This window comes from Paralichthys olivaceus, chromosome 20 (assembly GCF_024713975.1).
Source record: "Paralichthys olivaceus isolate ysfri-2021 chromosome 20, ASM2471397v2, whole genome shotgun sequence".
Lineage (NCBI taxonomy): Eukaryota > Metazoa > Chordata > Actinopteri > Pleuronectiformes > Paralichthyidae > Paralichthys > Paralichthys olivaceus.
Genome location: NC_091112.1, coordinates 9,242,431 through 9,518,979, shown reverse-complemented (window position 1 = coordinate 9,518,979; position 276,549 = coordinate 9,242,431). Strand labels below are relative to the sequence as shown.

Genomic DNA, 276,549 nt, shown 5'->3' with positions numbered 1-276,549 from the left:
TATCTTGAGGCAAGACAGAAGACATACACACTTCTTTATATTGAAGAAAATAAAAACTTGAATTGATAAAGGAAAACACTCTAAATAATAAAATAATATAAAATAAATTAAAAAATGACTTCATTAAATTAAACCACATTTTGACACAATGTGGTCAGTTTTTTTTAGCATGAATCAAATTACAGTACTCAAATCTACATTAGAAACATTCATATGACAAATATGTTAAAGGTCACAAGCCAGCTTATTAAGGATATTTCTGCAGTGTTTATTGTTTTCTTATGAACCGTTTCCTATTTGTTTGCCTTTCATTTTTTAACTTGTGTCAATTTTAACTGGGTGGTATTTCTTCTAACTCTACCAATACAATATAGACAATCAGACACATGCTTTAGGACAAACAGTAAATGTCCACTATAAATAGGATTAGTGGTAGTGCCGCTGAATACCTGGAACCTCACACAGGTGACTGGTAGTAGCAGTAGTAAAGCAGCAGCACACCTTGAGGTAAACTGAGCCCAGATCTTACAGCTGTTTCTCCTGATCAAGCTGCTCCATCAGCGCTGCTCTATATTTACCCTCATCTTGTGTTACACACATGAGGGATGGGAGGAGGGCGGCACTTAGACAGCACAGAGAGATGAACAAGGGTGAGCAGCTCAGGGACACTTTGATTAAACCCCAGCCTGGGTGGGCCTGATGGTTGACTCAGGACTCCTCGATGATTCTCCCTCCCCTGGCTATTATAAACACTCCCTCCGCTGGACCCTGGCAGGAGCTGTTAAGCCGGCAACTGGGTACCAAACAGCTCTGTGTCACATGAGAGGCCTGGCTGGAGTCACAGTGGCCCAGGATACTATTCTTAGCTGCAGGAATGTACACAGTGGCCTCATGGCGAGCGCCGCAGCTCCTCATTGCAGAGCCTCGTCGTTTCTGTGTGTCATGCTCCTTCTCGCTCCACGAGCACACCACTCTCTCTCTGAACTATGTTTTTTATTTTGTGCTTGGAGATGATTCTTTTTCAGACCACACTGACAAGAAGATATTTTGGATATTGTTGACTTTCTGAGGGCAGGAGGTAAGAATTCACAGGGCACAGATGTTACTGATGGGCTGACAGCAGCTTCATTTGGGAGAAATTTGACTCCAACTGATTTTACACAAATATTATATTGAAAATGTTCTATTAGGCAGCTACAGTCAATGATCACAAACAAATATGTTGTAGGAATAAATATATAAATATGTTTTTTGAGTCAGACACTACTGTGAGATGTCTGGAAGTAGTCTGTGCCACATGTTGTTACTTAACAATAATATTAATAACGATAATGATACTGAATGGATTATGTGATGATCTATTGATGGATCTGATTATTTTTGTGACACATACTATCATAACACTTTTGGGATAAAGGATAATCTGGTATTTAAAGTATTTTTTTAAAGTTCAATTGGTAGACTTTTATCTGAATAATGTACAATAAGATTATTGATGATTGGTTTCTAAATTACAATTCAGACTTGTAATTTATAAATCCAGATGCAGTTTATTAAAAATTAGCTCTGAGTCTCTACCTGTAGTTCTTTCAAAGCTCTAAGAGAAAACTGATGGTGGAAAAATGTCAATCACAGCCTCTTGCATTTCATTGTATACAATAATGATTAGTGGTCCAAATATATCAGACAGGCCGGGCCCGTAAGTGGGGGGGGGAAACCAGTAGCTGTCCTGGGAGTGATTAGCAGACTTAGTGTTGCTAATAGCCCAATGAAATTCCTGCTATTTTAACAGCAGGGTCGTCACAAACCCGACAACCAGGGAGAGACGGACTGAGAGGAGGAATAGGATTAATAAAAAATAATAAAAAAACATAATATATAGAAAATAGCATAGAAAGGTCCAGAACTATTAGGATAAAAGTACAAATACAGATAAGTGTGTTGATGCAGCTCTGATAGTGGTTTGCAGTGATGAGCAGCTTTAACGTGAGGTCTGGCTTACTTCATCAGGGTAAATTAGAAGGTGTTTGAAATAGAAACGTGTGAGTCAGTAATTCACATTAAGAGCAGCTGCCCGGCAGGAGCTAATAAATAAATGTGTTTACTATCCCAGGGATCCACATGGTTAGCATGATGAGCCAGATAAAAAGCCACATGAAACAAATAGGCCAAATAGTTTCACCGTGTGTGTTGTGTTGTTCTCGATATCCATTTTTTGAATAGCTTACAAATTAAACTGACAAACAGCACATGACATCAACTTTAACATAAAGCTTTCAGGACACAGGCACAGGTCAATAAGACGTGTTAGGGCTTTGGTACGTGGAGAAACAGAATTTTAACAATTAACGAACTAATGAACTAACCTATGCAACATTTTAATTTACTATAATAATGGATTGATAAATGGATAGATGGATAGATAGATAGTTTGAATAATTTGGAAATGTATACTTCATATTCTTCTCAATCAGACTCCAGGAATATTCTTTATGCTAAGCTAAGTTAACCTGGCAGTAGTTTTATGTTTAACAGACATAAGATGGGTATCAATTTTATCATCTAACTCTCAGCAAGTCAGGAAATATTTCCCAAAATGGAAATAAACTCAACTTGAACAGTTTACCTCCAATTATGTAATTAAAATAGCCTTATCAATCAGCAACGGTTTCCTTCTGTTGTTCTTTACCATTCTCACTTTCTCCTCTGTCCACAGAATGGCCTGTAGACCATGTGAAGTTTTCTCTTTCAAAGACTCAGAGCTTCCCTCCACCCTCCTCTCCCAGCTCAACATCCTGCGGCAGGATGGCATCCTGACCGACGTCCTGCTCTGCACCGAGCATCAGGAGATCCCCTGCCACAGGAACGTCCTGGTGTCCAGCAGCCCGTACTTCCGCGCCATGTTCTGCAGCAACTTTCTGGAGAGCAGCCAGGCCCGGGTGAACTTGAAGGGAATCTCCTCGAGCATCATCAGTGGCATCGTCGACTATGTCTACACAGGCTGCATTACCATCACGATGGAGTTTGTCCTGCCGCTCATGCAAGCAGCATCCATGCTTCACTACGGAGGTCTGTTTGAGGCCTGTTCACTGTTCCTCCAGGGTCAGCTGAGTCCAGAGAACTGTCTGAGCATGATCCGTCTCTCTGAGATCCTCCACTGTGAGAGTTTGAGGGAGAGAGCCAAGGAGATGGCTGTGAGGTGTTTCTCTGACGTTGCTGCCACAGAGGACTTCTGCGAGCTGTCTCTCCCTGAGCTCATGTGTTACCTCGAAGATGACCGTCTTTGTGCTGAGGAGGAGCAGGTGTTTGAGACCCTGCTGGCGTGGATCCACCATGACCCGTTCTCACGACGGGGTGCGATCCACGACCTCTTCAAGAAGGTCCGTCTTCGCTACATCCACCCAACGTATCTCTTCCAGTTCATAGCCAATGACCCCCTGGTGCAGTCGTCCACGCTGTGCACCGAGATCATCGATTCAGTGCGTCGCCTCATGCTTACAGTCAGCTCTAAGTGTAGCCGTGAGCTCAAGCTGCTGTGGACCACACCTCGACGCTACACCTGCAGAGAAACACTAGTGGTGGTTGGGGGACGCAAGAACAATGAACAAACCTCACGTGAAGCACTGCTGTACGATGAGAGGACCCATCGCTGGCAGTGGTTGGCCAAGCTCCCTCTGCGGCTCTACAGAGCTGCATACGTGTGTATCCACAGCATCCTCTATGTGCTCGGTGGCCTGAGTCTGTGCATGACATCAGGTGACAGCTCGGTCAGCGCCACAGTTTACACACTCTCCCTCAAAACAAACCAATGGAGGACTGCCGAGCCAATGTCAGAGCCAAGATACGCCCACCAGAGTGTGTCCTATCTGCACTTTATTTTTGTGTTGGGAGGCATCGGGGTAGACAAACAGATCTCTCAGTCAGTGGAGAGATATAACAGTATGTTTAACCAATGGGAGGCCATGGCGCCGATGCCCACAGCCGTGCTGCATCCGGCCGTTGCAGCCAGTGATCATAGGATCTATGTTTTTGGAGGGGAGGACGCCATGCAGAACCCAGTCAGGCTGATTCAGGTAGTTAAGAGCATTGGATCAACTCTCAAGTGGCAGTAATTGTACCACACAAATTCAGACATGCACATAGTTTAGTTGTCAGTATATCAGAAGCTATTTAAAGGGATAGTTCACAGAACTCATTATCTACTCTACTCCCACTATGGAGAGGTGGGTGAAGTGTTTGAGTTCACAAAGCACTTTTGGAGTTTCAGGGGTAAACAGTGTAGCAGCTGAATCCAATACAATTGAGGTAAATGGTGACCACTCTAAACGTTTTAAGAACTTTTGTGCTCCACAAGTGAACAAGGCTCCAGAGGAGGATATCAGAGGACCTTTGGGCTAAAAACATGGTGTAAATGATGCCTTTTTGAGTTGAATTTGAACATGGGGGCTCACTGACACTTGCTGATGAAGCCACAGGAGCAGTATGGAGGCATTTTGTGTTTTTGAAGAATCGGTCTGCCAGTTACTTCATTTGTATTGGATTTGGCTGCAACACTGTTTACCTCAAAAGTCTTTTGTGGATTCAAACTCTTCACCCACCCCTCCATCAGCATAGTGGTGAGTAGATAGAGGGTGAATTTTCCTTTTTTGTTGAACTATCCCTTTAAGTTCTTTAGAAAGTCAGCAAATGTTGAATCTAGAAAGCAGACTGAGTGTTAATGTTTTTCTTTTGTCAACAGGTTTATCACATCGCTCGCAATTCGTGGTCGAGGCTGGAGACGAGGACGGTGAAAAATGTTTGTGCCCCTGCTGCCGTCATAGAGGACAAGATCTACATCATAGGAGGTGAGTTCAGACTCTCATAAGTTGTTGTCCCATGTGTTTACTTGGGCTGTTGGTGGAGCAAGAGCTTGGAGAATTTTTTTTTCTGTGGAATTCAGAACTTGTTTTATGTCGGAATTCCCTGACATGGGAAACCTGAACTCCTCCCAACACATATCAGCTTCCCTCATATCACTCCGCCAATGTGAACCAACACTCACATTACATGCATGTAAGGTATGACACATTATATAGTTCCAGACATAAATTGAGGAGCAATATATGAGTATACAGTGCATACAGTTGCACCACAATGTAATCAGGGTTGACTGAAATTAACAGTGCCCGTATTAATTGCGCTGTGTGTTTGATCGGGCTCAGAGGAATAAGCTTCTACCAGGTAACCAGACACTGTCAGTTTTTCATCTGATATTTATAAGAAACGTAACACCTGACCTCACCTGAAAATCTCATTTCCAGGGTACACCAGGCGAATGATAGCCTACGACACCAAAGCCAACAAGTTTGTCAAATGTGAGAATCTGAAGGAGCGAAGGATGCACCACAGCGCGACAGTGATCAACAACAAGCTCTACGTCACCGGCGGACGCATCCTCAACAGCCAAGATGTCATCGAGGACTCAGACTGTTTCGAGTGTTACGACCCAAAGACGGACGTTTGGACATCAAGAGGCTCTTTGCCGTACAAGCTGTTTGACCATGGCTCTCTGCCACTGGTCTGTGTATCCAACAGACCCAACCCACCATGACCTTTCATCCAATCTGCCACTTTTGGCAAATGCTTGGCTACAAGTTCTCCACCTCCTTTTCGCCATGATTTATGGGCCTCTAGCCACACAAATGGGAAACCATTTTGTAACAGACTGCATTCTCTCACGCGGCTCAGTCTCTTCCACAGCTTGGCGGCATTTTAATCCAGGCGGTGTCAATCAAAGGAGAGCTTGGCTGCCGTGCAGAGCCGTCACATCTGAGGCACCTGGGGGGGAACCGAACCCCAGAGATGACAAGAGGCCGTCTCACACGCACAACAAGCAGCTGCTCGGACACAAAATCCAAAAAGCTCTTTCTGCAGACTGGTTTGATGCTAACTAAAAGTGTTAATGTGTTTATTTCATAGATGTTTACACACAGCAGAGGACTCACGGCTGTTGTGCAAAACTGAACACATGTTGAATATCTGTCCGTGCATTAACTCGATATGTTCAAAATGTCCGATCAGACAGTCGCACTTTAAAGAAAACACATTCCTCCATGACCCTCATGCTTCTAACAGGGTGCACATGACGATGATGAAGTGTGACAAGCTCCCATGGCAAAGTCCTTCATGGTCGATCTTTATTAGTCTATATGACTGAAATTTTGCTTAGAAGAACAGTTTTATTGAAATGACATTGTCCAGTTTTGTTGGTTTAATCCATGACTCTGAGATCTATTCCTGCCGCTCCCTAACAAAACGTGTTCTGTGTTTTATTCTTCTTCACGTGCCGTTGTTACATGAAGAAAATGGCTTCTCAGGCAGCTACGGTGATGTGAGGACATGTGACAGTGCTATATTTGAATGTACAGTGCTGGTGGGTGTGCAGTGACCTGCTACGCGCAATTATAACTGAAAAAGCTTTTTGGGGAGATCGTCACACATTCAGTGATCTGACATCAATCTTCCAATCGCCTGAGGAAACAATGAGGCAACACAAGAAGATGCCAGATGTCCCAGAGGAAAGGAAAATTTAAAATAGCATATTTTTTTCTCCTCAACATAACTGAGCTCAATTTAAGCCAAATATGAGATTTTGACTATTTTCTCATACATTCTTAAATGTAGCTCCTGAGAAATATCCTTCCTTTTGTCTCAACCTGAGTTAAGATCTTAAAATGCTTCCATTTCTGTTTCCCTCTGCTAATCATTATTCATCTCAAATTGTGAGATTCTTAAGATAAAAAGGTAATCTGTGAGCTGTGAGCAGCAACATATTCCTAGGGTTTAACAAAAATCAGTGAGCCAATGAGATTTTGTTGACAGATCTTACCCAGGGGTGTTTCAAAGAACCTGGGAGACCCTGCACAATGGTCGTTGCTGTGGAGTAACGTAATCAGCCGTTCTCGTTCTACCCTGTTGAAACGCCCCCGGTCTTACCATCTCTGTCGTCTTCTTCCTGTATCCTGACCCTGTTGCTGTGCTCAACCAGCTTCTGGCCCAGGTGATGGTTTACATGGAATCATCTGCGTGTATGAGACTGTTTGAGATTGCATCACTGATCCTCTGCATCAAGCACAATGTGCTGCTGTTATTTGCACAAGTGAAAGACCTTCCTTTTTCTTATTGTACTTCTATTAATGATTATTGATTTCCCTGCGTGTGTTGGAACACTGACGTAGGTTTGTACAGAATGTGGTGACAAAACAAACACAATCCTGTTTTGAATTTCTTGCTTTAAATGTCCCAACATATTAGAACAACTGGTTGAGTCTCTGCTTACTGGTCCCAAGTTCAACTTTAATGCTCCCCCATTTGTCTGCAGACCATCTGAGTCATGTTCCCTTCATACACAAGCACACATGGTTGACACAGATGGACACACGTTGCTATCAGGTGAGACATTTGTTCATCATGAAGCACTATACAGACATTATATTTAACTTTGGTGTAATAGTGTAAGAATTATGACAGAGAAGTAAACCAGTTTGTATTAGATGTCGAGAACACAGGTTTTATGTTACAGTGAGACTGACATGTGGCGAGCTCTTGATCCATCAGCGCACATTCCTCTCATACGGAGCGTCAGACAGCATATAGGAGCTCCACATGTGGGCTAAATATGTAGCTACACACACACACACACATACACACACACACAACCAAGCTCAACATGTGTACAGTCCTTCGGGGGGCAAGAGATCTCGGATCAGATTTCTTTCTTAGCATTTTAATCCCTGCCCATTAGTGGCAAAACATTGAAACTTGTTCTGGAGCAGCGGCCAAAAGGGAATTTCATCACACTCCACATTAGCAAGCTCAGACTGTCAGTAGGTTAAGTCGCCCCTCGTTAGCCTGGGCCCTCCGAATGCCTCTTAATGGCCCTCTGTGTGTGTCCATCATGTGGAGAAAATTACTAAACTAAAACCTAAAAAAACTCTATAACTGAGTCACATATGCAGCGTTAAAGACCAACACTGAGCTGCTGCTACATATGCAGCCTGTTCAGACTTTTATTGACTGTGTTTCTCTGTCCATAGAAAACAGTGTGAGGGTCACTGCTCAGCCAGGTTATTTTCAGGGTCTGTTACTAACCCATCATGGGGTAACATTTCATTGCTAGCCTACACACACACACACACACACACACACACACACACACACACACACACACACACACACACACACACACACACACACACACACACACACACACACACACACACACACACAATATCGACCACAATAGACATTATGCTGTTTAACAACTCGTGTTTACATTTGAAGTTTGTTTTACCTGAAACTGAAAACTCTTTGAAGAAGTATTACTCCAAAGTATAAAAAACAGTAATGACAAATATAACATGAAATCAGGCACAGAGATCACACTTTGTCTTTAGTTCATGGTTGTAAAATCAGTTCTCGTAAACAGAACAGTTGAAATTTATTTTTTAAAGAGACATGTTACAACCAGAGGGACCTGTCTACAGCCTGGAGTGGTTTGAAATGCAGGGTTTCCTTGTTGCTCCATGGGAAATCATCTGTTGCCAGTCTGTTACAAGGCAATCTCAAACTTCTTGTACAGTTAAAATTCACTTAATTCAAAATCGAACAAGGACACATACCTCCACCCAACATATCTCTTAAATTCAAAATCGTGCTGCACGCAATCACACACTCGTATCAGCTCATCAAGATCCATGATTTATTCTCAAAGAAATCAACAACAATGTTGAAAAAATCTCATCATGTGAAAGAAAGATTGTGGATCTGCACCAAAGGTTACTGGGCTCTTTCCTGACCCATGCCGCTTCCTTCCACCAGGTTTGGTGGTAATCTGTGCTGTAAATTTCACGTAATCCTGTTAACAGACAAACCAAAAAAAAGCAAACGAAACAAAACCTAGGAAATAAAACACACAACATTTTAGTTAAAATAAGCAACAAGTTTAATTTTATTTTCAATACCAGAGTAAAACTACATGTCAACCATCATGAAACCAGTAAATTCTGCAAGAGCTACTTGCAAGTGATTCTATTGTAGTTGGTCAGCTGTAAAGACAGATTCTGAATGGCAACATCTTCGTGCTGCATTTTACAGTGTCAACGTAATCTAACTCTGGAGAAGTGGTGCAATTTAACATGGGTGCAGAACACAGCTCGTACCACATGATGTCGCTAAGACAACAGGATGATGCGAGGACATCAGAGATGTCCCCCCATTACTGCCCTCTGCTGGCGAAAACTTTGAAATTCTGCAACAGGGTACGAATGATGATGATTTTATTATAATTTCTTTGATAAAAACAAGTCACAGTACAGCATGCACACATTCATTACAGAGGTCCAACTTAAAACTGGGCAAATGGACTAATTTATTGGAACATGGCATCAGTTGACAGGCTGGTCGGGCTTTTTGTTCGTTTGGTGATAACTGTCCCAGAATGCAATATGAACACGAGATGTTTTAAATGCGTACTTTATATGCAAGTTTGACTATAATGTTCATTGAGCTCATTCAATGACAGTTATACTCTCAAAGTTTCCTACAATCAAGTCAGTGGAGTGTTTTGTTTAAGCCATTATTCTTCCTTTAGAAACAACCTGCAGACATTCACACATACCTTCATTCATGAGGAACCCTGGGAAATAACACTATGGACCCAGCGGTGACAAATAAAGATTAATCATTATTATTATCATCAATTAATTAAGACAAGAAAAAAACCTCAATATAAACAATAAATTGGTCCAATAAAAGTGCTATTTGCGATTTAGGAGTATCTTAACACTGAGGAGTTTATGAACTATACAATAGAAATAAAATCGTACTATCAACACAAATATAAGGACACTAATAATAAAAAGGTCTGAGAAAAATAAAATAAAATAAAGAAGCCCCAGAGGCAGGAATCCTAAAACATGGTAAAATTATATTTCTACTTAATTTGAGTTTTTCTTATATTAAATTTTGGAATAATTAAGATATACAGCATGTACACATTCACAGCCCACGTTTCTGTGCTTGATTTGCGCAGCTTGAAACAAGAACGGGTGAAGACACCAAGAACAATGCATTACCCTCAACTGTCCCCCATTGAGTGCATATATCATACATATGTACAGTAGGTCCATGACTACAAAGGCATTCAAAGAAAAATACATTTTGGCACCAGGCACAGAATTTGAATATACATTACAACTAAAAGCAGAAACCCCCACCAAGAAAAATAAACTGACTCTTCTTAAACCCCCAGTGTGTTTGTGATAACAGTGAATATGCATTTATATATATATGACTAAAAAGTGAGTGATGACGTAACATTTGGCATACTTGTTGCTGGAAGAATAAAGGAGGGGCAGGGGGCGGAGATCGACCCCGGCAGACCTGACACGAGGATCAACAGTGCATTTCTGTCAGAAAAGACAATCGGTTGTTCTTCCTGAGTGCTCGAAGTAAACAGGAACTGGAAAACTTATTGAGCGCTAAGATCAGGATCAGGGTTGGGCCTTGATGCTATTTACACAAAAATCACTGCAGCTTTTGGCTTTCTGTATCATCTAACCCTGCTCTTGAGTCAAATATACATTCTCTTACCTGGTTCACAACAGTGACATCAGCAGCTCAACATGTCCATCACTGCCGCTGATAGAAACATGGCTCTCCTTTGTGATCTGGCAGCTACTGCGGAGTCCTGACTAGTCACGACCAATCAGAGCGTGCCATCTTTTCCTGAGATGGAGGGGTAAGGTATAACAACCTTTTCTACCTTTGGGGTGGGGCAGACTGGCTTCATGGCTTCATTTTTATTTTTGAAAATCACTTTTTAGATAAACTGCGGTAAACCAGTCCTTGTGGCCTAAGAGGAGATTTTTCTTCTTCATGGAATGAATAAGCTCAGCGTAACAAAAGTGCACCGGAGCAGTCCTTCGTTCTACACCTCGTTGATGGTGCGCTCCGAGGGCCGGAAGTTGACGGAGTTGGACGATGACATGTAGAAGGATTGAGTTTTGCGATTGAGGCGGGCACGCTTGCTGGCCACGCACAGGCTGCGCTTGCTGGTGGAGATGATCTCCGTGATGAACTTTTTGCAGTCTACACACACCTCCATGGCGACCCAATCCTCCGTCAGCTCCTTGGGCAGCTCCGGCTCATCCTCTGACCGGTCATCTTTGCTGCCACTGCTGCTGCTGCCGCCGCCATGTTTGGACGACCTGAGGATGAAGAGAAAAAACAACATTTGTCTCTGCCACCCAGTTCTGTCTACACATTATATGAGGCCATTTGATTGAAATCTCCACACAGCTTCACGTTCATGAAAGCAAACAGAGAGTTGAACATCGAACTGAATGTGCATGAATACAAACGCAAGCTCTCCAGTAACGTACTTGTTAACACTCCTGCGTAGGCTGTGGCGACTTTGTCCAGAACCAAACAGGTTCCTCTCAGGCTCGGCTGGGGCACATGCATCCCTTGCCTCTTCTTTAACCATAGCACTGGGGCCCAGAGAGTAAATGGGCAGGGTGGAATAAGGCTTGGATGGAAGACGCATCTGAAATAGAATGACATTTGAAAATAGTTTATTCAGTGTTTTTAGGAAAAACATGACAGTTCTCGTGGCTCAGCTAACACGTGTCAAGAGTCTAACGTTTTTACATTAAAGTGATTGTGAGTGTGTTAAATATACAGAAGTCGACCGCCTCCTACCTTTCTAGAGCACTGGGAGCACACAGGCCTGGAAAAGATACAAATTAACCGTTAAGTTAAATATTACTGAACAGTAGCTGAACTTCAGCTGAGTGCAGAGTTTCTGAAGGTTGCAACAAGTTAAATTTGAAGACCATAATGAATGAAATGTAAGAACTGTGACAAGTACAATCAACACGAAGGAATATGGGACTCACAGAATTACTCACACTTCCCCGTAATTAAAGATAAGGTGAAGCAATAACCTCCGAAATGTCAAGTTATTTAAAACTACAGGCCGAGACCATCCATAGTTGTTCCCACTAATAAGCTGAGTGCACTGAGATCAATTCTGACCAGGGTGTCTTGGGATGATCAGTTATTGAGATGATGGTCTTGTTTCTAGTTTTATTACAGCCTCCTACATCTTATAGAAAGAACTACAACACAACAGAGGTAGCGTTATATGAATGCTAACATAATTAGACCTACCTTAACATATTTATGTTACTATACACAGTATTTTAAAGTATTTAAGACCCTGTGGAAACTGTATGAATAAAATTAAATTCACCTTTTGCAGAATTGGCAGGTGTAGGACCAGGTGAAGAGGGAGAACCTCTTGATCCGACATGAAAAGCAAAGCTGGAGAGGAAAGAATGAGGTGAAGTAACTGTAAATGAGTCTGAAAACATCAGCCTGATTGAAGACAACCTACCTTTCCTTTCTTCAGAGCGTTGTAGATGTCTTTGTACTGCTGGAACTTCTCCAGCTCAGCCTTGACCAGAACCTGTCTGATGTGCATCACCTCCTCCACCGTCAGCGCCAGACACTCCACGGGGTAACAGAATTCCTCCTGGAAGAAGAGAATCCACACTTCAGCAAACTCCCTCATCGTTCACAGATCAGTAAACAGATGATGTGAAAGGCAAAACTAAAGAAATACTGAGAATCCCACAAAACACAAGCACCCAGCAATCACCACTTAACCCGAAAAGCAAACGTGCAGTGAGATGGTGCATGTGAGAGCAGGCAACAATGTGAGAAGATGCCTCCAGCAACAAACAACAGCTGCCATGTTGGTGGTCCACAGCTTTTCACAATCAGTTTCCTTCGTTCTCTTTACTGTATATGTCCTGACTAAAGCTCCAGTTAAAAATAATCCAAAATAAGACTCGACAGATCTCCTGTTCACACAAATGGTCACGACTCAAGCTGTGATTCATGCATTACAGAGAATAAGCGCACCTTAAATATCGCAAGAAGTTTTACAACAATCACACTTGGGTACTGTGAGATAGAAGAGGAGGAAGAAGAAAAAGAAGAAGAGGAAATAGAAGAAGGTGAGGCAGAATAAGAGCAGGAAGAGGAAGGAAAGGAAAAAAACAAATTAGATGAGGAAGGAGAACAGGACGTGGAGAGGAGGAGGAAGGAGAACAGAAAGAGGAAAAAGAAAAAGAACAGGGACCAGAAGAAGAGGATGAGGAAGAATAAGAAGAGAGAGAGAAAAGGAAGCAGAAGGAGAGGAAAAAGACAAAGAAGAGGAAGAAGGAGTGCATGTAGATGCGGTTATCCTTGACGGATTGGAATTCAATAAACTGGATCGTGAGAGACTTTATACGTGCAAGAGAATAACGTAGTGAGAGAGTTTAATGAACCCAACCGGGTTATTTAACCCCCAACCTTCCGATGTTTTCTACTGGATTGTTACTCTACTTCCTTGTGGAAAGCTCTGAACACTTCCTCTGCTGAATTACAGGCAGGTCTGTGCTGTATTCTGGATGAGTTCCCCCACACAGTGCTATGAGCGTTTGATGGTAACATGGGATCACATGCAGTTATAACAGTCACATACCGAGCCCTGAGCACCACTGGCAGCTTCCACCTGACCAGAGAGAACAGGACGGACATTCACACAGGAGCACCACCTTGTATTTTAACAAGCTAATCACTTCATGAAATTTTATACAACTCAATGAGCTTGTTAGAGTTTTTTTTTTTAGATATGTCATTAGACTTAATGATGAAAAAAAGTCTACAAAAAAGACAATAGTCCAATCATCTTCAATATATCACAAAATATCCTCTGTCCCGTGTGGACCCTGTGAGACTGAACCTACAGGAAAAATATGGATGGTGATGGATAGAGAGGGTTTTGACCAAGTTACCTTGGCGCTGGGATCCGTCATCAGCTGCAGCATTTTACAAAAGAAGACAATGACCGCGAGTAAGTCTTTGGGAAACGACAGTCGAGCAGTGTAAGTACATGAGCACCACAAGGGGGAGGGGGGGGCAACAAAGATCCTACTGTTCAACATCAACTAGAGAAACACAACACCTGGTAGAGATTAGATTCAAGCCTTTCACAGACATATCAGAAAAGATTTGTTTCTACATTTTACATAAAAAATGTATTTTCTTTATTCAAGTTCTATAGAGTTGGATGTGTATATATATATATATATATATATAGGAAGCTTAATTATTCTCATTCTTGGTGGGTAAGTTCATAGTGAATCATCAGCGATATCAGAGTAATAAAGTTTTTAAAAAAGTGTTACTCAAGAGTAACTTTCCTCTGGATTATATTTTAAATAGCAATATAAAATTTAAAGTAGAAGGAGATACTGTGTCATATTAAAAGCAGTACGTTTATGTCCATGAGAACCGTCTTATTCATGTCTTCTGATGCGACGACATTCAGCTGCATGAAACTGGGGCCTCGGCCATTTAACTAACAAGTGGTGAGAATGAACCAATTCCATCTAAATCTCCTTCGCAGCAGCGTCCTGTCCTGTGGTTTCAATTACATGCATCAACCTCAGTAGAATCATACGACCAGCACAGAGCAGCTCAGAGAACCAGTGACCTCATGCCAAACAAATGACCAGTCACAGGACGGGAGCTACTTCAACAGACATATATTGTGCGTCTGGTGGTGCTGGGAGATGTAGCCATGGTAAAAGGCTGCGCGCTGCTGCTTTTTATTTAGATATATGTTATTACTGAACATATTTTATCAGTTTAAGGGATAATCAAAGCTACAACAGTAAAGAATGTAACACAATATTATAGTTTAATAATATAACAAGTGTATTTCCACTGAAGCAGTAAAATCTGTTGGGTCTTCGACGAAATGTAGAAGATTAAACAGCTGAGGAGCTTCATTCATTTATTCATTCAGGTCTAATTAGAAATTGTTCCCATGGTTAACGTACCAGAGACTTGGAGCTCTGTCTGGATGGAGGTGCAAAGGGCCGGACGCTGGTAGGGGCCTCCTTCTCGATGGAGTGCCGCCTCTGTGGAGACTGACGCTTGTCTGGCTGCGGGGTGGCAGAGATGGGCAGGAAGTTTGGAGGAGCTGGAGACATGGGATAAACATCAAAAAATAAAAAGAATACACAAGAGTGAATACAATGAATATTTGGCAGAAAGTAGAATATAATATGTTACAGTATATTCAACGTAACACTCCTACCCTTCTTCCCTGTGACAGACTCGGGCGACGTGTCCTCTATTAAAGACGTAGACATACTAGAGCTGCTCCGTGTGGGCTCCTCCTGTTACACAGAAGATTTAACATAGTCGTTCATGTTTTTAGACACTTTAAGTCATGTCGTCCATCTTTATGAACATTCCAAGAGTTGGAAGATTATCATTTATGTCCAGAGTATCATTTTTCTTAACTGGAATTTTTTGTAACTTAACAAGGTTTGGTCTTGTTGTAGAAACAAATACATTATCCAGCAGTTAGCAGAGCATTTATTTTAGAGGTCGTCACAAAAAGGTGATGATCATCTTACGTCAGATTCGGAGCTGTCCAGCTCGGCCAGCGTGGGCGCCCTGAGCAGCCTCTTCCTCTGGCTGAGTGGCTGCACGCCTCCACCTTGACCGGGTCCCTTGGTGCCGCTGGCCAGAGACTGGGTGCTGACAGCCAACTTCCTGGGTGCATCCGGAGTGTCTGTGTGTCAAAGAGGGAACAGGAGAGGATTCAGGCTTCGGTTTCATGTTCGAACCAGAAATGAGCTGTCTTCTTATCTGAACAGCTGGGCAACATAACTACTGCGTAAACTATGGCTGTCTTTGTATTGTAAATATATGATGCCACAAATATCATGTTTACAAGAATGGGACGGACAATCCGAAAATATAATAAGTAATAATACAAAGTTAAAGCCAAAACAACAGATGCCAGTTGATCTCTTTAGTTTATACCACGATTTAGCACATGTATTATACCTGAGCTTCGGAACAGGTCTTGAGGAGTGCTGATGCTTTTCCCTGCACCTGAAGAGGAGAGAAGAGAAGACGGTCTTCATCATGACCACACGCACACACACATTAACATCACAGTCCCTAACAGGAGACTGGAACCACAGGGAGGGCACGACAGCAGCAAGCATCTGTCAGAGCAGGTGTGACGTGAGGGGCTACAGTGACACACAGATGTTTTGTGCACAGAGGGAACTAAAGATAAGATGATGAGCCACAACACGAAATTAAAAACATATTATTCTCATATGTCCGTCTGGATTAAGTGTGGTTCTGTGAACTGCAGAGCCACAACCAGACTCTCATCTGCCATTCTTATCTGAAGCAGCTGCTGACACCACTGTTATGTAAGTTTTCATATTCCACTGTGAGAACGGATTAGGGTGACGAGCAGGTCACACTGGCTGAGAGAGTGATGATCTGTGATTTCACTCGACTGGCCCTGGCTCAATGACTATGTTTCATCATCAAGACCACAGATAGAGACTGAGAGGAACTACTACACATCCAGAGCTTTAACACTTAATATAAAACACTCATAACATGTTGAATATGCTGCTCTGGAAAATTCTGATCCCAATATATCAGCCATTAAAAATGCCATTGGTTCCTCAGATGACGTTATCTAACCCTTATGACAAAGGAGAGGCTGGATATTTTACAGTTCAGCTGTATTTACTTTATTATTATTAACTATAAATAAAACAAAAATACAACCAAATATATAGAACTTGAATTCAGAAAATAAATGAAATTTTATGTGAAATATAGTCATTAATCAGTAAAATATTATTGTTATCTGCAGATATCAGCAAATATAAACTTTTTTTATAGAGAGGTCATGTTTAAATTTCTGTCATACATTTAGTGTGTTTAACTTTATTCTTAGCTTGTTTAAAAGGTACATTTTATTTATTTTTAGTTTAGAAAAGCACTTTGTTACTATGTTTGGAAAAGTGCTAATTAAATAAATTATTATTGGTATTTTTATCTACAGAGCAATAAATCAATCAGGCTCTAATAAACACTATGACGATCATTTCACAACCTGAGATTAAGTCACACCCTCCTGGCCCATCTTTTATTCTGGGTAGAGTAGATTTATGCATCACAACATCCAACAAGTGACAGCAGTGTATCGTTCACACAATTTCTATGACACAAGCATGAAATTAAAAACGAGGTGTATGAGTGTTTAAATCAGGGAGGAGCAGGTGCCTTGACCTTTAAAAAGAGCCTGGAATGAAACACAAAGGAGCGACAGTAGGAGAACAGCGGGTGACGTTCAACTTTACCTGATGAGTCAAAACTGTAAGACATGCTAAGAGGCCGCATGACTGACAGAAATGCCAGTGTTTGGAAAGAAATAAGAAAAATGGAGGAGGAGAAGAAGAAAATCCACAAGAGTTAAAATGGATGGAAATCGATGAGTCATTGAAGTTTATAAAACATCATTAGGTAAAATAAGGTGTTCACCAAACGTGGTATTATTGGAAGTATTTCTGATGTTTGTATCAGTATTGGAACATGTCTACTTCCTACATTTTAAAAACGTTGCATTCATTACATTCTACAATTATAATAAATAGGGCAAAACACCACACCATTACTTCCTGGAGTATTGTATTAGAAGAATTGAAATTAAAGGTGCCCGTATTTTTGCCTAATGCATTTGACTTTCCCTATAGTGAATAGGTTAACTTTTGTACATCTCCATTGACCACTAAAAACTGTGAATCACAAAAAATATGGTATTCTTAAAGAGTAATACTCTTTCTAATATCAGCTTTTCAGACAGTATTTCGGGGGAACATGTACTGTCTCCTAAGTATCTGATTACACAACAACTGCTGCATGTTTCCCTTCTTAAGATCCCAACAAAAGGAGTCTTGTGTGAACTGTAGAGGCACTGTATGGTACTGACTGCTGAAATATTCTCTTGTTTTTATCTGATTCAAGCTTAAATGGTTTAACACATTATCTACATACCCACAGAGCCTCTCGTGCATTGCTGGGTTTTATCGAGAATACCACAAAGGCTGTATTACATAATGGACTTATTTTGACAAAAAGTCAAAGGAGTTGAAACCAGAGAATCAGATGAACTTTAGCAGAGCATGTGTAGCTGCTGTAGACACAGTCATCCTTGTTTAAACACCGTGACACGTCTGATTAAGTGAAGCGATCAATGTGGGAGTAGAGCTGTAGAGTAAATGTTAAGAGTGTTTGAGTAAATAAGTAGAGTAATGACAGATGCAGTTAAGAGCAGTGAAGTCATGGTTAATGGTTTTCGCTTTGAGTGGAGCTTCCATGCAGTATGTAAACAGCCACACTCATTAGAAACAACTGAGGCGTCTTTCAGATATTACAGATTTATTTGGGAGTTTGAAAAAATGTACCAAAAGTGATTCACTTCTATTTCTCATGTTCATTTGTTCATGTGTGCTGGGATGTGTCGGCGTCTCACCCAGACGACTCCTGCGGATCATGTCCGGTGACACCGGCCTCAGCTTCCTCTCAGCTTTGATGTCCTCCAGCAGGCGCTCATGGAGGCTCCGGGGTCGCACAGGGTGGGGTTTCAGTTTACGGGCAGCAGCCTGCCAGGACAACCACAGAAGTCAGTGCTCGGCTGCCATTACCATGGAGAAACAAAATGAGATTCGCCGCCGCTTCTAACTGCCCAGAAAGACTGAATGTAACAGATCAATCATTCTCTAAATGTTGCCAAACTAAAATACAAAAATACACGAGATGTCAGAACTGTAGACGAAATTATATTATTAATAATTGACCAATGGGAACCATTTAGTGGCACTGTGTTGTTTATTACTCACAGGGTTGAGAGGAGGTCGTGACCTGATGAATTCCAGAATAACTTCGTGCGCACTCTTCTTTAGCCTCGGGGGAATGTCGCCATTGACCTGGGACGACATTGGAAAATTTGATATGGATAACGACTTACTAAAAAAAAACGTTGTCGCCATCTGAGATTTCAAATCCACATAATGTACACTTTGCCCTCGGCTAAAAAGAAATTAATATTTGTGGTGAGTCTGTGAGGGATGATTAAATCCACACCATGACTTTTCGCAGCTTGTAACGTTTGGAGCGGATGTCGTCCATCAGCATTTCGTAGGGCGTGAGCTGGTATTCAATGGGCAGTGGGTTGTACTGGCGTTCCTGAACCTTCTTCAGCTTTACGCCGTGTCGAAGATCTCGCATCACCTGCACCCAGAACCGTGCCTGGAGGGACTTCAATAATTAATACTCGTTGCAGGTATGGGCAGAACACATGTTATGCAATTACCAATGCATGGCCACATAGTTAAATCTAGTGGTGCAGTAACGTAGATATCCTTCTTACCCAGTCTGCGTTTTGCAGCTCATCAAGGTCTTTGACAGCTTCCTCCCGAGTCTCACCTTCCATTTTCCGAAGGTTCTAGCCAACAAAAGAAACAGGAAACGTATGAAAAAAGATAGATAGAGATAGAAATCTAAAATAGTTTTCTACTGTTATGATATGCAGTACGAGTATGAATGCATTCACAGCACTGGCTGGGATTAAGTTAAGGCCAATGGCAGACGTCCAGCTGTCTGGTTAATTCATCGATGGATGTTGTGTTTTGCACGAGAATGTCGATATCAGTCTCATTCTATATTGACATTGTACCAGAGGGAAAGAGAAAAGTCAATGGCCAACTAATGACAGCTATTAATGAGTCTGTCTGCTGAATGCTCACTGTACAAGTCAGTTAATTTAAGTTCTACGACTGATGCAGACATCAAGTCCCCCTCCATGTGGACATATTGGACATGTGCATCCTTTTCTTTACAGTCTGAGTCTGTTGCATGTGGTAACCCTGGACATGGTAACAAGCTCTCTGCTGTGTGTATTTTAAACACACTGTCACACCATCCTTTCACTTAGTTTGTTTTCTACTGAAGGCACGAGTGTGTACTGACTAAGACAAGTAGCCACTCTGACTGTCTATAATAAAGAAAAACTGTGTTCCTCATCTTAGTCCAACTGTACTTCATTCTTGTCTCCAGTTCAGTTCAGGTTAATCAAAATTGAATCAGACATAATCTATGATATCATCCAACGACAGACTTTCAAATCAAAAGACAGAAAGTCATTTCTTCCTCTGCCAGCAGCTGCTTTTTTTCTCATCTATTAATCCACACCTGTGTTTCTGCTCAAACACATCCCTTATACCTGAGCATAATCGTTCTTTTCTGCTGACACGACTGATCTCTTCTGATATCTAAACATGTAGGTACAGTATTTATCCTTCACCTTTTTCAAACCGGAAAAACTTTTCTCTCAGTGAAACTTAGCATGGAAAAAAAGAGGGTTTGAAAAACATAAAGATAAAGACCTTATTGATTATCCTCCTAAATTGTAGCCATCCGTGATAACGTGTACTGTTACTCATTAGCAATTAATAATCCTGTAACATTCAGTGCTACAGGAGGGGCAGAGGGGCCTCAGTCGCCTGGCAGTCCCCTCCTGTAAGCTCCTTAAACTGCTGTAATAACGTTACACTTGATTCAATAACCATATATTACATAAGAACGTTTGCATGAAGCATGCCTCCCGCTGAAGTCGCAGCTCATGTGTTCATACTGTGCACTGACGCTACACCGTCTGACAAACTATGGAATAAGTCATGTGGACACAACAACACAAACCAGTCACTGCATGACAGTTTCACTTGATATCTATTTATAGGAAATGTTTTCCCACACGCACAATGATTTATATGTAACTTTCAGAAATGCATGTTTAAATCCACAAACAAATTCCCGGCAATTGGTCCACATGTAGAGCAGCTTTGCAAATGCACACATCACAAAATCTCAATATTTTATAAAATTATTTTTTACTTCAACTTCACAAGTGTAAAAGCTGTATGTATTTATTTGCAGCTTGTTAAATGAGAGTAAACACTTCAGCTGCTATGCCTGAATCATCTTAAACAGCATGCGGGCTGTCCAGACCCTGTTCACTCTCCACTACACACAGATTCACAAATGCACGCTGCATTTAAGAGCTGGTGGAAAAACTGGGTCATTTGGGCTTTCAGTGAATTTGTGTGTAATTTCAAAGCAGGAAAGATGATTTCTAAAGAGACATTATAATTCATCACACCTCTATGAAAACACTTTTTATTGTTTTTTGTGTCCGAACTCGACCAAAGCCAAATGTTTTCCCTCGATTACAGGCATCTGCAGCATCAAAAAATCAAGTAGATGGACAAGCTAACATGACCAAACCTGACCAATACCTGAGTACCATCTAAAAGAATAGATTATTTTCTATTCTAAGTGGTGCAACTCTCATTAGAATAAAGTCAAAGCACAACACATTATTATTCTACACACAAAATATCCACATCATCCACTGACTATGCTCCAGTTTTCCATCTAATGATTTGAATTAATCATGTTAATTAAAAAAAGCTAACTCCAACACATCTTGGTTGATAGTCTGAAACATTGTGTCTGAAAGATCTCCACAGGGAATCTCTCACTACTCATAGTCCATTACTCTGGTAGCAATACTCTCGTTTACAAGAATCAAATCTGCCAGCTAGCAGGCACCGTGGTGCCAGATCATGTCCATGCTGACTTAAATCACCCCTGACAAGTTCTCAGATGCCCTGAGCATGGGGTCAGACAGGGACACCGACAGTCTGGATCCTGTGGGTGGCTGCTGTTGTTATTTCTGGGCACGACTCTTGTATTTTCTTTTTCCAGCAATAAAAATCCTGTTTACCAAACAGAACCTAATTCAACCAATTAAAGGTAAAAACCAAAGCAGAGTGGTAAAATCCCAGAGACTAAAGAGTTTGGCACTTCCTCAGATCACTCTTTCTCTTCCAGTTTCTTTTGTATTATGACAGGTTTGTGATGTGTAATCAGGTCCAACATTCTGAGTATGGAAACTTTGGGAAGGAGAATGAGAAGAAATTAATAAAAACCAGTTTCTCTTTATTTATTAAAAAGGTGTAGATGAGTCAGTGTACATGTCAGACTAGGATCACGTGTTAAGGCAAAAGAAAAGAAAAACTCTGACGGATGAGTAGATGGAATGGTTTGTTTTTCTGCTTGTCTCCTCACCAGATTTGTCATTAACTTGCAGATGTCAGATTCCAGACTGTCTTACCTCTTTGGCACTCTTGATCTTTTCCAGAAAGGTGTGCAGCTCCCTGGTCTCTGCATAGAGCGCACGGCACACCGCCCGGTAGTGACTGGGAGCGTCTGATGGGCTGGGCAGGTGGGAAGAACATAGCTAAAGAGGAAGAGAGCAGTTTTTGTGACCACTTATTAATTTACATTATAGAAAAAACAATATATACACACATCAAAAACCATGCGCACAGTTATTTTCTGATATAATCCTAAAAAGTTTTGTTTAAATTGATTTAACAATCTGGAAAATGTCCAAATGGTTAGAATTACAATGATGTTAGCATGAACTACTAAGCTAAATGCTTATTTTTCTGCCAAACCCAAATTATACAAACAATAAAGTCAATATTTTAATGATTTAAGTTAATGTTCATTTAGGGTGTGACTAAATTCACTTTTGATAGTTTAATTGTGGGTGGTTCAAAATGGTTTTATTTACTCTCTTCATTAACCATGGGTGTGTTTGGGCATAACACACAATAAACCAATCTCGCTAAATTCCATGACAATGCATTCAACAGGTGTTAAAGCCCCACAAGTCACCTCATGGTGTCGCTAGATAAAAAGCAAAGTTGTTTCTAGAAATTGTGCTGGCGATCCATCCGATTAACAATTTCATCGTCCACAGATGAGCACCAGTAGTGCAGCTAAAACCTTTTCCCGTGTGAAGCAAAACAAAACAACAACAGCGTGAACCTGATTGTCCAGTTGCAGCAACATTGTCTTATTGGCATCTCCTAAACCTCATAAAGAACTGACCCTTATGGTTCGCCTGCGACTGTCATGACAATAAAGGCTGCCTGCCACAGCAGTAATGGATGAGCCATAACATTATCTCCAGCATCAACAAAGGACTAAACTGGATGAATGACATTTTTCATGTTCCTCTGAAGGGCTTGGTGAGCCACAGGCATGTCTGACTCAGCAGATATTGTCTTCTTCCTTGTCACTGAAAGAAATTCCCAAGTAAGACGACACCTGGGTAGTGAGAGTATTTGCCAACATGCTAAAATTATTTCCACATTTTTGTGGTTTCTACTAGACAAATGATATTTGTTAAGCACAAAAACATATTTATCACCTAAAAAATGGAGGCAAAAAGCAGCATGATGGACGAGCTAACATGAGCTAGTGTCACTGTTTCCAGATTTGGTGTCAAACTGATGTCTCACTGTGTGTTTAGACATGAAGTCCTGAGGATGTTTGCAAAATTGGGTCCGGACTTTCTGCAAAGTTGCCTTTCACACATGACCAACGCAGCAGGAGATTCTCAGCTCAACACAGAAATCTACGGAGAGTTCATCTGTCGTGTGTTCAAGGTGAATGTCACAGATTTTTCAATCAGAGATATTTGTTTTCTTTTGGTTTTATTTGTTTTTCAGTTTTGTGTCCGTCATCTGTCAGAAACAGCATAAACAAACCAATTCGCTTGCGGTGAATCCTGTGGAGGATCTCCTGCCGTTTTCTCACACGGACTCATTCAGACATTATCCAGAGTTTTTAACAGGCTTGGTGGTAGAAACTCTGCAGACATTTTGAGTTCTCCCCTCCAAAGAATGTCAGGCGATTATCTGGAGTTCAGTGAATGTCTGCAAGCAGCTACAGATTGACAGCTTTGGTAAGAGGACGTTGGCCTATGTGGGCACTCCCTCAGTTTGCTCCAATTTACTAATGCACCACTCTGCACATCCACCACCCAACTACCCCTGTCAACTTCAGTCAGCTTCACGTCTCGCTGAACCCTCGTCGACCCAACCTGCCTCTGACCAGCAGAACAGCAGAGTGTGAGGAAGGAAGGAGGTCCGTCAGGAATGTCTCGTTATCTAATCTCGCTATGTCATATCAACATGTTGCAGACTAAACTCAAAGAGAATCATTGTTGGGAGGAATTAGGGGCTAGGGCGGTGCCGCATTGGCAGCAAACAGACCTAACATTTATATCCTACACCAGGTTCATTATATGGAGGGAACAGGCTGTGAACGTTTCTAAGCCTATTCCCCAAATACCAGTGTGTTTATACAGCTTTAATTACCAGTCTCATATTCTGAAGCTACTTGGGGAATTTACAGCGTGACGGCCTCCATCAGGAGTGATAATTGCATGCGGACATACTGCTCTGTTTACAGACCTGACCTAAAAAATGTGGGTGGGAAAAGCGAAAACACTTTTGCAGAACAACCTACCAAGATAATATCTCGATAGCTGCGAATGCTGCTGACTGCGCAGGTGGTAGTGGTGGAAACAAGCTCCTCTTCCTCCTCCTCCTCACACTCATCCTCCTCCTCAGTGGCCTCGTAGCCCTCGTCGGGACATGGGTCGCTCTCGGTTTCTTCATTGTTGGTCATCATGTCGATCAGACGCTCAAGTGGTGGGCTGAGTTCACGCTCCTCATTTTCCTTGAGGCCATAGTCCAGAGCTTTGTAGATCATGACACCCAGTGAGTCGATCACCTGTGGGAAAAAAACAGGTTGTTATTGTTGACTGGTCTAAAATAGTTCCTTTTAATTGAGTTTCTACAGTTTCTACAGTCAACTTTTGTATGTTTCTCTGCCCCTGCTGATCTGTAATTAACGGCACAACAGCACATCCTCATGGAGCAAACCCCACTTCATTGCAGCCCTGTTTTGGTTAGATAAACAATTCTATTGACAGAAAACTCTATTCACCTGAACAAACCGGAAGACAGGTCATGTGCCCACAGTAGATGTGAAATGAGGTCACAGTGTTCCTCCAAACAGCCTGATAATTACCATAATCTTATGATGATTTCATTTAATAACTGCTTCCCCTCATTAATAAGCCGGGTATGACCCATCTTTTTCTGCAACTTGATCTAACTCATCTTAATGTCTCAAACTACCACGCGTCGCTACGAGACAAAGTCGCTCTTTCACTGCATCATGTCTTCTCCTTCAGCTTCATCCAACCACTGCTCTCAAATCAACAAATTTCATTCTTGTCCTAAATGTACCTTTGAGCTCGTCTCGCTAACAGACATTTTGTTTGACGGGGCAAATAACCAAACTTGTTCCCAAATAGCTAACTTGAATGTGCCCGGTGGATTTTCAATCACGTCTATCTTTATATACGGCCTCTCTGACCAACACTAATTTCAGCAAATGTTTAGTAATCAGCAAAAAAGCAGAAAATCCATCTTTACACCGCTCCATTATTCTGTAGACTACAATCAGAGTGGTAGGATTGCTCGATGAGTGGCAGCCCAGTGCTCACATATAACAACACTGCAGGTCTAAATGTAGCAACAAGCAACTCCTCAAAGCTTTCATAAGATGGCTTTTGTTAAAAGGCAATATGCACAGCACACTGTGACTCATTCGTGTAATGTTTTTTCTTATAGTTAAAGGAATGGAGCCACATTGTTTTTGTTTTTTAGACGCCTCCCTATTTCAACAGAGTCGAAATGGGTGAAGCCGGTGTGGACAGGCACGGCTGGCTGCTCTTGGGTTTGGTGCTTGGGAGTGCAGAGAGAGAGGGTGTTGACTGGGCATATTTGGAGTTAATTACTTAAGCAACCAAGATGTTCCAAAAACATCAGCTGTTCCTGAGATAATAAATAAACACAGCCCTGTTTTCAGGTTTGTGAGGATGCTTGTTCAGAGTATCCAGAGGGTATTTCAATGCTTTATTTAACTTTATAAAGAAAAGAAAATATTCCCTCAACCCATAATACCCACAATTCTATAAATACACAATTTTCACTCAACAGGGAAGACACTAAAACTTCTTTCATCTACTACTTGGTGTGAATTTTCCATTCCTGGTGCTTTGCTCATTTGTACACACCAGCACTTGTACTTGTCATGAACTTCCAGACCCTAAACTTGCTTTGTGTTTTTAGTGCCGTTGTCACAGTCGATGTTGTCTTTGTGTGTATTTGCTGGACATGAACCCTGACTGGGACAATAAAGACGATCCTGACTTTAAAGCCTTAAGACAAACTACATAGTTCTGCATCACCTGACTCAAAGAGCTACGTGCCCATCTTCTGCTTTGTTTGATCTAGAATGAAAAAGGTGAAAAGTTATTAAGTCATGGCTGAAACAGAGATCATGACCAAATTCAGGTCAGCACTGTTCAAGCTAAGGACCTTTGAGTTGATGATGTATATAATCTAAAATAAACATGACATTTTTATTTATTCACAATTTTGTGTCTCGTCAGAACTGCTCAACACTAAACAGCAGTGTATAATGCCTTTGTGCCGGTTGTTTCTGAATTTGTGTCAAAAACTGCCATAGCATTGTGGCTCTCTTATTCAGATTTAAACTCCACACTGTCTTCCTAAAAATCAAAAACTCCAGTTCTTAAAAATATCAATGAAAAGTAGCCAAACCCATTCAAAATTCCCCAATAATAATCTACTGATCCTAATCTCTGAGCAAATATCAAGGTTGTGGCATTCTATGTGATCATCTATCAACCGTCACTGTGCGCGGCTGATAATCCTGTTCCATGGCTAAAATAAATATCCTATTCCTTAGTGTCTGATTATGTAACCTCATAATCCATCTGTAGGACAACATGCGCCGTGAGATAGTCGGGGAATGCAGTGACAGACAGCACAAGGGATCTCATTCACTTGACGCAAATTTTCACGCATGATAAAGTATTGTCACTAATAAAGTGTGGAAAATCATCTTGAGTCCGTGTCCAATATAATCAGTTGCATTAGATTACATCTCCAAATAAGCAATATTTACTATACTGAACAGGCCTGAGCGCATTCAGACAACAGTTCCTTCCCTGTCGACAACAGACAACGGTTTATTTAACAGTAGCTAGCACAAGAATACTCACTAGTCAGTGTATAATTAATTTAATTCTAAATTTACTCTGGTGAATGTCAGTTTGCCAAATATACAGACCATAGACTGTATATTAAGAGGGACAAAATGAATGCTCCCTATAAGTGAAGCCAATGCGTCTCAATCGCCCCCTGATGGTTTTATAGACAGACTATGTTACAGACATGAATGGACAGAAAATATATACATAACATTGATTGAAGGCTTTCCTAAATTTCAGTTCTTTATATTGAAGAATATCATTTGAGTTTATGTCTGAAGGAGAGGGGAAAAACATCTGAAACAGGAAAAAGGGGTTTGATTTTCCAATTACACATGATAATCTCATACGAAGACTTGTGACAGAGGAATGAGGACGGGCAAAGCAAAAGGCAGCGAGGCGGAGGAAGGGAATGAGTGTGCAGATTAAGAGTTGGGAAAGACATCCAGAGAACCCACTGCTGGGTTTCAGGAACAGCCTGAGCCACTAATAGAAACCGGGCTCCACCTAACAGAGGCGGAAGCTTGCCACAGAGGATGAAACACACATATGTTCCCACCAGCGAGGCCTCAGTCACCCACAGGTAACGCAAGAAATTTCCAATATTTTCCGAATGAGGAAATGCAGCAAGATGAGTCATCTTCGTGTCGAAGGAGGAAAAAAAAAAAAAGTATTGGTGATGACGCAGTTTTTTTTACCACTTTACTAAATAAAAGGTGTAAATTCTACAAATCATCCTCATGAATGTGGCTCTTTCCAAATATGTCCATTCACAATATTCTTCAGCCTCCCTCAACTTTCCTCACGCTCCACTAACAAATAAACAGATAGTAGGTTCTTGTATGACATCATTGCCCAGGGTAAGAAATGTGGTTTTCCCAACAAAGGCTTATATTATAGTAGAGAATCTCTTTCAGACCGGTGTCAGAGGCTGGGATTGTATCTCGTGAAGGAACAAATGCGTTCACGTTGAATTAAGGGTAAATAGCTAAATAGCTTATAAATTATAGAATAACAAATGATACAAGAAACTCTTTATGCTGAAATTGACCTTTTCTTACCCAAACATGACATTATTAAAGCTTTGTGCCCACTCAGTCTTTTTTTTTTTATGGAAATGGGTCAAGCTTTAACACTTAGACCAAATAACATGAGACATATAATTTAGGACATCTGTTTGGTCTGCTCCCAGGCTGAAAATATCAGAGGAAAGCAGGCGAGTTTGGTCACTCATGAGTATAAATACTGTCGATGTCTGTGGCTCGAGGCCCTGAGGCTGGGTGCTACTGTCGGAAGACAAAAACCGAAGAATCCAATACCACATTTATAATTAATAAACATTTCTGATTGTCTCCCAGTTTAGTTAAAAAGTGGCAAACTGCAAAGACTAATAATACTAAAACAAAAAACCAAAGATATATGTATCTTCAGTTGTATACAATCAAAGAGAACAAGACGAGTATCCATGAAGGAAGAAGAACCAATGTGTCAACCAAAACACAAATGGGATAAGATAAGTGGTTTGTGTTAAAGAGCTCAGTTAAAATAAACCTGATTAATTTATGCCAATTTAATAATTTTCTACCATTTGATTAGTCCTGTTATTGTCTAATGAACATAACTAATGAACATAACTGGTGAACTATAGACAGCTTCAGATTTGAGGTGCTGCTTATTTAAGGTGGTGCAGGATGGGGAGGGAATAGTAGCTCATATTTGCATGCATTGCAACTGACCTGATTTTTGGGTTACCGCAATCGTACTGTTGCCTTGCAGTGTGAGTATGGCAATCCGAGTTCACAAAGCAGTGGGATAAGCAGCCTTCAGCGTTTGCTGCAGTAGTAGAGCAAAGCCATCACTACACAGACAGTTACATAACCACAGCTAAATCTAGAGGTTTTTCACTGCAATAGCAGATGCTCAGCCTCCCCCGGTCTGCAGCATCGCCGTTTCCCTGTCTTTCATGGATAGACAGAACACGACGCTGCTCTTTAAATATCTCTTCATGGTCAAAGGCTCTCTGTGCTTGTCCGTGGCCAAAAACTGTCGAGTCTGAATTCAAGTCCATTGAAGTCAACTGGAAATAGCTGAGGACTGAGAAAATGTCCCCATGGATTCAGCATCCACCTATGATAGTACAGGTCATGATTCACAGCCATCGGTGTGATATACAGACATAGAAGATGAAAGTGTAAGACTGCAGACACGAGTTAAAGAGTCTCAGCAACACATGGCGTACACAGCATTTTGTAGGACCCAGAAACATTCTGTTAAAAAAAGGACCCAGCAGAGTCGACTTAATTTCACCAATAACGTTTATTAATCCGCTGCAAATTAACATAGTTCTTCCTAATGGGTTAGTGTGACTTTTCAAAGTGGATCTGAACATCACACAAATGTGATTGGCAGCTTTTAAGACAAGAGGAGAAAGTCTGGCTCCTTCACACAAACCAATTCGTCTCATTCCAGTAACCACCGTGGACTTTCTATGGCAGCTACTGCAAAACATCTCGAGTAAAAGATCTGATGACTCCATGAACTTGGCCGACTAACAAAGGAAATTTAACTCGTGTCTCAGGCCTGACTGGACAAGAAGATAATGAGGAATATGTTTCTTCTGTTGTGGATATAAATAAATACCCTGACTCAATTAGTTCAGATTACTCGACAAACTGCATTCGTTTGGGGTTAGTGCTTTCTGTGAATATGCCTTTAAAGGCAGAAATGTCAACTCTGGGGCTGTAATACAAACTGGGGCTTTTAAGTGAAGCCGTTGATGTCACAAAAATCTATTGATGGATTAGGAGCAGAGTGTAACATAAAGAGGTCAGTGGTACACGTCAGGCAGACAGGGATCACACTGGGGGTCACTCCAGGGGTTGCTGACAGAACTGAATCTACAAACAAGCAGGCAGAAAACTGACACTTCTCAAAGATACAGATGCCCCTATCTTGTACTTCTGGTGTCATTTGGGGGCACAGTTTGTGCAGTAGTGATCGCGGTTTGGAACTCTGGTATCGAGGTCCAAGCAAGATATGCACGCAAGCAATCGTGAGCCAGTCTCAACTGTCAAAAATTACATTTCACGATGTTTTTAAAACATCAACACTAGAATAAACATCAGTTTGATAAGAACAACCTCAAATGACAGAAACCTCTATTAGGATCCATTTCAAAATCCAAGACTTAAACCTTGTGAATGGTGCCAACCGACTAATTGTCTTGGCCCTAAATTGTGCTACGCAGTCCTGAGCAGATCTGGCAAACTGGAGAACCTGTAACAGTATGTTATCAACTAATCTCACCTTAATCTTCAACTGCAGACAAACTAGGTTAATCTTGTGCTGTGGGCTGCAACAGAAGGTGCAAGTCTCACATGGAGTCTGTTTTCCAGTTAGAAACATTCACCATCAATCACCATAACAGCATGGCACCAAAAAAGAAACTGTAACTCATGACCAGCAACCAGTTTAAATGTAAGAATCTTAATCAGAATGTTGTTGGACATCTTTTATGATTATTCCAACAGAAGTTCTTTGGTGTAAGTGAGAGGGAAAGTGGGTCAATTCCACACAAGCCAGTGATTAGCTGCAAATGACTTGAGTGTGTAGAAGCAGGGGTATGAGAGAGGGAGGCAGTGGCTGACTCCCTTACACACACGAGATACTGAGACACAACAAACACTCCAGGCCAAAACACAACGAGGACCAAGATGTGTGAAAGCATTGCTGTGCGTTATCATTTAGGACCCTGATGTTAATGTGCCATTATAAGCGCTAAACACAGAGGTTTATCTATCAATGGGCATCTTCCACTAGGAGCTATGAACGTCCAAAATGACATGTCAGTTCATCAGTTAAGATACTTCCTGGTTATGCATCGGACAATCTCGGAGCCCATCAGCTATCGTCTGATCATGAATTAGCCTCTGGGGGCAACAGCCAGTGGATATCCAAGCCAAGAGTCCATCTTTCGTTTGCTGTACACTGTGTCTGACTAGTTTCTTCTACCGCACAAGTCGAACCTTTCTGTACACAGAACACAAACAGCTATACTTTTTGTAGGTGTTTTAGGTCCATATGACAATTTGGCTCATCTCTATTCACAGCTGTCTGCATATGACTGAAGATAGATTAAAAATAGCCAAAGTATTTCAGTCAATGTGTTCCGACTCTGTGCTCTCCACATGGACTGTTTACCTGCACAGAGCTATGTCGGTGTGGCATGTGCAGGTTTGCAACAATTTACTTGTGGAGGACTCTGAATTCCATCTTGACCTCAACAGTGAACCAACTGACAGACAGAGACAGAGATTACCAGCCACATTGCCATTGTTTGTTTTTTAGCATGCATGGCAAACAACTGATTTCGAAAAACAAGCCACTGCCTCACACAGGTGACATGTTATATCTGTACTTGAGCTACATGCCGATCAGGAAGACAAAAAAAAAACAAAACAAATACTTTAAATAACCAGGGTGTGTCCTAAGGTTTAGCCATCACACACCGATGCACTAACAATTGTGAAAGAATTTCTTTCCATGAAACCAAACACACCCTGCCATGAGTATCACAGCCTGAGCACTGTCATCATGCGAGCAGCAAACTAGCATCAACTACCGTGGCAGAGAAGGTTAATGTGTGAGGTGAGAAAACACTCAGACTCAAACATTTTCACTTCAATGATTGAGTCGTCACAGTTCAGCCATGAGATTTCACTCAACTGCCAGCTGACAGGAATTCTTTCTCCGAGCGAGCAAAAATACACATGCTGTGCATGCCTGAGATCACATGAAATACAAGACAAACACGAAGGATGAACAGGCTGCTCGGAGTTGACAGAGGACTCTGTGTAATTAGTCTGTGTACACATAAAGAAGCTTAAGAGAGCGACTTCTCCTCCCAACATTATATAATGTACCCAGCTTTGCCAAACACACACTGGCCACATATCCCCCTCACGTGATTTTGTTACTGATGTTTGAGTGTGTGTTGAATTTTTTTTAAAGTAAAGCACTCATGTAAAAGAGGAGAAGGACAAAGATGAGCTCTCCCTTAAAGCACCCTTCTGCATTAGAGTGCAGCTCACACAATAACTACACAATAAAGTGGAGAGTGCCATTTGTAGTGAACTCACTCATGAGGCTCACAGGTCAGAGCTCAGTCTGTGGGAAAAAAACCCCAAAGGGATGCCATGCACTGTGCCTAACCCTGATTTGTGATGGACAAAACTTTCTCTGCCGGTGCTAGAAGCTGAGATTATGTTGAAGAATCTCCCAACAACAATTCCCTGGGAAAATAGTGAAAATGTCAAAAATAAATAAATAAATAAAAACTAATCTCCCAATGTTCAAGAAAGTGAAAGTAAATTCCTCGATCCTCCCTTTTGTATGTATCTGTGCAATGGATTCTTTCTTGACCCATACCACACCCTTCCACCAAGTTCTGTGGAAATCTGTTAAGTATTTTTTCTATAATCCTTCTGACTAACAAACCAACGAGAGGACTAGGGCGAAAACATAACCTGTTCGGTGGAGGCAAAATACTTATTGGCATGTCTGTACTTACACTGTACTGATGTGACATAACAAGCAATTCTCTATTAGATCAAATAGTCCCTACACACAAGAAAAAAAGAATACCACCACTCTCCACCAGCAGTTGATGTTTAAACGTCTTCCTACTCAGTGGAAACATGTTCCTCACGGCCCCACCAGTCTATTAGTGGTGTAAGTGCTCACTAATTGCATCAATGGTGGGCAAGCTGTGAAACTGTTTTGTCTGTGTTGGCGTGATCAGTGAACTAAATAATGCATTGACACCCAAACTTCAAAGTACTTTCTGTGCTGAGTGTTGCTGCTGGAATGTGGTCAACAGAAAACTGATGGTTAAGTGAATGGAGGAACTCACCTCTAATGACGTGGGGGCCGATGTGTATTTATCTGTAATGAAAGAACAGAGGAGGGGTGTTATTTACACACATGAACAGGGATGATTATTACTTATGCATGTAGTTAATGTAACAATCAACCAGGGAAACACCCTATGAAATATTTATTCATGTACTGCAAGTCATCTTTCAATGAACAGACAGAAAACACGCACACACGAGTCACACGGTGTTACAGAACATAAAAGATTGAACCTCTCGTGCTGCGGGTGAGAACCACACAGGATGAGATAAAAAGCTGGAGTGCTGGATTACAGCACTACAGACGACTGTGAAACCAGCAAGTAAATAAATGATTATGTTTTCTCTGCAAGCTGCTGCCTGAGGCAAAATGAAGTGTCAAATCCTGCCACTGGGGGCCGATTGTAGGGGACAGACGTCAAAACCATTACACGCAATCAATTATTACCATGGTAACCTCTTTTGAAAATGGAAAGTAAAAAATAAAGAAAGCAATACCTCAACCTTGACAGTGACCTTTTTAAGACTCAGTGTCTAAGGCTGAATGTGGCCTCTTAGCTATTACAAACCTGTTCTTAAATATAAATTGTTGTACAAGAACCAAGATGGAAAAACAAGTACTTTCTTTACTTTATTAGACAAAAGACAAATATAATGAAAAATATAATAAATCAACACCTGTCATGTAAGATTTTTTATATAGTACAAAAATGATGTCTTATTCAAATATTAAACTTTTTATTTTAACATTTGACGAGTTATCATCAGTACATAGCGATATGAAGGATGACTGTTGGAAAGACTAACGTCAGGGGTGAAAGTACACAGAGCAATAGATCTGCAGACTTTCACCAGTTAGAAGTGTAAGAGCAGGTCATCTTAAAGAAATGATCCACTTTGGTCAGGTCTGACATTTCCCTGAATGCTAATAGAAGTACCATTCCGGTTTGAATTCCATTGCATGAGGAAATGAATATGTTTTTTCCAGTAATACAGGACTGAAGTGGGTTTTTTTTTTATGCAGAGCTTAAAGAAAAGAAAATATCATTGAGCAGTTTTTCTGTGGCTGTTCTGTGCAGGTCTCTACAAATCAACCGTCATGCAGCAACGCTCATCAGGGAAACACTGTGTCCTCTGTCCCAGCGAAGGAGACGTGGCGTGGCCAGGGCCCTCTTCTCCCCTTGAAGCAAACAAATCACACCGGGCATATTTGGAGCAGAGCTCAGTGTCGCCCTGACTCTGCTTCTCAAAAAAAAAAAAAACTGCATCTCTGCTGTTAGACAGGTTTAACAAAGAGTGAGCTACAGACGGGTATTGACAAAAGATAAAAATGGAAAGCTCTCTCTCTCTCTCTCTTTCTCTCTCATCTATCACTGGCCTCTAATCTAATAAACAAATAAGTTAGAGGCTCCATCCTAACTTAAACCCTTTCAATGAGATAATTAACCACATTAACTGTACGAATATTATTTCAGTTCAAATATAGCATGCACCAAATCAACAAAAAACCTCTCCTGTAGGTATGAATCACTGGAAATCTTGGGGTAAACAAGTTTCATCTTGATGCATCATTCAGTCTCCTTCAGGCAACGTGGAGTGGGAGTGAATACATTCACTGACGCTCTTCATGTGAATTGATCTGACTGCAGCAGGAGCAGTACATCGATAACACTTGACTTGGGCTCTGTGCTGCTTGTTAGTGTGATTCTCTTAGGCAACAAAACATGAACATTTCCTTGTTTGCCGAGAATACTGGAAAGTTGACCACAACAGCAGTGCAGAGAGGCTGTGGAGCTCGATCTCTGGTGCTCTGGGTGCCGGCCAAAGCATGACGACACATTTTCACTGACTCATATATATATATACGCAGGATATACGTAGGTTGCATAAGCTTACATTTTCTGCTGGTGTACGGAGCTTCTTTAAACTCAGAGCTACTGGAGGCTTAATGAGACTCAGGTCTCGCTCATCGCCCGGTCTAATAAGAATCAGACGTGGCCAAGCTCACCTAAAACAAAATAAAAAAACAACTGAAGAGAGGCACAGAAGAGAACTTTCTCCATTAATCTCTAAACTCATCTGCAGTCAAGACTTTCAAAGCCTGTGCATCTAATCGTCACATTTGTTCTATTTTAGGCTGAGCGACGACACAAGTCTGTTTATACTGGAAGTGTGATTTCCACAGATAGCAAACATTTCTGGTTAGGTTGATACACTGAGATGAAGGAGCACAGGACCAAGACGTCAGGTGGTGAGAGGAGGAAATAAACAGGGAGTGGAAAGAGGAAGGAGAGAAAAAGATAGGTGGCTAATAGGTTCCCATGAGAGAGAGAGAGAGAGAGAGGACGTTAACTCATGCCTGAGGCTCCGCTGACTGCCACACATCCTCCTCCCACACCCACCTTTATCTCTCACATATTAATGGAATGTAGTTGAAAGGGTGCGAGGCTCAGAGTCATTGTGTTCACCTACACTGAACACCTGAGCTGACATGCAAGATTATAATCATTGCTTGAAGCTTAAATAGACAAAATGCTTTCAAAATTACATTATATTACACAAGAGCACCCTTTGCTTTATTAATATCTGAGACTGTTTTATACTAGATTTAGTAGGTTGGTCATTCTGTATAAAATCATCAAATGTTTAGTATGTACTGTCTTAGACTTAAATGAAATGTATAGACTTTAATGAAATGTATTGTGCTGATTCATAATATTAGAAAATGAGGGGAACCGAAATTCCATTCATCTTGGATTACAATTCAAATGTTTAAATTTTAGGTGAAAGGGATCTATTGACAGACACTGAATATAAAATAATCCTAGTTATGTTTCCACTAGTATGTTATCAACTAAACTGTGCAAATTTTTGTTTCCTTTACCCTAAAATGGGCCTTTTACATTTAAATACTTTTTACAGTCGTCCAAACTAGACAAACTAAACTCCTTTTGGTTTTTATGACATTGCCACCGCTTCAAAATGTAAAAGTAATTCACCTTACTATCATAAGAGACTATAAACACAAGCAAATTAACACATTTGCGAAGCTGAAATCCATGTGATTTATAGTCATTTCCTACTGATTAACTCCGACATTTGACTGATCCATTTATCTACTGAATATCTTCAGCTCTGATGTGTTTAGTTAAAGGTGGAACACAAACTAGACCTTCAGAACTCAGTGAAGGAATTCTATGCAGCATGTGTGCAGGCTACCTTTGACCTGTAAAGTGCATTTCCTTGTTTTAAACATCAGATGCACGCAGATACACCCTGCTATTGAGACACTGGACAACTGAACCTTTCCTCCACTAACAACACCAACCTGTGTGTCTGTATCTACATGACACAAATAATGGGGCTTTTAGCAGCAGTGACTCATTTGTGTTAAGCGTTTTTTGACCACTTCAGTTCGGCTGCAGGCTTGTCCCTGGCTCCCGTGGTGCTCTGCAGTTCCAATGCATCACATGGTCCAATGTTTACTGAAGCTAACTGACCTGCTGCAGGAGCTTGATTTCAAACCCGGAGCAGCCATACTGGAGACACGGAGCGTGTTTATCATGCAAATATCAGATTCTGTTGTGAGAACAAACCCTTGTCTGTTTTGTAACAGGATGGTAACACAGCCTCTCTGGTGTTTATTTATTATGATTATTATTATGATTCCCAGGAGCTACGTAGCGATGACCTACGATGCATCGTTAACAAGCGCGTCTGTAAACACATTCACCACATGGCTGGAAGCAGACAGCCACAACAATATGGCCTCTTTGTGGGGATGCTCCGCTCCTGGCCTGCGAGTGAAACGCTTCATAAATGGCAGCTTGGAAAAGAACAGTGGGGCTTTGTCATGTAGAAACGCGGCGACTCGGCTCTCGTGTCGGGGTAAATAACCTGCCCGGGCTCGGTTCGTTTACCTGCGCCGTCTTCAAAGCGCAGCTCCACGGTGCCGTCTCTCCCGATCCTCACGTCCCCGGGTCCCTCGATCCTTCGCGGCCACCCGGCAGCAGAGGCGACCGCCGACTTGGGGCTTTTCCTCCGGTGTCTCAGCGCTAGCGTCCGGCAGCACTGGTAGCACACTGCCCAGGCTTGCTCCTCGTTTATCGGCTGGCTGTACAGGCTCAGGATTTCTTCCAGCGAAACCTCCTCGGCTCCGTCGCCGCAGTCCATGTTCAACAAATTCCCGGCGCTCATTTCGGCGGCGAAGTCCCGGAGAAGGGTCGGCGATGTCAGCATCTCGTCGTCGGTGCCCGGTCGCTTGGCCATCCTGACATCACCGTGGCCACATACCTCATAAGAAGAGGGGAGTTTCCTGTTGAACGTGTCGGAGCCACACAGCGGTGAGTTGTCAGACTTGTCCCCGTGTCTCAGCTGATGTGTCCCCGCTGAGAGAGACGAGCACCACACGGTTCACAGGGAGACACGGAGCGCTCTGCTGGGTCCAAGTGCCCGCCGGATACGCGGCTTATCAACCACACCCATTAAGCTCAGCCAATAGGAAACCAGAGAGCTTCAGGTGTGCTGAAATCTGATTGGTCCCTGAGGTGCCCCTGTCCTGTCAGTGGTCTTAAAAAACTAGTCTTTTACTAAGAATACTAACAACAGCTGTGTTTAAATTCTGAGGCCCCATCCTTCTGAGGCCACGTCCTTCAGAGGCCACGTCCTTCAGAGGCCACGTCCTTCAGAGGTCGCATCCTTCGGAGGCTTACAGCACTACAGATGACTGTGAAACCGGAGTGTCAAATCCAGCCACCGGGGGCCATTTGTAGGGGAAAGAAGTTGAAACCAACTCACGCCATCCATTGTTACCATGGTAACCTCAAAAGAAAGTAATAGCTGAGGTGCCCCTGTCCCGTCAATTGTCTTTATCTAACAATACGAACAATAGCTGTGTCTAAATCCTTCAGAGGCCGCATCCTTCGGAGGCGCTTGATTACAGCAGTATTACTAGCACTATTATTTATTTATCTATTGCACATAATTCTGCATCCGTCTTCTTACCTCTTAGCGTCTCTTGTGCTGATAATTCTCGCTCCAGGCTCAGTGAATTCTTCTTTCTTTTAAGTGTGTTTTGCAGATTTCAGATTAGATAATGTCAATTGAGTATTTTAATAAATAAATAAATGATAAAAGTTGTTTAGTGTACTTATTTCACCACTGCATTCACAAATGTTGTTATATAACTGCAACAGCACAAGTGGGCAACTTCCGCTACTTCTCACTGAGCCACATGCATTTTGCTAAGCACAGCTCCATCTCCTGACTGCACTGTTCCTCTCGTCAGAGCATCAATGAATTGTACCATTGTACTGAACAAATTAGTCATTAATAATCTAGTTCACCATATTACACCATCAGCCACAGACTGAAAATCAATTTAAAATAAAGTACATTTCTTGTCAATCTATTAAATTGTCATGTTGTATTTTCAATGGGGTTTTTAAACTAACCTACATTAAATGGGTAGATACAAACTTCCCTGGTTCAGCTTCTTGCTGTAAGAATTAGTATGTAAGACAAAAAAATAAAATTACTCCAATCAACTCATGTGATTGTGGAGCTTGGGAAAAGAAAAGGGGATAGATGTATATCTAAATGTATTTATCTGAGTCCAACACATCCATTATTAATAAAAGTCCATACAAACATAATTAATAAATAGCCTCTGCCTGTGGCCGATGAGAAACTATGGCAAATGTCACTTTTTTTGGTTCTACAACTCCAGAAGCTGACAACAATTTTAATACAAAGACGGAAAATTGTGGAGGATCTTTTTTGGTAAAGTTTAAATTCTCTTTTCCATCAAAAAAAACAAAGTTTCATCATCATCATCATCATCATCATCTCAGTGAACACTTGGCGAGAACACAATCATCAAATGTTAAAACACTGACAAGACGTGAGCAACAGATTGACTTTAATTTACTTTCCAGCAGAGATGAACTGAAGAAATAAATGAATAGTTCTCTTTGAGAGGCTTTTGTTGTTGTCCTCTTGTGGATCCTTCATTATTAAGATGCCAGCTTGTCAACAGCGCCACCTGGTGGCTGTAGAACAACCTGGTGCTCCATCTTGAACTGTTATCATGTGTACTGGTTAATGTTATATTTGTGCACAGACTTATTTGTCATCAATGCAGAATCAATTTGTGATTGATTGATACATGCAGATCAGTATAAGCCACACAAATGACACATTGTTACAATACACTGTGGTTATAAAAAGTGTAAAATAATACCACATAAAAAGAAGACGTAAGAGAAAAATACAGCACTAAACAAAGTTTGAAAAATAAATAACTTCTCAAAGTGAACAAGGGAGCAGTTCAAATTTAAAATGAATTGTAGGCACATGCGGGTGTGTTTGTTTTCTTTATCCTGCAAAGGCTGGAAAAAATAGCCTTCAGCCTTCAAGATTCTTAAACAGCACTTCAGGTTGTCCTATAATGAAAATCATTTACAGCATCGACTGAGGTTAAACATCATCATTGGTTCCCACACTTTTGTTTTTCATTCGCAGCAGAAAGGAAAACACTTGCACAAAGAACTGAAGCTAATTCTTGAGGAAGGCCCCACACAGATTACATTTGATGTGCAGATTGTGATTATCATGTGCATATGGGACGGCCCGCTCTTGTGGGGTCTTTTTTCTTTTTCGCAAAACTGACTTCACACGGCGACACGTTCCCTGACCGGGCACCGTAAGCATGGCAGAAAAACACGGTGTGAGAGTGTTTGTGGACCACTCTCTGCTTCTCACATGCATTCGCAATGGCACAGCAAAGATGCAGCATCCCGAGATCTTTGGATGGAGACATTATGTAGGTGCTTTTGTTGTAAATCACTGAGCTTAGCAGTCATGAGCTTGCAAACGTCATCCGCACACATCCGTAAAAACCACCCTCCCATCTTTTGGTAAACTGCTCACAGCTTGGGCCAATCTTTTCTCCTCCCACAGTTTCGTCTCTTCTTCATCTCTCGTCACACACGTTGCCGGGTTCAGCTTCCTCGCTGCTGTTGATGTTGACAGACTGGCCATCCTTAGACACAACGGTGGCCTCCTTTGACGCCCTCCTTTTGGAGTCACGAGCAGCTTGCTGTAGAACAAACAAAGACGTAGGATTTTGAAGGTCACTTCATTTAAATGTCAACTAACTGGACTGGACAGAAAGTGAGTGGGCAAAGTTGGACAACTCAGGCCACACTGAGTCACTGAACATTGAATTGTTGAAGCCCATAAGTGGAAGGTTAAATTCAATTCTGAAAATTGTTGTTTGTTCAGCCAAAGGAATTGACTTTAGAGATCTTTTTGAATTATTATATAAGTTTTGTAAAGGACGAAAAAACATTTGTAACATAATCCTGAAAAACAGATCCCATCTGAATCGAAGACTTGTGGAATAAGAGTCTTTCAATCTCTATTGCATTTCTGTTAAAACCCATATATTTGTATTCTAGGAGCAGATTGTCTTTAGTGTGTTTATCTCTCAAGATTTTTCTGTGTGTGCATGAGTGTCTTTATGTGTGTCCCTGTAAAAAGTCCCACATGTCAGCCCTGCTATTTGCTGGCAACCTGTCCATGTTGTACCCCACCTCTCACCCAATGTCTATTGGGATTGGTTCAAGCTTCTCCCTGGAGAAAGTGTATAGATGTATGCATATTTTTGAAATCTGGCTTCCATCGTACCTCTGCACATTTATCCCACTGAGTTTAGAGACGATATGAGGAAGCTGTCGTGTTTTTGTACATTCTGGAGTCAAATTCCTATTGAAATTTGCGTCTGACTCTGCAGGGCAAGACTGAAGCTATGTAAAAATACAGTGATGGTGTTAAAAGCAGAACGGTCACATGCTGTCAGACCTGCAGGTGACACCTACATCACTCAGGGAGCGTCTGGGTCTCCTCTGGTGGTTGGAGCCGGAGGTGTTGAGGCCCTGCTTCCCACACTGGGTCCCTGTGTTCACCGTCCTCTTCTCTTTCAGACCGGCCTCCAGAGCTTTACCTGGAAGGACCACAGTTAAGGTTGCTGGATTATTTCACACAACACACAACACACACACACACACACACACACACACACACACACACACACATTGAAGATAACAACAAAACTGCCATGTCAGGGAGTTGACAGCTGGGTAGTTGTGTTTTGAATGGTTCACTGGATCCTATCTGTGATCTTTGCTCGTATTACAGAGCAGCACAGGATGGATTTTGGGTGTAATGTGGCCTGTGGCACCTACAGTGAAGGTAAATAGATAAATAAAGAGGGGGGTCTTACTGTTCGCCACCGGCAGAGGAGTGTCTATGTCGGTGTTGGTGAGCCACGTCGACTCCGTCTCCCTGGTCCAGCTCTCGTGGTACCTCGGCTCGATGATCGCGTCCGCCCGACTCCCTCCGCAACCCATCGGGAAAATCATCCACGGCAGGTGACGCCGCAGCTGGACACGGAGTGAACACAGCGCCGCTCGGGCTCGTGTCTCAGCACAGCCGCGGCATCATCCTCCTCTTCATCCTCCTCCTCCTCCTGTTCCTCCTCCTGCTCCTGCTGCCCTCTACTGCAGCGCTGCCCGTGGACCCGACTCCATCATCGGCCGGAGATGATGATGCTGCTGCTGCTGCTGCTGAGGGTTGATGCCGCTGTCCTCCCTCCACACACACAGCTGAGCAGCATGAACACACACCACAGCTTCCTGCGTCATCACAGGGGGGTGGGGGTTAAGCCTGCATCCAGTCTGAATGCTGATTGGCTGTGTGTGTGTGTGTGTGTGTGTGTGTGTGTGTGTGTGTGTGTGTGTGTGTGTGTGTGTGTGTGTGTGTGTGTGTGTGTGTGTGTGGCTTTATTTTAGACTCATATGTCCTTATTTGTTAAAACTAAATGCATGGATGCATGTACCATTTGCTTCAGTTGTATTGGATTTGGCTGCAACAGTTTTCCCCTGAAACTAAAAAAGTGTTTGTGGATTCAAACACTTCACCCTCCCCTCCATCAGCATAGTCGTGAGTAGATAGAGTGAATTTTCATTTTTGAGTGAACTATCCCTTTAAGGCTCTTATGAAATGATTGTTTTTCATGTGGGGTCTCTCAAAGTTTTCTGGCTTCATCCCTCAGTTTAAATACATGCATTAGATTAATTGGAGACTATAAACTACCTGTGGGTACAAGTTTTAATTGTGTGTCTCTGTATATTGACCATGTGATATGACATCTAACGCCCTGCACCTCGCTCAGCTGGGATCGGCTCCAGCCTCAAACAATAAGAAGTATAACTTATGAAATGATGGACTATAAATATAAAAAAACAACAAAGTGAGCTGAAGCCAGATATTTTTCACATAGAGTATTTATTCTCACATTTATTTTTTAAATATGTGGTTCAATCTTCAATTATACTGACAATATAGTATTTTCACATCGACCTTCCATAATTATTCTTAAAATGCTTCATATACAGAAATCAAGGGAGCGAACAAGCAGTAAACATATTGCTTCTTCATACTGTAAAATTACCAGTTTCAGTATTTCACAGGATCACAGCTGGAGGGGGAGGAAACAATGGTCAACATCTACTTGTAAACAGACGTTCCTTACGCGGAGCTAAAAACACATCACCTACAAAACCTCAACAAACAAAAACACATTCACTGATTTTTGAATCTTTAAATAAATACTATATTTAACATATATTTTTTTCTCTCCCCGTCTTTCAGCTGATCAGCTGTCTTTAAATAAAGTAGGATGATGGGGGGGGAAGCCAATAAAAACGCAGGATTTTAACTTGACTTTTGTTGAGGGAATGTCAACCGTTTTGGTCGGTGCTGGTCACTTCCACAGCGTGGTACAAACAGGAAGCGACGACAGAGGAACCACATTCAAGTATATTAGAACAGAAGATATGATTGGAGACAAGTTTACTTCTGTGATCTATCTTTACTTTACGTGTTGTCACTAATCAATCCTCTGGTTTCTAACAACCTGATCTATTTACACTCAGGAATGTGCCAAGAACATGAGAGGAAAAACAGAGAGGTTGTGGAAATAAATTAAAGCTCATCAGATTACTGCGTATATGATGATGATGACGATGATGGTGATGAATCTAGACTTTGAAGTCCAGCAGGTTGCAGTCGATCTTGTAGTAAACATAGGGGTAGTACTCCTGCTGGCTCAAATTTAGACCCGGGATGTCCATAGAGGCCTGCAGGCACAAAGAAGAGATGTAAAAACAAATGTTCAGTTTATCAATATGTCAACATGTCTTTCACATATTGATCAAATCTATTTCTAGTCAGATTTGACACCAGTCAATCATAAAGCATAAATAGTAAAGATGACAGACGAACCCCACAGCAAAGTCCAGCTAAGAACATGTATGGTGGGATGTTTGTCCATGGCAACAACTAAAATGAATAATTTAGTAAATGTGTTTTATATATTTATAAATATATAGTCTTGGCCACTGTGGCCTTTATTGATAGGACAGAGTCAAAGTGTGAAAGCAGGGAAGACCTGCAGCAAAGGGCCAGGCCAGAACCGAACCTACCAACCTGATGTTTGTAAGAGTGTGTGTGAACGAGACTCACATCAATGACGGCAGCACTGCTGTCCAGATGTTTGTACAGGTCGTACAGCACCTCCCTCAGCTTCTTCATGTTCTTCTTGTTGGGCTGAAGCAACATGGCCTGGAAGTTGACTGGCAGCCCGTATCTACGACACATATCAACAGGACAGGTGCACAGATGAATGGAACCATACACTTGCTGTATGGAAAGAGAAGCACTCTGGCAAGCATCTCTAGCTGTAAGGTCTCAACTGTCTCACCTCAACACTGACTCCACAAACACCCGCAGAGCTTTTATGTGAATCCACGCAATGAAGGCTTCACTGAAATTCACTTTCAGCCATCGCACCAACGGCCCCTGAAAGTACAGCAACAGCACTTCAATCATTTCTAGGTGCATCTTAATGAACACATGGACATAAACACCAACATTCAGATATGAACTCGATGAAGACAAATGTTTCTGATTACCTAAACCTGATAATAACACAAATAATGTCTTTTCACAATAAAGCCAATAGTCAGAATCTTGATGTCAACAATCAACAGTGAGCTGACACTGAACAAGCATACATACACATATATATATACACATACACATATATGTATATATATATATATATATACATATATATACACATACACACAGACCATATTTCAACAATCAAAAAAGGGAAACAGGAGGCGTACAAACTGCTTCTTCTTGTCAGTGGACAAACGGGTCATTTCTTCTTTGTCTGCCTTCATTTCCTCCTCATTGTACTGGAAATCACGCACTGTAAACCTGGGTCAGGACACACAGCAGAGAGTTGGCAATCAGATGTCAGCAAACAGATTACGACTACAGACAGACAGACAGACACACACATGCATGTACTTCTATCTTAATGGTAATCGAACATCAATCACAGAAAACAGTAGAAAGAAAAATCAGCTTTGAAAACAAAAGGCTAAAAGCAGAACCCCACATTGACTCTTTGCACCGGTCACATTGTTATGATGAAAGTTAAGTGGGGTCATTTACTTGTTTTCTCTGGCCTTGTGTTTGAAGTCGTCCACAGCCTTCCTGAAGAGAGTGACGCTGAACAGGCCGCTGTCGTGGTCTTCGAACAGGAGCCTGGAAGAGGAGAGGACACAGGGAGACAGAGCAGCATGAGAACTGGAACACACATCACACAAATCAGCAGTATTTGTTAGAAGAGAAATATCACACAGGCTCTCTGAACACTTTATAAACCAAACTACAGCCTCCATCTGTACCGTCGGTTAGAGGCATCACATTACTACCATCCATTTGTACTATAGCTATGTTTTAGCACAGCAACCGTATCAGATATAGCACATTGCAAATGACAAGACCCCAGGAATACTTATACATATGTAAATATTCTATATAAAATAAACTATTATACTTTACTACTTATTCTTATCTAGTTGTGGAGCTTATGTTAAATTTCAGGAAAACAATTTGACAAACGTCCTCACGACTCTAGATTTCTCTCAGGGATCCTGGGAAGTGTCCTGTTTCCAAGTCACATCCTTAGATAGTGCTCAGTATCAGTTCTGAAGATATAGGTTGCTAGGTTACCACATCCCACTGACCCGTGTCCATCCTGATGTCTCAAATCATCTGCTCATGTTGGCAAAAGGTCAATTACTTTCTACAGATCAACCGCATTATGTTTCCTATTCGAATATGATTCGATTGCTTTTTGCAGGTCAAGTGTGTAATGTGGCCCATTTTAGTATGAGTCAAGAGAGGAGAGCGGCGAGGGAGCGAGAGGAGGGGTCAAACCAACCGATGGAGATAAAAGATTGATTAGCGACAACAGGAATGTCCTTTATCTTTGGCAAAGTTTTTGTCAGTTAAAGACAAATAAATCAAATAGAGCTTTTGTCTTCTTCCTGTAGCAAATGAGAAGTGACTCCTCTAGTGATCCTTACTTCGTGGAGCGAGGTACAACCATCTCAGCCAGCGTTTCATACATCTTCTGCCAATCAGTGTAGCTCGTCCTGATGAGGGAGGAGAGGAAAAGATGACAGCAACGGATTTTATATTTGAACATGGAATTTTAGGGCCGATCTCAAAAAAATAAAAGACTAATTTAAAGAAGATGCATGTGTGCTGATGCATTTCATATGATTGTCGGTTTGCTGCATGTAACGCACATTATGTTATAAAAACAAAACTACTTCAGGAAATCATTAAAACAAAACAGTCTTCATATTGAATGTACAAATAGTGACGTGGGTGCACTTACTTAGGGACGACCACCAGCATCGTAATCAGATACTCTGAGTCCAGTACAAAGTCCTCCTTCTTCACTATGTCCGCCAGACTCCTGGTCAACAAGCTCCCCCTACAGGACAACACATGACAACACACAGGAAACATGAGAAACATCTCTTTACACAACCTTCAGTAAATATTTTAATCTCATCTTCGGTTGTAATTTTATTTATTATAATCATTATTAAATTGAGAAGGGAAACAGTATTTTACTTTTGACACAATTAGATTCAAGGCCACGTATAAAGAAATTTGATCTTCTGTAAAACTCTGAATCACCAAAGAAGAGAATGATATATTATGAAGGCAAAAATGTAAATGGAAAACAAACATGCAAGGGATACTCTCCATCTATTTTCTAATAAGTGTTTTACGTACGCGTTCTTCCTCTCCAGGTTCTGCAGATTTCCCTTCAGGTTGTTGTAGGCTGAAGCTCTGGCCTTCAGGTCGTTGTCGATCTGAGTTCCTTGCTGTGAACCAAACAGGAGAAGGTGGCGGCTGTTGAGAGGCCGGTTCCACTGAGGAGCATTTTTTCTGTTCTGACCAGAAAACATACTGTGTGCACAATCCATCAGATTTTGTTTCAACACACCTTAGAGATGATCTCAGAGATGTTTTTCAGGGACTGTTTGATCGGGTATTTAGCCATGTCCCACTGAAATCTGGTGATATAGGTGACCAGGTCCACTGTAAGGAGCACAAAATATAAATCAAAGCAATGATCACATCCACTTACACAGGTGCTATGAAAAACACTGAAGTACACACAGAGACAATTAGCAAGTTGACGCGATTACCTCCATTAGCCAGTAGGTTCTCCTGGACTTTGTCTCGGCTGTCCTCCAGAACGTCAGCCATGTACTGAGCGACCTTCTTCACCACACTGGAGCATGACACACGACGATGAAGATGAGGGTGAGGAGGAGGGTTGGAGATCAACAGGATGGAATCAGAGGACAGGAGAAAGAGTCAGCAAAATGTGATGTGATTCATCACAAAAACAAAACCTGAACAAGAGCGTGTTGTAAAGTTTACCTCTCCACAAAGGTGTCCAGTTTAGCCAACTCATCCGACAAACCCACTAACACGTCTAGCGTTCCAACCTGAGAGACACAGGAGCACAAGATTATAAAAAAAGCCCCATCGTGGCCTCTTGTCCCGTTCACTCACACATTTCCTACAGAGGACTGCTGTGTTTAACCTTGAGGTCGGGGATGTTGAACTTGTTGTTGGTGGAGAGGTTGTTGGTGCGGGAGGTGGCGACCATCAGCTTGTCCCACGTCTGCTGACACGTCTTCTCCCCCGGAGCAGAGATCAACCAGAATTCTGTCATGGCTGCTGGCAGGAGTTTATTCCACCGGGTCTCTGACGGCAGGAAGGTAAGAGAAAAATGATTTCTAAATCTTTTTTGTCCAGGATGCTGATCTGCTGCTGGGATTCATGTCAGGTTTTATAAATAACCAGCATCACCACAGATTTTCCAAATGCGTTATTATGACATAATATTATTAAGTCTACAATTCCAAAGCACATGATTCACCAACAATAGATTTGATAGCAGAGGCCCACTCCATCTTAACCAAGATAATAATGCTCATTCTATGTTAATGCATCAATAATAAAAACCCAATAATACAATGCAGTATGTGATAGTAAAAAAAGTGAGGGGTTCATCCTGCATGTTGATTAATACATAATCGTTTAGTAGTTTTACTCCTGAGTATCGTTACAATTCATCATTAGTACATTAGTACAAGGGTTGTACTTTTCCCACCACTGACCACCAGTGTACCTTCATGAGTCAGAGTCACATTACCAAGGCCTCTGTTCCTCTTTTGACTTTTCCTTTGCCTCAGATTTCAGGACTTCCTCTCATGTCTCAGTGCAGCTCTGACTGATTGCATCAAGACAACAGGGACAGACGTGTCTCCGTGTCTGCTGATTGACTGTCATATGATCAGTGTGTGTGTGTGTGTGTGTGTGTGTGTGTGTGTGTGTGGTGGCTAAACACTGATCCAGCTCATCGTTAACACGAACAAACACCAACACACAAGCTTGCTGCTGTTGTTCAGATCAGTTTTGTTGATCGTCCTCTAAATGAAAATCAGAGACAGAAAGCACGTAAATAAACAAATAAACCTGCTGCTGCTGCTGCGTGTTTAGACCCTGTTAGCATCCTGCTGAGGACACGAGCTTGTTTTTGTCGCAGTCTGTCGCCGTCACGACGTCGTGAACGTGTGTGTGTGGTCGCACTCACCGGTGAGTTGAGCGGCTGCAGGCTTCGGTCCGCACGGTTCTGTTCAGTGGAGCGATCGCAGCCTCGGGTTCATAGCTCAGATCGAGACGAGTCTTCAATCCTTCAACACGGATCCTCACCGTCAGCTGACCGGGCCGCTGCGCATGCGCACACGCCGCCGAGCTCCTGCGCTGGATTCACGCGTTCGCTGACCGTCGTTATTTTCAGCATCCGGACGTAAAGTCAAAGGTCAGAGGCAGAAAACGTCTGTGTGGAGCAGGGACTTCATTAACAAATATACTCACACCTGGACACTATAGATACTTTAAAGTCATAGAGTGTGTGTAAAGTATTCATAAAGTATATAGCTGAGGTGTCTACATCTGCTGTACCAAGATTTTACAGGCTATGTTAGTCTAATGCACAACTTTATATAGCTTCAGTTACTTATCTTTAAATCTGTATTTATCTGTATATATATATATACACTTTTATCATACATATATACTACTGTGTTTGACTTTTGTGTGTACTACTGGATGCCTAAATGTCCCTGGGATTAATAAAGTATCTATCTATAACAGAATCAGAATTGGCAGGTTTACACACACAAAAGGCATTTGTAGTGTATTTGTGAGAGTCTAAATATAAAAAATAGGAAAATAGGAAACAAAATTAATTACAAAAATTACTATTAGAACCAGGGAAGGAATGATGCAAGTTAGGAAACACAAGAGACTGGATTGTGCAAAGTGCAGTTAGTCCATTATTTCCCTCGAGGGCTGAAAGTGGTTTTCAAAGAAAGTGCTAAAATTCCACGTGGTGAGTAATTGGTAGTTCTATATATGTCAGGGATACATTGTTAAAATTAGATTTTTCTTTCATTACTATAAAGCTATAAAGTTTTATCTATAATAGATGATCGGTTACGCCATAATGCATTCGTCAAAGAAGTATTTTGCTGAGGAGAAAATACATTTTATGACACCTGAGTTGTTTGATTCATACGGTGAACATGGGTGTTACCTCCTGCTGTTTGATTACTTGCTCTCCATTTGTTAGAATGTCTGTTAGATCATTTCCGCTGGTACGTGAAGGCAGCATGATGGTTTGTTTTGACAGCTCGGTCAGTCCGTCTCAACATTGACCTCCTGTGGTGAAATGTAGCTACTACATTATCTAACAGTTACAGAGGCATAGAATGTATATATAGTAAAGGTCTTAAGGTCAACTGCTCTTAACAAGTCCTGTCCCTCAATCTCATATGAAGATTTGAACATCACAGACAATGAAGAATAAGATGTTTACGGTGTGTTATGGATATTTATTAAGTTACATCTTCACCTGTGCTTCTGTGCTGTTCAACAGTTGTATCACTAAAATGTTTATCTGCTGCCACATGTACAGTTACTGGCCGAACCACCCAGCCACCCCTGCATTCTTACAATTTGATCACTTGTCCTTGTTGAAGCCTTCGTTTCTTGGAAAATATTTTCATTTTGGATTTGTGGGTGTGTTGGGGTTCTGGAGAATCAATTGTTTGTGCTGTTGTTTGTTTATATCTGTTACTTCTGGTTGCAAATTCAATTTTGGACCTGAGGACAGTGGAGGCATTTAGCAAAACTAAGTGGAACTGAAGCACAAACAAAGTCTCATTAGCTCCTGCTCCATGGACCCTGACTTGAACCTTGAAGCTTGATGCTTTACACTCTCCACTGAGTTGCATTGTTGATTGGAAATTGGGACAGTATTAAAGGAAGCAGCATTAAACCCAATTAAAAATGATTATCCAAACTTTCATTTCCACTGTTCTTGATACTATAATTGACATTCATAATCCAAATCTGTTTGTTTACTTAAACTGGGAATTAATGAAATCACAACACTGATTTTTATTTTGAACATAAATACACAATATGATTACTAAATGGAAGTATTATTCTATTGGTGTTTCACTTGCTCTGTTATGAACTTAATCTTGTTATTGTTAACAATAATAATATTATATATAAGACTATTCTACATAAGATAATACTTCACTTGACTCCCACTAGTACCAAACAGATTTATTTACAAACCAATCCCTGGAAATAACTTGTGGCCCAATTTGATTAGTCATATGCAGTGTGCGCTTCCGGGCCTTCAGCTATAACCTCACAGAATGAACCCATACATTGAGCCATGTCACTTGCTCTCTAAACAGTAATGGAGACCAGCCAACTGAGATATTTCAAAATGTTAGTGTCAGTGTACTGCCAGAGGACCTTCCTTGTTGTGTGGACTCCTGTGTTTTGGAAAGTTTAGTGAACACAGTGTCCTCCGGAGTCATAAAACCAAGATAAGAGCTGTTGGACAGGCAGACGGATACACACACTGCACCAGCACCACAGGAACACGAGTCATACGACTTAAGGAGGCTGCAGGCCGAGTTTTTTCAGCGTTGTTCCAAACTCCTGACTTCCATGCTTAATCAAATTAATTTTGCTAAATGAATTTCTTCCTATCAAACTGGATGGCGTGAAACATTCAATTATCACAGTTAAAATGAAGCTAGAATTGAGTGTGACAGAGGCTTAGGGACTAATCAACAAAAGTATTCAATAAGCTCTTAAATCTTAGAATTTCATCACATACAAGCAGGAACATGGTGAACGACAAAAGCAAAGACAGATGGAGGCATATTTTGTCTTTTGAGTGTCCTGAAAGTTATGTCAGGTCCACAACATTGTTTTAAAAACTCTTTACATCTCGATGTGAATGTAGAAAAAGGTGCAGAGGTGAGTCAGTCAATGTGATGATGATAACAACATGCATCTAACTTGCATTCTCAGATAGATTTAAGTAATAAATGTAGAAGTATATCCTCAGGACATCTGTGAATTCCAGAAGGTGTTTTTATTCTAGAATATAGGACAAGATGATATATTCTAAAAAGACAGGTTGGACTAGCAGTGATCAGTCACTTAATTTCTGCAATGTCATTAAATCAATTTTCAATAACCATTCAACAGTAATCCAAACTACAGCATTAAAAAGTTTTAATTTAGTCTCTTAAGCCATTTCTCACATAGACTTAAAGATTTTAAACATTCACGTAACAGTCATCTATTATTTTCTGTGTGATGAAATGGCGTCCTGAGCAGAGACAGAAACCCCACTCCCTGTGTGTGTGTAAAACTGAAATTCCCGGTCCCTTGTTTTGATGGTTGCTCTGGTTCCTCCCAGTTAAACCACTGGACCAGTTTACGACTGTAGATATCTACAATTGTTCTGACACTGACACAATTACTGTGACGAACCCATTAAACAAGTGTGTACAGCAGCTAGCTGTAGTAAATGTATTCTGTTTTGTTTATGGCTGTGCGTTTAAACCATTTTTACTTGCCATCGCAACATCCATGGACTGTGTTGAGCAACACTTTGCTTTTGACCGGAATCGACAGGTGTGTCGACAGGGCCGACGAAGCTTTCGTTTTGAAGCTGGTGCTGGGGCGACACCTAGTGGCAAAGAATAAAGCGTACATAACCTTTGATTATGGATAGTCCAAAGTTTTGCCTACGGGCTAAACAAACAATATTAGAGCTTATCAGACAAGAGGTACAAAGTGTCAGCCACAACTTCATATTTACAGCAGACTGCTTAAAGTGATAGTTCATCCAAAATGATAATTCAATCATTATCTACTCACCACTGTGCTGATGGAGGGGTGGGTGAAGTGGTGTGATACTGCTCCTGTGGTGACATCCATATTCCGCAAGCCCCGACATTCATATTTGACTCAAAACAGCATCATTTACATTTGATTCGGCTGCAAACGCTGTTTACCCCTGAAACTCCACAATACTTTTGCGGACTCAAACACTTCACCCACCCCTCCATGAGCATAGTGGTGATTAAATAATGAGTGGATTTCCATTTTTTTTATCCCTTTTAATGATCTTTGGAAATCTAATCTAAAAATGTGTTTACAAAGTTGTGTTATTTTCTTCCTTTTATTTTTTGGAATCAAAACCAAAAAATAAAAGGAAGAAAATATCATATGAGTGTTATGCTTGAAGAGGACGCTGTTAGAACTCAGAGTGTGAAGTCAGACTGTTTTTTTTAATAAAGTTCCGTCTCCCGTGTCTCTTCTGTGAAGCAGCACAAGTGCATCAGTGTAGTCGGACCACAACACGAGCGGCGGAGGCCATGAGCGGAAAGTTGACGCTTTTATGTAACGTGAACAAACATCGCGGGTTCTTGCGTGAAGCGTCGGAAACGCATATTTGGCGTGAGCACGAGGAACACAGCGCGCTCATTGGCGGAACCGAACCCCAGGTCCCGCCCCCCCCCCACCCCCCTCGGGTCGGTTGATGAGCCGCTCCACTTCCTGTGCTCGGCTCACAGTCGATCTCCACCCACCAGCCCGGAGAGAAGACACCAGCCCGACCCCCTCCACCGGCCCTCAACGCGACCATATGGCCCCACCAGCCCTCGTTCTTTCTTTCATCGCTGTGCCCACTACTCTTTAAAAATTCCGCCGAAAAAGAGAAGACGATTTTCCAAAACATTCTGGCCGTTATCTCACGTAAGTACCGAGAAGCAGGAGGCGCTTCCCCCCGGTTGAGCTCTGTGGATTCGCACGTAACATGGCGGGCTGGTCCTTCTGCCTTCCTGCCACACATGACAGACCGATTCATTGAGTTGTGGCTTTTCACGCGTCCCCGGCGCTTTGTCGGTCGTTTGCGGTGTCGTAGCGACGCTCGAGTCCACTTTCTGTCCGTGTGTTGTGTCCGTGCTGCGGCTTGTTTGTGGTTTTAGAGGAAAAATTCAGCGCGAACACGAGCTTCTTCTGTCGCCGTCCACATTAGCCGCTCTCTCGCTAGCGCCATGTCCTGAGCCGCGGCGTACACTGTGCTCGCTGTAGCTAACACGGTTATACGTGTCGTGTGTAGAAATACACGGGGCACAGTCGCTGTTCGGTGTGTTGTCTTGGTGACCCGGTGTTTTTAAGAATTATAGTGTTCGTGAATATATCTCCTGTCAAGTTGTGACTCCATTGCGCCGTCACTACGCATGCGCAGGCTGTAGTTAGACAATGTGAAGTAATAGAGATAATATCATCATCTGGCCAAAAGTTCGATTAAGAGGAATGTGTTCACATCATGCAATGTCGATGTTTCTCACAAAAGATGTTATTTATATTTAATTTCATAGACTGATTGACTGACTGGGAAAGTTTTGAACTCTTCTTCGTGGGTGTTTTCCACAGAAAGTTTTTCTTTACTATGCTGTCTTTTGTACTGAGATGAGTTTAATAACTGTTTATTTTTAACCTTGTTCACCACTAGATTTCAAAGGAAACACGGGACTTTTTAACCTCACTAGTTGTACATCACAATTCAAGTTTAATCTGGGAGATGTGGCCAAACATTTCAATGGTAGTTTCAAATAAGCCAATATTGATAATCATCACAATAAATGTTATGTTCACGTTTAAAGACTGATTTCTACCTCTAAGTGAAAGTTGTGTTTTTAAACAATGACAGACACTTTATAAAAGTAGATCAGTTATGTGTTATACCTCCTCACTGTGCTTGGATAATATACAGGCAATATTTCAATGTATATTGAACTTTGTTATTTTGGGATACATGTTGATATTGCTTCATTACTCATTTCTAAGCCATGCAAAGACGTGTGGGAGATGCTTAACTGAACCTGTAACCCGTAACTGAACTTTGACCACAGTGAGGACAAATGTGAATACATGGGTGACAGACAAGCTTAGCCGGTGACAGTGCAACACTTGTTTTTTTTTCTTGCTGGGATAAACAAGGTACAGGACATGTTGTCTTCATACAGTGACTGTGTGTTGAGAGCTAATATTCATGTGTTTGTCTCTCAGGGCTCCCCTGTCTCTGCACAGGTGTATGAGCGCTACCCGGAGGGGCTAGGGGCAGCTCTTTACCGGGAGAACTTTGACTTCAACGCTGAGCCGCCTTGGGATCCTAGCTGATAGCGGGACGGGTCCATCTCCTGACTTGTCCATGTGAGTGACTCAGTGTCTGTGTGCACACATGCATCTCATAGCAAAGTCCAGGATCATTGTGTCCTGGGTAGAATTTGGCAAACCACTGTGTGAGTTAACAGATTTGTGTTGGGAAATGAGTAGATTCAAACAAAAGCTCAATGAGGGGTCTGGAGTTTACAGAATTACTAATTGCACAGAAACAAATGTGTTTTGTCTTGTTTGGAGAGAAGTTCTGTGAGACTGTAAATAAAAGAAGACTATTCAAAATACTTTAGTACTTTGAGTCTTGTTAGTTTTTATAAAACACATCTTGTCCACATCGACTACGATTGTGTAATGTGTAGATGCTGTGGTTAATTTTTAATAGGTGCTATGTCTGTGATTTAATCTCACAAAAAATATTTATTGTGGTCATGCTAATAGTCCCGTTTTGTTTCTCTGTCTCTCTCTGTCTTTTCCAGTTTGTTGCATACCGGCAGGACCCCATTGGCTCAGTCGTGACCCCTTGACTTGTTTATCTGTTCTTTATGATTGTCGGATTAGCGGAATACGGTTGAGATGAAAGGACTCGCTGACAAACCCAACTGCATCATTGAACTTCTGGAGGGAGGAGTGACCCTTGAAGATGTTATTGACGGGCACATCTGCGAGCAGACTCTGGTCAGTTCAGCTTGTAGAGGGAATTATCTAAATTCTCCAGTCATTGGTACTATAATGTGCAGCAGGTTTTCTCCAGTTGAGACGATAACCTCCTTGTCAGAGTCTGATTTTAAGTAGTTTGACCAATTGCTTCGTTTAATCTGTTGCAACCTTCAACTTCTCTTGTGTTCACAGGTTGGGAAGAGTGCGTTTGTTGTGGGCGACCTTGGTGCCCTGATGCGGCAGCATGCGTGCTGGCAGAGCACAGTGCCACAACTGCAGCCCTACTACCCAGTCAAGTGCAACAGCAGCCCTGCAGTCACCCAGGTGCTGGCTTCCTTGGGCTTGGGCTTTGTTTGCACCAACAAGGTAAAGACTAATTCAATCAGCTCTGATTTTTTTACTTTTAGTTTCTTTTTACAAACTGCTCAGGGCTTCACCCTCTTATGATGGCTCCTAACAGTTTGGGTCCATTACATTACAAGCACATAATTGATTACTGGTCAGCTGATGACTGTCGCCTTTTCAACTTGCATAACACTCTTGGTTTTTGATTGATTTCAATGTGGTTTTTAGACTTAGTTGCATCTGTTTATCTAACATAACAGCCTCTTTCCCCCTCAGGCTGAAATGAACCTGGTTCTGGAGCACGGGGTGCCACCAGAAAACATCATTCTGTCAGGTGTTTGCAAGCAGCTTGCCCACATTAAGTATGCTGCCAAGAACAACATCCAGTACCTTGTTTGTGAGAATGAGGCCGAGTTGTCCAAGATTTCCCGTCTACACCCGAGTGCAAAGTAAGTGATCAGATTCTGCAGCAAACTTTATTTGTCTTGCTTAGAAAGATTATTCATACATGTTTTGCTCCCTGGCTAATGTGTTTTTCTGTCTCTTCTAGGTTGCTGCTGCAGTTGACCACTGAGGCCCATGCGGCTGAGACCAGCATGACCATCGGCTCCTCTCTGAAGAGCTGCCGGCACCTGTTGGAGGCAGCCAAGGAGCAAGGCATCCAGGTGGTGGGCGTGACCTTCCACATCCCCAGCTCCTGCCTAGACCTACAACAGGCTTACACCCACGCACTGTCAGACGCCCGCTGTGTGTTTGACATGGGGGTGAGTACAGTCTAGAAAATATCTATATAATTTAATAGATATATCCATACAAGATTATTTTATTGAACCTCAGTTTCTTTTTATTGAAGGATGTCTTTTTCTGTTTAGGTGGATCTGGGCTTTAACATGAACATCCTAGACATTGGTGGTGGATTTACAGGCACAGAGTTTCAGCTCAAACAGGTAAGTGTTAAACAGCTGTGACATGATTCATTATGCTTCGGTCAGACTTAAGAGCTGAAACAGAAACTAGTTGGCCATTACCCGAACTTTACATAAACTTTCATTAAAATCTTTTGAGTAAATGCCAAATATCAAAGCACACATTCTTCAAATTCTTGGCTTAAATAAAAAAGGGAAAAGCTCCTTAAAAAAAATGATGAATGCAAATGAGTGTCAACTTACTTTCACATGGGAAAATCTGAATTTTGTTAATAAACCATCAACAGGTGGTAAAAGATTTGACAAATTTACTATTTAGGCAGCACAATGATGTGAGATACCAGTACACCTGCACCACTGGATCTTTTTTTTATAGCTCAATCATTATTTCTATTACCTGCCACTAAAACACACAGAGGGTAATAGATTTCAGGTTGCTTCCTTTTTCTGGAAACACACTCTGACTGCGTATTTGGTTGAACATTGTGTGTGCAGGTTGAGTCTGCAGTCAGGCCGCTGCTGGACGCCTACTTCTCCCCACTGTCTGGTGTGCAAGTGTTGGCTCAGCCCGGCAGCTTCTACGTGGCCTCAGCTTTCAGCCTGGCTGTCAATTTGATTGGCAAAAAAGTGGTGACCCGCTGCTGGGACAGCCTTGTTCAGGGTGAGTTGCTTAATTCTCTGGTTCATTTTCCTCCATAGTAGCGTTCATTCTGAATTTAATAACTCTCTGCATCCTGGCTGTAAAAATGTGTGGATGGTAATTCTCATATTTGTTTTTAGTTTTTTACACATGCTGTTACATAATCAAGTCTGACTCTTGAGACCTCAGGTTGTAGGCAATATTCTACTTTTCTGACACGGTGACTCACTATACATTCACAGGTGAGAACAACGAGGATACGGAGTTCCTGTACTACATGAATGAGGGTGTTTATGGCCCATTCAGCCGAAAGCTGGTTGGAAACTCCATCGCTGCCCCGTCAGTGCACAAGGTTAGTCGGCCTCCCAGTCAACCCCATTCAAGAATGAATGGAGCCGCTCAAATTGTATCAGGGAAAGTGGGTTAATTCATTGTGAGTGTATTCGACTCGAATACATTGAATCTGGGTTTTCTCATTCAAATTATTTAAAACTGTGTTGTCCTGATGTGACATTTAGTCCAACAAACAGTGGATTGATACCCAAACTGAAACTCCTGCCAGATCAGGACCAGTGACTGTAAATGATTAATTTCCTCTAATGCGCTCTGTGAACCTTACAATCAAAAATAACTAAAAATAACCCTAATCAGATTGCGTTATGTAAAAGCAGGGCTGCAGTTATGTAAAAAGGTTGAGGTAAAATAAACAGTGACGTAGAAATGTTGATGTAATGCTTCAGGGTTGTAACACCCTGACCTCTTGTACTTACACGCTTATAGTTGTAGTTAGTGGCTATTGACATTTAGTTTGATTTCTAGATAATAACCAGCAGAGGACAGATAACTGTTCAAACTACTTTTAGCTACTATAGGAATACAGTTTGAAAATTATAATCTATGTTTCATATAATGAAAATGTTTTTACAAAGCATAATTTCTTTGCTTGCAGATTGAAATGATTATCATTTGTATAGCTCCTTTTTTACAGGGCATTATTATTATTAACTGTGACAGAAGTTGATTATAGCTTTCCTTATTGCAAATCTTAACGACACGGTTTCCTCTCTGCAGCGTGTGCTGTGTGCTGAGGAGACGGTCTATCCCAGCAGCCTATGGGGTCCGACATTGGATGATCTGGACCAGGTGGTGGATCGCTGCCTGTTGCCTGAGCTCAGTGTGGGAGACTGGCTTCTATTCTCCAACATGGGAGCGTGCAGCCTGGAGGAATCACTATCCAGCTCTCCCCAGCCGCCTGTCTACTACACTGTCTCCACCTCTGATTGGTGAGTACGGAGTGATTCATCACTAATACAAGCATGGACGTAATATATGTTTTTCCAAGAACTGATATTGATGTTTGGTGTTGTTCACAGGTACGAAATGCAGGAGGCTGGTGTGGCACTGGACAGTGCCATGAAGACTTTCTCCATGGTCCAGTACAGTGCGTAACTACCCTCTGCCCCTGTCCTGTATCCAATTGCACAGACCCTCCTTTGCCTGTCCTTTCACTATGAGTCAAGGGGTCAGCGTGGTATTTAAGATCGGGGGCTAAATGTGGTCAACATTCCAGCCACCTCAGAAAATCCAGCATCCTATTATTTCTTCCAGGAATTTGACTTTCTTTACCTCCTACAAACGGTTAACAATTGTAGTTTGATACCTCAATTGTCTAAAATGTTATCTGGAAGGTTGTGTATCTTTACTCCTCCCTCTAATGGACTCAAAAAACATGTCAGCTAAAAGAACTCCAGCCCAAGCTCAAATGACATTATGCAACAAAATGGACGACTCTCTGGAGATGGGGCCCTCCAACTTGTTTGGGGTGGTTTTTTTCCTAATTATAACAAATCCAGTTTACAAAATGTACAATTGATTTCAATCCTGTTCTTTCTTGATTATCTGTTGACAGTCTTGTAAATCCTGTATCTGTTCAACTCACATTTTGTCTGTAGATGATTTTTGAAGAGATTCAAAGAATCAATGCCTCGTGTGCATTCTGTATTTCAGAGCCCTCACTTGGCAGAGTTTAAATTAAATTATGACAATGATGTAACCTTTTTCTTTATTGCAGTTCACCTCAATGCATCTTTATTTATTGGATTCAGATATTACCGGGACATATTTAATGCTCCGTCTTTGTGTGTTTTGCCCAGGTATTATGCTGTGGCCCATCTAACAGTGTTTTCCTGACAAGATATCAATGTTTTGTTTTGTTTTTTTAAACGCTACATGGATATAAGTGTGCTGTGATTGCCATTTGTGACCTCAGTGGTTTCTCTCTACTCAAAGCACTTGAAGGAAATGCTATGAGAGATTCTTTTTACACTGAGTTAGCTTTCAACACAGAGAAGCTGCATACACCCAAACACACTCCTCACCTCTATTAGACAGATGTTATCTGGTTTTACATGCACAAGATCTTTTGTAGGTTAAAGAAATACTGTGACATTTACCAATGCAGCCCTGTTTTTTGTTTTAAGTTTTTCATATCAGTGTCTCTTGCATAGAGATTGCTCCCTATTCTCCCAAGAACTGAAAAACCAGCAAAGGATCATGTTCTGAAACATGCTCGAACATATATGATGTGTATGCAGCGGACATAGACTTACATGTCTATCTTTAAAATATGACATGTTAGTTGTACACAAATGATGAATGATGAATTAAACGCCAGACGTTTCCTCATGCCTCTCTAAAGATACGAGGGACATATTGCAGTCACTTGTACAGCTCAATCAAGTCTGATGATATTAAAGATGACCTGACTCAACTGCAGTTTTTAAAGAATCCTGCCCTCGTGTTAAAAATTACTAATGTATTAATTACATGCTTGTCTAAGGCACTAATGGACCATAGCCTGTTTTGACTGTAAATTGTGCTTGTTAAAGTGATTAATTTAATACATTTCTGACTGAAATCATTTATCTTGTGTTTGTTTGATCTTTGGCATTGGGAGGTGGAACAGTTGTGGGTTACTTGCACATGTTCTCGATAAACTTGTCACTGTTTGCAAAATAAGTTACAACCATATGTTTCTGATCAGACATGACTCTGGTGAGTGTGTTCTGAATATATGAAACAATCTGCAAGCCAGATTTAGGGCTGCTGCGTTTTAGTGGAGGTGATGTGTAACGTATTTAACACTTCTGCAGATCTTATTAATCCTTAACTGCTCAAACAAAATATTAGAATATCAACATGGGTCATTGAAGGTGCTTGAATATATATATTTTCTACTAAAATAGAAATTTAAGTTTAGCTTTCTGCTTGTGTCTTCCACCATCTCTCAGCTTTTCAACTTGAAAATGCATCTTGTCAACTCGTAAATCATTTTGATTTTTATTAGTAACTAGGCTGGTTCCTTGTGTCGATCCACGCCACATTGGGTCCTTGAATTAAAAGATAGTGTTGGAAACCTGTCATATTAATGGTTCAAGCTGGTCAGTAATTTGTATTTTACCAGGGAGGTATTCTGTTTTATCGTCTATTAGATGCACTGTTTATTCTATTTAATTCAACTGGCCTTTGTGATCCATTCATTCTAATAGTATACTCATGAAATGTTTTTGATATTAGCATAGAATAGTTTTGATTGTTATCAAAGAAAAAATGATTCCAATCCAGCAGCTCAGTCCCTAAAAAAGATGCATAAAAACACAGGACACAATGATTATCAACTCTAGCAGCCAAAAATAAGTATCTTTGAGTAATTGAGTCGAGTCGAATCAACTGTTGCTGAGTTTTGTCGTAGTAAAAACCAACATGCCCAGGAGCTTAGATTACAAACGCAGTAAATGCAATATACTGTAGTTACAGAATAAATACTAACGAGCTCAGCAGCCATCTTCTTGCACCTGTGCATTGAAGTATCTAATCATTTATATGGTGCTGAAGCCTTTTTGATACTAAACACGCATTTGCAACTCAGCAATCAAAGAGAGCTAGCAGTGAAAATAAAGCTAACAGTGAGTAAAGTGGAGATTTAAGTTTGAGTCTAAATAAACATGTTCAGTCAGCTCTCACCTGTGTTCTCTAGCTTCTATCCTCATCTAACTGTTAAGAGCTAATCTTGACATTACCATATTGCCAGTCCCAAATATTGCACTAGATGTCTTTAGCCATTACTCATTCTGAACCTCAAGATCATTAGAGTAGAAAATATCAAGGAAAATGTTTGCACACGTGTCTGATGTCAGCAAAATGATGCCATTGATTTCTCCATAATCTTTATGAACTATTGCCACGGAAACATTTCCTGTGTGTTATATGGGAGAGAGGATAACCAGAGAAGGAATCCCTTCTTTAAGAGGAGTTGTTATACCTCCATTCATGTCTCAGCCACTATAGACTGGCACTCACTACATGTCATCATGGGCTGAGTGAGCGCACAGTACATAGCAGAAGTGGTCACTCTGTATTTGATCGAGGTGGCGATGATGATGAATAAAAGCTGATTTATTAGACTGCCAGGAACAAAGCACTCACTCAGCAAAGGACGTCACAACACAGTGATGGAGTCGCAGTTACATGCTTGAGGAGTTCTTGATTCACAGCCTGCTCAGGGTGACAGAGTAGGAATGCATTTTGGTGGCTCTCTGATTGGTTAATTGCATAACCTTGGTCAAGAGGGAATCTTGCTGTAAAAAAATCCCTTATTCACTACTGAGCAGGTTCAGAGATGACGTAATCTAACTGAGTCGCCCTGACATCACCTTTGGGAGACGACTCCTGGTAAGAAACACTTAGTGCAGTGATCGGTGACATGTATGTGTCAAATCTCCTTTTGCCCAGAAAATCCCATCATCCTAGTTTACGTTGCATGACCAGAGGGCTGACGTGACCTTATCCATCAAATGTTGAACTGAATCGTTGTATCACACCCAACACTGAAAAGCTGAACCTTTTCAACAGTCAAATTTAAAGTTGATAGATGATTAATGACTGTGTGAAAGAATCGTAATGAGTTATGGCACAAAAATTCGTAGGTATAAAGGAATGGAAGTGCTTGTGCTACTGTGTAGTAGGTGATAAACGGATTTGTGACTGAACAAATGGTCCTGTTGTTTTGCAATGCCGTAAATCGTAATTCACCAGTGCACCTCGGAGAAGCTTTGGATTGGCATACCGTCACACTGACACTTTAATAAATTGATGATCCCTCTTCAAACAAAGTGAAGGCTGTGATTCTAACGTGTGGCTTCGCTAAATTTGTACGAAAGTGAACATTTCTGCAAGTAGTCAAGTGAGAAGGCAGAGTATTAGATTGCTAATTGAAAAATGTTTTTAATCGACCCACAAGTGGGCAAAACTATGACTGCACATGAAAATTTTAAACTTAGCAATGCTATGGCAAAAAATGGCTTTCCGGCCATTGCTAGCTGTTTGAAGTTTTCTGATCAATAAATGTATCCCAAAGTTCTAACTTTTACGCTATGCTAGCCCAGGTACTTCTAACTTTAATTTCCACTCCCTCTCTGATCAAAATGGTGGGTCGATGCTATAGGCTAACAAAATGGCATGAGATGACATCATGATTGAGGGACCGCCCATTTAGCTCAGTTACTTGACATCTCATTGGTCCACCTTGGTCACGTGCCACGTGACGTCCAGTAGGGGTCGCAGGAGCCACGCCCCCCGGCCTAGCCATGTGGTGTAATGACCAAAAACCCGATGGACAGGTCACTAATCACATGAAAGGCGCAGAGTGGAGGATGAAAGGCATCACCTGGAGACCCCGGATGAGCGTGTGACAGTGGCGGCGGAGGAATAAAAAAGTTATTCTGTTTTTAGGCTGACGCGCCTCCCATTGGTCAGTTTGTGCTGTATGCAAATTAGCACGGCTACGTCAGATCCTGAACTTGTGCGCCATATTTTTTCCTCAGTAGAGGAAGAAAGGGACAAAAGCGGCGGAGACATTAACGTAACATCGCAGGTGATTCGTAAACATTGCGCATTCTCCTGAAGGCGTGCGCGCGCGTATGTGTGACCGGAGGATGCTGCTCGGATGAGTGTGCGCGCGCGGCGGGGGCAGCGGACGCAGCTTGTCGACACACACACACACACACACACACACACACACACACACTTACGCACACTCACGCACACACACGCAGGCCGGTGGAAGTGGGGATCGGTGGAACCTGTCAGATCCAACGTTCACGGGAATAAGACGAAGGTAAATATCCGTGCGGGGCCGAGGAGGAGGCGGCGTGTCCCGATCACTGACCCGCTGCTGTGGTGACCCCGATGTGGGCAACACACGCTGACACAGACGCACGTTCATAGACACAGCAGGGTTAGCATAGGTGGTGACTGGTCCAAACACACACAGTTAACTGAATACAAGTTCTCATCTTATCTCAGTGAAGTGCGAGTATTCATTTATTATTCATGCAGAGGCTCGTAGTGGAATCAGCTGTTGCACAACAACTGTTGTGTTACTGTGATTTGTGAAGAGGCATGTTGTGGTTTGATATTTGTACAGGAAAGTTTTGATCTTAATGAGGATGATCCTAATGCTACAGTTTATTATTTCACTAGTTATTGACAGTGACTACAGTAAATTGATGGTTTTGTCCTTTTTGTCATTTTATGAGCAGCATGCTGAACATTTCACAAAGTTATTTCTAACTATGATTAGATGAAATCAAATTGATGTTGCCTTGTAGGTTTATACACACACACACACCAACATACAGCATGGATTAACTATTGTGTCTCCCTTCACCTTTTGTTCCCAGTATTTTCCATTTCCTGTTTAACTCTAATCTTTTATTTCTACAGTCTTCTTCATTAAACAGCTGAATCTACAGCAGCGTCACAAATTGTAAAATTAAGTTACCATACTGAAAGAGTGGTTACTGTCCTGTGACCCCACTGTCACATGTATTCGAATGTGCCTTAAATGTGAACATACATTATTTAGTCAAAGGATATTTATCATAGCGTTGTAATAACTGTGTATTCATGCTCCGTCCCAATTTCCATTTGTGTCCTATCAGGCCTGTGAGGTAAAATGTATCAGGTTCCAGTTGGAAACATTGAGAAGATAAGAAAGGCGCGCAAGGCGGTAAAGAACATCCTTTCTGAGATTGGCCTGGAGGATTGTCAAAACCTGCTGAAGGTATGTAGAGTTGTATTCAGGGTTCAGTTGATTACAGATGAATAATGGTAAGGTATTAAAGAAAGTTGATTTCAGTTGATAAAATCATGTTCAGTCATTGATTTGTAATGTCAGCTATTAATCCAATCAACTCTAATCCAATTGCAGCATCAACCACTTTACAGTTTAAAAATAGTATCAGTTTCTTGTTAATCTTTTATTGTAGAGATTTAAATTTGATACATTAAAGAAAGATGCTCACAGGGTTTTCTATTGGGTTGTTATGGCAACAGGAGGGGGGAGTTGGGTAATATGATGTCATGTCTACTGGCAGATTTTCTGTAGAATTCGTCCAATGTGGGAAAGGTCACAAATCCATGAGCAGGACTACTCAATGGAGAGGTTGTGTTAATGTTAATATGATACTTGTGAGATATTTTCATGCATTTTGATATTTCTGTATATTTTTATTAGATGATTTACTGTGATAAGTGACATCATGAAGCAGACAGGAAATTGTCACATTGTGTAATTAGGTTGAACTTTTGCTACAGATTAGAGACATGATCGTCTGCTTGTTGAGAGCAACCAATCATTCATCACTACATTGTATAAATGATTCACTGCTGGGATAACGTTACTGTTAACCATATGGTTTTTGAGTTTTTCTCCACAAACAAGCCTGTCTTTAGTTTTTGCAAAGTGAAACTCGTTGTCCTAGAACATCATATTACATGAAACCCAAAGTATCATTTGTGGAAGTTAGCAGTTAATGTTACCTGATTGGGGTATATACAGCAGGCTTAGGGTATGCATCCCCCCTTTGTTGCTTTTAATTTTCTTAATTACCATTTTGAATGTTTGATTTTGCATGTTTTACATTGTACTGTTTCTTATGCTAAATCATTGTTTGTGTGTTTACTGTCAGGACCTTAATGAAAAGACTGAGACAAACGAAGAAGAAGAGGAGGTCTTTCATGAAACCAAGTGGATTGATTTTACAGATGGATACAGTACGAGACTACAGAAAAAGGTGAATGTGACACGCATCAACAAAATATCACCAACAACAGATTATTTGCTAGATTGAGTAACTGTTAAGTAATGAATACCTCATGTCAGTGGAGTATTTATTCCATATTGTGTCAGATTTGTAGGTTGGTGAGAATGTTAATGCACAGATGATGATTCAGTGAGATATTAACTGACTTTTTCTTTCTGTTCAGTGGCCTTATCGGTCCCACTCGCTGTGTTGTAACCTCTGCAAGTACTCGTCACAAAACATCTACAACTTCAGGAGTCACGTCTCCCGCTGCCACGGATATGTTCAGTCATTCTGCGCGCTGGCGCCCTGTTCCCAGTGCCTCTTCATCAGCCACCCCAAGGTCGTCAAGAGGCACATGCTGCTCTTCCACGCCAAACTCGCCACCCAAATACAATCACAAAGGGACCCGTCTTTACTCACCCATCGCGGAAACGAGAGGTATCAGTGTCGAAGATGTGGATTTCCAAACTCTTCGATCTTTGCGATGAAGAAGCACATTATTCTCAAGCACTTGGACAGTTTGGCAGAACAGTATATAGGTTACAGATTAAATATTCAAGGAAATACGTCTGTAAAGATCTACTGCTGCAAAGTGTGTAAGGTGAACACGGGGAATCTAGACCAAATGTTGCATCACATGCTGGTTGAGCCGTCGCATTATTCAGTCAGCACACAAGTGCAGAGCCTGATTCACGAGAACAAGAACTACACCATTAAACCAACACCCAATGGAAATGGTGTGTTTCTGACATTCCCAAGTATCTCTCCGAAATTACAGCAAGCTCAAATATTCAACAGTAAGTCCTTGGTTTTACCAGCTAATGGCCAACCTGCTGGGACTGTGGTGACATTACAGCAACTGCAAGGAAGTACAAACACAACTACTCTGATCTGTGCCCCTGGAACAAACCAAGCTTTCCTGCCCCCTCAAGCATCGGCACTAGTGCAGCTAGCTAGTGCCGAAGCTAAAGGTCTGCTTCAGCCTGGTGCCACGATAGCGCTTCGAGGTACTTTACCCCAAGGACCGTCCATGCTCCAGCTTCCCACAGTGTCTACTGTGTCTCTGAAACAGGCACCAATGGTTCTAGCTCAGGCTTCTGCCCAACCACATCAGACTCCACAAGCACAGCAGATCCTGGTTCCGTCAGGAGTGCAGGCCAACATGGCAGCTGGAGCTGTACCTAAGCCTGCCGTGGTTGCACAAAATGCGTCAACAAATCAAATCAACCTACAAGGCACCATGCTGACTTCACAGTCCCTGCTGAATCACCTGATCCCAACCGGCAACAGGGTGAACGGCATGCCCACATACACGTTTGCTCCACTGCAGGGAGCGATGCCCGTCTCTCAGAGCACAAGTACCCCTCTCAAGGCTGTAGAGCAAACAAGTAACTCCGTACCACAAACTAAGAAATGGATTACCTGTCCCCTCTGTAATGAACTTTTCCCTTCCAACGTGTTTGACATTCACACAGAGGTCGCCCATCAGACAAAATCCCTCACCTCCAAGTCAGAAAGTTTGGCAGCACGAGCAGCATTCCTTAAGAAAATGCCAGACAAAACTGTCAAATGCCTAACATGCAAAATTCTTCTCTCAGAGAAGAGCGTCTTCCAACACTTGCTGCATGGCCTGCATTGTTTGTACTGCTCAGCCTTGTTCTACTCAATCAAACAACTTGCTGAGCATGTGAAGCAGCACAATCCTTCAAGCAAAGCATACTGTGATTTCCTAAGGCAGAAGTTCAGGGTCTACTCAAAAGGTGTCGGAGGAATCCTATTCCCTTACTTTGACGTCCACACCACTGCACCAAAAGAGATCCTCGGAGACACGGAGGTCAATCTTGCCCTGGTCACAAGTACGCTCGACCTGATCTTCTTTAAGTTGCAGCCCAGCAGCCAGTCAGAAATCTGTTCAGCTCCTGTAAAAATCAACAGCATGTACTGTCCCTTCTGTGATGAAAAGTTCCCAAACGAAACCAAACACCTGCAGCATCTGAAACAGAAACACTTTGTTGCTCCTACTATCCATGCCATCCTCAAGACCGAGGCTTTCAAGTGCATATACTGCAATGGAGTGTACACAGGGAAGGTCACCCAGCAGGCTGTGATGCTCCACATTCAGCGATGCCGGTGTTCACCAAAACAACCACAGCCACCCAAACCTACAGCACCACCACCGCAGCCTCCAAAACCAGTTCAGCAGATCATTCAGCCGTCCGGGCTCTACTTTCTCCAAATGCCACAAAGGCTGACTATGAAACAGGCTCCAGCAACTATAACTCCAACTCGTGCGATTCGACCTGCACCTGCAGAAACTGCAGAGGAGCAGCTGTCAAAGAAGCGGCTGGAGGCTGCGCTGAAGCAGGTCATGGAGGACAGCAAACGAGAAAGAGAGGTAAAGGCGGCCATACGCAAGAAACGGGAGCAGGAAAAGCTGTTGCCTCTGCCGGAGCCTGAGGTCCAAAACGACCCTGCGGTGAAGCTGGCTTTGGAGCCGACCCCAGTTGATCGCCGCAGTGGTGACGAGCGCAGAGACTTCATATCTAAATACTTCAACTTAAACCCATACGCCAACAGAGCGGAGACGGAAGAGCTGTGCAAGAGGCTTTCTCTCACCAAGCCGGAGTTGGCGGCCCTCTTCAGCAAGAAGCGCAGTAAGTGCATGAAAAGCCTCAAGAGGAACAGCCCCGCCATTCTCCTGGGCTTCAACATGACCGAAGTGAGGAAACTCAAGCACAACCTGCTCATCCCAGAACAGCGGCCCGCCGAACCCACAGAGCAGCCGCACGTCAGTAAAACGGCGCAGGTGGTGAACAATGAGGACGTACCAGAACCGATGGATGTGGGCGGAAATGAGAAAGTTGCAGAGGAGGTGGAGCCGATGGAATGAGTTCAGGGGGCCGACCCCTCTGATTGAACCCTGATACTTTAACAATGGCCTTTTGTGTTGACCGTCACTGGAAGAGTTGAACAGTGTATTTCCTAACGTACACCTGTACATGAGAGCAGTTTCTTCAAGTAGCCATCATTAATAGTGTTTCATTTGACTTTAGAATGTTGTCAGTGGCCCATAACATTATTTCCACACAACCAGAGTAATGCTGTGATACTCCCTAATATATAATATATATAAGCATATTGAAGATACAGATGTATACAACAGTATTTCGCTGGTTACATTATTCAATCTACTGACTTCAACATAATCACTGACTTGTGCCTGGTAGCTGCTTTTTTCACCCTTTATTTAAACCCTTTGTAAAAAGTGTGATTTCAGTTCTTATCTTCTAATATTAAAACTTAAGTGCACAACTCCATCTAGAGTTCAGTTATTATGCTTTTTCTGTTTTTCCTTTTTTGTAACATATTGGACCTATTTCATTCATGTGCACGGCTTTATTATTTCAGTTTTTTCACGGTTTCCATCTTCGTATTGACAGTTTAAGGGGGGGGGCATGTGTTTTGCTCACCAGCTCCTATAAATTTTTAAGGTGGACGTTCTTGCTTGATTCCCAGAATTGTCAAAAACATGGTTATTACTATTATTAATCTCAATTGAATCATGAGGCTTGCTTGATCTTTTCTTTTACTGTCAGGTGAAATTATGATATGTGCCATTGTGAGGAAGTCTACACAGTTGCATAGTAGAAACAACAGAACATAGATGTCATCGGGTGTTGATTCTTTCACTGTATATCTTTGGTTCTCCTGTTTTCTTTTTTTTTTACTTGTATTTTCTATAAATCCTAGAGGTTCAAAATTGTAGGGAGAGGTCAAAGTCCTCATTCTGTCCAAGACCACTGTGTTGTAAAGAATAAAGTGGTTCCTTTTTACATGAATCATTCATTACTTTTTCTCTTAAATATATATTATTTGTACTCAAGCTGTGTTAAAGGCCTCAGATGTATCTTTAACATGCAGCTGACTGAAAAAAACTTCAGGTCACTTCTGATGCATTTATCGGCAGAAACAGAACAGTACGACGGAGTACTAGGGCGACTTGAAGAGGGAGTTTAAAGTCATACGAATAAAGTTGTATTTTCATAATATTACAAGAATAAAGTTGTAATTTAAGGATACATTTTAGAGGGGAACGATCAGTTAAAATGAGGAATGTGGCGAATAGATTGGTTCATCAACAGCAAATTATACATTTCAGGATTTTGAAAAGATTACAACTTTATTCTCATATTCAAATTAAACCACAACTTTATTCTCGTAATATTACAACTTTTTTACGACTTAATCCTTAATAATATGACCTAATTCTCGAAAGAAAAAAAATGTATATGAGCAAAATACAGAAGAGAAAGTCAAGTCAAAATGAAGTCAGTGCAATAAGAGGCTGGCAACATTGAGGTGTTTTTAGTGTTTAATATTCCCCTGAGAAACACATATGCTTCATACAGTTTCATACAGTTCACTCACCCATTATCTCAGCTCTAAAATCAAATACGTGTGTCTCTGTACATCTCAGAAAGTAAGAACATGAGGGTCCAGCCAAATGTCTCATTATTGACAGCATGCATTATTATCGTCTGGCCACAGTGCTGCCAGTTGGTCTTGACCTAAAATAGTAGTTTGACAAAAAAATCTAAAATCCAGCTCCACTTACTAGATCTGTCTCCAGACTTCATCGTCCCCTTATTATTTCATTTGAACTTTACATACGTCTTGATGAATATGATATGAATGAAAGCCCTAGAAATTGCTGTAAAGTGAAATCACAAGGTCCTATCATTAGCTCTTTTTTAAACTTGTAAATTTTTATTTGACAGGTGTTCTGATTTGATCGAGGATAGAGGGGCCACTATAGTTGTTGGTTTGAATCACCTCCAGCCTCTTCCTGTACTCCTCTGGGAGGCCGTTCTCCTCCGCACCCAGACACACCACCTAATAATGAAACACAAGCGAGAGGGACGTTTGGTAAATAAAACAATTAAAAAGATTAATCTCCTTAGCAAAGCTGTTTTCATACATGAACTTCAGAAAAGTCTGGTAAATTAGGTGCGGACATTTTCCAGAGTTTGTCTTTCACACATGAAGAACACAGCAAGAGATTGTTGGTGTCAGACGCGTTCACAACAGGAAGTTGAGATCTTTGTCTGGTTCTTGCCTCTTGCTCATCTTGAGATATTTGTATTCTTTCAGTTTTGAAACATTAACGACACGCCCGTTCACTCGCTGTAGATTTTCGAAACATTTTCCTGCTCCATTCTCACATTGTCCTGACATTGTATTCTGGCACTGGCATCGAAGGTTCCGGAAAATGTCCAGAGCAACTGATTCGAACATTTGCCTTCTCACTTGCTTCCCCTTTGAAAAGTTCAGGATGTCTGGACTTCAGGTCTGAAAGCAGCTCAGAGGATTTGTCATGTGTCATTACAAGTATGTTATTTTTGAATCTGTGTTTTGTGGACACAAACCTGTTTGTACTGAGGAGAGGGGGGGCAGGCGTGGAAAGATTTCATCTGGTATGTCCTGCAGAGCATCAGCCCTTCGTCTGTTTCCACGGAAACCTCGAGTGGCGAGTAAATCCCCTCCCTCACTCCTTCCTGGCTAAGGTCACAGGAGGAGGAAACATGCAGTGTCACTTATAATGACAAATATCAGCTATGGAACTGATGTAACAGCTGTGTTTTGATGTGTGTGTGTGTGTGTGTGTCTCACTTGTCGAGGCTTGTGAGGTTTTCATTGTTCAAAGCCCAAACCACCCCCCACACTTCAGCGCCTGGACAGAACTGGATGGTGGCCACTCCGCCGTGCCAAGAGTTCTCCACGTGTTTCTTCCACAGGCCAAAGCTCAACTTGTAGTCCTGTACACAAACACACACACACACACACAAATTCCATAGTTAACTTACACTTGCATTTATTTCCTGGAGACTTTCCACAATCATAACCACTTCTCGACTAAATCCTAACCTTCTAAAAATCAGCTTTTTCCCAAATGGTATAGTTTTTATCTCTAATTGGACAAGCTGTCCTCAACTGGTCTTTACTCTCACAAAGGTGTCCTATGACAAAGACACTAACACACACACACCCATGGGGGACAAAAGACTGTGATGTGTGCATTTTAAACATAATGCCTTTTATTCCACTGTAGATGTAAAGAGCTGCTATGTTTGTGTTTTCAGCCGAGTCCCAGCAGGACTGTTCTGCTGTTGGTGTCAGACCCTGTTGTTGCAGCCGGTTTAATGGGGGGGGGGGTAACTCAACAGTCTCATCATTTAAGAGGACCAATATTAGACATGAAATAATAACATCATATTATATATAAATGAGGGGCATTGTTTATTTGTCTATTATATTATTCGGTTTGTGCTCATCAATCAACAGCCAAAATACTGTAAATGAGTCAGAGTTGGTGATACAGATACAGAATCAAATGACCTTATATCTGTTCGTTACCTCATTATAATCACATCTATGGATCATCATGTCAATAATACATACCATCAGAACTCACTGTGCAGCAAACCCTTTTAAAACACTATGTCAGATAAAAAAAGAAGTAAATACAAATCAACCATGAGGGTACAAACCCAGAACAACACGAATCATTACAGTACAATTAGTCTTCAAAAAAGCCAAACTACAAGTTCTACATGCGAGTGCAACTAAACTCATTGTTAATGATGTTTTAATATAAACAGACAGTGGACGATGGTGATTAGAAATTAGAACATTTTACCAGGGGGCGCTGCTGCGAACATTTCAGAATGATATCCGGTCATTCACTGCTGCTTTCAGACATGGTGTTGAGAGTGACGTCAGAACGACAATGTGACGTAAAAACCAACAACGACATGACACACACACGACAAGCATTTTATTGACGAGCAATAAGATGACTATTGGAGCAATTACATGTTAATCACAGCAGAAGTCGACCTGACTAATTATTTCTGTATTCATTATCATTGTTATATATTTGCGGCGCACACTCAACAGAACACGAAAACCCAACAAAGGCGGTTTGGACCTGTCTGAACGCGACATGAGTGGGTGAAAGCCCCCTCGGTTACCTTGAGTCGAGCGGTGCAGCAGAACATGGCAGAGGGGTTCGACAGCTGCAGCCTCTGCCTCAACAGGTTGCTCCCGAAGGCGAAATACATGAACTGATCGAGAGCGGCCATGTTGGTGTGTCTCTGCTCAGCCAGGTGTCCGCGGACAAAGGAGGACAGACAGGATGTGTGAAGCACCGTCAGTGGACATATGTCTGTGCTCATCGGTGCAGGTTCATGTCTACAGGACTACAACTCCCAGCGGCCACTCGACCAAACCATCGAAACCATTGGTCGGTTATAAGGACCGTTTAAAACGTGTCAGCCAACCACAGCACAGAGTCACGTGTAGAGAAACGCCCATAGAATTGATTTAAAGAGGAAGTACCACACCAGCTGTCTGCTCATGCCGCCTGTAGGTGGCGCTATATCAGTCAGGCTGCTGCCATTCTGGGAACTTTGGTGTTTCTCTATAAATTTGAGTCTTGACCTTATATGTCAATTCTGTACATTCTTACTTTTACTATCTTAATACTTGTTTTTATTTTAACTTTAAATGAGTCAAGCAGCTTTTAATTTTGTTGTAACTTTTACAGTGACAGTAAAGTCTTATATTATGATGCAACCTATTGTTTGATCCATCCATCAAGTCCATTCAAACCCTTCTGAATTGTATTTGCTTACTTCAGGTTAAGTGCTGCTCCCTGGGAGTCTGGATCAATCAGACCTTCTAACCTCTGAATGAACTGAATTATGCAGTCAGAGCCATTCCGTTGGTTAAAGGCCACATAACTGCATCAATAAGACACAGGTCCAGATGTGACACAGGTTTCTGCAGGTTTCAACTAGTTCAATATGAACTTTTCAAGACCATAAGGGATGAACCTTAGTAAAACAACAAAACCATGTAATGTTAGTTTCTGGATTACACTTCCCCATAATTGAAGACAAGGTAAAGTATCTTGGTAGAGAATAACCCTCAATATTCCATGTTATCACAACACTGACCTAAATATGTGAAGGACCTAGGATGTGATATATGATCATATATGAACGACATTTGAGGCCTAAATCCTTAAAGACCCAGCAGAAATCATTATTACTCACCATTTCAAATACAGTGAATAAACCAAGTGTCCGATAATAATATGACCATATAGACATCTAACCATGCACATGTGAAGTTTTAGGATTCACTTTTCATTTTGACCACAATCAGAAGTTAACGTAAATGTGTTAACCATGTTACCACAGCTATTATTTATCTCTGGCATTTTCCCAGTTTTTGTAACATTACTCATGGAAAACATTTCTATTCAAAGACACTTTATTTAGTCATGTAATGAAAACAGTAAGAAAACAAAAAGTATCTGACTGGATAACAAAACAGCAAGTCAACAATGCTGTAATAACGCACACAGTCAAGTTGATCCTCTTCATAAGAAGCACTTTTAATATACAAAAAGGAAAAATAAAGAAAAGACATTGAAATTCAAAAAAGGTTTCCTCTGAGAAAAAAAATCCTGTACAAACAGCTGGGAGGTGAAAAGCAACTGTACAGCCTGGTGCTCATCTCCTTGGACCGCCTCGGCCTCGTCCCCTTCCTCTGCCACGACCTCGTCCTCTGCCTCGTCCACGGCCAGCCACTAAGGGACAAGACGGTAACAGTCAGCACGTTCGTCAAACTTTCACCAGCATATCAATGAATTATTGACGTAGGTCAGTCAACGATTAGACCGCAACAATGTAAAACTAGATACAGGAGCCAGACATGCACAGCTCAAATTTTAACTTTTATTTTTCCTATCTTTATGATCAACGTGCAGGACATTGATATCAGGGACCATTAGAAATATACAAACACATAATGGAGTGAGTGGACAGTTTGCACTCACAATATCAACAGTTGTGTGGTGATATAATTCTTACACTTGTGAATGAAAGGGGTCAGACTGACATCCCTCAGAAACATCACAATGTGCAAAAATTAAAGTATCTGCATGAACGATTCTCTAAACTACAAACACAACGCAATTCACAAAATACAAAGACAAGAGTGATGTGGTGTTCTTATGTTTTTGTTGGCCTTTGTCATTTCTGCCACACTCACCTGCTTCCCTCTTCTTGGACTTGATCTTTGGCTCGATGTCGACCAGTAGGGTGTCCAGTGGAAGGCTGTCGGGCAGGATGAAGTAGCGAATGTTGTTGCCACGGATACTAAGAGACTCGAGCTGAGTGGGCTCTCTGTTTTTCAGGGTCATTTTCACAGCCTTCAGATGAGTGTTCATGCTAACGTCGACACCTACATGAGAAATAGAAGAGGGCCAAACATGCGATGATGAACACACGAATCCTGCGATCACAAACGGGCAAAACAATGACGAGCAATAAGACGACTTCTGTGTACTACTTCAGTTGACCTGAGACATTATGATGGGGGAGACACATCAATCAAAGAATCTTAAAACAAAGTCTATAAGACCACAGATTATGGTTGTATGACAAATATCCTGTCTCTCTTCCCAAAATGCCATCTTTATAACAACCAAACCAGGACACGTGTCAAGCCAATTGTGTTATTGCACAAACAAACACACAGTTGAGCTTTATGAGTGAATGGACACATGCAACATGGCAAACTAGTCAAACTTGTACAAAAACTTGTGTGATGTATCAACTTCATTTGTGCTACAGTGAGTCACTGAATTCAGCTGTAAAAGATCATGTAACATCACAAATGCATAGTATGAATGTAAGCTGGAAAGCCAGGTCTCATGACAGAGAAAGCAATGAGAAAAGTATAAGTAATTCAGCTATATTGACCCACAGGATGAATGAACGTAGGTACTCTGCGCAGGTCAACAAGTGACTCTGCTCCTCTGATGTTTTCTAATCACTCACACAAAGAACTGATCTTTATTTTTTTTTTTTTTTTAAACCCTGTTGGATTCATATTTATTTTTCCAGCATTCAAATTCAACTTGAAACAAGGTCAGTTACACTTTACTTCTAGCCTAAATGTTCACTGTGATCCAAGAGCGAAAGCAGCTCCAGAGGAGAAAATCAGGACATTTAGGCTAAAAACATAAATTTAAATGACGTCATTTTGAGTCAAATCTGAACACCGGAGCTTACAGACACTGGGATGTCACCACAGGAGCAATATGCATTTTATGCATTCGTGTGTGGTCTTTACCAAACATGACTTGAACACACAGTTATCACAATCAATCAGTACAGAGGGAGATCATCTGTAATCTGGCAAAGCACATTTCCAACACAACCAGACACGACTGGTCACAGTTAAATCATCACAACTAGATGAGCAGGATAATTGTGTTTGCATGCAGAACCTTCAGCTGTTGCATATTAATTTGCCTGTTTGTTAATCACACAACACCAGCAAAATAACATGAGTCATTAAGCCTGAACTCCACAAATAAGCTTTGTTGCAGTTTATAAAGATCAACACATCTTCATGCTGCAGCAAACTACACTCACCTGTGATGGTGCCGTGGACCTGGGTTCCATTCTTCAGTTCGATAGTGACCGTCTCATGGCTGAGCTTCATCAAAAACCTGAGAGAGGAATCATCGAATGAGCTCACAACACAAATCTCAGCACCCTGGAGCGAGTTTCCAGGTCCAGTGTGTAAGATTAAGGCAGATGTCTAATGCAGAATAATCCTCATGATGTTTTCACTAGTTCGTTTCATCTAAGTTGTATGACTTGTAGTTTTCTTTAGACCAAAAATGGCCCTTTATGTTTTAATACTATATATTTACATCATGGGGGGTCCTCTCTATAGAGGCCGCCATGTTTTTTTCCCATCAGTCCAGACTAGACAAATTAAACAGGCTCTTTTTCATGTTTGGAAGGAAAGGGTGGGGAGAGGGGTACTAAGCTGCAACATGCAATTTCAACACTAGATGTCACTAAATTCTACACACTGTGCCTTTAACCTGGGGGTAGCTAGGTTTAGCCGTTAGCCGTGGAGCTAACAGCACCAAAACAATAGCGTGCACGGGCGAAGCGGGGCCTCGATTTTATATAAACAAAGAGCTACAACTACTTTTAAAACTCACATTATTATTAATGAGAACAAGTTAATTAAAGTGTGAGTTAAGTTTAAATCCAACAGGAGACGAGGCCCTTGAGTGATTTAAAGCTTCATGTTGATGCTAATTTAAGCTAGTTAGCAAACAAACGCTGAAGGAAGACAGAGGCTCGATAATAAATAAAAAACACAAGTTGTGTGTGAGACTGTGTGTGGTTCTATGAGTGGATTGGTGTCGGAGCCCGGAGAGAGCGAGCAGCAGAGAGGAGCCCGGGACCAGCCTCCATTCATTCCGCTTCCCGCCTCACTCCGAACATCCGCATCCATCCTCCGGCGTCTCTGCACTTTTCTCCATTTTTAACCTCGGAGCTGCACAGACAGAATGTCTCTGTGTCCACGTACCTGACCAGTTTCATGATGGTGATGGACTGAGACAACGAATCCTCCACCGATGAGAAAAAAATTACGACGCTGGTTTTACACTCAGGCCGCTGACGTTCTGTTCACGTATCCGTCGCGGGGATGTGACGTAAATACCGCGAGACGAGGAAGAGGAGGCGTCTCGTCGAACCACACCGCCGCCTACTGGTGGAGTCAGGACATAACAACACTTTCTTCACAACTGTATCATATTTATAACTTATTTATAACTTCACAACTGTTTTATATTTAAAACTCTATTCTTCTGTTTCATTTAAAAACCTGTAACTCTGCAGAAATCACACATGATCAAATTCATGCGCTGTATTTGAAAAGAAACCCCAACAATAAAGAAACCAACGTTATCTTGTAAAATTAGTTTTGTATCCTAAAGAGGTTCTCCTGTTGTAAGTGACTTGATTTTCAAATTACGTTTGTTATATTTAAAAGTTTTAGACATTATAATTGATTCTATTGTTAATGGTAGTAGGTTGGTTCTTTTTCACAGCAGACAAATGGACTTGTCATCGTAGAAACATATTGATGACATTAACTGTGGCTCTGTTCTATTCGTGTGTCCCAGTGAGTCTGAATAAACAGACACCAGGACTCTGAAGCAGCTACATGAAGTTCAACTATTAATTATTTTATTATTCACACTACGACATCAAATGTCTTCATCTGTGAAAAGAGAAAACCTGATTCTACTTCACATTTACACACTGACAACAAAGATATTTGTATATTTACTTGAAAGCCCAGTACAAAATCTTCGAGTGAATCTGAATCTCAATAAAACGCACTGATGGAACTTTGAGACGTCGTCTGAATCAGTTTGTTCCTGCTGGAGATGTTAATAATTCATAGAATGTTATTCAGTAACATGTTGCTGTGAAATCCCTCTAGTTTGACATTTTCCAGTGCAGTGTTTGTTTTAAAAGAACAAACGTTAGTGAAAGACACATTTTTCGGGTTTATTTATTTATGGAATGAATTAAAGAGCTGTTTAATTGAATATGGAATTGATGTAGCATTGTTAGACGGAATGTCCCACAGCTAAGACGTGAATACATTCTTTATAGATAGAATTGTATGTAAATTGACAGTATTGACAATCAAGGGTTCAATATTTAAATAATGATCATGTTGTGTTTGACCATCTGTGAGGTTTTCTCCCGAATCCACTGACAACTGTTTTAAACTACTGCAGAATATATATGAATTTAGAGAATATAATTATTATAATAATCAGAATGATCGTGTGGATCAAGGAAAGAAGAAGCAGCGAAATCTGAAGCAGCCTCTTCTCTCCTCTGCAGATTTCTGCAACAGAGAACTTGACACCGAGCTCATAGCGACACGCTTTCAGTTCTTTTTTATTGAGAGTAAACTTTGCACTGACACTTTCATTTACAGTTTTTGGCCACACATCAAACCGCTCTCATGGACCGACTGGGAATGTATCAAGTATTATCAATGAGAGTGCAATTTCATTTTTTATTTCATTGTTGAATTCTGAAGTTGTTGTTTAATGGACCATTAAAATAGACAAATTATATATGGATTACAAAATGGCACAGGACCATTCCCCTGATGCCATAAATCCAACTCTAATAAGGAAAACAAAAAAGAATATAATAATTATAATAATAATATAATAATAATCAAAGCATCACTCATCAGTTCTCCACATCCTGCCTGTCAGCACTGGATTAGTGAAATGCATCAACAGCATGCATGTGCAAATTAAAAAGGCCTCTGTGCTTCCTCCGCAGCACCATGCAACCTAAAATCAGTCCTGTTGATCGAGCAGTGAAAAGAGTTTGAGACGTCAGCGGCAACACCAACGTCTCCGGAGGCTTCAAGAAAACGTCTCCATCAGAAACTACAACCTGTTCCAGCACCTCCGCAGCTTGATGTTCCGCACAGAGAGGAGAACATTCTTTTCTGCGGAGGATTTCACTTAAAAACAAGCCTCAAGCACATGATCAGTTATAAGTGATGCATCCATGATTGCATGTCAGGTTCTCTCTTCTGTATTTAATTGTCTGTTTTGGTAACGTAGAGCAAGGATTTTCAACAAAGTCAGATTTTTTTTTTCAGGATTTCTTTACATTTGTTTTTTTGTTTTTTTCATGCCACCAGATTATAATTAAAAACACTCCATTCTTATTACCATCCCAGTCCCCAAAGCATCATATCATATCTCAACACAACAGGCAGTGTTCAATTCTGTTGTAAACATCAATGTTGGGCAATAATGTTTGAAGATGTGTGAATGACCAGCCAGGAGTCAGAGTTCTACATCACGTTTGAAGAAGTAATCAGAGGTCTAGACTTCAGCAACATTAAGATAAAGTGGATGTTAATTATCGTGGACAATCAAATAAGTGAATAATTGAGATTTAATTCATTAACAGAGCCTCAAAAATATTTCTGATTAAATAAATTGGTTGAAACATGAACCTGTTCTCTCTGGGGATGAAGTCGAGTCAGATAAATCAGGGCTGAAAGAACAAACAATACTAATGTGCATCAAAAACCTCAGTGTATTTGTGGCAACAGCCGCGAGTGGTGTGTCCTCCGATTACGTTCATTAGCAACTCCTTTTAAAAAGTAATGACACTAATAAATACAGACAAATAAAACAAATACGATTAACAACAAAAAAGGCACACAGACCCAACGACTCTGGTCTCAACTGGAAGAGATTTCATCTCTGTAATAAGGAATAAAAATGGATAAATTACAGTAAAAACCCAACGGATCTGCCCACTAACAACAGAGCACTGTACTCGCCATCAGTAGTGGAAAAGATATGAAACAGCAAACGTCTCTAGTATTTTCATTTGCTTCATTTTAGCTGCTAAAGCTCAGATCAATGTGAAAACAAACTAATACATTCTTATTTAAAACGCATTGTGGTCTAATGTGACGCTTTCCAGGAATGTGGAGGAGTCTGGAAACATTCTGCTGTAAGTTAAATTAAAACGAATGCAGTAAACTGTTTACTCCAGACTTCCTTATATGTATTAACATTAGATGTTTTTTTTGATGTTGTAATCATTCTCTGACACATCTTCAAGAAACTTAATGGTTACAGATTTAGTTAATGTTTTACAGCATTTTATAAGGACAGATTTATTTGATCACTGATGAGACTCTTTTCGTTGTGTAAGCATAAAGCATCTTGTGTCACATTGAAACCGTTTTGAAAACTGAGCCAAAGCAGCTAAAATACTGAAATCTTAATGAAACGTATGGATGACAGCTTGTCTCTGATGAAGACAGAAGTTTGAGGAATGAGTAGCTGGATGTGTCAGCGAGCAGGAAAAATAAAGGGGATCAATCCCCCCTGAAAACGAGCACCCATGATGCAACAGTTCTTTTGAGCAAGACAATGAATTCCTACTGCTGCTCTGAAGCTGAGAGCGACCCCTGACCTTGCAGTGCAGAGGGACAAAACAATTCATCCTCTGATCGTCTTGAGTATTACAAAATAATTGATACACAACATCCAGATAAAGCCAGTCGCACCAGAGTGAAGTTCACTGAGCAGACGGGCGAATCGTGGTTCTTGCGCGGCCTCCCGAAAAGGAAAGATCAGTAGTGTGTTGGCTCTCGTAAAACAGGCACAGTGTGCGTGAAGGTCCAAAACTCTGAATTAGGCCCCTCTGATTGTACAGTACGCTAACAAGCTCCAAGGTTACAGGTATGACCGTGTTTTGGCTCTTGGGACTCTGAAAAAGCTCGTGGTTGGGTCAGTGTGTGTGTGTGAATGAAGTGTGAGTGTTTACAAGGCAAGTTTGGATTTTCAGCAGCACCAAAACTACACCCTGAACAAACTGAGGAGACAAATACAGGAGGTGGGGAATAAATAAAAATAAGAAAATAACAAAAACATGTGCAGCATTTTATGTCTTATGTGTGATATCAGTAGCTTTCCATTGACGTAAGCTGTTTTAAATACTCGTCTTCAAAGAATAGTTTGTCTGTTTCAAAAACAAACAAAAGCACTTGAAAAATAATAATAATTATAAATCAAACTGCGTATGACATCATCTTTACTGGACAAAGTCTGCAGGGCTTCATGTCCTCTCTAGATACAGTATATTACATACAGTAAACACTCAACCTGCTAAGACCTACATCTTTCACTGATGCATCTCTTTTTCCATTAGTGTTTTGCTCTCTATGATGATTTTCTTCCCTCTTTCATCACTCTCTCATCTCTATCTTTCTCCATTTAATTCAACTTTCTCTCTACTACATCACACCAGGTGCACTTGCTCCTCCCACTCCTCAGGTGATTCATCCACCTCCAGCTGAAGAACGAGATCTAAGTCTGTCTCTGTGGCCGGGGCAGTGTTTGCGGGGCTGTTTGCACGTTGGGAGTGTGTGCACGGGTGTGTGCGCGCTTCGTCCAGCGACAGGTCCGCCACACACCCTTCGTCCACACCCTCCTTGCCAGCCTCTCTGTGTTCCAGCTCCAGAGTGCTTGGCCTCAATGCCTTCGGGGCCTCCGCCCCGGCAGCACCTAAATAGAGACTCACCAACTCTCCGTCCGCTTGTGGCTCACCCTCCAGGGGCTGCCAGATTGGGGCGGGGGTCACGCCCCTGGAGGTCTGGCTCTCAGTCTCAGTGTGTGTGTCAGGGGAGGACTCGGTCTCTGTGGTGGGCGGGGAGGGGATGAGGGCCAGGCTCTGGGGGTTGTTCTGCGGGTTGATGTTGTTGTTGAACCAGGCCATGATGTTGTCCAGCAGCTGGGCACTGGCTGTGGGGTCCAGGGCTTCCAGACTCTGAGGGTCACTGGGTGTGAAAGGGCCCCCCGGGGGGATCACTGGTGAAAGTAGCAGCTCCGGCTCAAGCTCTGGAGATGGGAGGCACAACTGGGCAGGGTCCTGGGGGTCTGTTTTGGGTGGGCGCTCAAGAACATAGGCAGCGGGCCGCTCCTGAGTGTAAGAGCTACTGTGTTCTGGGCAGGGGTTGTAAGAGCTGTCTGGTTTCGGGGTGCTGTCGTATGTGGCCGCATGTTCCCGGTTATATGGACAAGGAAGGGCGGGGTTTTGTGTGATTTGGGTGCGATCTATTACGCAGGAGGCAGTGTGTTCAGTGTCAGCCAAATAAGCACTGGAGTGGCAGTAACTCTGATCTTTGCCATCATAGCGAGGATTTGTGATGGTGATATGGTCTTGTCTATGGCTGCAGTCGCTATAAGCAGGTTCAGCGGCATAAGGAGCATTGAGAGCGCCGTGGTTGTATGTGTGGTGCGAGCAGAGCTGTTCCTGCGTGTGTGTGTTCAGGTCGTAAGGAGTGGTTATGTTCCCCAGTTTCATAAGGCTGTCTCCCAACTCCAGCAGCTCTGCACTGAGAGAGGGAGGTGGGGGCGGGAGGGGGATGGACGTGGGAGCCTGGGAAGTGGAGTCTGTCCTGTTAGGGGGCCGAGGAGGATCAAGGAGAGAGGCGGGGAAGGACGAGCGTCTGGCTCCTAGAGGACCATCTGTGTTGAGGGAGTGCAACGCAACCTCTCTGAGGTCACCCGCTGGACCCGGCCTCCTCTCCTGTCCTCTGTCCAGGGCATGCTCCAGCTCCGGTCGCCCGTCCAGCACTCCCTCCAGGCCTCGCTCTCTGCGGGAGTCCTGGAGCGACAGCTGGATTGCTAGGAGGATGTTCGGGTCGTCTTCATCCAGCGAGCCCAGCACTCTCCTACGTCCCTCGCTCCTCTCTGGAGCTTCTGGAAGAGAAAATGTTGCGTTAAATCAAGCTACTTTTCTTTCTTTCTTTACTTGACCGCCAATTGATCCCAGACATCAGTGCCTGTGTGCACTTTGACAGATCTGATTCAAGGAGCAATAAAGTAAAATCCCATTAGCTGGTTGTCTGGTGCAGTGATAAGTCAGAATTTATAAATGAGGCAGAGAATGGAGTTGGACTGGGATACATAGTCAATACAAATACAGTGCTGTAAAACAAATCTGATGCATATGGTACCATGCATGTGTAATATATCCTGTGCTATATATATATATATATATATATATATATATATTCTTTTTAATTATATATGTCTCTATATAAGGTCTGTTTTCCATACCTGTGTTGTCACTTCTCCTGCTGGTCTCTGGTGTGTTGCTGTTGCTTCTGAGGTTGTGCAGACTCAGCATGTCTCCTCTGCGCCGCGGCCGGTGTCTACGACGGTACTGAATGTCAGCATAATCCTGCAGAGAGGGATTCAAACTGAGTTACTACAAAAGCTACTCCAAGCAGCTGTGTTGCAAATCAGAATTCAGTCCATGCACATGCAAAAGATACCAGGAAGATTACGGTGCGTTACCTGTGACTGTCTCTCTCTTTGATCTGCTCCCAGTACAGAGTGACGACTCCCCATCTTAAAACATACGCAAACTAAGTCAGACGTATTCATGCATCATATAACCTCATAAAGAAATAGGTCACCAACTGTACCAGCATTTTCTTTTGAAGAGTAGCATTATCTTAGTAAAATATAAAGGCATTGTTTTAGTGGTGTGAAATTCTCTGTTTACCTCAGGAGAGGCAAAACCCAGGTACTCCCAGTCCCATGATCCTCCCGGGTAGCTGAAAGAAAAGCAAACACAAACATTTCTCACAGGTATTTATAACTGTACTTCGTCTCCTGAATTACTGCCTGTGTCTCTTTTGTGAATTTCTTAAACTGAGCAAAGAAAAAACACATTTTGTTTATGTATTATCATGTTTGTCCTCACTTCCTGCGGGGAAGCTCAGGAGAGTCATTGGGAGCCACGCCACGGGCCACAGATGCCAGGAATTCCTGCCTCTTTTGCTGGACCAGCCGGGCTGCACTGATGATCTTGTGGCACGGTGTCCTCAGGTACGGCCGGTTCACCTTCTGCGCCAGATCCTCCACCACCATCTCCAGATCCGTCTGTTAAGGAAAAAAATATCTTCCACTTAACCAAAGAAATTTAAAAAGGGATTTGCATTACATTTTTAACTGCTGTTTGTCCATAAAGAAAGTTGCTCTGCTCAAAACATCTTCACAAACTTCTATTAATTTTTCTTTTGAAATTGATCATCCTACCATGTTAAAAAGGGCAAAATGCCCATTCCTACATATAAGTACAAATCAAATAGTCAAAATGCCAGAGAATCTACTAACAATAACCATTTCAGCCCTGTAGCGTTGAATCAACAGGCCTCTTTCTGGATCACAGAAGTGGCTGATAAAGTTGTTAGTCTTGTTCTCGCCAAGGATGCATGCCTAACCGATATTGTATTAAGGAGATCACCTGCATGAGCTCAAATATCTCTTTCTGGGTGCTGCCTGGCTGCAGGAAGAAGCCGTATGGGTAAGAGCACTTCAGCACGCGCCGCGTCTTCAGCAGCTCGCACACACCGTCCTCGATGAACCTCGTGTCTGGAGGAGTGCCTTCACCTACACCAGAAAAGATCCACACATACACGCACACTTATCATTATGACTGGATGTATTGTCGAGGATGAGAGCAATGTAATAGTGATTATATTTATTCTGAAATAGCTCTTCCCAACCACAGGGTGAGGTCAGTGAAGGAGAAGCTTACGGCAAATGAAGGCTCTGCTCAGCTGCTCCATCTTCTCTTTAGCCGTTTTCAGCAGCTTCTGCTCCAACTAATGGACAGAGAGCAGACGTCTGATATGCAATGATCATGATATTCAGAGGTTTCCATTAACAACTCCTTTAGAAACTCCACACAGCTCTTAGCTGTTACAAAATTGTGCATGTGAGCGCGAAGAGAGCGTTACCTTATAACTGTGTTCATGGTTCTTGAAGCGAGTGTAATAGTGCATGAAACGGTCAAGCTCCTGAAAACTTTTGTGCTTCTTTTCTGCCTGTAACAAAATCAAGTTAGGGATTATGATTATGTGAGAATTTCAAATGTACGATATTTAACTTCGACCATTAGGGGTCTCTCAATCGAAACAATAACAAAAGACCTATTTGATGATGTCATGGTTGTCTTCACATCAATTGCAGATAAAAACCTGACGTGACTCAGGCTTAAATCATGTTCACAGATGAGGAAATGTATCACACATTTACACACATCAGGTGATACGATGCAAACAAGTAGAAGGTAAATACAGCCAACCGGCTAGCAGTGTGTTTTTTCTTTATAGTAGATCGTAGTAGAGACTGGCAAAGCCACATGTAAGGGTATGACGCAATTAACAGGCGACCAAAGTGAAACATCCTGTTACCTTGAATACAGTTGGGATATTCTCTGGGTTGGAACATTGTTGGAAACATTTTGAATAAGAGGAGTAAACATGTCAACAAAATAAATAGTATAACATATGTTTAGTTCTTTTTTTAGACATTTTAATGAAGAATTGTTTAAATGCTGTTGGTCATATAAAATTATTAGTGTATGTAATGCTGTTCGGGTATGAACATGTTCTTCATCATGTGTAAGGTGATGGAGGCTTGCAGGTGGAAATGTGTACGTTATCGTGATAATATTTGTGCATGTGAGAGATTAAAGTGATCGTCTGAGTGTGCATTCTGTGACTGTGTTTGTACCTCTACAGTCATCTCCTTGGATTGCTCCTCTAGCTGTTGGATGACTTCATAGCGAGTGCAGCGATAGTAGCCTCCTGTTGACGAGCTGTGCTTCTTCCACTCCTCCAGACAGATCCAACAGAAATCATACTTACACTAAAGAAAGAGAGAGACAGAAGATATTGTAGTAACCGTAACCAACATTCAGTGCACAGCATGATAAAATATTGGAAATGTTACCTGTCAGGCAGCAGAACTATCTATACAATGTTCACACATGTTCGCAGCTGACAAAGAGCTTGGTGCGTATACCTTGGCACACTGCATATGATTGCAGCCCTCATTCTTCTGAATGGGCGACTTGCAGTTGGCACACGGTTTGGAGTTGGTCAAAAGCCACAGACAGTTTGCAGCATCCTCAAAGGCCTCGCTCACACCTGCCACTGTGGAAAGTACACAAAAACACACAGCTCAGCTAAAGCTCAATTGTCCAACACCTGCCTTGCAGATACACCCTCCGGCACACACCCACAAACACACATTTGGCAAATATCACTGACCTGAACACCTGCCACTATGTTATAAAAATAAATCCGACCCATCCTGTTAGGCAGCTCTGACAGCTGCTGTTAACTGTGGTGCTGGCTCACTGAGACACAGCTCAAATGATCACTGGCAACATGAACAATTCCTGGGCAGACAAGCAATAAAAAGGACAGACTTACACTCCTCAGGCTTCATCTCTGTGACTTTCTGGAGCCAGTTCCTCCACATGTGACAGTCACATGGCTCATGGGCCTCGCCAAGGCACTCCCTGTAAACAGGAGAAGTTGTTAACAGAGAACTGCATATAGTAGAATACAAGACACTTAGACTCAAGGAGTGACAACTTACTCTTTCCTAGAAAGACAACAGTGTGGACACGCATAAAAGAATGAAGTTGAAGTAAAAACATCGGATTGTATTTATTTTGTTGAGCTGTTTAAAAAAAGACAATATCTGCCTCACATTAGTTTTTTTGTTTTCTTTCAGGTGTGTTGAACATTTTACTATGAAATGATAAAGTGGATGACCATTCATATTTTAGAATTGTGGTATCACTTCTTATGACATCCCTTGTACACAGCTCTTAACAGCATCATAAAACGTACCAGCAGAAGAGGTGACCCTTGCCACAATCGACAGCTGGGGAGGGAAGTAGGGGGAAGCTGTGAGGGTCACTGTCCCCGGGGCCCGGACGGGTGAGCCTCACTGCCCGCTCACAACGCGCTGCAGGACACCAGCGGATGGCAGGATTGTTCTCCACAAATGCCTGGGAAAAACAGAAAGAACAGAATAATGTCAAAAGAAGTGAAGGAGGACAAATAGAAGGACCCAAACAGCAGATGTGATTGGGCATACAAATATGTACCTTGATGTCAAACTGTAGGTACCGCTGGTCCATCTCTCTGGAAACCACACTTTCTATCACATGCACGGGCACCAACTGATAACACTCGTACGCCGGGCAGAAAATATTGTGTGCATCACCCTCCTGAATCTTCACATTGAGGAACCTGAGAGAGAGACAGACACATTTATGCAACTGGAGATGTACAGTAACACACTGAAGGAAACAGAAATATTTCCATGCACATAAACACAGAAGACCCTACCCCTCCCAGCAGGCTCTGCAGAACTCATGTCCACAGGACATGTCCACTGGGTCCTCAAAGACCGAGATACAGCAGAGACAGATTCCACACTGCAGGGAGACAAGGCAGACAAATCACACGTTTTACATTATACAATGGCATAACACCAATAAAAATGTTTTATATTCCATTTTGCAATGTCACCTCCATCATTATTGACAGGGGAAGGAGAAAAAAAAAACGGACTGTGACAGTGCAAGACAGGCTAAAGTAATTTCCATCAAGAGAATATGCTGTTGCATATTTTACCATCCATAATGTTGCACTGTATCTTTAGAGTTACATTTAATCCCTATCTATTATCTAAAATACACCCAAAAGATTTCAGGTAGTAGCAGCCTAACTGCTCGATGTCTGAACATTTTAAGAGTTTGAGAGTTGAACCACAGTCAGGTTAAGCAGGCAGACAAATGTACTGAAAGTGTACAAAGTACTGGATGTGTAATAACACCTGCGTCAATGGAACAGGTGGTAATGTGCAACAATAAAGTAAGATTAGACATTAACTTCCCGTTATCAAACAAGTGAGACGCTTGGCATTGTGTCAAAACATTAACTCGACTGAAAGATTTTCAGAAGAGGTATGTGGCGTCTTTACACTCGTCAGTCTATTCATTCATGTGTAACACATGTCTCACCGTAGCCAGGCCTTCCTCTCCAGGTGTGAGGCAGCTGTCGGTGGGAGAGGTCAAGGTGAGGGTGAGGGGCGAGCGCGGGGTCCTAGGGGTGCGGGGTGAGGGCAGAGTGTCCCAGGCGTTGTAGCCACTTGGCGGTGGGGTGGGCATGGCCACACCAGAGCGCTGACAGCAGCCCTCAGCGTCTGACATCCAGGCCTCCAGAAGCTTTTCTCTGTCCCAGTCTGGCAAAGGGAGGACATTACACATTTACAGTTTAGACAGGGAGGACATTTTAATACGTTACAAATGTTGTATGCATCTTTTGAATAAATCACACTGCAGTAGTGTGTGGTTTAGTGAAAGTGGTTTACAAACATCAACTTTTTCTAAAAGACAAACACACCATGCGCTCGGAGCAGCGCCTCAGCGGTGAAAAGGGGGGCTTGCAGCATGTCTGCCGTCTCCACGATTAGCATGTCCTTCAGCCGGCGCAGGTCCTGAAGCTTTAGTCCCTCGTAAGGCTGAAAGGACAGGATCAAGAGAGAGGAGAAAACTATGTCAGAAGGAAGGTAATTATGAGAAGTAATACAATAAGTTGAGTAGAAAAAGATACTAAACAAAGACAAGAAAAGTAGAAGTATGAGAAGGGTTTCTTAGATAATGAAAGTGAAACAGTGAGAAAAATGAAAGAGTTTAAGTATAAGCATAGTTTTGGCTGCAGGATGAAAACATCAAACTGCTATCAGTTGGCAGCAGCCCCTGCACCACAACTGTGCTGGTGCTCCCTGCTTAACTACGACCATGAGAAACATGACACGAGGTGTGTGCGTTCTCATATTACGACATTTGTAAGAACCAGTTTTGACATGAAAAAAGAAGTTGGTGAGAACAAAATGTTTTTCATTTACGAATTGGTTTCGGATTCAAACAGCAGCTACTTGTGTTCTTTTTCAAATTCTTCTCATGTGATGCATGCTTGAGAGTAAGAGAGGCAAGCTGCTACCACTGTAAAAACAAAATCAAGTTACTGACTCACTAAGATTTGTGATTAAAAAACAACAAATTAACACATTCATTATAAAAGTTGTGCCAGCAGGAACCCCCCGCCCCCTCAAGATCTCGTAACTGTTATCTCACCTCCTTGTATTGCAGCAGGTTGGATTCACCATGTGCGTCTGTGTTGGACTGCTGAGCTGAAGAGGAGGAAAAAACCATCTGCGACTCCAGGCTGAGGGCCAGCTCAGTGTGGTGATGCCGCTCAGCGTGGTCACACGGCGTCAGCTTGTCCTCGTCCTCCACAAAAAGGTCTGCCTCACTCTGGATTAGCAGCTAGAGGAAGGGACGAGGATGGAGAGGAGAGAGAAAACATAAGACATGAGAGAAAAATGAAAGCGAGGGGAAGAGAGAAAGAGTAAAAAAAGATGTGATGAAGAAAACAGAAAAACATAGGAGATGGGGAGACAACAAGACGGAAGAAAAGGAAAATGGGGCCAGGAAAAACAGAAAGTGAAAGAGAGCAAATGCAACAATACAATAAATATAACAACCTTCCAAAATGTAAGGTGTACAGGAAGAAATAAGAGTAAACACACTTTAAAAGAAAGAAGAGAACATGTTCACTCTTTTTATGTTAAAAAAGGTAAATATGTGGGTTGTTTTCCCCCGGACCGGGCTTAATTGTTTTTTAATTCAAGAAGCAGATTTTCTTCCCAATTCAAAAGCTGTAAAATCTAAAAGAAGCGAGGAAGCACTACTAGGATCTGACAGTAATGTAACACAAAACAGATGCTCACAATACAAAGACAGACATAAAGCTCAGCCTACTTCTTTCACTGGCAGTAAAATCTTTTGCCAAATCCAATCCTAAAGAAAACACAGACAGATCTGCTGCGCAAAAAAACAACACCTCGTCCTAATGTGGGTTCGAATTTCAGAGCACTTTGTCTCACCTCCACACAGCTCTTCATGCCTGCAGCAGCAGCGTAGTGCAGACAGGTGCTGTGGTGGTTGTCGGTGGCATTGACATTGGCTTTCTCGTACTGGCCTCCCTCCAGCCTGGCTCCGGTCCAGCTGAGGATCATCTGACAGCAGGGGAACCCACAAATACACACACACAACATTACTTGGAGCTCAACCTGAATGAAAGCAATGACGTTATACCATACAACTTCTTCCAAAGCAAAATGTATGCGTGTACGCTAGAGTCTGTACCTGCAAGCAGTCTGCACGGCGCTGCTCGTCCCTCTGTGGCCGGGCAAGTCTTGGTGACAGTGCTCCCTCTGGCAGCAGTAGGATTTGCGGCCCTTGGCACAACACATGGAGGCACGTCTCATTGTGCACGTTACGCTTGTTGGGGTTCCCCTCTTTGCTGAACAGGAACGACCTTCAAAATACAGGCAAGAAAGAAGGGGTTGAATAAAAGGGAAGTGGAGGAAAAAGTAAAGAGACGTAAGCTGTTTTGAGACATGAACTCTGGAAATTGTCCAAACAATTGAGTCATAAAGAAAGCACATAAAGAAAGCAGCAGGATATTGTCCAGGTTAGACAAATAAGAAAATATCTGGAATGTTCTGGTGAGGAGTTGTGTCTGGGTAGAGAACACAGGACATTCCATATAGATTCCATTGCAGATCATGTGTTTTTTTCCAGCACATTGAAACCAGCCCTCATCTCTAAACAACCTTTCATCGTATTTACAATGGGACAAATGTTTGTCGATATCTTCTATGTGTATGGCACCTCTTTTTCATCCTGAGATGGGAGTATTTTTCTTTTGTTTTGTTCTGTTTTGTGTCCATCGTATATTGGCAACCTACTCTCAGAGTTCTTACAAAGGGGCTGACAAGAACATATTTGCAGATTTGAAATCTCACATACAGCCCCTCCGCATAATTTCAGAAGATTATCCAGAGTTCAGCACAGTTCTAAGAAGCAGCAACACAAAGATGTGGAGGAGGAAGAAGAAGATGGATGATGAAAGTGAGGTGGACTGTGAGATGACTGGGGAGTGAGAAAGCCAGGGAGGGGGGGAGGGGGGGAGAGAAAGATGGCAAAATATTGACTATTTCTGTTTAACATCTCTGAGATAATGGACATGCTGGCTGGCGGACGCGAACACACACATACACACAAACACACTCTGATGGTGATGGATGTGCCAGTTGCACTGGGAGCCCAGCTGTGGTTGCAGTTTCCTCTCTGCTCTTTGTCTTTCAAAACCTCCATTTGCTAATTAGCTTTTCCACTTTTTTTAATTTGGCCCCACCAGTTCTGTTTCTCCGCTTCAAGTTTTCGTTTTTCCTTTATTTACATTCAATCCTTTATGTACTTTTCCCACTTCCTCTTCAGTGTGCTTTTCCTTTGTCTTTTGTCTTACTCTACGTCACGGCAGGTTTGTATGTAAACAACATGCAAGGAAATAACTGATTCTTCTTTTTCTATAACATGAACAAATGCAAATTCCTACAAAAAAGGAAAATAATAGGATGACATTGGATTCCCACTCGTTGAATCTATTAATACATGTTGTAAATCACAGTTGGAACTAGCAATTACCACTACTGAAAGTGTGTCTGATGTGTATCTTCTTATCCTGTCCACTACAAGCCACTGCTAATTCAACCGCATGGCAATAATCATTTAACTACAACTCAACAACCCCTGCGACCCCACAAACACATGCGCACAAGCCTGTTCAGGATGGATGGCCCTAATGTCTGTCTACGAGAAACAGCAGGCGAGGGGTTGTCACGTTTCGCTGCAACCGTCGAGCACTCAAACAATTCACATGGTGCAATGATTTGACAATGGTTGGAAACCACAGAGAAGAAACACAAAACATTTAAGGGGAAAATAAAAAAGGGAAGAAGCTTTGCGCTGAAGAATAAATTTATTAACGTAGCTATTTAAATGTTTTAGTGTATCAACATTTGCAATCACTTGTTGTGGAGGAAGCACCACACTACTTGAACTAGACCCCAGTAATGGATCTACTTGTTATTTCCCAATTTGCACATCTCATGGGATTACAAACCATCCAGCCCACTGAGACGACTGGAAGAGAGAGAAATAAACATGAAGCAGATACATTTTAAAAATAATCTGGAAACAAGACTCTGCATCCAGCAGCCCACGCTCGATCTTTGTGAGTCTTTATTTTGTCTGAGATTTCTCCGTCGTCTCTCCGCCTGCCTCTGTCCAATTGAGCAGTTGGAACAAAGAAGCATTTCCTCTTGATGCTTATCAGTGGCCGAGAGCTGCATTCAGCACGTCTCTGACCCATTATAGGTTAGTGGGAAGGGACACAAATAGCACACCAATTGATTCACTGCATTATATTCACGGACTTGGTCACATTAAGCAGTTGTGGAGTCACAGTTGCCCTCTCTCCTTCCTCAGAACACATACGCACATGCAGTTGCACATATAATTGACTGGCCTTTTCAAACAGCTTCCTCTGACACCCCCCTCCTCTCCTGATCATGGAAAGAAAGGGCAACAGAGGAGGAAGAGGAGGTGGGGACGGCTATTGAGTCACTGAATCAGCTGTCTTGGTCATGGCCAGCAGCTTAATTATCCCTGCAGGGGGTAAAACGACACACTGATGTCTTGCCCTCCATATGTTTTTTAGATTGACCCCTTTATTTTAGGTTGTTACACTCCTATATACAATCCTATATAGCTCCTCTCATGACATTTTCCAAGGAAGAGTATGTTGTTGGTGTATGTGTGTGTGCCTTTACTCTTTAGTCTGACTTGCTCTGTTTTAAAGGGTTCCCACATCTTACTCCACGTGCCCATGTTTGAAGGCTAAAGCCCAGTTCAAGGTAGCCCTGAGGGCATCATTCGAAAACTCCCCCCAGAGCTGCAGAAGACCCCAGCACATTGTTGAACATCGTGTGTAAAACTGGCCAACACAGTCTATAAATGAGTGTTGAGCTCCTTTTCCACTGGTCGAAAAAACCCATCAACATCTGGCTTTGTCGACACTGGGAATGGATACAATTAGCATTCACTCCCGGGTCAAATGACTCGCAAGTGGGAACCGGTTTTTAATCGTCTCTGACTTCGATCAGCAGTGATGGAAACATCCAGGTGAATGTGCCAATTTCTTCATCAGTTTTTATTTCTGGACAACAACGGTGCACCTTTTCCTGAGTGACACATGCATCGGACTTCTGGTTGTTGGCGGGTAAATAGCCATGAACATTTCGTACAAGATGCAGCACTGGCAAGAGAGCAAGGTTTCCGACATGCGTTCATGGTGTTTAACATGACTCACTGGGGTGGGGGAAACTGAGAGGCTAAGTTCTCTACTGACAAAGAGTGGGAGTCAATTGCCTTTTGAGATTTACTCATTTTTAAAAAACCTGTGTATAGCATACCTGTTGATGTAAAAGAGTACAAGTGATGGTGCAATTGCCATTGTACCCTTTGACTAATTTGTGCCTTTTGACATAATTTACATGAACAATATAACTGGCCTTCATGTGCGTCTGTCTAGCAAGTTGCCTTATTTGCCCTAAAAACCCAATTACAACAATGGTGACTCTTAAAGCTGACTTTCTGAAGTATTATTCCATTTAATATGACTCACTGCCTTTGTAACTCTATTAGACGACTGCATAACAACATTGTAAACCAGGGCCCCAAGAATGATTCAATTGAATTCTCAAACAAATCCAAACCCAGGAAAAAGAAAAAGCCATGAGTTTTACCTGAGCAGACGTGTCATGGCGTGGCGGCAGACATAGTGCAGGGCCGTGTTGTGCTGGTACTGCTCTCCATACGATGCGTTTGGGTCCAGGCCATCCCTGAACTGAGGGTTTCCCTCATACAGCTGCCAGGCCAGGGCCTCGTCGCCACTCACCAGGGCCTTACGGAACTTGGTGGCTGTGTTGCCCATGGCTTCAAGCTTGCAAAAGGCCTCCTAAAGGGAGCTTTGGCAGATGCCCGTCTGCCTGCCTACGCCTCCCTCCTCCTCCTCCTCCCTCCTCCTCCTCTTCCTCCTCCCCCGTTCACCACAGGTGACAACTTAGAGCAACATGGTTCAGCGTTATCCTGCCCTGCAAGTGAGAGAGGGTAAGATTGATTAGAGGAAAAGAAAGGTGGAGAGACAATAAACAAGAAGAGGAAGAATTAAAATGATGAGGGGAAAAAATGAAGGTATGAAAAAGGATGAAAAAGGATGAAAAATTTAAATAACACAAAAGATGGGAGCTGGAGAAGCAGGGAGGGAGGTGGAAGGAGAGAGACATGGAGAGAGGCTCAATCAATCAGTCCATCCATCGATCAGTTGATGTGCTGCAGCAAGGATGTTATCTTACCAGAAATAGAGGGGGGGGAAACAGAGGGACAGAAGAAAGAAGCTAGAAAGACAAAGAGATAATTATACAGCAGGCAGGCCAGAGAGGAAAGTTAATGATATCCAAGCCATCGATTTGGAAGTCAGTTGATGAAAAGCATGGTCAATATTACCTCAGCTGGCCACAGCGAGTTCAGCAAGGTTTTGAGTTAAGAGTTTAGACGTACTGTATCACTGAAGATCGAGGGTGTGAATGTGTGAAGCCGTGCAGCAATAACACACGGCCAAAATGAGTTTTGTTTTGCCTCTCAAGCGCTAAACCAAAGAATCACAAGAATCACAGCTCTGGCTGCTGCAGCTGAGTTTACCTGCCTAGCAACAGATTATAAACCTCCTGTTAGTTATCACCATCTTTTCATCATCTCCCTGTGAATTTAACTAAAATGACATAAGCATTATTTAAACCACAAAACACTCCGAGCGCATACCTCCACCAAGGTCTAATAGTCCCCATACATTTAATGAAGCTGCACCACATCGCACACACTTATAGATATCAGTCTGCTGAATTAGTCAAGGTCCATAAATTATTCCTCAGAAATCACTGAAAATGTCAACAACACAAAAACCCACCCTATCTTGCAACGTTAAAGAAAGTGAAAACATTTCTGGATCAGACCACTAAATAAAGATCTGCACCAAGATTTAATGAGTTCTTCCTTGACCCATACCTCAACCACCAGGTTTAGTGGTAATCCAAACAGCAGTTTAAGCGTAATCTTGCTCAGAGGAAAACCAACAACCAAAAGAAAAGGATGAAAACATAACCTCCTTGGCTGAGGTAATAAGACATGAGACAAGTAAAAACAGTGCGGTAAAAAGAAACAGATGTTAAACAAACACCCTCACACTCTCTCCTGTCATGTATTGTCCATAATCGTTATCTTTATCAATGTGTTCTGCTTCGTTTCCTTCCTTTTCCACCTATCCGTCTTTCTTTCTCTCTCACAGGCACAAACACATACATACACATATGTCCCGTCTTTAAACACACACACCATTACACCCTGTAATGAGTTGAGTCTGTGGATGTGCCTGCGTGTGTGTATTGGTCCTTTGAGAGTATCATTACAGTCTTCATTCTATGGCCATCTGTCTGGCCCTCACAAAGAGCCTCTTTTAGCCCCAGCTACAGTTGGCCTCTGGCTGGCCGGGCTCTAGAACATTTGAATAACGTGGCTGGCTGCCTCCCCTCGTCTGCCTCCCATTTCTATGCAGTGACAGACAGGGAAAACACACACTGACAGAGGAAGACATACGGGTCGCACAGTAGCTGCCACCACTGACAAATAATAGCCAATATTTTGTGAGTTCTGCTCCTGTGATGGATGCAGTGGACTGGATCTTGTGTGTGCATGTGTTTGTGTATATCTGGAGGGGTGGTGGTGACGGGAGTTTACGATAGTTAATAGGTCAGTCTGTCTGTTTGTCTCTCTGTTTTGGTCACACTGGTTTACTTCCAGTTCACTTCACTCCTCTGTGCATCTCTGCCAGTCTCTCTCTCTCTCTCTGTCTCTCATGCTAAATAAGGACAGGAAGTCTGGACTGGTGTTGTGCCAGTGTAAAAATGTCCATACTGGTTTGGTATCAAGCCAAACACCAGACTGAACCAGACATTTTACCAAGAGGCATCGCACTTTACTCCCCCGAATGGAACATAATGAGACCAAAAAGAGCCGATGAATAAGTGTGTCGCAACTCCAGTCCACTAGGTAGCAGTAATGCTACTCAAACACTTAAATAAAAATTAATGAAGATGAAGCAGAGACTGAAGCACGACCACGATCAGCAGGACGAGTGTCATGTTGGCTAACGTTGAAAATTATTTCTCTAAACGCGAAGAAAAAGCATCGCTACTTCCTATATTACTTCCTTTTAAAATTATATTACTTACTTTCCTTGGAAATGGAAAAGTCATGAGTGCCATATTCTCATTATTCTGGCCTCCTGCACAATTCCTCAATTAATTGAATTATTATTTTAATGGCTCAAATTTTATGTTCCTTATACATTTAACATCATTCCATGGTTTAAATCGTGTTTGTTTTTATTTTCAACATCTATTTTCTTGACGGACTAAGTAAATGATAATTAAATGTATCCAATATAAAATGACTGTTTGTCACTGTACTTATCTTATATCATAAATAAAGTTGGTTTAAAAAGAGGCCTGGTGTGAGTATAGTCTGATTTTCTTAGCATTGCAGCTATCTAGTCTAAGTACTCATGAAGTCTCTTCACTTTTATGACATTTTCCAAGGAGCTCAAGGAAAAGTCCCAAGAAGGGAGATTCTTTTTTTAAATTTTTCAACCACAGTCACTTAACTCTTGCGCTGAACACTTGAATCCTGCCTGGAAATCTTGTCTGAGGATTCCTACGTAAAAAGTCTAAAGTCATGACATCTATTTCTAATGCAGACAGCCACTTACATTATGACAAGATCACGCAACACATTCTTTTACAAAAAATAGGGACATTTATGGTCCAGGTCCAAGTGTGACTGGGGCTCAACCAAAAATGTATGATGGATTAACAACTTGTCAGGAAAACAATTTGAAGAGAGCCTGTCATACTTAGATAATAAGCATCTCAGCTCTGAGATAGCTTACAGATGCAGCAATGATTGATTGGAGATTTTACTGAAAGAAATCCAAGCAAGAACACAACATTTCAGCTCCAAGGCCTCGAGAGTAAAATCAACAGTCACTACTTTGGTGCTTTCAGCACATTGGTCTGTTCATTTCAGATCTTTGATACCATATGGGCCCGGTCATAACCTGAGCCAAGACCCTAAATGCCATTCCACAGTCCTGTCTGAGGACCAAAGGTGACACCGCCTTTTCTGTCAGGGACCCCGCTGTCTGAAACAATCTCCCTGAGGAGATCTGTCAAACAAACTCCATACCATCTTTTTAATCTCTCTCTTTTAGGGAGCGCTTTTCTCAGTCACATTTTTTTTTAAATGTACTTTTAATCTAGTTCTGATATTACTGACTACTTTAATCATTGCCTCCAACAAGGAGGTTACGTTTTATCTCCTGATGTTGGTTTGTTATAAGCAACAGCTAGATGGATAACTATGCAGATCCAAATACAAATCTGGATCTGTTGAATGTCAATGTGGTTTCACAAGGGGACTTAGGGAAATTGGTGGATGTCTGCTACACTGAGTGCCAGTTTTATTTATTTACATAGAGTCTATCTAAATAAGTTTATATGGTTTTATTCTATTTGGTTTTTAACGGAGTAGTAAAACATTTGGTGTTTGTGCTCTGTGTGATCTTAAGAATCGTTTCCTATTGTCTGTCTTCAGCTTGACCCTGTAAAGCAGCATGTAGCTGTTTAAAGAAAAAAAGAGTCTCTTAAGACAAAAGCCAGTCACTGTGGTGTTATTGTTTTCCATCAGAACTTGCGGTCAGCTGATCCACATTAACAGCTTAACCAGCAGCATGGGTGGATCGTGCTGCTGTTGCTGGAGGGACCAAGTCAGGTTGTCATAAGAGACATAAAACTTGTGTGGGAGAGTCAGAGTCGGGCGAGAGGCACATTAGTGAACCACAGAGCAACTTACCCCGGCATTTAATTAGCTGGGTCACCGTGTTTGAGCTCAACATCCAGGTCAGACCTCGCGTGGTGATCCCCGAAGAAGTGTGTCAGCGTGAAATGGAGCACAAAACAAACAGCAGCCGACTTCTCTGTGTGTGTTTGTGTCCATGCGGCCCCTCGGGTTAAAGCTCCTTTGTTCAACACACTGTCAGCGCCCGTGAATGAGCAAACCAGCTGGACAGCCACTGCTGGGCGAACCGCTGCCGATAAAACCCCACTTCACCTCGAGTGTCGCCGCTTCTTCTCCCCGCCCGTGGGAGAACGTTCCCACCCCGAAGAAGCCCACCTTCCTGCGGGTACCGAAGCTAGCAACACGGTCTGTGTCAGGTTAGCGCGTCGCGCTAGCCTCAACTACCTCCAGCGGGGGGACAACACCGAAATCACCGTTTTACTCACACGGTCGTTTCACTGGGTCACTGGTCGCACACTCGGGAACCGGCGAACATCGAGGGCCATCGTCCTTATCGCTGTCATTCGCAGCCTCGGTGGCTTTCCCGCTGGACCATCCTCTCTGCCACCGCCGGAGCCGGCGAGCACGACGGTGATGCTGCCGCTGGGAGAAGAGGAGCCGCCGATCTGCGCCGACTGTTGTTGTTGCTGCCAGAGAGGAAAGAGCTCTGCGCATGCGCGGACACCAACTGTCACACCGAGGGCTCTCACCTGATTGGTTCCTGGTTCTGGTAACACGGAAGTCCAAATGTATTCGTTGAATCCAGAAATGCAGATTGACAATATGAAACCACTCTTCGCAGAATTTAAATCTGAATTAGAAAATGTCCGAGAAATTCTTTAAAGTATGTCAACACTGAAACAAGCTGTACTGATCCAGTAGTAAATCTACCTTACTCCACGATTAGACCTGTTTTGTTAGCATTTTTTTTGATTATCTGCTAATTTGCTTTTAGTAGTATTTGAGTTTATTTTTGTGTTTTTTTAATATGACGATTTAAAGCAACTTTATTAAGCTAAATTAAAACTTTGCGTATTTTTTTGGATTTACAGCAGAAATATATGCTTGAGATGAGAGATTTTTTTTAATTTTTATGTTAACTTGGCTTAAATCTAATAACTGTACAATTTCATCCCTTTGAATTTTTTTCTGATTTAATTGTTAACCTAGCAGAACAAATCGGCTGCTGATAACTTATCATGACTAGACACCTGTTGTATCCTCGATAAATATAAATCAAGTAACATAAATCTTAGACAAAATCATTATTTTAATGTGGTCGGCATTGTGAGGCACAAGTAAAGAGCATTTTATTTATGTAGATTATTCTATAACTTTTTAATGAAACTATCCTTTGTTCTGCATTTGAAAGCTTTCACTGTACGACTTGAAACGAGCATAATCACTAATGAATAAATAATAACTGACATAACGTATTAAATAGAACTAATAAGTTATGAGGAAATGTATGATAGAGTAAAAGTACTTTTTACCGCATCCTCATACACAAAACGACAAAAAATATCAAACCAAGTAAGAAAATACTTTATTAACAACTCTCTTTAACCGCCACTTACAATATATATGTGGCTACATTTTCCTCATGATGTCGTATTGTAATTACAGAAACTCCACCAAGACCAAAGCCCCATCTGTCATGTTCAAGAAAAATTAAAAATCCTGGATCTGCTCCAAAATTTAAGGTAGTTCTTCATGGGGTCCTGTCCATTACAAAATCAATTTTGTTGTTTTTGTGTATTCCGGCTTATTAGCAAACAGGGAAATAAATGGTGAAAAAAAACTTCTGACTGATTGATAAAGAACATGTGCATCTCATACCACCTGCACAAACTGTCAAACTGTGAGTCTCTGCACCTGTCATCCTAAAACTAAGCCACTCTCTCTCTCTCTCTCTCTCTCTCTCTCTCACACACACACACACACCCTACGAGTCATCATCCTGAGTGCAAATGCCTGACTTGCAGGCCTCACACAGGTGGCTCTCATGGGGTTTGGTTTTTTTTTCCGATAAGTCACCATCGTCATTGTCAGCGTCCGAGTCCTCTTCCCCGTAGCAATTCTTCCGAATTTTGGAAAACAGCCTGAGCAAAGTACTTTCAACAGCTTCCTGGGTAAAACCACAGAACTCATAATTCTCGTTTTTGCAGCTGCGACAGGTCTGACGGAAGGGTCGCATGATCACTGTCCCCCGACCTTTCTGGAGTCTGTAACGAAACAACACCACTACCCGTGCCGAGTGCCAGGTCTTGGAGCAGGATGCACACTTGAAACTGAGGGATATAGGAAGACAGGCACAAGTCAGTCTCAGCTGTTCATGACCTCTCACTGCATTTGTATTGCATCAAATAAACAATTGAAAAAAAACTTGAAAGAAAATTATCACTTGAACATACATCAGTGTGATAGGAACTACCTGACAGAAACCATGTTTGAGAAAAAAGTATAGTTTGGTCCAAGCCCAATCAAGTTTACTGCAGTCGGCCACCAGGGGGCGGTCAAGACTATTCAGCTTCACTTTTGGGGCACTGTCATGTTGTCCATCTTTAGTCTATGATATACTGTAAAGTTATATACATGGAGCTGGATACATACTCTCCATGGGCATTTTGGCAGCAGATCTTCCAGCCTCTCTTCCTCTCCTCGTTGGTGACTGTGTTGTTCTGACTGTAGTTGAAGTTGAAAGTCCACTCATCTCCATAGTCCAGCTCATTGTCTTCACACAGCAATTCCTCAAAAGTTTCCCGCCATAAGGCTGGAACCCAATCTGAAAAAAGGTTAAAGAACAAGTCAGGGCCGAAGTTCTAGATTGTTTATATGCATGGAAGCTGAGCAAAAGTGAAGCAGAAGCTACATTATATAGGCCTTTTAATATTAAACACCCTTCTTTTAAAATCAATATTAACTAATACAAATAATAATGAACTACTATTATAATATAGAAACGGTGTAAATACCAAACACTGGAGGCGTTGCAGCAATGGCACCAAAATGAACACAACAAACGTAACACCAAACTAAGAAGAATATTAGCAAACTATGCACAAAGTACTCAGCGTTACCTGTAGGTCGCTTCATGGTTCCTCGATGGTGAGATATCTGAAGTTTCTAGTCTCTGAAAACCAAAGCTGATACGAAACGATGCCTCGACCTCTGCAGCAGTGTCTGTAATGTCGTCTGCGCAGCAGTCTCTATTTATTGTGTCTCATCATCAGCTGATATCTCGGAAACGAAACTTACCATCACAGTTTCGTTTTCCATCTCGCCAAGCCCATCGTGCATCATGTGACGCAAAGCTCCATGAGGATCACCTAAAAACAATGATGACGTTTGATTTTATGATTGAATTTGTTTTCTGCACTCAGACATTAACCTTTACCTAAAATGAAAACAAGTGAGCAAAGTGTTTTACTTTAAATAATTATGTTATGTGATTAAAGTTAATGTCCTGTTATTATTGATCATATTCTATTATGTATTCTATATTTGATTATTAATTTTAACTTCTTTGTTATTTTACTGATATTTAATTTCTTTTAATTCATGTTTAAATGGGTCGATCTTGCATTGTAAGTTTGGACTGTACTGTCTATTCGTGTTGGATTTTTCATGTATTCTGTATTTTTTTGCACATTGACAAATATATAAAAACGTGTAAAACATAATTTCTGTCCGTCCTAATTACTTGTGTTAGGCTGCAGGGATTTTGTAAAGTAGGTAATGTATCCAACACCTTAAATGACAAAAGTCAATATTTTTAAAAGCCTGCCAAGTAACTCTTTTAAAGCTCATTTTAATTTTCAGCTGCTGTTTGTTCATATTTATATTTCCCCCAGACATTAAAACCATTTCCCTATCTCATATTTTCTCCTGGTAACTTTTTTCATTTTCTTCACCACAGTTTTTTCCTCATACTTCAAATACTTCAATCAAAATGTTTCCTTCCAGCAAATTCACATTCAAGTTTCTGTTTTGTTTTCATTTACAGCAACAGCAGTCAGTGTAATGTGTTGCAAGTGGTGTAAGTTTCAGCTGGGAAACTCATTCCACACAATCCAGTTCTGTTCACTAGGGAGCAGTATGACACAGCTGCTGGTTTTCACACAGACCAAAACGCAGAGGGGAACATGACAGCAGTGCGGGTGAACACAAGGGTGGAATATTCTGGCGCACAGGGAAAACATTTATTTTGAGGAATCTTTTAAGGTTTTCATTAAAATAAGTTACTAGAATGACTCAGAGTGACTCTGCAGAGTGCATACCTCTGCCAAGGCCTAACAGTCCTCCAATGAAACCACATTTGAATCTGCTGGATTTTATTTGGAAAGTGATATAAAATTGCAGGTTCTACTGCTTTTTCAAACAGGCTCTATCTTGTCTCATGTACCATCCTTTTTAACAAGTTTAGTGAAAATCCATTTGGTATTCTTCACTTTATCCTGCTGACAAACAAACAAATGGACAGGGGTGAAAACACAACCTCCTTGGTGGAGGTAAAAAATACTTTTGATTTTGGAGCTCTGCAAAATCTGATGAGCTGATCAGTCCAAACACATTCGTTTTGCAAGTTAATTTCACAGTGGCACAACTGTGGCAGGGGTTTTAACCAATAATAAGATTTCCCTTCCCAGTTGTTGAAGTGATGCAAGACCTCTACTGCACAATGAGTGGTCTTCAATTTATCCATACAGCCCAGATGACCAACTTTGTTATGTCAGAAAGAGACTATGAATGTTTAGTAATAATAGCTTCCTGGTGATAAGCCAGGGGTGGTTACCCAGCTGATAGGAAAGAGAACAAGTAATGAAACAAAGTTAAAGATTCACAAGGCATCTTGTATTGACCATATACATTTAAGTGCAGCAGGAACTTCACAGTGAACTAAATATATCGGCCTACACCGATTCAAATGGGAGGTTAAATTGATTTTAAAAAACAACCTTTTCAGTTAAATCAACACTGATCTAGAACAACAAAACTGAATTCTGTGAAGATTTATTGCAGGGATGTTGTATTACACTGATTTAATTTTGCCCAAGGTGTACAGGCAATTAAATGCTGTTCATTTTGAAAGAATGAATATTTGTATGCACTAATTCAACACTGCCCTCTTGACATGGCTGTAGACAACATCTGCCCACCTGTTTTGTTTGGTTACAGATATCCATCAGCGTCCTGCTTCATGTTTATGCCACTCTCAGTCCTGTCCACCTCTCTCATCTACAGCCTGCATTTCACATTCAAGGAAACCAAAAGTTGTTGCTGCAAACACTGATCTGTGTCACCTCTCCACTGTGATGGTTTCTGGTGTGCTGCTGTCCTCTATTTTTGAACCTCTAAAGTGCTTTTCACACCTAAACCTTGGTTACATGGATGTTTTCAACCTCAAGCACATTATCAACATCAACGTCCTGTAAGACACTGGAGTGCTCGCTGAGGTCCTTGTGCACCTCCCGTTGAAAGAAAGTCCAAAGGTAAAGACCAAGCCTTCACAAGGAACTTTGTGGGTGTGTAGCATTCTGTTATGTTCAATGGAGGATTTCCTGTGAAGAAATGTTTTTAAAAAAACTGGAAAGTTTTGTTTCAGTCTGCGGATTCTTCATGTGCTCCTGAATGATTTACTATTCAAAGCTTCTGTCATTAGTAATTAGGGCTAGTAACACTCGTAACAACAACTCATGCCAGTAATGGCAGGATTGAGTCGAGCTGGTTTGATGGATAGAACCCTTGTATACTCAGACGTGAATCCTGTCTGCAGAGTAATGCATAGTGTTTCTAAATAATCATTACTGTCATTTCATGAGTGGTAATAATAGCTGCAAAATGGCAACACCTGTCACAGGTATGCAGTGACGCTGCAAATGAAAAAACCCGCTCACTGTGGGTACTTTCCTTCTGTACCTGAGCTGTTCATGCAATGATTCTCCACCCAATAGAAATAAAACTGTGTGTAACACATGTTGGAGTCTCCTGGTAAACACACACACACACACACACACACACACATATACACAAATTCTCATCTAACTATATTAAGGATTTTTTAGTTTCAGTCATTAAGGATGACATTTTACTCTCTTGCTTGTCAGGAAAATCCTTTCGTAGGGTCTCAGTCACTAGACCTGACGCAGACTGGAGAAACTGTGAAATGACATATCATTATATGGTGGGTGGTAATGAGGGTGTAGTGTCTCATTGGCATGTGAATCTGTGTGCACACACACTTAACTCAGACACAGAGTAACCCTTACATATAGCCACTGTATAGCATCAAACTGGCCATTCGTGTGCACCTCTATTGCAGGCAGGGTGGTGTAAAAATGACCTCAAAGCCCCAGGCTCCAGAGAGTCACCTTATACTCGGGTGTGACATTACAGCGTGAGAAAAGCATGCTGGGAAAACTCACAGGGCCGCAGAGATGCAGGCCCCAAACACAGAGAAGAAAGAGAGACCGGACAAGGGCACACTCACAGAGTAGCCTCTTTGTATCATCTTTCTATGGAGCAAATTTCTATTGATCCATCAAGACGCTGATTAAATCTATGTAGGAACAAAAGCAACATGTTGTGTTGTCGCCATGCACATAGAAAGTTCAAGTGGATGAAAGTTTCCACAAAGTGTTGAATGAAAATGAACAGCACCCTCAACATTGTCTGAAATAACAAAACAAATTGTCCTAAAACCGGAAAACACTGAGCCACTCTCCATTTTTATACTGTCTGGTTTATCTCATAATATGATATCGCTCATGCATTTCTTTCACTTTCTTTCTATCTCACAGTCTATATGGTGATTGGGTGTATACTATATCATTGGACTACAGCTGAGACTGTGCAAACACCATACAGACTTCATTCTCAATGTTGACATAACTATTTCACCACATGTTCCATCACTTGCTTTCAAGCGTATGTGTGACTTTCCTCAGCTGATGTTAGATATTAAACTGGAGAACTAATAGAAGATGGCTGCAGCTCCCCTACGACTGTCTAAAGAAAAGCAGTATAGATAATGTATGTATGTACGTATACATGAATGGATGGATGGAATAATAGACAATGCAGTGGGACTGTAAACAAGACATGTAAAAATTCATAGCCTGTGAAAAATCTAAATTTTAGAATCTTTAGTTGTGCAGAAAATATTCAACTTTTAAAGACTTTTAAGTCCATGTAATTTATATCTTCATATGTGTAATTGCATCATACTGGTTTCTACCAGTTTATATTTTTAACTATTAACTATTACCATTACAGAAACAGTTTGACAAAATGCACACATGTTTTGCTGTTCTATCAATATGAAGGTGTGGCCAGCATTCACCTAGCTTAGCTTAGCATAAAGACTAGAAATGAAGAAACACAGGCTATTTCTTTTTAACAGTGACAGAATCCACCAACCAGCCATTCTGAAGCTGATTAATTAATGTCCCCCAAAAGCCAAATTATGAAAGATGTGCTCTAAGCTGTTATAGATGTGCTGGAGTATTTTGTGCATTCACCTCAGTCCACACAGTGTTTCCATACTGTGCATGCAGGGACACTGAATTGGACTGATGAGCCTAAAAATGACATGATACAGACTGAACCCAACAGATGACTCATGGCAGATTCTGAACCACAGTGTTAGATAATGCTCTGCACCACCTTTACCAAAACAACTAATGAGGGAACGTGTTTTAGGAAAGTAATCATCATTCATCCAGTAAAGACTCAGTAGGCTTCTCTGTAGGCCATGTGCATTTGTGCACTCTATCTATTAAACATACCTCTGGAGTATGTACTCTGCTTGCATATATCTACATAAAGCTAGTTCAAATTCAAGTGGATCCAGATAAAACAGAGTTCTCAGCTGGAGGCATGCAGAGATGCAGGCCAGGATTTCTCTGCTGCCCCGGACTCTGCCTGGACCTGCAAACCTGTTCAATGACTGCCAGGTGGGAGGAGGGAGGGAGGATGGGGAGAGAGAGGCTGAGTCAGGAGCACAGAGAAAGATAAAAAGAGAGGGAGAACGAGAGAGAGAGAGAGAGAGAGAGAGAGAGGGGAGGGAGAACGGAAGAGAGAGGGAGAAGGAGAAAGGGAGAGGAAAGGAGTTTGAGGTTGGGTGTGGTAAGATGCCTTGAGCACATTCCGTCGAGTGGCCGCACCCTGCGTCTCAGTGCCTGTATACCTGCTAATATTTATTATCAGAGCTTGTTCATGTGAACAGACTTTCTCTGTTGGCACTGACACTTCTGTCAAATCATTTCACACACACAAAGTACTTTGTGTTTTATTGCACTGTCATAGTCGGTTTGTGGCTCTCACACACCTGCATGCAAACTATCGCTTCACAACTCTGTCACACTGAATTCTGCACATTTGCATGAATAGAAAAACAGGCACAGAGAGACCTTGAAAACATGGCTCGTAATGTGTGTGTGTGTGTGTGTGTCCAACAACTCAGTATGAAATAGGTGCTCAGGCAGAAATTCAAGCAGCAGGCACACCCGTAGGAGCAGGACTGAACACCGTCACACTCCCAAGTGTGTGTGTGTTGATATCAGAGGCCATGAAACAAGGTGTGTTCTGTCTGATAGACACGTTTCAGGACAAAGTACAATCCAAATAAAGTGCAAACACACTGGAGTACACTTCAACCTGTATTACACCTTGTGTTCATGGAATTGTGGCGTATTATAAATCACACATAGAGAAGGTGATTTAGAATGAGAGAAGTGGTTAAAAGAAAATGAGGGGAAAGGTAAAGGAATTGATAAATGATTGAGACTGAGACGTTGTTTTTCTTTATATTAGACAATCAATAAACATCAGAAATGAATTCATGTGAAATAATCATGACTCTTTTCATGTCTGCTGAATCTAGTATAGCATACAAATAATGGTTCATGTACTTGCATGGGGACATTCAAGACCAGCAGTTGAACCCTGGATCTACTTGACATGCACTGTGTGCTCTTGGACATTAGCTATGGGCTTCCCAAATCCAGCCCTTATTATTAAAGGAAGGAGAAAGTGAGCGGTACAGCCTGCAGCGAGGAGGCAGGCTTTGCAGAGGATTCATGTAGAGTACAAAAGGAACTGTCGGAGTCGTGCTGATTCAGCAAGAATGTTTGCCTTCGAGAAAAACAATCGGTGACTGACTTATACAATGTCTGAGATAGGAACGTGACCTGGAAAAAGAACATTTTTTTGTTTCAGAGAGAGTTTGTTCATTTTGCATTTCTAAGTGACAGATGTGTGTTATTTCCACTTTCATAAATCAGCTTTAACCTGAAGCCTGATGCTAATAATCCTCCAGGCACTCAAGACTCAAGTTAAATGTCAAACTATCCATACACAAGTACACAGCAAGGATTACATATTTGTTTCTCGAGGAACTACAGTGCTACATTTAACATTTAATCAGTGAAAACACGACGATCAACATAAGAAACAAAGAGATAACGTAAGTTACCAAGTGCAACAGGCCAAGAACGAACAATCCTACACATGATTGTCTACTTCTTATAGCGGTCTGATAACATGAATGATTTATTTGTCAATTCAATTTGATCTGTAATCCATATCCACAACCACACCTAATTTTAACTGGTTTTTCCTTGGCCAAGGCCTCAACATTTGACTCCTGCAGCCTGCATTCCAAAGTGACCTTAGGCAAGATACCAAACCTCAAATTGCCCCTGAGGATTATGACGACAATGAATGAATGTGAAGCTGCTTTCAGACATGCACTGAACTCCGGAGACTCTCCACGCTTTCTCCGGATGACAAGCTAATGTGAAAACGCAAATGTCCAATTGAGAGCCTCCAGATCAGAGCTTCTCCGCCTGGCGCCCTGGTATAAAGTCAGGAGAAAGAATCCAATGTGACTACACAACAAAACTTGAAAACAAATAAATAAATAAAGCAAATATCTCCAGGTGAAGAAGCAGAGCCATACATCTATAAGTATAGAAGACACCAACAAAGATGTCAAGAGAGTTTGTGGTGAATAACGCAGAGGATTTGTTGCTATTCTCCGGACTTTATCTGCAGGTCACGACCAAAAACAGCTTATGATTGTGTTGGAATAAATGAGTGAAGGTGACTTGTGAGCGCTTGCTAAGACAAGACTATATAAAAACAGTCCTTATACCAAGTTGGCAATCTTCTTGGTGGGTTTTGGTTGAGTAGTTTTTACGTAATCCTGCTGAAAAATAACCCAACAAACTGACAGGGGTGAACCGGGTGAACACATAAGCTCTTTGCACAACCAGGACAAAACAGTGTAAAGAGTCAGTGGGTTGGGGTGAAATCCTCTGATTTACTAGAACATAGTTGGCTCGAACCCAAACTGTCACATCCACAAGAAAGATGTCTCCTGCTGGATCAAACACCAGGCAGCAGCAGCCATGACATAAAGGCCAGCACATTTGAAATATGCCACTGGGAGTGAACTTCCAATGGGTTCGTTGTTTCCAGAGATCTTTGGGAGGAGTCTCACCGGTGGGAAAGCCCTGCCTTCACAGACAGGAGCCCGCGCCCTCTTCTTCCTCTTTCAGCTCCGTGCCTGTAGTGGCGGTGGCTCCCGGAGGATCCCACACCGCCGAGCGAAGCGCTCAGCCCCGGCCCCGGAGCTCAGTGGTGCCGGTGGAAGGCTGCACTCACACACACACATACACCGGGGGGGTCAGGGTGGGAGATCCGACCACGATCCGAGGAATGTGACGCACGGACGCAGGCGACGGAGCGACAGAGACGCGCACCGGCAGGTTTCACTGGAGAAGACGACACCGAGCTTCTCAAGACACAAACACAAAGAGGAGACGAGTTCTGCAGCGAAGTTACAGGAGGTACGAAGTGGAAGAAAGACGAAGTGTGCAACCTGGGATAAAGACAATCTATCACTCTCTATTCTTCACTATACTGTTCTATTATACTATATTCTAGTTGTGTCAAATTCTATTCTATACATGCAGACTATCCTCCTGTCCCATTCAAACACTATTCTATTCTGTTCTATTCTATTCTATTCTATACATGTAGACTATCCTCCTGTCCTATTCAAACACTATTCTATTCTGTTCTATTCTATTCTATACATGTAGACTATCCTCCTGTCCTATTCAAACACTATTCTATTCTGTTCTATTCTATTCTATTCTATACATGAGGACTACCCTCCTGTCCTATTCAAACACTATTCTATTCTGTTCTATTCTATTCTGTTCTGTTCAATTCTATTCTATTCTATACATGAGGACTACCCTCCTGTCCTATTCAAACACTACTCTATTCTGTTCTGTTCTGTTATATTCTATTCTATTGTGTTCTATTATACTCTGTTACATTCTATTCTATACATGTAGACTATCCTCCTGTTATGATCTATTCAAACAAACATTAAACTAATAATGTCTTTTCTCTTGTAGTTTATTATATCAATGTAGGCTCCTCTACAGCCCTGATCTATTCAAACAAGCACTGTTCTATTCTACAACTGGGTCTTGCTCTCTTCTATTCCACTTAATTTGATCCTCTTCCAACTGTATTATGTCTGTTCTGTTCTTTTTCTATCTGTCACTCACTGTCTTTAATGTGAGTGGGAGAAAAAGAGAAAGGCATGTGAATTTACTCATCGGCAGCTTGTTGTTTGGAAGGATTAAGTCATCCAGGTAGCCGCTGTGAAGAAAAAAACCCAGATCAGTATTGTTGAAACAAACTTAAACACACAGAAGGCTCCGCGTTGGCTGGCTCCGACAAGCTGTGCTGCCCACTTTCCACAGTGCTCTGAAGACACAGAAGAGGGGGGGGGGGGGGACAGCCACTTGGTGAAATAACATGGTTTGAGACCGAGGAGGCTTTGTCTGTGTTGTGCTGCCGGGAGCCGTGGGTGATGAATTGTGCTTGAAAAGGCAGGGACACTTTTACAAGCGTGTGCAATGGCTCAGTTGCACAATGCTTTGTTCGCCATTGCCATTAGGCTAACCTGAGGATAAATGGTGAGATAATATACGTCCCTGGCCTTCTAATCATACAGCTCTGTCAGTTGAACGAGGAGAAGAAGAAGATGCTGTCCTCCCATTGGCTCTGATTATAACTTTACAAGCAAAAAGAGCAATCTTGAAAACACTGATTTAAACGTAACTTTTTAAAAGCTGTGCCTAAATTCATTCAGTGAGTCACTGCGCAGGAATAGACCAACATCTGTTTATAATTTGAAGGGAAAAGTTTGTCAAGCCAGCTTTTTTGTGGTGCGTGTGCAGATTTGACCCTGTCACACTATCCATATGGCCACGCCTGCAGCCCATTCATTAAGGGGTCAGTATCTCTTTGCAGTGGTGCAAGCAATATTTAATGGAAAGCAATGTAAAAACTATTTTTCTTGTCTTCTGCTCGAGCTGACCGCAGGCATTTAGGCATTTGGAAAAAGTTACGAGGACGTCAGTGGACCTGTTTTTCTTGCACTGCTGCTGGTTAGAAAAAAGGGAGGATACACTTTGCCGGGTGTTTTCACACATGCAGCATGCATTCGCCTGACCTTGAGCTGTCTTTTGTGCGGCATTCAGCGGTCACACTGATGTGAGATGATACACAAGCTTCGCTCGCTCTTGTGTTTGCTCGTATCTCATGTTTGTGTGTGTTAATCTGACAAAACGTGGCACTGAAACGTCCTGACAGGAGCATCAGGACACAACTGGCTCTTCCCTCCAAACCTGTTCTCAGGTATTCTTTTCTCACACTGAATTATAACACAAAACGAATCGACTGAGGAGGAATGCCAGATCAATCTGTTTGTTTAGTGAGGTGTGTTCAGATACGTGTGCGACGGAGAGAGTGGTGAAAACAGTTTTTTGAAAAGTTTGTGCCTCCGCAGGAAATTTCTCGATTCACATGTCAAGACATTAAACGGTCCCTCCCTTACCTCTCCTCATGTCAGCGTTCAGGCAGGAATGATAAGAATGAGCCGTTTACATGCTTGGTGAGCCAGCCATGGCTGCTTCTGAATATTGGAGTTATCAGGCCCCAGTTTCTGCAGTTGGTTGCCGCCCGCCTGACCCGAGGCGGTTTAGTGTTTCAATGCGGTTTACTGTTTATTGGCTCGTCCTTGTTTGGGCAACAGAAAGTTTCATAACTAAAGCCAGAAAGGAGGACAGAAAGAGGAAGATCTCCATGTGTCACTTCTTCAGTTTGATTCTTGCTGCAGTTGCCATGACAACAAACAAAGCAAAAGTATTTGTTTGAATATCCTACCTGTCGGCCAGGTGAGATTCAGAAAGTCTGCCGGGCCTCTTGTGTTGTGCTATTCTTCTTCACCCTGCTCTGAGCTACAGCTCTTGAGTTCTCATGTTCATCTCAGGGCGGATTTGCACTGATCCCTGACCTCCTGTGAGTTTTCCTATTTTCTAGCTGAAAGACAATAGCAGCCTCACTAACCGTTTCATGAAGGCACTTGCAGGGTTTTCTAGCTGCTTTTGACAGGCAGGTGCACATCTCTCCGTTTATGACTGTTATCGCAGGTATGTGATTCTGTTACCTCAGTCAATTTATGTACAGATTAGTCCCCAGGCGGTTAGATTCCTTTAAAATAAAGAACTCAAGTGCTTGTGTCTCATAGAAACTTGGCACGAGTAAAATGATTCCATGCATTTGTGCCCAGTGTGCCTTCACGTCCACCATGGAACAGCGGAAAGGGGAACAGCACACCGCAAAGAGCTAATTACGATGGATAGAAATGAATAAGGAAACAGGATGTCAGCCATTTTGCCAGCAGATGAATCACCACGGAGCAGTGTCCCCAGGCGAGGCCAAGCCGAGCTGCTGGGTGACTCACCAGACCTCTGACTAAACCGGGTTGTCCCAGTGATTGCAGGTCGGGACTTGGGTCCTTTGCTGATTACCAAAGAATATGTGGAAGTTTACAATAAACATGTTATAAACACACATTTTAAAAGGTAGATGATGCCTTAAAAACCACCTACTCACCCTCCCACTGACCTCAGGTCACACACACACACCCACACACACCCACACACCTTGATTATGTTGTCAGGCTGCCAGTCAACCGCAGTTACTGAGAAGTTCCTGTGCATTTCCATCGTGATTTGAATACGCAGTCAAAAAAAAACCCTGTATCTTGTATTCTTTATCAAGTATCTTAACCAGCCTGCACTGAACACGTCCAGTTTGGTTTGTTAACCCCTCAGATGACCCATCCACTGTGCAGCTGTCAGGTCCACATGAAATATCAATGAGGGGTTGTCCTGGTTGGCTCAGTTAATGGTGCATAACACCTTAATGCTTATAGGTCAGTTTCACCTCTGAGCCGCCATCTTTGTTCATGTTCAGGATAACAAGGTCAGGCCCCTATCCAGGCCACCAACACAAAAACACCCCTACGTGTAAAAACTCACTTTCAAAATGAGGCTTAAAACGCTCTTTTCTCCACTAGTTACACTTCCACTACACATGTGCAAGGTTTCACAACACCAACCTCTTTTACTGATTAATCCAGAGCGAATGAGCGAATCCTAAATTTTAATGTCCGACGCTTAAATACGGTTCCTCCTCTTCCTCCCACTGCCCCCAATCGTTGAAACTGTTACGAACTTCAACTGCTCGTTTGCATCAGTGCAACAACACGGCCGACCTGCAATGTTTCTCAGTTCAACAAGCGATTGGCTGTTACGGGAACGGGGCGGGACATGTGCCATTCCACCGCCATGTTTAGTGTTAGACTTTTCTACTGTTACGCAAACATTGCTGTGTTGGGTGTTGTAATTGAAACATTGAACACTGAATATGTTGCAATGATGATCTGCTCACAGAATAATTAACAAACGTCAAATAATGACGGCCAAACATGCACCATACACAGCCATTGTCTTTAAAGCACAATTGACATTGAGTTAGTCATGATTTGACCAATAAAAGAATAAGCAAATAAAATGATAGCTGCCCTAATTTTAACCATGGCTCTTGTTGTCCTGTATTTTCATGAAGTTTCTGCTCGATACCTGACCCGAGCCTGTCAGGACCCACTGGGAACTGGTTTGGACAAAGAATTTAAATCAGATGCAGGTTTCAGTCAGGCCTGATCATGTTGGCTGAGCTATCTACGTGATTTTGCTTATTGCACACTTCTGTAATTGGCTCGTGCCAGATTCTGATCCAAAAAACAGAATGCCAGCTTGGTTCTTTTTCTCTGGAGTTTAGACCTGTTTGCATTTTCTAACTGGGACTTTATTTTACTGTTGCTTTTGTATCTCGTGAGTTTAATCCTCATTACATGAACTGACATGTGCATCACTGGAGAAGTCGTCCCTCAGCTCTGATGATCTGCTAAGTGAACCCTAAACTCCCCTGCTTTCTAATCCACCCAAACAATCACACATTCATAAATTCTTACGCAACAATGTGCCTTTCACTGCCTAATTCAGTTCCAGTGATGATGACATAACTAACAACATACTCATCGTTCTCGCCTCAATCCATTTTTTTGCCATAACCAACACATATTTTGGGGGATAAGAGCCTGAGTAGCAGCGCGAAGCATGATGCACCATCGTGACGAGTTCTCTGATCGCAGATATGAGAGAACCTGTCTTTACAGCTCTCCGTGCCGTCCCCACCTCTCCCTTTAAGCGTGCCTTTTCTCTCACTTGACTTTCTTCTTTCTCTTCCTCCCACTGTACGTCTCATGTCCTGTTGTTTATTTTTACGCGCTTACCTTTTATATGGTTTTCTCACAAAGCCAGATTGAATTTCAGTTAATCACTATCACAGGATATTTTTTTGCTAATTAAAGCTCTAATGTTACGTCAAACAACATCAAATTAAACTGCATGCATGAGGCCATTAACGAGAACTTAGTCAATTTAACTTTTAATCACAGTCTTACTATAAAATAAAAACAATATAAGATGCCATACATGATGCATTGCACAATAAGTATTTTAAAAGAGCTCAGATATTTTGTCTAGTTAAGTTGGAAATGAAAAAATATTATTTGTATTATTCTTATATTATTATTGTCCAGTGTCATCAAGTCAAACAAATGTTGTAAAGTTAATTTTAATACAAACAAATTCTATTATGTATTCACATTAATGACATTAATAGAAACAAACCACCAGCCTCACGGTAGAATACAGAAAACAGACATGACACTGCTGGAGTGTAATCATGTGGTGTTGTTTACTGGTGAAGGTGTGTGTGATAATTTGAAAGGAGTATTCGTTAAACTGACTACACAGGCTTTGACTCGGAAACAATGGACACTTTGTGTATGAGGTGGGGGGTAACCTGACTGCTTGTTTGTCCTCACACACAAAGGGTTTCTTCCACTCATCGCCTGAAAGAAATATTTAGCTAAAATGTGAGTGTATCTTGTTGTATATTGTAGACTGAGGATTTTACAGAAATTGCATCTACTCAAGCAACAGACTTAAACATGGAAATATTTTATTGTTTTAGCTGTGACATTTGAGAATACTATATGACATTTCTCTAAAATGGGAATTTGCAGATATTGGGGTAAATTCATGTCCCTTACCCTTTTCCTATCTTTTGCACAGGTTTAAATTCCTCTCCTCATCTGAATCCTCCCCTTGGGTCCATTTTCCACCATGGCACACCGATCTCAGAGTTCATCCATAGGCGAAAACCCCCATGATCCGAACTACTTGCCCCCCCACTACCGTGAGGAGTACCGTCTAGCTATCGATGCCCTGATAGAAAACGATACACAGGTAAGACTGCCATTTCATAATTGTGTCTTTTATTGTTGAATGATAGTATTCAATGAAATACCATGTTAGATTTTATGATGTTATTAACTTGGACGTGTCTCCTGTCACACCAGGGGTACTATGAGTTCCTCCAGACCGCAGATGTGGTCAGTTTCCTGGCACAGCCAGAAATCGAATTCATCAAGTCCACAATCCAGGTGCCCAGTCAGAGCTCCAGCTTACCAGAGCTGACGTACCACGAGGGAGCTCTTGATGACGATGGCTCTTCCGACACCTACTGGCCCATGCAGTCTGACCTGCCTGCCCCAGGGCTGGACCTGGGCTGGCCTCAGCACAGCTTCATTGGGCCCACAGAGGTCACGACTCTGGTCAACCCCTCCGACCCAGACATGCCAAGCATCAAGGAGCAGGCCAGGAGGCTCATCAAGAATGCACGTCAGGTGAGTAAAAGGGAGGGGTATGACACAAAAATGTGTTAGACTTGCATAACCAGTTTGCTTTCAACAGGTTTTCCTGATAAAAGATCTGAAGAGGAGATCAAAGTTTTAGTTTTATTGAATATGCAAAAGTTCAAACATGCTTCAAACAGCCTGTTTTATTGTGTAGGGATGTGTACAATTCTTCTAATTTCTAATCCATGTGGACGGGTGGGAAACACACAACATAGTTAATCAACACACCAGTGTCCTCTTTCTCTGTCCTATCAGTTTGTACTGTACATATCAGGTGTTAACTCTTGAAAAAAAGACTTGAGATAAATGGCTGCCAGTGACTCTTTTCTGACATGCATAACGCAGGCGGAGGTTTTCTTTACAGACGCGTTCGCTACAGCAACAAATCCTCCGCATTATTCAGGCGAGAGTAGCCGGGTGCAGCAGACAGAGACGGGAAGGGACGTGTCTGCTGCAGAGATCACGTGATTTTCACACAGACACCGGTGTCATGTCTTATCACCACAAACTCTCTTGACATCTTCGTTGGTGTCTTCTATGTCTGTGACACTGTTTTTCAGCTAGAGAGATTTGTTTTTCATTTTGTTTTTCTTATTACTTTTGTGTGTTAGAAGCATTATCAACCCCCCCACTCACTCATGGTGAATCCAGGGAGCATCTCACTCGGAATTTGCGTTCATACATGCAGAGTTTAGTGCATGTCTGAAAGCAGTTGGTTTAATCTTACTTTTTATCTGCCACTGCTACCACTCCCTTCAGATGAATGATTGTTTCGGTTAAATTAAAAATACAGTGTATGCTAAATGTCATGAGCAGTCAAACCAGTCAGTGTGGTGGGTCATGTTGCTGTTCTTCCTTCATGTCTGTCTGTGTTTGGATTTTATGTCTGTTGCTTTTACTTTGGACACAATTTATGAGGGTGTTACTTACAAGTGAAGTGTTTCAAAATATACACAGAGGACAAACAGGTTCTTAGAGACATGGGTCATTAATCCTACTAGCCCAGGTTTGGTATATAAAATTACCAATTAAACAGATTTTATTGCTGATAATCTTTGTGCAGTAAATGCAAACTTTGTTTTAAATCACATCCATTTTTCTAAATGACTGAAAAAAATAAATGAATTGGTGAATGAATTGTTTTAATTGTAAAACTTATTAATTTAACAAACTCAATTAATTTGTGTTATTATTTAAGTTTTATATTATATAAGTATTTTGATGTTTCTTTTGTTGCCGAAACATACAGAGCCTTACTAAGACTAAGGGTTGAGTATTTTGATTTAATACAATATTCTATATAATATTTAATCCTAATTTTACAGTTTTAACCTTTGTGCACTATGTCATAAACCTGTATATACTATATTATGTACAGTGCTTTTAAATGTATAATGTTCTATTATTTATCTTATTTTACTGATAAACTCAATAAGCAGCTGCCTCTGCCAGAGCTTCTGCAAATGAAGAACATTATTACCAGAATACAACATACCATATTATACAGAACAAGCCTTGACTAGTTGGTTTGCTCTTCTGTTCCAGGTTATTGCCTTGGTGATGGACATGTTTACAGACGTTGACATTTTTGCTGACCTCTTGGATGCAGCAGCTCGCCACATTCCTGTTTACATTCTACTGGATGAGCAGGAAGCCCATCACTTTGCGTCTATGGTTATCAGCTGCAAAGTCAACTTGGACTTAATACCTGTAAGTTTGGCTTCACGTAAAATTTTGTCAAAAGATTTATCAATTACCTGGCAATCCTGTGGCATTTATTCCTTTTTTTATTAAATTGAAACACATAATTCTTACCAAAATGTGTATGTGTCCATGATTTTTCGGTTTTATAGATGATGCGTGTCAGGACTGTGGCAGGAACCACCTATTACTCCCGGACGGGGAAATCATTTAAGGGACAAGTGAAAGATCGCTTCCTGTTGGCAGACTGCAACGCTGTACTCAGTGGGAACTACAGGTGAGTTAGTTAATTGCTAACAATGAGTCTACTTAATTGACAAGTCTACCCTGCCCATCAATCTGTAAACTTATTCTCAACAACTTATTCTCTGTTAGTTTCATGTGGTCCTATGAGAAGATCCACCGCTGCATTGCCCACCTCTTCCTTGGGGAGCTGGTCGCCACCTTTGATGAAGAGTTCCGCATCCTCTTTGCTCAGTCAGAACCTCTAGTCATTGACCCGTCAAATGGAGCACTTACTCACTCTGACACCAGCAGTTACCTTAGCAGCCAGTTTGGTTTAAAGAGGACCCAGTCTTTGCGTAACCCAATAACTTACCGTAGGCAGGCTGAGCTTCCTTCTGCCTTCCCCTACGGAGATTCTGATCGGAACCTTGCACTTCCCTTCCGGAGGAATGACCCATTTCGTCATACCCTTGAACCTGGTGCAGGAATTACAATTGGAAAGTATTCTCAGCAACAGTTTCGTATGCAGCAGTCCTTCCTGGAGCAGGGAAGATCCATAGTGTCCAGGCAGATGGAGATGAGTGCCACTGGCTTCAAGAGGCACAGCTATGCAGAGGGAACCCAGGAAAGCTACTCATCTTCAAGGCAATACATGAAGCACAGGGTCATGAATAATCTGGATGAAACAGACTTTCACAGGTAGTCGCACTTTAATTCCTAAACTGTTCAATATCTGATCAATTCACAGTCGTCATCTGATGTGAGCACAATTCATAATCATACAAATAAGAATCACTGTCATTTCTTTACAGGGAGCATTCCCAAAGTAGCCATTTCTACAGTGAAGGGCCTGGGCCAGGTTCTGGCCATGGACACTACGACAGACTCAGAGGGCGTCCTTCACACCTCTCCATTGACCAGTATTCAGAATCAAGCTTTCGCTCAGATCAGGAGCCTCCACCGGGACATTATGGCCAAGACTACTTTTCATCTGAGGACTTGATAGCATCTGAAGGTCACCAGGCGCCTCCTTTAGCTGGAAGATATGGAGGAGGATCTGCCCATAAGAGGCCAACAATTGGTCAGGCTTATGCCTGCCAGAGCTCACCTACACAGCCCCACCCACCAGAAAAGAAACAGTTTTTCAAACAATCTGATCAAGAGCAGGATCAAGATCCAAGTGTTAAGCAAGGCCTAAGGAGTTGGAGAATCCACTCCTATTTTAGCACATGTGAGGACGGAGGAGAAGAAGGCCTGCATCAACCACTGGGGCCTGATGCATTTGAAGATCAGCAGCCCATTGCTGCTGCTGAAAATTCAGGTTCTCGCTTTGGAATAAAGGAGCCACCTACAGTTCCTTCAAAGCCAAGACCAGACGTCCTGAAACCACGCTTTGGAAAGCCCAAATTAACTGAGGGCAGCAATAAAGAATCTCCCCCAACAACAACTAATGATCTGATTCCCTCAGTCAGTGACTTGAAGCCATATGCCCTGGAAGTGGGGAGAGATCCAGAGAGGGCAAAGGAAGTGGGTGTGGATGATGAGGGGAAAAAGTCTACAGATCTCTTTGTGTCCAAACATGAATCGTTTCGTTCACGTGTTAATCCACTCCTACAACGTAGCTCTCGTCTCCGTTCTTCGCTAATATTCTCATCTTCCAAAGCAGAGATGCACAGTGGTAGCCTGGGATTAAAACCAGCCACAGAGCAAGATGAGGAGTTAGACAAAGTGCGCACCTCTTCGATTGTGGCCCAGATACTTGAAAAGAGAAGGTCACTGTCTCGTGAGCCTTTTGAATGGAGAAAGAAGGTTGAGGAAAAAGATCAGGAGAAGGAGAAAGAGAAAGAAAAGGAGAAGGAGGAAAAGGAGAAGAAAGAGCAACTGGAAAAGGAAAAGGAGATTCGATTGAAAGATGAGATTAAAGCAAAAGAGGAACCTCAGAAAACTAACAAGGATGATAAAAGATCTGAAGTCACAACATCATCATCATCTCTGAACGTTAATGACCCGGCTAGTCGACTACAGTATTTCAAAGACTTGGCTGCCAAAAGAAAAGCTCCAAAGATGGAGACAGAGTCCGCACTAAAAGCCCCAGAGCCTGCTGAAAAAAAGCCAGACCTTTCTGAAAAACCTCCGATAAAAACTACAACTACGAAAATCTCAACTGTCTCTGTTGGCTCAGCAGAACCTGAACCAAAGAAGCCAGACATCTCCTCAAAACTGGCAGAGCTGACTCGCAGACCCTCAGTTAGTTCCTCTAAACCTTCTATAATCTGTCCCAAGCCTTATGTCAGCCCGAAGGCTCCAGAGACATCTCAAACCCAGAAAGAGGAGACTGCCTCAGAGGGTCAGAAGAAGGATATATTCAAGTCTCTAAAGCCTCTTCCTTCACCAAAGCTCTTCAGAAGGGATCAGCTGAAATTCAAAGGACTGAACCCTCGTCGCGTCTCCTGTGGTGAGGAGGTTGTGACCACAGATGCCACAGATGCAGAGAAGAGTGAACTCAAAAAGATCCGCTCTCATAGTTCTTCAACTCTAACACCTGGTGATGGTAAGGAAGGTCTCCAAAAAGTTACGGGATCCAATACATCCATCAATACACTTGGTGAGGGAAAAGGTGAGGGTAAGACACTCGACTTCCTAAAGAAGCAGACACAGAGGCTAAAGGGTTTCCTTGGACCAAAGGAAAAAGAAAAGAAATCTTCAGGAGATGATAAGGGCATGAGCATGGTTAAAGAGGTCACTGAAGATTCAAGCACAAAGCAGAGTTCATCAGCTTATGACACAGCATCTACCACTACCAACCAAACTACAGCAAATCACAAGACATCAACAGGGACGTCAGGCTTGTCCCGACACCAGGCCCCAGGCAGCTCTGTTTTGTTCAATAGCAACCTACGAGATGACACCAAAGTCATTCTGGAGCAGATCTCGGCCAACAGCCAGAAAAACCGTCAAGAGCGGGAAGAAGCGGAAGCAGTCAAAGATACAGTGGAGAAGGCGCTGGAGAGACAGAACTCCATAAAAAAGAATCGATTTCTGCGACCGCCGGGTAACATCCAGGAGCGGGAGGGATTGCTGAAGAGGATAGAGAGTCTGAGGAAGGAGAAGAAGGTCTACAGCCGCTTTGAGGTAGTCTATCACTGCAAGGTTGATGTTTGTTGTGTACAGGGATAGTGTAGAAAGAGATATGACAAATATGTTAAGTGATATGAAAAGTAGTAAATGTAGTAGTCGGATTGTGGGTTTAGACTGAATCATGTTACAGTAGAGCCAGATGTAAAAAAAATTTGAGAACAACGTCTTTGCTACTTAATGAGCCATATAGGTTTAAAATCACGTAGAGATCAGATTCATTTTGCTTTTGAATTCAGAATTTAAGCTAGTTCGCAAGAAGAAATAAGATGAATGTTTGACACAGTGTCACATTTGAGTGGATGAGCTAATGTTCATTATTTTATATACGCATATATCATCGTTAAAGATTATTACATCACTTTAGGTTGAGCTTTGTTTATTGGTTAAAGTGTCACTAAGCTAAGTAGAATACTGTTCTTAAGAGTTTCCTCTGAAGCCTAACAATAATGTTGATAACAAGGAGGTGGAGGGTAAAGAGACACAAACGTGGGTTCATTCTCTGTTTCATTTCCCTGTTGTTCTGTTAACAGATGGGGAATAGCCTGGGTTAACGAAAGATGGAGGAGCGGCCTTTTAAATGGAAACTTTTTATGCAAGATGATGGAAAAAAGACCCATTGTCCAGCGACACTATCAAAGTACCTCTTCGGCTCAACACTGCAGCCTTTCCTGGATTTTCACACTGAGTAATAAAACTTGAAAAGACTACACGTATGTATAAAAATGCTGAAAACAAATTAAAGTCACTGAGTTTGGAATGTGCCCATTTGCCAAGACTTGGTACTACTTTAACCTTATATGGTGAGAGAAAGATGAGCCCCTCTACTTTCATACCGGCTGCATGGGCTGATGCTGCATCTACCAGAAAAAGGTTGGGCATTTTACCTGTAAATGAGCTTGTATGAACCTGACAGAGAGTTAGCGGGTGAGAGAAAGATAGTACATTTTGTACCCTGGAAAAGAAAATAGATACACGTCAGTCAAAAAACATCAGTAAAACACTGCCCATGTGTGGTACCAGTGTTGTGTGTTTCTGTATGTGTAAGTATAGCTGGGACTTGTTTGAACCTGAATGTGAGAGAGTGGATTCCCCATGTGCCAATAACCTACCGGGGGTATTACCAAGACTTGTGAGACTATTATTAATCCAGCCGAGAAAGTAAAGATGAGGATATGAAGAAAAGAGGGTGATGAAGGGTGAACATTTAAGGGCAAGTATGTGAAATTATAAGGAGTGTGAGACCAAATCAGGAATTGAGAAAATGTGTTTTCTAATGTGTAAATCTAATGCAGAGGCAGCAGCAGCAGTAGTAGTTTTGATTGTAAGGCTCTAATGAACTTTATCCTTTTGAGAGTGTTATGCACCTTTCTATTAAGGAGTGGACCCACTTCTCAGGGTCCAAAGTGTCAAGAAACCATTTAGAGAGGGAGGCTCAAAGCTTTCATCAAGGGAGGGGGGTTAAAATAATGTCTGTCTTATACAATGTAAATACAAATATTGAGTACTTATCTTTGACATGAATCTGTGTAAAAAATAGACAATTTTTACATTCTTCAATACTGTGCCCCTGTTTATCTTTCTTTCATGGACAAGTTAGTCATTATCTCTTAGGCAAGGAAGAATAAAAGACCAGGTACATTTTGCGTACTGGAGCAGGGCCATGCCTCCTTATGTAAGACATTCAGCTTCTGAGAACAACGCCCTGCACAGGACTTTTAACTTCTTTGTTGGTCACACTGTTGAATCAAAGATTTAGTTTTACTAAAGTGCAGCTCCCGGCTCATCAACCATTTAACGTTTGGCGTGTTTCTCTTCTCTAAAATCAAAAGTTAGGAGGATCTTTTTCTATACTAACACTTCAGGGGTTACAATCTTTTATATGCAGGATTATATTGTACATGCAGTATTTATATAAAGAGAGCTTGTTGATATTATACATAACAAACCTGATTAAGATCACCTTTGCTGTACTATCAATGTGCCTTATGTCAGTTTTTAACTGTAAGCATGTGGTCTTGGCTGTAAAAAGTAATTAATTAAGGGAAAACAATTGTACAGGGTAAATGTGTTCTTTTTTTTAAAACCTCAGATAGTATTACATTGTATTTGAAATACTGCAAAAAGTGTTTTATTAAATCTCATTAAATCTGTCTAAACTGAAATTGAATGTGGCTGTGTAGACATGTACACAGTAGGCATGTGTGTTGTCTTGGTGGCTTTACTGTTTTCATTTATATGTTTTTTAAGATAATAAAATACAAATAAGACCTAAAATACATAAAATAAGACAATTTTAACAAATATGTCTCAACACTTAAAAAAAAACATTTTTTAAGATAACCTGAAGAACACCTGTATAATATATTATTAATTCACAATATTAAAAGTAAAATGAACATTGTAGCAACCAGGATACAACTACTGGCATCTATCTATCTGAAAAAACTACTCGCTGGTCACAGAAGTTAAAGTATTACACGTTACATTCTCATCAAAAAATAAGCACATGCTTTGAAGAACTGTTAATATAAAAGCAGTAACTACTCTGATAAAATAGCTAACAACACAGGAATAAATAGAATTAAGTAGGCAAACATTTTAATTTGAGGTCAGTGGTATAAATCCTTAAGATTCTGGTGGGTCACTACTACCTCTGATTCACTAAATCCACCACTGCACATGTAGTTTTACTGCTCCGCAGCCTCTGCAGCTGTTGCTCCCAACTGCTTTTGTTTCCTCACATTGTCGAGCTCCTCATCGAGGCGGAACAGCTGAGCCAACTTCAGCTGCTCTACAAGAATCACAGAACAAGGCCACATCGAACAGGCTGGACACGGAAAATACTACATTCATGTTCAAAAGGAAATGTTTGATTGATAGTTTACTTGCATGGATATTTAGTGGGTACTTACCAGCTGATATCAGTTGACTCTTTGTGCTCTCGATAGTTTGTATTTCATCAGGGAGCCTTTCTGGAGTCTAAATAACAATTTGAAGGACAACAGATACTAACAAGTCACATTTTCATCGTTTTATTTTAGGCATTTTCCAAAAACTTACAAAGATGGAGTGCAGATTCTTATGCTGCTCTATCAGCTGATGAAGTTGCTTCTCAAACTTCATCCTGCCGTGAAAGAAAAGGTATAAACAACACATATTCAAAACTCTTCAATTGGTGTTTGTCAATATAGACTAATTAGCTGCACCAGCAATTAAATTACCGCTGCTTCCGCAGTTTGAGTTTGTATTCCTGGATTTCACATCTGTACTGTTCCAGCAGTTCCTCACTTTGCTGGTTCTGATTTAACTGTCTGCAGAAAATAAACACGATTAATCACCCAGTGCAATATATAAATGTAGTGTGTACACTGGACTTGTTCAGTGATTACAGAGACACAAATACATTTATTATTTTTAATATCCAGCTTGGATTGTCGATATTCCACTGAATAAAAATGTGTCTTATTTCAGTTGTTCAGTGTTAGGCTTCAACATTATGTAGGAAGGAAAAATATCTAAAAGCTGACAAACCCAATAACAGGAGTGTTGCTTTCAATAAGTCTGAATACATTAATATTTCTTCAGGAAACGTTTTACATAACGACGAAAAAACAAATATTCAGGATGCTGGCTGAGTCGTTGCTGCCACCTAGTGTTAAACATCATAAATACACATTTAAGGCCTAAAAACATGGAGAAGGAAAGTGAAAGGATCATGTTTAGACTTCAGAACAACACTGAACCTCATGAAATAATCGTATGAATCTGGCTGGTGTGGAGCTCACCTGGCAGAGTCCTGCTCAGACTCCTCACACTGGAACTGCAGCTTCCTGCACAACTCTGAAGAAAACATTATTAATAAATGTGCTCATTTGTCTATTGTTGGTGCATCTTCAAAGAGATGAACAACTTATTTTCATACTCAACTAAAACATTAACTAAAGTTTATGACTTCTGAACACTAACTGGACTGTAAGGACTTAACTACACACAAGCAGTTTGTCACCTGTACCTTCTTTTTCTTTATGGATTCCCTCCAGTTGGTAAGCTTCAGTTTGCACTGCAAAATCAAAGAAATGCCAGGTCACAATAAACAACAACTTCAAACAGTGGGTACAATTCACGTGGCTCAAACAAAAGGATTAGTGGTGATGTTGTATCTTACAAGTGGCCAGTTCTTTCTGCAGAGAGTCACAGACTGATTTCACCTCGTTGATTTCTTCTTCCAGGGCTCGTTTACCTTGAATAAAACACAATGTAAATCAAACTTGCTGACTGTCATAAGAGTTGGAATGATATTGTTATGACGTTATAAGAACTTATTTATTTTTAAGTGTAACATAAATCTACATTGAGTTAAAGATGACTTAAGATAAAACTTTATTGATCCACACACCAGGGAAATGCAGCTGTTACAGCAGCAAGCAGGTCAGAATGAGGTAGACAAGAATAAATTATAAAACAGGCAAAAGACGAATATATATAATATACACCTTTCACTGTTTAGGTTTATATAGAATGTTATGTGGCACAGGATGACCTTACTAGCAAGTAGAAAAACATTTATACATAAATGTAAGGAGATATTGTGTTGTTCAGGAAAATAGTTGTTTTAAGATAAGAAAAGTGTAAAAAATATGACTGCAATGATGACAATTACTCCAGGGTAGCATTTTACTTTTAATGTCAGTCACTTGGTATTTGGTCTAAATGACAGCTTAGCAGTTATTGAGGTTTCTTTAATCAGATATTTCCTATTTAACTATTTTCATTTTTTCACATTGAAGAAAGGATCAGAATGGATCTTGTAGGGTGTTGCAGTTCCCTACAAGACGGAGACATTAATCATATCTCATAGTTCTCCACTCATCATGATCTGATACTCTCCTTAGAGAGTAACAGGTAAGGATGTACCTCACTGAAGATGCCTCATTATCGTCTCTTGTTCCTCTATGATCTGTATGTGCGGCAACCTCACTCATGGTTTCAATTTCCGTGGTTGTGCTGAATTGTTTCTAGTTACATGTACTTAAACGCATTCTTCCTTGAACTCAGATCCTGATAGTTGTTTTTTTGTGTTTTCTTCTATATGCTGTTGTTTTGCTTAAACCGTAAAAGAAAGTGCGTGTTCAGTAGCATGACGTCAGCTCGACCTGCCTTGTTATTGGTCCATTTTAGCAAAGACTTTGTTCGAGCTAAGACCTCCGTGTTTGACGCGTTTTCACTGTGTACGATCAACTGGTGTCATTAGAATAAACGACACGTGGTTCACGTGGTCGTTGAAAAACGATTTTCACGTAATTCAATGAAAAAAAGTCACCGCGACATTCTGGCGGAAGCGGAAATGTAGTTCCACAAAGAGTAACCAGTGACAAGATAGAAATCACAGATCCCGATCGAGCTGAGTTAACATCTTAAATAAAAAGTGGGTATATATTGTGTGATAGTTGCTTAGATGAAGTATTTTAGTGCTGTAAGTAAATAATGTACGATAAATAGAGAGTAGTCGTAAAATGTTGACGTTTTTAGCTTTGCAACACCACGCAAGAACAACACAAGCGCGATTCAACGCGAAGACGGAAGTACGGAGCAGATCATGTTCTTGTTCCACCTGTACTCTTTGAGAGACTGTAACTGGTGCTAATACAAAACGGAGGAAACAAGCTTTTCAGTGAATGTTAGAAAGAAAGATATCTAATAATAGTGATAAAAGCATTAACGAGCAGTGATTTTAATACAAATAAATAGTCACGACTTTCAAAATCAAACAGTAACTGTTGTAAAGAAAGTTGTGCAGCTAAATCCTTCTGCTGTTATTTTATTAGTCTGAATAAGTGGACATGGTGGCATAAAGACAGTTTGACGCAATGCAACAGATTGATCACTTCAATGAAAATGTTAAATTGTAAAAAGAAGATGTAAGTTTGAGTAAATCCAGCACAGTCACAGTGTGTAGATGATATTCTCATGTCCACCCTCTACGTCCAACGACATTTCAAGTTACATCACCTGCTATTTAAAAGCATTTGAATGAATCCAAAGCCAGACTCTACCTTGAAGGAGCCACCTCAGTTTGCTCATCAGCTGTTCAACTCTGGGCTCCTGGGGTTCTTGACCTGACAGAAGGACATAAAGACCCATCAGCCTTGTTTAAAACCTTTCATGGGTATGGCCTACTTCATTCAGCTGTGACTGGTTTACCTGTTTTCAGTGGTGTCATGTTAACCATCTCCTCAAGGTTGAATCCTAATGGTGAAACACAAAGAAATGTCAGAGGAGTGAAAAACTTGTTGTCGTACATGACATTATGTTCTAGCTAACTAGCTGATGAGCCATTTCTACTGTGGCGAGTGCTAAAAGTCACAACACATTCAAATTTCTATTTTTCTTAATTGGCGGTGCGTTGAGCTCTCCTGCCCACAGTACATTTCACTCTCAGGCTACGATAATTAACCTCATGGTAAAGAGGGAGCTGGGCTGAAGTTAACTCCCAAGCTTTTCGGTACATCTACGGTTTTGTCTCGGCTCAGACTGAGCGACCACGGAAAAACTACAATTCAAACACCAGCGTTAGCTTCAGGCTAACTGAGGTGAAACTGCAGCTAGCTTAGCTCTTAGCTTAAACTGATGACGTTTTCCCCTTAGCTAACATGAATGGCTTAAGAAATGAAAAAGATAAGATAATGTCCCTCACTAATTGGCAATGATTCAGCAGTAACTGTGTACACTTCTGACTATTCTGCCTCTCCGTTACCACCAGTTTTATAAAGTTCATCTTAGCAGGTGATGCTACAGAGCTGAGAAATCTTATTGATAACCGCATCACCCGAGATTTCTTTGTCGTTTTAAATGGATGTGAGTCAGCCACTGGTTTTGGTTTGCAGCTCGAGTTACATGTGTGACAACTAACCTGAGAACGTGCTCATGTTGATCCAGCTGGTTTCCTCAGCTGACCCAGTGACCTCACTCCGAGCTGCTGCTGAAGGGGCGCGCACACGAGGAAGTCACGTTTGGCGCCAACAGTTTCAAACACGCACACGCGCACAGCAGCAGAATAATAAACTACTAATAATATTGATTTATTAACAGTTGTGTAAGTTACTGGTTAAAGATAAAGATCGTAGCTGCAGCTGGTAGAGAGAGAGTTATTGCTTCCAAATGCATTGTAAACAATGGATAATGATCTGAGTCTGTGTGTGATTCATTTTTACTGCTGGGATTTTAATGTAGATCATATAGAAGGATGTTTTTTCTGAGAGGAAATGATCATCATCTTGTTCTTTGAGCTTTTATTTATGCTTTGATATATTCTGGAGCCATTCAAGCTTCTATGTTAGTTTGCTTCTGATGTTTAAGAACAAATCCACTGTTGAAAAGTTTTAAACCTGACTAGTACAGGATTCTGAAGATTCTATCTTTATTTAAAGGTTCAGAGTGTAACATTTAGGTGAAATTGAGGCAGAAATTAAATATATAAAATAATCCTAGTGATGTTTTCACTGGTGTTTTTCTTCTAAATGGTGTGAATTGTTGTTTTCTTTACCTTAGAATGGGCCCTTTATATTTTCATGGAGGGGGTCCTTTCTATGGAGGACACCATGTCTTTTACTGCTGTCCAAACTAGACAAACTAAAACCATTTGAGTTTTCATGACAAACGAAGTTCACCACAGGTTCTCCTTCATGCTTGGAAGGGGAGGGTGAGATGAGGAGTATACACCTCTGGATGTCACTAAATTCTACACACTGAACCTTTAAGAGTGAGAGAAGAAAGAAGAACAGAGAACACTTTGAGGTTTAACTAATGTGGTCTAACACCACAGTCCTGCATAAATTATCCTGTGTGAAAGATGGGATTATTCATCTGTGTGATTGTTATGGAGGCTGTAGTTTGTGGCGTGGCTGATCGTCACAGAGGTAGGATTTAATGCAGGACTAGTGTGTTTGATTGCATTAGTTTGAGATAGGTGTTCCTAATAAACTGAGAACTGAGCATAAGAAATACACACTTTAATTTAGACGTGTTATTTGTAGCTGACAACTTATTCAAAAGCGCCAATACTCTGAATCAATTAAAATATATATTTTTTCCAATTTATTTATACTCTGATTAAGTTTTCTAATAATAACAATCAGAAGCACAGCCCTCAAAATAGCTTTGGATGTTAAATGTCCTTTATCTGATTTGCACTTTCCTGTTCACCAACACAAAGTTAACACCTTTACATTGCATCAGTTTTGTTGAATAGCTGTGTCCAGTAATGTGGTACCATTTTGATTTAATGCAAATATACAATGCAACCAGACCTACAAAGCCCAAAACTTACTTTTATCTATACACATCAATTCACTAAGGGGTTGTATATACACACATACACGTTAGTTAGATACAAACACAAGATTAAAAAAACAGAAAAGTCTAACAGGGCTGTCAAACAACAGTGTCTCTGTAATACCTGTACAGTGTGCATCATCAGCACATGCAAATGGGGGGAAAGTGTCATGCAATAAGTGAAAATTCAAAACAGAAGTTACAGAATTAAAAATCTTAGCGTTAAATATATCATTCAAGTTGTGTGTGTAGGAGTTGTTTGGCTTCCAGTGCATATTGATTTCTTTAGCCTGCTGCACTTTGTATGTTATGCAACCAGTATGCTATGGTCTCTCAATAAACTTAAGCACAGTCACATTTCAGTGTTTTGTTTTTCCTTAACACCACTTTTAGCAACTTCAAAGCAACCCCGCCATCTATGTCAAGCGTAATAAATAGAAAAGTTATAAGTACTATTCCCACAAGATCAGGGTCCACTGACTTCACATTAGTTGTTTTAGAATATCAGTAGTGCTGAAACCTGGATTAGCTTGGTATAAAAGTGGCTAGAAATTCCAGCACTTCAATATTTCACATTTGTAAGGAGGAAAAAATAAATATAACACTAAAATGTCACTTCACACTGATGAACAGACAACAGGGAATTTGTGAGGACAGTAAAGAAAAACAACAAAAGATAATTGATCATCTCAGCTGTGAAACGAGAATTTTCCTTCCTTTTGAAAAGAACAAGAAAATATACTTCCTGAATGTTAATCTATGTTCATGTTTGCTAGACACATCCAACACCGATCTTCATTCTTATGCCATTGTAAATCATTAGTTACTATAATGGGTCAGCAAAGTTCTGAGACCAGAGCACACGTTTCCCAAAAAGCAGCACATCCATATGAATCGCCCCAGAATGCCTTTCAGTGGCAGGGGCAGTATGGCATCATATAAAGTAATACACATAACTATTTACAGCCGTGACAAGCAAGCTAGAGATATTCCTCCGGTCGGATTAGAGAATCGTAACACAGGTTTAGTTGTGTTTCCAGTGTTGCCATGCAGAGTTACTTTACACCAGCAGTTTGAAAAGGGAGAGACACTTTTGGAGGAAACAGACAAATTGGATGAAGTATTTCTAGCACTAATTTCCACTCTTCAGGCAAAAACGTTTTGCATCAGTAATGAAGGTTACAGATGCCTTCCCCACTCTTTCCCCACCCGTTTTTATCTCTGTTTAATGCCGAGCACTCACAGGATAACATGTATTATACTGTGGTGAAGGGGTTGGGTGGGACTTACAGACACTATGTTGTGTTAGTAAAAGCAGTTAGTTAGAGCAAGCAGTTATGTCTAACTTGAGGAAAAGACAGATCATCGCATTCTGTCATCAACGGCAATTTGATAAATAGCGCCCCGCTCAGCTGCCTTATATGACCAGCTGCATCTCCTCCACAGCCCTACTACCTCATTAAAAAGGAGTGAGTGTATGAGGAAATTAGGAGTCAAATGGTGAAAAAAGTGAAAGGAGTCAGCGATAAAAGGGAACGTTAAAGACATTTCACAATAATGGGGAGGTGCTCTTTCTCTCCCTGCTTTCATTTTTCTTTCAAGGTGGAGCCTCATTCACGGGAGCGTCCCACAATAGCCAGGATGTAGAGGAAGATGTTGATGATGTCAGTGTAGAGGTTGAGGGCAGCAAAGATGTACTCCTCTGGACTCAGGGCCAGCTTCTTGTTGCCCAGGAGAAGCTGAGTGTCAACAGCCAAAAACTGCAGAGAGGAAGAAGGATGAAATCAGTCATTCCAAAAGATTTAGAAACCTTGGGTCTAAAATGAGGGACATACAAGTTCTATAAATATTTGATAATTTTAGATGCTACAATAACATTACCAAAATATATCCATGGTCATAATACAGTCAAGACTGACAGAGTACTCGCGATATTGCTTTTGACATTGTTCTTCTCCTTTTTACGTGGTATGGAGAAAAAGGCTGAGCTAGCATGAGAGGGCAGTCCAGCACCCAGAGAGTTTACAGAGCGCGAGTGCCAGGGTTTTAAGAAAGGCACAAAACAATTGCAACAACAGTTTCTGCACCGTCATCCAGACACTATTAGAGTGACGCAGAACATTAGTAACAAAGACAGGCACATTTCGAACGGATACTGAACTAGTATAACAGAACTAGGTAATAACCCAGCATATGACGGGACTGTGTATCCCCACTGAGTGAAGTAGAGGATGTTTTTTATAAAAATATTGTTGAACGGCCTTTAACAGATACTTTCAAAGGAAAGTAGCTAAACAACTACTAAATCGCTGGTTGTTGCTTTCTGCTTTACTCTTCTAACATTCTGTCGATGTAATTATCCCTTATTGAAACTTCACCAAAATGATGTCACAGTGTGAAACGTACGCAGGTGAAGAGCAGAGCCCCCAGTGAGGCATAGACGATGTGCAGGATCCTGTGGCGGATGAAGATGCAGAGGATGGAGAAGAGCAACAGCACGATCAGGCACACAAACAGCACACCCCGACAGGAAGTGAAGTCATACTTGCTCTGTGGGAAAGAACAACAGAGGAAAATATGCTCAGAAAAGACCAAGAGAGAAAGGTATTATAAAATATGAGCTATGATAAAAACAAGTGACACACAAATCTAGATTACAAATAGAAATGTAATTTGTCCGTGTAGACATTTAAAATACATTTATTCCAGCAGCAGTCTGTGTCCACTGACCTGTAGAGAGAACAAGACCACAGTAAAGCAGACCACTGCAGTGATGCCCACAGCCATGATGACGGTCTCTGTGTCGTAGAAGCTGGCGATCATACCCACCATGTAGGAGAGGCTCAGGGTCAGGATGGACTGCAAGACACAGGAAGGTATGCAAATGAACACGACTCATGAAACACTTTCAATGCCCATGTTTATATGCCAGAGTTTACTGGATCAGAAATACTTCTTCATTATTTGAGTACATTTTTTGTCTCTCAAGGAAGACAATCTACTCCATTGTTTACAAGAAAGGTCCCACAAATATGTGTTTAAAACTGAGAGCTGACAGAGTTCAAACCCAGCTCCCATTCTCACTTAGATAAACTGCTTTTAAACTGAGGAGCAGTACCCAGGAACTAGAAACCTTCGGAAGGTCCACAGGGACCATAGCCTTATATAAAATCCAGGGAAATGTTTTTTTTTTTTTTTTTAACCACCTCCCCCTGCTCAGGGGTGAAGTACTTTCCAAAAATACAAGAAGTTTAGGGGTGGGGCTTGTAGCTCTGAAAATGTCTGATTATTCGAGTTCTCCAGTACTTTAGTTCATTCACCACTTCTAAATATCTGCAGCTGCATATAGAGTTAAATTTACAGAAGATAGCATACAGATGAGCCAACCCCTATATCCGGGCCATAACAAGTATTTATGCTGAAGAGGAAATCTGCAGGAATCGGAAACAGTGTTATTGTTAGTATAGTGTTCTCCTTTACCGCCCCCTGTTAGACTGGTGTGAAGTTCTTACCAGTGCAACCAAGTTCCAGGGGTGCTTGCGGCGAAAGTCTCCACAGCAACTGAGGACGATTAGTGACACAAAGAAGATTGCGTAGGACACATAGTATGTCCACGGATTATGTCGCACAAAGGTCTTGGCTTCATCGACAAAGGTGAACACAGCCACAAAAGAAAAAGTGACCAGCAGCTGCACTGTGAGAACCATGAAGACCTGATGGGAAAGAGAAATTAGGCAAATTTTAAAGATGGAAAGTATATTTTGTATTAACCGACATAACATATGATAATTACATTAACATTAGATCCATTTAATCTCTAAAGAAAAAGGATGGTAAAGGACCTACTTTTCGGATGAAGGCCTGTCGGATGGTCTTATCTTCAAACCCAGAGTTGGTGAACTCCTCGTTGTCATAGTAAGATGGAGGCCCATCACCATGGTAACCAGGGCTGCAAGCAGGTACTTGTGAAGAGTAACATGACAACAATTAGAGGTTAAAAAGAACTTGGCTGAACAAGTGGATGTTTTTTTCAGCACACTCCATGTGTGGGATTGCTTATCTCATTAATTGCCCATCTGTGTTGAGTGTGATCTAAAGTGGAGCCAGCAATTTGTATTGTTGCCTGCAAAGTTATTTTGATATAAATGTGCATTTAAGTTGCAGACAATCAATCAACAAACTGGTAACTTTCAGATGGAAACTGAGACAGCTTGTTGGAGGAAAGAGATACATTTTTGGTTGAGCCCATTGAGGTTTATGTCAAAGAAACTGAAAGTTGGTATATCAGAAACAGCCCCACAATTTGGCCATGACACTTTTTATCACTTCCGTGACATATTCATGTATCAAATAACAAAAACAGGTTGACCTTGTAAGGTAAAAATCTACTCATCTACTCAAACTACTTTAGTTTAACTACTCACCAGTGGGGTCTCCAGGAAAGCCTGGCTGTGGGGCTCCTTGCTGGTAAGGCCCCTGAGGGTAGGGTCCCTGTGGGTAGGGCATCTGAGGATAAGGCATCTGAGGGTAAGGACCTGGGGCAAAACCTGGGCCTGCCTGAGCGAAGCCTGGCTGCCCGTAGTCAGCTGCTGGTGGGTAAGGTCCCCCTATGGCCTGGCTGTAGTTGGGAGGGGGCATGCCGAAAGCTGGTTGAGGGGGTCCATAGACATTGTTATGGAGAGGGTTGGTCTCACCCATACCAGGGTATCCACTCTTGTCCTGGGACATGGTGTGGGGTAAGGCTCACTCTGCAGTAAGAAAAATCTGTGAAACAAGAGAAATAGAATTATTCTTAAAAAGCAATTTTTTTGTTGATGAGCAATGTTGAATTTGGTAGCTTCAATAAATCAGCCCCTGAAGGTTTTAAGTGACTCCTTTAGACATAATTTTGAAATGACTGTGTCATTCTCAAATGTATATGACAATCACATTAATATGAACTAACCTGATGTCAGTAGGAACCAAAACAAGAAATCCCAGGAGACAATCACACCAGTATAAAACTGTCAGTTGAAGACACGCACTTAGCCGGAAAGGAACATGGAGCCGGGACGGATGGTGCGAGAGGAACAAGAAGACAAACGCGGTCCACGCCAGTGCGGACAGTGTTACCACAGGTGCAGGTGGTGCCTTGGTAACCAAATGCATTATTAATCTGCTTTGCTTCGGGAAGAGACCTGACATACTGACAATCACAAGTGCCCCTCCCCTTTCCAGACACTGTTATACTAAACTCTATCCCTCTCCTCCCACACTGAATTACACACGGTGAGCATTATGCAACACACGTCACATACCAGCATGCGTCCTCATGATCCCTGACTGTTAATCATTGAGACTGCGGACACACACAGCGCGCACTGGCTCTACTTTATAATGACAGTCTCCATTAAGATCATTACAGATTACAATTGTCTGGACGAGTCAAATCCCTCTCGGCTTTCCGGACAGAAACAGTGGTTGTGTAAGGGAGGGGGGTTGTTGTTTCACACAAGACATCTGTAAAGTGAACAAACCCAGAGATGAACCTGAGTCATCCCTGTGTCCTTAACAGATAATGTGATATGCAACGTCAAAGCATGTGATCCACTCCCTGTCCAATGTCCATGTAAAGCATTTAAGTAAATCAGGACTTGAAAGAATCTGCCATCCATGTTAGGCCTGGTCAACAGGGCTGAAACAACATGTATTGCTATCACACACACAAGTAATTAACTTCTCTATATCTGAAACAAATACTTTTTAGTTTTCATGATTTGATTAATTGTCTGGCCTTAAACCCAGGGAGATCACATCAATGAGCTTGTTTTACCAACAATGACTCAATCAGTGATAAGAAAAGACAAACAAAAGCAACAAATTTTAAATCTAATCGATTATTAAAAATAGTAGAAGATTATTTTTATGTCACTGATCCATGTGAGCACTAAAGAAAGAAGCTGGTTTAATGAAACCAGAGGCTGTTAAAAATTGTTTTATAGAAATAGAAGTAAAAGTAAAAAAGGTTCAGGCTCATCAGTAAAAGGCATTACAAGTTACTGTCCTCTCTGCCAACCAAGTGCACAGGGTCAATTCCACCGCCACAATAGTTTCACTTCCATGTCTGAGAAGCTCTGAGACTGTTTGTACAGCTTTACAAGCATTACGTAGAAGATTTCAAATCCTCTTTGGAGAGACGGCCCGACACTGTGGATAAAGAAAGTGACACTATCTCTGGCTTCTGCTGATAGATAGCTATCACTGGGGGAATTAGGTTAAAGGGAGGGATTCAGTGGGCTCACCAGAGAGCCACGTTTACACAATTAGGCGAGCACAATACCCTGACAAACCCATATACAACATGCTATGTGCGTGCCTGAGCAACACCAGGAAATGGTGACAATACAGAGGGGCATACACAGAGGTCAACATGTCACAATATGTGGCGCCAAAACAATCAGAAGTGTGATCTTTGATGGAGGATGTGTTAAAAATCCCACTTGTTTTAAATATTAAGTTTACAACCTTTTCTAAAAGCAGCAGCATCACAGAGTGGTTTCATCAACAATGCTGATTCACAGTCACATGATGAAAGACTAAGCCATTCAGTTTTGTCACACACACACACACACACACACACACACACACACACACAACCACAGAACCAACAGAATTTTAACAAAACTCCATAAAGCACTGAGAGGAGGATAATTATACAAATCTTGTGTCTTGATTTAAATGCGACCACCAAGCAGATAAATTCTTCGCTGTCCTGTGTCTGTCAGTCTGTCTGTCTACACGCCAATGCAGCAATCTGGTTAGATATCGTCATCATGCTACACCGTGTCAGCAGCATCTCTGGCTGTGTCAACCGCCTCACCTTGTGACAGATGGCTGCACTTTGTGTGAAGTACGACAAGAATACTGCTGCCACAGTGAATGAAATCTTGGATGTAGAAAAAACACATTTAGATAGACTCATTGTTGTTTTGTGTATCCTTCTCTCCTCCCATGTGACTACAACATACTGCCGTAGCAAAGCCATGGCTCTAACAAATCTATTTGATCATGAGCTTAGAGCTGAAATCGTGTAGTCCTTACTATGTCAAAGGAGTTGGCAAGATGTTGGCACTATAGCTCATCTTCACTGTATGGTTAGTGTCAGCCTTCTGACTTCACACACTCAGATAAATTTGGTTCAATTTTCAGCAAAATCCTGGACTTTTATAACTATATTATAAGGAGATAAAACTAATCTGCTCTGGCTGGGAGCTATTGGGAGGAACACAGAGGTTGTTTGTCTGAGGTAATATAAGTCATGCTTTGGTATGTGGCCTTAGCTTCACTCAACACGTTATAAAAATTGAACTCCAACCAACAACAGAATCGACCTGTAAATTAGAAACATTTATGGAAGAGTTGGTAAAGACAATAGTGGTTCTGCACTATAAACAGCAAAGGACAGTTCTCCATTTAGGAATTGGCTGATTTTAATTTGGAAGGCTGGAAGGCCAATATGAATAGAATTTGAATACCAAACATTAAATATTTATCATGATAAATGTCACATTATTATTTCTTCCAAGTCTACAAACTGTGTGAATGTTGTGGGTTTAAACTCTTCTTACTGCCACAAACTTACAAAACAGCAACATTTTACAAATCTGAGGAAGAACTTTAAAATTAATTATGTGGTATACCTTCTCACTGTTCCTACACAATGCACAAGCAACATATTGATATACATATCAAACTGAACTTTTGTTTTATTGCTATAAATAAATAAAACTCGATATGTTTTGTTACCTCTGCCAAGTTGCTTGTGTTTTCATTAGTGTTTGTTTGGTTTTTAGCGTGTATTCAATTTAGTTTTTTCTTTACCCGGTCTTTATAATAAAATGGATCACACTATGGTTAGGAAAGCAATCCGGGCCACCATGACAGGCGCTTTATTTGTTGCTTGTGCAGGACAGAAACCAAAACAGAAACTCGATCCCGATATAAACACTGAGCCTGGCTGTCATGTTGCACCCTGCAGCGGGCGCAGCTTCATGTCCAGGCCTCATAAGGGCAGGTACATGCAGCACCGCGATCGTCTGTTCCATCACACCCCTCATCATCACCGCCATTGCTGCAGAACACGCATCAACCCGACATCGATCGGGCGGTGGGTGTCCAGGAGCAGCTCGCTGGCTCGCCATGATGCATCCTCCCGGTGAATTGCATTGATAACGCTGGCCACCATTCGCCGCGCCCCCACGTTTACCCGGCTGCCATCTCGTTTCATAGCCTCACTGGTTTACTTGCATGTATACAGTCAATGTGTTTTATTGGTTATTTCGCCGCTAACGAGAAGTGACTGGAGCCAGACAGGTGCTGGACTTGAGCGGCTAACCTAGTTAGCGCTAGTTAGCCGCGCTGCTAGCATAATAAACGCATCCATAATAACAGTTTCCCACAAATAAAACAGGCACATCCCTGATACACAGTGTTTAAACTTCAACCCGCTCACCTTTAAAGTGTTTATTGGAGAGTAGCTGTCGTCACACACCGTCTCCTCCTCCTCCTGCGGCCGATCTGAAGAGAACGAAACTGGGACGATGGAGACTATGGGGCCGCTGACGTCACCGCACGAAACGGCCACGTGACGTGTGGGAACCTCCGAACGGTCACGTTACACAACTTACTGAAGTCATGACGCAGTATTTTTGAATAACGGCGACATGTGAGATCAACACGCGCTGTCCCTTTTACATGTGCGATACAACGATGGGAAGTTCCGCACGAACCAGTTCCACATGGTACATAACAGTTCAGTCCTGTGCTCTGTTATCATGCCAGTAAAGTACATTAAACTGGCAATGTAGATACTGCAAGTGCAGTTTTCAGTATTTTATCTGTGTAACTTTAAACAGTAACAGAAGGTTAAAGATGTACATATATACACACACATGAATGCAATTGCTTGTAGCATATAATCAATTCATGTCTAGTTTGGGCCCCTACAGCCTCCTTCTGAGATCTTTGGATAAAATAAATATATTTGTCATGTGAATTTTGACACATGGTTTATAATCCAGTCTTATAAGAAAAGCTGCAGAGTCAAACTTATAAAATGACTCAAATTTGTATAGTTTATTTTACTGCTGGTACAGTTTGATAAATGTAATATGAAGCCACAGTGGGTTGTACAAACATTTATTCACTGTCACAGACAGAGAATGAAAATCCATGTCTCCATTGTTACACTCACAGTGCACAAGATGTGTTTGACCTGTTTCTCCTTAATCCATTTCTTCCAGTTTACCACCAGCCTATCATCCTATCACAAGACAGACTTTGTTGTGTGTTTAGACACGTGCCACCCAGGCTCTATGTAACCACTGACAGGACAGCAGTCATTTGTTGGAAGGACGATTTCGAAGCAGATTGTCCAGTTCAGTCTTACTGATCGTGCCATAGGCCTGGGAATAACTACCAAGCTTGGCTCGAGGGTCACCGGCAGCTGCCACGTTACAGTTACTCTGAAATACTTTCTTGCTGAACCGCGGTGGGGGACGAGCCTCATGGACCTGAGGGTTGGAGCGTTGGTTCTGCATGGGAATAAAAAGAAATTTAGACATGTCCTAACAGCCATTACATGTAAAGCTCCTTAAAACCTTAAATTATCCATGAATTTTCTTGCTTTCTATATTTAAAATCTACATTTCATGCATGAAAACAGCCTGAAAATGCATCCTGCATATATTACATGTCATGAGGTGCAGGGAACTGACCAGACGTGCAGATGTGACAGACAGTCCAGAGGTCAAAGGTGACTCATCCTTACGCACCAGCAGGTTGTTCTGCGTTTGGTTGTGCGTCAAGGAAAAGGAACGGTTATGAGCCGCAGGGGCTGAGCGACCACGCTGGAGAATCTGGTCCATGGACTAATGAAAGGAGGGAGAAGAGACAGAATGAGGTTCAAAGTGAGTCAACGTGGGAGTGAATGCGAATTATCAAAAATAAAAAGGGTGTAAAAATAATATACACCAAGATTACATAACAACAAAAGAACACAAAAGTGAACAGTAAGTGGACAGTGGTCTGGTGCTTACTGTGGTAGCGCCCTCTGTTGGTGGTGTAGTTGCATTTCCAATACTGGTCTGTCCCAAAAGTGTCCTACTGGCTGCAGTAGAGTGGTGGTGTTGCGGAGGAGCAGCCGGACTCCTGTCATAACCATCTGAATGAGGAGAAGATGAGGTTTGTGTTTTCTGAATGAGAAAATTATAGATTTATGGAAAATGCATGTGTCTGCATTTTATTGTGAAGGCATGGATCTAGGGCTCTGTATCTTTTTGTGGTAATTTGTTCTGCATTGACACCTAAGCAATACCTTTTCAGTATCTTAATTTGAGTAATACAACCATACATAAACATTTAAAAAGAAGCTAGATACTGAAATGTTAAATGAAAAAAGTCTAAAGTTCACAAAATGTCTATTTAAATTACAATCTGATAAAAGAGCAAATAAACAAGATTTCAAATTTGAGCAAAAATAATTACAAGCTTTCAGAACTTTCAACATGCTATATTTATATATATTACAGTTAAAACTTAAAAAGCACTTAACAACAGGCTTGGTGTGGGACCTGTGGAAATAGAGACATACTTGGGGCATGTGTGATGGGATTATATGTGGGTTTTCCTAAAGCTGGGCTTGATAATGGACTCTTCTCCGCAGCCGGCTGGGTGGATACGTTCACAGGTACAGGGTTGGCAACGGCTGCATGCGAAGGCACGTGGTTTTTCTCATCAGACGTTTCTTGCAGAGGTTTCCCCTCATTGTCTCCATGACCATCTCCATTCACTGCCACCGGCCCCTTCTCCACTTTATCATCCACACTGGGCCTCTCCCTGCTACTGACACAGTCTCTGTCCTTCGGCTGGATCAGTCTTAACATCCCCTGATTGGTTCTCCTCTCCAGCATCATCTGCAGGTAAAGAAAAGGAAGATGCAGACGGTTTCATCAGTGTGATGGAATAACTACTGAGTAATGAGTTTTATTGCAGTAAACCTAATGTAAGATGATCTATTATGTAAAAATCAGTTAAATCTTCATGCTTCCTGATCATCTTTGACTCATTTCCTACCTCATAAAGTTTGTTGCGGTACTGAACCACAGATAATTGTACCCCATCGTCCACTGGCAGCACTACATCATAGTAAAAAGCTGGCTCCTTCGCTGGATTATGGAACCTCAGGGACAGAAAACAGTAAAAGATAAATAAAAACACATACACATTTACACATCCTGTTCCAGAACAGGCAAAATTCTTAAATAAGAAAAGACAGATTAGACTAACAGACATCTCTAATATAATCTGGAAAAAACCTGACCACAGTTACTAGTCCATGAATCAGTCTGAATGCGTGCTCCGTGGTACCTGGCTACATATGGGTGTTGGAGGGCTTGCTCTGCAGTCAGACGCTTGTCTGGGTTGAAAACTAACAAACCCCTCAGTAGGTCCAGAGCATCAGGAGGCACCGACGGCTGGAGAAGATCCTCTAGAGGAACCTGTGGTCTGGCAAAGAAAGGATAAGTTAGATTTAAATACAAAAAAGCTAAAAAAAAAAAAGACAAGCAGGGGGTCAACATGAGATTTGAAATTAAATATGAAACCAAATTAAGGTTTTCAGTTTTCCACTACAAAGAGTTAAATAAAACCTAACTGGTCCTTTTAAAGTACAGATATTTACATTATACACACATACTGTTCTATGCAAAGCTCTGAAATACTGCAAAGCCTGCAAGCAAGTCCAAGTAGAGGATTTGACTCTTCATGCCATCTCAAATATCTCTTATACAACAAATAACAAATGAACCATTTGCAACAAGATAGCCTATTTAAGCTGCTGTTGCTTGGTTTATGATTTTGCTTTGTCACTGTTACGTCACTGCATCTCTGCAATAATCTGTTGCTGTGAGCATGTAATGAGCCCCACCACCTTCCCAGTGGAGGGGAAATAATATGTTAACGTCACTCCTCTTTTAATTCCCCTTGCACCAGGAGTGACAAAGTCAGAAAGAGGCCAAGCATGAACTGTACACAGTCTGCATTCATGTATAAACAAATCTTTGTATGTGAGCTGACTAAATGACATGCAATATGTGTGTTGTTGGTGACTTAGATGAACAGATTTACACGACCTGATAAAGAAAAAAATATGCTACAAACAGTAAAACATAAACTCCACAATAGAATAGAAAAAGAGGAAAATATTTTCTTACTTCAGTAACATTCTCTGAATGACAGAGGATCCATATTCAGACTTGATGGCGAGAACATCTGAAAAAGAAAGGTTAATAATTAAGTAAAATGAAAGTGTTAATAGTTTGAGGTTTTGTTTGTCACCTTCTGGGCTCGGGTGTGGAATGGCACTCATGATCTTCTCTATCTGGTTGATGGTGGATGTCCCAGGGAACAGGGCTTTTCCCAGCAGCATCTCTCCCAGGATACAGCCGAGGCTCCACATGTCCACACCTTTAGTGTACCTTTGGACGAGACGTACTCCTGTTACAGTCTCAAAAAAGGCACTCTGTTCCTCCATTCCTTTTGCCATGTTGAAGATGTGTCAGCCAGAACAGTCAATACCTTGTGGACCCCAGTAGGATCTCAGGGGCTCGGTACCACCGCGTCGCCACATACTCTGTCAGCGCTGGATTCCCACTGTCCTCTTGGATCTGGTTGAGTGATCTGGCCAGGCCGAAATCACACAGCTTGACCACACAGTCGGTGTCCAGCAGCACGTTGGACGGCTGTGTGGGAAACAAAGGAGAGAGAAACAATCTTCACAAGGACAATAAAAGTTAGATTTTCACATATCAATCCAAAGGCCATTTATTATATGGGGGGGGGGGGTCAGAACCCATTCATTTTTTAAAAACCTTATCCCACAGAATAATTTATGGATCTTGATGAAAAAAACAGGCACATTTAGGGAACTGATATTTATGAGTGTGAGCAATTGGTGCAGTCTGACTGATAAGGGTCTGATGGGCCTTGGCAAAGGTGTGTACTCTGCTGAGTACTATTCTAGTACAGTATACAGTGCATTCTGCATTTAGACAGAACAAAAAAAAGTTAATATGTGATCAAATGCTTCATGTTTTATCTATATTACTATTCCTAAGTATTATCCATTTGAGAGAGTCAGTGGCAAACCTTTTGGTCTCGGTGGATAACGTTTCCTGAATGCAGGTATTTTACTGCTTTGAAGAGCTGGTACATCACATAACGTTTATGGATGTCCTTCAGGAGGTTGCCTTTCTTAATCACTGCATGCAGGTCAGAATCTGGATCAGAGCAGAGAGCACATGTTATTGTTAATATGGCTGCCATAGTAATATCAGCCCATGATTGGAGTGCAAGCCCTCCTCAGTAATCACACACTTAGAGGCACCCAGGAAACAAGATGTTGGAGAGAAACAGTGGAGGTCTGTGCTGTGATGCTGGTGCACACTCATGGATTAGACTGCAGAGAGGGGGAGGCCAATGTGTGGACTCAGCAGTAAGAGGGAGCAGGCGGCCGAGGGAAGCAAGAAGCACACACACACCTCAGCCTTTTTCAGTGCCAAGTAAAACTGAGAAGAGCCACTGCAGCCCTCACCATCAGCACTGATTATTTGTGTGTCACAACTGAGCAGCTCCGCATGTCGAGCAATAAACACTCACCCATATATTCAAAAATGAGGTAAATGTCTTTGTCGTTTTGCGCTCGGATGACATTTAGAAGTTTGACAATGTTGGGATGATCACCAAACTCCTGCATAAAGAAAAGAGAGTTTAAGCGAGTGAAACAACAGAGAACATACTGTGCACTGTGGCTACTGTTTGACCTATAATAACTGGCAGGTATTGGGTCAGGGTTGTGCAAACAACAGGAGTCGTTTCAACAGAGGTTACATAACAGTCACTACAAAACCGGAGTTTCACCGGATGATGACAGCAGCTGATTACTGGGCGGTGGCACACGTATGAAGGTCAGCAGATAATGAGTGAGACAGGAATATGTAACGCAAGAAAATAAAAATGATGAAACACTCAAGGAAATATAACTGTGTTGTGTCACAGTAGGAAGGTCAGGGTATTACTGCTGCAGTAATATGAGCAGAGCTACAGACTGTTAATAAGTACAGCAATTAACATATACTGTTAATGGATAAATGGAGTATAAACAGCATTTTATGTGGACTTTCACTTGTGAGATGGCAAATCGCTGATGGAGCTCATTCACTGATGATTCCTGTTTGTCATGAGAAGTTTGTCTCTAATACTTTGTAAAGTTAAAACATACTAAATAAATTATGGAGAAGTTAGAGAGTGGGACTGAGGTCTGTCTTAAACTAAGGAAATGATCAGATTTTTTTCATTACCTGAAGGAACATGATTTCTCTGAATGTCCGCTGCAAAACAAAAAAAACACATCAGTCATATTATGAATCTCACAAACAACCTGCAGCAATAAACTCGGCAGACTAAACACAGACTAAACATGTAATCATTAACCAAACGCATCTTTTTATGTGGGCCGGTGAGTGAGCTGATTCATACATGGTGGCTCTACAGTCATCACGATCAAAGTTTATAGATAATTATAATAATAACTTCTTTTGTAGATCAGACAGTACACACCTGGGCATCCGTCCTGTTCCTGAAGGCATCAAAGATCTTTTTCACAGCCACGATCTCTCCGCTATGTCTGTCGACTGCCTTCCATACGATGCCATAGGCCTGAGACAGACAAAGGATACGTTAATCCAGCCTCTATGTTGGCAGATGGGAAAAAACTAAACTTGAAAACAAACATAAGATATATAGAGCAAACTAAAATGGGGGGAACATTGTAAACAGGGCTGTCGCCAGGATTTTAGAAATACTGATGTCATACATAATCCGATAATTGTAGAGAAACCTATAAATTCAGCTATTTTTACTACTTTGGTTAATTAATTACATTTAACTGTAGGTAAATGGTAAAACATACCTTTATAAAAATAATTTTTAAACAGCTGAGAGTTCCCCTGTATGATCATATTCTCTACTCTGCCAGAGATATTTTAAGGACGTGACCTCTGTGTCCACGACAGTGGCTACAGCTTTGTTTATGGTGAGGGGAGACAAGCATCAGAGGATCAGAGAATATTGTTATTGTAATGAAATGAGGAAAAGTCTGTCATCAGAGGGAGTGGATCAGATTTAGACAACACTGGTAACTGTCTGTCAAACCCAGGTGAGAGAAACAGAGAAGAGAATCGGTTAGAAACGAAACCACAGAACAATTTAAAGCAAACTTTTCCTGTGGAACCACTTTATGACTTTCTACAGTCGTTTAGCACCGAGCCCTCAAGCATCTCTGCACAGGATGCAAACACCCCTTCTGTCAACTGTGAACCGGTTGAACAGCTGTGTAACCTGAGTCACAGTCACCCTCAGGTACGCCTGATGAGCCAATATGACCTGTCTACGTGGCAGCAGTTCCCACCTGCATGTTTAGAAACCACAGCACCAATTTGTGCAGTCTCTGTGGAGGAGGAGAGGCTGTGGAAAGAAAACCAGGCTGTTTTTAGCCCTGCAGGCTGTGACTGTGCCGGCAGAGAGGAAAACAAAAGGGGTAAGGGACTCTGAAGGGAGCAAGTGTCCTCACACACACACAAATCAGCTAATCTGCAGATAGAAAAGTTTGTCCTGCCAGAGTTAATAAACCCCTTTGCTTGCAACACTGGTTTTCACTGAGGACCTTAAGTCTGGAGTATGTTAGGAATTTCTTTTTGAGGTAGAAAAGTAACGGTGTGAAACTAAATGTGGGTTGTGCAACAAAACTGAAATGGAACTGAAAGTGATTTTGTGCATTAATGAGAGAGGCGTTCATTTTGTTAAGTTATTAATCATTTAAATCAGTGACATTCAATATTCAACAATTTAAATAATAATACACTTGACTCACCCCCTTCCCAAGTCTCTTCTTGATTTCATACTTCTGAGAAATATGCTCCTCCACCTCAGACACGTTTGATGATTCATATTTTTTACTCATTTTTCCAACAGCTCCTACTTTTCCTCAAGCTGAAGTCTCCATCGTGCTCTTTGATTATATCCAACAGACGATAGATAGAGATCGACAGACTTTGAATGTCCAAAAACCAGGTTTGGTCAGAGCTGCAGCATCCAGTTCATTGATCAGTCACAGTTTGGTTCATCGGGGTGGGGTCAGGAAGCAGCAGGTTAGTTTTCCGTCTAGTTGCTGGAATGTGTCCACATTTCAAGTTGTTATGAGTCCAGCTGAGAGAGAGTCTTCCTCTCTGTTCAGCTGAGATGTAAGTTTGGAGTCTTCCTCTCTGGGATGTAAGTTTGGAGTCTTCCTCTCTGGGATGTAAGTTTGGAGTCTTCCTCTCTGGGATGTGAGTTTGGAGTCTTCCTCTCTGGGATGTGAGTTTGGAGTCTTCCTCTCTGGGATGTAAGTTTGGAGTCTTCCTCTCTGGGATGTGAGTTTGGAGTCTTCCTCTCTGGGATGTGAGTTTGGAGTCTTCCTCTCTGAGATGTAAGTTTGGAGTCTTCCTCTCTGTTGTACAGCTGCGATGTGAGTTTGAAGACTTCCTCTCTGTTGTACAGCTGAGATGTGAGTTTGAAGACTTCCTCTCTGTTGTACAGCTGCGATGTGAGTTTGAAGACTTCCTCTCTGTTGTACAGCTGAGATGTGAGTTTGAAGACTTCCTCGCTGCTGCTGACAAACAAACACCAACCGAGGAGTTGTGTCATTTTTGTGTCGTCTTGGTAACGAACACGCTCTGCCTGCCTCTTAAAGGAGCCGCAACACAAACGCTCCTGTGAGTTCCTGGATGACTGTCGGTGTCAGTGCATGTTGACTTGTTCTTTTTTTGTGCAGGTCACAAGTCCCCAACCAATAGTATGCCATGTATGCCATAAAGATCTCCGGAGCAGAAAGCAATATGGCTCCTCTCCATGCAGGAGGAAATCTTATAAACAAAGTCACGTGTTACCTTGTGACCTACCTGCGTGTCATTGCCTTAAGGCTGGCATAAGTCACAGAACCATGACTTCTGTGGATTGATCTGTTGGTAATGCTCAAGTAACCCTCTCTCACCTGCTGCTGAGAGGCAGAATCACACAAACCACCACAAAACTGGAGGAGGAGGCGCCATCTCTGAGAGTTATCAAACCTTCCAACCCAATTGAGACAGGAGGTCTGTCTGGAAGCCAAATCCTCCATGGCCACTTTGGTCCCACCAAGAGGACCCTGTGATTTGACAATCTCACCATGTGAAGTGTGGGTATTATGAGCTGGATTTGAGGGAAATCATAAAGATGACCCCTTAGTCTGCACAAGGGAAACACACAGAGGACAATGGGTCATGTTTTCTGAGGTGAAGAGATCCACACATGCCTCTTCAAATGCATGCCAAGTCCTCTAGGACTCCCCAAATGAATAAAAACATTTCCCTCTTATTCACACAGACACAAAGTCAGAGGTAGACTTTTCAACTTTATTTCTAAAAAGATGTTACATGCTTTTATTTAAAAATCAAAACTATTATTTACATGATAAATCTTAATAAATATGTTCTCCCTACTGGTGTTTGAGGGTTGAAACATATTTAGTAAGCAAAATAAGGAGGGGGGGTGTCCACCTCTCTTTTGCCCACTTCATGTGGCCAAACCCTCACTTCTAAAGGAAATATGGATTAGGCGTGTTAACAGAAGACAAACTGTAGACAAATGAAAAAAAACATTAACTTCCACCACAGTTTCTATATAATGATTCATTTAGAGTGCAGACTGATAATGTTTCCCAACAACTATTTCAGCTCCATTTGATCAGTTGAACTTTCAGCTTATTTTTTAATGAACTATGGAATAAATCTCCAGCAAAACCTGTGTAATAGAACACAATCATGGTGCATAGAACACAAAACTGTCCCCCAGTGATGGATAGTGGATACATTTAGGGTACCAAAAAGGAAAAAATATATTTCTATCTTTCCAATAATACAAAGGTTGTTGCTGTTGCAACCTTTATTTTGTGGGCAGAATTTACCCAATATAATTGATTCATGCCTCTGTGTTGGTGCTCTGCAACATCCAAGTATAAAATTATACCTTTTCTTTTTAAACTACAGTACAAAGTTAGCAAACTGTTTTGTCAAAATCAGAATCAAATAGCCAGTGTTAAAGTATTTATCAGACACGTTTGGCTAGAAAACAGGCCGATGGAGGATCTCAAAGCACAGGCAGAGCCCAGTGGACGAGGCTGCAAGCAGCGCAATGTACCACAAACAGTGGTGGTGGTGGATGTACACGACATAAATAAGGACAAAGGGAACAAATGTGAAGAAAGGACATAAGGATATAAATGGAGAATCAGAAGAGAGTAAACCTGTTCCCAGACAAATCCTCTCCTTAACAATAACCATAAAAAGATGAAGTAGAGATTATTTTAACTTAGCAGGTTTTTAAGTCAGACACATGGTTCCAGGGTGGACAGATTTTTTATGAGGAGTGGAGGAAGCGGTTGAAGGCATTGTAGGCCGATTCCAGGTCAAACAGCATCTGGCGCACCTGATTATCATCCAATTCGTCTGAGGCCGACATGCTGCTGAGGGTGGTCAACCTGACGAGATGAGATCAAGAAAGATGGCAATTACGACAAAATGTATCTGTTGAACATAGTGAAGCTGAATTGTGGATTTAAAATGCAGGTTTGTCATGAAGCAGTGTGAGTGCAATGCTACTGCAGTGCAGAGATTTTAGCGCCTGCAAGCAGTCATCAGGTCACACTGCTTTTCATAATACTTTTCAAGTTATTATGACAATTAACACTGTGCTCCAACATAAATAAATATGAATTTGTGAGTTTTCTTTTGGTGTGATGGTTGCCAGATTGAACTCCAACAAGAAATTCACAGAGGTCTGACACTGCTCAGCTGCACAATCAAAGGTGAACTCAGACTACCACTCACACTCACCTTTGAAATCTAATCAAATGCAATTAAACAGTTCAGCCATAAATTCTACCTTGAAAAGAAAAGTTTGATGGACACGTTCAGGCAGGTGTTTGTTTAACTTCATGTTTTCTAGTGAGTTTGCAGTTAACAGTGGTCTAATGTTTTACCCACTTCATTTCCTATTATGAAGTAAACATTTCACAACAATGGAATAAAAGAGCACCAGTAACTATGACCTCAGCAATTAAACATAAAGTCAAATAAACACCTATTGTAAAGTTTTGACAACATTATAAACCTTGCAAATGAAGAATACTTGTCAGAGCTGTTGTACTAGTAAGTATGTGTGTGTCACAGTGACTACATTTACATACAGTAGCATAGCACCCTGCACTGCATTGGCATTAAGCTTTACAACATAAATGCTGGGTGGTCCATTCTAACTGACCAGAGGCTGACTTTGTCCTTAGCCTCTGAGTCTGGAGGCATGTTGCTCATTCTGTTCATGGTTTCCATCAGCTCCCTCAGGTCTGGCTGGATCTGGACCAAAGGAAAAAGAAGTGTCAGGTATCAGCTTAAGTAGCCCGTGTGATGAGTCTGCCAACAGTCTGCACGTTTCCCTTTACCTCATCCATGGCCCTGATCTCCAGTCTCAGCTTGTCCATCACAGTGATGAAGAGCTAAAGGTTGGAGAACATGAGAGAAAGTGAAACACAATGAGAAAATGCTCAACATTTTTTCAAACTTACGCAATCAGCAAAAAGAAGAAATATTTTTTACTGTCAGCAACACAAACAGGGCACACAACCTTTCCTGGTAACAAATTATCTGTCCTCTGATTTTATTCGTTTGTCTGATTGTATGAGCTGAGTTAAAAGTTGGCAGTGGTCACAGCTGGCAACCGACCAGAGGATCAGCCAAATTAAATGAAAGCACTTCAGTAACTTGCTGCTAAATTGGAACAAAATAAATCATTCAAGCAAAGACACGACTGCAACAACCCTTATTCTGGAACACATCCAAAATAAGACTCTAACTGACTGTTTAATATGATGGAAGTAAGAGTGGACGTACAGAGACAATGTCTGCAATGCAGCGGTTCAGATTGCCCTTGTCATCTTTGATGGTGATTGGCCGATCCTCCTTAATCCTTTCCATGGCGAGTGGGCAGTCGAGCTAAGGAACAATATGACAAGCTCTGTACTCAGGTAACATCAGAGAATTAAAATGCATCTTAAAATATTGTGCAAATGGGATAAAAGCAATCTGCGCTCAGAACTCACTCGGTACTTCCGGCAGAAGTCATCGATGGAGCCCACGTCAGATCCCTGCACTTGTTTGAATGCAGCTTTATACTGAACCAAGAGTCTAGAACAGGAAGCTGTGTACCTGAAACAGAAAAATACACCATAAATAAAAACTTCTTATCAAAGTCATGAGTGGTATTCTGTCCGACTTGTTAAAACAACATGTTAAAAATAGGTATAACTTACTCATTAGGTGTGACACAGTCTTTGATGTAAGCCTTCTCCAAGGCCTGCAGGGTCTTGACGACAGCAAACAACTCTGCCATGTTATCAAACCTTAAGGAACACGATTAATAAAGAAGCGTTACAAAATTGTCAACATGAAGCCTTGGGTAGCAGTTTGTTCAGATTAGATAACTGGAAACGTATTTCACACTTACTTCTCTCGTTCCCTTGCATTTTTGTATAATTTAACTTCCTGAAAAGATATGATTTTTGGTTAAAGACTTTCTCTGGCTAACGAGTGGAATATCTTGTAGAAATAACCTTATAAATGGTAGGTTAGATCAGAGTAAGAATAAAAACATATTAGTTTTTACCTCATATAACTCAGGTTTGTTGGCCGGAGCTGATGGAAAAAAAATGACATGTTTTTAGAATAATTTACTGTTGAAACGTTGATGCTTCTACAATCTGATATCTAAAACTGTAGCTATCAAACTTATTTGACTGTCTTACCTCCTCCTACAACTCCTGTCACTGGTATCCCGTGGAACATGATGCTGATGTTTTAAAATTGATCTGTAAAAAGAATAATGTTACTCTTTGTCAAATAAATGATTAATAATTTTGATTAATTCATTTTCTGGGAAAGTCAAATATCCAACCATGTATAAACAGGTTTTATTTTACTAAGCTTGGGCTGGGGGCAATTATCACTGTTAGAATTGAATGTCAACAAGATACAAGGAGAGCAGAGTTTGACTGAAAAACTTGCAGCTTCAAGCAAAGCCACAAATAGTGTGAACTTTACTTTTTGGTATAATAGATTCTTTCTAACACCCTTGGGTCATTCTGTGTCAAATCATCTCACTTTGGTGCCACACTGAAAACCATCCCCCTGTGACTCGTATCAAAACAGATGTGGCCAAAGTCACCTCCAAAAGTTCCCAAATCTCCCCTAATTTTGATCTGAGGGAGATTTAGGTTCCATGGGTAAAACCAAATCAGCGTATACAATTCTATTAAGCTCTGTGTCTGTGTGGTGCAGAAGTGTGATGGTTGGACAGGGAAAGACCCAATTCATTCTCTGGTGAAACCCTCCACCAACATAGAAATGCGCATGAAAAAAACAAGTTAAAAATCGAACACTTGCAATCAAATTTTGATAAATTCAGACGATTTTAAGCAAATAACCAAAACATTCCTCAGTTTGTCAGTTGAGAGGATGTGACACTGTTTTATTTATACTACTAACAATGTAGAGACACCACCCCGGACTCCAGGAAGTTAGGATTGGCATTTCTGACGGTTTAATAACATCAGTTACGCATTAATCGATTAGTTCAGAAAGTAATCATCAGAATAATCAATAACGAAAGTAATAATCAGTTCTTGCCTCATTCTCAACCTGCAGTTGTAAAGGTGTAAAACATGTATTCATTCATCGCTGTCATTCAGTCAAATAAACAGATCCACCGAGGATCTGAGGTAAATATACCCGCTGAACAAAGGTTACCAGGTCTCCAGTGTCCTGTTTTGTCGAACTAGCCTGAAGTTAGCTTCAGAGGCTAGCTCGTAAGCATTTCCTTTATGATTTATAGTAGCTCGGCCCCACAGTTAGCTGGACACCAGACTCTGTACTAGCGACTATTAACGCGGCAGGAGTTAGTAAACCCATTAGATATCAGTGTTCTTTCAGAATCAGTGATTAATAAGAGAAATTAAAAGACTCTTAGCTCACCCCCTCGACAAACTGCTGTGACGCGATGTAAACACTCCCTCATGCGAGGACCCCGGCACACGTCAAAATACTAGGTGTTCACTCTGCCTACCTAAAATAAACACTTTAAAAAAAAGAATCACATAAATGCGTTGAACGAAATTATATCATTTTAAGGCTTTTTGTACATCGTGTTTTTAATAGGATTTTGCAGTAAATATATTTTTTTAAAACAACGTTTTATCGTATTTTATGGTTTTCAGACAGTCAAACGTCATCGGCAGCCCGTCGCCGAGGCGCCAGACTCAAACAGACAGAAACGAAGACGCGCTTCAGAGCGAACAGAGAAGATCCGAGATTTAAACTATTATTACGGAGCGAAGGGAAGCTGGAAACATCCACCTGCCACCTTCAGGTCAGCTCCAGCGTCATATGATATCATTTATGAGGAGAACCTAAACAATGGCGTGATGTTTGATCGTTGAACACCACCTAGCTACTTTTGAAGTTAGCTAACTGAGAGCTAGCACCGGTCTTTTTCACTCAGAACTATTATATAAGTGTGAATTGATCCTGATAAATCCTGCAGTGTGTTTTCATATGATTGTTTTGTTCATTTTAATCACTTTCTCTATTATTTAATTCACTCGATAGCTTTCATCCAGTCTCCACCATGAAGACCTCCAAGCCAGCTCGTAAGGCTGCTGCCCAAGAGGAGTGTGGTGTTTGGCTGGACACTGTGCAACTTAAAGGAAAAGCTAAACAGGTAAAAAAAAAACCTGTGTAAGCTGTTTTAGAGATTCTGTTCAGACCTGATATTAGCATCTGAACACATGTGGACAGCTCTAAGTTCAGGTCTGGATGCACCAACATGTGTCCACAGATCCAATCACTCAAACCACATTCAGAGGTGGTCTGGGACACATGAAGTACTGCTTACTCAGCTGATCAACTCTAACCAGCTACAGATTCACAATGAATGAACAGTCTTACTCGTCTGATTTCCCTTACAATGATTTGTTTGTGGCCGCTATATCAACACTGATCACCATATGATGATAGAGACTTGTTTCAAATGGGTAAAATCTTTCCTCATAGTAGCTCTGCACTGCCTTTTTCTCTCTCTTTCTCTGTCTTTATCTTTTAGCACTGTGCACTTGTGATTATATAACTCTATCAAAATTCTCTCATGATATTATTGCTCTTCAGTGTTTTACTAAGAACATACATCATTCTGCTCATCTTTCATTTCAGAAACGTCTTGCCCGTCGTCCCATTTCCAAACTGCTGAACCCCTTTGCTGAAGCTGGGGGATATAGTTTGGCTGTGGCTCTCAACTTCACCCAGACTAAAATGGAAATGCCAAAAACCAAACAGAGCTCTATATCAGCCTTCTTCACACCTCAACCCAGAGGTAAGTCATTGAGGAAGAAGGTGATAAAGCTGCAGTAGACCATTGACCTGCTTTGTGATAACTGAATGCTTGCTTTTTCCATCTACCAAACAGATCTTAATGAGAAGTCCGCCTCTGACAAACCAAACATGGATCCAATGCAGTCCTCCTCCTCAGCATCCACCTCAACTGCTCCTGTTGCATCAGGGACAAAACGAAGACGAGGAGCACATCTTGAAAACTCTGACTCTGAGCCTGGTGTGGATAAAGAGTGGGAAAGTGAAAATGTGACTGAGCCTGAGGAAACATTGTGGCTGGAGCAAGGTGAAACAGCCCTAACACAGAACTCGTACTGTCAGTCTGAGGAAGAGCAGCCCGAGGAGTTAAACCCACCTCAGAGTAAGAGGAGGTTCACTGACACCTCCTTTTTACCAGATGACAGTCAGCCTCTTCCACAGGCATGGAGCCAGGACCCACTGCTCACCTACAGCCAATATTCTGACAGTGAATCTTTCCTGAATAATCAGAAAAATACAACAGAAGAGAATTTTAGTGACTGTTTCCTAAACAGTCTAAAAAGTGAGGGCGACTTTGGATTGCAGATGGATCGGAAGGGAAAAACCTCGACTCAAAAATCCTTCAAAAATTCTTATTCTTCTCAGTTGGAGGATGAGAAAGAAAACAGCAGGTATTTGTTTTCTAAGTCTCCTCGTAAGCACTCACCTTTCTCTCATATTGAACCTGTTTCAAATAATAAATGGACAGAAGCAAAAACTGCATCACCCCGAAAACACATCAGAGATCAACTGTGGAAAAGAACTGATGATGATGAGAGCAGCATCTCACAATTCAAGTGGACAAAACCAAGTAGTGCCAACTTTAAAAAACCAGCACGAAAGCAGCAAAGCAGAGAAGCTGATGAGGACAGTCTGTCCATGTTGTTTACCCAGGACTCTGAAGGCTTCAGGGTGATAGCACATAGAGTCAGGAGTCCACTCAAAGATCCAAGTAACTTCAGCACTGGGGTTGTGAGAACTAGTTCTTACAAGTCTTCAGTGGAGGAGGAGGAGATGCTCTTTACTCAAGACTCTCAGGGAAATATGGTGATTAAACACTGATGAGTGCATTTGAAACACCAGCAGTCTAACTGTATGTGCACATTTTTAATACTAAAAAGACTTTTCATGACTTTGCTCCTTTTCCAGTTTTTCATGTTGAAATTTGTTTCTGTGGTACTATATGTATTTTTTATATTTTTTAATCTGCATGACACTGAGATGTCCCACAAGGTGCAACTTCTTTTAGCAATTAGAAAATACAGTTTCTGAAGAAATTGCGGTGGCACTGCTGGCTTGAGCTGAAGCTAGTTATAATCTTGAGTTTAAAGTCAAGTATCAGTTTACATCCATGTCTCTCCAGATTATATGTAGTGAAGACTGTGAAGAACCAAATTAAATAAGTTGCATAAAAAGTGACCTATACTCTGCTGTGATGAATATCTGCTATAGTAATGCTTTTGATTTCAAAATAAACGTTCAAATCACACCAAGTCACATCCGATTATGCTTTAATTGAGGTTAACATTTTGACGTTTGAACACATTTTCTATGTTGTAGCATGGAGGAAAATCAACAAATCATCAATGGTAGAATACTATTATTACTAGAATAATAGAATACAAAAACTACAATGATAAAGAAAGTGGAAGTGAGTAGAAGAACATCCAATGAATAACATAAAAACCCAGAAGTGAGAGTTTTGATTTTATTTGAAAAATGAAACACAATTCCATCCAATCGTCATCATGTAAATTAAACATCTGAAAAGCATTTGTGGTGGAGATCTTCCCTATGCTGGTGCCACATGCTGCATCTTAGTACAAAATAGAGTGATGTACACAGATAATGATGAAGTGTAACTGCTACTGTCTGTATTTTAAGTATTTAGATGAGTTGAATATTTATTTCATGTTATATGTTCATCTGGATGTTATTTTGCACCAGTGAAACAAGTGGCTTTTACACAAAATACACTGAACACTTCCATATAACTTGACTTAACTTGACTTAATGACTGCGCACGTTACATTTAAAGAGCACATTAAAATACACTTCGAAAAGTTATTGCAATGGCACAGAAATGTAAGAGGATGTAAATATACTGGTTATACTGGGTTTTTATGCCTCTGAAGTTCAATAGATTCGCAGGGACAGAAAGATACATGTATGTGTTTTTTAATTTGATGGTGGTGAAGATGACGAGGCTTCAGATCAGCCTGCGATCTCAGTGGGCTCTGTCACCAGTTTGGAGCCGCTCCAAACGGTCTTGAACTGCTCCGGCACTGGAAACTCCCTCTGTGAAACGACCGAGAAGAAGAACTTCAATTTAAAATACACACTCAGAGGTCGATAGTCCTGCCTCTCGTTCTTTATCTCAGACACTTACATAATCGTCATCTCCTGTAGGTACCAGGATGTTCATCTCAGAGCTCTTGGCGCTGACGATCTCACAGTTCAGGGAGTCCTTGCTCAGGTACACCTGGCAGCCCTCCGTCTTGTTGATGGAAAGAGTCGGGACTGTTCCCAACACCTGCAATGCAGAGAGAGATGAGTCTCAGCTACTGACATGTACTGTATCTGTGGCATAAACTGTTTAATCAATATATATTGTAACTATAATCAATTCCTCCATCCATCTAACATCTATACCACTTCTCCTTTAAGGGAACCAATCCCAGCCTTCTATTTAAAGTCTCCAATTGACGTAACTCCAGTTTGCATGTGTTTGGATGCAACTTTGTAAGTGAGTTTAATTAGAGGCTAAAATCTAAAAGTTAGTATGTGGTACCAGTATTGAATATGTAATAAAAGAGCCGTTATGTCCAATTTTCAGGCTCTTTAATATTCTGTCTTTTGAAGTCAAGGCTTTTACTTTTACTTCCACCAGGAGGTTATGTTTTCATTGGCCTTTGTCGGTTTGTTTCTTTGCAGGATTATGCAAAAATGACTGAACAGATTTTCTTGAAATGATGTGGAAGGGTGTGGGCCAGAGAAGAACCCATGAAAGTTTGGGTTAGATTTAATTAATAGGGCAGATCCAGATTTTTTTTCATTTTCTTTAATATTGCAAGATAAGGATTTTGTTTTTCTTTTCTTTTTTTTACATTTCTGGGAATTTCTCAAGTGATCGTAATGAAAGAAAATGTATAGTTGTAAAATCTACAAACGGGAAATCAGAAGCAGTTTGCAGGAAGATGATGTGTACATGGTACATGTATCCGATCTCAGTACAAGCTTATAAAATACGGCGATAACGTGGCCACTCAGCCTTGGCGGTGACGCTCTCCAGGCACCCTCCTAGTTATAAATGCTCCACTCACCTGTAACTGGATCGCCTTGGAGTTGATGATTTCCACAATCCCAACCACATTCTCAAAAACCAGACCCAGCTTCTTACAGTTGTCTGAGGAAACAAACCATGTGGAATAATGAGAATTATGATGAGTGAATATGAATATAAACTGACAAACATTTTTAGTTTGGAGGAATCTCACCTATGATGATGGAGTTAATTTTGCCTTTAATCTGCAGGGTGGAGTTATTGCAACCGAAGACGTAGGCCACTTGTTTCAGCTCCGTCTCCTCAATCAGCAGGTCGTGTTTCTGCTCAAAGTTTTCCTGCAACAACAGATTTAATCAAAAATCAGTGGTGTAATATTTAAAACGTGAGAAAATGGTATAAAACCCCTGAAAGATGACGTAATCATGTCACGCACCACCCTCCATTTCTTCCCCTCCAGCTCCAGGAGCGGGGGCCTTTTCTGGGCGGCTGCTTTCGATGAGGTCGCAGCCCCCGAGGATTTGGTTTTGGTCGGTGCAGCTTGAGAGCGCAGATTTGGGTTCTTGTGGGTCTTCTGGTCGTCTGATACACGCTTCAGACCTAGAGATATGGAGGAGATACATATTCACAGGCAGGAAAATATAAAGGATTTAAAAAAAAAAGTATAATAATATCTATATTTCATTCCATGGTTAGATTTCTACCACCTCTACCACATAAGGTTAGTTTACCTGCACAGACACATGAGGGTTGAACGTGGTTTTATATCAAACAGCATCTAAGTGAAAAACGTGACATCCTCAGTTCTAATGCTCATTGTTTCCAGGTTATGTGAACTGACCTCTGGTGATGTCCATGCCCTGGTTGAGCTGAGCAAACAGAGCCGAGTGCTGTGCCGCCGCGCTGTCCACCTGAGACTGGGGGTCGTCGTCCGTGAAGACCGGAGGTGGGCCGGGGGGAGGAGGTGGAGGTGGCGGGGGGCAGGGAGCACTGGGGGCCTTGGGGGAGTTGAGGAGAGAGGGAGGAGCAATGGGGCCCTGGGGCATTAAAAAAAAAAAAAAAAAAAAAAAGATCCAACAACAATGTGGTGTGTGAGCAACAGGTGTTCTGAGGATAACAGCTGCAGTTATACACATGTCCAGCAGGAGGAGTATTGCTTAGGGAATGTGGGAGTGTGGGGGTCAGCATTGACCATGGGGTTCATGTGTGTGACTGAGAACATGTAGAACAAGAGAGAGGTTTAAAGACATTATCAGATGAGGAGGGGAACTTTTACTTCACTTAAAACTCATCTTATTCCTGTCAGCAGCAAACACACTGTTTTTCCTCTGTGCCACCAGCTCTGTGTTGAAGTTACGTGACGATAACCATGAATGAAATGCCCTTTCACATTATTCCATGCACATATTTCATGTGTTTGGAATCACCAGGATCTATAATGGATCTGAACAAAAGAGCTGAATCCATTAGTTGACTATGAATTAATAGCGTTTTATTCAAAAAAGCAAAATATTCTGTTTTTTTAAATGTAGGGATAAGCTGGGCTTCAGGGTTCATATTATTGTTAACTGAATTTATTTCGTTCGTTGACTGAAAAAAAACTTTTCGTCAATGAAATTATTTAAAAATCAAAACTAGTTTTTGTCTGAGCTGTTTGAGTTTATGTAATGAGGTTCATCAGGTCTCTAACTAGAGTCACCTGCAGTTTTTACACTGCTGAGTTAAATAAAAGTCATGTTAAAGGAGAAGTATACACACGCACACACACACACACACACACCTATCAAAGGGGATCACAGGATTGAACTGTCACTTTAAACACTTATGAGTACAGCTGAGGCTACTTGACCTTTGACATGAAGCACATGTGTCGTACATATCATGGATGAACAATGCAGACCTGTTACACTAAACAGCTCAGCACATACCACTGGATTAACTGCATGTATGTGTGTGTGTGTGGTTGTGTGGTCGTGTGTGTGTGTATGCCTGTAAACATTTCTGACTGCTTCTTTGTTTTCATGTGTGCATTTGTGTGCACGTAGAAAAAGCACAGAGGAAATAGAAAAATAACCTTTTTGTTGAGGTGTTTTAAAAAAAAATTTGAACAGTATAAGTGGATTTTTCAAAACACAGAAGTGTCTGAGTCTCTAGACTAGTTATTAAAATGAGACGTTTAACGGGGATAATCCTGATCTGATTGTTTTTAATTTCAGTAAAGTTTAATGAAATATTTAACGTCTTTAAGTCTGTTCTGAGGAATTTATGTAATCTGGTCATTTTTGTGGGTAAATCCACCTCCATATGTCAGCCTGAGCATGTCAGAGTATGAGCGTGTCATTAAACCCCCCCCCCCGATCTGAGCAGCAGATGACGGCTGAGCGGGGACCAGCCCTGCAGTTTAGGTTACGGCGCAGGCTGCGTGTGTACACAGGCTCTTTGTCGAGGGGGGGGTTCCTCTGTGAAGAAAACCTCCATTCAAGCAAACCCTGAGGACCACCTGTTAGCGCCACACACTCCCATCCTTGTACGCACATGTTCACTGTGTCGCTCATGCACACTGCAGGGGCGACAGCTGACACACACAGCCACTGCAGGCTCTCAAGTTTCTGCAGAAAACACACATGTGAGCACAGTTGTTCACCATTATTCACGGTTCCGGCTTTAATCATTTCATGTTAAGTTCAGCAGGTTGAACTTTTTTGGCAGATGTGCAAAGATTGATTGCACTGATGTGTGTGGTGATGGTTAACACACAGCCAGAAGAGAGGTTAGCATAAAGCCTGGAAAACAGTGAATGATGATGTCTCCCCAAAAATGAAGCCAAAACATCTCGACTGCTACCTCGTGTATGGCTGCAGTATATAAACCCACCTCCTCCATGTTAGTGGATGGGACATGCACTATGACTTCATGTCTGGGTTTTAAGACGCCAACATGCAACACAGCCAGGTTCCCCTAAGTGAATAAAGACAAGAAAAAGACTCTCGTATCTGACAAGAGGAGGAGGTCAAGTGTGCCTGGAGGGATTTGGTTTCGAGTTGTCGTCGTAATCTCTGGGATCCAGCGAGTGTGAGAGCAGAGACATCCATAAACAGAAGTGAGTGTGGGAGTGACAGGGGATTCGTGAGCCCTGCGGAGAACCGCGGGGTGCAGCCACCGAGGAGAAGCTCGTTTATTCATTCATGCTCTCTGCAGCGGTTTATGTAACCGGTCGCTCCATAACTAAAAATGGAAATGCACGCAAAAAAAGTAGTCCATTTGAGCTCTGATATAAAAATACCACGGCCTGTGAATGGAAACTTAATGAAAACACTGCGAAGATAATAAACAAGCGGCTTTTGGAGCGATTTCTTGTTTTCAGTCTGATGTGTTAGATACGATGGAACCTGAAGGAGCAAGTGCAAACATACATCACATTTTCAGTCTTATTCTTTAGGAGAATGTGGTGTGAAATTGTAAAACTAATTTAGTATTAATGATAAATGTAGGTGTTTGATTTGAAAACTTAATTGAACACAGAAAATACTTATGCTTCTGTACTCACGATCTTGCTCCACACCAGGCCTGTGGTGTGGTGCTGTTTGATGAACGCCTGCATCTCGGTCCAGATCGACAGGTAGGAGCGCACCCAGTCCACATGGCGTCTGTCGCTGGGGGAGCAGGGGGAGGGTTGTTGGAGGGAGGAGGTGGGGGAGATAAATATATGATATTCAGATGAAAACTGGAACACTGATAAGAGTGATACGCATTGCTTACCGCCTCACCAGATTCATGTGAGTCTGATTATAGTTGAGTTCAAAATAAAAAATAAAAAATTTATATCTTTCCCTGTCCGTTTGCAGGATTACGCAAACATCACAAGATTTATTTTTTCAATTTTTTAATAAAAATAATAATTCATGGAAGGTTATCTACGAGTGTGTGAAATTTGGTGCACTTTGATTGGATTTAAGGATAAGGACTGTTGGGCCTTGGTGGAGGTGTGAGCTCTACTATTCTAGTTTGTTCTTTTGTTCCTCATCTTGCAGACACAGGAGACTCTAGTTCTCCAGTAACAGTATGGACAGTTTCTTAATTCACATGTTATATTTCTTCTGCTAAATGCTGTTTTTTAGTCTGTTGATCTTTACATTGTCAGAATAAAGACTGCTCTGGGTCATCTGATTCAAACAAATAAAAAACAGACATCACCCTGGTGACATGTGCATCATGATGCTTGTGAACATGGACTCACGTTTCCTTGTAGTCCTTCAGCACTCTGTTGGTGTAGAAGGTGGCGGCGTCGTTCATCTCCTTCACGTAGGGACCCGGCTTCTGACACTGAGAGAGACGAGAGAAAAGGGCTCATCTCACCGACACACAAACACTGTGAGGCCTTTATCTGTTCATCATTACACAGAAAAACAGAGGAGCATCTTGTACTTAAAGGTCTGAGACGGACATGTTTAATAAGCACTGTGTGGAAAAGTGAGCTCCTGACAGCAACGTACACTGACCAGAGCCAGAGCTGAAGATTTTTATTGAAGAGGTGAAGAGGAGAGATTCTGATCTTTATCTAAATGATATTCATTCCAGAAGTCAGCGGGAGAGAGGAACAGAAACTCAGTGTGGAAGGGAGGAGTTTATCTATAGCTCTGTCTCTTAGTATATGTTAAATGTTAAACTTTTAGTGTTTGAGTTGAGATTTTAAATAGTTATACGTGATGTTTCCACTTGTATTTCTGGTTTATTTTTTTCTGATAATCAGTATTTTTCATGAGTGGTTAGTTGTACATTTTGCACTGTCTTTGTGTTCATCAGGATTGTGTCATTCCTCACCACAGCGACCCAGCCCAGCGCGGGGATGCTCTCGCTGACGGCTGACAGGTGGTTGAAGAGGCTGCTGCCGCGGTTCCGTTCCCTGAAGTTCTGGATCTCCTGGATGTGATCTGAAATTGGCTTCATCAGGTCGTGAAGCTCCGTCTGCAAAAGAAGGAAGCAGTCAGGAACAGGAGGACGCAGGAGACAAGGAAGAGATTCCGGTGACAGAGGATGGAATGTGAAGGAGGGAGGATCGGGATTGGGAGTGTGAGTCCTACAAACGTCATGTTACATTTGAATCAAATCATAAATAAACCTGATGGCAAGAGAACCACAGAAATCCTTCTTATGCCTCTTTTAAATACATCATTCATAGATGTTTGAGATACTTTTGATTTTACATCCCTGCGTCGTTTACCCTGCTCCCAGCTCCATGCAACCAGTAATTCCTAAACTAGGCTACGGGACAGTCACTCATTTTATTAGCCAGAGCCTTTTTCCAGTGGATCTTCCAGATCTCAGCCACAGTACGGTTCAGCTCCCAGCTCCCCCCCTCATCACTCTGTCCCTGCAAACATTCCTCGGTTCATGGGGAGATCCCTCTGGCCTTGTAAGGCATACCGCTCCACCAGTGTTTACAGTTTACCTATCACACATATACTCACATACACACGTGCACACATGCGCACACACACACACGCGCACACACACACACATAAATCCAGGAACACAGTGTTTCATTGGAAAATTGTTGCAGCAGCTTTCTGTGTTTTCTGTGGAGCATTAACAGGCAATGAGCTGTGACAAAATAGTTTCTTAACAATGTTTGTGTATATATTTGTTTAATAAACGTAAATGTATGGGTTTTAAAGAAAAATGCATAATACGTCTGCCTCTGTAAATATATTCTTGTGTGCAGAGACGCAGGAGAAACTTTCCTTGTTTTCCAACAGATTCTTCCCTCAATCAGATGCACATGATCTCCATAAGCTGGAATAGATGGGCCTTTCTCTGCTTGTCCAGCTGCTTTTATTATTACTAAATCCAGCTAATGTCTATGAGGCAGTGTGTGTGAAACTCGTGGGTAGTAAAACCCTTATATACAAGTTAAAATCATGCAATTATAAACTTAATATAAAGTAGAGATATTGGTAGAAAGTCTACTGCAAACGTTATGCACAACTGCCCATTTACATCATATATCATTATGTGTAGTTACATACAAAGATTTCACAACTCCTTCAAATACAAACTTTACTGCCCTACAGCAAATTTTATCTACATAGTTATATGAGGGTGACCTTTGACCTCTAAAATCAGTGCATCTTTTAGTCCAATTGATTTCTGTGTATTCTGTGCGTCAGTGCCGTGGTCAAAGTGTTGACTTCCCAGTCATTTAGTCGAGCTATGCAGTGAACAAAACGACAGAAATAATCGGAGAATGACTGGAGGGTGCACAGAGGACTTATTTAAAAAAGGAAAAACATAGGCCATATTCCCACAGGCTCAGCAACTGAAATGTTCTAGTAGAGCAGGCATCAAGTCAGGGCTGCAGCCAAGCGTCAATTTTCCATGGAAGACCCTTCAGTAACTTGTCAGTTCTAAGGAACTATTCACATTGATGATGGTGTTGGAAGGAAGAGAAGCAGCATTAATTGTATCATTAGAAAACAAAAACAAGCTGACATGTCATGAACATGTTATTTCATCATTCAATCAAATATCAATCAGTGCTAGTTCAAAAAGAATTTGCACAAACATCAGTGTGAAAACAAAAATGACAGAAACCATCTTTGAGATAAAATGATTGTCAAAGAAAGGGACCTCGCCACCACAGCCGCATTCCCCGATTGTTACTGCGCAGACTCTGGCTCTAAATGCACAAGATGGCGCCGTTCATGAACGCAGACAGAGAATGAGCCGACAAAGGGATCAAAAGTGGCGTATACTGTTTTTTTTTTGATGGGCAGTGAGTGAGCTCAGCGTGTTAACAAAAGCACATCAGTGTCTGAGGCCTTGGCTTCATATACAAGCACTGGATCAAAGTTTGAGAGGAGAGGACAACAATGGAGCTGTAGGAGGGGTTTTAACACAATGTGGACACACACACACACACACAAACTGAGTTAACAGTCCAATCTGAGGTCACATGAGAGTGAGAAAGCAAAAAAAGTAAGGCTCTCTCGATTTCTCTTTGTCTCACACTCTATCTAGCTGTAACACACACACACACACACACACACACACACACTGACAACAGGCTCAAATATAGAACATGCCCATAAAAAGTCAGAGAGCACAACAGTGCTGCACTGCAGAGAAGGGCCAGACGTTTGAGAGCTGTGTGTGTGTGTGTGTGTGTGTGTGTGTGTGGACAGGGACAGGGGGGTGCACTGGCAAGAGTCAAATACACTTTTCTTCCTCTGAACCTGATTGAGGAATACAGATTTAGACATTGATGAGGGATATCAGCAGACGTGTGTATGTGTGATGGTTTGTACTGTAGGGGGGGGGGGGGGGGGTATTCTGTGTGTGTGTGTGTGTGTGTGTGTGTGTGTGTGTGTGTGTGTGTGTTAGTGAGTGTATGAGTGTATTCATAGGTTTGTGTGTCATGTTGACTGTGTGTGGAGACCTGTTGTCCTCAGCTTGCCTCAGACATCAGATTTTCTCGGAGGCGTTTTTTCTTTCATCTGCCTATTAGAAAATCTGAAATGTGACTCTGAGCTTTTTCATCCATGAACTTGCTTCAAATGACTGGACTGGAAAGTATGTTGATTATTTTGTTGGCAATCATTTTGTTAGACTTTGACAGCACTAATGGGACTACTTCAGAATTCGACGTCATACGAAAGTTACTATTGTCAGAAGCAGAGCAGTGATCTCTCTCTGGTTCAGTTAATGCCAAGGTGCACGCAGAGGTGAAATAGCTTCTATAGCCCGTGACTGCATCTACACTAGATCCCTATTGTGTAGCTGCTTTCAAACATGCACTGATCTCCGCAGATCCACTGTATTTTCTCTGGAGGAGCTGCACGTGTGAATGCAAATGTTCGAGTGAGAGGCTCCGGATTATCTGGGGACTTACTACCTCTGGCCTCCTGGTATAAAGTCCGTATAAAGTCAGGCCAATCAAAGTATGTTTAAGCAAACACTCAAGCGCAGGTTCCAACCAACTGAATCCTGTGGCAGCAGAGGAGACACCAGGCAAAGTCCCACGCTACTGGGGTCTCCCAACAACAGCTAGACGACAGCCATTCACACCTCACATCTTTATTAGTAATCAGAAAGAACCAACATGAATCCAGTCTTATATTTACACCTACATGTCTTTAGACTGTTGAAGGAAGCCGGAGTATCCACAGGGTTCGAACCAGAACCCTCGTGCTCTGAGGCTGACCGCTGTGTCGCCTGACATTGACACGTTCATGTTTTTTTTTCCACAGCTCTGACCCTTCGGTGCAAAGACCTACTGTGTGATGCAAAGCTTTCATGGCACCATCTTATCTGATCTGTACTGTTGCAGAACTTTACAAAATCTAATCTGGAGACAAATGTTTTTGTTTTTAAATCTCAAGTCAAATGTGTTGGGGAGCAAAGTGACGCAGACAAATCAAGACATTTTCCATATTTTTCTTTTGGAGTTACCTAGTAAAGGCATATTTCATCTCCGCTTCTCTCATGTCACTCACCGAGCCCTCTCTCTCTCTCTCTCTCTCTCTCTCTCTCTGTCTCTCTCTCTCTCTCTCTGTAAAGCCCTCTCTCTTCCCTTGTTTGCATTTCTGACAATCACCAAACGCTCTTTTCACAGTTTCTCCACCAATGACCTGACAGACAGGGAGTAATCACTTCCTGGTAGGCTCTCTGGACCCTGCAACACACACACACTCACACACACACACACAAAACACAAACAGAAGGCCAATGGGATGATATCATATCAGCTCTCCTCTCTCTCTTTCACACACACACACACACACACACACACACACACACACACACACACACACACACACACACACACACACACACACACACACACAGCTCTCTCTCCCACCCTCTTTTCTCTCTATACGTGAACATGTTGGGAATGTGTTGTATTAGCGTTTTCTTAGTCAAAGAGCAGGGTAATCCCTCTGTGAACAGGCCGGCCTGCTGGGGAACACAGGAGGGGAGCACACACACTGACCCACTGGACTCTGATACTGTTCATCTCTCTGTTAAGCTGCTGCTACATGTGCAACATCTGATGCACTTTGTATTTGAATGCCACAAGAAACACACACTGCAACTGACTGTAAAGGTTTTGTTTGTTGCACTGTTTCTCAGTCAGCACAGTCAGATGATGTCAAAGTAAAACTCGGAATAACTGTTGCCTGCAACTGGCAACCAAGCCACTGGTACAGCAGAGTTCTGGGGTCATTTTGTGCCTTTATTAGAGAGAGACTACAATCGAGAGATGACAGGAAATGAGAACATGGTGAATGACATATCTAAGGTCTCCGCCCAGCCTCAGACCATGGATGCTGCAGTTCATGGTCACCTCCTTAAAACACAAGGCCACAAGGGTGTTTACACTATTGTTTTACATTCCTGGCTTCAGAGTAAAAGGAATAACAGCACATTGGCATGAGATCAGAGAAAAGGCTCCAAATCCTTTTATAAATCCCAAATATACTAAATTTTATATAACTTAAAACTGGGCTGGTTGCTCTCTTTAGCATTTTACTTCTTACAAACCAATACATTTAAAAACATTCTTGTAATTTGTTTGTTTGTTCAATTTAATCTCAAAGTCACAGTGCACCTAATGTCGCCATAGTTATTAACCATCGATGGGTTTCCGTGGCAATTACCTTCGAGGGTTCCTGGTGCGTGGCAGCCATTTTGAGGAAAGTTTTCTGAGTCTGCAGGGCATTGTGCACCAGCTCCGCCTGTCAATCATCAAGAGTCAGACACAGATAGATTAGGATGATAATACACGTAGCATCACACATTTCATGGGTGTTATACTGTGCCTGTTAAATAAAGCTGCAGTTCCCTGAAAAGAAAAGAGTTTGCTAGTTAATTCTCTCTGCCTATAAAACTACAGCCGGTAAATCTGTCTGTGCTGCACATAGAAAAGCGAGTATACAAAACAAACACACACACAGAGTTTGGGTAAGACCCAGCCAGCCGTGTCCTGTGCATGCTTCTCTGTGTGTGTGTGTGTGTGTGTCTGTGTGTGTGTGTGTGAGACCTCCAGTTGTGGGCCAAGGGAACCACCAGGGAGGCTTTGTCCATAAAAGGAGTTCTACAAACTTAAAGAAACCACCTCTGGCTCTCACTCACATACTCATGCACTGATGGGACACAGGCATAGAAATTGTCTTTCGAGGTTCAGACCGAGAACTACAAGGGAGGGAATTTCTCTCCGTCTGTCTTTACTCCTCTGTTTTGAAGCCCTCCCTGATGTGTTGGATTTACTCCAACGATATAACACAGCTATTATTGCCAGCTGGCTTAAAACAAAACACAATCTCTGTGGGAGTGCGGGTCATTACCAAATAGGAAAAGGTGGTCGACTAGCAACTTGATAGATGAATGTAAAGTCAAAGTTCAGTCATACTCCCATCCTTGGCTTTGTAGAGGACAGGAAACCTTTGCTATCGCGCGCACACACACACACACACACACACACACACACAAACTGCCTTGTTTCTGCCGGAACATCATGGTCATTGATATCTTTCCAAAGCTGAACATATCACAGCAAGATCCTGTTTGTTTTAAAATCTACGTCCAATGAATTTTAGTTGGCAGATAGAAAAAATGCGCAAGTGCACAATCAGTGAGATATCCCTTTACAGAGGAGATCAGCATTAAGTAAGATTCAAATGAGAGCAGATTCTGAAAAAACTGAGTTTGTTTATTAATTAGAATATGTCCACTGAATGGACTGTCACAAGGGCTTTCATGAAGCAGAAATAAAAGCAAACCTACACTTTCTTCTGGTGGTCTGTGTGTCTGTATCTATCTGAAACGCATGAATCATTTGTCCTATTGGCTCCACACTTGGTATGTGTATTGTTAAGGGCCCAGTGAAGTGCAGTGTCGAATTTGGTGAGGTGAGTGTTCCGTTCCTCAACGGGACTCACTGGTGTTTTAAAAGTTAAAGGGAAACTCGAACAAACTGGTGTTCTTCTTTCTTTAGGGTGTATCGTTCCTTTAAAAAGCAGCGATACATTAGCACTTTTCAAAAAGAGTAAGGGGATCATGCAAAATTTGGTGAAGACCCCCATTTAATAGTTACTGTTGGGAGCAATAGAGCGACCCCCCCGCTGCACTGTAGCTGCAGATCACTATGACAGCAGCTGTGGCGACATCTGTCTCCAACAGCCGCTGCAGCATCTGTGTATAAGTGTGTGTCTTTATGAAGTGTGTGTGGACAGGTGTGTGTCTACAAGTGATTCATCCTTCATCAGATGACTGTTGGCGCACACACACACACACAAAATCACTCACATGTTTTTCCACCTCGCTCCCTATGGCTCGGCTCTTGCTCAGGTAGTCTGACACTGGACCGCTGAGCAGCACGTTGAAGGCGTCCACACACTGAGACGTGCCTAAGAACACAGAACTGCTTACTTGCTTGTTTCATGCTTGTGTGCAACCCCCCCCCCCCCCAACCCTCTGAGTCAATGGTTAGTTTCAGACTTGCCTCCATCAATGCCGTTGACACAGTCCCCATTCGCCATGCTACTGGTCGTCTGAATGTTCACGGACATCTGCTCCAGACGAGTCACAGCTCGCTCCAGCCGCAGCATCAAACCTTCCATGTTGTCAAACCTGGAAAACAAAAGGGGGAATTGTTTTTTAGGCTGAACTGTGATGTTTCTGATCTGAGGTTTGTGATTAGCTTGGTGATTGTGATTAAATCTATTGATCACGACATGAAAAGATCACGACTGAGTCCAGAGGGATTCACTTTCTCACTCTGCTGCTTCTTGTTGTCATTGAGCCGGACCATATCAGCAGCAGAGTCAAACTGAATATACAACTAAATATCCAGAGTGGTGAGGTTTTATGAACACTGTCTCTGTGTGAGTCACAACCAAACACAACCAATCACACTATTGGATTAGAAGATGTAGAGACTGGAGCGAGGATGAGAAGAAAGATGAGAGTTATTCAAAACACAAGTGTAAAAGGGTTGTGGGGAAATATTTATACATCGAACGCCATCATCTCACCGTGAGGTTACGCAGGCCTCTTTCCAATATTTATGAGTCAGCCGAGTGGAATTCAATCCAGCAAGCTGCTGCATGTTTACACAAACTCCTGCTAGGTAACAGGCTCTTCCTAATCGGACACCTGCTACCTGTGTGTCCAACACACAACCCCGCCCCTTGGATTAAAGATCATTTTATTAGTTTTTATGAGACGATGTATAAAAAAAAACCAGGAAGCTCCTCATCTCTGTGGCAGTGAGTAAACGTTGGAGCCTGGATGGTGTCTTCTGTCTGTAATCTTTTTAAATTATGTCCAGTAATTACGTGCTCTGAGCAGCCAACATGTCCTGATGGGCGTCAACGACTCATCTCTCTGGAGAAATCTCTCAGCAGTGCCAGATGCCTGTCGCACCACTCAGCTGCTATTTCTGATCTGGGGCTCCCAGCAGCTCATATAGGCAAGACCTGGAACCTGCAGGGCTGCACGTGTGCTGACAACAAGAGAGCAGAGATGAACCAACAACTCTGCCCCAGGAAATGTACACGGACTGTACAATGTACGTGGAGTCAGACTTTTGAGTTTATTATAATAAGTTGTTGGTAATAACATCTTTTAAAAAGGATTTATTGGTGATTTTGTTCATGAAGAATCAAATATTCATCGTTTACAAGGCTATTAATTACAATATTTTATAGACACAAAAGACTGATTTGTGTCAGCACCATGGTTACTGTTACAAACATTAAATCGAGGCCATTCAATCAACTACTGTTTTTATCCAAAGTTCAAAACACTTCACTTAATCACTGTCTCGCTCAATAACAAACTTAATCTTTGTTTTAAAACCATGAGACAGAAGCAGCCCCAGCAGCTGCACTAGTTTTATTAAAAAGCAGCCAAAATCCATGGCGATGTCTTTGTATTGCCATGGAGATTTCCATATTCATCTAGACTCCACCATAGGAACTGAATGGGAAGCCTGCTGGTTGCATCAGAAATACATTACTGTCGCACAACGTCTCAGAAATCATTGCTCTTTTAAACATTTTCATCAGTCCTGAGTCTGTTGTTTGTGACTGTAGACTCCATAATACGAGAACATTCCTCCGACTGTTCCTCCAGACAGGTGGGCCGCAGCCTCTGCCACATAAAGACCCCCGACCAACAGCTGAGAGGACACACATGTCGCTGTAGAGTGGAAAAATATTACTGACTTCACCCTGACTTGCACATGTCTCCTGAACCCTGTGGCCCCGTATCTGATCTTTGGGGCTATATTGGGCCACAGCCCAGAGTGTGCTGCTATGGGCCTGACTGTACTGTATGATATTCAAACACAGGTCTCCGTGTCCTGCACTGTACTCTGGGAGCTTGGATAAAGGAACTCTCAGCACATAAATGCTTGATAAGACGAGTGAAAGGTAAATGATCTGTATTTATATAGCGATTTTAAGTGTCTTGATGACCACTCAAAGTGCTTTATCCATTAACACACACATACAGTGCATCTATGCGCATCAATTTGGGGTTCAGTATCTTGTCCATGGACACTGGGATTGAACCACCAACCTTCGTGGATGACCCACTCTAACTCCTGAGCCACAGATGTGTCTACTCCATGGCCACTTAAACCTTATAGTGTTGGTAATGGTCTCGTCTACAAAAAACCTGGGATCTTGTTTTTAATTTTAAAATGTTGTCATTAAAATTAAGAAATAGATCATTTTTGTTGTAGGTTTTCCTGATTGTGGTTAATATTCAATAAAGAGAAGTTATGAAATCAGTTATAAAGACAGAGCATTTATTTTTAGGCCTTTGAGAAGCCTAGTAGCTTTTTTACTAGCTTTTGTGGGACTTTTGATCATATCACATGATCTTCCTTAGCAAATTGGTTCATTTAAGCTACTTAATGGACCTTAGGGTGTAAGATGTTCTGTGAACCAGTGTTTGGTTTAAAAATTAACTTTGAAATGCAAAAAGTGCAGAGCCCACAATGAACCATCTATAATGTATAACATCAATGGGCTGTTTGAATCTCATGATTACCCATCATTACAGGTGTTTCATCCCACATTGTGTCTCGGGCCAAACACGATCATGCCTAATGACTTTGCACTGGCAAGCTCACAGGAATTTCATCGCCCCTCCTGAAATCTGGTGCTTCATGGTGAGAAGCCAAAATCACCGTTACTCCAGAGAGTAGGTAGAGGTAAAAGAAAAACAGCATAAAATCAATACAGTGCGCTCTCTCGGTGCGTAAACGTCGTGCCAAACATGTCAGAACGCATGTGACGCACAAGCAGGAAGCAGGTGAAGATGACTTTGTTTGGATATTTCTGCGCACAAACATTGCACATCTCTATCACACAGCACCACTGCAGGACTGTAGCCCTCCGCCCCACCACGAAACACAACATTCAGTATAAAAAGAACAGCTCAGTACGGGGACATCTTACCTCCCTCTTCTGGTCCGCAGATAATTTCTGCTGGGGATGTTTTGTTGTGTGAGTGCGTCAATTTCCCGGGACTGGATTTGTGGCTGTGTTCCGTCGCCTGCGGTCCTCTCCTGCCGCCCTGTCCCGTCACTCAGCTGCGCACAGCACCGGTACAGTTCCGGGATGCCCTAAATAAGCAACACGGTGAACCTGAGAGCCGCAGAGCGCAGCGCGCACGGATCAGGAGAATGACTCAGTGCCGCAGTGGCTCCTCCGGGGCGCACGGACAGTTTACTCCGCAGGCAACATGGCTGCTTCACAGAGCCCCACTAAAAATAGACGAGTGATGGACGCTGTGGAAAAAGACATGTGCACGTGTTCCTTCTGAGGAAAACAGACCTGGACATGCACCTTCATCATCATCATCATCATCATTGGGCCAGAGTCTGAATCTCCTTAACCTGGAATTCCCCTTAAACATGGGAACAGCAGTATATCAAGTGTTGTCCATTTAAGTCTGGCACCACTTTCCTTGAAGTGAGTTTCCACCTGACTCTATATCAACTGCTGATGCACTGTAGGTCACATCCTGAAGCCTTAATAAGTCAACATTAATCAATCCAATATTGACTACATCCTGATTCAAGTTTAGGGAAGTTGTACTGAGGATTTAGAGTCAAAGTTTCATCAAGTTGAGGGATTTGAGATAAACAAGTTAAACAACTAAAAGTTTTAACCAAATTGCAGCAGAGACCAAAATATTCAGATTTTAAATCCCAAGCTCCAAAAACATAAGCTCCTTCCCACGATGCAACATGATTGTATCCTGTTTAAGGGCCCGGTGACACATACACGATTGCAAATATCGTGGGCCAAAGGTCACCAAAGTTTAACTCCACTTGAAGCTATGCTGCGATTTCTCTCGCCTCAGGAAGCAAATGTTTTAAACTCCTCCTCGCTCAGACTGTTGAAGGAAATCATCCATGAGTGTTCATGTATTATTTCGAGATGGTTACTGCTGCGGCTAACCATGTCATCATGAGATGATTAGTCAAATTAGCTAATTTACACGGCACAATGTTCCCCAAAATTAACCATTAACTATTAAATTCATTATTAACTAATAATGAATTATAAGTATGGTGCTATGGCTGCATTTGTCTTTTTGTCACTACAATAACTCAGGCAGTTTTAATATAATTTGGATGAAACTTGGCACATTTGTTGGCAATGTGGTCAGGACCTGCACTATCGATTTTCTGTTAAAGGTCAAGGCCACAGCAAGGGATCACAGCCGGACGCTAATTCATACTACATGGAACTCACGCATGTGTACATATACTCTTGAAACCCCCTTTAATTCTGTTACTGATTATATACTTATAAATTACAATCTTATTTTAAAGAGGGAGTATTAATGTGTTCATCATTTTAGTAACATTCACATGTGCCTAAAAGTTAATATATGTTGACACTGATCTGTTGTCATTCTTTTTGGAAAGTGGGGACATGTCATTGCTGCTGGAAAAACCCTCATATCTCCAACTGGGACATGTCCATGAAGTCATCATGGAGTGATGCTCCTCATGATAAATGAACTGATCTTGATGTGTAAAAGTGGTGGAATTCTCCTTTTATAAGTCACTGAAGTATTTTGATCAGTCAGGTTACAACCTGGCAACCCAAAGGTTGAACTAATTATATTGTTATCCAATGAGCACTAGTTAAATTTAACTCAAAATATTGACTTTCGAACCAGAGATACATCTCTAACTGACGACAGCTGAGAACTTGTCCCCTGTTCAAGTCTCTTCAGAGCAGTAACACAGGCCTGTGTCAATAGCAAGTAAAAAACAAAAAAATAACAACCCTTAAATCATGAGCATGGATGGGTGGTGATTTCACCCATAAGGCCTTGCTGCCTCCCTGCTGTGTCATGATCACCCATCTACAGTGTTACATTTCACCGGGGACCAAAAATAATCCCTGGAGCTGAGCAGAATAAGACAGACCCACTGGAGCAATCTCATTTTAGCATGACTTATTGATTAGAGATGATGAATCATTGATAGACATTGAGTCCTGAGAGACTTAATCATGCGTCAGTGGTACCCATGCAAACTGTCAGAGGGTGTGACTGTAATGTGAGAACTAGTTTTCAAGTAACGGCCCCTGAAAGATGGTTTCACAGAGAGGAGGAGCACCTGGTGTGTGGTGTGTTTGACAGCTTGCAGCTGTGACCAAAGATAAATACTGATGCACATAGACACAAAGGAAATATATAGAAATATATAACAAGATGAAAATCTTTCCAGGAAACATCAGCATGAGGATGTATTTATAGGATGTGTTGAAATTCAAGTAACCTTCATTATTGACTTCATGGAAAAGAAATGTCACCACGCTTTTTTAAATATAGAACATTTTATTCTGATTTTTGACTAAATGGTGTTGAAATTCTGAATTCTTTATATCAACAGGACCTTTGCATTTAAATAGTAACACTTTACATGCCTTCATCCAGTGACAATGAAAAGCTTTCTTCAAAAGTTTTTTTGTCATTTATTTTTTCATATTTCCCTTGTAAGAAATAGTTCAAGTATAAAAATTCCCAACAGTGTAAAATAGCCCATCTCGATGAATATTAAGGCAAAAAGAAGCACGGCTACTGAAACCTTGACGACGTCTATACATTCTAGTGGAGAAAGCAGCATTTTCGCTTGTTTTTGTCAAAAAATTTTTTTTTTTCCTTTTGTCTAAACACAGAAGAGGCAGAGTACAATGTGCATGCAAACAGGCCTGCATTTTAAATAAAGTTCTTCCATACAAAAGGCATTAAGCTAATATTTAATGTCATGTTCTAAAGAATCAGAAAAAGATAGAAAATAAAAGTACAGTGCACATAACAGTATCTTAAATAAGTCCTACATCAACATTTTTGGTTGAGTATGTTAATAATAATTATAATAATAATAATATTACTAAAACTAATCAATAACTTATATATGCCTTGAGATGAGTACATAGTCATATTATTAATACAGTACCGCCACTAAGTGTCTACTCTCAGAGCGTCAACATCGTCAACCCTCAAAAATAAATATCTTAAATAGTAGATTTATCGCTTCTTTTTCAGCTTTTCTTTTCTCTTAAATAGCAGAAAAAAAAACGTAAGGCACACAGACACAACGTCAGAGAGTAACCCCCCCCCCCTTGTCCTCTCCACCTAGTTCTTGACAGACATGAGGCAGGCCAGTTGTTGTTGGGATTTTGGTGAAAAGTGTGTGTGTTTTGTGAGTGTGTACCTGACACCGGGCCACAGCAGCACAGAGGTGGAAGTGCTGACGGCGGCAGGGCTGAATGGCAGGGGGGGGTGAGGGGGGCTCCACTGTGGGGTACTGTGTCGGGTGGAGGGGCGAGTGGTGGAGGGGTGTAAAGTTGGTTCCCAAATGGGCTCCGGCCGGGGGATTAAAATGTGACAGCTCAACAAACGAGCACAAGTGATGCGTTCTTTCCAGAGTGATCCGTCTGTGTGGCGCTGGAGCGGCGGCTCTGTCCACCCCCACCAGCAGCTGCTCGCTCTCCCTCTTTCTTTCCTTTCTTTCTCTTTTTCTTTCTGTCCATCTATCCCGGAGCCAGAGAGAAACACCACTGTGTCGCCTTTGTCTTTTTTCGACTGCTATGTGTGCAACTCTCGGAGTACGTGTGAGTGAAACATGTGGAAAAAGCGACTGATTTAGTGTTTCTCATTGTCTGAAGCCGCTGTGGACCTCTCTCTCCTGTTGTCAGTGCCTTTGTTTGGTTTGCCAGGTCCCCTGTTAGTCCAAGAGTCAAGTCAGAGTTGATGACTTTTTCATTTTTTTTGTGTCTTTTCTTTGTTTTTTTTGTCTCCTGGTGATTTGTTTTCTTTGCATAGATCAGGAGGTCGAGACACAGAGTAAAAAAAAGGGACATTCAGCATCAGGAAGATAAAAAGATAGTTCTTCAAATGTCTGACACAACATGTTACGACTCCTAGACTTCCTGACAGAGGTCATCACATAATAATAGCTAACACGCTGGAAACGGTTCCATTTCCCTGATTATCAGAAAATATTAACTCCAAAAAATACACTTGAAAAGACAATAAGAACAAGAAGCCCTCAATGTGTAATAATAACAGTAATAAATATAAATGTTACGAGGGCATCAAATAACCAAGAGAACAGTTTCCTACACTAACGTTAAAGACAGCAATAGGACTTTACGGCTTAGTTGAACACCTATACCAACCACAGGGATTAGTTCCTGCATTTCTTCTATAGAAATAGGTACTCTACTACAATGATAATTGTAATGATAATAATAATAATAATAATAATAATAATAATAATCATAATCATAGTAATAACGATAACTATAAAAGTAAATCACCTTCCATTATTTGTTCTGCAAATTTTTTTCATTTTCAAATTTTTTTTGGTTGAAGCACAGCAAGTTGGAACGTTAGCGTATAAAGTTCCCACCTCACCATCATCATCACCAACATCATCATCATCATCATCACTACCACCACCCTCATCATCACCACCATCATCTTCATCGCCACCTTTTTAAAGCAACTCTGCCTCTGAGTTGCTGACACGTCCGCCCTTAAAGCCACTCCCTCTACCTTCCTCCTTCGCTTCGTCTCCTGACCCGTCAGCTGTGGCAGGGGACGGGCCCCCTCTCGCTGCATGTCCAGTGGTTGCAGTGGCTGCTATTGCATTCGGTCGGCTTGCAGCTGCTGAGGCTGGTACTGACCAAAGGCCGCAGCTGCGGCGGCGGCCGAGCCTGGGGCGGCGGTGGCTAAAGGCTGCTGGACTGCATAGCCGTAGCCGGTGGTGGCCACGTAACCTGCGGCTGCAGGGGATGCGGCGTAGGGATACTGCTCGTACGCGGCAGCAGCAGCTGCGGCGCTGGCGGCCGCAGCAGAATACTGCGCATAGGCTGCTCCGGTGTAGTCAATGTAAGGGGAGGAAGCGGTGGCAGGCGCAGTGGCTGTGGGCTGCACATGAGGGATGACCACACTAGGCTGCACAAAGGCCTGAGGGTACATGTAGTGAGCTGGGATGCTGTGGGACAAACACATACATCAGGGTTTAATTTGATTCATCATCACACATCAAACGTGAGAATAAGACCCCCCAACAAACACCCTGAAACCCAAATCCATCACACTGCGGCCAAGCGCCCTCCCACCACCCAGCCCCAGTCCAATCCAACAGTCAAGAACACCAAGGAAAGGCCTGCTAGTAGGGATTAGAACAATATAGGGTTGCCAAAATAGAATTCTCTGTGAAAACAAAACTGGAAGGTGAGGTAAACTTAGATCACCCAGAGGCTGCTAATTGAACCTTTCAAATGTTCTGAGAGGTCCACATCTGTATGATCACATTGAGAAAGTAGTGAAATAATTTTCTCTATGAGCTATAACATGGGAAACAGATCCCGTGTTGTCTGCTTGGGTCAGTTTGTGGTGTGGAGACAGATCCAGAGAGGAGGGGGGAGGTTGGGATGTTTAACCTGCAGCCCATCAGCGGGTCACATGTGGATTTGGCCGTGGTGCCGTCCTCTCCGTCTGCTGGAGGGAGGGGCAGGGGCTTACGCTGCTGGGGGGGGGGGGGGGGGGGGGGGGGGGGCGCACGGGGGGGCGCAGACAGAGGAGATGAACCCAGGGGAAGCATTGTGAAAATGTCACTGCCACTTTGACAGCTGGACAGTTTTCAAAAAGGGACGCTGCTGGCCATTTCCCCCTCTGTATCGGGACAAAGAGCCGAGGGGGAGGCAGTGGGGGGGAGGGAGCCGGGACGAGGCTCCGCACCCAGAGGGATGTTTCAATTAAATAAACAATTATGGACAATGAGCACATTCTACCGTCCGTGACATAGCCTTATCCTGCCACCCTCCACAAACAGATTCTATAAGGTCTGTAAACTTGATTGGACAGCGAGAGTGAGGGGAGCTTTTGGCCGTAGAGGAAAAAAACCTGAGAGCTTTAATCTCATGAGAATTTGAGTGTTTGATTTAGCAAAGAGAAAGTCCCCCCTCCACGTCAGAGAGAAAATAAAGTCAATTTGAGAAGCACCAGCCTTGGCAGACCAATGGAAACTATTCGTTATCTGTTGCACAAGACTCAAAAACAAAAGCTGCGTAACTGTCTGAACGCTCAAAATTCTGCTGGGAGAGAATCTGAGAAACCACGTGAGTTTGCGTAAGTGAACATCGGGTGGTTGCTTTTAGAGTCTGAATGGGGAGAGAAGAGGAAGGTGCGGTAAAAATGTTGCGGGATCTATCGTGGCAACCCTATTGTCAGCACGCCATTATCCAATCCAATCCACATCTCAACCCAAAACAAGTGGGGCCAGAGAAAAACAGGAAAAACAGAACAACAGTGAGGCGTCACAGAGAAGGAAATATGTAAAAAAAAAAAAAGTCCGATTTGACTATACTGAGTACAAACAGGACGACAACAAGGGAACACACTCAATCACTCAACTGAAAAGACAGAAGAAGGAAAAGGGGAAAGTTTAAAGTGAGGGAGAGGGCGAGTGGTGTGGCTTTTACATAAGGGTACGATGGTTTCACTGCCACACACACACACACACACACACACACACACATTTTGTGAAAATCCTCAGAAGCATAATTTTTTATCATCATGTGACGCCACATGTCTTCTTTGAAACCCACACTAATGAGACTCAGCAGGGTGAGGCAGGTTTCCAAGACAATTTCACTGGACGCCATCTCTAAAACTGGCTGAGGAAGAGACTTCCACATGCACACACACACACACACTGCGGTGCATGGGAGACTTTCACAGGCTGTTATCTGGAATGAGCACTGAATAAATCGCTCCCAGCAAACAAGGAGGAAAAATTGGAGGCTGATGACAAACAATGTCTGATGGGCTAGTAAAATGACACAATGAATCTCTAAAGACACAGATTCTACATGTGAATATGCACAATCTGTAGATTTGGGAGTTTGAAGTCTTTCTGATTTGACCAGTCACGTTTGAGCAGGCGTTGGTTGCCCGCTTTCGACCACACTCCGACCAAAATGCATCGGCTAAGGACTTTTTAATTTATCTGCATTCAATTAGCCAAAATATCTTCTGGGCCTAACACACCTAAAACAAATGATGCTGTTTGTGAATAATCTTTTGACTCTGTCCCCAATAGAAGTTGGCCATTGCTTCCAGAGGATAATTTGTTGTCAGTCCATCGCTGAACGGCTCAGAGATTGACTTAAAATAGGCTTGTTGAGAAATACGGTTAACTTCTTATATTATAGTAAAAATAAATTAAATTTTTACTCTCGCTGAAACATCAGAGGACTGTGAGTGATGGCAAACAAATCCTATTATTCACAAAGCTTTTACAGGTGATGCTGCAAAATCACAAGTCTATGATTTTAAGAATTTAATTTTGTTAATAAATAAAAATATTACATATCATGTTATAGTGTCATCTTGCCTTTGGCTTGTGTTCTGCCTGTGCTCTTGAGTAAATTCATAAAAGCCTGATACATGTCTTTTATAGCCCAGAAACTAGCTGCCTGTGGATTGTACAACATGTTTTATGGTGATTTAATAAGTCTCATGGAATTAAAGAAACATCTGTTCAGTTGCATAATTTTGACCAACTGTAGAGGCTGCAGCTCGGAATGTAACTATGTTTAAAATGTGTAACACTTTAAAAGGACGTCCAGTGGCATGTGAACATGAAATCAGACACTGTGTATATCTAGGTTGAACCTTTGCTTGTCTCTCATTTCTCATCGCCAATGTCACAGACTAACATGCAGACACATCCATGTGTGCATGACATAGAAAGATCAGGGTTTTACCAATGAGAAGCAAAGCTCTGGATGAAGGATCTAATGTGGCTCACTAGTACAAACCATCTTTTCCTTAGAGATAGTCATTAAAAAGCAAAATATCACATTAACTCTGGTTGTTTTCTGAAGCTACGCTGTTGCCTACAGTGTGTCCTACTGTGTGTGTGTCTTTCCAGGAATGCCATGTTCATGTTCACGCAACCAAGAGGTCGTTAAAGTTCACGGCTAAATAAAGTTTCTCTTCCATCGTGCATGCCGTCCACTTAGGGAACAGGACACAAGTACAAATGTATGATGGGGTAAGAGGGTTTAAGTACAAACCTGTCCTGCTTTGATAGAGTCACTCATGAGACTTTTATTATGATGACGGAGTCACAGATGGATCTGGCGCCTAGTTTCACACGGCCTGATTCATCAACCTCACATAGAAAGTTACTTTGATAAAGTAAGTTGGGAAGTTAAATAATAATAATAAGTATGAACTAACTAACTTTGAAAAAAAGTTTTCTTTCCATCAACAAAGTGATGAATCAGGATCCCTCGTGACTCTCTCTGAGGTTTTATACATTTATTTCCAAGTTAAAAGGTTCGGTCAATGGGGGTTAAGGGCAGAGGATGTCACACCTTGTTAAGCCCGATGAGGCAAATTGTGATTTGTGAATATGGGTCAGACAAATAAAATTTGATTGATAATTAACTAATTACTGAATTCACAATTCCGTTCTTACTCTCAAAAGCTGTCCTGCACGTATTACACTCTGTCCTCAAATCAGCCTTTATCAGTAATGAACCTTTATATACCTATAATGAAGCTGTATATTTGAACGCAGCATTTTTAGCATGTGTGAAAGACTAAGCAACAGGTTCAGGTTCAGATGAGATGGTTTGTGTACGTGTCTATGTGTAAGAACATTTATTTGGCCCCTGAAACACCCACTCTGACCCGGTTTAAATGGCTTGACTCTGCTTTTACATGACAGGGACAGATAGCTCTGCACCATAACTGGACCCCCCCCCCCCCACCAATGCACAGACACACACACACAACGTTGAGCTTCATGCGACTGCAGCATCAGCATTCGGGGCTTTGTGTGGCACAATGGGTGCGCTTGTTTTCCTTAACACCACAAGCCCATGTGACGAAAGCTCGCTGAGAGAGAAAAAGAGAGAGAGAGAGAGAGAGAGAGAGAGAGAGAGAGAGAGAGAGAGAGAGAGAGAGAGAGAGATCCAGACATTTGTTTGTGTCACATTGGAGACTTTGGTGCGCTGAGCTGAGCTGAAAATGAGTGTGCTTGTGAACAGACACACACACACACACACACAAACATGAAGCGCACATTCTAAATGATAGCCTTCTCATTCATTTTCAAAACATCCACATTTCTGGTGGTACTACATGACCACAAGTCTCCGATATTTGTGTGGTGAACGGAAGAGAGAGAGAGAGAGTTGTAATGAGTTGACAGAACCAGACGTGTTGAATTTGTCTCTCGCAAATTGTGTATTGTGTTAATGTAACAAACTACCAGAAACATCGAGAAGATGCTATAGGCACACACACACACACCACACACACACAGGCAGTGATGGGTTCTGTTATTCTGAAGGTAAAGGAGTTGAGTGGAGACAGTGAAGGGGTAAAGGAGGGTGAAAAAAAAAGAAATTCCACATAGAAAAGTCAGCACTCACTCCAACAGCCATAATAACACACGGGAAATAACACATCCCATTAAACAAAACAAGTCAACCACAAGTTAAAAGCAATAAATAATAAATAAAAACAACTTTGCTCTTTCTTGGCAAAGTTAACACGCTTCCACAAAAAAGAAAAAGAACACCCCAAAAATTCAATCTTTTTTTTTTTGTCGTAAGAAAGCACACTGTTGGGCTGACAACACCACTTCATAACTGCACACAAAGCTCTAGGCTCTATTCAAATAAAATAAAAAGTCAAATGAAACCCACGTACATGCATCTATAATCACCATTGTCAGAGCTTGTTTGTGTGTGTTTGAGTCTACAGGTAATTCCTTTTCTCTGATCTGTGACTATGTTCGCAGAACTATTCCACAAACCAGCAGCAGTTAGCTTAACCGAGAGCGAGCCTGTCGGACCAGAGAAAGATAGATAACATTGAGTCAGGCTGGAAGTTTCCATCAGTGTCCACTCAGCACACAGACAGACACAGACACACACACACACACAGACACAGACACACATTCTTGTACTTCTATCTTAGTGAGGACACGTATTGGCATAGTGCATTCCTAAGCCCCTTACCCTAACATTAACCATCACAACTAAATGCCTAACCCAGTTGAGCCATTGATTTGTGTTTTGGTGGATTATATTTATATGCCACACCTTTTTATGTGTGTTTGTCTGATCATACGAATGATACCTGTGACAACCTTTGGGATTAGGTTTATGCTTGAACTAATTTATCTATGAATTTTATCTTAATAAGAGGGAGAGAGGGAGGTGGTGCTTCTCGCTGCCTTGCTCTGCACCGCCCCTCTCGGTTGGGGTGCACGGCGTCCCCACCACTGAGCTACCCATCCACTCACATCCTTTCAAACACAACACCAACAACATCCCTACAACGACTCTCAGAGTCAATAGGCCTGTTAACAAATGCACAAAGATGAATTTGCCTACCCCTAAACCAACCCTAATTCTAACCCTAACCTTTACTATCACAACTAAATGCCTAACCATAACCTAATTCTAAACCTAACCTTAAAAGTAAGTCTTAACCCTCAAACAGTCCATTAAAAAAATTGAGGCCCAAAATGTCCTCACTTTCCCAAAATGTCCTCACTCTGTAAGAGCTATGCCTAAAGTGGTCCTCACAAAGGTATAAGTACACACACACACACACACACACACACACACACACACACACACACACACACATATTTCCAGAAACAGGCAAACCTAGAAAAGGCAGTTTGACTGGCTGACTTAAACAGTGATGCAGAGACACATACGACTTAAAGTTCACCATTAATTATCAGCAATTATTAATACTGGAGAAAAACAAAACAAATATCAGACCAATAGTAACAATTATCACACAGAAAAGATGAAATCAGAACATGTTTGAATTACTTTCAAATTGTGTCTCTATACGAGCAAAGAGCAGCTCTACATTCTTTAGTCCTATGAATACTTACCCATAAGGCCTTTGGATGAACGCAGGGTGGATTTGGGGAACACCAAAGGTAAAACCTGCGAAACAGAGGGAACAAAATAAACGTGTCACTGAAATGCTCCTCAATTGATGACATCATAACCACCGAACATGTCTTAACATCTGCAGAAAGCCTGAAAATCAAACTAACCCTCAGGTGAAAATCAGAAAGGATTGGCTTGATTTTCTTGTTTGCTGCTTTGCTAATAAAACCAACTACTGATTCCAAACACATGGTGCTTGCTGTGTTGAGAATTCAAACATGAGGTCAACAAAACAACCATATCTGCCCATGTCATGTTGAATTCTGGCTGAAAATACAACTTCATGTTTCGATCCTCATTGAGGAGTCTTTACCTGGCTGCATCACTCGAGGCTTGGCTCCCAGATAGGCCAGGTTGACATTGGCCTTCCTGCCGTCAATGATCGGGTTGGGGTCCTTGCAGGCCCGGTCTGCAGCCGAGCGATCCGCCATCGTCACCTGGCAGAGAAAGGAGGCACATACATGCACAGGATGGAAAAGATAAAGATTATTGAGGTACATATTTAAAGTAAAGTTGATATTTTCATATTTTTTCTGCAGACCTTCTGAAGCAACAGGTTGCCATGGCAGCAGTGAATATGGTGACGAATAAAGACTGAGGCCTCTTAAAGTGACCAGACGTGTGTTTAAAACAAAGGTAGAAAACATTATGTATATGAGGGTGTGTTCAACTTCTGTTATCTCTTACTGTGTGTGTGTGTGTGTGTGTGTGTGTGTGGTGTGTGTGTGTGTGTGTGTGTGTGTGTGTGTGTGTGGCCATCATTAACACCAGTGAGTGTCTGGCAGTGCACACACATCCATCACCCTCATGTGGATGTGTTGAAACTATCAGCAGTGGGAGCCTGACTGAGACTGAACATGGCTCCAGTGTCGCTCCAATTACAAACTTTATTGCTCCACTCAGAGAGATTCACTGTGTCTCTTTCTACCGCACACTCTCTCTACTTCTTACACACTTCTGCAACAAAAGCAAGTATGGGAAGATGATGTAATGAGACGTTTACCTCAGGCTTTGGTTGCAACATACAAATTGGTGCTATCTGGTGGTGACTACACACTTATGCCAAATTCAGTTCTCAAATATGATCCAATGATCTTCGAAAAGGAAAAAATCTTTGAATAGTCTTGCTTCATTTATATCGATGCACAAGTAAAGGTACTAAAGTGTCGCTAACAGAGAGAGACTGACAGAGCAGCTGGTATTTTACGCCTCTACATCTGCGTCTGAAATAGTTTCATGACAAGTTGGAGCAGAAATATTTCCCAAGCGTTGTAAACAGCCTCTGAAATGAGATGATGAAACTCTTGAGAAAACTGCCTCTGTCATATCAACAACGAATCACCGTGAGGTTTTTCTGGAGCTGTCAGTGCAGCGAGGGCCAGCTCACTTCAACTCCACGGAAGTGTCAGTGGCGATTACCAGCTCGCCACAAGTCGGTGATTGTGACAGAAACCGATGACAAATTTCAAACGGTGCCTTGCTTATCTTAACATAAACACCCATGACTGCAAATACGTGAAGCATAGCTATGATGAAGTGAGGGGAGAGATACTAACGCGCGCTTTGCCAAAGACGCACAGTGCCAAGAGCCCTGTGCGTAAAATGTTGAACAATTTGGTTTAAGCACATCAAACTTGTTTTGAAGTGATACTCACGAATCCATAACCCCTCGACTTGCCGGTCTGTCTGTCGGTGATGACCACAGCCTCTTCAATCTCCCCGAACACCTCGAAATATTTCCTGAGACTTGAATCCGTGGTGTGGTAGGGAAGACCCCCGACAAAAATCTTCGTGTAGGTCGTGTCCTTTTGCGTGGTGTGCATTGTTAGTGCAAAAAATACAATAAATAAGAAACAGGTAAAAAATTAAATGTATAGTGCAATGTCTCCTTATCAGCAAATCTTTGGATGAAGGGAAGAGAAGCGAGAGATCAGCTTGGCTCTGTAACTTTTTTTGTATTTATCAGAAGAGAAAACGAAACGAAAAACGAGACACAGATGAAGCCTGGAGGTAGATTTATCTTCCGACAGTGGAGAGGAGAGTTATGTGGAGCGGATCGTCCCCAAAGAGACCGTCAGGTGTTTCCAGCTCTTCTTGGTAACTCTGCTGTCTAACTAAATAGCTGTGGGACCCATTCCTAAAAGCGCTTTGCTCCAAACTCCACCCAACTTTCAGTCCATCTCTGCCCGCCCACCGGCGCGCACAAACAGCTGTGGAGCCTGCAACAGCGTGACACACACACGCACACGCACACGCACACGCACACACACACACACACACACACACACACACACACACACACACACGAAATCACTCAGTGAGGAGGAAGAAAGGCCATTTTTTACTAGAATAAGTTTAATTCAATGATCAGGAAAGAATGAATCTGATGTGGTGAAGACTGAGAGGAGGGGGGATGAATATGTTGTGAATTTCACTGATTAGCCCATAAATACAAACCGAATGAGTATTCATTAGCTGCCAGTTACATTGAGGGTTGATTTAAAGATTCATGTAATAACTTTTATACATCAGTATGGTCTAGTATGGTGGCTGGTAAGTGCAAAACAAAATTACAAAAACTGAAACACTTTTACAAATGCTCAAACAAATTTACATTTTAGAAAAAAAATTTACATTTTAGAAAAAAAAATTACATTTTAGAAAACAAATTTACAAAATTCAAAACACTTTTACAAACTCTGAAACACTTTTACAAACTCTTTTAACGGACTTGTTTTTTATTATTTTATACCCATGTATTTTGTAAAACACTTTATTACTCTTGTTTCCATAAGTGCTGCAGAACTCAAGTTTGTTATTTGTTATCAATATTATTATTTATAGTCTTTTCTCTCTTTGGTGAGATAAAATGTAAATCCGAAGTGGACTGTTGAAAAAGGCCTGTCCCTCGTGTCTCTAGGCCTGCGTGGATTAGGTCTCCTATATAAACAGCCGGTCAGGGACTGAACACAGCCCCAGGGACGGACACATTACAACAGCAGCAGCAGACAGACAGGTGCAGCACTGGGACTCTGCTGGAAGGATCGGCCTTCACATGTGGGGGGTTGACAAAAGTTTTGGCAAGTTTCTGTGTCCATCGTGCATGGCTTCCACTCTGTCCAGTACAGAATCTCGATCATATCTAAAAATCATATATGTAACTTATAATTCTACTAAATGATTATAAATAATAAATAATTATAAATAATTTCAACAATGTCTCTGAGCACGAGTGATTAAAATAACTGATGTGCTGTTTGGCCTCCTGACGGATGGATCTCTGGATCTCCCTTTGAGCAGCCAGGACGAAGTCATTCACCTCCAGTAATGTGAGAGGGAACCCTGCTGTGAATCATTTATGGCCGCTTCGCTTCTGTGAGCATCTTGGCCTATATCCTGTCACTGCGTACAACACATGCTGACACATTCACAGTGGGAACATAGTTAGGTGTCGTCCAGCATACCATGCTAATGAAGTTACATCTGTTCCGATGTGCTCTGTGTAGGTTGATAACTACAACCAAAATCTGTATCACGAAAGGGTCTCTATATAAATCCTCTCTTACTCGTCACTGAAGATCACAATGAAATGCAACCTGATAGAGCGTCTTTCTGCAGCGTCTCTGTTTGCTCACTATTTTATTAATGCAGCCACACGCCGGTTAGAGTCTGACTGGAGTCATGAGAGGGAGGACCGATATCCAGTTTCACAGGCTCCACAATGGGGATCCGCTCAAGTTGCATCGCCCTGTTGTCCCTGCTCATGAGCAACATGTTGACTCATCTGATTCCTCTTATATTTTTAAACAATAACAGTCTGGGGCACATTTTAAACTTTAATCAGACTTTTTGTTTTAGAAATACGTAAAATGATAGTTACAGATTACACACAAGGATTATCTTGGAGGATAAATGTGTCTGCAATCAAATGTGGCTCCCATGTTTGCTGGACCTGTTTCTAAATGAATACAAATATCAAAATGTTGTATTTTCAAATACAAAACTGTTTTTCCCCCAGGACAATCGAGACAAAGGTTGTAGTCAGTGCTTTAACTTTAACTCATGTGGCCGTAGCACACACCTGTCATGCAGGAAAAATGAAAGGTCAAAGGTCACTAGAACAGCTGAATACCCACAGCATGGTCACACCAAGGTTACACACCCCCCAACCTCTCATATATATCAACAAATCTAAAAGATACATTTTACCCTGAAGGATGAGTCAATTTAATGATGAAGTTTTATACTTTTGGATGCAGACTAATCACTGGTACACACACACACACACACACACACCCTTATATCACAACAACAAAACTCCGGGAGAAAAATGTGAACTTTATTGATTATTAACAACATCATCTTACACTTAATTTCAAAAGGCACATCCTCACCTGTCACCAAATCTCTATACACCTTGTCTTTTTAAAGACCAGTGAGAGGTTAACACAACTTCATCCCACTGAGACAGCTCCATCTTGTGTCCAGCTGCCCAAAGTTCACCATTTACATGCTAAATTGCACTTGATAATATTCTTTTTCCACGATTATAATAAAATACAAAATTTATTTTGGTATGTTGGCAAGAGCATTAAACCTTGGTCATGTTTATTAAAGTTTAATAACACTGCATTAGAAAAGAAAACCCTCATATTCCTTTGTGCTTATCAATGAGCAAAGATATTACAACGATTTACGAGCTGATGTGCTTCCCTGCAGTGGAAATGATGCTAGATATTCACATTGACATCAGAATAATTTATCTGTCTAATCACAGCTTTATTACATCTTTCAATTTATCTCCAAACAACATTGACTGTACTTAATATTTTCTATCTTTACCTTCCTTATGTGCAAAAGGAATCATTTTGGCTTCCTTTGTCTTAGTGCTGATTATTGGCTCATTCATGTGATCATTTAAAATTTCTCCTCTTTGTCTTCGACATGTTGAAAAGTGGAATCACACTCCAGCTCCCCTGAGGCTGTGAGGAGCTGCCCCGCCTGGAGCTCCACCACCTGGTTCAACTCCTCCTCTTCATCATCATCATCATCATCATCATCATCATCATCACTGTTCTCACTCGCCTGCTCTGCACCTTCCCCTCTGTCATCTCCACGCCCCTCTCTCTCTGCTCTATTCTCTACTCCCATTCCTTTTTCATTCTCTCTGTCATCACCTCCAGCCTCTCTTACACACTCTCTTCCCTCGGACGTGAGCAACAGTGGATTCGGTGTGGGGTCAAAGGTGAGGGGTGTCACAGGTGTGAGGGATGTGTCTTCATCTTCTGCTGCACTGACAGTGGCAGGGACACGGACACGCGCAGACTTGGTCCTTAAACGCGTCTTGAGCTCGTCTTCCCTTGACTGAAAGGGAGGAGTAGTAAAATTTAAAGACAAAAGGTTAGCACAAACACACACACACACACACACACACACACACACACATGACCACACTGTACCTTGCGTCTCTCTTCAACAAGTCTCATCTTCTCCTCTAGCTCTTCTCTGCTGGGGGGACTTTGCTCGTTTTTGACCTTCAGGGACTCCAATCTCGCAGGCCTCTGCCTGACCACATCTCTGTCATCCAGCTGTCTCAGACACAGACACAAACACACACACACGCACAAACAGCAGAGGGAGACAGGGCCCAACCTTAACATTACAGGTCTTTTAAAGTTTAGGGCTTCTCTAACCCAGGATTAAAGTAAAGTAAGAGTAAAGTCTGAAAAATATTATGTAAATTGACCACATTTGTGTAAAATACAGTATCAGTATATTGTAGGAACCAAGGTTGAATTAGGAAATCACATATAACAACTGTATGAAGGTACATAATATCTCTAACCTTAGGGAAGACACAACAATGTTTTTTGGCAAGATGAGTTAAGGTTTAGATACATTTGTCCAACAGCGTAAGTCCACATGAAGCATGACAGTACGTGGCCTCTACTTTTTTGTGAAAGAACAGCTCAGATATGCAGATACTGCTGTTAACTTGTTATTTCTCTGTCCAGCTCATCTTCTTTGGTCGCCCTGATGCCTCTGGTGTTGAGAATAAACACTTCTACTCAGACATCACTCGGTTCAATTCCACCACCCTGTAAGATTTCCCTCACAGTACCCACCATGATGCTGTAGGCCTCTCCAGCGACGCTGCTCCTCTCTCTGCTCTGTCCCACCGGGATGATGCCCTGATTCAGCAGCTCCTCCAGGATCTCACTGGACTTTTGCCGCTCCTGCATTGTACCATCCTGCTGCAGCAATCCTAGCCACAATCAAATAGAGACACTTAAGATGTGTGCAGTGGATTTTCTCTTCAGTGAGACACACTTGTTGAACACACCCACCATCTTGTGTCATTGTGTCTGCGACACTTTCTCCAACACGCTCAGGTATCAGAGGAGGGAGTTTTCTGGGCATCGCTCCAGGTAACTCAGGGATCTCTTTGTTCTCCATCACCACCCCACTGTCTGTGGTGCCCTTTGACACGGCCGAGTCTCCACGGTTACCAAGTTTACTTCCTGTCTCATCCTGACAGAGTACAATATGAATGAAGAGGAAATAAATCAAAATTCAGAAAACTGTATTCTGTTATTATTGTGAAAATCTATGACCTGATGATAATCTAATTTATATTTAAGTGTGAAAAGCATAGACTGTATGGTTAAAAGTAACAATGTACATTTACTCAAACATTCTTCTTGAGTATTTTTTTAAATGTTCTGTTTGATTTATTTGTTGGCATGTTTGTCTTTATTATATAGAGGAAATGACAGGTCCCCATGCTGGGAGTTAAGCTATATTGCTTTGCAGATTCAGATTATTATATGATTATATGATCAATATAATTATGTTTTTTTTACAAACATATCAAATATCATATAAATCTAACCTCCTAAATAACAAATACTTTTATAAGACCACTTACATGTTTTGCTGATAATGCAGCTGTACCTTTACCAAAACTTTTTTTCAGGTGTTGTTACCTGATATGAATATGAACAGTGAGGAGATTCTTAATGGTTTGCAAAAATATTTAAATATTTAAAGAGTTTTTAGGGGGGTGTAAAGGGGTTGCATAATCAATCAATAAATCAGCCTCTTAATATTAAGAGACTGTTTTTGATCAGTTTCATGCACACAAGTCAACAAAGGCCTATAAATGAGCCAAATAAATTGGTTTCCATATTTTGGCAAACTTCTGAATCTAAACAATGTATATTATTTTTTCCAGGTCTTTTACTTTCTTTTCTTTTTTTACTTTTGAGAACCTGAATATTTCGTTCAAAGTGTTTTTTTTAATTTAATATTGTCTAATGACATTTTACAGCTACTATTCTTTAACAACCAAAATTTCTACTCACAAACAAAACAAAAATGTCATTGCCTATGAAAAGTATTTTAAAAAAGTAGAATACTAAGTGAACGCCCTGTAAATAGTTAACATACATGGTGCAGATTCAGACATGGAGACTAAGTAAAGAATATTCTCATAAAAAATGTAATAGTATTTTAATAGTTGTTGAATTTTTTTATTTAGTAGCACACAGATTAAGGGCTACACACACAAATTGTAAACAACTGTAATCTAAAAGTAATAATAATTGTTATATTCATAATAATTACTGTTAACGTGTACTTGGATATCGTTGGACAAAATGAACTGGTGTTAAACTGCACACACTGAATTTGTGACTCGGCTCTTACCTCGTCTCTCTTCGGCCCCTCTCGTGTGAGCGGTGTGACCGCGGTGTTCGAGGAGCTGCCACATCCCATATTCACCACAAATCACCGATGTGAAGTGAGTCAGTTACTCTCATCGATGTGAAGCTTCAATTCCACCTCGGTGTGTGTGTTCTCCTCGGTGTGTGTTCACCGTGTAGCCTGGCATTCCTTCACACTCACGGACACACAGTCTCCATGAGCCCGTCGCTAAGGGGCCGTTGCTACAATAAATGTGACCCGGTTAAAGAGGCGACACCCAGGAACAAGGAAATACACGACATGGTCAACACTGAGGGTGATGCTGCACTGACACACTTCATCAGCTGCGTTACACACTGTTACACACTGTTACACACTCTGACACACTACATCAGTTACACAATGACATCATATCATATTTTATCATATCATATTATATCATATCATATCTTATCATCATATCATATTATATCATATCTTATCATCATTTTGTATCTTAACTTATCATATCTTAATCATCATATCATATTATATCATATCTTATCATCATTTTGTATCTTAACTTATCATATCTTAATCATCTTATCGTATCTTATCATATTGTATGATAAGTTAAGTTGCATTGTGTCAATTTAACTAAATTTAATGCTGCATTGTGTTTTGCATTGGTTCAGCAAAAAAAGGTTCATCTGTCCTCTAACTTTTGGAACATACCCACAGATTTGTAAACCATGGATTGTTGGATGACTGATCTGTTCACACAGTCTATAAATTATTAGTGAACCGGATCATAATGGTTTTACACATTAATTTGTAAACTGATTGGAGATTTGCACATGACTGTTTTTTCCACAGCCGACACTATGAGGCTCTGTAAAGCTGTGAAATATCAAATGCAAAAGACACTGTAGCATTAAACCCACACTTGAATCTACATAAATGACCCAATGGGGACTCTGTGGAAAGACCACAGGGGTGCAGCAGAGTGCTAATGTGCTTCACCAGGCTCTATTGTAAAAAGGCATGAGGGCTGGAGTCATGCAGAGCTCAAGGACTTGTTGGCCAGATAACAGTGGTGATGAGTTCAGGCAGCTGTAGTTAAAATGCAGGTTCTGGCACCTCTGCTCTCATTCTGGGACAATTTGATAATATTTCCTCAACAATCATCAGATGCTTGTGTGAGCACCAAGGCCTACCTGGAAATACGAAATTTAATTTACAATGATATCGCAAAAAGAAAAACATGAACACCTTTTTCATTTGAGAATGAATGTGTACCAGTTATCAACAATCAGACTCCAGATTAATTTATATAATGATTTTCTAATAAAAAAATAGTGAATGGTAGAAGAAGTACTACCACAGAAGAGTAAAAATAATACAATAGTGGATAAGTAATAAGTCATGCAGTATTAGCATCAAAATATACTACCATATAAATATTTCAGAATGAATATATATAAATTTTGGATAACAATTTCTGATGTTTTTTGTATACAAACTATTTAAATGCTTCTATGTAGCTTAATGACTTTGATTAATTATATTTTGAATAGATAATATGACTAAAAGGTAAAGTATCAAGTAATCAAAGCCAAATAAATGAAATGGGATCAAATCCATGTAATGAAAAACGTGCATTTAAAATCTGGTGGATTAGAAGTAAAAAGATGCAAAGAATGAAATATACCATCGTGTCTTCTCTACTGAAAGATTACATTATACTGTCCATCGATCACATACACAATAAGATGATTCAAATCATGGTTCTGTACTCATTTTGAATCGAGTGACCCAAAATAACCCAATGGTGAGGCCATGTGGTTCAGAGTCCCGTCAAAGCTCTTTGTTACCTTCTGCTACTACATTACCCAGGGTGCCTCGGCGCGGTGCTGGATGACAGCTATCCGGCGCCGAAACACCGAGAGACGCTCAAACGACAGAGCCATGGCGGCCACGGGTGGAGGGAAAATTAGAAGCAGGAGATATCACATCGCCTCCAAACCTTACGCCAAGAGCAAACAGGTAAACCGAGTGGAAGTTTTCGTGTAAACAGTCCGTGTCGAGGACGGTACGGTGACCGCAGCTCCACTTTGCCCCGGCTTCTTGTTATTGTTTGCTTGGAGTCATTTTAGGGCCTACTGTTAGCGCTCGTGGCCTCCACGCGCTGATAGCATGTCCGGGAAATGCTAGTTAGCTAGCAGTCTGGCTCACGGGTTAGCATTAACCAGGCGGACTTGACAGGTCAAATCACGGCGCACTGAGCCATTTAGACCAGTGAACCGGCGTTTGTTGGAGTGCAGGCGCACACATGACACACGGGGGAACGCTTTCGTAGCGCCATCAGGCGAGTTCTTTGGTGCTAGCGAAGTTAGCACAAAGCAAGGAAGTGGGATTCTGCGTATTAGCCGCTGTAGGAAATGTAAGCTAGCGTGCTTAGCACTGGCGAGCAAACGCATTGTTGTCTTGTGTTCTTGCGATCAGAAGCTTCGCACCGTCGCCAGTTGGAGTGACACGGTCGTTTGGCTCCAGGTTGTGATTGTCCTCAATTACATGTCAGCGGCTCCTGTGTGGGTGGATTGTAAGAGTGTGGCGTTGGTGTGCGGGGGAAACGTTGTTAGGCTAGCTCCCATTAGCTAAATCCCAGCCAGGAGGATTGCGCAGGAAGCATCGGCTGGTTTGAAACCCACATGGTTGAAGCAGATCCATGATGCTAATATTGATTTTTGCAGACCCTCTGCATAATGTTGTGTCGCAACACTAGAGAGATCCATTAACTTCTTTTTTCATTCATCACGTTTAATTAGTGGACTGCAAATCAGATTGAAAGTCAGCCTGCCGGTGTCCGCAGGTTGTGGAGGGAAACCATCTACTCTTAAAAATGGTGCCATCGCTTCTCCTTGGCTACAGTGTGGAGATTGAAAGTCACACTAAACTAAATATGATCAGTGAGATGCATTTAATAGACAAATTATTAGGTACACCTAGAATCCAGCAGACAAAATTTGGCAGGACTTAACGGGGGATGCCACTTTTCTCTAAAAAACATCACAAACATGCCTGAAGTTTTCCAAAGAGTGTCTCAGCACTATGCAATACCTTGTATTGGGGTGATACAAGATGTCCTGGAATGACCTCAAGAGAGGATTTCGTTAATATGAAGAATATGGCTGACCTGAAGCAGTTCTGTGTGACCAGTTCTCTTAAATTCCTCCTGAACATTGTGCAGGTCTGAGCTACAGCTACTCGAAGAGTTTGTTTGAAGATACTACTGCTAGAGTAGGTTCACCCAGTTATTAAATCCAAGGCTTCACTTACTTTTTTGTAAGTCTACAGTAAAGAAACACAAGAAGTTTGAAGTTCATACAAATGTCTGGACTGTATGAGCCATAAACAATGATTATCCCGTTCTCATGCTCAATTGTCCTTGAAAGATTGAGCTTTTCTACATTTGAGGGGTTTATTTAACTCTGCTGCTTATAAAGCAGAAGGAGCATGATAAGACATGCAGTGTTTGCACCATCACAGTCTTCATTCATCACTCAACATTTGTGATCACTTATTCTCAACAGTGGAAGTCTTTCTCGTCTTCACATGGCATAAATGAAACAACCAAATTCTCAAAATCATCTTATTAAGAGTAAAAGTACATGTTCATCTCATTCATTCATGTGATCTCTTAGCTTTAAAAGCTGGACTCACAAATCTGCTCAGGTCGGGATATTCAAAGTGAGACACAACAAAGCAGAATCCATCAACCACCAGTCACTTTGGTCACATGACCCTGCCGACAACAGACATGAGGCACCCTTAAATCCTTATAACAATACTGTATGTGGGGCTAAGTAATCCACCACTGTTGTGTTATTACATTCTTCACTAGTCAATGTTTTGTGTGTTGCAGAGGTTAAAGTGCAGGGTGGCCCACAGGTGTCTTTCAAAGATAAAACGGAAGCAAGAGGCCCAAATGGTTCTTATGTGGAGTTGAAAGCAACTAGAGGTTAAACAGCATGTACACGTACATTGAGAAATGCACCAGCTTGCTAGCTTTGCTCTACGTTTCCCTTCTCCATGTGGTATCTTCTCACAAAGATGTGGGACTGCATTGCCTTATCTGATGACTTTTCCACAGCCTTGCTCTTCGGTACACCCTTAACTTTATCTGGTCATTTTATTCACGTCATACGTTTAGTTTCTGGGTTTGTGCTCCTCTACTGCAACTCCAAATCTCCTCCAACCTGTGTGGACATCATTCGTGGAACAGACTGTGTACTAGTGGATAATATACCAGCATTAAATCCTCATATATTCAACTACAGGAGCTAGTTTGGCACACTGCACAAGCTACTACAGCCTTTTCATGACTTTTAAAGCTGCAGACCCGTTCAGGAGTGGTCTTCTTAGTCCAGTTAAATGGTTCAGACCAAGATAGTTGCATTCTACCGTAGAGAGCTGGAAAGGCAGTTACTTTGTGTTAGTGGGGTGTAGGAGTCAAGACTCTTTGTTATCGCCTAGGATTTGTCCAGTATTAGACCTCAGTACAGAGCAGCGTCACTCGGTCACTGCGTCGTAGAAGCAAACAGTGCCTGACCCAGTTTCTGTCCTACTGAGCTTGTATTTGGATTTGCACTGGAACAAATGACTTCTCGCTGCAAATGGTGCTGTGCAGCTGATTCAAATAATCAAATTGAGTGTTAATTTACTGTTGCCCTTTAATTACCTAGACTCTGGCGCCTGCCATGGACTAATTTGTCCAGTTTTATAATGAACCCCATTTTATTTTGCACTTTTCATAAAAACATAAAAGATCCATATCATAGTGTTTTGTCTTAATTGTAGAGGGCATAGATTTTCTCAGCCCCGCCTTGGCCCTCTCACTTTCTCACTCGCACTCTCTCTCACACTTACACACCCAGCTGCCATCACACATTGAATCTGATTCTGTGGGAAACACTTGTTGTTTGCTGTGTTCAGCAAATAACAATATCCCAGCAACTGTTTTATATGATTCAGATGTTTTCAGTTCTCATTATTGTTTTTGAACATCATAAATACAAGCTTCAGGATTAGTTTTCCTTCTGTTGGCAACAGACAAAATTGAGGCCCCCGTTCAGGCCCGGTATTAAAATCTGTCTCAGGTGATCTGAGTAGACAGCTCTGAATTCATCATTTCACATCTGGCATTAAATTGTGTCTCCAGTGTCCACTTGTGATCAAATCTCATTTCCCCGCTCCATATGCAAATAAACACGCAGTTAACCTGATCTGTGCAGCGCACCCACCAATCTGTAAATGTACACATTGAATTTCACAAATACGTCCAGACATTTGTATATACTAATGACATTTTGAAAGTGATAATATCCCTCTGACATAAAAGTTGAAAATCAGTATTTAAAATAATATTTGTTCAGATTGTTGTTGGTATTTAAAATGTAAATCCACCTGATAATCAGCTGTCCAAGTATTAACATTTTTACTGAAATGGGTTTGTTTTACATTTTATGTGCTGATCATCAATAACTTGTTTGGGTGGGTGGGGTTGAAGAACAAATATCTGCAAGTTCTTTGTTTGGTCTATCTATCTTCATCTCTGTCTCTTACTAATTTCATTCCCTTGCTCATTGCCTCATCTCCCTTTTCCATGTGTTTCATCAGCAGCAGTCAGGCATCATCAGTCGGGTGACGGACACAGTAAAGAGCATCGTTCCATCTTGGCTGCAGAAATACTTCAAGAATGAAGATGCTACTGAAGGAGAGGGCGCTGTACGAGTGACAGATCAGAACTGCCAGCCGCCACCGCCTCCTCCTCCCAATGGCAGTGAAGAGGGACCTCCTCCCCTTGAGGGACGTGACTCCCCAGAACCTAGCACTAGTAACACAGGTGAGGGATTATTCAGTCTCTTGGGTCATCCCAGATTATCTGGAATATTAAAGCTCTTGCATAACAATTGCTTTTTTCCATTATTCTCAGTACCAGCATGCTCAACTGTAATTTTCCTTTCATGCACAGAGCCTTCAACCAGTCGGGCATCCCTGAATTTTCAGGAGTATGTGCTTTCTCGGCCCCCTCTGAGTCGCTCCCACCTTCACTTTGCCCCACTGGATGCCTCTTCTCCAACATTGGGGGTTTCCAGCAACCTCTTCTCCCAGCCCTCCACCTCCTCAGCCCCTGGACCCTTTTCAACAGGCTTCTCCTTGGTGAAAGAAATCAAGGACAACCTCTCACAGCACGAAGACGATAACATCTCCACCACAAGTGGGTTTTCTTCCCGCGCCTCTGACAAAGGTAACAGCAAAGTTTCCATGAAAGCACACCCTCAAATAGATGTGAAATCACCTGCTGAGGTGATTGATTGGAATGAAAACCTACAGTCTGTTGAGTCTCTTTGGGACACAGTTGGATGCCTTTCTGTGAAAATGGCAGAAAACACGTCTTGTGTGATGAACTGGTTTGAACAGGATTTCTTTGCACTCGCTGAGAATAGCAGCATAAAGAAAGTGAATTCAACCACAGAACCAGAAGAAATTACTGAGATTTGCTTTAAGTAAGAATTGATAAATGTCACCAATTATTGGTGTTGCAGTAGGTAGAGGCTCGTGTTTAGTTAATGTTTGTGACTTAATTTCTCCAACGCATGGAGATTAAGCTAGAATTCTGATTTAATTCACACTGGTCTGAGATTAATCTCCTTTTGTTTTTCAGATGTCCCCACTTCAAAAACGGCATCACTTCCCCAGCTTTGGTCCCCAGAGATGGACAGAACAAACTCTGGGCCTCAGCCTTCCCAGTCCAGTCTGAAAAAGCCTGCATTCAACCTGTCTGTTTTTGGAACGTCTTCCAATGTGAGTATCACTGTGTCTATTCATCAGTACAGTGAGTGTCAGTGTATAATAAGGGGAAAGAAACAGTCTGAAAGAACTGATCGGTGCCACAAAACTTGGTATTTTGTGTCATTGTGTTTTAATGAGGTTGTCAGGAGCGCAGTGACCCAGTTGAATATAAAATGTCCTCTGGGATTTGGTCAGTGCACACAACTAAATGTCACGTTTACCACAATCTTATTGACATTTTGCATTGACCATTTTAAGGTGTAAATAGAGGTTCTTTACCTCAAATAGTGATTTGTTGTGTTTTATGTGTCATGTGTATGATCTGGTATATTGCTACTCTAATAATAATAATTCCTTGAATTTATATAGAACCTTTCCAGAGACCAAAGGACGCTTTACATATGTCCGTGGGGACAAAAGAGAAAAGAAAATAATTTGCATAAACAGGATAGAAATAAACAGGACTTATAGTAGGGTGGAGCGTTAACTGAGGCCAAAGGCCTTAGTGAACCGGTGGTGTTTGAGTAGTTTTTTGAAGCTGTCCAGAGATGTAGTGTTGCAGATTTTCGGAGGGGAAAGACTTCCCAAGGGTGGGGACTGCGACAGAGATGGCTCTCTCTCCAAAGGTTTGCAGTTTTGTGTTGGGGATGAAGAGCAATCCTGTGTTTGAACACTGCAGCCTTCTGAGTGGAGTGTAGGGGTGGAGGAGGTCAGTTAAATACAGTGGGGCTAGGGTGTGGAGGGATTTATAGGTGAGAAGGAGGAGTTTGTACTTGATGCAGGCTTTGATCGGGAGCCAGTAAAGGTGAGTGAGGGTCACAGTGATGTGCTGCCAGCACTTAGTGTGGGTGAGGTACTCCAAACCTTTTTATTTATAGCCTAAGAAAATGTTATACCTTACTTTTATTAGTAGAAGCAAACAGCCCACCACAGTCAAATTTTCCCTTCCACATTTTTATATTGAACCTAAGATTAGGAGCTCAGGGAGAAATCCCATCATATCTGTTACTCATCCAGCAGGTGAAAAACATCATAACTCCAGCCCTCTCTGTGTACTGTTTATCATTTGCGGTGAACATGGGAGCAAGCTGCGTGCATGTGCCAGGAGCGAATTTATTGCCTAAACACAATCTGCCTGCGATGGAATCTGTGGGAAATGCTGAAATACTGAAAAGATTTTTGCAGTTTTATTCATTCAATTACTTGTCTAGACATTTAAACATACTTTCTTATTTCACGTCTAATATAATAATGGGTTTACTTTTGAGGATGCCATTAATTAGTAATACAGTTAAAGAATTTGCTTAAACCTGATATTAATTAATGTAAGCCTTTCTCTTGCAGTCGACATTAAACAGCACAGCACTGAACTCCAGCCAACTTGGATATTCACCCTTCTACCCTGGGAAGACCATGTATGGTGGGGCAGCGGCGGTCAGGAGCTCTCGCACGCGTCCTGGAACACCATACCAGGTGCGCTAGTGAGAACCATACACATTAAAACCTGAGTTGGGTTACTTTATAGTAAACATTAGTTCCTTACTCTTTCTTTGTGAACATTCAATGTTTTAGGCATTTAAGTTTGTCAGCCCTAAGTAGGTTAGCAGTGAAGTTCTGATTTGCGACTGGATGTTATTAATTAAACTGGAAACTAAATTGGCTCATCTGATCTGTAGGCCCCAGTGAGGAGACAGATCAAGGCCAAACCTGCTGGAGCTCAGCCCTGTGGGGTGACAAGTGCCACAGCCAGACGCATCCTGCAGTCATTGGAGCGCATGTCAAGCCCTCTGGCTGTGAGTTTACACAAGCATGGATACACATGCCAAATCTCTGCAGTTCAAACTTGATTTAAACTGCATTAGTGGTTTGACACTTAATATTTTGTTAATGTAAACTTAACATCATAATATTTTAGTATTTTCCTTAATTGTTTGTCTAAAATATTGCATTTTCCTCATCTGTAGGATGCCAAGAGAATCCCAGCAGCAGCCTCATCCCCCCTGTCACCAGTAAGTACTTTGATATATTAATAGTGACATACTGTATGATATTTGAACATTAATACTCCGTAAGGGCAGGGAACTAATATTCTTAAATTTATTTTTAGTCGATGGATGGCACAAACCTAGATGTTTCACATTTCCAGCCAAAAAAGAAACGGGTAGGTACAAATATTCATTATTCCAAATCACAATTTAGTGTGAGAAGCTTCTGATTTCATTGTATCTTTGTGTCTGTTATGTGTTTATGCTTGTGTATGCACATCAACAGCCATCACTTGTCTTCTAATGGAGTCCACAGAAAAGGGTCACAAGGCTCAGTGATGTGAATAAAACAGGGGTGTCATTGTACAAACTCAGCAGCACTTGTTGTGGTTCGTCTTCCTGTCATTTCCTGTCCCACTGCCTGCTGGCCTCAGTTACAGTAGTTAACAGGATTCTCCTCAGCTGGGACACAGCTGTTCACCTCTGTGTGTGAGAGTGTATGTGTTTGTGCTTACATGCAACTGCTTGTGAGCAAAAGTATTCTGCACTGCACGTTTTGTTTGGCTCATTAATGTTTGTGTATGTGCTGTGTGTTAAGTGTGGTCCATTGATCTATTGTTCCAGCTCTGGACTGGACTTGTCCTCTGTAATAACTGTCAGACATTCCCCTCTGGGACAGCTGCTTTGTAAAACCAACAATGGTGTATTGACCCTTGTATGTCCCCAAAAAAAGAATCTTCACTGTAAATGATTTTGAAACAGGTGCTTAGGTTTTACAGTAGGGCACTTTATTGAAAACTTGTCTGTGAACAATGAATTTCCTCAGATCTAGTTTAGTATTTCTGTACTACAGTTTTTTTTTTATTACTTTATTACAATAAGTAAACCCCCAATTATATATACTTTGGACCCGTCTGTCCCTGCAATAACATCAATAAATCTTTACAGCTTTAGACCAATATTGTAGGATAATGCTGCTATTGTTTCATTCCCTTATCATCCTCAATAACCTGTTGGATGTGAGGTGATTTACAATACGTATGGTCAGTGTAGAGCTGTTGCTGTTCATGCTTTGGGAAGCGGTTTAATTTTTGAGTTGAGGATTCAATTACTCAGGCTATACTAATGCTATGGTGTATGGTATTTTATTCTTACACTCATTGACTTCTTTGGTATGGACTCAAAAGACATTTAGAAAAAGAATCAAAGGTTCAAAGAATCAAAGGTTCAAAGGTCACCTTTGGTCATTATGATTTTAACTATTAATCGCCCCTCTTGAATTCAGATGGATTCTTCCCTCCCACCGGTGCAGAAGCTGGTGGTTCCTTCTGCAGCCTCAGTGTCAGGAAACCGCTCTGTGTCCTTCAGGCCTACTTTGACTCCTGGAGGAATAGGCCGAAATGTGGACAGGACCCCAAGAGAGACGGTCAGGCACATAATGCTGCTTTACTATACACAACATTCTTCCTCCATACTTATTATAACCAGTTTGTGTTTAATACATTCTCTGGTGCTAATTATGTTCTATTTTTCCCACAGCCCACAAGACAATCACCTCAACTCCCTAAAGCAAACCCAGGTCTATCCCAAAGGTACTGATGCAACACTATTAGAGATGCTCTGATTGATTTGGTATCAATAGGTCAAAATACCAGGATACCATTTAATTTTTTTTTTTTTTTTCATATTTTGTGCTTCACAATTATTTCTTTTGGAAACAAGATATGTATCCCAAAATTTGCATTGTAATAAGTTCCAATAATGATATTCAAAGGAAAATTTGCAAACATCTTGCAGATGTCTGACTTCTTTCTGTGAATTCTATGAAGCTCTATCGTACTTACTGTACCTTTGTTACCTATCTATCAGCACAATTGGCTCCAGTGGCCCTGCCTATCCTCTGTCCAGCACGCCTGCAGCCAGCAGCGTCGGCTCTGGAGGGGGCAAGATGAAGAGAGAGAGGACCAGTACACGAGCCTCCACAAAACGCCCCGAGGAGGATGAGGTGAGGAAACAACGAGACTGATTCCAAGACTGATGATTAATTTCTTATACATTATTTATCTATATCTTAACTCTAGGTTTTAGTTTTCCAGTGTTTATCAGTTTAATACACAAACAGTTCTGTATGAAAAGTGGTAAGAAACAGGCTCTTACTTATACAATGTACTTTTATAGCACAACAGTGTCTGGGCTTATTTTCAGACCAAGTCAAAAGTCATAAATACAGATGAGACAATCAAATATGATTTTATCTCCTTCCACCATCAGCCAAGAAAGATGCACTCCTTGAAATGGCAACATTTTCATGCTGTGCAGTCCCTCAATATAGAATACGCCGTCTCAAAATGCAGCACAGCGATACTCATGCTTGTTTCTGATTTCAGGTGGTTGAGGTACCAGACCTTCCTGCCATTTCACTTCCCATCAGCACCTCCACCTTGCCCACCTTCAGCTTCTCCCCTCTTCCCCCTCCTACCACATCCACTGCCTCCAACGCCACTGCTGTTACTCCTACTAAGGAAACGTTTGTAAACAAGGTATTGTCTTTTCTTACTACATTGTAAGTGAATTTTTAAATGCTAAACAACATTTGGCTAAATTTAATGTTTTTTCCAGGAACCTCCAACGGCCTCCACACCCCCCTGTGTACCTTTTACATTTTCTTCCCCTATTGTCAAAGCAACTGCTTCTAGCCCACCTAGCTTTTCCCCTTCAGTAAGTAAATTGTTTATTTCTTTTGCAATTTCCTTTGCAATTTCTCCATCCTTTATTCTTTTTATTCCATTTTATTAAGTGTTATCTGCTTTTCCTGTTTGTAGGCTGGATTTACCTTTAGTGCACCTGTAGCAAAGTTAGGTCCCTTAATAACTAACGGGAAGCTGGCCACGCCCATAGCAGCGGGTAAGAGCGTTTCCTTGCTTATGGCCTGATTCTTATTTCTTCCTGTAACAGAAGTCATTTTTGATCCTTTTGTTTTCATATTTTCTACAGTGAAGCCAGCAGCAAACAAAAGCACAGAAGATTTTGAAGGACCCTTTAAACCAGCCAAGGTCCTGAAGCAGGGCAGCGTGCTGGATCTTCTCAAGGCGCCTGGTTAGAGTCACTGACACATCATCTACAATCTTTGGGTTTTCGCATGGTCATACGTTTTACAAAACTGAATCTGCAAGTTTGTTGTTTTAATCCTTCTCCTGTTCTCTCCAGGTTTTGCCTCTCCCATTACTCAGCCTTCTGCAGGCTCAGACACTTCTCCCCAGCAGACCTCCACACAATCCACTGCCCCCTCTTCCACCTCCACCTCCACAACCACCACCTCCCTCTCTTCTTCAACAGGGTTTGGTGATATGTTCAATGCCCCGCTTAACTGGACCTGTGACGTCTGCTTGGTGCCGAACAAGCCATCAGATGCAAAGTGTGTTTGCTGTAGTACCCCACAGCCCAAATCCTCATCAAAATCTATGGACAGTAAGCCTTCACCCACAACCTCGGTTGGGCTGGAGAGCAGCATGAACGCCACCTCCACCACTATGACTACCGCAGGTTTTGACACAATGTTTTCCAAACCTGTGGGAACCTGGGACTGTGACACGTGTCTCGTTCTTAACAAACCTGATGCAGTTAAGTGTGTGGCCTGTGAAACGGCCAAACCGGGGACAGGACTTAAACCCTCACTGACTCTTCCTTCTGCCTTCTCAGCCGTTAAGACTGTATCCACCCCCACAGCCCCTGTTTCCACAGGGCTCATTGGATTTGGAGACAAGTTCAAAAAACCAGAGGGTGCATGGGAATGTGGTACATGTTTGGTAGAGAACAAGGCAGAGGACACAAAGTGTGTGGCATGCACGAGCGCCAAACCAGGTAATCGGAGCATGACCATGGTTATGTAATTTGATATATTTAAGTTGTGTCATTGAAAAAAATGTAATTTAGGAGATAATTATTAGTTTAATGAAGTATCTTCCTTTCTTCATCAACACTACAGGAGCTTCAGTTGACTCATCCTCAGCCAGCACTGCTCCAGTGTTTAACTTTGGAGATATATTTAAAAAACCAGAGGGTGCCTGGGAGTGTGATGTCTGTCTTGTCCAAAATAAGGCTGCTGATGTGCAGTGTGTTGCTTGTCAAACATCCAAACCTGGAGCCAATGTGGAGCCCAAAGGTAAAAACATAAAACAGACTACTTTCAGTTTTCTTACAACTTCCTGTTATCAGTAAATTACTTGAAAAGTCAACTCACATTTTCATGTTCATATGAATTTTGATCTTAGTAATGATTCCAAATGTTTCTTGATGCATAGTAGCATATACATTTATATTTTCTGATGTATTTGTATTTTATGAAAAATTATTCATGCATGATGACTGAAGTACTAGAAGTTGAAATGTGACATAAATCAAATCCTCACTTTTTTTGTCTTGTTTCTCTTCAGCATTTGGTTCAACAGCTGCTGGCTCCTCCACATTTGGCTCTTCTAATTCTGGAGGTTTCAAGTTCGGCACATCTGACAGCACCTCAGGATCTGGAGGTTTTAAGTTTGGCACATCTGACAGTACCGAAGGGTCTGGATCTGGGGGTTTCAAGTTTGGAGGCTCGTTTTCAGAATCATCATCAGGTGGATTCAAATTTGGAATCTCCTCATCAGAATCCACTTCTAAAGACGCTACTGCATCATCAGGGTTCAAATTTGGCAGCTCAGGTGAGGGCTTTAAATTTGGGACTGCCTCTGGTGAAGACAAAAAGTCAGACGAGCCTAGCACAGGTTCTGGGTTTAAGTTCGGAGCCTGTGATGGGATAGTGTTTGGAACTGGATCATCAAGTACAGAAAGCAACACTACTAAGGGTGGCTTCACTTTTGGACTGTCCAAACCTGAAGAGAAAACAGCAGACACCACCACATCACCCTCTGTTAATTTCACTGCACCTGTTTCTTCTCAAGGCAACAGCGACAGTGCTGCATCATCAAACGACACCACATCAGCAAACACCAATAAAACAACCACCACCGCCGGATCTGTCTTTGGGAGACTTGGAGAGCGAAGTTTGGCGACCACCACACCACAAGGTGGCTCGACGTTTGGCTCCTTACAGACGGACAAAGAGCCGGCTGCTCCCACGTTTACCTTCGGAAAGCCGGAGGAAAAGAAGGAAGGCGCTGCCTCCTCAGCTCAGTCTACCTTCCTCTTTGGTGCTGCTAGTAAGGATGTAGATGCGACACCAGCATCAGCCACTACAGGTGGCTTTTCCTTCAGCAATCCCAGTGCTCCAACAGAACAGCCTCCACCCACGTTTGCCTTTGGCAAGCCAGCGGACAAGAGTGAAACATCTGCTGCAGAGGCACTAAAGCCCTCCTTCACCTTTGGACAAAGTGCTACAGGTAGTTCATTTGTGAAGGCTTTTTGTAAAGTTTCGTATGCTTAGATTATTTATTGATATATACACAATAACAATAAATATGGTTGGCCAAACTTGATCAAGCTTAAATACTATAAATACAAAATGAAGACTCTTTCCCTCTTCCTCCCAACAGATTCTGCTGCTTCTCCAAAACCAGCATTTTCCTTTATGGCTAGTAATCCCACCGACACCACTAGCTCCACCACCTCGTCATCCTCAACCCCGACCCCCAGTCTGTTTGGCAACAGCAGCAGTAACAGCTCCACCCAGGCTGCAGCTCCCAGCACGTTCATGTTCGGTCAGCCCGTTGCAACCTCCAGTGACGGTCCTCCAGCTAAAGCCTTTGTCTTTGGACAGAACCAGGACAGCCAGCCGCCTGCTCCATCAGCAGCTCCTCTGAACTCTGTCCCAGCTCCAACTCCCTCTCAGCCCTTCATCTTTGGTGTTTCTTCCAACGCTGCTCCTCCTCCTGCTGCTGCTCCTTCCTTCGGCTTTGGAGCAGCAGCTCCCTCTGCTGCCTCATCTTCAGGTTTGTATCTCTTTGTGATCATTCAGGTCTTCTTTGACAACTGTAAATTATTTTCATCATATATAATAAAAACGTAAGTTTATATTTCTGATCTGAACATATATTTATATCTTTCGCCCACAGGTCCATCTGCAGCTCCCCCACCATTTGTATTCAGCTCAGCTCCTGCTGGTGGCTTTGGGGCCAACCAGCCTCCGTCATTTGGCTCATCTTTCGGGTCCTCTTTCTCAGCCACGCCCTCGCAGGCCCCCGCCTTTGGGGCCAAAACTGACACAGCCCCTGTCTTTGGACAGCAGGTGAACTCCACACCTGTATTTGGGGCAGCTGCAAATTCTGCACCAGGTTGGTAACTCAAATAACCATTTTTCCTTTTAGGTTGTCTGTATCTGCAATACAATATGCTATTGATCCCCACAATATAAACTTATCACATGTACGTGTAATGATAGGTGTCTTTTAATGTGTGAATGTGCTTTGTGTTTTTCAGGTGGAGGGTTTCAGTTTGGAGGAGCTAGTGCATTCGGAGCCACAAACAACACCTCGGGTGTGTTTACTTTTGGAGTTGGTTCAGCTGCTTCTCCCGCTCCTTCTGCCAGCCCCTCCATCGCACCCCAGTCAACAGCACCTGGAGGTGGATTCAACTTCAACTCCCAACCCCCAGCATTCAACATTGGGTACGTTAAACCTTCTTAGTTTCCTTTTGAGAGTAAGCTGTACTGCCACATTTTTGTTTCGATGATTGAATTGGTGTCATTTCAGTGGTTTAATCTTGTAGCTTTAGCAGTAACATCTTTAAAAAAGGGGTTCTCATATTTATTTTTCTGATGTGTTTGATAATACTTCGACACTAATGATATAGCTTATTGATTTATCTGCTATGCTACTAATTTTCTCTGTATATATGCTATGTGTTTGATTGTGGTGATTGATTGTGATAATTATGGGACATAATTTGCTCTTCCAGGGCCGCAAAATCCTTCACCGCTTCTCCTGGTGGACAGCAGGCGATCGCAGGGCGCAAGATCAAGACGGCGGTGCGGCGCAGAAAGTAGAGCTCTAGGGACTCAACTAGAAAGCAGACATGACTTTGACTTGACTCACATCCCCACTGAAGGCTGAATGAAGTCTTAGACAGTCTACACTGAAATGACTCGGCATGTGAAGAAGGGAGGAGTCTTGGGGGCTGCTTTATGCTCGAGCTGGAATGGGTGGGGCTGCAGGCTGGGCTGATTATTCAGAAGGTTTCACATGTAGACCACAGCTATTATTATGTGAGACCATCCTACAGGACTTAAGAAAAACCTACAAGAAAAACTGTTGACTGAGCAATGACACTGACTTAGAAAACAATAGGAAAAACAAGCAAGACAGTCATATCTTATTTTTAACACCGGCAAATGTCTGCTAGACTTTAGGCATGACTTTTTGTAATAAAATTACAAAGCTGCAAATCTCAAGAGTTGTGAGTATACACACAAAATCGTATTAATTAGTATGGGTGATCAGGTTATGAGCTGTGATATGCAGAGAGGTAGTGAGAGCTGTGTGGTGAACTTCTAGTGGCAACCCTTCAAACTATTTAGACTGCTCCTTCACAGGAATCAAGGTGCCGTTGGAGGTGAAGCCACGGTGTCAGTGCAGTGTGCTGTATGTACAGGGATGAGCGTGTAATCTTTGTGGTGAATGCTGCGTGCTTGTTTTTTTTCCCTACCCCTCTTATGTACAGACTTGAGGTGTGTTTGGTTTCTTTGTATATGCTGAGGTTGCGTGTTTGTGTGCGTATGAAAACTGAACCACAGAGTTATCGCCTGGGCCGCTGGTTAGGGCCACCACAGGCTGAGCAAGCAAAATGAATGTTTAAAAACAAAAACACGGGGAGGAAAGAAGGAGGGCAGGGTTCAGGAGAGGGGAAGATGTATCCATGCACTGCGGAGGCTGGACCGGGCCGGAGGTTAACGTCCTCGTTCAACTCCTTAAAGATTTTGTAAATGCATAGTTTCAAAACTCTGTTACATGTTTGAATCTTTGACCTCTCTCTGGTTCGCTCACCTTCTCTGCTTTTTGTGCCCTCTTGTCTCTCTCTGGTTCACTCCCTCTTCCTTAGTCCTTAAACTCTCCCTTTACCTCTCTCTGCCTCTCCCTCTTTATCTCTCTCTCTCTCTCTCTTAATTGGCCTTTGAATATTATAAAACCTGTAAATAGTGATTTTTTTTTTTTTTTTTTTTTAATCTGTGAAGTTGAAATTTTTTTGTGTTACCAACTCTGCATTCAGCATTTTTTGTCTTTAGAATTTATTATGTAAATTCCTATATTCAAAGTTGCCCGAATCCATTTAAAAGAAGCCTAAATGCAAATTGGAGAGCCTTTGATGACTAAAGGTATATTGGCTTTTCTGATCCACTTTTGTTTGGACCAAAACCAGTATTGTACAAAGTATTAAGTATATATTTTTCTATTGCGTGTTTAAATGGACGAGGGTGACTCTGGATGATAAGGAAGTCAGTTTAATTTTAAAGCCATGATTATTACTGGATGAGTGATTATAATTAAAACCATTGGTAATTACCATCAATAAAACTATAAAAATAATTCATGTTTTCTGTTGTTGCTCTTTTTAAACAGAGCCTGTTATTTTTTAAGTGTATTGTAATTATTAGTTTAAATACATAGTTTAAGGAATGTAATTAATGTGTATTACTGGTTTGTGTTGCAAAGAAATGGCAGTTAACATGTCATTAAACTTAAATATCTCTGTAAGGAGTATGGTCAGGCTCTAGTTTATAGTACAACATATGAAAGAATGCAAGAAAAGTATGTGTTTTCATACGCCCGTTTATTAGTTACACTGACGGTCATTTAAACTGACTTCTAAATACAACAGCCCTCAAATCATTTACTGTTACGCGGCTTATATGTTCAATTTTTCATGAAACTGTAGTAGAAAGGTGATTGTAGTTTGTGGTGCTGATGAACTGAACAGCATCATGTCCCTGTGTGTGAACGAATGTCACACGGTAAGCATGGATCAACATATGGAGAAAAGTCACAAGGAAATTGAAATAATTTTTTATTTGTTTTGTGTTGTAATATCCACATTTAAAAACTTTGTTATAAAAAAAAATACCCCACAATCTTTCCCAATTATTTATGTACATAAAAACACACATATAAAATCAAAGCTCAGTAATACCAAGTAGTGCATTGAAAATTACAAATAACAAATGTTAATCCAAACTATATGAGTCACCAGGTCATATTAACTTCACATTGTATTAAAACTACGACTCAAAATGAACCTTTGTAAAGGATGATTTCACCTGTGTGATTCTCCTCCTTACTGATTGTCACCATTCATGGTGCTATGGCATTGAATGTCACAGTCTTAGGTCACAACATTGTACACACACGTATTACTTTCTCCCCAATAACAAACACAAAATTGCAAAAATCACACTCAACAGTTGTAAAAAAAACAAGACTTGTTGGTTGTTTCTCCCAGTTTAAGGAGAAAAATATTTCCTGATGTTTTAACTGAGGAAATGCAGGAAGTTCAGTATAACACCAGTGGTTTACTATATTGTAAATAAATGCAAAATATGGTCATTTAAGGCAGCTACAGTAGAATGGCAGTCAGAGCTGATGCCTCCACCAAAAACAGTCTCCTTAAATATGCTGCACGAAATTGTACACACTCAGATATTAGTCCCTTAAATGAATGAATGGACCCACGTCCATTGGACCTACGTCGTTTTATTGGAAGCCTTCCGTAGTTTTTGTGTAATCCTGCTGACACAAAGAAAACGTCCTTGGCGTAGGTAATAATTATTTAAACAAACACTTAAAAGTAAACAAACTTAACTATCACCAATCTTTAGTTTTTCTAGTCAATCTCTTAAATACAGGGCAAAGTAACAGAACAAAGAGATTAAGTGCAAAAGTGACTATAGCATATAAATCAATAAATACAGTCCGGGCGGTGGTGTGAGCGGGTTTGCAGACCACATTGATAAAGCTGGTACATCCCGGACTGGACATAACATGTTTCCCACAGTGTAAAACAACATTCAGTAGTTTCAGGTAGAAAATATATACAATGATGCTTAAGTCAGCATGTTAGTGTTTTGTAGTCCAAGTGAGAAAGGGTTTTTGTAGTCAAACAACCACCATCACCATCTTGATAAGTTACAATAGAGAGTCAAGGCTTGTTGGCGTTTTGGTGTTTGTCTTCTGGTCTGTAGGTTTCATTAAATCCTTTAACTCTCCACAATTATTCTGAAGATTTAAGTGCATGATGTTTTTCACATTGTTGTTTTTTTTCCTAGAGCGTCCATCACTCATCTCTTTCAGAGAAGATGTGAGGCATCAGTATTTCTTTCCTCCGTGTCCGTTCACTAATCTGTTCCTCCCGGAGACTCTCTTCTGTTTGGTGGGTTGTGGACTTCTCGATGTCTCTTTCTGACCTGTGGAGAAGAACACATAATTATATCAGACATTTAGCTTTGAGTTTAGTTAAGAGTCTTAACCAGTTTGTCTGATATGAGACTGACCCAAAACAACGTCTGGGATGAAGCCACAGGAGTTGACAACACTGGTGTTATCACAGTCCTCACACTGCACAGAGAGGCTCTGAAAACAGAAGGAAGCTCAGAGTCAAGGCCTGTCACAACAGGTATAAATAAAAATGTGCTTTCATTAAACGACTGCTACAGATTACCAAGGCAACATCCTACCTTTATTTTATTCTGTTCAAACCAAACCATCCCATATAAACACAGAAGTGTGATGAGTGCCTGGAGAAGAACAGAACACACAACAGACATTTAAAGGTCTGCTTCAAAACTGAGGGTTAGATTTTTTTCCAGACATGTAAGAAAATACACCAAGTGATCAAAAGAATAGAAATCTTGCTAAAGAAAAAACAGATCTTTCACAAAGTTGTACATGTACACACTTCAACAGAAACATGTTCAGTTATACTTCAGGACATTGTTGTTGTGAGGTCTGTCAATATTATCATGATCTCCATTCAGTTCTAATCATTGGCCATGAAGTTAGTTTACATTAACAACGGTTCATGTTCCTGATTCAAAAAGACATTGCAAAGATTCTGGGCTCAAGGATGTGAGCACGTCCTTCTCTCTCACACACTCTCACACACTCTCTCACACACACTCTCTCACACACACTCTCTCACACACTCGCACACGCAACTCCATGACTAACAGACATTACATAACACAACTACTACTTACCTAAATAACCTTTATCTAACCTTATCTTAAAACACACGTACTTTTTGCCACCGTAATGTGACTTTCTAAATAAAGTCCCCACAACCTGAATAATACACACACGTAGTTTCTTACCAGGCAGAGTAGCCACAGAAGAACATAACGAATCTGTGTCTTGGAAAATAAGTCATGTCCAAATTTCACACAGGTGAGAGCCTCCAGGGAAGCAATGGCTCTGAGGAGAAATATAACAGCACAGTTAGATGGATGCTTTTCCTCCTCTGGAGATTTTAAACACAGGCCGATGTATTTAACAATGCCTCCCTCTTTTAGCAATGCAATTTAATGACAGTGAAGCTTCTCTGTAGATGTGAAACTCATTTGAAATATAGTGATCCGTATTTATCGTTTCTCAGCTATGAGGAAAACTTGCAGTGTGACCTTTCGTCATGTAGAAGGGTTTTCACTGCAGGAGTGAACCTCAGACAGAAGAGTCGTGTCTTTGTTCTGTATTTCAGACAGAGCCTGCACCGTTACCACGGAAACTGGAGCAGACAGAGGGCATCAGCCGCTTTGTGTCTGAGATGAGGTCAGTAACTACATAATGTGATGAATTTCAATTGGCTAGTAAAAGAACAGGTTGAAAATGGAATCTTAATACAGCTACTTCAGTACTCTACATTTCAGATAAAATGACAGAATTGAATAATTACCAAAATAAACACAGATGAAAAACTACTACCACTGACATTTTTCTTTGCTCGTTTATCTCTAAATATCACTGTCAACACATATCAACAGGAAGAGATGAACATGTGGCACTATTCCCATTCTCATCTGGATTTGTTTGATCAAATATCCAACCAGTGTGGGCACGGCTGCTTCATTGTGATATAGAATATACCAACAAGGTCAATGATCACAGTTGGTTAAGTTCACTTTTCAGATGACTGATATATCCCTTAAGTATTGTGAATTCACTGACAGATGGTTTAAAGACAATTTTACCCAAAATGTGATAATAAAAGAGCAACTTTTGAAAAACTAGCATTAATGTAACTTTCTAACATGTTTACAGACACTAAAGGGAGTGAAGTGACAGAGATACTCACCCAAACACCCAACATTGTGTGCCAACTCGTTTGCACTGAGTGTCTGTCAGGTATGCATAGTACTGCCTGAAAAAAAGCAATGCATTTTTTGTTTCTTAACCAGAACAACCCAAACATTTCACATCTTCATACACACCAGAGAGTATTAGTATCTGTTACTTACCGAACAGTGGGCGCAGTGATGGCTCCAAGAAGGAGGATGCGACACCAGCTGAGAGGGTGAGAGGCCTGGAAGACGAAGATGTGTTTGAGGAAGAAGGTGTTCAGCTCCGTCAGCTGTGAAGATAAGAGGCGTAGGACAGACAGGACTGAATATGATTCTCCATAGATGGACTGGCCTGACAAACAGGGAGAGCAGGACAGCGCTGTGAAGAGGGGGGCTGTAGAGGATGTGTGATTAATCGCTTAATATAAAAGAAATAATCAACAGATCAGTAGTGAAGGAAAATGTTCCTCATAGCCCTAAAATCAGGCTTTTTTGTCACAGCCTACCTGCCATAAGATCATGAAGAGGTAGATGCCTGCAAGTCTCTGGAAGGATGACTTTGGGTCGAACCAGCGCACGTAGGTCCAACTGGCCGGGGTGAACTGGAGCACGGCTCGCTTTATTTTCCCTGTGGTGGTGTGGATTTCCCTGAACAGACACAGTGTGAGCACAGTTCTTGTTCCAAGTGATGTTATTTCTATACATTTCTACGAGTTCCCTTTCAGGTTTCCTCTGTGTTATGTTCAAAAATTCTCTCAACTATGTTTTGGGGAATTTTTATTAATGGAGTCTTTTCAACAGGAGGATAACTTGAGGATACCATTGATTTTTAAATTTTGGGTCCATATACAGTGTATATCATTTTAGAGAAATCAACTGGAAAGAAAAACGTTGCACTGACTTGATACTGGCCCAGCGGTAAGTCCTCATCTCCAAAAAGCGACAGGCGGTCATTCCCAGCCAGATGCCTCCTCCGTTACACAACAGTATGTCCAGTATCACCTGATCCCACCAGCACTCCGCAAAGTTTGGCAGAAGGTGCATGAAAAACAGCTGTAAAAAAAAAATCATTAAAATGTAAAATTAGAATGGCTTCATTGATTTAACATCTTGTTGGACCATTGAACTCTGTGAAACAGTCTGTTCTGTGATGAGTAAATCTGGTGTCAGGCTCAATCTTGTAATCTAATCCCACTGTCAAGAGTTGGCAGCAGTCGAGGTAACAGATCTGATCATGTGCACAAACACTGCTTTGTTAAGAGGGTTTTTCCCCAATCGTTTCCTGTTGCCTGCACAGACTGAGCAGAGGCACCGTTGTTCTATTGTATGAGCTGCAACTACAAATTAGAGCTGATTAGTTTTTTTACATGTACTTGCAGACGTTCCAGGGGGTTGAATGTTGTCTCGTGCTGGAACTTCACATTAATTTGTGCATAATTTACATCAGAAACTTTACAGTAGACACACGTTACCTCTGTTAGTTCCCAGGTGATGCTGATGGTCCAACAGAGGCCGTAGCTGCGGATGAGCAGAGCCTTCATGGCCCAGCCGGCAAAGTGGCCGAACGCAAAGATGTCGAAGTGGCTCAGGATGCGCTCCCATGTTATCGTTGTGCAGTTTACAGCATATTCCTGTAGAATAGAAAAGAAGATTTACTGAGCCCTGAAATCACAATGGCCACCAAAAGAAGAAATCTAATTTTAAGACTATTCCTCAAACTGAAATATTCCTACGTATTGATCTTGTGTCCTATAAGAAAAGCAAAATATGCTTTATGTAACTCTGCTGAACTGTACTTCCCATCAGCGCATTAAGGATGGTGGTGTTACATTGTACAACAACAACGTATGCTCTCATGTTTAAACAATAGTTTGTTTACTGAAGAAGTCCTCTAGTTTTATTAGTGCTATAAGACTGAAATGAAGATTAGCGTGCCAGTAAAACTTATATCAAGTCACTTTCATTTAAAGAACCAAAAGTTAAAAGTTTTACATTTTACAATCTGTACAAAAAAATTACACAATCAGTTTGATTCAGATAAAAAAAAAGCTCATAAAAAAAAAAAATAGATAACATGTGTGTCCATAAGTCCAAACACTGTTACCTCTTACCATAATGTCGGCTTCCCGTGTGGCGTAGCGCAGATTTGGGTCCAGCCAGTACATCAGGGACTTAACTTGGTTCCAGTTGAGGAAGATGATGAAAACCAGGAACAGGAAGTAGAGAACACTGAGACCTAACCACGACAGGAAAAGAGCAAGTGAGGTTAAAGATACATGAAATGTGGATCTGATCAGAAAACATACGGTACTTTAATTTGATGCACAGTGACTTACCAAACACCATTCTCCATATCGCCGGATGTGGCCTGGTGAAAGGTCCTATTGAGGAAAGTTAGACAAAATAAAAACTCACTCACAATCCCCTGCTTGCTCTTTAATGTGTCCGGGCAGCAGTTTAAAACCAAAAGATTTTTGATCTACTGTGACATGAGATTAAAAAAAAGCAACAAATCCTAATATTTTGGAAGCAGATAAAAAGTTAGATTTAGAACACAAAAACTTCCATTATTAACTAACTTTAACATCTATAACATATATTCATTCACTGTTTAGCATATACACATACTTAAGCATACTGTACCATATATTTATTCACTGTTTAAGTACTTCTGGTTGGATGCAAACTGCATTTCGTTGCTTTGTACTTGTGACATGTGCAGAGACAATAAAGTTGAATCTAATCTAATCATCAGGAATATTCACCTTTATTGACGACGTGTGAACGATGGAGTCAGTGTGAGTGTCAGTTCTTGTGCTGTGTTTCTTACCATTAGGAAAAGCCAGGACACTGACGACCAAGAAGAAGGAAACCACCACAAAAAGACCAACTCGCAGATTGTTGTCTGAGTGCTCATCATTCCTGTTCACGAACCACAGCACATGTTCACAAAGGGAGGATTGTGTCCTCCACACACTCATCACTTGTGTTACACTGACACAGCTGCAGCTGGAAACTGACATTAACCAACTCCTCGCAGAAACAAAGAGGAATCAAGTCGTTTACCTGGTGAACGCAAAGTACATGAGGCTGAGCACAGTGGCCGTCAGCAGGGAGATGGTGTGCGGCTTGTAGAAGAAATCAATGCAGATATCATCCACTTGTTGCTCGTTTATCGTCCGGAAATGTAGTTTATAGTTGGTGTCTTCCTCCCGCGGGCATCGGGAGGAAGCGGCGGCCATGATGTCACGGCTGGGAGTGACTTTCTGAGTTGTATTCGTGTTATTTTAGCAGCTTGTGCTAAAGCTAACAGCTGTAATAATTGGCAGGATGACGTGACAATCCGCGAAACCCACACACACAGAGAAAACCCTGGAGATGGACCGAACCACTGAGCTCACGGGGGGGGGGGCGCCAGCGAAATTACACATTTATATTTATCGAGTCAAACGCGTAAAATCATTTGAAGACGGTATTTTACAATAATCTTTACTAGAAATGTATCATTAAAATAGTTCCTGCGTAAAACAAATCACTGTTTTAAGTATGTTAAATGCACTAGTTCTTCCCCGCACTTGCCCCGTAGTGGTACATCCCTGGTTGTTTCCGTTGAGCTGTTCCGGTATCGAACACGTGAGAACAGTTGACATTGCGCGGTCAGGACCGAGGCTGATCTGAGGATGAAAACATTTGGATTCACGAACTGTGAGTAAAATATGAAGTTAAAAAATAACTTGAGACAACGTGTTTGACTTGAATCTGCATCGGGAAAGCAAGAAGTCCTAATGGGAGGACTAATGATTCCACAAATCCTACACTGCATCAGTTTGCAATAGTATATGGTTTATTGTAAATACACATGAGCAAAAGCATGTGTATGATTAGAAATAGTTCATCTTTGTTGTCCATCGCATTTGACTGGCCTCACAAGTAAAGTATACAATAACCACATGGCTATATATACAAGTGGTGGTAGATAAATGCTAAGCTCTACACTGTTTTTTTTTATGTTCATTGCAGTTTAAATAATAGTAATAATAGTAATTAATATTTTTTATAAACTGGCTGGACACGTGTGTAAAATGTGGTTTGTATTATGACAATATAAAACCAAACCAGATTTAATGTGCCATGTTCATTTGTTCTCTGCAGAGTCATCATGGGGTCGTCCTCTGCACAGCTGTGTCTAAGATGCAGAAGTCTTCTTTGCAGCGTTCCACCGGCCTCAAACACTCTAGTTCGACAATGCACAATGGCCTCAAGCGCAGCCTCCAGAATCCTCAAAGGGACCTCAATTTTCACAGGGAATCACCGAACAACTCAGGCAAGACAGAGGTGGAAACAACAGATGTTATATTACAGTGACTTATCAGACAAACATCTGGCAACTGAGGCTAAAGAAGACAAGTTCACAGAAGAGTTGTCAAGAACGGATGTTGTGGCATACAAGAGTCCCCTGTCGCCAATCAGAGATGCGGTGCCAGTGAATGAAAACCAGATGCCATTAGGTGCATATTGATTTGCTGTTATTCACAAATAATCTACATTTATAAATGGATGAATTTCTGAGTTAATGTTCGTTGTCACTGGTACCATCTTTTAGATAATTTGATTTCAGCTCTATTGTTTTACTGATGGGTGTTGAATCTGTTCCTTTTGAATGTTCTTCATTTATCAGATCTGGATGCTGTTGCTGAATTTTCTGCATTAGAGGAGATCAATGATGAAGAGGCCATCAGTATATCTATTCCTGCAGCCATGCCTCCAGCCTCCACCTCACTTAGAGACTATGTTGACAAGTCGGAGACACTCAGCAAGCTGGTACAACTAGGTAATAAAATCAAAGCTGTTTGGAAGCACATATAGAACTGTAAAGGCAATTGTCTGTTCGCCCATTTCTATTATTCCTTTCATTTCAGGTGTGAGTCTGTGGAAGCTTGAAAAAAGGCCCAATGTGGGTTCCATGCTGCTGAGGCTGGACTTCAACACAGACGTGGCCCCAAGGCTGCTGTTTCTCAAAGGGATCGGGGTGGAGGAATCTCGCTTTGGCTATATCATCACACACAACCCCTTCATTCTCACAGAGAGTTTGGAAAACCTGCAGACCAGGTGATACGAAGAAACATCTATTTTCACCACAAAACGATGTAACACATACGCTGTATATTGTAGTGCTGAAAAGTCAGGTCTCTGTTAATAACATTTAGTTTTTTGGTCATTTGTGAAGGGTGAACTATCTCAAGTCAAAGAAGTTCAGCTCTGAGACTCTTGCATCCATGGTATCCAGAGCTCCGCATCTGCTAAACTTCAGTGTGAAGAGAATGGACAACAGACTGGGTTTTTATCAGCAGCAACTTCAGCTCAGTGCTTCTAATGTAAGCGTCTGTTTCCAAGTATCATCACAGTTTGTTGCAAGAGTGAATTTGTTGATGGAAAGAAGCAAATTATAACTGTGTTTGTTTCTCTTTCCAGGCCCGAAACATTGTCGCTCGTCTACCCAGGTTACTGTGTGGCAGTTTGGAGCCTGTTAAAGAAAATCTGAAGGTACTGAAATGACCATCCATGGTTTAAGTGACCTCTCCTGAGATACAGTGTTTAAATATTTTGATAAATGTTTGTGTCTGTGTTTAAATTTGATCCACTTAGGTTTGTAAAATCGAGCTTGGCTTTAAGGAGAATGAAATCCAACACATTGTTATTGCCGTCCCCAAAGTGCTGACCGCCAATAAAAGAAAGCTCACTCAAATATTTGACCTCCTCCACAACACCATGAAGGTGCCCCACCACCTGATCACCAAGTTCCCACAGGTACTTTACATGGCTGCTTGTTTGCTATAAGGGGATTCATTTTATCTGTGTTTCATTTATCCATATTCAGAATTAAAATTCAAGTATCTTTCCTCACATAGGTCCTGAACACCAAATACTTGCGCATCAGAGAACGCCACCTGTTCCTCGAGTACCTGGGAAAAGCTCAGTATGACACAACGCTGCCCAACTACATCTCCCTGGACCGCCTGGTGTCTTTACCAGATGAGGCTTTTTGCACTGAACTGGCTTCGGCCACGTTGGAAGATTTCTATATGTTCCAAAAGACACTTTGATTCTTTATGAAGATGCATAAAAGTGGACGTAAAATGAATACCATAAAGTCAAAACCACGTATACATGGATGTCTTTAAACAAGAAATGTAGTGCATAAATGGAGTTTGGAATTAAACCTTTGCTTTGTAAATGTGATGTTTAATAAATGCACACTGTGTATATAAGCTCCTCTATCTAAAACAACTGCATCTAATAAGACCATGAACATGATAAAGGTTTTGAATGCTTGTGGATTTGCTTCAGATGAGGGACTGTGTGAAATGATCATCTGTAAAATCATTTGTAATCAGAAAAGATAAAGATTTTCAATGTGGAAAAAGCTCAGGCCTCACTTGGTGGGATTAAACAGCAGTAAGTACAAACACAAAGTATTTTCAATTTACATGAACATTTCCCTTTCTTGTGCTACATAATACTTTTGTTCTACTAATATTGTAATTTTTACACATTCAATTTTTGTTAGGAACTTTTCCGAAGATGGGAAAAAATATAATCTATGTGTTTGATCTTAAATTTAAAGCATCAATGGTCAAAAAACAGAAAATAAGTATATTTCACTGCTTTTTCTCAAATCTCAACCATGTGACACCAGGTCCTGTTCAACACCCACTACAATAAGACTTGTCATCATTTAGAATTTGTGATTTAAAAATTAACTTTCCCTAAACTGCAGAATCAGAAACTGGCGTCAGTGTTATTCTGCTGATTGATGTATCATCAAATGAAATCAGTCCTGAGCTCAGAGATCTTTTTTTTTTTCATCATGAATTTCTTTTAGTTCCCAGTGATGAATGACATAGTCACCTGTCGATAACATACATTCAGTGGGGTTTTGTGATCAAACTAAATAATCAACCATCGATGGAAAGTTGCGCAACGACCAGTGACTTCATTTTCTTACCCATCATGCATTGCGCTCGTCCTTAGTGTTAAAGATGGCGTCGAGGGCACCAGGTATGTCCATGTCGTCCCTTCTTGATATTTCCAGTTTTAAACCCACTCTTCCAATGACAGTTGAACGTGTGTGGTGTTAAACGGACTGTTTCTTTTCTGATAACGTCGCGTCGTGTTCATTTAGTCCGTGTGAATTTGTCTCCCTGCGCGTTTGACTTGCGTGTGTCCTTCTGTGTCCCCGAGCTAGCTGCTGTGCTAAGGGTGATGAGCAGCTAACGTTAGCTTAGCATTAGCTGCTGGTGCTCATCATCACAGTGAAATAAACGCGATTTATTTATTTTATATCTACCCGCTCACTTCCTCGAAATGTTAACCCGACGGCTGCTGTCGCGTATAGCTCTTATTTAGCATTATGCTCATGTATGTATAGCTAATCTAATGTCTTCTACTGTTAGCATAAGAGGCGGTGTTGTGTTGTTTCTGCTGTCATTCTAATGCGTTGAAAATAGTATAATGTCGGATCGACATGCTATCAACTGTTTGTCATTCAGTTTGCAATGTCTTATTATCGTGTGAAAACTTTTTAATCAGCGTGACCTGAAAGTCCTCGGTGTGTCTCACAATGTTGACTTGGACAGTTTCAGTCATAGAGTCAGCAGCACATAACAGATCTTTGCTGGTGTGTGTTAGTGGAGGAAGAAGTATTCAAATCAAAATGCTACTTAATTAAAAGTATCATCATCATAATGCAGTGATGCCAGTATCATTAATAAAAGCGCTGCCTCTGAGGAAAATGGTCCTTGACCAGCGTACAGGTTGAGAACTGCTGTATCAGTGTGCAAGCAGAATACAACTGCAGTGTCTGTAGCTGCGTTTATTGACTTCTTTTATATACATTTATCTACTTAGTCCCAGACCCTCTCAACTCCGAGGTCATAACCCCTCCACAAGATTAATATAGAAAGAAAAAAGAACTGTTTAATAAAGGTGCTATAATCTTTGGGGAACTTTTTATAACCTTAAGTTTTAATTAACAGAAATTTTAATGAACCAATTTATGCCTCAAACCATCAAATTCTGTGGAGCACAGGAGTTTAGTTGCTTTCCACCTCTGAAAAAAACGTGAGTTACCTGAAAGGGCAGAAAAATACTGCTGTACTCAGGTAGTAGTAATACTCTATCACTGCTTGAACCAGAACCCTTCCTTCCCACATTCTCCACAATTTTAAACATTTTCTTGTCACTAAAATCAGATTATGTGACTGATACTGTCTTTCTTCTTGCCCACAGCAGCGACAGGCAGGCTAATGCTTGGAGTCCGCAAATGGTATTATGGCATGTGTGGCTTCAGCAAGCTTGGTAAGGGCAAAGAGCAACCGACAACATGCTTGTCAGAAAATAATGAATGAACATGTGTCTTTGTATTATTGATTTTCTCTCCAGCATCTTCAGCATTGCACATTTTCTTGTTTTCTGTGTCAGGTTTAATGCGTGATGATACAATCACTGAGGATTCAGATGTGAAAGAGGCCCTGAACAGGCTTCCAGAGAAAATGCTCAACGAAAGGATGTTCAGGATCAAGAGAGCCCTGGATCTTAACATGAAGCAGCAGATCCTCCCTAAAGATCAGTGGATGAAATATGAGGAGGTAGACTGAACACATTATTATTTGGTATTTTTTTGTTGAGGGTGAATGAATAAAAGGTACATAAGACTGCAGCATTTTTATTAGTTTCACATTGTGAGCTATATTAAACTGAGTGACTTTGCCAATAACCAGATCCTACCAGACTGAAAAAAGTGAATTCTCAGTGTAAAGTGATTCAGTGAGGTTTAACTAACAAATTATATTTTTTCCTGTAGGATATCAGCTACCTGTCACCATATCTGAATGAGGTGATCCGTGAGCGTAAAGAAAGAGAAGAGTGGATGAAGAAGTAGATGGTTCCTGATCAAATTATTAATCCTCATCTTGAATCCATGCATGTTTGTCCCCTGGTGTAATATTTAAAATGAAATGCGACCTATATAAGGCAGTGCCCATTAAAGAAATATACATTTTCAAAGATTTGTAAGTGTCACTTTTTATAAAATGACAATGAAACAATTGCATGTGTACACCTGGTAAAATGGGATCTTCCCCTATGTTGCATATTTGATATTTAACTTTACAAATCCAGTTATATACATCATTTAAACCAGAATATAGACATAATAACATATACATTAGATACAGGTAACAAAATATCTTGTATCTATACATAACCACTACAGTAGCTTCATCTGTGTCTGCACTTTGAGTAACAGACTATAGGAGGCAATAAATAAACAGCAATTGAATACGTGTTTGATGATATAGTCAAACATATCTAGATTACCATCACAGTGATGACAGTTTGATAACACACTGCATTGGCACTATAAATAAAATATAGCCCATTCTACCAGGCCATTCATTTCATATCTAATCATCCTTCTGAGCCTGTGATCTCCTGTTGTCCACATCAGCTATGGTTCCTATAAAGTTCCCAATGACACTGTTGAAAGATTTTAGCATAGACACTCCCAGCTCGTTGTTGGTTTCATTAATGTCTGGATCATAGGCCCCCATGACTGGTGTGCACACCTTCACATTCGCCTTACCGCCTCCCTCCAGGATGCCCATCAGCTGAGCCCTGACTTCCTGAAACAACTCCCTGTTGTAACTCAGTAGGACTGAATCATCAAGAGGGTAAGTAACATCCTCTGGGTAGCACTCACGGGGAACCGGTACCTCTATGTACCTTAACTTTGGAAAACCTCGAGACAGCATGGAGAATAGGCTCCGCAGGCCTGCAGAGGTCAGGGGGTTTCCCAGCAGTTTGAGCTCCTCCAGCACCTGACAGGGAGCGAGGGCGAGAGCGAAGGCGTCCATGTGCTCGTCCTCGATGTTGCACTCCTCGAGGGCCAGGCTGGCCAGTGTGGCTGAGCAGCGGCCAAGCAGTTTGTGGAAGCCAGTGGAGAAAGAGACGAAGATGTCGTGTCCACTGATGTCCAGGCGGACCAGGAACTCACTGTGGAGGCTGTTGGCCAGGTACGTCATGTCCACCCTGGTCAGACAGCAGTTGGCCAACTCCAAGCACTGCAGAGGAGTGTTGAGAGGACTGGATAGAGAAATGTAATGGTGTTGAATGAAAGCATATTGCAACACAATTGTACATATTTTATTTAGTGAGTAACAGGCAGACACACTAAAGTGGTTTGTGTTAGGAAGGATTTGTCATTTGCTCTTTGCAACAAATATTGAATTTATTTCTGTATGTCTGTTTTTTGTCATATTTTGCAATTTGTTTAAAATTATAAATGAAAAAATTACACGCCAGACTTTTATTGACAGCTCTATTTTATGTTCTTTTATTTGGTGGCTCTGAAATGCAAACCAAAACAACAAATCAAAAAGCACAACGGCGTGAACTTCAAACGGAAAAGACTTGTTGCTGATTGGATGGATGCACTGTCCATGTGTTTTGTGTTTTGTTATTGTGGTTTATTATTTGCAGTTGTGAATTTCACTTCAGGGCCACCATAGTTTCATCCTCCTGCTCTATTTCAAATTGAACTGTGAAGTTTATCTCACCAGCAGCTGTCTGTCCTCACACGGGCATATTTCAACTATATTAACAGCAAAATACCTCCCATTCTTTGTGCTGTGATGCTGCGAGAGGTTTTTATTTTGGGCTGCATTAGAGCTCATGAAGGTGCAATGTGCAGGTAAGATGGACACCAGAGACATCTATCATCAGTATCCATTTCTCATCCAAGCAAAGGACTTCTTGTTCTCTGTCTATTCACTCACCTCAGCAGCCTGCGTAGTTGTCCAGTTAGAGTGGAGAATCCCATGTAGAGCTCAGTCAGGCTCAGTTGTGCCAGCAGGTTGCCGATGGTGACCATCAGATCATCAGAGACCAACCTCCGAACATCCAGCGCCCCAGCTGGAAGGGTCAGAGACTGGAGTTTGGGGAAATCCACCCTGGACAGCAGCACCTCCAGATGTGGGGCCTCCAGTGGAACATTGTGGACCACCTCAAGCTTTGTGATGGACTCGGGCTCTGCGAGCCGGAGAACATAGAAGAGCTGCTTGAGAGCGAGGGAATCGGCCCTAAAACTAATGAAACGAAGCTTCAGCGGACAGACTCGGAGGAGGAGGAAGGCCTGAGCCACAAGCTCATAGTTGCGGCCTGTAACAAAGCCATTCAGACGGACGTCAATGGACACTTCAAAGGCAGATCGGGACACATCATTGGCTTGCATGGCGACAATGGTCTCATAGCATATTTGGGTCAGGAGTTGGGTTCTTGCCCATCGGCCCAGGGTAGAGCGGCATGGACAGTCCTGATGCTCGATGTCTTTCAGGGCAGTGAGGTCCACCACATGGAGGCACTTGGCATAAGTTGCTGGAGGAGACAGCACGTAATCCTGAAGAAAATAAAAGAAAATTCATATAAGTTTGTTCGGACCAACTGACTGAAAACCTGGATAATGCAAGGATGTGACAAGATTAGGATCAGATGCAGTTGCGAACAGTGATGTACCTTTAAGCCGGTCAGAAACGCCTCAAGACAAAGCCGACAGGTGCGTGAGGTAAGGTCCGTCTGACAGTCGACTGTTTTTCCTAGGAGCCTTTGCAAGTTGAGCTCAGGAAGAGGCCAAGTTTGAACCAGAGCGTGCAGCAAGTTGGCCTGCTCATGAAGGTAGCAGGCCTTGAAGAGAAGTGGGTAGAGATTAAAAGACAAACAGTTGAGGTTCTCCAGAGCCGTTGGACCAGTCTGAGCGAAACACTCGGCAGCCAGGAATCGCAGGGACTTCATGTTTCCAGGCTGTTTTCCCCACTTGTTGCACAAATGAAAGTTTCTCAGTGGGAGCTGCTGTCAAACAGCTCCGCCTGCAAGTGTCTTCCCTCCGCAGCTTTGTGCTTTGTTGGTGTCCCTTGCTGTTGTCTATCTGGGTGTCGTGCGTTTGGCTGGGACAGGGCTCGCTGTGGTGAGGCAAGAAAAAGGCGCGGGGGTCTCGTGGTAGGTGAACGGGCTGAGGGTTATTTTTAGGAACAGCTGTCTCACGTCCTTTTGCTGGGACACGGTGTCTACTTGCAACTTTTACCAGAGAGATAAATGGGAAGAGCGTTTGAATGTGGCTGGGAAAGCTGTCTCACACACACACACACACACACACACACACACACACACACACACACACACACAAGCTGTAATGACCATAGAAAACAATGTGAGAGCAGAAATAGAAATGCAACACAGGATCAATCCAAATATAGTGAAACAAACAAAATTAAATAAAAGACTAAACTTGTTTTCTTCTGAAAATTACTTCAGAAAAAAATATTTTACCTCTAAAAGTGTACATCATGTTCTACTGAGGCTTGTGTCAGTGGAGACATGAGACAATCAAAAAAACAAAATCCTGCTCTACTCTTTATGCCTCTGCCAACCAGTGCAGTTTCAGTCCTCAATACATTTTTCTCAAGGTGTTCTTCAGATAAGTTCATAAGGCAAAAAGGGTTTGTGTTGTCCCAGTGATCTTGACCTTTGACCTCTAAGTTCTAATCAGTTTATTTTTTAATCCAACTGAACTTTGTACTAAATTTTAAGAAATTCCCTCAAGGCATTATTGAGATATCGTGTTCACAAGAATGGGATGGACAGACAACCTGAAAACATAATGTCTCCAGTCACTGGCTGTCCCTGGCATGAAAAAAAACGGATGTTTGACATTGTTTTTGACATCTGAAATGTATCCTATTGTTACAACAGAGTTTCTATTACTTTTACAAACAACATATTGTTCCCAGAAATGAGGAAATACTCAAACATCAGTTTTTTTCTCTTTGAGGAGATTTATTTCCTCTGAATCTTTTGCTCACATTGAGTAAATACAGCCATCAACAAAAAGAGAAAAATACATTTGATTTTTTCAGATTGTTATATGAAGTGTGAACTTTAAAAAGTTGAATTGTTCAAATTATGGTTGAATTAATATTCTAGAAAATAAATATATCATCATGTCAGAATAAATTAACAGATCTAAAACATTTACATGACAGACATAATGTGTTTTAATTTTAGCATTATACTAGTACCATCAAGCAGAGAAGACACAGGTGTTGTGGCCCAGGAGATAGAGCAGGTTATCCACTGGCCCCTTCAGTCTACATGTAAAACAATAGTAGTGCAGCATACATATTAGCACGTATATTAGTGCTATATGCATGTCTGTGTGAATGGGCAAATGTGACTTGTACTGTAAAGACTAATACAAGTGGGAGGATTTCAAAATAAAAGCATTATACAACCCTATGCAGTGCACCTTTACATTTCATGTTCTACCTGAGAGGAAACTGTTAATTTAAAGTGCGTTAAACATGTCATTCAGTCAACAATGACTTGACCTTCCCGGACCTAGTGTGTGGAACTCTTCTCCCCCGAATCAGTTTCATGTGTTTGGAATCCGTTTATGAAGGGTGGTAGTGGTGGTGATGATGATGATGATGGTGCTCGTGGTGGTGATGATGCTCATGTCTCTGGGCCCCACTGGAGAGATGAAGTTTACTTGGCCTCTCCCTCTCCTCCCCTGGTTGGAGCTGGGAACCAGGATGTCTCAGGGGCGGAGGAGCATCTTGCACCCTGGAACGAAGCCTCTTGCTGTGGGTAAGATGGGGGGGACTATTTACTGGGGGGTGAGACTGGGTAGGATGGCACCACGAGGCTGGATGTTGGCCATGCAGCCTGCAGAACTTTCCCTCTCCTCTGCTCCTGTCTTTACCCACTGACACTGGCTTATTTCTGAGAGAATGGAGGATTGAGGGGCTTCCAGGGGCCTCTGAGGAGATGCAGTGCGCCCTTCCTGCCACTGGGTGGTGCTGAGAAGCAGATTGAGTTTGCTGGCCTGGGTCCAGACAGGGAGACTCTGGAAAAAAAGAGGAAAACTCACTTCAGTTAAATCTAATTACAATTTTTTAATGATGTGAGCTGTTAACATACTGATGTCTGCAAACATCATAACAAAATAGTCGTTTCTGTGCCTGTATTGTCGAATTTAGAGGTGTAGTTCTCAATGCCAGCTAGATCCAGGTAGTGGTTTCTGCGCTCGATGTTTTCATCCACACAGTAAAGTTTCCTCGCCGGGCTTCCAGCCTCCTGAGACGCTCGCTGCTCCTTTTCTGTGGCTGTTTTCAGTAAGAGAGAGACAAAACCATCAAATCATCAAATCATAATCTGCATGATCTACAGTTCTGAGCCAGGCAACAGTTTTGGCAAAGTGTCTCTTTCGATCCTCATTATTTCCTCTATACATGTTACACTGTTGGTTTGGAGAGCCATGGCAAAATGTTTTAATTCTACCTGTTTGTGAAACCTTTTCTAGGTCGGCTGAGGGAGTTATTGCGAGCTTGATCTTCAGGGGTGTGTTGTCCAAACAAGGCTGCTTCACAGAGGCCTCCAGAACCTCAGACATGGAGTATATGAGACTGGACATACCCTGCAGAACACACACACACACACGCACAATGTGTACAGAGAAACTTAAATTTAAATTATTTGGATAAAAAACGGGGGAAAGTAAGTGACCTCCTTTGTGACGTGGCTGCTGTTGTCAAAATTGTACAGTGTGAAGACCCAAGTCTGCTGAGAGTCGTCCTCCAGCACAGTGTCGCACTGTGTGTCCTGTACATGCACATAGTGTCAGAATAACAAGCTCAGTGCCGCTGTAATGATATTTGTAGTTCACTAATTCACAATGTCATTCTGGCACACACACAAACAAACAAACACTCGCACAATTACCTTTTGTGTGTTATTGCATGTGTTTATAAAAGTGTGTCTGTATATGTGTTGCTTGCTTGTTTAGATCATGGCTTGTATGGACTTCCATTGCACAAGCTTGTAAAGCATAGTTTTAATTGGTGGAGATTCACCTGAGACAAAAGGTCACTGGTTGATAAAATGCTAATTATCCAGACACGTGAATCACGGTCATCTGATATCCTGCAAAAGAAATCCCACAATCCATTGGTCAGAAGCATTAAGATCAACACTCACACCAGCGTTGCTTTTCTTCTTCTTTGTCACTTTATTGACCCAGAAGGAAATGTTCTTGTTCTTGTCATGTGTCGTCTTTGTTGGCAAAACTACTAAGAAACGCACAGAGATGAATTGTGAGTAACAATATTTGTCAGACTCACATAACCAGGCACAACAACAGTTATTACTATTAGGAAAAAAATTGTTAATTATTGCAGAGATTTGACATTTGTAAATGTACAGGTTACAATGTATGATTTCCTCCTTGGATTGCTCGTTCAAGGCCACACAGTAGCTGTTAGCACTATTGTGTTAACATGCTGTCCCTTTGTAATTCATTTAATCTTTGTTTTTAAAGAAGTCCAAACTGGTAGTGTTCTGAATCTACACAATAAGGAGGGAGCGATATATCATTATAATGCATGTTACTCTGTACTCACCCTTGAGGTTGCAGTTATGGTCGGACTTGCACAAGTTCTGTGAGAAACATGAAAGAGAGAAAGAGGAAGTGATTCAGTGACTTTTCACATCCCATTGAACAATCCTTGAACTTGTGGTGTGTAGTAATTCAAGGAAACTGTTAATAATAATAATAATCATTATAATAATTAATATCAGTTCTGATGATATGATACCAGATGAAGCAGTGACTACAAAATAAAAGTTAAGGACAGCAGAGGAGAACGAGGAGTAAAGATCCATGTCTTTAATGTTTTTGAGTTTGTCCACTTAAGCTGTTGACACGTTGACCTGACTTGAGATTCAATGTTCTGTTAAATGTAAATCACTGATAAATCACATCTTATTTAAAAAAAACGATTTTTACTAAAACCTACATTTTAAGTCTTATTTCTAATGTTGGAAAAACAGAGTTCATACAGCACTCAAACTGACAGACTTGCCATTCACAGTGTTACAGCAGCAGTGTCATGGAGAATCAAACTATAATAGGCTGGAAAATGTAACCACAGGAAGCACTCTGCTATTAACACTCACAGAAACTCCACTGCCAACCTTTACACAACTTGGAGTTGACGTCTTTTCCCGTACAACTACACAATTTTCCAGAACGTTTGTGTAACATGGTACAAAATAAACGTGTATCCTCTGAACTTTAAAACAACAAAAGTGCTGATAACTCACAACAGATCCCATGATTACAGTGATAGAAGATTATACTGTATTTAGTGAGGAGGAGTGAACATGTCTTTGTTATATTTATTTTAGACAAGTGCTAAAATGAATTTACGATTCACCCAACCCTGTGATCCTTGGAAGCACATGGAAACATCTGTGATTTATTTCCACCATAATAAATCTGGTTGCACAGATTAAATCAGTGTGTTTGAGAGTGTGTGACTGTCACCAGCTTTTAGTCTTTGAGGAATAAAGACAAGAATGAGGATTATTAGAAAACAACTTCTGATTCCAAGCCCCAGAATGAGAGGGTCTCATTAAAGTCTACTTGTAATGCCATTTACGCAAGCAAACACCCCCCCCACACACACACACCCTTCGCCCACCACACATCCAAACACCCCCCACCACACTCTGTCTGGAGAAGGAAAGCAGTTCCAGATGTGGAGACTTTTTTCCCCCTTTCAGTGCACTCCTGTATAAAGAGCTGGCTGTTTGGAGGAGGGTAGTGGCTGAGCTGCACTTCACAGACTTGAAAGTCTCTTTATAGAGAAAGGACGGAGGAGGGGGCGGATGATATAGGCGACTATGCCTCCATACACCTTTTATGTCTCTTGGAAGAGATGTGAGCCGACACTGTTTCGTCCAAAAGCTGCGGGCAGTGACATTTATTTAAAGCAGTACATGACGAGGCTGCCAAAGTTTGTGTTTTTACTTGTTTTTTAATTCTGCAGTATGAGATCTGAGCTCTGTGGGTTACTTGTGCAGCTCCTATGCATGTATAATGTTGTTCTGGAGGTTTTACTCATAATCCATTTAAGGCCAAGTGAAGTAATTTAAATAATATTACCTAAGATGCACATATGGATAAATTCACATGAGGAAAAACACCCCCCAGATACATCTATAATGATCATTATTTTTTTAGAAGCTACAAAATCTAAATTAATCAGATATTAAACGTCTGTGATCATCATGTGACCAGATTTCATCACCAGCAATGTACTCATAAATAATAACAACAATAAGAAAAGAATCTCTACCTCTGTCAGTTTGCCTCTGTGTTTGTGCTCCAGCTCTCCCTGACAAGTCAGCACACTGGGGGCCAGACTATCACCTGCAGAATTTAAATATAAGGAAAATAAATACATATAAAAAAACAACACAGTCACATGGTTGAAGTCAGTGCACAGTAGTTGGATGTGATGCAATAATAGTCTCACCTTCAGGACTCTGTCTGCGTTTCAAAGCTGGGAAAAGTAAAGACAAGTGAATGTGATGTGAGATAGTTGGTATTTAATTTGAAAACTGTCAGATTTGATGTAAATTCTCACCAAGTTTGGAATGTAACTTGCCCATATTCCTTTCTGTCCTTTTTCATCAATGAAAACTCATAATGTCCAACTCATGAGAGGAGAAATGAGCCTGATGTTACTGAGCATCAGACCTCGCTCTCTCTCTCTCTCTCTCTGTCTGGTTTGACTGGGGTGTTTATCAAAGAGTGTAGAGTCAGAGCAAGAGAACTCCCCTCAGCACACTTCCTGCCTCCTATTCTGTTGGCTATATAAGACCAATATGTGAAGTTTCTTTGTGGCTTCTTTGTTTTGAGACGAAGTATAATTAATTTGCAGTCGTTCACGTTGTATATCAAAAATGGCACTAAAAATAAATAAAAGTAAAAGACTCATACGAATGTTAAAACTTTCATGTTTAAGTCTATATGAGATGATATGATTGATCAGTGACATTTGTAGAACTGCGTAACAGTGGCTGCTCACCTGTAGAATGGCTGCAGTTCAGGAAGAAAAAAAATCGTGTACATTTTCAGTTTCAGAAAATCTTTTATAAAAATCATTGATCCCAGAACAAGGCTGATGAATCGTGACCATAAAACATTTCAACTTTGGAGCAAAAAAATAATGGAAAAAGGGCAAAGACTGCACATAATTATTCATTTACTTTTCATCTAAAGTAGTGAGAAAAAAAAAGGTTGAACAATATTCAGCAACAACTAAGTGTTTTGTAAAAGCTTTATTATTAATGTCAATCCTGGTGGATTTCTTTTACTTTCTTATTGTGATTGGTCTTGCACTGGCTGGCACCAAGGAGAAGCACTGCTGTGCACAGAGATTTTCAACTTTTAAATAAATGTATATTTTTAAACAATCACAAACAAGACAGTGGAAACAAGATTGTTTTAATTACTAAATACAAAAGTAATATTCCAATGCTGAAGCTTTTTGAAATGTGGTTACAGCTGGTTTCTTCAGTGTCAATGGTTTCACAACCATTTTTGTTTTATTATATTACATAAATATACAAATGTCTGTTTAAAAGCAACAGAGCGAGTTCATATCAGAGTCCTGTTGTTAACTGCTTCCCCCCGCAGACTCTTTGACAGCGATGGCCGGTGCGGCTCCTATGTGGGTCCAGATGTAGCCTTTCTCTGGTCGGATCGGGATGGTGGGGAAGGGCGAGCTCCACGACTTGAAATATTCAGAGGGGGCGTGGCACACAAACTCAAGGTACTCCATCTTTCTGGGGAGATCCTCCTCTGGACCTGGATCACAAAAAAAACACAGACCCAAAAAATAAGTGAAACTACAGGCAGAAAAATATCATAACTCGTTTCTCATTTTGCATTGCTCACCAACTATGTATGTCGCGGGATCAAACTGGTCCTTTGGGCTGGACTGTGTGGGAATTAACCAGGTCAGTGCTGCGCTCTTTTCACAGTACTGGTCCTGAACGAAGCCTCGAATCTGAGCATAGTACGGCTTCCCGTCATCTTCGTCTGTTACTTTGATCACGTCTCCTGTCTGATAATAAACTCCCTGTTGGTACAAAGACAAAGATAGATGATGAATACACAGGAAATCTGGTCGACAAAGGTGGTTAAAGCTGCTAGAAGATGAGGAAATGCTGATAATCAGTGTGATCATTTCTGATATTGAAATGAAATGATTTTTCCTTGGTAAGAATAAACACCATACCTTATAAAATACAGATTCGGACGTGATGATTGTTGAAACTGATTCTGGTGCTTTGATTGGCTGAGTAAAGAAATCACACACACAACAGTTAAATGCATAAACTCATAGACAGAATAACAGAAATAATCATCATCATAAAGCTGACAAATCAAATACAAGTCTTACGTTTTTAAGTTTAAATATGTGTCTTCTTCCTTTTCCCTTAGTGGACACTTTCTTCTCAGATGCAGGAGCTTTGTACTTGGTACTTCTCAGCCGTGCAGACCTCCTGTGGATCTCCTGCTTGCTCTAAAGACATAAAAACAACACACATCAGGTAAATAAATTATACTTCAAATGTTCTACAGTGTAGCTATTGTTTCTTAGACTACAGTACTTTAATTTCTACCAATCATCAAAATAACAGTTTTCTCTATACAAGAGAAACATTTTGCATCACTGTCTATTCACATTCAAATCAATCAATCAAATTGGATTTGTTTAGCCTATATTCACAAACCACAATTTGTCTCATAGATCATAACAAGGTGCAATATCCTCTGTTCTTAACCCTCAACAAGAGTCAGGAAAAACTACAAAAAAACCCAAACTATTAACAGTTGAAAAAACGTAGAAAACTCAGAGAGACACATGTGAGGATCCCTGTCCCAGGACAGACGGAAGTGTAACAGATGGAACGGAACACATCAACAAAATAACAGTCCTTACAACATCGATTAGATTGTTAGAAGTTTGTAACCCAATGGAAAGGTGAGTCAGTGTTTAAACATTTATACATAAGACAATATCTGATAGCGATGAAGGGAGCAGCAATGACAAATGAATTGAAGAGTTACTGTCAGTAATGGTGGAGTATGTGAGTCTTGTTGTAAACACAGTCCACGATCAGCTGCCTCCACCATCACGATCCACCAACACCTCGAATATGCAGCTCTTTTCTTTTGATTGTGCTGGAGAGACGCATCTCTATAGAGGAACCAACCTGCTTCCCTCCGCCATTGCTGGGCAGAATGCTGGAGGACATGGAGGGTCCCGATGCTCCTCCAGCGCCTCCACCGCAGCCTCCTCCTCCTCCTCCTCCTCCTCCTCCTGCGCTGCCCCCGACGCTGCTCTTCCCGGTGCAGCTGTTACACAGGATCTCCCCCTGGTTCCCCTTCTTCCACATAGACGAGGAGTTGGTCTTGCAGACGGCGCAGCACGGCTTCAGACCCAGCGGCATCGTCGGCGCGGAGAGACGCGTTCGGTTCAGTGCGGAACAATGAGCAGCAGCGAGCAGTTTGACATCAGTGTCCGAGAACAGGAGACGGAGACGCGGGGTCCTCTCTGCTGCAGACACACCCACACGACCAGCTACGACATGAGGCCGCTGACGATCCTAACAACCGCATTAACACACTGGTTTGTTTTTGTGTCACCAGACCACCGCCATTGCTGAGCGCCAGTGTTTCTTCTTCTTGTGCGCTGGCCTGTGTCGTCCGCTCTTCTTCGGTGCATTGGGATTGGACCGGAGTCGAGCGCCGCCGCTGGACCGGATGACCCCGCGCATCAGTTTTGTGGAGGTGAAAGGAAATTCTGAATTTATTTTATTTAAAGTTATTTTATTGAGATAGTTTTTTTTAACATAGTGAAAGAGACACTATGTATACAGAGTGGGCATTTGTAAATAACCTTCAACAGATTTGTTTTTATATCTTATACATAGTGGCTCTTAGAGATTTTGTTTTGCAAGAATGATTCCATTAAATACTTAAATTATTTTGAACACGATGAGAATTTGTTACTTCTAAGCTTTCAGTTGGACACTTTAGAAACTCAATGAAAATCGTTTTGACACACTAGAACACAATGTAAGGGGAAACACAAACAAAAACAGAATCCAACTTTGTATTCAAATACAAAAGCAATAAACCAGAACATGCCTTTCAACATTTCAACCTGAACTTATCTAAGACATCATTTCATATAATTATATTATTTAATATAACTTGACCAAAATATAAAAACAAAATGGTTTTCAGATTAACGCGCCTCCGGTCCAGCAGGGGGCAGCAATCCACATTGACAGCCGCTACTACCACAGTTTACAGTTCCACTGAAGGGGGAGAATTAACGCGTCAGTGTTCAAAACAATAGTAGAAGTTCCGGCTGAGCGGCGACGCGTCCTCGTGAAAATGTCTCAAAATAAAGACGACCTCAAAAAGACCATCTCCCTCCCCATCTCCAGGGTGAGGCTGATCATGAAGAGCTCCCCGGATGTTTCCAGCATCAACCAGGACGCTCTGGTCCTCACCACCAAGGCCACAGTAAGCTGATGCTCACTAAGCTAATACCCCCGCGATGCTAACTCAGATCACCCACCTGCTGCTGCTGCTAACTGGGGTTAGCCCCGCTAGCCTCTGGAGGCTTCTCTTTGAGCTCCAGGGGCAGCTCGTTGTGAGTCTCTCCTCTGCTGACTTGTTGTGTTGTTGTTGTCGTTGTTGTTGAAGGAGCTGTTTGTGCAGCATCTCGCTCTCTCTTCGTTCAACAACGGATCCGGGAAGGAAACCAAGTCCTTGTCCTACAGCGACCTGGCTAACAACGCGGAGGAGACCGAGACTTTACACTTTCTCACAGGTGAGATGCGGCTGCTGTCTGACGGAGGTGAAGCATCAGATCTGACCCTGTAACACTGACACACGAGTGTCACCTGGAACCCCTCTGAGTTTATATCAGTGCTGGTGTGATCATCCTATCAAACGTTATTAATGTGGCACCTCTCTAAAACAATGTGCTAGAAACATCAGTGGGGGATCAATTCTGTAGCTGGAACTTTATGTGTACAGATTTTCTCTCTCCTGAATGTTTTGTTGATCCCTCACCCATTCTAGATTGTTTTCACTGGATGTGTGTGTTGTTTTTCCATCATCACACCTTTGACCAGACTTTTGGAGGATTGATTTTTTTAGTTGTAGCAGTTGAGACCCCTGAAATAAACTGTTGTTATTGCATTGCTTGATCTATCAACCATGGAATAAGTGGGATGTGGATAATGTCTGACGTTTCAGATGTTGTGAGCCGATGTCTGCTCTCTCCCATTAACAGGAAGGATATCGTACACCCAAGTAGTCAAACAGTCATAAGTTTAACACAGTCTTTTTAACCGACAGATATCCTGCCTAAGAAGATCTTGGCTCGAGATTACCTCAGATCTTTGGAGGAAATGCAAGACGAGGATGCTGACTTTTAAACAAAGTACACTGACTGCAATTCACATCCAGATGGATCAGTTATACAAGTCCTGCCTCTCACTGAAGTGACGGGCAGGAGAGACACCCTGAACTTTCTCAGTGCTTTTTAATACATTGACAGAGTTCAGCTGTCGGGCTTTGTTGGAAAAGTTATAAGATGTGGAACTGAAAGTAAAGCCACACAGCGCTGAAACAAACACAGTCATAGAGGAAACTAGAAGCTGTACCGTATGTCTATGATGAAAAATGGATGCCAGCAAGGTGAATTTGTATTACCGCCCTGAACAAGGCAGCCTTAGATGAGTCTTAATGCAACCACCCCTTAACTTAACTGCAGAGCTGATTATCTCCATAGAGAGTACCGTTAAAAATACTGCTAATGAAAAAGTATTGTTAATGCTCATTAGTGGTCCACTTAAACAGTAGATCTGGAGCAAGAAATTATTTTTCATGTGGCCTGTTATCCTAAAAGACTTATTTTATATATAATATAACTATGAGGAATGGTAAGTTGACTTTTCCCACCCATTTGCAGACCCCCTTCCATAGAACATAGTTAATTCCACATAATTGTCTCAGCAGTTATCATTGCCTCTAAAATAATAAAATATAAACAAGTTATTTTCGAGATGCTGTCTAACACTGGTTTCCAAGTGAAATGCACTGATGTTAACATTATGCATGATACTATCATTTTAAAAAATATATATTTTCCTAACGCCCTTGAGTTGTGATTCCAATGGTCATAAATACCTCTATTTTGTAGCTTCACTACAGAACAGCTGAACATGCTGCGTCTTTCCAAATGAAAATTCTCCCTCAGCCTCACATATGGTGTGTAACAGGCATTTCCTCCTTTACAAAAGTGGTGTTTAGATTTGATAATAAAATAAAGTTGAATAAGTCTTATTTTCGTGTCTTATGGTTTTATTAAAGCCCATTAATGTGACTATAAACTCTTATGGATCATGTTTACAAACTGATTATACAAAACTGGATTTCATTAAAACTCCCAGATGATCCCCAGCAAATTTCAGGTTACACTTTTTACTGTTGTTAATAAACGACATCATAATGTGCTTATGACGTGTGTTTTGTCATCATACGACAGACATACACATTCCTGAGAGGGCCATGCATTTGCTACATCGTTATTCAATATGTAAAATGATCAATTCAGTTCGGATAAAAGCAGAAAAAGAGGCAGCGGGTCCGTGAAATCGTCACTGTCGTATGAGTTTCTTGAGTCGCAGCTGCATGTTGAGCAGAGTCTCCTCTAACGTAGAAAACTGCTGCTCCAGGTGGTTTACCATGTGCTCTCTGACATTGATGGTGTCTCTGGTGTTGGACAGATGCTCCTTCATGCTGGAAGAGATGATGGCAACAAGCAAATGACAGATATGTCATGTTCACAGCTTTTAAAATGAACTTAATCAAAGTACTTGTAGGTTCTAACAACAGTCTTTTTTAACTGCGTGTAAAACAACAGCCATGGTGTAATTTCATTTAGGATTTTCGAGATAAATTTAGATGTCCAACATACACATTGGTAATGTTAAGTTCCTGGCAGCTTCATTTTGTATGACTTCAAATAACCTTTACACATTTAGGAACATTTTTGAGATTCCTTCGAAGCACAGATGTAAATGGTTAATTGTTCTATGTATCTTACTTTGTTAGGACCCCATGCTCCTTCCCTTCCTTCCTCTTCTCCTCCAGTGACACAAACACCTTCTCCATGGTCTGCATAGTTTCTGCCATACTCAAGTGGTCTGAGCGGACCCCCTCCACCTCCTCTCTGGCTTGATGGTCAAAGGAGATCCCTCCCTCCTCCACGCCGCTGGTGGTGGACACGGCCTGCAGGGCGGCCCTGTTCTGCAGAACCTGCAGACGGGACTTGGCAAACTCCTCAGGTTCGGCTATGTTTTCCCAGCACACTGCAGAGGACGGTGGCAACCAGAATCTCTGGCTGCAGTTCACCGGTTTTCCAGGGGTCTCTGTTATGAAGGGACTGTCAGCAGGGAAGCTTTGAAGCAGCTGCAGGAGAGATGATCCAGAACCCCATTCCAAGTCCTCCACGTCTGATTCCCCAGACTCTTCTTCACGGGGGATATAAGGAGGGGGGCCCACTGGTCCTGCAGCCTTTGCTGGGAGGCAGACCCCCAACAATAGGCAGCAGGACAGGCAGAGCACGGCCCTGCTCACTGCCCCCTGGAGCATCTCTAAACTGATGAAACATGAAGTGATGAGGCAGATTCAAGTTCAGAAAAGAGAAAAAAATCCAGAGTGAAACACATAATGGAAAAACCATTCATTGCCAAAATGTCATGATCATATCCACTGAACAGTTTTTCCAGTGATGTCTTTTCCAGTAATAAAGCTATTGTTTTATGCACAGAGCAAATCTCCTTGCTCATTTTACAAAAGCAAAATGATGACTTGCATTTTTATGTTTGGAAGAAAAAATCTAATCTTATCTAGTCATCTAAATATATTTATAACAACACAAATGCGTTGTGCATGTCAGAGAGGGTAACATTTTGATAGATCAGCAAATTTGAATTGGTTACTTATATATATGCATATTTTTATACATATTGTATATGTACAATATGTATGTGCATGCATAATATATTATTATACTTGTCCATCAAACTGAATCAGCACAGACAGGTTATTTTACCTTCAGGTAATTGTGTTAAATAAAAATAACCTGGCAATTTCAGCGCATATTTCTCCATCAATAACCTCATATGTCGTTTAAGATATACTCACATAAACGTCTCGAAAAGTTTGCAGCACATATTTCATGTATTTTGTTGTTTTGTTTTGGTTTGCAGGGCGGAGAAGGTTTGGAAAAATACCGGAGCTGAACCATTTCTAATCCCTGCAAACACTAAACCCAAATAAAAACAACGCTTTCATAACAACAAGACCTTAATTTCACTCATGTCTGCTGAACGTAGATGTTTTACCTTGTAAAGAAAACTCCAGCGCCAGAGAAGCAGCAGCCTGTGAGTCCTGCGACGCTCCTCTGGTTCCTGATGAGGTTGGTCGGAAAAAATTCAGCCCATAACATGCGATGTGAAACAGTCAGAGCAATGACTTAACCTCAGTCTGTGCAGGAAATGAGGGAAATTGCATTTCATTGCCGGTCAGAGAGTGTTTGCACAAGTTTAATGTGGATCAGAAAGAACTTGTGCACGTTCTTCTTTAGAAGTGTTGATTTTTCTGCTGCTCAAAACTCTTATGAATGGAGTGGCTGAGGGAGTGGGAGGTGTCATGCTCCTGGAATTTATGAGCCATTTTACAATGTTCTCAACTAAACCAACAGAGACCGAATCTGGCTCAATTTTAAACCTTCAAATCAAATCCAAAAAGGTCTACAAAATCACATTTGCACATAAACACCGTGTGATCTCACTGTCATAAAATCAATGCACTGAATCTGCACACTTAAAGTTGGGGATCCTGATATTCATCCACATCATCTGGGTTTATCTGTGGCCAGGGAATGAAATCATGTGGCCTGTGCCTGACGCACATCCTGACATAAGCAACAAAGAATGGAGGACATGTTTTAGCACTGGTAACTGAAGGTGACGTAATTTCAAAGGGAGGCGTGGACCTGAGGCCCACAACACCAACCTTCTCGTGTGTATAGTTAATCTCAGGATCAAGTGGGATGCATAAACTAGATTAAACCGTGTGGAGCAGCCCTCTCCACACTGACCAGATGTTGTTATTTAAGGCCTGGCAATGATTTTCAAACCATCTGTGGAACAAAGGGTGAGTTTTTTTCTTCAGATGAAGATGTCTGAGTCATGTTTCGAGTCGGTCTTTAAATGCATCAGACGGAAGAGCCAGAAAAATAGTTACATATGCTGCACAGGCTGGTTTACACCCGTCAGAAAGAGAAACAGAGAAATGAACCGTCTCCAAACGAAGCACAATTAGATTAATTTCAAAATCAGTGTTCTGCAGTGCACAGAATAAAAACCTCTCTGTGTCTTTATGTGGATGAGAAATTACTTTCCAAATATTTAGGACCCTCTCAGGTCCTCTTCAGTGTTTCTACACTGACATCTAGTGGCAAAGACTTGTCATTACTACTTTTTACCACAGAACCACAAACATCAGAGTTTGATCTGCTTGTTTGGACCATAGACTGTCTACAAAAAAGGTTTGGACGCTGCACAGGATTATATTCAGTTACTTATAATGTGTGGGCTGAACTTCAAAGATCGAAATAAACCAATAAGCACACTCTTCAGGGTCAAAGTGGTCCAACTGAGCCAGAACCATCTGAACGTCAGTCAAATGACCCCACAGAGATGCAAAAGACGATACAGGGACAGTAACAGTATCCCCAAAAAGACATACAACAACCATGGATGACCACAAAATTTGCACAAAGAAACACAAACCAGTTAATGTCCCCAGTATCTGTATTAAGCCTCTTTGAGTTTTGGTTGTCCCTAAAGAAGCTATTGGGGCCTTTAACATGTCTGTGCCCAGGGCCTGATAAATGTGACAAAGATCTATAAGTGCAAGGCCAAAAAGGGGACTAAACAAATCAGTTGAAAAACTTTCACACAAGCAGGAGAGGGCCTGACATTCTTTGTTAATACAAGCTGGTTCCATTTCACTGGTATTTTCTGTGTAGCCTGTCTGATCTGTGGTAACAGTGGGTCAAATAAACAGATCTCTGGTTTCTTCAATTCCCACAAATTCATTTTTTTTGTTATGAAACGTTGTTGTCTATTTAAATAAATACAGAGAAATCATGTGTGAATTTATTTTGATGTTTGTATTTGCACTTTCTCTCAGCTCCCCCAACTTTCACTGACCTCCAGGGGTCTGTTGTTATTTGTACACTAACAAGCTGCATCTGAATTAAATCCAGATAAAACATTTATGCATATTTATAGATATTCCATGTTTTTAAACCACATTCCACCACAGTGCCCTGATGTGCAGTGTTCAGCTCCACATCACCGCACACGAGCACCGCCCGGGCCCAGGGCCATGTCGGCGAGGGGCGGGGAGCGGCGCGGAGCTCCTCCCCTCTCCTGCGCGCAGTCACCGGGGCTGCCGGACCGGAGCAACTCGGCACCACCGACCATCCGCCGCTGGTTGCTCCTCCGCGCTGGGCGCAAAAGACTCGGAGCTCCCACCTCCGCCCGTCCCTCCTCACGGCGATTGACATGGCTTCCGACGGCATGGACGAGCGCTCCCCGCTGCTGTCGGGCCCCAACTCCGGGAACGTGACCCCCACTGCGCCCCCGTACCTGCAGGACTCGAGCCCCCGAGGTAAACACACGACATGTCCCTCTGTGGCTGCCTGCGTGCTGAATCATATCTGCGGCGTATCGGGTTCGTGCGTAAAATAAAACTGCAGCAGTGAAAGACGAGGGCATCGGCGGAGGAGTCGATCTGCAGCCCGAGAAAAAGGTGGAGCTTCCCCCTGTGAGAAGTGGAGCAGTGGGTTAGAGAGGAGAGGAGGAGAGGGGCCTACAATAAGAACTGCTTTTTACTGCAGACCTGCCTCCATCACGACCCACCGGAGCCTGCACCGCTGAGGCTCTTCATCCAAAATCACAAAAACACAGATAATACCAGTCGTGATGTGGCGCTGCAAGGCCTCAGTGCATGTTGGGTATTATTTTTGTGGGTTGTTGATTGACGGGTTGAATTGACCCACTGCAGAAAGAGGCTGTGGCCAGCAGGCTTTCCTCCCAGCTGCACAACAACAAAATACCCAGAGGTGCCCTTTGTTTTTGGGGCTGAATCTATTGCAGGACATGACTGAAATGCTTCATGCTCAATGGAAGCTGTCAGTGTGTTGATTTGCAGGAGTGCAGGACTGTAAACATTTGCTCCTGAAGGCAGCTTGAATATTCTCGCATGTTCTGCATCTATCATAAAAAGCATTGAGTGTAAACTCAGTGTCCACTTAGTAAACAGCTGAATGTAGGTTACAGTGTCATAAATCTTAATCGTGATCATAAATCCCCCCAAACCAGTAGGTCTGGAAGCTGCTGCCATGAAGGGCCGACCTTTGCTCTGAGTTTATTCTCATCAAATTCTTTTTTTCAGAATTCTGAGACATACATAATCTCACATGCTGTTTGTTTTTGCTGGAGGCTTCCCTTGAGAAAAGTTTGTACGAAAACATCCACATCAGTCTCTGATGTCAGAGGATTTTATGACTTGTTTTAGCTGAGTTCTCTTTTAGAATTAACAATGACCTCCACACTCCGAGGACCTGCTACACACGTGTGAATGGATTCATTGACCGTGTGATGCTCTTTTCGGAGCATTTCAGGACAAACGGCTCCTGTCGAGCAAACAAAATGCAGAAAAATGTTGTTCTTTAGTTGAATCTCACAGGATTTACGGTACAACAGGATTAATCTGGACTCTAATGACCTGTAAACTGATAAAGTCTCTTTTGGATGTTACAACAATGAGTGAGTTAAAAAAAAAAAGCTTGAACGAATGCCAGACTGTTTCACGGCCTAGTTTCTGTCTGCGCTGTCTGGATTGAAGCTAATTCCAGTTTCTTTGGGTTTGTTGGTCGACAATCCTCGGCCAGCCAATTTGTAAAACGGATTAATTTGCGCCGACAGCGCCCAAACAGAAATGTTTTCCTAAAACACAATAACCATGATGATAAGATGCTTTTAGTGAATAAGAGCTTTGATTCACTTTTAATCTTTTTGTGAAGTGACAGTTCAATCTCTGCTGTGCTTGACTCCTTTATATTTTCTGTATCTGTCAGCAGGAAAGAATCCAGCTCCTTTTACCTGATGACTTTTTCTTTACCGTCAGACTTAATTCAGCAGTAACAGGTCGTGATTCACTCTCTGCCGTGTCCTCCAGCGTGCACAGTGCGGTGTTGGTGAGGGGCCAGTGGTGTTGGCTGCGTCAAGGCACTAAGCTCGGATTTTGTTGCCATACTTGCTTAATATTTTTGCACTTAAACAGAAGCCTGTTCAAGGCTCAATCTAATCATGACTTAACATTTATTTATCCAATTATAAAAACAGAGGCGGCTGCAAAGGTTGTCCAAGATGGCAGAAAATAGTAAAGTAATATTTACCTCCTCTGGATGTGCTGCAGTTACAGGAGACCTCGTTTGACAGATAAAGAAGAAGTCGGTCATATTTAAAAATTTTCTTACTCTCAATAGACCTCACAAAAAGACTAAAACAATTCATTTCAATCTAGAATGTTTATGAAGGATAAGCCTGATATCATATTTTCTGGGCCTTTGTTTTCAAAGCATGTCGACACCATATTTGTATTATTATTAATTGTTATATTTTTGCATCTGTTGTGTGTTACGAACGTCATCAACACGCCCACCTGCATTTTCCAGACATTTTCCCGCTGCATTCTTACAATGCCTACATTTTATTTGGGGGGGGGCTGCCAGGAAAAACTCAGGAAAATATCCACAGCAACTGACTCAGACATTTAAGTTCTCACATTCATACATTATTCATGTCATGATCACATGAAGCAGCAACACACATGGCTCAGGCAGCTTTAAGTAGTGGTGGTCGTAGTAAAGCGTCTTCTCGTCTTACCTCTGGCTCCAAGGGACAGCTGGTGAAAACGTATAGCTGCCATATTGTGTTTCAGAGGTGCATCAGGACGATGCACTCCACTAGAGTCGAAACAGTGGCGGTGCCTGAGAGAGAAAAGTGCTGAGGACATGTTGATCAGAACTTTAGATTATACCGCTATATAAGATTTAAAAGTTTTAGATGTGAATACTCATACATTCTGGATTAACATCATATAGTAGAGGATGACTCAGCTGGGTTGTTAAGCTGCACCACGTGTTGCCTGTTCATACTGCAAGTGTCAAATCTTTGGTTGTATTTCTCACCAAATGATGATGGGTTGTCTGCTCAGTTCCTGTGATTTCAACTCGTCTCATTGGAGGAGGGAATTTATGTATGAAGCATCATAAGAGACTGGACATCTATTTATATTTCTGGGGTGGATCTCTGTCTAAATCAAACCATTTTATACATATATCAAAACAATTATCTAATATTACTGGAAATGACTTTTTATTATTTTGTAAAAGTGCCAGTGTTAGCCTGCTCGCTAGTTCTTCACCAAAGAGGTTATGTTTTCATCTGTGTTAGTCTTTGTTAGCTGCAGGATTGTGCAAAAACTACTCAACTGATTCCCATGAAAGTTTGTGGAAGGGTGGGGCAGGAAGCAGCCATTACATTTTGGTGTGGCTCTAGATCAGGGATTCACTATTTGTTTTCACTTTCTTCAACATTGAGGTAGGACACATTTTGGTGATTTCTCAGAGAATAATTCATGGACCTTGATGAAAACAATCAGTCATTTTTGGGACTGAAATCAATTAATTGCAGATCTACATAAAGAATCCAAATCCAGTAAATGTAAATGTGGTTTCATAGGGAAGTGTTGGGCCTTGGCAGCGGAATGTTCTCTAATAAGTGCCTGTCTAGTTTTCATCTGCAGTTTTCATGTTTTCACAACCGGTCCTTCCATCAGACGTGTGCATGTGGTTTTAGCTTCTCAAACGTGTGTTTTCTCTGTTTCAATTGAAAATCTTTAGATTTCACCATATCTGTAATTGCAGATGTGATTAGAATTTATGGATATTTTAACATTTAATCTATAAACAGTATTAGTTTTACCTTAATTGACTAATTGAATAAATAATGAACAGCCAATGGGAAATAATTGTTAGTTTTTTTTCTCACATTCTTCACAGATGATTAGCAAATCATGTGCCTCCTTTAAGATGGAAGATTTATGGATGATAGAGGAGGAATGGAGAGACTGTCAGCGTGGCTCTTTTTGTTTTTATATCCCTCAGAATATGAAATATGTTTGGATACTGTAGTAAAGTTAATGACTGGTGAAAGTCCTTGTATTAAGTTGATTAAAACACATGGAATGCAGACCAATTACAGCAAGTTACTGTGGGATTAAACAGTACAGAGGTCATTCGAGTGGCTAGTGTTGTTAGTTCACAGTGTTTCTTTCAGACATGAAGAGAAAATCTTCATGTCTGTGAAGGTCGGACATTTGATAGAGTTGATTACATTTGTTTTTGGACCATAAAACCAGGATCATGGGTCCTGGCGTTTCAAGGCTTCTTAACGTATATGGTCCGTTGTGTTATTAGACTCATTAGCTGAGATGTTTTAACTTAGCAGAACATCCAGCTGATCAGTCAACTGAACAAATCAAGAGTCTTAGTCCAGCCTCATGGGTAGATTTTACATTCAACAGTTGCAGAGAGCATTTTTACATTTGCCTCCATGTCCTTACAGATGTTACATTAAGTACATGTACAGGTATGACAAATGACCTAAAGATGAAACTCAATTGTTCAGGTACATGTTATTTCCTTCTGCAGTTTGGCAGCTGGTGGATTTATTGGCATCACTTGGCCGACTGTTTCTCTTTAAAACATACAGAGTGGAGCTAGCCCCTGACAAACAGAGAGGAGTCACATGTTGAGCAATCAGAGCTGTACACAGCCTGTCATGGGTTCACATACAGTGAGAGCAGCTGAAAAAAACATGAATGAGGAAAGAGCCCTGCGGATTGTAAGATACTGTCAATGCTTTCAGACCAGGGGATAGTTGGTTGTAAGAGTAAATAACATTTGTGTCACAGAGATTCAAAAATAAGTTACTGCTATGAACTGGAAGTTCTGACACTCTTATGAGTGATACTTTGTTTTGGATCGTAGGACCAGAATCAGAAAGTCCATGTTACATTTGTGTTTGTTTTGTCCTGATGATGATTGTGTAGTTTATTTCAAAGCTGCTCACAACATCAACTATATTACTGTTTAGTGTCTGTGAAATGTGAGTGGTCCAAATATTGTATTGATATTTCACAGTAACTATAATCTTTATTGTGAACAACTATTAAAAAAAAAGAAAACTCCACGAGGATTGGAATTAAGAAAATAAACATATATTTTAAAATGTTAAATATTACTCTGTTAAATAAATGTTGACATATTGACAAACATAAAAGCTGATACTGATGTCGATGAAAGGCTGATATGGGCCATTGTTATTGGCCAACAACAGATTAATCAATGAGGCTGTAATGGATGTATTGTTTCACAGCTGTATGAGCATGCATTCTATTGTTTTCTGTTTTATTATTTCAATGATTGAACTAAAACATCAGAAATAAGTTAAATAAGTTTGAATGAGTAAAGGAAAATAATTTGCATGATATGTTGTCGTCGGTTTTGAAGACAGAAGCTGCATGTTGAGTCACTGAGCCTGTTTGTTTAACAACATAACTTGTTTTCTATCAGAGCTTCTGTTTCCTGTCACATGATACGAAAACTCCAGCTCTTTGTTCTTGACGTTTTCCAGACGCGTGCGATTAACAGCTGTTTGTGTGTTGTCTGCTTTGCCCTCCTCTCAAAGCCGAACTACCTCCTCCTTACACAGCCATCGCCAGCCCCGACGCCGGCGGTGTGCCTGTCATCAACTGCCGAGTGTGCGAGTCGCTCATCAACCTGGACGGGAAGCTGCATCAGCACGTGGTCAAGTGCACGGTCTGCAATGAAGCTTCGGTAAGTGGAGGCCGCTGACAGCTTTATGAACGAGTGTTGATATCATGCAGTTGTAACAGTCAGTCGAGTACAGACGCTATGTCACTGCCTGTCGTTCTTCTCTTCTGTGTTAACCTCTGATTTATTGTGCAGCACCAATTTGTGTGATGAAACGTTATTTGTCGGTAAAAACCATTTGTCTTGGAGGCCTCTTTCTTGCAATGTCGACCATTAGAGCCCGACCAGATGTTGGTACTGTGGTGAACTATGTGACCTGGTGAGACTTCAGAAATAAAGGGATCCGAGGAATAATAGTCTTTTAAGTATAATTTATTCCGTGCAAGGAGGGTCAGACAATCATACAGCATGCAAAGAGCCTTCTGCAGAGGGAGTGAGAATGAAACAGTTCCAGGCGTGTGCTTTTATGCAGATGTCGTGAAGAGGTGAGATGTGGGTGTGTGTGAGTGAACTATGTATGTGTGAACTGAGCGAACAGTGAAATCCCAGGAGATAAGACACAGACACATGCTGAAGACCTACTGGCCTCAGTAGGGGAGACGAGGGTGTCCAGACTTGTGGCTCCACTCAGAAACGATTATCCTGTAAATCTGGTCACCAAGGGTCATCTTAGTAGTCATGCATGGTATTCATAAGCAGAGATAATGTATAGTATTAAAATAAACTATACTGTTTGTTTTCTCCCAGCCCATCAAGAATCCCCCAACAGGGAAGAAGTATGTTAGGTGTCCCTGCAACTGCCTGCTCATCTGTAAAGACACGTCCAGGAGGATAGGATGTCCTCGACCAAACTGGTAGGTCACGGCGGGGACAGTCAGACTGTCTTATCCTCATATCTCTCATTTGTCGTAGGAACACGATCAACTTCTTTGATAGTTTTATGAAATCAGAACCCTTTATAACCCTGCCCTGGCTTGTGTTCAATCCGACAGCAGACGCATTATCAACCTGAGCCCGGTGATGGTCATCCCAGAGGAGCAGCCCGCTCAGCCGGCGCTGCCCATCCAGCCTCAGGGGATGAGGGTGGTCTGCGGTCACTGTGGCAACACCTTCCTGGTACATAAAACTACCTTGACAACAATTTGTCACTGAGTTGACCTCTGAATTTTGTTGCTGTGTTGTTGTTGGTACATGCATATGAATAATCATATTAGCATGTTGCTTTTCGTAATGTCATTGGATTTGACTCTATATTTAAAGGTTAAAAAAACCTCCATCATGTTTTACACACAGAATATTGTGACTGCGAATGGCTGTCATACATTTCCTGCATGTTCCCCCCAACAACTGTCTGGCTCATAAAATGTCTGACGTGCCACTTTAGTGCAGTGTTGCCATGACATGTCACAAGAGATTAAACATATCCCTCTAACCTGCAGCCATACCAGCGTTTCGCAGATTAGTCTTATAATAAATGAAGTTGTCATCCTGCCGACCCGTGCCGAGGATACTCAGACTGTTATTAAACATCTCGATACTTTTAAAAAAGGGAAATGCAGAACGTGAGACCGTATGATGACATTGCACATTGTTGCCTGTTGGCGTCTGTAGGGCAGTGAGGACGCCGGGTCATCCCAGCCAATGTCTGGCCTGCCCAGCGATGGCTCCCCTCCAGCACACCAACAGGTTGAGAGAGCTGGTCATACTGGTGGTCCTAATAACAAACATCCTAACACTGCTCTGACTCAATCTGTGGCCTAATTTACACTGGTGGTGACGTGACTTTTTGCACATCTGGCTCTGAACAGCCAGTTTGTTATTTTCATCTTAAATTTAGTTCCATTATAAGTTATTTTGAAGGAGACATATTATTCGTTTTAAGATTTTCTTTGCTCTGGTGTGTTATATGTCTTTTTTTACATATGTAAAAGTGAAAAAAGCAATAAAGGGAGCCCCTGAAGCTCCTGAACAACCCATCAGATACCTCCACATCATAATCATGTCATCACATATAAGAAAAGTGATGTCTGAACATTAGAGCGTGTAAACCTTTTGAAGTAACAACACAATATATGAGCAAAATATGTCTCTTTAAAAAATCGTTCTTTCACTGAAGATGTGAAAAGTCACATATTTAACTTGTGTCAATAGGAGCGTCTTATCCTGCTGATCTGTGATGGGATGAACATTTTTGTAACACTGCTTTTTTTAATAGAGCCGTAAATGAGACAACCACAACTAACATTACACAATTGATTGACATGTAGTCATAGAGTTTTCCAACCCCTCGATGTTTTTTTTCTAATACAGGAATAATAAATCCATTTACAAGTTGCAAACTATCATAAGATAATCATGTCTGATTGTTCCCGGTATGTCCTCCTTTGATTGTTCTTATAGCGCAGTAGGACAGTAGTGTGTTCACGTGTGTTCTCTAATGCTGTGTCTGAACAGTGTGTATCTTCTCTGTCTCCTCACAGTGGATGGAGCTTCGGTTTAACACACTCGCCAAGTGTCCCCACTGCAAAAAAATGTGAGTCCATCAACCTTTCATTCAACACACGTCACACAGAGGTCACAGTGAAACACACAATTTACTTTTACGCTTTACTCGATTAGTGTGAGATCTATCTGCATTTTATTTTCTATTGTCTTTGGGAATATTCTTTATACAACTGAATCAAAATATGTGATAAAATGATTTTCTAATTTAATCTTGTGAAAGTCAAAGCTCATAAACATCAAATGATGCAGGTTTAAAAAAGTTTTAGTGTGTCAGGTCTCTTAAGATCATCCAAACCTTTTCCTCTGAGGATCAATAATCTTGTTTATTCTTGATATTTTGTATATTAGAGGAACCAGATCACAGTTTGGTATCATTCAGCTTGTTGATGTTAGTTTGTGTTTTTTATTCCACTGCTTACTTTAAGGATAAACTCACTGCAGTCAGACGTTGGGGTTTAGAGGTCTGGATATTTCTAGCTCTTGGAAGGAGGGGTGGGGGTAATGAGGGCTAATCTCAATGTGTGACAGGAATTAAAGCATGGCCTCAGTTCATGTCATAGTAATGTGGTGGTGGTGGTGGGGTCACAAGGTTGAGCAGTGGTTGGTGGGTATTGCAAAATGTACAGTACGCAGGGTGAACAGATACAACAAACTGCAGCTAAAATCTGTTGTCATTGTCTCTTCTCTTCGCCTCTGTTTCATTCTTTTGGTTTCATTTTGTATGTTGACAGTTTATTTATATCTCCACCCTGTTTATGTCCGGCTATCTTTACCCCCAGTCATAGTATTTGTTATCGGTTTCATGCACATGCCGGAAATGTTCCCAGTCCTCATGAATTTATAAGATCCCAAATATGCAGCTGTGTTGCACTTTACAATGCAAACAAAGAACCTTGTTTCCTCTTCCAAACTTTGCAAAAACTACCAAAGGTTATATTTTTGTTATCATCCAACAAGAAGAAGTTCTTAAGAAGAGAAGAAGGGAATTTTACCTAAAAAACAAAGTTATGTCTGATGAGGAATCATCAACAAACCATCCAACAGAGAAACCATCGAACCTACCAATTTGTAGATAATGTAGTGTACCTGAACAAGAGTGTGGATACTCAAGCCGGGTTTGAAAACTGAAATGATATTGGGGGGTTTGGCCACGTTGGCTGAGCTATTTTGTTGATGAGACTTGTCTGTAATCAAGGAAATCATGCGACTCGGGTCAGATTTTGTCACAAAAAACAGAATGCCTATTGAGCTTGGTCAAGTTTGGACAGGCAATGTCCCCGAGCCCCATTCTACCGTGAACCTAACGATGAACTAGTGATCTTGGATTCTCACTTTATATCTCTCTGTGCAAAGTCTTTTATCTTTTCTTATCAGAATCATTTTCCATGTCTTTTACTCTTTCTCCTTCTTGCTTTATTTTCTTTTTAACGCTGCCTTAACTCCATGAAACCCTCTCCTGTACGACAGAGTTCAAAACAATGGTGGTTGAGATATGTTTGTGTCATTCAAGGATATTTTATGCTCTTAAGGAACAGCTACCTCTGGTTTGGTAACTCCTTTCCAAAAGAAAATCCCCCAACTTACACTTGTCATAATAGTAATGATAACTTTATTTGTACAGAACGTATCTAACAAAGTAACAAAGTGCTGGCAAAAATGAATGAACTAAAATAAAAGGTTTTCCATTTTAAGCACCAAATCTCTGTCAGACTGGTTGTTATAATGAAAGTAATAGTAATCTTTAGTTGATGGAAATGTGGAAGTGGGAGAGAGTTTGAAGAAGAAGGTAAGATGATCATGTGACCCGGCTTCCCTAAACCATCTGAATACCGGCCATTCCTGAAGAGCGCTCTGAGTCCCATCACATGAGAGGCATGTGAGAGCTCAGAGAGAGAAGAAAAATAAAGTAATGTTGAAGGAAAAAAAGAAAGTGACGCCAGTGCATGTGTTTGCATGGAGTCTGTATGGAGCTGCTCATGTGACCGGCCTGCGGTGCTTTCATGCGTCACAATGTCAGGGTGATGTGGAGTGAGATCACTGGGGGAAAGACGGAGTTGGACATATTTAAGAAACCGTTTCTGATATTTAGAGTTAATTTTTAGTCTTTCTAATTATAACCTCATAAAAGTTAGATGAAGTGCATTTAGTGTGTTTCCTCATCTCTTCACATACTGACCTTGTTTTCCACCTGTTTCTGCTTTTCTGTCTCTGCCTGCAGATCCTCTGTTGGTAGTGCGCTCCCTAGGAGGCGCTGCTGTGCTTACATAACCATAGGAATGATCTGCATTTTCATTGGTGTGGGTTTAACTGTGAGTATGGCTTTATCCTCTTTGTATGTTGTATGTATTTTCTCAGCACAGTGGTTCAGTCTGGAACAAGGTAATGGATTGAGCACCACCCATAGAGCTGCAGGGCTAAAAAAAAGAAACTGGTTAGCTAACCCGAAAAACGTTTTATTATTAACCAGTTAGAAAATGTACACAATTGTAGATGGATGGATAAAAATTTCAAAAGTTGTGAAATGTTTTTGTACTTTCATTCTCATAATATTACATAAATACACAATTATGCTTTGCCCATTAATCCACTGAATCGTTCCATAAACATTAACTATATTTTGTACCAACAACAACATATTGTTCAGTGTTCACAGTTTATCAGACTTTCACAATGTGTTATAATCATATTAGAAACATAATCACTTCATAATAATCTCAAGGAATTATACTCTCTCATATTTAAACTTGGTGCTACTGATCTTGTTGCAGTATGTTAACGTTTTTTCTGATGACTGATTATAAATTATATATAATTATTTATATTATTGTTTTGTATGAGGCTCAAATCAAGGCAAAATGAAGTTGAATAAAGTGTTGCACATTAATAAAATGCAGTGAAGATATGATAAGTAACAAATCCTTATTAAAATGTCTAAAAACAACCAGACCTGTTATTTATCATGTTGACTTGTGTACTGACATTATGCAAAGTGTTTCCAACAATGTTCAAACTTATAAATCCCCAATTTAATTAAGGTAACAGGACATTTCACCTCATCTGGGAATAGAGTTTACTCCTAAATTGCAGGTAGATTTTCATCCTCAATGGTGGTGAAAGCAACAATTTCCATGATTCCACGTTGCTGCACGATGTCATCAAACTAGATCTTTTGTTCGTGTTTTGATTTTGAGTCTGCTAACATGCAAAGTTGTACATTTAGGTTTGTTCGTCTTTCTCAGCAGAGTAAAAAGATGTGAAATGAAAAGAAAGATGAAAAATCCTGGATCTGCCCTTTATCTGAATGTACTCCCTCGGTCATGCCCCACCCTCCACAAACTTTAATGGAAATCAGTTCAGTCGATTTTCAATCAATTTGTAAATCTAACCATTTACCTTGCCTGTGTGCAAACTGACATTACTTCATTTGAAATAAGAAATAAAATCTACATTCTGTTCTCCAGGTTGGTACTCGGGACTTTGCCAGTCGTTACAACGCCACTTACGTGTCATGGGCATTCGCCTACCTGCTGGGCCTCATCTGTCTGATACGAGCCTGCTACTGGGGAGCAATCAAAGTGAGCTACCCGGAGAACAGCTTTGCCTAGGATGGACACGGCTCAGCACGGCTCAGCACGGCCCTGTACGGCCGGACGATCAAACCCCAGTATTTAGGTTCAGATCTGAAAGCGGTCATGTTCAGTGGAGTGGAACGTCTGCAGAGTGCGCTGACGAGGTTGAAGTATGTGTGTTAGTGTGTGTGTGTTGGGAGATGTATCCCGTTGCGTTTGAGTCTCGGAATGTTTTTAGCTCACTGAACAAACCTCTCGTACGTCGATCGACCTCCTCCTGCTCCACACAGACTCAAATCCTGCCCTGGTTTTGCAGAATCCTCCAAAATACAGAATCAAGATAAAAATTGTGATTTTTTTTTTTATCAATGCAAAATGATTTGGTTCCTGCGCTGATTTAGAAATGATCGTTTAGCGAACTGACTGGATTTGGTCTTTGTGGAGCGTCTTTATTTAGTTGATCAGCAGCCTGCTGAACTGACGGTACCCTGTTGATTTCTTTTGTTTCTGACCAGACCAAAATAAGAACAGTTTGCCCATTGCACTACGATTATATGCAATTGTATGTGTTGTTTTGCTGCTAGTTAAAACTCCAGCTACAGAAAGCTACATACTCAAAGTGTATTGTAACCATTTACCTTGCCTGTGTACACTGACATAGTATTGCTATATGATTTTAACTCTCGATGATGATCGACTTTTAAAAAGAAATCGCCCTTAAATATCCATGCGTGCCAACTTTGCTGCCCAGTATTAGACGAGAAGAGCATCAGATCAACAGGAGTTTGTTTATTTGTTTGTGCCATGCAGCTTTGAACAATAGCAATAACCCTCCTCCCTGAGTTATTTTCAACCTCCGTCACTGCGTCCGTCACTGCGCCCGTCACTGCGCCCGTCACTGCGCTTTTCGTTGCCTTCTCACTGGTGGAAAAATGTGAGACTCACGTTTGCATGTTGATTTTGTTTTTCAGTTACAGAGTGTTATTTTTCTCCTGTTTCAGTGTGGTAGCCGATGCGTATGGTGTTCCTGTCTTTGCTCTTTCTGCCTGTGCGTTAGAATGTAAACCCTCCTCTTCCTCCTCCTCCTCCTCCTCCTCCTCGCAGCTTATATCGCCTCTCTCTGACCTCCAGTGAACTCTAGTGCTAGCTAGCATCGCTGTACACTCAGCACCCTGTCTCTTGACCTTTTACCAGTGGGCACAGCTCCAACTTCTAACCTTGTTTTGAATGTGATGATGATGATGATGATGATGATGAAGCAGAAAATAATATAAAAAACACTCTTTGTACATAGTTGAAATTCAGGACTTTAAAAAGTGTAGTGCCAGGCGGAAGGATACGATGGCTTGTGGGTCTTTTTAAAAATGATAATTTATCAATAAAATGTAAAAACTGCTTGTTGTCTTTGTCGGCTGTGATTTGTTTTGGACTAATGTGTTTTTGAAGGCACATACAGGAATCCAGACAGAAGAGGAACACATTGAAGTTGCACATGGTTGGTATTCATCACTGCATTAATTGACAAATTGAAAAGCATTTCTTTAAATTGTTGAATTTGTTGTTTAATGTGCAGAGATGTACTAAAGTATACTTTTCGTCAGGCTTTAAGTTTACTTGAAGTCTACTTTGTGAACTTGTGAAACATGAACATTCACTGGATGACTATAGATGAACAGGATGTTATATTGTGCTGTTCTGCTGCAGCTACATTTAAATGCTGCTTAGTTCTCACACATTAATAATGTATCCTGAGTGTAGTCTTCCCCTCTTACTCCTGCTGACGTCTTCACTCTGGCTTCTCTGTTTATCATTTGCTATCCAGCAGTTACTGATGCAGATCACATTTCATAACTAATTTATAGTTTTAATTTACATTCATTGTCATTAAATAAAATTAGGGAAACTCATTAAGATGCACATAATTAGTTATATTCACATAGCCTCTGTAAAATAATGAAAGATCAGATCATTCCTCACAATCTTAAAATACTATTTACTGCTGTGTCTTACATGATGGAGGTCTCATCATTAATCTCCCTTTTCTCAGGTAGAGCCAAACAATCATTTTTACATCATATTTGGATGAGTTTTATCAACCTGACCCACAAAGTGTGGTTTCATGAGTCATAACTTCAAAAACTAATGAGTCATTGTCTTAAAAAGAACCAGCCCTGTTCTTTAAATATCATCTTAATATGAGTTTTATTTTTCATCATTACAAACTTACTCATTAAAAGGCCCCTGAATATATATATTCCTAATCAATTATTTAGTTTCTATAAGAGGTCTTGAATGAAAACAAACAAGATTTGTGCATAACAACAGATGCAGTTATTTTTGAGAGTTGCTATTTCTGTACTTTCTTGTGCTCTTCTTACTGGTTTGAAATAGATGAGGCTCAGTTCAATAAAAGATGATGTGTCGTACTTCCCTGCACTGATCACAGCACCATTTTTTTCTTCCTTTAATTTATTTTTGGTTACCTATTTTTATGCCTTTATTTGCAGACAGGAAATGATGGGAAAGAAAATTTGGAAATGACAAAGGTCACAGAACGAGCATGCTACAGGGACACTGAGGAATCAGCAGATCTCAGTCCAAACCCTTCACAGGGTTTACAGGGTCTTCACAAGTTTAGCAATATTTGAATTTAAAGTGATGAAAGTTGCGGGGTTGTTGCAAATGCTCAATCAAATCTGTTTGAACCACATCAACATGGTTTGTGTCTCAGTTGTGACAAACTCGGATTTGGATTAAAACCTTTTGAGACTTTAAAAATATTTCTTGAGTATTTTTGAGGAATTATGACCCACAGATTATATATAAAACACTAAATTCAAGATCATTTATCCTAAATACTTTTTCTCTCGATACAATAGCAAGGCCAGGCTAATTCTGAGCAGTATATTTTCCTATAGCTGCAGTTCTGTAATTTGTTCTCTAGGTGGCAGGATTTGCAGTCACTTGAGTTGCAAACACACTGGATGTGAATGTGGCTCAGTTTTAGCAGCTAAAAGAGCACGGAGTCAGATAATGAGCCTTTCGCCAGCTTGCGGTCACAAATTAACACTTTAAATTTAAATTAAATCGTCTTCAGTCTGCAAATGGACCAATTAGATTTGGTCTCTATTAGATTAAAAGTCTTTATTTCTGACACTGGAAGATGAAGAAAGCCCAAATGTGAACATCTCAGCTGTTAGTCAGACAACACTTCATGTCATTTTGGAGATATAATGAGACGCCAAAAAACAGGGACAAATATTTCAGGGCAATCGCCCTTTAAAGAGTGAGACACATATACACACAACATACACAACAATATATCGTCTTTATTTATGACCAACAGATTTATTTTAATCTCAATTTGACACATTAAACACAGAATATTGGTTTAATGAGCTGCTACAACTGAAACAATTATATCTCATTATACCTCTCTGTCTATCTTGCACGAGCACACACACACACACACACACACACACACACACACACACACACGTCTCCATGACTTCAGAGGATATAATTTGTTGACTTACATTCATTTCCTGGAGACTTACACTCTTAACTGAATCCTTAACTACTAATTATCTACACACTAACCTAAAAATACATTATGGGGAGACACACACACACACACACACACACAAACACACACACACACAGTTTTGTACTTCTGTCTTAGTGAGGACACTCATTGGCATAATGCATTCCCAAGCCCCACACCCTGAACCTAACCATCCAAAATAAATGCCTAACCCTAAAATCAAGTCTTAACCCCCAAATTGTGCATTAAAGTGGGGCCAGAAAGTGAAGACCAGCCAAAATGTCCTCACTTTCCCAAAATGTCCTCACTTCGTAGGTCGTAGGCTCAGAGTGGTCCTCACAAAGATAGCTGTACAGGAGGACACACACACCCACACACACACAAAGAAACATGTCATCACAGGTCACTTTTGGGAACATCACATAGACCTGCATTCGTTTCCTGGAGACTTGCCCTCACACATAAATCAACCTTTTCAAACCGTCCCCAATTAACTGGTCTTTAGTTTGATATTTGTCCCCAAAAGGTCATCTATGAAACACACACACACACGATCTACTTCGGGCTGCAGATGATGTCACGTCAAAAACAGTGATAATGTCAGATCAGGTCATTGCTTTTCACATGTCAGAGCGTCATGTAGGGGTGTAGACAAACACACAGACGCTGGGCTATTTCCCTTACCACCTAACTATGACGAAACGTGGAGGTCATAAAATCTATTCCTATCACCATGACTGCACGAGTTGTGTTGAATTACTGTGTGTGTGAGTGTGTGTGTGTATGTGTGCATGCCACTGTGGACTTCCTGACATGTTGACAGGTGACCGTTTGCTCTCTGCACTCATCAGTGACGATCAGTGAGGGGCCATGTCTGATTTCAGTTGTTGTTGAGGACCCACCACGACGCTGAGGAGGAGACAAAGAGAAAATAAAGATGCAGACCTCTGATGTGACCCCAATCAATTAGACACTGTGCTCGCTGTCCTCTGTGTATTTGTGTGTCTTAGTGAGCTCTGACAAATTTATTCAGCACCGCTCTCGCCCCTTGTGAGTGGGAACATGAAGTGATTTTCTTACATCGATGGCATCGTGGCTTGGATTTTAAATTTACTTCAGTGGGTTCATGCATCATTTGTCTGCACAGCATGCAGTGAGAGGTTGCCTGAGGCTGATGAGGGCTGAGGACTGTAATGAATGAATGTTCTTACCAGGAACCAGCATGGTGGTTAGGGTCTCAGGAGTTTCCAGAAAGTCCACGTTTCCCCTCTGAAAGGTTTTACTGTAGTTGGTCTGCAGGTGGCTGGAGAAAAGGATGAAAATCAGAATGGAAGACATTAGTATTTGGAATTAAACCATTTAAACATGCATGTATATACACTTACGATAAAAACGTATATGCATTGTGAAGGATTTAATGTTTGTAGACTTATGATCTTTAGCAGCAGATTTCCTATTTATCAGGGATGCACAAAATGTCTAATATCAAAATATCCGTTACCAAATTAAAAACAAGTGTATAGCAGCGTTTTTTATATATATAATTTCATTTTGAATGTATGGCAATAACCAACTATACATTGCATCTTGAACAAAATATATGTAGCCACATGTTAAGACATAAATACATTAAAAAATGTAGTTAAAGTTTCTAGTATCAGTTTCCCTTTTATCTATGGTCTCACTGATCACTGGTCACAGTCATAGTGATGGTCGTCTGGTTTTCTTAATGCTTCACAGACTCGGTGTCTCTAAACACAGTGGGAACCAGACCTCCCCTCAGCGGGTTCACACTGAGTACAGAAAATATTTTGGGATTCATGTGAGCAAGGTCAAGGTGCATTAGTCATGATGCATATGGTGCAGGCGAATACTTACTTCTTCCACAAGTTGTTGTGCTCCCAGAATTCATAGAGAATGAAGCGTGATTCATTAGCCAGTCGCTGCACTGCGATGCTGCCAAATGCAAAACAAGAGAGCGCTCAAGTCATGCAATCACTAATTAGTGTGCGACATCATGTCCCCTAACACATCCTCTTGTTTTCCGCACTCAGACCGAGCGCAGGCACCATGGATCTGTCAAATCATCTTTTCTGTGGCTTCACACTGGAATTATGATGATTATGAAATGTTCTGCTTCAGATTTAAGAGTCGTGTAAACTTGAAAATGAGTTAACATGACTGAGTAATTGGAGAAATTACCAAGACAAAAATGTAAATGTCACACAGTTCTTCAGGCGGCTGCATTTTGGTTTGTAAATGATTCAGTTTCCTCTGCTAAAGCTGAATTTAACCGATTCGGGCGACATGGCTGAAGAACTTAAATTTCAAATATATGACTGGAGATGACGAAAATGCAAATGTTGTTTCATGTATCGAAACCACATGTAGTGGTCGGATACAAAACTAAAACCAGAGCATGTCTGAGGTGATGACAGTACATTACACTGCAGCTCAGTTTCTATTTATTAGGTTTTACTCAATTTTATTCAAAAGATTGTACATTTTTCCAAACGAGATTTTGATAAAAATTCATTAACAGATGAATCATTTGCGGACCTTTTTTTTAAGATTCAAAAAACGAATTAAACGCAAACATACCATCAAAATAAATAATAAATAATAAACACAGGGGGCAATCAAGACACTTTGGCTTCACTTTTGAGGAGCTGTCATATTGTCCATTGAGTCTTAAGTTTGGATAAAGTTGAAGATGAGCATTAATTATTTTGCTCTCTTGATGACACATCTTGAGAATGAGAATGAGTTTTAAATCAGATTTTATCAACCTGCTAACATACCGATCTAAATATGATTCAATGTTAAACCTCTTGTTTTGTGGGGACTGGTTCATTTTTATTTTTCCGTTGCATTTTTTGTACTCTCACGCGCTTCTTTCTAAACCTCAGTAAAAAACAAAAAAACACAAAGAGAAGAAATCCCTGATGCAAAGTGAACAAGGAAAATAAGAACTGACTGTAGACATCCAGTCTGGGCGCAGGCACACTCCATGTACTGTCTGAGAGCCTGACGAAACTCCTCCAGATCCTCCTCCAGCACTGAGAGCTGCCTCTGGACTATCAGGATGTGCTGTAAAGACACACACACACACACACACACACACACACACAGGCAACAAAGGGGTCAGAACTTGCTTCTGGTGGAGAGCGAGTCTGACGGAGATGAGGGGGATTCAAAAAACTCTTCCGGCAGGGTTCCACATTGGCTGAACGTGTTACCAGAACAAAACTGGTGACTAATGCTGCACTGAATAATAGAACCCTATGAGATTGATTACATCTATAATCTAATGTCCCCGCAGCAATTTCTTGTGCGACAAAGCATCGAAAAGGGAAACAGCATCAGCATCTGGTTGTGCAGAGATGTGGACGGTGGGGAACAAAGAAAACCTGTTACATCATGACAATAGAAAGCATGAGAAAAATGTCCTGTGGCTGATAAGGAATTGTTGACAGAGGCAGAGAGGATGATGGGAACAGGAAGTGAATGATTTGCCCGTTGGCCTGTAGTACACAGGGTGTGTGTTAATGATGTGTGTGACTGATGAAACACCTCAGGACTCTTTCTCAGTGGCTAATTAAAAAAAAAACTTTCTCTCCCTCTCTCTCTTTCTCACACACACACACATGCACGCATGCATGCACACCATCGCAGGGTCATCACTGGTTTTCTCTCAGCAGCACATGTATTCCCACAGACAGACAGTGTAAAAATCAATTAGGCTTTGATTAATTCCCACACACACACTAAGACATACCACACTGCTGACGTGACATGACAGTGAAATGTAATATTAGCGCTGCATCATGGCTTCAGCCATTTTAACCACCGATACTAACCAGTCCTTCTCTGGGAGCTTTTCTTTGTTTCTTTGCAACTTAAACTAAATAACAATAACTTAACTTGATGAAAATTAATCCGTACATAAATTGATAATGAAAAAAATTGTTGGTTTGAATCTGATACTACAACCCCAAAACCAATTAAGTATTTTGAACATGTTGATTGGAAGCCAGTGTTTTATATTTGCAGTGGAAACTCATTTTTCATATATACTGAACAAGAAATTACATTTTCAAATTGAGTTCATTTTAGCACCACACTCTTTTTCTGAAGTCTGGTGTCATGATTCTGCTCCTCTGTGTTTTATTGTCGACTTTTGATTATTTCTCACTGGATCTTTTGTTTATGGCCTTCTGTATGGTTTTTGAATTCATATTGTTGCACTTTAAGTGCAATATTTCCTGTTTTATTTTCAAACTCCTCTCCTGAGTGCATCTTTCTCATATTCCTCCTTTTCCATCAGTTTATCTCATTAGTTTTTATGTTGGTGTTCCAGTGTGTTTCATGTGAGAGGCAGTGTTAGATGTTGCAAACACAATGAATGGGATTTTTGAGACATTTAAGGTAATTGCAAAATGTCAACATTTCAGTTTAAACTGTAAAAGCCAAAACTTAAGCAACTCGTCAATAATCTTACTTGAGTTGTGTATTTGCCTTCGTGTGAATGTGTCACGTCAACCATCAGATTTTCACACATGTTATGAATTACACTGCAAATATACTGTGTCATATGGTTCTTAGCGGTGATGAAGCAATAGATTGGTGAAGGACTGCACTCTCTCTCCTTCTCTTTCTCTCTGTCTCTCTATCTCACACACCTGCACATCACATATCTGGTCTCTGAACATGAGCCTCATCTTAAGAATCGTATTAAATATATTTAGAGTTTTAACCATTGAGTTTAAAGATCGGGACAGACAGAGCAAAGGAGGAGGAAAAAAACACTTGTGACAAGCTTCATCCCTTCTGTTGCCATGACAACCCTCTGAGCGCTTATTGTCAGCGAGGTCTCCCTCTCAGCACCACTCCGTCTTTTGAGAATAAGAGTGAACGTGAAGTGGCCGCCACAGAAAAGCAGTGAAAAAGTAAAGGGAAAGTCAGTAAACTGACCGATTTGCTCTCCAGGACCTCCTCCTCAGCAGGCTCCAGACGGATCTCCTGCAGAACAAGAATCAACAACAACATGAGGCTCAAATAATGAAGGAAATAACAATCCAGGTCTTTGAACACACAATAGCTTGAAAACCTGTAAACACAAAGGTGACATACTTTGATTTGATGAGTTGTGTGAATAGTTTTTTTTGTTGGGCTCGTAAATATCTTTATCCCAGAATTAACATTACATTTCACACATGATAAATATATATATATATACACACACACATATCAGCTGTGTGCCTTCCCACATATTCCTCGTACATATGTGTCTGTGTTTGTGTGTGGGAAGGTGTTGTTGAGTAAATTAGCTGATACTGTTTTGAATCCACTTGGCATAATTTGTGATTAATTTGAGAAAGCGGTGTAAAGACCAGATGGTCGTGATGATGAGAGGAGAGATAGACGGGAAATAAGAACTGGGTAAGGCTGGAGGGGAAAAAGCAGGTACGAGGAGATAAGGGAAATGTTCATAGAAAGGAAGCTACCTTTTGTTCTAGGCGGTCGATCAGCTTCTGCAGTCTGTTGACCTGGATCATCCACTGGCTGTCTTCATCATAAACGCCTGGAGGAGTTTCACAGTAAACAACAAAGGTGCAGGGATGAAAGCTGCTGCATACATCCACTGTTTTTTAAGCACATATCCTCCATTGATTGTTTGACACTACTTAAATAGAAGACATGTCCCAGAAGGCATTTCAAGCTTTCCTTTTATGTTACGCAACGCAGGAACACGCCGAATCAATGGAAAAGCTTTGAGGCCTGTAATCGAAGTTTATAGAGGCTCTGCAGTGTTTGCAAAGATCTCCTAGCAACCACAGCTGGAGCCATAATGGAGGAGTGAGACATGAGAGAGAGCAAACCAGTGGTGTGTTTGAACAAGCTCTGCTCGCCCCTCCCTTAAATGCAGGACCTGCCTCATTTGCACCAGACAATCCATACAGTTTCATAACTGATCTCAAGAGCGGAAGAAGCTTGAAACATCTACAGCTGTTTTCAGACATGAACTCTGGAGGATGACGTCCAAACGGTTGGGTCAGGACATGACAAGACACAGAAGTAGACTCGTTCAACAACACAGAAACCTCCTGGCTGACAAGACAAACTCCCCCTCCCTCCTCACTCATACATTAGCATCCTCACAAACGGCCCCTCCACAAAATGATCTGGGGTTCAGTGCAGGTCTGAAAGCAGCTTATGTGTCTCTTTTTCAGGATTTGGGGAAAATGCTGTTCAGTGATGCCCTTTACAGGCCAAAGCACTATAGGCCAGCTGCAGTTCACTGTACAGGGCCTCACACAGCCCTACACTCTGCAATCACTGACAGTAAGTCTCTCATGGAGGAAAATTGGTCCGTAAAAGAGCAAGTTAAACTGCTGGAAAATGGACTGCGCCTGATGGGGAGAAGGCTTGAAAAATCCATCTGTCAGTCAGCTATACCACTCATCCACTGAGGATTGCGGGGGGCTGACATTTGACGAGAAGAGGTGTACACCCATGATAGGTTGTCAGTTCATAACATCGTTGTTCATATAGAGACAAACAACCAGTCACGCTCACATTCACATCAATGAACAATTGAGAGTCTTCGGTTAACCTGAGCGGCATGTCTTTGGACTGTGGGAGGAAACCTACGCTGGAAGAGAAAAAGACGCCCACAAGGCTGTGTCACATCGCTGTATGACGTCTGTGATAAATCTTTCAGATGAAATCTCTCTGAAATCTACACTTTGAAACACAGGGGCACAAGAAGACCACCACCCTCCACATCTCTCCCCTCCCTGACCTGTGAAACACCGACTTTGGCCAAGCAGCAAGAAGACGTATAGACGGAAGCGCAGGATGCATCAAATGACAGGGTGCGTTGAACACATTAAAACACAACCAACGAACATATCAACTCACTTGAGTTGACGAGACTAAGAAGCGGGTTGTTGGGCGACAGGCTGCTGTTCCTCTGGAGCCTCCGGTTGGAACGACGACCTGACCACTGGATGGACAACACCTCTGGCTTCAGCGGACCTTGTCTGGGGTCACAACAGGACAATAAATACCCTGACATCACAATAGCCTAGCATGTTTCTTCTTTAAAAGGTTGTGACTGTGAACACACACAGTGCGTGACTATTAAAACCATCTGTGAAGTAAAACTCACATCAAATGACCTTTTGCTGTGCACTTTTTCTCGTTCACTGCTCATCACAAAACAGATGGGCCCCGCTATGAAAAAAACCTTACTCAAGTCTCTGCTGATGCTGAAAACATAAACAGATTGTGACTCTGTGATTCCAGTGTAATTATACCAAGTATAAGTGTGTGTATATTTATATGTATATACCATATAATACATTATATAATATTTTGAATTCCCAGTTCAACCTCTGGCATATTGGATAATTTACTGCATTTCATTCCCATATTCTGTCTCCACTTTAGATTTTCACCAAGATATTTCAGAGCTTGACAATATTTCCGACTCATATTTTTTTCTATCCACTATTTAAGCTGGCTCCCAGGTGACTGAAGCCCACAGTCCCACGACTAAGAATACATTTAGAAAGTCTTAAAATTGTTCTTTGGTTTTCAGTATATTTGTTCATCATGTAGGTCTGACAGTGATGCTAATGGCAGTGACGAGGTACGTGCAGCCGCAGGGTGACATCACCTGAGATTTATCTTACTGCTGTCAAGTACTTCGGCCCCACATCTGACAAGACCTCGGGGGGACTGGGGGGATACGCTGTGTGTGTCTGCAGGTGAATTCACATGCATGAATTTTTAAATGTGTGCCAATGTTTGATCTTCATAAAAGGCTTTCATCCAAAATTATTACACTCAGACTTGACTTTAGTATCTTTGTACTACTTACGTACAATCTTAGCTGGTTCATATTTACACTTTTTGGGTAAAGGGAATTTACTGTAGTTTATTAACTTGGTGCTTAGACCCGTGTGTGGTATAAGTAACATAGATAGTGTCTGGTGTTGTGGTGGTTGATGGGATGTGGATAAAATTGAGGATCTGATGAATGAACTCGAGCAGGAGACTGGAGGTGACTGAGGAGGAGGAAAATCTCAGAGAATATACATATGCCTGAGTCATGCCAAGCATCCATGGATAAGATCTGTGGTTTGTCACAGTCTCTTCACACATGCAGCATATACCTGACCAGAGAAGCCTATTTAAAGCCACTAGAGAAACAGGCCAGAGCCTCTAGATGTTTGAAAGAGTGCAGTGTGAATGCAGTCAGCAGCACAGGGGACTTTCTCAAGTGTGGCAGTTGAGAGATGGATGGATGGAGGAGAGGAAGCAGCAGCTCTGGGAGCGAGGGGCAGTAACACTTTGAAATAACATGAGAGGGAAACAGAGAGGAAGAGACATTGAGGGGAGGTGAGAAGAGGGAGGGAATGGAGTTTGTGAAGGTCGCTCTGACTCAAATGTCAGTTATTCAAGACCATAGTTTTCCCCTATGAAAATAAACATGAGCGGTGTCTCAAAATGTGATACATTTCTTCCTCCTTCACAAATTGTTAACAGAATCTACGTAGCCAAGAGCTTTTTGACCCTTTTGAGTGAAGCATCCAAGGACTTACAGTGCACTGGATGTTGCACTCAAAATCAATACATTTATCAATCAAATGTTATGTGTACAGGCCATATTCACAAATCACAATTTGTATAGGGCTTAACAACGTGCGACATCCTCTGCCCTTGACCCTCGTCTAGAGGAAAAACTACCAAAATGTTATTCATAACGTTCATGAGAAAAGACAGTATAACATACATGGACAGGGGTATCAAAAGTATTGAAGGAATGCATAAGTATTTATACAAAATACAGAGACGAAGGGAGCAGTAATGGCAATTGTAATAATAGAGGTATTGCTAATAATGGCAGTATATGTATACATAATGTATATATAAGCAATCTAAAAATAAAATTATAGAGAGAACAAAAAAACCTACCTCTGTTTAAATGCAAAATCATGTCACCAACACAAACTATTCTTAATAGTAGCTCAGTTAAAATATTTCTAACCTCTGCACACTTGGTTTATTTGATGAATCCGATCTGAATCTGTTCAGTTTGGTTCACAGATTCATAAAGTTAGTTCATTCATTTCCTGAAGCTAGTTGCATCACACTGCAATTGAGTACATCACCGTTCATACAGTCTGACCTGAGTGTGGTTCAGTGGAACGTTCGGTTTGACGCTCGTCCAAGCTGCATTCTGTTCTGTAAAAAACTAGTTCATACAAGCCAAAAGGGCTAATGGCTCATTAGCTTGCAATTTATGACATTTACTGAAATAACATTGTTTCTGTGATCGCTTCATATTGTTCTAATGAGAAAATAATGAACTGTGAATCCCTGCTATGGTGCCTATGGTCAATGGTAAATCTTTACAGTCACTTCACTTCTATCTCAGACACTGTTTCACCATTAGACCAGAGCTATTGAAGCACACACTCGTTTAGCGAGAGGTGATAATGTTGAATTTTTAGTAGCTTAATGGATTTTTTCCATTAGAGATGCCAGAAAGCAAATAGGGCAGCATTAGTAACTTGTGCTGGAAATTGAACTGTATTTTTTACAATCTAACATGATGGTTCCCAAACTGTCGTGTGACACAATGAGGGTTGCAAGATGATTCCCAGAAATCAAATCAAATAAAAATGTAAGAACAATTGTTTACATCATATTTTAATCAAAATATATGAGCTAATAAATTATGAATAGTTCTATTGAAAATAAAAACATGCAGCTAATCATCGGCCCTCTGATTTTGCTCGTCTCCATGTGACTCCTGAGGTGATGATGACAGCAGGTTAGTTTACAGCATCGCAGGAAACATATCTAACATTTCTCTGGCACGGGGGCTGGGGCCGGAAAGGTTTGGGGCCTCCTGATCTAATGAGCAAATACAATGATAAATCTGCTGTTTCTCGAGAATGTTGGGTTCAGAAGTCTGAAATAAATCACTGTGAAGCTGTTGAAGCTGCAGCTAAAGTGAGAAATCAAGCCAACAGGTGACGAGAGGGGACGCAAAAAGACGTGCGTCATCATCTGTTCTTTAAATATACCAGGAACACACACACTCAATTGTATATGTAATCTTGTGCACTCTGGTGAGCCAGCAACACTAATGAAACCAAGCACGCCGGAGGAGGCACGCCTAAATTCTGCATATAGACGGACCGATCAAACGTTCAAACACACACACACACACACACACACACGCACAGAATCCCCTCAGGTTTAATTATCAATGATCCAATGATCCACTCCTCTCACACACAGAAAAGCTGCAGGGTCAGAATTCATTATTTCATTGTCAGTTAAACAAGAGGATTATTTCAACCACACAAAGTCATGTATTCTATTCATTGAACTGTCATGCAAAGACTTTAATCATCAATCTTAGTATAGCCAAGTTGAATTAGACACATTTGTAGAAGGTATAATCAGATTAAGAGACTGAAATATCAATCAATGCCTTGATTCTGTTTTGACTTGAGCAGCAGCATCTTCCATGTTGTCATGTGTGTTATGCCACTCTCTTCATATTTCATTTCTCTCACGTCTTGAAAATAGCTTTTTAATTTGTGTCCTCAATTTGCCTATATTTCCCAACAGGGAGGGGACGTGCACAGTGATGGAATAAAGAAAGGATTATGGACATCTGCAGACAAGGAGGAGCAGGTGGTCTTATAAATTAAAATGGAAGGAAACCATCTTGTTGCCTGGCACTGTAATTATAGTTGCCACCGTACAACAGATTTTGTTCATGTTTTAAAGGCTGATTTTGTGTGTGTGTGTGTTTGTGAGGGACCTGAGAGCACTCACTTCTCCTGGCGAGTCTGCTCAGCTGTGGTTTCCATAGCGCACTCGAGCGAGCTTTGAAGCGAATGAAGCTGATTGGTCGTCTCCTTCAGCAGGAAGCGGGTCACAAACTGCTCCAGGTGGGTGGACTCCTGATAGTCCTGTCAGTCAAGATGAAGAGGAGGAGGAGGAGGAGAATAAGAGTAGGAAGAATGACGACAGGGTAGAACAAGAGCTGTGACATGTTGCCAGCCAAGCATCACTCAATGTCCAGACACCCCCTGCTAATTAAATGACGCCTGTGTTCATTTAAGATTATAAGAGTTTGGGATTGTGGGTCTATGCAATTTATCGTGGATTTAGAATCATAGTTGCAATAACGAACCAAAATAATGTGCTGAAAGATGCTAAAATACAGATGTTGATAATTCACTACAGATATCATCTAATCATTTAGTCCTAATATAAAAATATTGCTGAGTGCAGATTTAATGAACAAACTCAGGTGTTTTTTTTACTTTCTGTGACAGAAACATTATATTATGTTGAAAAGTATTTTAAAAATAAAAGCAAATATGTGAAACAATCAGCTGCACCTTCAATCAAAATCTAAGAAATAATTTCCTCCAAAGCAAACAATACGTTATGAGTAAACCAGACTGACTGGCTTTCTGAGGAGGCAACATTTGCTGTGCCTGGACCAGAGCAGGAGGCTGAGTGTTGTTTTAGATTAAATCAGAGCGCAGTGAATGATGCTCGGCACAACACAGTTTACTGTTTGTATACCCGTGTTTGTGCGCTCAATTAACAATAGATTTCTAAAGGGAAACACAAATACAAGTTAGATAAGAGAATGTCTGATGAATGAACCGAAATGTGTGAGACACAGAAAGAAAGGGAAAAAGAGAGAGATTGAGAGACTGAGGCAAATAAAATGAATGTGTTTGACTGTTTTGGTCTCTTGGTAATTGCAGCATTGGTGTTTTGTTAATTGCAGCATTTTTTAAAGGAAGATGTTCGATTTTAAAAGCTCCATGTTTAATAGTTGTTGAGGTGTAGCACGGACACACACACACACACACACACACACACACACACATGTCCTCACTCTGTAGGTTGTAGGCTCTAACTGGTCCTCACAAAGATATCTGTACAAGAGCACACACATTCACTCAGAGAGAGTGAGTCACAATAAAACTGGTAAAGGTCAGTCTCCTGTCTCCCATGTGAGCATAGATTACCTCCTGTGATCTACACCTGTGTGTGTGTGTGTGTCCAATAAAACAGCTTATGGTCTGCCTGATTCTTTTGTTTTTTTCCCCTCATGTTTCATTTTCAGTCGTACAAAATGTCAAATGAATGGTTTGTTGGAGACAGAGCCTTGAATTCAGCCTCTGACCCACACTGATGCCCAGATCCCACTATATGAGCCCTGTAGTTAAGATTAAAATCACATTACCTCTGCCAAATGATATCAGCTCAATATTTTTTAAATCCTGAACACAAACCATCCAATGTCAATTATCTCAACTGTGAGAAAATGTGAAATTCTTTATCACAAACCAACAGTCAGGGATTTGGCAGAACTGGGACCTGGGTTGCACCAGCTACTCAGAAATTCCTCACTAAGATAGAGTCGTAGAAAGTTTAGACTAGTTTCAAACCAGGGATTTGCTAAATTAGATTTTTAGTTTAACAGAGCTTATTTGTTTTTGCCATGGGCTGTATATAAAGATGGACGATGTGACAGTCCCCAGAAGTGAGAAAGATGGAAAGATAGTTTCTGTCATTTCAGGTAGATCTGATATTGTTCTTATTAAGTGTTATTCTTTTCCTCTAAGTTTGGTTTTGATTAGTTGGTTGATGCTTTAAAAAAAGTGTGAAACACGATCGACAGCTGAGACTGATTTGCCATTGGTGGATCACTACTGCAGATTTTTGTGAAGAAGTGGAGACGCATTGTCCATCTTAATACACAGTCTGAAGTAATACCTCATCTGAATGTAAGTACTAGTTTGTGTAGTAAACCCAATTTAGTGATGAATTAAACATTTCTGCATTATTAGTATTGTCTGTATTCAGTAAATATCCTCTATGTGCACATGAGCAACACCTGAGACCTGCTATGAAATATGTGGATGTTAAATATGAAGGTATGAAAGCATATTGCATTCACTGGAGATAAAAAATATTTTAATAATCTTGTTTATTCAGAAAAACAGGGCTGTTTAGTTTAATCCAGTTTTATTTTGGTTTGGGTTTGAGACATTTAAAGATACTTTAAGTCTCTTACCTCTGTTGACACTGTGCTTGTAACCACACAGCACTGTCAGAGGGTTGATTAGCAGCAACAACCGTAGCTCCAGAACTGGTGAGAGCTTCTCACAGGATTTGGGGGTATGATATTTTTTAATTCATCTCGTTAATTCAGAATATCAGGGCTGTTTTTCACACAGAACAGAATAATCTTCAAATGCAACAAAAAGAAACACCTCAACAACGCACACACACACACACACACACACACACACACACACACACACATGCAGCCAGCCCCCTCTCACACATCCACAGCCACAGACCACCCACTCAAATACATGTACAATTCAGAGACAACTGGGCTTTAGTGTGTGACTAATGCCGTTCTCCTCCTCCCTCAGCCAATAGAGAAATACAACACATTATACATTTCTCCTCTTTTCTTTTCTCGTGCTGTGACTCAGGGTCACAGAAATGTTTTATGGCTTCACACTCGCTCCGCAGAGGAGGAAACTAAGAGTGAGGCTTCAAGGAGTAAGCACTTTAAAAAGGCTCCAGAGGAGACATCAGCGGTGTGAAATCCTGTCTCTACACAGTCTGGTGTAGTGATGTGATTTGAAATTTGTTGCTTTGGTCTATAACTCATCACTTCTGTTCAATTTGTGCAGAATGATTTATTTTCATTTGAGCTCAAATATCCATTTTGTGGTTGTGTGTCTGTGAGGAAACAACATCAGGAGTGTTAATGGGAGAAATATAATGGTCCAGTGCTGTTTTTCTGTCTTACTTCCCGCTCTTAAATATTCTCCTGGAAAACACAAAATGATTTGAGGCCTAATTTGATTGTCGCACCTCATCACAACTTGGCACTTATTGAGGAAAAACACAATTAGAGAAAAGTGTGTGAAATGTGGTTTAGCTTGATTGAATTGATACTGTTGGGCCTTGGCAGAGGTGCTGTATGTGCTCCACTGCGTGCCATTCTAGTTACTGCAGAAGTTAGATGTGTACATGTGTCACCTTGTTTCTTTGCTAATGAAAATCGACCTCTGACAAATGAGTGGGTTGACTCCCAAACGGAGCCCCGATGAGACGAGAGCAGGGCAGATCTTCACAGCGTGTGTCATGTGTCACATGAAACACTGCAGAGAGTGAGTGGTAGAAAGAAAAAGAGGCTCTCCCTGCAGATGGAGTGAGCCGCTTCTTGTCCTCATCGTTTACCTCCTCTATCTCCTCTCTGATAATGTCACAGCGTTACACTAAGATCAAGAGGATAAAATGCAGTTTCACAAATGATCACAGTGCATTTCTTCAGTAACCCATTTGCTTCCTTGTCTACGTTGGCTTCAATGCAGAAAGAATCATAACACGTTTTGTTCCGGTGGTTAATTAGTGCATGAATGAGTCTCGGCTCGTCCTTGTTCGCTCTGTAATGGAAATGTGACTAATGGGAGATGTGAGGAAGCCAGCTGGGCATCACAGGAGCATGCTGGGAGAGTTTTGCGCGAAGCTCATGCCACACAGCGAGTAAATCAAACATCCCTTCAAATTCTCATTATGTGCGCGACATGAGATGTCAGTGTGATGTTTTCTGTGTGGAGGTGTGTGTGTGTGTGTGTTATCAGTGTTGTACAGGGATGTAAAGGAATATGAATATATTTTAGTGTTGTTTCATTCTATAACACTTTAGACACAATCATCTCCATGCCATTACATAACATTAGAGACACAATATGCAGCTTCATTAGAGTAATGGTGTTGGTTCATCAGATTCTTATTCAGATCTTACCTTCTTGGTTTTGTCCATGGCCTTTAGTATGGATTTATTCAAGTCTTCTAAGGCGGCAAGGACATTCTCATATTCACAGAGGTGCTGGGAGAAATACTCTTCACAACAGCAGGACGAAAAAAGACAGAAACATTTTGTGAGTTAAAGAAGTCGGACAGGGCTTTAGGTGTTGTGGTGAAGCAGCATTTGTGTGACACCTCAGTGACACAGCCTGCAGGGGTTTGGTCATAGAGCATGTGACCGCGTCTAACATGGTTCTTTCCTTATGCTGGCAAAGTGTCAAATAGCATTTGAGTCTACGGTGCTGCTGACTGCAAGGTAAAGCAACATAAATCAAGCAGAACAGAAAAGCCTCTTATTCATGAAATTCAGAGTTTATTCAGATAAAGTGTAAACTTACCACAGAGTTCATCAGTGTCCACGTTGCTGAAAGACAAATTATGCGAGATTATTAGATAAAACAAGATTTATTAAACTAGAATGGCACTCTGTCTCAGTGACACTGTAAAACCACATGTAAATTTGGATCTGGATTTTGATTTTTTTTCATCAAGATCCATGAATTATTCACAGCAAAATCAAGGAAAATGTCAAAAAAACATATTAAATAAAGTGGGGGAGAAAGTCCTGGATCCGTCTCCTCATTCGGATCCACACCAAAATATATGCAGTACTTCCCTGACCTATACCTCATCCTTCCACCAAGTTTCATTAAATAATCCTTCCAGAAGTTTTTGTGTAACGCCAATGAAACATCCCCTCTTTGACAGAGTTAAAAACAAATGTTTCCAAGGTTAACGGAAGCGACAGACTAATCTTTCTTATCTGCAATTTTCTCTGTAGACTGTGATTTGGTAAATGAGTGAGTTATGACGAATGGGGGCAAGTAAAAATATGTCATAAGAAGTTAAATTCTATTTTCTGCCCTCAGAGGTGTGAGCCAGAGGCCAGACACTGAATTCTTCAACAGAAACCCCTGAGAACTTTTTGCTGTTTGTGATGAATGTCTGTGCATGGGTGTGCTTCAGGGAGGAGGTCTGAGTGTGTGTGTGTGTGTGTGTGTGTGTGTGTGTGTGTGTGTGTGTGTGTGTGTGTGTAACAGTGCTGAATTACACTGGCTTTAACTCTATTCCACACAAGCTGCAGCTGTCATTCACAAGAGGGTAAAGTGCTGCAGGGATCAATTGGTCCAAACAGGAGAAAACACTTAGAGCCACACGATGAGAGCCCAGAACAGAGGAGGTAAAGCACAGGTTAGATATTATACTGAGATTATGAAACTCTGACTTTTGTGTTGAAAGAAACTTGCATGTTTTGACATCTTAAGATAAATTATTTACCAATGGACCAAACATGGGTCAGAGATCCTTGCACACTACACTGAACAGTAGCTACTACACATATTGTATTACTACTGTCTTTGGCCTGAAAAGTTAAATAAAGTCTAAAAACTGACTGTGGTTCATACATGCATGTAAAAACAGTATAAACACATTAGCAAGGCTTTGATCCAGAATCACATATCTCTCTTTAAAACCTAATGGTCATGACAACATGAATACTAATGACTTTGGTCATCTCCTGACTCACATGAAGATTTAACTGCTCACTGAAAGACTTTGTGTGTTGTGCCTGTTACTACTGACAGTGATGCAGAGGGGAATTGAACACACCCAGAGTTTGACACTTTGATTGAGAAACTGTAGAATGAGATTCTCAGGTTGTGTTGAATAATAATTCAAGTTTCAAACACCTCTGCACAATTAATGACAGAATTCTCATCTTCCCCCGCCATATAATAGAAATAGCGCTAACATATCGTAGCTGCAAATGTTCAACCCTCCTCTGTCATTCTTCTAAATGTTGTTGGCTTTGCTGAAATGACCTGCTCTCCCTGCCTCCTCTGTGTGGCTGTGAACAGGATTCAACTGCAGTCTTGAAGACTGACTACATAACAAGGCCACACAAAGGGCGCGATCAATATTCACACACAGTAACTGATTTAATAAGACCTTGGATTCAAGTCAGATCTGATGCAAAGTGCTGATGGTGGGAATTAGAATTTCCTCTTCTGAGCCTCTTGATCAGAAGAATAGGGACGTGGAAATGAAAGTGATGTACTCTATAATTAATAAAGTGCTTATTAATAAAACATTATACTTGCTGAGGTAAATATAATATACATCAACCACAACCACTTAATAAAATATTAAATTGTGGGGTTCATTAATATATTATATTATATCTATTTCAATGACATTGTGCTTTAAAATTGGACGAAGAATTAAAAAAGTAAATACAGACACATAGGATAAGATGTATGTTGATTGATCCCCTGGAGAGGAAATTCACAATTTCATGAAAGTAAATTGTCGTGATATGTTCAACAAAATGTTTGATAACAGAGGACTGAATAAGGAGGATGGGAGCTGATGATATACCCAGCAGTAATAATAATAATGATAATTATAATATAGTACTGCAGTGTTGTAATATCAGCCTGTCTGAAATTCTTACATGTAAGATCTAAAAATGTGCGACAGGTTGACAGCTGAACGGAGACATTTATTTGACATGAGTCTCCTGTGTCCTGCAGAGGGACAGACACACAGTCCACTGCCCACAATGCTTCACTTCACATCTTCATATCACCGTCATACTGAGCTTATGAATAAATAGAAAAGTCTCCTCAGAGCGTGTGGCAAAGTTTCCTTTAAATATTTTATTTTTAAGTCAAGAGTCACTTTTGGGATGTTTGTGATTTTTCACATTATATTCTCTAGAAAAAAATGATTAAAAAAAAACAAGCATAAACAAGATTTCTTATAAAACTTAAGCCTGGGGAGTGTTTCCAGTTTGGCTTGAAAACATGTCAAGACTTTTTTCATGGCAGACAAAAACTGAGCTGCGGCAAAATCTAAGTAAATTATTATATTTGACAAATCCTTTTTGGTTGGAGACAAATTCAGTTGTCACAGTGTTGACCTGATATTTCCATCCGTCAAACAATGTTTCACTGTTTATGTAAGAGACACTAAAGCATATTTATAATATTGCCGAATAGCAAGGAATGGCCTCTGCAGTTCCATTTCATCCACATGGTTGACCTCTCCTCCTTCACGCTTATCCCAAGAGAACACATTAACTGACTTACTCTGTATTATGGGTATCGATCGTGTGGAAGAGCTCCTGCAGTTCGTCAGCTGTCAGGACTCCATCAGAGAAGTAGGCCTTGAATTCATCAAAGGAAAGCTTCCCATCGTCTGGGGACAGAGCACAAATGCAGCATGTCAACAAGGTGTCAGGACTGCAGCAGACGGCGAGGCCAAGTGACCAGTTTCTATAATGTTGCTTATTTGTATCACAGAAAACAGAAATGACAGGACTGGAAGTCCGTAGCACGGACAAACTGGTACAATAACATGTCATTAGGGAATTTCAGTGCGCCTCCAGGCTCCACGAGTGTGTTTCCCTGTGTGATGTGAGGTGGTGATCTTTAAATTTTCACCGTTGACCTGCTCTGGAGGTGGTGCTCAGTATGAATGTCATGTCACAGTTGATGATGTGAGCATGAGCCCCTTTTGAAGGATGTACAAAGGCGCTCACACACACACACATACACACACGTAAATGGAGCACACGGTGACTCACAGTGAGCTCAGGAATAATCTGGGAACAAACCTGACATATAAATGTTGCTGTTTGCAAAACACTAAAAAACAAAGACGTGTGATGGTTGTTTATTTTCCTGCATGATGAGAACTGAAATCACTCACGGCGTGAGACATTTGAATTATGAAGCATGTCATGTCACGTGAATAATGAATTCTGAATTGGCTATTTTTGGTCATTTATATTAAATATGTTCAAAATGAGGGCTGCTGGTGGGAGGACAGCTGTGTGACATAATGATGTCTGTTAACATGCCAGTTTAAACATAATCCCTGTTCCTGATCCAAAAAACATTTAAATGTGTGAAATTAAATTTGTCTCAGCAGGAGAAATAGACGACATGTATTTTCATACAGGATCTAAAACCACAGCTGTGCAGTGGATGCAGTGAAAATGACTAGTTCCCATTTAGGATTCCAGTTTTCATCATATATTTCATAAAATAAAATACAAATAAATCTTTTTCTCCAAGTATTTTGAGTTCATGTGGTAAATATTAAGCTACAGCTCGCAACTGGTTAGCTTTGCTTAGCACAAGGACTTTAACAGGGAGAGACGGCAAACCTGGTTCTGCACAAAACCATTAGCAGCTCTGACAGCATCTCTGCACAGGGGGTTCTTTAGACACGTCTTCTACTCGTCTGTCTCATGAACACCTGACAGAACATATACGCTTCTACTTTAACCATCCAGCTGTCATCCTGATCCATCTATTCTTCTTAAGATCTTACTCTGGAAAAGCATGTTTCCCAAAATGTCAAATTATTCCTTTATGAGATTGAACGTATAACATATTTGCGAATGATTAAAAATGCTATCACTGGAATTTGAAGGAATTTTATTTAATTCTGACTTGATGTCATAAATCAGACTCAATAAATTAAAATGCAAGGCCTGTGTGCCAAAAAATCTGGAGATCCACAGTGTTATTTCATTTCCTTTTAGACTGTCTTCATCTGACTATTCAGGTTCACAGGTTGGACCAGGATGAATGGGTAGAAACTTGAATTCAGACTCCTGCGGTCTCTACTTATCAACAAATATTTTATTTATTTTTACACTTCACAAGCACAAGATAGGGAAGGTGAAACAACAGCAGAATATGTGTTGAGCCTTCAGCTCTAAAACCTCAGATATATTAAGAATGGACTGCAGTGATTAAAGTAACTAATAAAACTCTTGATGTCCATCTTCATTTACACACTGATTCTGGGACTCTGTGGACATAGTCAGATTCCTGTTTCCATGGAAACTGAAAGCGTTTTGCCATGGAGTCATGATCCAAATTTAATTGAGGAACTTGTACATCTGTTTTCACAAACTGTAGTGCAGACGTCAAAGTATTAATGCCAGAGATGCATGAGGGTGTTTGTGTGATATTTACCATTTTTATCAGCTCGCCGTAAAATCTGTAACAAGAGGGAGAAGAAAGAAGGATCGTCAGCAAAGGTTTCACATCATCAAAGTTCAAATAAGTGTGTTTGTGAGTGTGTGTGAGTGGGGATCATCGATCACACTCTCAAAAGCAGTGGGTCATTAAATTATTGATAGCGCTGCCCCACAGTCCAGACGAGATGAAAGTCAGAGTGGCAATGACCACATCAGCTTGAAAAGGGTTGAGCCATCCATCTCAAAATAGCATCTTCTCATCTTGTGATGTTGGCACTGAAGCAGAATCTGAGTGTATTTACACATCATCCCTGCAGGCGAAATCTGACTATAATCCTTTATGCGCCAGATCTAAAAAGTAAAACTGAATGTGAAAACAAAATTGTTCCCTCCTAGGTTTGCTCTAGCTCGGTGCGACATGAGGATAAAGAAGCAAATTAAAAACTACACCCACTGTTCTCTAGTACTTGGCCGTCTCTCCTGTGCTCTGACTTAAATAATTCTCTAAATTTCTTCTGCCAATCACTTCATTTCTGTCCAACATCCTTACAGACCTGCTGCTTCTCTGTTTCTACTCATCTTTTATCCACATCTAACTCTCATCAGTAGTCAGTCGATTTCAGCACAGCTTCATTTATCTGTACGAGGCCACAGTGCGGAGCGGCCGTGTGAGGAATGAATGAAGGCAGAGGAACGAAAACACTGTTAATTGCAACATGGAAACAATCAATCGTCACGTCTATGTCCCAAATCGAATGTCTTTATTTTCTGTCGTAGAACTGTAACGATCAATAGCTTAGTTAATCAACAAGTCTCATCACCAACTGTTTTCATGGAGATTGAAGTCAAATTTAAAGTAAAAAAATACCAAATATTTGATCTTTCCAGCTTTATACTGTAAAGATATAATATAATATATAGTATCTAAATATCTTTGTTTTCTGGACTATTGTTATCTCCGCCAAGGAGGTTATGTTGTCACCCCTGTACATTTGTTCGTTAGTTTGTTTAAAACAACAACTAAATGGATAACCTCGAAACTTGGTGTAAGGATGTGTTACAGGTCTGGAAAGAACCAATAAGATTTCGGTGTAGATCCAGGAAAAACTTTCTTTAACATTGTGAGATCGGACCGTTTTTCAACATCCCCCTTGATTAAGAATTGAGAAGAATTCATGAATCTTGACGGACAAAATATTCAGGCATGTTTAGTGGACTGATATTTACGAGTGTGTAGAGCAGATCTTAATAAGAATCTGGTTCTTGAGTGGTTGTGGTGTCATACGGGGACCGCTGGGTCTTGGCAGAGGTATGTGCTCTACTAAGTTTGGACTTGATTTAATTCATGAGATTGTCTGAGGCTTGATGATAATGTGAAGTATTATTCACTGTGTCGCTGATGATCTGCAGATTAATCAACAATGGAAATAAATGTTGGTTCCAGCTCTCCAGCTCTCCAATTACTCATCTATACATCTTCCTGCTCGTGAATGTGTTACATTGATGATTCAGATAATAATAACACCATCACTGTTTCAAACCCTGTAACAACCTATGATTTGGTCTCATTGTCTCATTCCATCTTGTTTAATCTTTTACATCCAATGAGTACAATTAATCAATCAAACCCAGAATTGGAATGGATTTATTTTCCCTCTATTAAATCCATTAATGAAGTGGAACTCTGGCACCAAAACACCATCAAAAGGATGAAGATATGGAAACACAACCTGTGGCAGGAGTAATGACTCTTTTGGAGCCAGTGTGCAGAAACTTGTAAAGGGAGAAGTCAAGAAATAACAGAATCCAGGCCGTCGATCAGCTCATCTGTGAAGATGACGGGGGTTTCACTCCCTGTCAGTCAGTTCCACATACGTCAACATCAGTGAGGCGTTTGATGTGATCTATACACGACTTCCTGCTTTCATATAAATCTCCCATGTGAGCATCCACCCGAGCCACAAACACGTTCATGGTGAAGACACTGAATTTAATAACATAGTGCGGATAAATATGGGTTTAATATAATTAGGTGGCAAATACCCAAGGAACAAAGCAGTGCCATGAAATGGAGAGAGAGAGAGAGAGAGAGAGAGAGAGAGAAAGAGAGAGAGAGAGAGAGAGAGAAGATCACAAACTATAATGATGCATACATGGCATAAATAAAAACAAAAAATAAAAGAAATCGGTTTTAGCATTAGAAATGAAAAAAGTCAAGAATTTCATTGACTTGGTATTTGCTTCTGAACAACGACATATGGATGGATGACCAGGCTATGAAAACAAGAGGCTAAATTAAAGGTCAGGCTTGTCAAATTCATTCATCCCTTACAACAGGGCTGTACCCTGCATACACAACAGGGTTCCACATTAACTGAGGTGATACAAAACCTCTAAGAAATAAATCACTGACACGCACATTTGAAAAGTAAAAATGCATCTTTTTCTCCAAATACATAGAAAAACGCTTTTATAATAGTTGTACATTTAATTTTTTCCTGCTTTGATAAGCTATGGATGACTACAAAAACAAAATGTAAGCAGCAGTAATGAATATTAAAGTCATTTTTCTTTCCTGTAAGGATTATTAAACATGTTTTACTCACATCAATGAAAATAGACATCCCCTTCTTCAGCTCCATCTGAGCGCAGGGCTCCTCACACACAGACTGAACCTCCTCTGAACAATCCATCACTACAGACGAGGCTCCAGAAGTGAACTGCAGGGGAATGTGAGTGTTTCAGCCTCTTATCTGATCACTGCCACCGGTCAGACACAGACACAGCGACCCCTAGCTGCTGTCAAACCAACAGCAATCACACACACACACCACTTCCCAAGTAAAGTCCCACCATTTATCCCTTAACTTCATGTATGTGATGATGAAAAATGGCCGCAATATTGTCCCTTCAAATGTTGAACATGATCTCATTATTCTGAGATCTTTATTTCTGCACTGGGCTCACTCACACTGCCACTTTCTTTGGACTATCTCTGAGATTCATGTGCTTTTATTTTGACAATATATTACCATACTTCCTGACATATGAACTACATCCTGTTTCTGTTTTGTATTTGTCATGTGTTAGTTGATGTTGTGATGAGTCCAAACCTGCTCACTCCAGCATCCATCACTGAAATATGTCCTATTATTTCCTTAAATCTTAGTCCTAAAAATGTTCAAATACAAAGGAAAGGAGGAAGTAGGCTCACATGTTCTCTCGTCGACCTCATTTTAACTTTTGTTGCTGTAATAAGTATCTTATCTTATCTTCAAGATGTGATCTGGGTCATTCGTGATCATTTGTAACAGACAAATACTAGACTTATAGCCATATGATGAGAATTCACTCATTATCTACTCAGCTCTCTGCCGATGGAGGGGTGGGTGAAGTGTTTGAGTCCACAAAATACTTCTGGAGTTTCAGGGGATTATCCATTATCATTGGAGAGGCTGGTGACCAATTTATCAAACACATAAAACAACAGACAAAAAGCCTCCATACAGCTCCTGTGGTGTCTCACACCGACTCAAATTCAATTTAAAATGGCATCATTCACAACCTGTTTTTAGCCTTAATCTCCTCTGTCATTCCTCCTCCTAGTTACTGTTCGTGAAGACTTGTGGTTTCCCATTCACAACTTCTGCAACTGGTCTCATGAGAACTCGCGATAGTTGAATTTGAATGTCAGGGCTTTCATAAAATGTTATGACAAAGCTGTGTGTATGACATTAGTTGATATTTTAATCCTCTGAGATTTTTTTGCAGCAGAATATGTCATCGCATTTAATCCCTTTTATTTCAGGAACAATTCGATTTCACTTCCAAATTACCAGATCATTCAAGGGAATTAATTCTTTTTTTCAGTGTAGACAGCTGAACACATTAAGGAGTGAAACTACCCAGTAAAGAAAAATGTAACTACACAGTTATTGTCTAATCCCTACGTATTACGTTAACACGAGTTGAAAAAGGAACTCTGGCATAAAGTTAAATGTTTTATTATTTTCAGAATGTAAATTTAACTCTGGAAAACACTTGAAACTGGAAAGTGTGGAGCTACATAAACCCTTAAAAAGTGTTAGAATCAACTATGTGGGAGTTAATTCACGGTGGACTGGATGTGTAGGATTCTCATTGACAAGAAATGGGAAAACATGTGGAAAATAAGCTTAATACGCATTATGCTTATTAAATGATATCTTTGCTTTTTAAATTGAATATTTAAATATGTTAAAATAGAACCACAAATTAATCATTATGCAGCTTCTGTTGGTGAGCCCCAGATTTGTGTTAAAAAAGTTTGAAAAGATATGAATCGACCCTGATAATGATTCATATCGATAACAACTGTGACTATCTATTAAATGTTTCCACATGGATGCAGAGCAGAAAATTAAAGAAAACAAGAGACTGGCTTTTTGTAAAAACCTGTATAACAGTTCCCTCTAGTGGATTGCCACGAGGATGCAGTCAAATACTATTATCCAACATACAGCTACATTTTTAATGTGCGTGGAGAGAGGGATTCAATATCATCAACAGTCCAGGTCATAGGGTCGAAGGTTTTTCAGTGACACACAGTCATAACAGTTGCTGCACAAAGTTTGTTTGGGGACTACCACCTTCCTTCACCCACAGCTGGGCGAGCCAGGGGCTGAGCAGTGGTAGCTGCATGAATGCACTGTTTGTCTGCTTCACTCCCCTCATTATAAATGTATTTATGCAAAGCAAGGAGATTCCCTTCAGGTTACTGTATTATGCTCACAGAAACAGGCTACAAGAAGATATGTATACAAGAAGATCAATATAAAATGCATTGGTTATTACCAATTACTTTTAGTTCATGGCGTATGCTACATTTTTCTTTATATAAAACAGTTTGATCAATAAAACTTACCTGAATAAATAATATATTTTCCCTTTTATTTAAAATGCTTGTACTTAACTTGTGTCCATCTAATAATATTTTACACTAAAACAAAAAAAAATTTGAGGGATTTAAAAAAATTTTTTTTTTTTTTTCAAAATTTCTTTTGACCTCTAGTGTTTACTTATCAGAGAATTGAGAATTGATATTGATACATGAAAGCCTATAAATTATGACGCAGTAAACAACCCAACTATAGCATACATAAGTACATTTTAGCTGCACCTCAACCATCTACAAAAATGCTGTTTATGTTTTAATTCAACAATTG

At 41.3% G+C, this 276,549-nt stretch overlaps 30 protein-coding genes and 1 non-coding gene across 53 annotated transcripts; 10 read left to right on the top strand and 21 right to left on the bottom strand.

Annotated features, from left to right (window-relative positions):
- Window positions 1–937: 937 nt before the first annotated feature.
- klhl38a (kelch-like family member 38a) lies at window positions 938–5,733 on the top strand. The gene is made up of 4 exons (XM_069516174.1): window positions 938–1,078; window positions 2,717–4,073; window positions 4,739–4,844; window positions 5,301–5,733. The coding sequence occupies exons 2-4, from the start codon at window positions 2,718–2,720 to the stop codon at window positions 5,588–5,590; spliced, it is 1,752 nt and encodes a 583-aa protein (XP_069372275.1). The 5' UTR covers window positions 938–1,078; window position 2,717; the 3' UTR covers window positions 5,591–5,733.
- Window positions 5,734–8,959: 3,226 nt separating this feature from the next.
- On the bottom strand, window positions 8,960–37,339 carry spire1a (spire-type actin nucleation factor 1a). 13 transcript variants are annotated; one of them, XM_069515928.1, is made up of 21 exons: window positions 36,828–37,320; window positions 32,907–32,938; window positions 26,168–26,209; window positions 24,373–24,639; window positions 22,163–22,288; window positions 19,358–19,432; window positions 19,072–19,245; window positions 18,828–18,914; window positions 18,461–18,590; window positions 17,289–17,330; window positions 15,961–16,008; window positions 15,525–15,682; window positions 15,200–15,281; window positions 14,940–15,082; window positions 13,890–13,913; window positions 13,577–13,606; window positions 12,440–12,577; window positions 12,296–12,366; window positions 11,743–11,770; window positions 11,424–11,587; window positions 8,960–11,249 (listed from the first exon to the last, which is right to left on the bottom strand). In XM_069515928.1, the coding sequence occupies exons 1-21, from the start codon at window positions 37,174–37,176 to the stop codon at window positions 10,970–10,972; spliced, it is 2,490 nt and encodes an 829-aa protein (XP_069372029.1). In that variant the 5' UTR covers window positions 37,177–37,320; the 3' UTR covers window positions 8,960–10,969. The 13 variants fall into 13 exon arrangements, with proteins under 13 accessions (XP_069372029.1, XP_069372030.1, XP_069372034.1 ...); XM_069515929.1 differs by having other exon boundaries at window positions 19,072–19,236; XM_069515933.1 differs by lacking the exon at window positions 26,168–26,209 and having other exon boundaries at window positions 19,072–19,236; window positions 36,828–37,339.
- Window positions 37,340–38,810: 1,471 nt separating this feature from the next.
- On the bottom strand, window positions 38,811–41,647 carry LOC109631665 (brain and acute leukemia cytoplasmic protein). The gene is made up of 3 exons (XM_020090540.2): window positions 41,192–41,647; window positions 40,788–40,912; window positions 38,811–40,006 (listed from the first exon to the last, which is right to left on the bottom strand). The coding sequence occupies exons 1-3, from the start codon at window positions 41,328–41,330 to the stop codon at window positions 39,881–39,883; spliced, it is 390 nt and encodes a 129-aa protein (XP_019946099.1). The 5' UTR covers window positions 41,331–41,647; the 3' UTR covers window positions 38,811–39,880.
- A 589-nt stretch (window positions 41,648–42,236) lies between these two features.
- On the bottom strand, window positions 42,237–48,214 carry atp6v1c1b (ATPase H+ transporting V1 subunit C1b). Its single transcript, XM_020090972.2, has 13 exons — window positions 48,020–48,214; window positions 46,964–47,127; window positions 46,798–46,865; window positions 46,560–46,645; window positions 46,355–46,449; window positions 46,141–46,232; window positions 45,734–45,832; window positions 45,417–45,485; window positions 44,497–44,589; window positions 44,163–44,256; window positions 43,733–43,830; window positions 43,495–43,618; window positions 42,237–43,109 (listed from the first exon to the last, which is right to left on the bottom strand). The coding sequence occupies exons 2-13, from the start codon at window positions 47,093–47,095 to the stop codon at window positions 43,011–43,013; spliced, it is 1,149 nt and encodes a 382-aa protein (XP_019946531.1). The 5' UTR covers window positions 47,096–47,127; window positions 48,020–48,214; the 3' UTR covers window positions 42,237–43,010.
- Window positions 48,215–52,363: 4,149 nt separating this feature from the next.
- azin1b (antizyme inhibitor 1b) lies at window positions 52,364–59,485 on the top strand. The gene is made up of 11 exons (XM_020090763.2): window positions 52,364–52,566; window positions 53,887–54,030; window positions 54,474–54,672; window positions 54,847–55,020; window positions 55,276–55,448; window positions 55,550–55,763; window positions 55,872–55,946; window positions 56,421–56,586; window positions 56,808–56,917; window positions 57,637–57,848; window positions 57,939–59,485. Exons 3-11 carry the CDS (start codon window positions 54,571–54,573, stop codon window positions 58,012–58,014), a joined length of 1,302 nt encoding a protein of 433 aa, XP_019946322.1. The 5' UTR covers window positions 52,364–52,566; window positions 53,887–54,030; window positions 54,474–54,570; the 3' UTR covers window positions 58,015–59,485.
- Window positions 59,486–62,194: 2,709 nt separating this feature from the next.
- On the top strand, window positions 62,195–68,551 carry adnp2b (ADNP homeobox 2b). Its single transcript, XM_020090861.2, has 4 exons — window positions 62,195–62,740; window positions 63,567–63,688; window positions 64,596–64,700; window positions 64,894–68,551. The coding sequence occupies exons 2-4, from the start codon at window positions 63,581–63,583 to the stop codon at window positions 67,600–67,602; spliced, it is 2,922 nt and encodes a 973-aa protein (XP_019946420.1). The 5' UTR covers window positions 62,195–62,740; window positions 63,567–63,580; the 3' UTR covers window positions 67,603–68,551.
- A 520-nt stretch (window positions 68,552–69,071) lies between these two features.
- Window positions 69,072–72,025, bottom strand: ggcta (gamma-glutamylcyclotransferase a). The gene is made up of 4 exons (XM_020090494.2): window positions 71,744–72,025; window positions 70,383–70,528; window positions 70,139–70,271; window positions 69,072–69,605 (listed from the first exon to the last, which is right to left on the bottom strand). Exons 1-4 carry the CDS (start codon window positions 71,945–71,947, stop codon window positions 69,480–69,482), a joined length of 609 nt encoding a protein of 202 aa, XP_019946053.1. The 5' UTR covers window positions 71,948–72,025; the 3' UTR covers window positions 69,072–69,479.
- Window positions 72,026–73,152: 1,127 nt separating this feature from the next.
- snrpd1 (small nuclear ribonucleoprotein D1 polypeptide) lies at window positions 73,153–76,350 on the bottom strand. The gene is made up of 4 exons (XM_020090377.2): window positions 76,182–76,350; window positions 75,224–75,300; window positions 73,833–74,024; window positions 73,153–73,368 (listed from the first exon to the last, which is right to left on the bottom strand). Exons 1-4 carry the CDS (start codon window positions 76,193–76,195, stop codon window positions 73,292–73,294), a joined length of 360 nt encoding a protein of 119 aa, XP_019945936.1. The 5' UTR covers window positions 76,196–76,350; the 3' UTR covers window positions 73,153–73,291.
- Window positions 76,351–77,548: 1,198 nt separating this feature from the next.
- On the bottom strand, window positions 77,549–97,632 carry LOC109631791 (ankyrin repeat and IBR domain-containing protein 1-like). 2 transcript variants are annotated; one of them, XM_020090764.2, is made up of 21 exons: window positions 96,989–97,632; window positions 92,770–93,117; window positions 89,264–89,435; window positions 89,002–89,133; window positions 88,190–88,381; window positions 87,456–87,573; window positions 87,074–87,294; window positions 86,397–86,485; window positions 86,153–86,297; window positions 85,893–86,053; window positions 85,467–85,555; window positions 85,054–85,184; window positions 84,763–84,897; window positions 83,985–84,071; window positions 83,783–83,849; window positions 83,489–83,634; window positions 82,946–83,124; window positions 82,745–82,796; window positions 82,534–82,587; window positions 82,294–82,417; window positions 77,549–81,933 (listed from the first exon to the last, which is right to left on the bottom strand). In XM_020090764.2, the coding sequence occupies exons 2-21, from the start codon at window positions 92,955–92,957 to the stop codon at window positions 80,471–80,473; spliced, it is 3,945 nt and encodes a 1,314-aa protein (XP_019946323.1). In that variant the 5' UTR covers window positions 92,958–93,117; window positions 96,989–97,632; the 3' UTR covers window positions 77,549–80,470. The 2 variants fall into 2 exon arrangements, with proteins under 2 accessions (XP_019946323.1, XP_019946324.1); XM_020090765.2 differs by having other exon boundaries at window positions 97,420–97,625.
- Window positions 97,633–98,497: 865 nt separating this feature from the next.
- Window positions 98,498–100,232, bottom strand: LOC109631668 (receptor-transporting protein 3-like). The gene is made up of 3 exons (XM_020090542.2): window positions 100,054–100,232; window positions 99,587–99,758; window positions 98,498–99,264 (listed from the first exon to the last, which is right to left on the bottom strand). The coding sequence occupies exons 1-3, from the start codon at window positions 100,067–100,069 to the stop codon at window positions 98,919–98,921; spliced, it is 534 nt and encodes a 177-aa protein (XP_019946101.1). The 5' UTR covers window positions 100,070–100,232; the 3' UTR covers window positions 98,498–98,918.
- A 7,288-nt stretch (window positions 100,233–107,520) lies between these two features.
- Window positions 107,521–121,402, top strand: fam83hb (family with sequence similarity 83 member Hb). The gene is made up of 8 exons (XM_020090849.2): window positions 107,521–107,826; window positions 113,551–113,724; window positions 113,838–114,164; window positions 115,722–115,886; window positions 116,030–116,154; window positions 116,253–116,801; window positions 116,915–119,234; window positions 119,771–121,402. The coding sequence occupies exons 2-8, from the start codon at window positions 113,602–113,604 to the stop codon at window positions 119,789–119,791; spliced, it is 3,630 nt and encodes a 1,209-aa protein (XP_019946408.1). The 5' UTR covers window positions 107,521–107,826; window positions 113,551–113,601; the 3' UTR covers window positions 119,792–121,402.
- A 40-nt stretch (window positions 121,403–121,442) lies between these two features.
- On the bottom strand, window positions 121,443–126,271 carry si:ch211-199g17.9 (synaptonemal complex central element protein 1). 2 transcript variants are annotated; one of them, XM_020090581.2, is made up of 10 exons: window positions 126,151–126,271; window positions 125,442–125,486; window positions 125,294–125,356; window positions 123,406–123,480; window positions 123,247–123,300; window positions 123,026–123,080; window positions 122,462–122,551; window positions 122,301–122,364; window positions 122,153–122,219; window positions 121,443–122,031 (listed from the first exon to the last, which is right to left on the bottom strand). In XM_020090581.2, the coding sequence occupies exons 1-10, from the start codon at window positions 126,164–126,166 to the stop codon at window positions 121,928–121,930; spliced, it is 633 nt and encodes a 210-aa protein (XP_019946140.1). In that variant the 5' UTR covers window positions 126,167–126,271; the 3' UTR covers window positions 121,443–121,927. The 2 variants fall into 2 exon arrangements, with proteins under 2 accessions (XP_019946140.1, XP_019946141.1); XM_020090582.2 differs by having other exon boundaries at window positions 123,253–123,300.
- Window positions 124,033–124,165, bottom strand: LOC138405978 (U8 small nucleolar RNA). Its single transcript, XR_011239649.1, has one exon. It is a non-coding gene; the product is annotated as a U8 small nucleolar RNA (small nucleolar RNA).
- A 1,121-nt stretch (window positions 126,272–127,392) lies between the features above and the next one.
- grinaa (glutamate receptor, ionotropic, N-methyl D-aspartate-associated protein 1a (glutamate binding)) lies at window positions 127,393–136,202 on the bottom strand. The gene is made up of 7 exons (XM_020090843.2): window positions 136,063–136,202; window positions 131,996–132,335; window positions 131,418–131,533; window positions 131,084–131,284; window positions 130,302–130,430; window positions 129,978–130,121; window positions 127,393–129,331 (listed from the first exon to the last, which is right to left on the bottom strand). The coding sequence occupies exons 2-7, from the start codon at window positions 132,297–132,299 to the stop codon at window positions 129,182–129,184; spliced, it is 1,044 nt and encodes a 347-aa protein (XP_019946402.1). The 5' UTR covers window positions 132,300–132,335; window positions 136,063–136,202; the 3' UTR covers window positions 127,393–129,181.
- A 530-nt stretch (window positions 136,203–136,732) lies between these two features.
- mapk15 (mitogen-activated protein kinase 15) lies at window positions 136,733–144,930 on the bottom strand. Of its 2 annotated transcripts, XM_020090323.2 has the most exons (14): window positions 143,539–144,930; window positions 142,227–142,325; window positions 141,968–141,997; window positions 141,267–141,357; window positions 140,757–140,887; window positions 140,187–140,350; window positions 139,947–140,086; window positions 139,823–139,880; window positions 138,978–139,115; window positions 138,684–138,789; window positions 138,202–138,523; window positions 137,648–137,772; window positions 137,327–137,479; window positions 136,733–137,143 (listed from the first exon to the last, which is right to left on the bottom strand). In XM_020090323.2, exons 1-14 carry the CDS (start codon window positions 143,626–143,628, stop codon window positions 136,949–136,951), a joined length of 1,842 nt encoding a protein of 613 aa, XP_019945882.1. In that variant the 5' UTR covers window positions 143,629–144,930; the 3' UTR covers window positions 136,733–136,948. The 2 variants fall into 2 exon arrangements, with proteins under 2 accessions (XP_019945882.1, XP_069372997.1); XM_069516896.1 differs by having other exon boundaries at window positions 139,823–140,086; window positions 143,539–144,492.
- Window positions 144,931–145,082: 152 nt separating this feature from the next.
- Window positions 145,083–149,849, bottom strand: vps28 (VPS28 subunit of ESCRT-I). 2 transcript variants are annotated; one of them, XM_020090725.2, is made up of 10 exons: window positions 149,765–149,849; window positions 148,540–148,602; window positions 148,401–148,429; window positions 148,242–148,279; window positions 148,048–148,137; window positions 147,838–147,943; window positions 147,629–147,730; window positions 147,181–147,234; window positions 147,003–147,094; window positions 145,083–146,220 (listed from the first exon to the last, which is right to left on the bottom strand). In XM_020090725.2, the coding sequence occupies exons 2-10, from the start codon at window positions 148,577–148,579 to the stop codon at window positions 146,100–146,102; spliced, it is 672 nt and encodes a 223-aa protein (XP_019946284.1). In that variant the 5' UTR covers window positions 148,580–148,602; window positions 149,765–149,849; the 3' UTR covers window positions 145,083–146,099. The 2 variants fall into 2 exon arrangements, with proteins under 2 accessions (XP_019946284.1, XP_019946283.1); XM_020090724.2 differs by having other exon boundaries at window positions 149,420–149,770.
- A 173-nt stretch (window positions 149,850–150,022) lies between these two features.
- LOC109631769 (aurora kinase A- and ninein-interacting protein) lies at window positions 150,023–152,689 on the top strand. The gene is made up of 4 exons (XM_020090723.2): window positions 150,023–150,158; window positions 150,398–150,509; window positions 150,998–151,157; window positions 151,251–152,689. The coding sequence occupies exons 2-4, from the start codon at window positions 150,417–150,419 to the stop codon at window positions 152,252–152,254; spliced, it is 1,257 nt and encodes a 418-aa protein (XP_019946282.2). The 5' UTR covers window positions 150,023–150,158; window positions 150,398–150,416; the 3' UTR covers window positions 152,255–152,689.
- A 197-nt stretch (window positions 152,690–152,886) lies between these two features.
- Window positions 152,887–169,344, bottom strand: cap2 (cyclase associated actin cytoskeleton regulatory protein 2). Of its 2 annotated transcripts, none has more exons than XM_020090721.2 (13): window positions 168,944–169,344; window positions 165,976–166,103; window positions 165,780–165,880; window positions 164,132–164,209; window positions 159,297–159,440; window positions 158,713–158,798; window positions 158,023–158,128; window positions 155,317–155,512; window positions 154,912–155,075; window positions 154,690–154,813; window positions 154,516–154,598; window positions 153,582–153,725; window positions 152,887–153,490 (listed from the first exon to the last, which is right to left on the bottom strand). In XM_020090721.2, exons 2-13 carry the CDS (start codon window positions 166,091–166,093, stop codon window positions 153,407–153,409), a joined length of 1,428 nt encoding a protein of 475 aa, XP_019946280.1. In that variant the 5' UTR covers window positions 166,094–166,103; window positions 168,944–169,344; the 3' UTR covers window positions 152,887–153,406. The 2 variants fall into 2 exon arrangements, with proteins under 2 accessions (XP_019946280.1, XP_019946281.1); XM_020090722.2 differs by having other exon boundaries at window positions 153,271–153,490; window positions 155,317–155,473; window positions 168,944–169,075.
- A 1,983-nt stretch (window positions 169,345–171,327) lies between these two features.
- Window positions 171,328–182,200, bottom strand: rbm24a (RNA binding motif protein 24a). The gene is made up of 4 exons (XM_069516897.1): window positions 181,678–182,200; window positions 180,336–180,459; window positions 179,962–180,016; window positions 171,328–174,015 (listed from the first exon to the last, which is right to left on the bottom strand). Exons 1-4 carry the CDS (start codon window positions 181,843–181,845, stop codon window positions 173,661–173,663), a joined length of 702 nt encoding a protein of 233 aa, XP_069372998.1. The 5' UTR covers window positions 181,846–182,200; the 3' UTR covers window positions 171,328–173,660.
- Window positions 182,201–184,336: 2,136 nt separating this feature from the next.
- Window positions 184,337–188,023, bottom strand: stmnd1 (stathmin domain containing 1). Its single transcript, XM_020090710.2, has 5 exons — window positions 187,730–188,023; window positions 186,370–186,553; window positions 186,148–186,287; window positions 185,482–185,610; window positions 184,337–185,386 (listed from the first exon to the last, which is right to left on the bottom strand). The coding sequence occupies exons 1-5, from the start codon at window positions 187,796–187,798 to the stop codon at window positions 184,940–184,942; spliced, it is 969 nt and encodes a 322-aa protein (XP_019946269.2). The 5' UTR covers window positions 187,799–188,023; the 3' UTR covers window positions 184,337–184,939.
- A 1,570-nt stretch (window positions 188,024–189,593) lies between these two features.
- On the top strand, window positions 189,594–205,061 carry nup153 (nucleoporin 153). Of its 2 annotated transcripts, none has more exons than XM_020090708.2 (22): window positions 189,594–189,751; window positions 193,385–193,610; window positions 193,740–194,015; window positions 194,433–194,572; window positions 195,905–196,033; window positions 196,237–196,353; window positions 196,525–196,569; window positions 196,668–196,721; window positions 197,831–197,971; window positions 198,085–198,137; window positions 198,415–198,550; window positions 198,933–199,085; window positions 199,165–199,263; window positions 199,368–199,449; window positions 199,540–199,641; window positions 199,753–200,406; window positions 200,531–200,707; window positions 200,979–201,923; window positions 202,077–202,472; window positions 202,596–202,814; window positions 202,960–203,146; window positions 203,437–205,061. In XM_020090708.2, exons 1-22 carry the CDS (start codon window positions 189,623–189,625, stop codon window positions 203,522–203,524), a joined length of 4,548 nt encoding a protein of 1,515 aa, XP_019946267.2. In that variant the 5' UTR covers window positions 189,594–189,622; the 3' UTR covers window positions 203,525–205,061. The 2 variants fall into 2 exon arrangements, with proteins under 2 accessions (XP_019946267.2, XP_019946268.2); XM_020090709.2 differs by having other exon boundaries at window positions 189,616–189,751; window positions 193,388–193,610.
- A 461-nt stretch (window positions 205,062–205,522) lies between these two features.
- ptdss1b (phosphatidylserine synthase 1b) lies at window positions 205,523–212,171 on the bottom strand. The gene is made up of 13 exons (XM_020090857.2): window positions 211,868–212,171; window positions 211,632–211,723; window positions 211,138–211,182; window positions 210,913–211,037; window positions 210,274–210,432; window positions 209,703–209,854; window positions 209,308–209,449; window positions 208,979–209,091; window positions 208,816–208,881; window positions 207,839–207,938; window positions 207,203–207,262; window positions 207,020–207,098; window positions 205,523–206,932 (listed from the first exon to the last, which is right to left on the bottom strand). Exons 1-13 carry the CDS (start codon window positions 212,041–212,043, stop codon window positions 206,835–206,837), a joined length of 1,407 nt encoding a protein of 468 aa, XP_019946416.2. The 5' UTR covers window positions 212,044–212,171; the 3' UTR covers window positions 205,523–206,834.
- Window positions 212,172–212,369: 198 nt separating this feature from the next.
- mterf3 (mitochondrial transcription termination factor 3) lies at window positions 212,370–215,065 on the top strand. Its single transcript, XM_020090858.2, has 8 exons — window positions 212,370–212,506; window positions 212,954–213,309; window positions 213,480–213,632; window positions 213,721–213,910; window positions 214,029–214,176; window positions 214,274–214,345; window positions 214,448–214,609; window positions 214,711–215,065. The coding sequence occupies exons 2-8, from the start codon at window positions 212,961–212,963 to the stop codon at window positions 214,903–214,905; spliced, it is 1,269 nt and encodes a 422-aa protein (XP_019946417.2). The 5' UTR covers window positions 212,370–212,506; window positions 212,954–212,960; the 3' UTR covers window positions 214,906–215,065.
- Window positions 215,066–215,772: 707 nt separating this feature from the next.
- Window positions 215,773–217,867, top strand: uqcrb (ubiquinol-cytochrome c reductase binding protein). Its single transcript, XM_020090521.2, has 4 exons — window positions 215,773–215,860; window positions 217,091–217,159; window positions 217,283–217,449; window positions 217,665–217,867. The coding sequence occupies exons 1-4, from the start codon at window positions 215,842–215,844 to the stop codon at window positions 217,740–217,742; spliced, it is 333 nt and encodes a 110-aa protein (XP_019946080.1). The 5' UTR covers window positions 215,773–215,841; the 3' UTR covers window positions 217,743–217,867.
- A 138-nt stretch (window positions 217,868–218,005) lies between these two features.
- Window positions 218,006–220,853, bottom strand: lrrc14b (leucine rich repeat containing 14B). Its single transcript, XM_020090547.2, has 3 exons — window positions 220,373–220,853; window positions 219,637–220,256; window positions 218,006–218,944 (listed from the first exon to the last, which is right to left on the bottom strand). The coding sequence occupies exons 1-3, from the start codon at window positions 220,646–220,648 to the stop codon at window positions 218,266–218,268; spliced, it is 1,575 nt and encodes a 524-aa protein (XP_019946106.2). The 5' UTR covers window positions 220,649–220,853; the 3' UTR covers window positions 218,006–218,265.
- A 719-nt stretch (window positions 220,854–221,572) lies between these two features.
- Window positions 221,573–226,872, bottom strand: LOC109631556 (protein naked cuticle homolog 2). Of its 4 annotated transcripts, none has more exons than XM_069516656.1 (9): window positions 226,342–226,872; window positions 226,231–226,257; window positions 226,051–226,124; window positions 224,311–224,347; window positions 223,889–223,977; window positions 223,418–223,513; window positions 223,193–223,328; window positions 222,874–223,017; window positions 221,573–222,758 (listed from the first exon to the last, which is right to left on the bottom strand). In XM_069516656.1, the coding sequence occupies exons 1-9, from the start codon at window positions 226,364–226,366 to the stop codon at window positions 222,304–222,306; spliced, it is 1,083 nt and encodes a 360-aa protein (XP_069372757.1). In that variant the 5' UTR covers window positions 226,367–226,872; the 3' UTR covers window positions 221,573–222,303. The 4 variants fall into 4 exon arrangements, with proteins under 4 accessions (XP_069372757.1, XP_069372759.1, XP_069372756.1 ...); XM_069516655.1 differs by having other exon boundaries at window positions 221,574–222,758; window positions 223,889–223,980; XM_069516658.1 differs by lacking the exon at window positions 223,418–223,513.
- Window positions 226,873–227,023: 151 nt separating this feature from the next.
- On the bottom strand, window positions 227,024–229,539 carry gatad1 (GATA zinc finger domain containing 1). The gene is made up of 5 exons (XM_020090837.2): window positions 228,983–229,539; window positions 228,166–228,288; window positions 228,001–228,060; window positions 227,658–227,841; window positions 227,024–227,567 (listed from the first exon to the last, which is right to left on the bottom strand). The coding sequence occupies exons 1-5, from the start codon at window positions 229,217–229,219 to the stop codon at window positions 227,377–227,379; spliced, it is 795 nt and encodes a 264-aa protein (XP_019946396.2). The 5' UTR covers window positions 229,220–229,539; the 3' UTR covers window positions 227,024–227,376.
- A 539-nt stretch (window positions 229,540–230,078) lies between these two features.
- chrac1 (chromatin accessibility complex subunit 1) lies at window positions 230,079–232,136 on the top strand. The gene is made up of 3 exons (XM_020090838.2): window positions 230,079–230,303; window positions 230,487–230,613; window positions 231,147–232,136. The coding sequence occupies exons 1-3, from the start codon at window positions 230,172–230,174 to the stop codon at window positions 231,224–231,226; spliced, it is 339 nt and encodes a 112-aa protein (XP_019946397.1). The 5' UTR covers window positions 230,079–230,171; the 3' UTR covers window positions 231,227–232,136.
- LOC109631822 (uncharacterized) lies at window positions 232,134–234,503 on the bottom strand. The gene is made up of 3 exons (XM_020090835.2): window positions 234,203–234,503; window positions 232,900–233,454; window positions 232,134–232,592 (listed from the first exon to the last, which is right to left on the bottom strand). The coding sequence occupies exons 1-3, from the start codon at window positions 234,304–234,306 to the stop codon at window positions 232,451–232,453; spliced, it is 801 nt and encodes a 266-aa protein (XP_019946394.2). The 5' UTR covers window positions 234,307–234,503; the 3' UTR covers window positions 232,134–232,450.
- Window positions 234,504–236,256: 1,753 nt separating this feature from the next.
- pip4p2 (phosphatidylinositol-4,5-bisphosphate 4-phosphatase 2) lies at window positions 236,257–249,245 on the top strand. Of its 2 annotated transcripts, XM_069516659.1 has the most exons (8): window positions 236,257–236,540; window positions 241,691–241,839; window positions 242,524–242,630; window positions 242,769–242,892; window positions 243,388–243,462; window positions 244,257–244,309; window positions 246,500–246,590; window positions 247,743–249,245. In XM_069516659.1, exons 1-8 carry the CDS (start codon window positions 236,435–236,437, stop codon window positions 247,884–247,886), a joined length of 849 nt encoding a protein of 282 aa, XP_069372760.1. In that variant the 5' UTR covers window positions 236,257–236,434; the 3' UTR covers window positions 247,887–249,245. The 2 variants fall into 2 exon arrangements, with proteins under 2 accessions (XP_069372760.1, XP_019946520.2); XM_020090961.2 differs by lacking the exon at window positions 243,388–243,462 and having other exon boundaries at window positions 236,264–236,540.
- A 1,914-nt stretch (window positions 249,246–251,159) lies between these two features.
- On the bottom strand, window positions 251,160–274,109 carry necab1 (N-terminal EF-hand calcium binding protein 1). The gene is made up of 13 exons (XM_020090554.2): window positions 273,952–274,109; window positions 271,341–271,365; window positions 269,439–269,547; window positions 266,685–266,710; window positions 266,285–266,382; window positions 262,261–262,397; window positions 258,319–258,440; window positions 256,902–256,978; window positions 256,369–256,416; window positions 254,372–254,484; window positions 253,273–253,350; window positions 252,606–252,697; window positions 251,160–252,303 (listed from the first exon to the last, which is right to left on the bottom strand). The coding sequence occupies exons 1-13, from the start codon at window positions 274,036–274,038 to the stop codon at window positions 252,275–252,277; spliced, it is 1,041 nt and encodes a 346-aa protein (XP_019946113.1). The 5' UTR covers window positions 274,039–274,109; the 3' UTR covers window positions 251,160–252,274.
- Window positions 274,110–276,549: the final 2,440 nt, after the last annotated feature.

Excerpts from the sequence above, each read along its gene's own strand:
- mapk15 (XM_069516896.1), bottom strand. The coding sequence starts at position 143,628 with ATGAGTAAAAAATATGAATCATCAAACGTGTCTGAGGTGGAGGAGCAT. Across the intron at positions 142,326-143,538 it reads AGAAGAGACTTGGGAAGGGG|GCCTATGGCATCGTATGGAA; the intron begins GTGAGTCAAGTG and ends TGTCTGTCTCAG. Across the intron at positions 138,790-138,977 it reads CAACACCCATATGTAGCCAG|GTTCCATAATCCAGCGAAGG; the intron begins GTACCACGGAGC and ends TCTGTCCCTGAG.
- necab1 (XM_020090554.2), bottom strand. The coding sequence starts at position 274,038 with ATGGATTGTTCAGAGGAGGTTCAGTCTGTGTGTGAGGAGCCCTGCGCT. Across the intron at positions 256,979-258,318 it reads TCTTAGTCTCGTCAACTCAA|GCGTTTATGATGAAGACAGC; the intron begins GTGAGTTGATAT and ends AAACTCCTCCAG. Across the intron at positions 253,351-254,371 it reads GCCCAGACTGGATGTCTACA|CATCGCAGTGCAGCGACTGG; the intron begins GTCAGTTCTTAT and ends TGCATTTGGCAG.
- gatad1 (XM_020090837.2), bottom strand. The coding sequence starts at position 229,219 with ATGCCGCTGGGTCTGAAGCCGTGCTGCGCCGTCTGCAAGACCAACTCC. Across the intron at positions 228,289-228,982 it reads GCAATGGCGGAGGGAAGCAG|AGCAAGCAGGAGATCCACAG; the intron begins GTTGGTTCCTCT and ends TTATGTCTTTAG. Across the intron at positions 228,061-228,165 it reads ACATATTTAAACTTAAAAAC|CCAATCAAAGCACCAGAATC; the intron begins GTAAGACTTGTA and ends TTCTTTACTCAG.
- LOC109631769 (XM_020090723.2), top strand. The coding sequence starts at position 150,417 with ATGAAGACCTCCAAGCCAGCTCGTAAGGCTGCTGCCCAAGAGGAGTGT. Across the intron at positions 150,510-150,997 it reads TTAAAGGAAAAGCTAAACAG|AAACGTCTTGCCCGTCGTCC; the intron begins GTAAAAAAAAAA and ends CTTTCATTTCAG. Across the intron at positions 151,158-151,250 it reads CTTCACACCTCAACCCAGAG|ATCTTAATGAGAAGTCCGCC; the intron begins GTAAGTCATTGA and ends TCTACCAAACAG.
- snrpd1 (XM_020090377.2), bottom strand. Across the intron at positions 74,025-75,223 it reads GGTCCACGGCACCATCACAG|GTGTCGACGTTAGCATGAAC; the intron begins GTGAGTGTAGTT and ends TTTCTCATGTAG. Across the intron at positions 73,369-73,832 it reads GTCCAAGAAGAGGGAAGCAG|TGGCTGGCCGTGGACGAGGC; the intron begins GTGAGTGTGGCA and ends CTTGTCCCTTAG.
- LOC109631668 (XM_020090542.2), bottom strand. Across the intron at positions 99,265-99,586 it reads TGCCAAAATGCCCATGGAGA|TTTCAAGTGTGCATCCTGCT; the intron begins GTATGTATCCAG and ends TATATCCCTCAG.
- vps28 (XM_020090725.2), bottom strand. The coding sequence starts at position 148,579 with ATGTTCCACGGGATACCAGTGACAGGAGTTGTAGGAGGAG. Across the intron at positions 148,430-148,539 it reads GACAGGAGTTGTAGGAGGAG|CTCCGGCCAACAAACCTGAG; the intron begins GTAAGACAGTCA and ends TTTTTCCATCAG. Across the intron at positions 148,280-148,400 it reads ACAAACCTGAGTTATATGAG|GAAGTTAAATTATACAAAAA; the intron begins GTAAAAACTAAT and ends ATATCTTTTCAG.
- lrrc14b (XM_020090547.2), bottom strand. The coding sequence starts at position 220,648 with ATGAAGTCCCTGCGATTCCTGGCTGCCGAGTGTTTCGCTCAGACTGGT. Across the intron at positions 220,257-220,372 it reads CGTTTCTGACCGGCTTAAAG|GATTACGTGCTGTCTCCTCC; the intron begins GTACATCACTGT and ends TATTTTCTTCAG. Across the intron at positions 218,945-219,636 it reads CAACTACGCAGGCTGCTGAG|TCCTCTCAACACTCCTCTGC; the intron begins GTGAGTGAATAG and ends TTCTCTATCCAG.
- grinaa (XM_020090843.2), bottom strand. The coding sequence starts at position 132,299 with ATGTCCCAGGACAAGAGTGGATACCCTGGTATGGGTGAGACCAACCCT. Across the intron at positions 131,285-131,417 it reads GACAGGCCTTCATCCGAAAA|GTCTTCATGGTTCTCACAGT; the intron begins GTAGGTCCTTTA and ends CTTTCCCATCAG. Across the intron at positions 129,332-129,977 it reads GGGCTCTGCTCTTCACCTGC|TTTTTGGCTGTTGACACTCA; the intron begins GTACGTTTCACA and ends TCCTCTCTGCAG.
- LOC109631556 (XM_069516655.1), bottom strand. The coding sequence starts at position 226,366 with ATGGGCAAGTTACATTCCAAACTTG. Across the intron at positions 226,258-226,341 it reads CAAGTTACATTCCAAACTTG|CTTTGAAACGCAGACAGAGT; the intron begins GTGAGAATTTAC and ends TACTTTTCCCAG. Across the intron at positions 223,018-223,192 it reads AGAAAAGGTTTCACAAACAG|CCACAGAAAAGGAGCAGCGA; the intron begins GTAGAATTAAAA and ends TACTGAAAACAG.
- chrac1 (XM_020090838.2), top strand. The coding sequence starts at position 230,172 with ATGTCTCAAAATAAAGACGACCTCAAAAAGACCATCTCCCTCCCCATC. Across the intron at positions 230,304-230,486 it reads TCCTCACCACCAAGGCCACA|GAGCTGTTTGTGCAGCATCT; the intron begins GTAAGCTGATGC and ends TTGTTGTTGAAG. Across the intron at positions 230,614-231,146 it reads GACTTTACACTTTCTCACAG|ATATCCTGCCTAAGAAGATC; the intron begins GTGAGATGCGGC and ends TTTAACCGACAG.
- ggcta (XM_020090494.2), bottom strand. The coding sequence starts at position 71,947 with ATGAGCACAGACATATGTCCACTGACGGTGCTTCACACATCCTGTCTG. Across the intron at positions 70,272-70,382 it reads AACCTCACAAGCCTCGACAA|CCAGGAAGGAGTGAGGGAGG; the intron begins GTGAGACACACA and ends CTGTGACCTTAG. Across the intron at positions 69,606-70,138 it reads CCTCTCCTCAGTACAAACAG|GTGGTGTGTCTGGGTGCGGA; the intron begins GTTTGTGTCCAC and ends TTTCATTATTAG.
- pip4p2 (XM_069516659.1), top strand. The coding sequence starts at position 236,435 with ATGGCTTCCGACGGCATGGACGAGCGCTCCCCGCTGCTGTCGGGCCCC. Across the intron at positions 243,463-244,256 it reads CCCCTCCAGCACACCAACAG|TGGATGGAGCTTCGGTTTAA; the intron begins GTTGAGAGAGCT and ends GTCTCCTCACAG. Across the intron at positions 244,310-246,499 it reads TGTCCCCACTGCAAAAAAAT|ATCCTCTGTTGGTAGTGCGC; the intron begins GTGAGTCCATCA and ends CTCTGCCTGCAG.
- cap2 (XM_020090721.2), bottom strand. The coding sequence starts at position 166,093 with ATGGAAGGTTTGATGCTGCGGCTGGAGCGAGCTGTGACTCGTCTGGAG. Across the intron at positions 158,129-158,712 it reads CTGAAGGACTACAAGGAAAC|CGACAGACGCCATGTGGACT; the intron begins GTGAGTCCATGT and ends CTGCTCCCCCAG. Across the intron at positions 154,814-154,911 it reads AGGGGAAGAAATGGAGGGTG|GAAAACTTTGAGCAGAAACA; the intron begins GTGCGTGACATG and ends CTGTTGTTGCAG.
- LOC109631822 (XM_020090835.2), bottom strand. The coding sequence starts at position 234,306 with ATGTTATGGGCTGAATTTTTTCCGACCAACCTCATCAGGAACCAGAGG. Across the intron at positions 233,455-234,202 it reads GCTGGAGTTTTCTTTACAAG|TTTAGAGATGCTCCAGGGGG; the intron begins GTAAAACATCTA and ends ATGTTTCATCAG. Across the intron at positions 232,593-232,899 it reads GAGCATGGGGTCCTAACAAA|CATGAAGGAGCATCTGTCCA; the intron begins GTAAGATACATA and ends CATCTCTTCCAG.
- ptdss1b (XM_020090857.2), bottom strand. The coding sequence starts at position 212,043 with ATGGCCGCCGCTTCCTCCCGATGCCCGCGGGAGGAAGACACCAACTAT. Across the intron at positions 211,183-211,631 it reads TGTCCTGGCTTTTCCTAATG|GACCTTTCACCAGGCCACAT; the intron begins GTAAGAAACACA and ends TTTCCTCAATAG. Across the intron at positions 207,263-207,838 it reads TTCTGTGGCTACTCTGCCTG|GCACTCATCACACTTCTGTG; the intron begins GTAAGAAACTAC and ends GTTCTTCTCCAG.
- spire1a (XM_069515928.1), bottom strand. The coding sequence starts at position 37,176 with ATGGCCAAGCGACCGGGCACCGACGACGAGATGCTGACATCGCCGACC. Across the intron at positions 18,591-18,827 it reads CACGACCTCCTCTCAACCCT|GCTGCTGCCCGTAAACTGAA; the intron begins GTGAGTAATAAA and ends TTGTCCTGGCAG. Across the intron at positions 15,083-15,199 it reads GTCTGTCACAGGGAAGAAGG|CTCCTCCAAACTTCCTGCCC; the intron begins GTAGGAGTGTTA and ends CCATGTCTCCAG.
- nup153 (XM_020090708.2), top strand. The coding sequence starts at position 189,623 with ATGACAGCTATCCGGCGCCGAAACACCGAGAGACGCTCAAACGACAGA. Across the intron at positions 199,264-199,367 it reads CACCTAGCTTTTCCCCTTCA|GCTGGATTTACCTTTAGTGC; the intron begins GTAAGTAAATTG and ends TCCTGTTTGTAG. Across the intron at positions 199,642-199,752 it reads GGATCTTCTCAAGGCGCCTG|GTTTTGCCTCTCCCATTACT; the intron begins GTTAGAGTCACT and ends TGTTCTCTCCAG.
- fam83hb (XM_020090849.2), top strand. The coding sequence starts at position 113,602 with ATGGCACACCGATCTCAGAGTTCATCCATAGGCGAAAACCCCCATGAT. Across the intron at positions 113,725-113,837 it reads TGATAGAAAACGATACACAG|GGGTACTATGAGTTCCTCCA; the intron begins GTAAGACTGCCA and ends CTGTCACACCAG. Across the intron at positions 115,887-116,029 it reads TCAACTTGGACTTAATACCT|ATGATGCGTGTCAGGACTGT; the intron begins GTAAGTTTGGCT and ends TCGGTTTTATAG.
- LOC109631791 (XM_020090764.2), bottom strand. The coding sequence starts at position 92,957 with ATGGGCAACACAGCCACCAAGTTCCGTAAGGCCCTGGTGAGTGGCGAC. Across the intron at positions 89,134-89,263 it reads GCCGTGCAGACTGCTTGCAG|ATGATCCTCAGCTGGACCGG; the intron begins GTACAGACTCTA and ends CCCTGCTGTCAG. Across the intron at positions 83,635-83,782 it reads GAGCAGAGCCTTCATTTGCC|GTGAAGGCACTCCTCCAGAC; the intron begins GTAAGCTTCTCC and ends TTTCTGGTGTAG.
- uqcrb (XM_020090521.2), top strand. Across the intron at positions 217,160-217,282 it reads GTGTGGCTTCAGCAAGCTTG|GTTTAATGCGTGATGATACA; the intron begins GTAAGGGCAAAG and ends TTTCTGTGTCAG. Across the intron at positions 217,450-217,664 it reads AGTGGATGAAATATGAGGAG|GATATCAGCTACCTGTCACC; the intron begins GTAGACTGAACA and ends TTTTTCCTGTAG.
- atp6v1c1b (XM_020090972.2), bottom strand. The coding sequence starts at position 47,095 with ATGACAGAATTCTGGTTGATCTCTGCTCCGGGGGAGAAGACGTGTCAG. Across the intron at positions 46,233-46,354 it reads TCTCTGAGATCATCTCTAAG|CAAGGAACTCAGATCGACAA; the intron begins GTGTGTTGAAAC and ends TTTGGTTCACAG. Across the intron at positions 43,831-44,162 it reads CTGACAAGAAGAAGCAGTTT|GGGCCGTTGGTGCGATGGCT; the intron begins GTACGCCTCCTG and ends CTGTACTTTCAG.
- adnp2b (XM_020090861.2), top strand. The coding sequence starts at position 63,581 with ATGTATCAGGTTCCAGTTGGAAACATTGAGAAGATAAGAAAGGCGCGC. Across the intron at positions 63,689-64,595 it reads ATTGTCAAAACCTGCTGAAG|GACCTTAATGAAAAGACTGA; the intron begins GTATGTAGAGTT and ends GTTTACTGTCAG. Across the intron at positions 64,701-64,893 it reads GTACGAGACTACAGAAAAAG|TGGCCTTATCGGTCCCACTC; the intron begins GTGAATGTGACA and ends CTTTCTGTTCAG.
- si:ch211-199g17.9 (XM_020090581.2), bottom strand. Across the intron at positions 123,481-125,293 it reads ACTGAGGTGGCTCCTTCAAG|GTAAACGAGCCCTGGAAGAA; the intron begins GTAGAGTCTGGC and ends GTTTTATTCAAG. Across the intron at positions 123,081-123,246 it reads TAAAGAAAAAGAAGGTACAG|AGTTGTGCAGGAAGCTGCAG; the intron begins GTGACAAACTGC and ends TGTTTTCTTCAG.
- klhl38a (XM_069516174.1), top strand. The coding sequence starts at position 2,718 with ATGGCCTGTAGACCATGTGAAGTTTTCTCTTTCAAAGACTCAGAGCTT. Across the intron at positions 4,074-4,738 it reads ACCCAGTCAGGCTGATTCAG|GTTTATCACATCGCTCGCAA; the intron begins GTAGTTAAGAGC and ends TTTTGTCAACAG. Across the intron at positions 4,845-5,300 it reads CAAGATCTACATCATAGGAG|GGTACACCAGGCGAATGATA; the intron begins GTGAGTTCAGAC and ends TCTCATTTCCAG.
- mterf3 (XM_020090858.2), top strand. The coding sequence starts at position 212,961 with ATGGGGTCGTCCTCTGCACAGCTGTGTCTAAGATGCAGAAGTCTTCTT. Across the intron at positions 213,633-213,720 it reads CAGCAAGCTGGTACAACTAG|GTGTGAGTCTGTGGAAGCTT; the intron begins GTAATAAAATCA and ends CTTTCATTTCAG. Across the intron at positions 213,911-214,028 it reads TTGGAAAACCTGCAGACCAG|GGTGAACTATCTCAAGTCAA; the intron begins GTGATACGAAGA and ends TCATTTGTGAAG.
- rbm24a (XM_069516897.1), bottom strand. The coding sequence starts at position 181,845 with ATGCACACCACGCAAAAGGACACGACCTACACGAAGATTTTTGTCGGG. Across the intron at positions 180,460-181,677 it reads AGTCGAGGGGTTATGGATTC|GTGACGATGGCGGATCGCTC; the intron begins GTGAGTATCACT and ends TTTCTCTGCCAG. Across the intron at positions 174,016-179,961 it reads TTCATCCAAAGGCCTTATGG|CATCCCAGCTCACTACATGT; the intron begins GTAAGTATTCAT and ends TTTGTCCCACAG.
- stmnd1 (XM_020090710.2), bottom strand. The coding sequence starts at position 187,798 with ATGGGATGTGGCAGCTCCTCGAACACCGCGGTCACACCGCTCACACGA. Across the intron at positions 186,288-186,369 it reads AGACACAATGACACAAGATG|GATTGCTGCAGCAGGATGGT; the intron begins GTGGGTGTGTTC and ends GATTGTGGCTAG. Across the intron at positions 185,611-186,147 it reads GAGAGGCCTACAGCATCATG|CTGGATGACAGAGATGTGGT; the intron begins GTGGGTACTGTG and ends TGTCTGAGACAG.
- LOC109631665 (XM_020090540.2), bottom strand. The coding sequence starts at position 41,330 with ATGATTTTCCCGATGGGTTGCGGAGGGAGTCGGGCGGACGCGATCATC. Across the intron at positions 40,913-41,191 it reads TCCTCTGCCGGTGGCGAACA|GTAAAGCTCTGGAGGCCGGT; the intron begins GTAAGACCCCCC and ends TGGTCCTTCCAG. Across the intron at positions 40,007-40,787 it reads CCAGACGCTCCCTGAGTGAT|CAAGCTGCTCGTGACTCCAA; the intron begins GTAGGTGTCACC and ends TTTGTTCTACAG.
- azin1b (XM_020090763.2), top strand. The coding sequence starts at position 54,571 with ATGAAAGGACTCGCTGACAAACCCAACTGCATCATTGAACTTCTGGAG. Across the intron at positions 55,021-55,275 it reads GCTTTGTTTGCACCAACAAG|GCTGAAATGAACCTGGTTCT; the intron begins GTAAAGACTAAT and ends TTTCCCCCTCAG. Across the intron at positions 55,764-55,871 it reads GCTGTGTGTTTGACATGGGG|GTGGATCTGGGCTTTAACAT; the intron begins GTGAGTACAGTC and ends TTTTCTGTTTAG.